At 36.0% G+C, this 288,358-nt stretch overlaps 2 protein-coding genes, 4 long non-coding RNA genes and 2 pseudogenes across 14 annotated transcripts; 6 read left to right on the forward strand and 2 right to left on the reverse strand.

Annotated features, from left to right (window-relative positions):
• The first annotated feature begins 8,563 nt into the window (after positions 1-8,563).
• Pka-C1 (Protein kinase, cAMP-dependent, catalytic subunit 1) lies at positions 8,564-140,048 on the forward strand. Of its 9 annotated transcripts, none has more exons than XR_011395235.1 (5): positions 63,386-63,877; positions 87,050-87,433; positions 87,490-87,559; positions 87,622-87,738; positions 87,804-87,953. XR_011395235.1 is itself a non-coding variant. In XM_070106595.1 (5 exons), the coding sequence occupies exon 5, from the start codon at positions 136,864-136,866 to the stop codon at positions 137,962-137,964; it is 1,101 nt and encodes a 366-aa protein (XP_069962696.1). In that variant the 5' UTR covers positions 63,386-63,877; positions 87,050-87,433; positions 87,490-87,738; positions 87,804-87,974; positions 136,383-136,863; the 3' UTR covers positions 137,965-140,048. The 9 variants fall into 9 exon arrangements, 8 of the variants coding, with proteins under 8 accessions (XP_014098680.1, XP_014098679.1, XP_014098672.1 ...); XM_070106595.1 differs by adding an exon at positions 136,383-140,048 and having other exon boundaries at positions 87,490-87,738; positions 87,804-87,974; XM_014243205.3 differs by lacking the exons at positions 87,490-87,559; positions 87,622-87,738; positions 87,804-87,953 and adding an exon at positions 8,564-8,709 and having other exon boundaries at positions 62,058-63,877; positions 87,050-87,336.
• On the reverse strand, positions 49,369-51,740 carry LOC118682634 (uncharacterized). Its single transcript, XR_004978468.2, has 3 exons — positions 51,276-51,740; positions 50,340-50,529; positions 49,369-49,648 (listed from the first exon to the last, which is right to left on the reverse strand). It is a non-coding gene; the product is annotated as an uncharacterized lncRNA (long non-coding RNA).
• Positions 52,238-52,981, reverse strand: LOC138856054 (uncharacterized; annotated as a pseudogene).
• On the forward strand, positions 91,360-101,524 carry LOC138856175 (uncharacterized). The gene is made up of 2 exons (XR_011395232.1): positions 91,360-95,858; positions 95,948-101,524. It is a non-coding gene; the product is annotated as an uncharacterized lncRNA (long non-coding RNA).
• On the forward strand, positions 104,427-107,818 carry LOC106625672 (leucine--tRNA ligase, cytoplasmic pseudogene; annotated as a pseudogene).
• Positions 140,049-144,620: 4,572 nt separating the features above from the next.
• Positions 144,621-149,290, forward strand: LOC138856176 (uncharacterized). The gene is made up of 3 exons (XR_011395233.1): positions 144,621-144,858; positions 144,934-145,098; positions 149,143-149,290. It is a non-coding gene; the product is annotated as an uncharacterized lncRNA (long non-coding RNA).
• Positions 149,291-152,895: 3,605 nt separating this feature from the next.
• On the forward strand, positions 152,896-186,583 carry LOC138856177 (uncharacterized). Its single transcript, XR_011395234.1, has 5 exons — positions 152,896-153,373; positions 157,421-157,585; positions 161,621-161,785; positions 165,833-165,997; positions 186,039-186,583. It is a non-coding gene; the product is annotated as an uncharacterized lncRNA (long non-coding RNA).
• A 57,130-nt stretch (positions 186,584-243,713) lies between these two features.
• Positions 243,714-266,909, forward strand: LOC138856178 (uncharacterized). The gene is made up of 3 exons (XM_070106594.1): positions 243,714-245,603; positions 245,668-245,879; positions 266,637-266,909. The coding sequence occupies exon 1, from the start codon at positions 244,012-244,014 to the stop codon at positions 245,446-245,448; it is 1,437 nt and encodes a 478-aa protein (XP_069962695.1). The 5' UTR covers positions 243,714-244,011; the 3' UTR covers positions 245,449-245,603; positions 245,668-245,879; positions 266,637-266,909.
• The last annotated feature ends 21,449 nt before the right edge of the window (positions 266,910-288,358 follow it).

Raw genomic sequence — 288,358 nt, forward strand, 5'->3', positions numbered from 1 at the left:
CGGCGCCAGAATGCAATAATAAGAGAAGAAGAGAGGCAACGAGATGCAGCATTAAAGAGAAGTCGTCGAGAAGATCCAATAAGAAGACGTCGTGAGCAAATTTTAAATTCTTCTCAAAGAAGAGTGACCGGCCAGCAAACCAGGCAACAACTAGCAAACGAGCAGGAATCAACGTTGGAAAGAGTACAATTGCATAGATCGAATCCCGCAAATCGTCAGTTAGAAAGCGAGAGGCAAACCAGGAGGAATATAAGAAGACGTCGTGAACTTTCTCCTGATGCACAGCTAGAAGAACAAGAACGTCAACGTCGAGCTGCCAATATCTTTGATATGTACGCATTGTTGATAAAGAAAGGACCCACTGAAATATGCGTCTGTTGCGGTGGCACTTGGTTCCCTCATCAAGTTAAAAAACTAGAAAAATGTCAGACTTCAACAAAATTTGCGCGCTCAGAAGATGCTAGAAAAGTGTTTTATCTGTCATCAAAATTTCCGTCTTCGAACCAAAAGTACAACTTTTGCAACACATGCTATCGTATAGTTAGGAAGGGCAAGATACCAAATATCTGCCTATAGGAAGGATTGGAGTTTCCTGATATTCCGGAATGCCTTCAGGATTTAACGTGTCTAGAAGAAAGACTGATATTACCGAGGATCCCATTTATGCGCATCATCTCCTTAGGATATGAACGACAATGTGCTATTCGTGGAGCAGTGGTGAATATCCCCATTTCAGTTGTAGAGACATTCACCATGCTTCCACGAAGATTTGATAACAGCACTTCAAGTGCACTTGAAACGTCGATTGGAATATGAAAAAAATTTTATGACGGAGACAGTGCGACCAGCAAAAATATTGGAGGCACTAAACTATCTGCTGGGTACAGAGCTCTACGTCAAGCATAATATCCAAATGTCAAGTGATTGGCTGGCAAATACTGGAAACGAGGAAACTGTGCCATTTATTGCGGATCCTGCAGATGAGGCAGAAGTAAGAGACCTTCTTAATGCCCGTCAGGAAAATGTACCGCTTGAAATGGACGAGGATTTAAATCCAGGTGGTCCAGAGACTTTAATGGACAATGAACCCGTTGAAAATCGATCCATTGAACGGGTTGCAATGGCACCAGGACAAGGTAGATGCCCAAGAGACGTTACAACCGACGACGAAGCTCAGGAATTGTCGTATCCAACGATTTACTGCGGAAAAAAGAGGACAACTACAACAACTTATAGTAAAATTGCACGTTCTGAAATTCGACGCTATGATCGGCGTTGTGTGCGCGTGGACGTGCTCCTGTATATTTATAAGTTCTACGAGTTGGAGCGCATTAAAAATGCAATTTCCATTTGCCTGCGTAAAAAGTCTGGATCGAGGAATATAACTGCTGCAAATGTGAGGGATGAAAATTTTGTCAGCAACCTTTTCCAGCATGATGAAGGCTATCATGTACACAAAGGACTTCGATCCTCACCTGCACATTGGGAGGCTGAAAAGAAGAAAGTTTTAGCCATGATCCGCCAGTTTGGTTTGCCAACATTTTTTATCACAATGTCTGCTGCAGAAACAAAATGGCCTGAGTTGTTAGTCATATTGAAGAAACTGGTGGATAAAGTAGACATTTCGGAAGAGGAAGCTACTGCTCTATCAAGCTCTGAAAAGGCGAGACTGATAAGGACAGATCCAGTTACATGTTCCAGGTATTTCGACAATCGATTCCGCCAAATGCTAAAATTATTACAAAACGGGCTATTTGGAGAGAATTTAGTAGTCCGCTACTACTACAGAATTGAATTCCAGCATAGGGGATCACCACATTGTCATGGCATGTACTGGCTAAGTAACGCACCACAATTGGAAAGTGATGGAATCACCAACACAAATGATGTTGAAACATTCATCGATCGACACATCACAACCGATGGGGATGATTTGGACTTACTGGAATTCATTCAGTATCAAAAACACAGAAAACATGACATGGTCGAGCTTGCCTAAGAGATCTACATGGAAAACAAGTGTGCCGATTCAACATGCCATATCCGCCGATGCCACGGACAGAAAAACTTTTCCCTCTGGAGAATGAGGAAGTTATTGAGCAACACAAAGCTCAATTCCAAAAAATACAGGAACTATTAACTCTAACGGATCTTCCAGAGGAAGAAATAGTACGGTTGAACTGCTTCGAAAATTTTTTAGCGGATGAACGAATCAACACTGACTATGAAGGATACAAGCTTGCTCTTCGCTCATCTGTAAAAAAGCCACACATTTTCCTAAAGAGAAAATTTTCAGACAGGCTTCTAAATGCCTATAATAAAAATATCCTTAAATTGCATAGAGCAAATATGGACATTCAATTCATTCTGGATGCATACGCTTGCTGCAGCTATATCATTAATTATATAAATAAATCCAATAGAGGAGTATCAACATTAAATTCCAAATCCATTAAAAGAAAACTGCAGCACATCGGAACCAAATTTGTAAATGGATCGGAAATATCGGCTCAAGAAGCAGCTCATAATATTTTGGGACTGCATCTATCAGAAGCTAGTAATAGGGAAATATTTATAAATACATCACATCCAAACAACCGAGTAAGGATGATAAAGACCCGACTTGAATTGAATGCTTTACAGGAGGACTCTACGGACATATATGTGCCGAGTGTGCTGGAGCACTACTCTCAAAGGCCCGATTAATTGGAAGAACTATGCTTAGCAGATTTTGCAGCATGGTTCAGATTTTGCAAAACAAGCAGAAATGTTTCTGATAAAAACGAAGAATACAACGAAGTAGAGAACGAGGATGACACGACAGCTGCACTTCCAATGGCATTAAAGGATGGATCAGGATTTCTAAGGAAAAGGAAGCAAGCCCTTATTCTGCGTTGGAAACGTTTTAGCGTTGAAAGTTCAAGAGCCGATTTCTTCAGAGAAACCGCCATGATGTTTCACCCATGGAGAAATGAGGAAACAGACTTATTAAATAATGACGTCGAGAGTATTTGCAATTCACACAAGGAGCAAATTGAGCTGAATAAGCTCAAATATGACAAATTTTCATCGAACGAACTAGAACGGATTTTGGAAAACCTTCATGTCACAGAGGAAGAAACAGCTGATGATCGAGCTGAACATTAATGTTTTTCAAGAGCACAACAATACAGAGGAAGAGGAAGAGGCGGTTCGATTAATTAAACTCCCACCTCTAATATTAGAAGACCATTTACTGGCAATGGTGCAGTCACTTAACAGCAAACAGAGGGAATATTTTGCTCATGTAATGCACAATGTCAGTAAAAGGGAAATCTTCTTCGAAAATGTCGGAGGCGGTGCTGGAGTGGGCAAGAGTCGGCTTATAACAACTATATATCAATCGTTGACATTGCGAGCTAATAGTGTACCAGGAACCAACCCCGAAACAGCCAAGGTGTTACTCTGCGCACCCACTGGCAAAGCAGCATTTGGAATTGGGGGCCTAACCCTTCATTCGGTTTTTTCACTCCCCGTCAACCAGTCTTCCGGCGATCTTCGGCCACTAAATAGTGACACATTAAACACAATTCATGCCAATCTCATAGATATTAGGCTTATTATAATTGACGAAATTTCAATGGTTGGAGCAAAGGAGTTTGCATATTTAGATTGCAGGCTAAAGCAAATTTTCAAGAGCACCGCTTACTTTGGAGGCATACCAATTATCGTGTTTGGTGACTTAAAGCAGCTGCCGCCAGTAGGAGATCGATGGATATTTGCGCCGAATAGGAATGATCATTACAGTACAATTCCAGGAGCACCGCTTTGGGATCAATTTCGGTACTTTGAGCTCACTGAAATAATGCGCCAGCGTGAAGATCAAGCATTTGCTATCGCTTTAAATAACATGTCAGAGGGAAATATGACACACGCTGACATCCAAATAATCAAAAGCAGGGAAAAGACCTCTAATGAGATACCGAACGAAGCCATCCATCTATTTTATTCAAATGCTGGAGCAAATGATTTTAATTTAACTAAACTGGCGAACACGATGACCGAGGAGTTCATTTCGACTGCGAAGAATACAATTAAGTCAAGTTCCCTAACAGAACGCAGGAGGGAAAACATTTTAGAAGCTGTGAAGTCTTTTAAGCCATCGGAAACACAAGGAATGCTTTATACATTGCAGCTCAAGACTTCGATCAAATATATGGTGACAGTCAACATAAGCATAAGTGATGGTCTCGTCAATGGTGCTAGGGGGGAACTAATGCAGGTTGATTCCGAATCACATAGATCTGAAAGTTCAGTGGTGCGACTATGGATAAAATTCGCAGAATCAAGAGTTGGAAGCTTTGCACGTTCCAAGCAGCCTCACAGTCGCAATGCAGATTGGACACCAATCATGAGCGTGGTCCGATCATTCCAATACAAGAGAAATGAGCAAATAACCACAGAACGCAGACAGTTTCCGGTCATTCCAGCTATGGCTTCAGCACGATACATAAAAGTCAAGGTGGAACATACACACAAGTTGCTGTTCATCTAGAGGGTAGAGTAAGCAGATCAGCTTTATATGTAGGATGTAGCAGAGCCACAAGTGCCAATGGATTGTATATAATCGGGACATTTTCTCCCCCAAACCCATTTGGACCGCAGGATCCAATTAAAACTCAACTTAATAGGTTGAAGACAGAAGGAGCATTGACAACATGCTACAGATTTTTGACTGAAAAATCGGAACAACGTCTAGATATTTGTTATAAAAATGTAATGAGCCTTAACAAGCATATTGAAGATATCAGATCAGACAAGCTGATTTGTTCTGCTGATATTCTGTGCTTTGCCGAGACATGAGCCTTACCTCAAGAAGAGTTCCCAATAGAAGGCTACAGTGTTATTGCACGCCTTGATGGAGAAACAAGATCATCCCGACGACGCCCTGCCAACGGCCTTATAATATACTACAAGCAAGATAGGTGCCCAGGTCTATCAGAAGGATCATTTTCAAGAAACGACACCGGTTCAACAAACGTTTACCAACTGTCAAACGTAAACAATTCAACAGTTTCCATATCACTTGTGTACAGGAACCCCCGCTATAGACTTCCGGAATTTAGAAACCAAGTGGAAAATAATATCCGTCAGATAACTGAACAGTTGGTGACTTTAACATATGTCGCCTAACAGCAACTGATGATTTGGAGGCTCGATTGCAACAGTTAGGATTTCAATCTTCATTGGCTAAGGTCGCCACAACAAAACAGGAAACAGCACTAGATTGACAAACATGGATTCTGCAATGACCTCATGTATCACATATGAAACACCATATAGTGACCATGACGGAATATTTTTAAGCTTTAGAAAATAGATATATTATATATATAGATATATGTTAGATTTAATATTATTAACTTTAAGTTTGTATTATAATATAAAGTGTAAGTCATAGATGTAATTATTGTAATTTATATATCATATCAAAAAGTATTATAGAATAATAAATATTATTATATGTTATATATTTTCTAATTTCTATAAATATTATAATTTGTTTTGTTTTCCATTAATTTAATGTGAATAATCAATCAGCTTAAAAAATTAAAATTTATGTAAATGTCTGAAAGATCTATTTACCTCAATAACTAACTTTAATTCGAAAAGAAGATTGTTTATAGCAAAGAACCTGGCTAGAAAGAACTGGCAAAATGCTTTCCGTTGGATGCAAACCGTTGTCAAGTCACGTTTTCAAATGTAGGCATACATATAGTAGTTACTAAAAGAAATGCACCTGTGAAGGGTTTTATAGCTTTCTCTTGTTTTTGTTTTGTTATGTATATATGCTTGTGCCACTTCACTTCACTCACCTTCTTCTGTTCTTTTTGTTTTCTATGTGTATATGTATGTCACTCCACTGCACTGCACTTCTATCTATGTAGAACCTTTTTTTTTTTTTTTTTTTTTTTTTTTTGTATGTGTATATATGTGTTTTTTTTCACTGCACTGCACAGCACCTATGTCTTTTTTTTTGTTTTTTTTTTGTTTTCTATATATACTGCACTGCACAGCCCTTATGTCGTTTTTTTTTCGTGTGTATTTTAACGTTTAGCCACACTTTGTTTCTCACAGCACTTTTTTTTTCTTTCTTTTATTCACTCCATAGTGCCGCTCACTATGGCTCGAAGGACCAATAAATAATTGTTTCGGTTACGCACTCACCTTGTTTCCACTGTTGCGTAACAAAAAAAACCAAACAGGCACGGTCACGGCTGATATAAAAAAAATATACGGGCGCAAAAAGGGCGGAAAAGTTTCACGTCTTGATCGCTTGAATTGCTAACGAAAAAGGCAAGATTTGGTCCTCTGTTAGCCCCTTTTGAGTGTTGAGTTGTGTAGAGTTGTGGTGTGATGTAATGTGTATGTGTGGGTGGTCTGAGTGGTGTGATGTCTGTTGTGGATCGTGTTGATGTGGTGTGTTGGCGCGCAGTGGCGTGTATGGAGGGGGGAGGCGTAACTCATCTAGCCAGCCTCATATACTCATTTTATCCCCGAAAGCCTGGGACGGTATACCAACTTTTTTTTTCTCAATTTTATGATTCACACGAAATTAATTTAAATACCGGAAGTAATATGCGTTATGGTTATTTCTAACACTATGGTCGAACCGAACAAAATTCGTGTTTTCATAGACAAAAGAGGTTTTTACGCGAAAACTTGTGTTTTCATCCATACAAAATCCGTCAAACGAAAACACAGTTTTCGCTGAAAACCCCTTGAAAACTTATATTCCACTTATTATAATCGGTGCCTGCTCTAGTTAAATCGGTATTATTAGAAGACATATTTTGCCAGCCCTAAATGTCAGTTGACAATTTGTTTACATTTTATAATTGGCCTAAACGTACCCTACAAGAAACTGCTGATGGGTTCACCAATACACTCAAATTTGATATGTCAGCACTGTTAATTTACGTTTGAATTTTTAAATTCGGATTGGAGAAAGACGTATGAAGATCTATTGAGAGGAGGAGATAGCATCAAGTGAAAATTTATTTTTATATATTCATATATTATTATATATTTTGTTGCATTCCTTTTTATATTTAAGTCTATTATTGTAACTTAGTTTGATTAAAAGTTTGAAATTTATTTAAGAAATAAAAATTATGTTATCTACTACGCAAAAGAATTTTTCACTTCTGATAGCGTTTCAGTCATAACTGACAATTTTCAGCTATGACGGATTTATGGTCAGCAATGACTCAGAAAAAACAAAACAAACAAACAAAAAGAAAACAAGGATCTTAAGAAAATGATAGAAACTTTGTTATGCGCGCTGACAAAATTTTTTCAACTATGACTGTCATATTACCCATCAGATGACCGTATAAAATAAATAAATAAATAAATAACAAATGTGAACTGTCAATGAAAACTCATCGAAAACACACAATTTCGATCAGAACGACTTTGGTTCCACAATCCACAAATTGTGTTTTCAAGAGGATTCGGTGCGAACATAATATAAGGTTATTCCATTAAACGCTAACATTTGTTCCGAAAACCTTTGTTATAACACAATGGAATTCACGCAAAACTTTATTTTAATTGGAAATTAGATTCCTTTGAAAGCAGTCATATAGTACTCCAATATGCAAAATCTTTTGCTTTGTTATTAATCTTTTAATTATTGCAAACTTAAGGTTCTTTTATTATATATAATTTTTAAACGTTTAGATATCCCCTTGAAAATTTTTTCAATAATCACTCACTATTTTTAAATAGTCCTAGTTATAATGAATTTGTTTGATCATAGTCCTTTGGGATTCCTTATGTCATGTGATTCAGAATTTGGACGTCTTTGGTTTTTTTAAGGTCCTCGTTTCTTGAGTTGGGCGCCAGTTGAAAACGTAGTTATTAATGTGCACGTCTACTTAACATCTCTTGTAATTAAGCTAAAGCCCAGACATATATTTCGCTGCATTTTCTATATGGGTGCAGTAACAATTTATTTGGGGCTTTCTTTATAAGAGGAAATATGTCGCTGTTCCTATGCGATCTTACTCCTCTGGTGATATTGCTGTGAGCAGCTTTATGATTGCAACTACAACTTCTAGTGGAACAGTAACACTATTAATTTTTTTCTGCATCACCTTTTGAATGTCACCCATCAAAGAGTTAAGCTGTTGCTATGCGCTCTTGTTGGTGATAATAATGATTAAGGTATTTATATGCAAATGAACGCAGTAAGCATTTCGGCATGAAGGGCATGAATTTGAGTTTTTTAGCTGACATATATATATATATTATTTTAGTTGTTGTATAAACTAATGTTAACTTATATAATCTTGATCTGGAGAACATTTTCTAGTTGCCTAAACCCATTTTATCGTTGAAATTGGGGGATGCTATACTAAAGTTTTATCGTTATATTTTCTGATAAATATTTTTATGTCTCTTTTTGTGTTGTGTTAATTACAATTTAGTAAGAAGAGATATAAGTAGAAATTGATTCATATAATCTTACTTAAATTCTGCTATATTGGCAATGTGAGATAACAACTATTGCTAGCAGAGACTGGCAGTAATATTTGTCGGTTTCAAAAGTGTCGATTATAAGTCTATCAGTAAAATTAGATTTTTTTCAAAATCGATTATATCTATTGCCTTATGTGTTATAAATTTTTTGTGATGTTAGTTCAAAAGTCGCCATTTTGCTAAGTATGTGAAGAGTGCGTAAATGCAGACACAACTTTTTATTTTATGTAAAATTGGAAAATTTGTGGGTCGTCGACATTATAAGTTGATCGTGAGTGAACGTTGATCTTGAACACTGAAAAGGGGGGTAAATAAGTGCAAAGTGTGTTTCTTAATGGAGTAACACTAGTGATTGTCAATTTATATATATAAACACATTTTTAAAAGGTGCATTTTACAACTGTATATATCAATGGATTATATGCTTTGACCTGGTGACAGATTTGATCCGTCTAGTTGTATAACTAATATGTCGTAAAAGTAATTGCCTATATTGCGGGTTATACAGGAAATAATTGAAAATACGTATGTAATTCCGAAAAAATTTTATGAAAATTCTTAACCTAGGCAATTGCAATGGTTAAAATAACTCTGTGTATTTGAGTAACCAGTCATTAGGAAATTTTGATCCTATTTGTTCTTAGTGCAAAAAATTTTAAGTTGTATGGTATAAAAGTCTTTGTCAAGGTCAGTCGCGAATGATAGAAAAATTTATTTTTATAAAATTGTTTTCTTTTTTGTGTGTATTTAAATTTGGAATAGAAAGAACGATACTAAATGAAGTTTGTTGATAAGGGTAACTCCTAATTTTGGTAGATCTTATATGTAGTCATGGAAATTAAATATTTGGATATCAATCGGTGTGGTTCTTTGTTAGCGTTAATAATATTTCAATCTAAAGGGATTTTGGTAAATTTATAGTTTAGGTCCCCCAACAAAGACTACAAATCCGTGAGAGGAAAGTTGATATTTTCAATAATTTTTTTTATTTTTCAAATTACAAAAAACAAGAAAAAACGTTAACTTCGGTTGAACCAAAGCTATAATAACTTTCACAAATACAAAGACCCTTACAATAACTTGATTTCGAACGTTCAATTTGTTTGGTAGCTGATCTGACCAATTTCTGCGGAGAATAATTTGTTGGGATCGGCTTTAGTTTAGCATACCACGATTTCAAGGTTAAGAGGGGTATAGTTGGATATAGGATTTTCTCCAGATCACGAATATATATAATTATTGCTGCCGGAAACAATTTCTCGATTTATGGTTAACTTTTCTTTCATATTATGCACTTATTATACACTAACACTTCACTTCAATGTTTCTACATATTTATTTTAGGGAAAACTTTAGTATAACGTCCCAAGCTTCGGGTGATGAAATGGGTATGGGCGGAGAGAGGAGATCCTCCAGATCAAGAATATGTATAGATATAGCCCCGGGTAACCTATAGTTTTCGAGATATTTGGGTTTAAAGTTTAAAATTTCGACTATTTAAAGTACGAATTTTTTCGATTTCAAATGAGTTATACACTTACATTTTCCACTTTTATATCCACTAACACTTTACTAATTCGTTTGTACACATTTATTTTACATTATATAGTGCAAAAATAGTTTAATTCAATAATAAAATTATTGTTAAATTCTATTAATTCTGACAATAACAAAAGGGTTGCAAAATTTCAAATAATTAGTGTTACCTTATTGACATCTTTCGTAATTGAACTGAAAGAAATTAAAACAGATAATACCCCAAATACAAGAATCCAAAACCTAGAGAAATAAACTATTACCAAGCATTGATGTTAAGTATTATGTTAAACCCTCTATGACAATATTAGTTTTTCTTGTAGAACTTCTTTTTGCGTTGGCGTTTTAAAATTGAAGAATGATTTAAATATTGAAATAAAGCTATTTTTGCAGCATCTAATATAAAAAAAATTCTAAAAACGAATTAGTCAAGTGTTAGTGGATATAAAAGTGAAAAATATAAGTGTATAATTCATTTTAAATGGCAAAAATACGTTCTTTAAATAGTTGAAATTTTCAACTTTAAACGTAAATATCTCGAAAACTAAGTTTCCCGCGGCTATATCTATATATATATTCTTGATCTGGAGGATCTCCTCTATCCGCCCATACCCATTTTATCCCGGAATGCCTGGGACGTTATTCTAAAGCCGACCCTTAATTTATATTAAATATTTAAGTATTTGCTTTAAATAAGCATTTTATTTTTACACAATTTTCGTTATATGATGGCGTAAAAATGGCAAATCAGCATCATGATCCATTTGTGAAATTATCTGATGCAATAAAACATACGTTTAAGCCATAAAACCTTTTTCTTTTATTAAAATGGAAAATTTAGTTCATAATATTTTGTAGAGGGTAATTGGGTTTTTTATTTATTTTGATTGCTTTCATTCGTTTGGATATGGCAACACTTATTATCTGACAACATGGAACCCATTTGTTATTGTTCATATAACGAAAATTGTGTAAAAATAAAATGCTTATTTAAAGCAAATATTTAAATATTTAATATAAAATAAATATGTAGAAACATTTTAGTGAAGTGTTAGTGTATAATAAGTGCATAATATGAAAGAAAAGTTAACCATAAATCGAGAAATTGTAAAATAAAATTTGTGAAATTTTCAACTTAAAATGCAAATATCTCGAAAACTATAAGTTTCCGGCGGCAATAATTATATATATTCATAATCTGGGGAATCCCCTCTATCCAACCATATCCGTATTAAAATCCTGAAATCGTGGGACGCTAAACTAAAGTTTTCCCATTTGTTGCCTTAAGCGATAACTCGTGCCTAATTTCGTGAAGATACCTCGTCAAATGAAAGAGTTTTCCATACAAGCACTTCATTCCGATTGTTCAGTTTGAATGGCAGCTATATGCTATAGTCACCCGATTTGAATAATTTCTTCGGAGATTAAATTGTTGCTTTAAAGAATATTCCGTGCCTAATTTCGTGAAGATAACTCGGCAAATGAAAGAGTTTCCCATACAAACACTTGATTCCGATTGTTCAGTTTGTATGACAGCTATATGCCTTAGTGGTTCGATATCGTTCCGACAAATGAGCAGCTTCTTTGTGAGAAAATGACTGGTGCAAAATTTCAGATCGATAGCTTAAAAACTGAGGGACTAGTTTGTATATATACAGACAGACGGACATGGCTAAATCAACTCAGCTCATCATGCTGATCATTTATATATATATTTTAAAGGGCCTCAGTGGCAAACTTAATATACCCTGTTCAGGGTATAATTACACACTTTGCACAGATTCTATTGCGTGGTAACTCCTTTCTGCACTTGCGGCATTCGACCGCGGTTTAAAAAAATAACCCTGGTCCAAAATCGGGTGCTCATAATCCAATCGCGTCGAACTCCTTTCCGCACCTAAACTATACATTTACCAACTTTTGAATAGTGTCCAGGATTGCGGGAATAAAATGGTCCGTGCAAGCTCTAACTTGAGTAAAAATTGAGATATCTTTATGAAACTTGGTAGACATGTTTCTCGGTACCGTGAGACGGATGGTATTGCAGATGGGTGTAATCGGACCACTGGGAGGGGCATCTGCAGTTAAATTTTTTTTTTTAAGTCTCCTAAACCGCTAATGGTATAATAACAAAATTCACTGGAAGCAAATGTTTTTAGAACCTCTACCTACAGTGTGAACCCCGCCCACTCCCCATATAAAATTAAATTTTATCTCTGGGATGGTATGAGATGACTTTATAGGAACCGCGTTCAAAATTAGACAGTGGTCGTGGCACATCCCACTTTTAGGTGAAAACCCATATCTTGAGATCTGCTTAACCAATTTCAACCAAATTCGGTACATAACATTCTTCTCATATTTCTATGTTATAGTGTGAAAATGGGCGAAATCGGTGTGCAACCACGCCTATTTCCCATAAAACCGCATTTTAAATTCCATCTGATGTTTTCACTTTCCAGTATGCAGATCAAGCAACAATGATTATATCGGCGTAAAACTTTGCGTGAAATATGCGTTTAAAGTATGCCAATTGTGACCAAAAATTGTCTAAATCGAACCAAAACTGTTCAAGCCCCTAAGTACTAAATATGTGGACCCCAGTGGCTATAGTTGACCTTCTAACGAAAATATCAGTCAATCCACAAAGAAATCTCAAACGAGTATACCATTTGACTTTGCGAGAGTATAAAATGTTCGGTTACTTCCGAACTTAGCCCTTCCTTACTTGTTTACTTTTGGTTTCTTTGTAAAATATGTAGATAAGGTAACACGGATTATTTGTTAGAATGCAACCCTTTCGTTATTGTGTTAATAAAAATAATGGAATAAAAGTTAACTATTGATTAAAGTTATTTTAGCACTAATTAATATAAAATAGATGTGTGGAAACGAATTAATGTAGTGTTAGTAAATATAAAAGTGAAAAATATATGTGTAAAATCCTAAGAAAAAACATGGCTGGGCTTCAGTATAGCATTGTCCATGATAAAAAGCGTATAGGCGGATAGAGATTGCTCTCCAAATTAAGAATATATATACATTTAGCCGAAAGATATTTATAGTTTTCCAGATATAAAGTCCAAAAATTCACAAATTAAAGTATTTAATTTTTCTATGTTTTATGAATTTTACACTTAAATTATTCAATATTATATGCACTAACACATGATTAAATAGCTTTTGCACATTTATTTAATCATAAATAGTTTCAAATTATCATTATAGTTTTCTTAAATTTTACTTATTTGCACAATAACAAAAAGGTTGCTTGCAAACCAATAATAAGTGTTACCATACCCATATTTTGCAAATGAACAACTCGACTTTGAGCGGGAATATCCAAAACTATAAGTTTTCTGCGCTATATATACATATTGCTTGTATATAATCTAACTAAACTTCAATATACTAATTCCAATGATCCACCAATAATTTTAGGATCCCTATAATCCCTATAATGATTTTCCGAAAGCTCTGCATAATACCCGTCTATGGCTTTAATAGCTCTTCATTCGACGAAAACCGCATTCCACAAAGGACTTGTTTCAGGTTTCTGAAGAGGTAGGAGTCGCTGGAAGTCAAATCTGGTAAATACGGTGGATACTCCAGCAATCCTTTATTTAATTTGTCATTGTTAAAAAACCTTTGTGAGCAGGTGCATTGCCCTGATGAGAAATTAATTTTTGTGCTGCAAACTAGGTCTTTTCTCACAAATTTGTTCATCCAGCTGATCCAAAAGGCTGCAATAATATTCAGAGTTGATTGTTTTATCTTTCTGAAGATAATCAATGCACTCCAAAAAAACTGATGCCATAACCTTCTTTGCTGATCGTTGTGACTTCACCTGCTTTGGAGCTGAACAACCAGCTTCAGTTCTTTGTGAACGTTTTGGTTCAATTTGGGATTATGGTGGTAGATCCAAGTATCATCCATAGTTTAAAAACGAAACAAGAAATCGGCTTAGTTCTGCTTAAAATGCTCCAAATTATTCTAAGAAATTTATTTTCGATTCAGTTTTTGTTGAATTGATCCCCATCTAAAATATGACGTACTCGTTCGTCTGAGATGCCTATAGCAATTTCACTCTTAGTCAAACTTGGATCTTTACTAACAATATTATGAACTTGATCAATGATTTCTGGCGTGGTTGCGGTTTTTGGTCGTCCTTCGTGTGGATGGCCTTCAAGCCAGTACGACCACGTTTAAATTCACCAGCCAAAAATTCAACGGTGCGTTTTGAAGGTGAGGACTCCTTATACACTTCTAACAATTGTTCATAAATTTCTTTTGGTTGTAAACCTTTCAAAACAAATATATATTTAATATTTTCCATATTAAAAAAATACTCGTAACACGTCAACTTCAAAAGGCTTGTAAACAAAGAATTAATTGACTGAATGAATGTAGTAGTTGTGGTTGTTGTTGTTGTAACGGTTATCTAGTCCTCGCTTGGATGATAAGTGATAATTTGGTTGTCGTCGCGGTCATCTTACGGGAGGCCCAAGAAACTGGCTGTTTCGACGGAGTCGGACCATAGGGAAAAGGGTGTTAGATGAGTTGGGTTTGTTGGGCATGCAAAGAGGTGGTTAGTATCATGCGGAGCCTCATTGCACGCAGGACATATCTTTAGAATGTCGGGATCTATTCTGGATAAGTAGGAGATTAACCTGCTACAATAACCAGAACGAAGTTGCGCGGGGGTCACTCTGGTTTCGCGAGGCAACTCGAGCTCTACTTCTGCTATGGGTGGTGGTTTGACTTCTAGTACGCCATTCACTGAGAGGGAGTCGATGAAGGTGTTAATGGCTCCACTGTGAATGGCGGTCAGTACTTGTCTGTAGTTCGTTGCGTCCAAATTCCGGTCGGCGTACTGTCTGATGTCGTCGACGTAATCAAGGAATGACCTCTTGATGTTCCTAGGAGTCGTTTCCGCTTCAAACAAACGACTGCAGGGGTGGTTTCTGCGAAACCAGCAGACTCCTTGCAGAGAAGAAGCGAGAAAGGTCGGAGTGGTAGCAGTTTACTTTTGAGCACATGCCATCGATTCCATTGCCCGACGACAATATCGTGCAGTCATCAGCGTACGAGGTCACGGAAATTCCCGCTGATGGTTGGGGGAGTATCGAAATGTAGAAATTAAACAGTAGTGGGGGAGAGGACACCGCCCTGTGGAACACCCTGTTTAATTTTTCTAAGCTTGGAGTTTTGGCCTCGACACAGTACGGATGAATGCCGACCGCTCAGGTATAGTTGGATATAGGAGATTCTCCAGATCACGAATATATATTATATAATTATTGCCGCCGGAAACAATTTCTCGATTTATGGTTAACTTTTCTTTCATATTATGCACTTATTATACACTAACACTTCACTTCAATGTTTCTACATATTTATTTTAGGGAAAACTTTAGTATAACGTCCCAGGCTTCCGGTGATGAAATGGGTATGGGCGGAGAGAGGAGATCCTCCAGATCAAGAATATGTATATAGATATAGCCATTTTATCCCGGAAAGCCTGGGACGTTATTCTAAAGCCGACCTTTAATTTATATTAAATATTTAAGTATTTGCTTTAAATAAGCATTTTACTTTTACACAATTTTCGTTATATGATGGCGTAAAAATATGGCAAATCAGCATCATGATCCATTTGTGAAATTATCTGATGCAATAAAACATACGTTTAAGCCATAAAACCTTTTTCTTTTATTAAAATGGAAAATTTAGTTCATAATATTTTGTAGAGGGTAATTGGGTTTTTTATTTATTTTGATTGCTTTCATTCGTTTGGATATGGCAACACTTATTATCTGACAACATGGAACCCATTTGTGATTGTTCATATAACGAAAATTGTGTAAAAATAAAATGCTTATTTAAAGCAAATATTTAAATATTTAATATAAAAAAAATATGTAGAAACATTTTAGTGAAGTGTTAGTGTATAATAAGTGCATAACATGAAAGAAAAGTTAACCATAAATCGAGAAATTGTAAAATAAAATTTGTGAAATTTTCAACTTAAAATGCGAATATCTCGAAAACTATAAGTTTCCGGCGGCAATAATTATATATATTCATGATCTGGAGAATCTCCTCTATCCAACCATATCCGTATTAACCCTGAAATCGTGGGACGCTAAACTAAAGTTTTCCCATTTGTTGCCTTAAGCGATAACTCGTGCCTAATTTCGTGAAGATACCTCGTCAAATGAAAGAGTTTTCCATACAAGCACTTCATTCCGATTGTTCAGTTTGTATGGCAGCTATATGCTATAGTCACCCGATTTGAATAATTTCTTCGGAGATTAAATTGTTGCTTTAAAGAAGATTCCGTGCCTAATTTCGTGAAGATAACTCGACAAATGAAAGAGTTTCCCATACAAACACTTGATTCCGATTGTTCAGTTTGTATGACAGCTATATGCCTTAGTGGTTCGATATCGTTCCGACAAATGAGCAGCTTCTTTGTGAGAAAATGACTGGTGCAAAATTTCAGATCGATAGCTTAAAAACTGAGGGACTAGTTTGTATATATACAGACAGACGGACATGGCTAAATCAACTCAGCTCATCATGCTGATCATTTATGTGTATATTTTAAAGGGTCTCCGTGGCAAACTTAATATACCCTGTTCAGGGTATAATTACACACTTTGCACAGATTCTATTGCGTGGTAACTCCTTTCTGCACTGGCGGCATTCGACCGCGGTTTAAAAAAATAACCCTGGTCCAAAATCGGGTGCTCATAATCCAATCGCGTCGAACTCCTTTCCGCACCTAAACTATACATTTACCAACTTTTGAATAGTGTCCAGGATTGCGGGAATAAAATGGTAACGGGTTACCGATATATTACAGGTTATAATTGAAAATTTCAAATAAATCTAAAGTACGTATTTTTCCGATTTTAAATGAATTTTACACTCACTCTTCACTTTTATGTCCTCAATCACTTCACGAACTCGTTTGCACATATTCATTTTACATTATATAGCGCAAAAATAGGTTTATTTCAATATTTTACTTATTGTTCAGTTATAACAATTCACACAATAACAAAAGGGTTAAGAATGACAAATAACCATTGTCACCTCATCGAAATCTTTTGTAAATGAACTGAGAGAAATAAAGCAGATTATACCCCAAATAAAAGAATCCAAAACCTAAAAAAAAATATAAAAAAATTGCTCCAAGATAATAAAACTGTTTGTTTCAAAAGTAGCAGTAATAATATCCGTTAGAGAATATTCAGTTTAAAGATGATGTTATACTCCCCATGACTGTTATATTTTCGCTTAGAACTCCTTTTTGTCATGGCGGCCTTCATCTGCGCTTTAAAAGAATAACCCTGGTCGATCTAACATCGAAGTGTACCAAATTTTTTTTCTGCGTAGAACTTTTTTTTGAAGTGGAGGCCTTAGGCCAACGCATAAATGAGTTATATGCGAATGAACTGCGAAAAGGGATTCTACACGAAAAACTAATAATGTGTTATTTCTTTCCTGCCATTGGTGTATTGTTTATTTTCCTTTTTATACTCTCGCAACCTGTTGCTACAGAGTATAATAGTTCTGTTCACCTAACGGTTGTTTGTATCACCTAAAACTAATCGAGTTAAATATAGGGTTATGTATATATAAATGATCAGAATTAAGAGACGAGTTGAAATCCGGTCTGTCCGTCCGTGCAAGCTCTAACCTGAGTAAAAATTGAGATATCTTTATGAAACTTGGTAGACATGTTTCTCGGTACCGTGAGACGGATGGTATTGCAGATGGGTGTAATCGGACCACTGGGAGGGGCATCTGCAGTTAAATTTTTTTTTTAAGTCTCCTAAACCGCTAATGGATAATAACAAAATTCACTGGAAGCAAATGTTTTTAGAACCTCTACCTACAGTGTGAACCCCGCCCACTCCCCATATAAAATTAAATTTTATCTCTGGGATGGTATGAGATGACTTTATAACCTTCTGCTTAACCAATTTCAACCAAATTCGGTACATAACATTCTTCTCATATTTCTATGTTATAGTGTGAAAATGGGCGAAATCGGTGTGCAACCACGCCTATTTCCCATATAACCGCATTTTAAATTCCATCTGATGTTTTCACTTTCCAGTATGCAGATCAAGCAACAATGATTATATCGGCGTAAAACTTTGCGTGAAATATGCGTTTAAAGTATGCCAATTGTGACCAAAAATTGTCTAAATCGAACCAAAACTGTTCAAGCCCCTAAGTACTAAATATGTGGACCCCAGTGGCTATAGTTGACCTTCTAACTAAAATATCAGTCAATCCACAAAGAAATCTCAAACGAGTATACCATTTGACTTTGCGAGAGTATAAAATGTTCGGTTACTTCCGAACTTAGCCCTTCCTTACTTGTTTACTTTTGGTTTCTTTGTAAAATATGTAGATAAGGTAACACGGATTATTTGTTAGAATGCAACCCTTTCGTTATTGTGTTAATAAAAATAATGGAATAAAAGTTAACTATTGATTAAAGTTATTTTAGCACTAATTAATATAAAATAGATGTGTGGAAACGAATTAATGTAGTGTTAGTAAATATAAAAGTGAAAAATATATGTGTAAAATCCTAAGAAAAAACATGGCTGGGCTTCAGTATAGCATTGTCCATGATAAAAAGCGTATAGGCGGATAGAGATTGTTCTCCAAATTAAGAATATATATACATTTAGCCGAAAGATATTTATAGTTTTCCAGATATAAAGTCCAAAAATTCACAAATTAAAGTATTTAATTTTTCTATGTTTTATGAATTTTACACTTAAATTATTCAATATTATATGCACTAACACATGATTAAATAGCTTTTGCACATTTATTTAATCATAAATAGTGCATAAATAGTTTCAAATTATCATTATAGTTTTCTTAAATTTTACTTATTTGCACAATAACAAAAAGCTTGCTTGCAAACAAATAATAAGTGTTACCATACCCATATTTTGCAAATGAACAACTCGACTTTGAGCGGGAGTATCCAAAACTATAAGTTTTCTGCGCTATATATACATATTGCTTGTATATAATCTACCTAAACTTCAATATACTAATTCCAATGATCCACCAATAATTTTAGGATCCCTATAATCCCTATAATGATTTTCCGAAAGCTCTGCATAATACCCGTCTATGGCTGTAATAGCTCTTCATTCGACGAAAACCGCATTCCACAAAGGACTTGTTTCAGGTTTCTGAAGAGGTAGGAGTCGCTGGAAGTCAAATCTGGTAAATACGGTGGATACTCCAGCAATCCTTTATTTAATTTGTCATTGTTAAAAAACCTTTGTGAGCAGGTGCATTGCCCTGATGAGAAATTAATTTTTGTGCTGCAAACTAGGTCTTTTCTCACAAATTTGTTCATCCAGCTGATCCAAAAGGCTGCAATAATATTCAGAGTTGATTGTTTTATCTTTCTGAAGATAATCAATGCACTCCAAAAAAACTGATGCCATAACCTTCTTTGCTGATCGTTGTGACTTCACCTGCTTTGGAGCTGAACAACCAAACTCCTTATACACTTCTAACAATTGTTCATAAATTTCTTTTGGTTGTAAACCTTTCAAAACAAATATATATTTAATATTTTCCATATTAAAAAAATACTCGTAACACGTCAACTTCAAAAGGCTTGTAAACAAAGAATTAATTGACTGAATGAATGTAGTAGTTGTGGTTGTTGTTGTTGTAACGGTTATCTAGTCCTCGCTTGGATGATAAGTGATAATTTGGTTGTCGTCGCGGTCATCTAACGGGAGGCCCAAGAAACAGGCTGTTTCGACGGGGGTCACTCTGGTTTCGCGAGGCAATTCGAGCTCTACTTCTGCTATGGGTGGTGGTTTGACATCTAGTACGCCATTCACTGAGAGGGAGTCGATGAAGGTGCTAATGGCTCCACTGTGAATGGCGGTCAGTGCTTGTCTGTAGTTCGTTGCGTCCAAATTCCGGTCGGCGTACTGTCTGATGTCGTCGACGTAATCAAGGAATGACCTCTTGATGTTCCTAGGAGGCGTTTCCACTTCAAACAAACGACTGCAGGGGTGGTTTCTGCGAAACCAGCAGACTCCTTGCAGAGAAGAAGCGAGAAAGGTCGGAGTGGTAGCAGTTTACTTTTGAGCACATGCCATCGATTCCATTACCCGACGACAATATCGTGCAGTCATCAGCGTACGAGGTCACGGAAATTCCCGCTGATGGTTGGGGGAGTATCGAAATGTAGAAATTAAACAGTAGTGGGGGAGAGGACACCGCCCTGTGGAACACCCTGTTTAATTTTTCTAAGCTTGGAGTTTTGGCCTCGACACAGTACGGATGAATGCCGACCGCTCAGGTATAGTTGGATATAGGAGATTCTCCAGATCACGAATATATATTATATAATTATTGCCGCCGGAAACAATTTCTCGATTTATGGTTAACTTTTCTTTCATATTATGCACTTATTATACACTAACACTTCACTTCAATGTTTCTACATATTTATTTTAGGGAAAACTTTAGTATAACGTCCCAGGCTTCCGGTGATGAAATGGGTATGGGCGGAGAGAGGAGATCCTCCAGATCAAGAATATGTATAGATATAGCCCCGGGTAACCTATAGTTTTCGAGATATTTGGGTTTAAAGTTTAAAATTTCGACTATTTAAAGTACGCATTTTTTCGATTTCAAATGAGTTATACACTTATATTTTGCACTTTTATATCCACTAACACTTTACTAATTCGTTTGTACACATTTATTTTACATTATATAGTGCAAAAATAGTTTAATTCAATAATAAAACTATTGTTAAATTCTATTAATTCTGACAATAACAAAAGGGTTGCAAAATTTCAAATAATTATTGTGACCTTATCGACATCTTTCGTAATTGAACTGAAAGAAATTAAAACAGATAATACCCCAAATACAGGAATCCAAAACCTAGAGAAATAAACTATTACCAAGCATTGATGTTAAGTATTTTGTTATACCCTCTATGACAATATTAGTTTTTCTTGTAGAACTTCTTTTTGCGTTGGCGTTTTAAAATTGAAGAATGATTTAAATATTGAAATAAAGCTATTTTTGCAGCATCTAATATAAAAAAAATTCTAAAAACGAATTAGTCAAGTGTTAGTGGATATAAAAGTGAAAAATATAAGTGTATAATTCATTTTAAATGGCAAAAATACGTTCTTTAAATAGTTGAAATTTTCAACTTTAAACGTAAACATCTCGAAAACTAAGTTTCCCGCGGCTATATCTATATATATATTCTTGATCTGGAGGATCTCCTCTATCCGCCCATACCCATTTTATCCCGGAAAGCCTGGGACGTTATTCTAAAGCCGACCCTTAATTTATATTAAATATTTAAGTATTTGCTTTAAATAAGCATTTTATTTTTACACAATTTTCGTTATATGATGGCGTAAAAATATGGCAAATCAGCATCATGATCCATTTGTGAAATTATCTGATGCAATAAAACATACGTTTAAGCCATAAAACCTTTTTCTTTTATTAAAATGGAAAATTTAGTTCATAATATTTTGTAGAGGGTAATTGGGTTTTTTATTTATTTTGATTGCTTTCATTCGTTTGGATATGGCAACACTTATTATCTGACAACATGGAACCCATTTGTTATTGTTCATATAACGAAAATTGTGTAAAAATAAAATGCTTATTTAAAGCAAATATTTAAATATTTAATATAAAAAAAATATGTAGAAACATTATAGTGAAGTGTTAGTGTATAATAAGTGCATAACATGAAAGAAAAGTTAACCATAAATCGAGAAATTGTAAAATAAAATTTGTGAAATTTTCAACTTAAAATGCGAATATCTCGAAAACTATAAGTTTCCGGCGGCAATAATTATATATATTCATGATCTGGAGAATCTCCTCTATCCAACCATATCCGTATTAACCCTGAAATCGTGGGACGCTAAACTAAAGTTTTCCCATTTGTTGCCTTAAGCGATAACTCGTGCCTAATTTCGTGAAGATACCTCGTCAAATGAAAGAGTTTTCCATACAAGCACTTCATTCCGATTGTTCAGTTTGTATGGCAGCTATATGCTATAGTCACCCGATTTGAATAATTTCTTCGGAGATTAAATTGTTGCTTTAAAGAAGATTCCGTGCCTAATTTCGTGAAGATAACTCGACAAATGAAAGAGTTTCCCATACAAACACTTGATTACGATTGTTCAGTTTGTATGACAGCTATATGCCTTAGTGGTTCGATATCGTTCCGACAAATGAGCAGCTTCTTTGTGAGAAAATGACTGGTGCAAAATTTCAGATCGATAGCTTAAAAACTGAGGGACTAGTTTGTATATATACAGACAGACGGACATGGCTAAATCAACTCAGCTCATCATGCTGATCATTTATGTATATATTTTAAAGGGTCTCCGTGGCAAACTTAATATACCCTGTTCAGGGTATAATTACACACTTTGCACAGATTCTATTGCGTGGTAACTCCTTTCTGCACTGGCGGCATTCGACCGCGGTTTAAAAAAATAACCCTGGTCCAAAATCGGGTGCTCATAATCCAATCGCGTCGAACTCCTTTCCGCACCTAAACTATACATTTACCAACTTTTGAATAGTGTCCAGGATTGCGGGAATAAAATGGTAACGGGTTACCGATATATTACAGGTTATAATTGAAAATTTCAAATAAATCTAAAGTACGTATTTTTCCGATTTTAAATGAATTTTACACTCACTCTTCACTTTTATGTCCTCAATCACTTCACGAACTCGTTTGCACATATTCATTTTACATTATATAGCGCAAAAATAGGTTTATTTCAATATTTTACTTATTGTTCAGTTATAACAATTCACACAATAACAAAAGGGTTAAGAATGACAAATAACCATTGTCACCTCATCGAAATCTTTTGTAAATGAACTGAGAGAAATAAAGCAGATTATACCCCAAATAAAAGAATCCAAAACCTAAAAAAAAATATAAAAAAATTGCTCCAAGATAATAAAACTGTTTGTTTCAAAAGTAGCAGTAATAATATCCGTTAGAGAATATTCAGTTTAAAGATGATGTTATACTCCCCATGACTGTTATATTTTCGCTTAGAACTCCTTTTTGTCATGGCGGCCTTCATCTGCGCTTTAAAAGAATAACCCTGGTCGATCTAACATCGAAGTGTACCAAATTTTTTTTCTGCGTAGAACTTTTTTTTGAAGTGGAGGCCTTAGGCCAACGCATAAATGAGTTATATGCGAATGAACTGCGAAAAGGGATTCTACACGAAAAACTAATAATGTGTTATTTCTTTCCTGCCATTGGTGTATTGTTTATTTTCCTTTTTATACTCTCGCAACCTGTTGCTACAGAGTATAATAGTTCTGTTCACCTAACGGTTGTTTGTATCACCTAAAACTAATCGAGTTAAATATAGGGTTATGTATATATAAATGATCAGAATTAAGAGACGAGTTGAAATCCGGTCTGTCCGTCCGTGCAAGCTCTAACTTGAGTAAAAATTGAGATATCTTTATGAAACTTGGTAGACATGTTTCTCGGTACCGTGAGACGGATGGTATTGCAGATGGGTGTAATCGGACCACTGGGAGGGGCATCTGCAGTTAAATTTTTTTTTTAAGTCTCCTAAACCGCTAATGGATAATAACAAAATTCACTGGAAGCAAATGTTTTTAGAACCTCTACCTACAGTGTGAACCCCGCCCACTCCCCATATAAAATTAAATTTTATCTCTGGGATGGTATGAGATGACTTTATAACCTTCTGCTTAACCAATTTCAACCAAATTCGGTACATAACATTCTTCTCATATTTCTATGTTATAGTGTGAAAATGGGCGAAATCGGTGTGCAACCACGCCTATTTCCCATATAACCGCATTTTAAATTCCATCTGATGTTTTCACTTTCCAGTATGCAGATCAAGCAACAATGATTATATCGGCGTAAAACTTTGCGTGAAATATGCGTTTAAAGTATGCCAATTGTGACCAAAAATTGTCTAAATCGAACCAAAACTGTTCAAGCCCCTAAGTACTAAATATGTGGACCCCAGTGGCTATAGTTGACCTTCTAACTAAAATATCAGTCAATCCACAAAGAAATCTCAAACGAGTATACCATTTGACTTTGCGAGAGTATAAAATGTTCGGTTACTTCCGAACTTAGCCCTTCCTTACTTGTTTACTTTTGGTTTCTTTGTAAAATATGTAGATAAGGTAACACGGATTATTTGTTAGAATGCAACCCTTTCGTTATTGTGTTAATAAAAATAATGGAATAAAAGTTAACTATTGATTAAAGTTATTTTAGCACTAATTAATATAAAATAGATGTGTGGAAACGAATTAATGTAGTGTTAGTAAATATAAAAGTGAAAAATATATGTGTAAAATCCTAAGAAAAAACATGGCTGGGCTTCAGTATAGCATTGTCCATGATAAAAAGCGTATAGGCGGATAGAGATTGTTCTCCAAATTAAGAATATATATACATTTAGCCGAAAGATATTTATAGTTTTCCAGATATAAAGTCCAAAAATTCACAAATTAAAGTATTTAATTTTTCTATGTTTTATGAATTTTACACTTAAATTATTCAATATTATATGCACTAACACATGATTAAATAGCTTTTGCACATTTATTTAATCATAAATAGTGCATAAATAGTTTCAAATTATCATTATAGTTTTCTTAAATTTTACTTATTTGCACAATAACAAAAAGCTTGCTTGCAAACAAATAATAAGTGTTACCATACCCATATTTTGCAAATGAACAACTCGACTTTGAGCGGGAGTATCCAAAACTATAAGTTTTCTGCGCTATATATACATATTGCTTGTATATAATCTACCTAAACTTCAATATACTAATTCCAATGATCCACCAATAATTTTAGGATCCCTATAATCCCTATAATGATTTTCCGAAAGCTCTGCATAATACCCGTCTATGGCTGTAATAGCTCTTCATTCGACGAAAACCGCATTCCACAAAGGACTTGTTTCAGGTTTCTGAAGAGGTAGGAGTCGCTGGAAGTCAAATCTGGTAAATACGGTGGATACTCCAGCAATCCTTTATTTAATTTGTCATTGTTAAAAAACCTTTGTGAGCAGGTGCATTGCCCTGATGAGAAATTAATTTTTGTGCTGCAAACTAGGTCTTTTCTCACAAATTTGTTCATCCAGCTGATCCAAAAGGCTGCAATAATATTCAGAGTTGATTGTTTTATCTTTCTGAAGATAATCAATGCACTCCAAAAAAACTGATGCCATAACCTTCTTTGCTGATCGTTGTGACTTCACCTGCTTTGGAGCTGAACAACCAAACTCCTTATACACTTCTAACAATTGTTCATAAATTTCTTTTGGTTGTAAACCTTTCAAAACAAATATATATTTAATATTTTCCATATTAAAAAAATACTCGTAACACGTCAACTTCAAAAGGCTTGTAAACAAAGAATTAATTGACTGAATGAATGTAGTAGTTGTGGTTGTTGTTGTTGTAACGGTTATCTAGTCCTCGCTTGGATGATAAGTGATAATTTGGTTGTCGTCGCGGTCATCTAACGGGAGGCCCAAGAAACAGGCTGTTTCGACGGGGGTCACTCTGGTTTCGCGAGGCAATTCGAGCTCTACTTCTGCTATGGGTGGTGGTTTGACATCTAGTACGCCATTCACTGAGAGGGAGTCGATGAAGGTGCTAATGGCTCCACTGTGAATGGCGGTCAGTGCTTGTCTGTAGTTCGTTGCGTCCAAATTCCGGTCGGCGTACTGTCTGATGTCGTCGACGTAATCAAGGAATGACCTCTTGATGTTCCTAGGAGGCGTTTCCACTTCAAACAAACGACTGCAGGGGTGGTTTCTGCGAAACCAGCAGACTCCTTGCAGAGAAGAAGCGAGAAAGGTCGGAGTGGTAGCAGTTTACTTTTGAGCACATGCCATCGATTCCATTACCCGACGACAATATCGTGCAGTCATCAGCGTACGAGGTCACGGAAATTCCCGCTGATGGTTGGGGGAGTATCGAAATGTAGAAATTAAACAGTAGTGGGGGAGAGGACACCGCCCTGTGGAACACCCTGTTTAATTTTTCTAAGCTTGGAGTTTTGGCCTCGACACAGTACGGATGAATGCCGACCGCTCAGGTATAGTTGGATATAGGAGATTCTCCAGATCACGAATATATATTATATAATTATTGCCGCCGGAAACAATTTCTCGATTTATGGTTAACTTTTCTTTCATATTATGCACTTATTATACACTAACACTTCACTTCAATGTTTCTACATATTTATTTTAGGGAAAACTTTAGTATAACGTCCCAGGCTTCCGGTGATGAAATGGGTATGGGCGGAGAGAGGAGATCCTCCAGATCAAGAATATGTATAGATATAGCCCCGGGTAACCTATAGTTTTCGAGATATTTGGGTTTAAAGTTTAAAATTTCGACTATTTAAAGTACGCATTTTTTCGATTTCAAATGAGTTATACACTTATATTTTGCACTTTTATATCCACTAACACTTTACTAATTCGTTTGTACACATTTATTTTACATTATATAGTGCAAAAATAGTTTAATTCAATAATAAAACTATTGTTAAATTCTATTAATTCTGACAATAACAAAAGGGTTGCAAAATTTCAAATAATTATTGTGACCTTATCGACATCTTTCGTAATTGAACTGAAAGAAATTAAAACAGATAATACCCCAAATACAGGAATCCAAAACCTAGAGAAATAAACTATTACCAAGCATTGATGTTAAGTATTTTGTTATACCCTCTATGACAATATTAGTTTTTCTTGTAGAACTTCTTTTTGCGTTGGCGTTTTAAAATTGAAGAATGATTTAAATATTGAAATAAAGCTATTTTTGCAGCATCTAATATAAAAAAAATTCTAAAAACGAATTAGTCAAGTGTTAGTGGATATAAAAGTGAAAAATATAAGTGTATAATTCATTTTAAATGGCAAAAATACGTTCTTTAAATAGTTGAAATTTTCAACTTTAAACGTAAACATCTCGAAAACTAAGTTTCCCGCGGCTATATCTATATATATATTCTTGATCTGGAGGATCTCCTCTATCCGCCCATACCCATTTTATCCCGGAAAGCCTGGGACGTTATTCTAAAGCCGACCCTTAATTTATATTAAATATTTAAGTATTTGCTTTAAATAAGCATTTTATTTTTACACAATTTTCGTTATATGATGGCGTAAAAATATGGCAAATCAGCATCATGATCCATTTGTGAAATTATCTGATGCAATAAAACATACGTTTAAGCCATAAAACCTTTTTCTTTTATTAAAATGGAAAATTTAGTTCATAATATTTTGTAGAGGGTAATTGGGTTTTTTATTTATTTTGATTGCTTTCATTCGTTTGGATATGGCAACACTTATTATCTGACAACATGGAACCCATTTGTTATTGTTCATATAACGAAAATTGTGTAAAAATAAAATGCTTATTTAAAGCAAATATTTAAATATTTAATATAAAAAAAATATGTAGAAACATTATAGTGAAGTGTTAGTGTATAATAAGTGCATAACATGAAAGAAAAGTTAACCATAAATCGAGAAATTGTAAAATAAAATTTGTGAAATTTTCAACTTAAAATGCGAATATCTCGAAAACTATAAGTTTCCGGCGGCAATAATTATATATATTCATGATCTGGAGAATCTCCTCTATCCAACCATATCCGTATTAACCCTGAAATCGTGGGACGCTAAACTAAAGTTTTCCCATTTGTTGCCTTAAGCGATAACTCGTGCCTAATTTCGTGAAGATACCTCGTCAAATGAAAGAGTTTTCCATACAAGCACTTCATTCCGATTGTTCAGTTTGTATGGCAGCTATATGCTATAGTCACCCGATTTGAATAATTTCTTCGGAGATTAAATTGTTGCTTTAAAGAAGATTCCGTGCCTAATTTCGTGAAGATAACTCGACAAATGAAAGAGTTTCCCATACAAACACTTGATTACGATTGTTCAGTTTGTATGACAGCTATATGCCTTAGTGGTTCGATATCGTTCCGACAAATGAGCAGCTTCTTTGTGAGAAAATGACTGGTGCAAAATTTCAGATCGATAGCTTAAAAACTGAGGGACTAGTTTGTATATATACAGACAGACGGACATGGCTAAATCAACTCAGCTCATCATGCTGATCATTTATGTATATATTTTAAAGGGTCTCCGTGGCAAACTTAATATACCCTGTTCAGGGTATAATTACACACTTTGCACAGATTCTATTGCGTGGTAACTCCTTTCTGCACTGGCGGCATTCGACCGCGGTTTAAAAAAATAACCCTGGTCCAAAATCGGGTGCTCATAATCCAATCGCGTCGAACTCCTTTCCGCACCTAAACTATACATTTACCAACTTTTGAATAGTGTCCAGGATTGCGGGAATAAAATGGTAACGGGTTACCGATATATTACAGGTTATAATTGAAAATTTCAAATAAATCTAAAGTACGTATTTTTCCGATTTTAAATGAATTTTACACTCACTCTTCACTTTTATGTCCTCAATCACTTCACGAACTCGTTTGCACATATTCATTTTACATTATATAGCGCAAAAATAGGTTTATTTCAATATTTTACTTATTGTTCAGTTATAACAATTCACACAATAACAAAAGGGTTAAGAATGACAAATAACCATTGTCACCTCATCGAAATCTTTTGTAAATGAACTGAGAGAAATAAAGCAGATTATACCCCAAATAAAAGAATCCAAAACCTAAAAAAAAATATAAAAAAATTGCTCCAAGATAATAAAACTGTTTGTTTCAAAAGTAGCAGTAATAATATCCGTTAGAGAATATTCAGTTTAAAGATGATGTTATACTCCCCATGACTGTTATATTTTCGCTTAGAACTCCTTTTTGTCATGGCGGCCTTCATCTGCGCTTTAAAAGAATAACCCTGGTCGATCTAACATCGAAGTGTACCAAATTTTTTTTCTGCGTAGAACTTTTTTTTGAAGTGGAGGCCTTAGGCCAACGCATAAATGAGTTATATGCGAATGAACTGCGAAAAGGGATTCTACACGAAAAACTAATAATGTGTTATTTCTTTCCTGCCATTGGTGTATTGTTTATTTTCCTTTTTATACTCTCGCAACCTGTTGCTACAGAGTATAATAGTTCTGTTCACCTAACGGTTGTTTGTATCACCTAAAACTAATCGAGTTAAATATAGGGTTATGTATATATAAATGATCAGAATTAAGAGACGAGTTGAAATCCGGTCTGTCCGTCCGTGCAAGCTCTAACTTGAGTAAAAATTGAGATATCTTTATGAAACTTGGTAGACATGTTTCTCGGTACCGTGAGACGGATGGTATTGCAGATGGGTGTAATCGGACCACTGGGAGGGGCATCTGCAGTTAAATTTTTTTTTTAAGTCTCCTAAACCGCTAATGGATAATAACAAAATTCACTGGAAGCAAATGTTTTTAGAACCTCTACCTACAGTGTGAACCCCGCCCACTCCCCATATAAAATTAAATTTTATCTCTGGGATGGTATGAGATGACTTTATAGGAACCGCGTTCAAAATTAGACAGTGGTCGTGGCACATCCCACTTTTAGGTGAAAACCCATATCTTGAGATCTGCTTAACCAATTTCAACCAAATTCGGTACATAACATTCTTCTCATATTTCTATGTTATAGTGTGAAAATGGGCGAAATCGGTGTGCAACCACGCCTATTTCCCATATAACCGCATTTTAAATTCCATCTGATGTTTTCACTTTCCAGTATGCAGATCAAGCAACAATGATTATATCGGCGTAAAACTTTGCGTGAAATATGCGTTTAAAGTATGCCAATTGTGACCAAAAATTGTCTAAATCGAACCAAAACTGTTCAAGCCCCTAAGTACTAAATATGTGGACCCCAGTGGCTATAGTTGACCTTCTAACGAAAATATCAGTCAATCCACAAAGAAATCTCAAACGGGTATACCATTTGACTTTGCGAGAGTATAAAATGTTCGGTTACTTCCGAACTTAGCCCTTCCTTACTTGTTTACTTTTGGTTTCTTTGTAAAATATGTAGATAAGGTAACACGGATTATTTGTTAGAATGCAACCCTTTCGTTATTGTGTTAATAAAAATAATGGAATAAAAGTTAAATATTGATTAAAGTTATTTTAGCACTAATTAATATCAAATAGATGTGTGGAAACGAATTAATGTAGTGTTAGTAAATACAAAAGTGAAAAATATATGTGTAAAATCCTAAGAAAAAACATGGCTGGGCTTCAGTATAGCATTGTCCATGATAAAAAGCGTATAGGCGGATAGAGATTGTTCTCCAAATTAAGAATATATATACATTTAGCCGAAAGATATTTATAGTTTTCCAGATATAAAGTCCAAAAATTCACAAATTAAAGTATTTAATTTTTCTATGTTTTATGAATTTTACACTTAAATTATTCAATATTATATGCACTAACACATGATTAAATAGCTTTTGCACATTTATTTAATCATAAATAGTGCATAAATAGTTTCAAATTATCATTATAGTTTTCTTAAATTTTACTTATTTGCACAATAACAAAAAGGTTGCTTGCAAACAAATAATAAGTGTTACCATACCCATATTTTGCAAATGAACAACTCGACTTTGAGCGGGAATATCCAAAACTATAAGTTTTCTGCGCTATATATACATATTGCTTGTATATAATCTACCTAAACTTCAATATACTAATTCCAATAATCCACCAATAATTTTAGGATCCCTATAATCCCTATAATGATTTTCCGAAAGCTCTGCCCGTCTATGGCTGTAATAGCTCTTCATTCGACGAAAACCGCATTCCACAAAGGACTTGTTTCAGGTTTCTGAAGAGGTAGGAGTCGCTGGAAGTCAAATCTGGTAAATACGGTGGATACTCCAGCAATCCTTTATTTAATTTGTCATTGTTAAAAAACCTTTGTGAGCAGGTGCATTGCCCTGATGAGAAATTAATTTTTGTACTGCAAACTAGGTCTTTTCTCACAAATTTGTTCATCCAGCTGATCCAAAAGGCTGCAATAATATTCAGAGTTGATTGTTTTATCTTTCTGAAGATAATCAATGCACTCCAAAAAAACTGATGCCATAACCTTCTTTGCTGATCGTTGTGACTTCACCTGCTTTGGAGCTGAACAACCAAACTCCTTTTACACTTCTAACAATTGTTCATAAATTTCTTTTGGTTGTAAACCTTTCAAAACAAATATATATTTAATATTTTCCATATTAAAAAAATACTCGTAACACGTCAACTTCAGAAGGCTTGTAAACAAAGAATTAATTGACTGAATGAATGTAGTAGTTGTGGTTGTTGTTGTTGTAACGGTTATCTAGTCCCCGCTTGGATGATAAGTGATAATTTGGTTGTCGTCGCGGTCATCTAACGGGAGGCCCAAGAAACAGGCTGTTTCGACGGAGTCGGACCATAAGGAAAAGGGTGTTAGATGAGTTGGGTTTGTTGGGCATGCAAAGAGGTGGTTAGTATCATGCGGAGCCTCATTGCACGCAGGACATATCTTTAGAATGTCGGGATCTATTCTGGATAAGTAGGAGATTAACCTGCTACAATAACCAGAACGAAGTTGCGCGGGGGTCACTCTGGTTTCGCGAGGCAACTCGAGCTCTACTTCTGCTATGGGTGGTGGTTTGACTTCTAGTACGCCATTCACTGAGAGGGAGTCGATGAAGGTGTTAATGGCTCCACTGTGAATGGCGGTCAGTGCTTGTCTGTAGTTCGTTACGTCCAAATTCCGGTCGGCGTACTGTCTGATGTCGTCGACGTAATCAAGGAATGACCTCTTGATGTTCCTAGGAGGCGTTTCCGCTTCAAACAAACGACTGCAGGGGTGGTTTCTGCGAAACCAGCAGACTCCTTGCAGAGAAGAAGCGAGAAAGGTCGGAGTGGTAGCAGTTTACTTTTGAGCACATGCCATCGATTCCATTGCCCGACGACAATATCGTGCAGTCATTAGCGTACGAGGTCACGGAAATTCCCGCTGATGGTTGGGGGAGTATCGAAATGTAGAAATTAAACAGTAGTGGGGGAGAGAACACCGCCCTGTGGAACACCCTGTTTAATTTTTCTAAGCTTGGAGTTTTGGCCTCGACACAGTACGGATGAATGCCGACCGCTCAGGTATAGTTGGATATAGGAGATTCTCCAGATCACGAATATATATTATATAATTATTGCCGCCGGAAACAATTTCTCGATTTATGGTTAACTTTTCTTTCATATTATGCACTTATTATACACTAACACTTCACTTCAATGTTTCTACATATTTATTTTAGGGAAAACTTTAGTATAACGTCCCAGGCTTCGGGTGATGAAATGGGTATGGGCGGAGAGAGGAGATCCTCCAGATCAAGAATATGTATAGATATAGCCCCGGGTAATCTATAGTTTTCGAGATATTTGGATTTAACGTTTAAAATTCGACTATTTAAAGTACGCATTTTTTTGATTTCAAATGAGTTATACACTTATATTTTGCACTTTTATATCCACTAACACTTTACTAATTCGTTTGTACACATTTATTTTACATTATATAGTGCAAAAATAGTTTAATTCAATAATTAAATTATTGTTAGATTCTATTAATTCTGACAATAACAAAAGGGTTGCAAAATTTCACATAATTATGGTGACCTTATCGACATCTTTCGTAATTGAACTGAAAGAAATTAAAACAGATAATACCCCAAATACAGGAATCCAAAACCTAGAGAAATAAACTATTACCAAGCATTGATGTTAAGTATTATGTTATACCCTCTATGACAATATTAGTTTTTCTTGTAGAACTTCTTTTTGCGTTGGCGTTTTAAAATTGAAGAATGATTTAAATATTGAAATAAAGCTATTTTTGCAGCATCTAATATAAAAAAAAATTCTAAAAACGAATTAGTCAAGTGTTAGTGGATATAAAAGTGAAAAATATAAGTGTATAATTCATTTTAAATGGCAAAAATACGTTCTTTAAATAGTTGAAATTTTCAACTTTAAACGTAAATATCTCGAAAACTAAGTTTCCCGCGGCTATATCTATATATATATTCTTGATCTGGAGGATCTCCTCTATCCGCCCATACCCATTTTATCCCGGAAAGCCTGGGACGTTATTCTAAAGCCGACCCTTAATTTATATTAAATATTTAAGTATTTGCTTTAAATAAGCATTTAATTTTTACACAATTTTTGTTATATGATGGCGTAAAAATATGGCAAATCAGCATCATGATCCATTTGTGAAATTATCTGATGCAATAAAACATACGTTTAAGCCATAAAACCTTTTTCTTTTATTAAAATGGAAAATTTAGTTCATAATATTTTGTAGAGGGTAATTGGGTTTTTTTTATTTATTTTGATTGCTTTCATTCGTTTGGATATGGCAACACTTATTATCTGACAACATGGAACCCATTTGTTATTGTTCATATAACGAAAATTGTGTAAAAATAAAATGCTTATTTAAAGCAAATATTTAAATATTTAATATAAAATAAATATGTAGAAACATTTTAGTGAAGTGTTAGTGTATAATAAGTGCATAACATGAAAGAAAAGTTAACCATAAATCGAGAAATTGTAAAATAAAATTTGTGAAATTTTCAACTTAAAATGCGAATATCTCGAAAACTATAAGTTTCCGGCGGCAATAATTATATATATTCATGATCTGGAGAATCTCCTCTATCCAACCATATCCGTATTAACCCTGAAATCGTGGGACGCTAAACTAAAGTTTTCCCATTTGTTGCCTCAAGCGATAACTCGTGCCTAATTTCGTGAAGATACCTCGTCAAATGAAAGAGTTTTCCATACAAGCACTTCATTCCGATTGTTCAGTTTGTATGGCAGCTATATGCTATAGTCACCCGATTTGAATAATTTCTTCGGTTTCCCATACAAACACTTGATTCCGATTGTTCAGTTTGTATGACAGCTATATGCCTTAGTGGTTCGATATCGTTCCGACAAATGAGCAGCTTCTTTGTGAGAAAATGACTGGTGCAAAATTTCAGATCGATAGCTTAAAAACTGAGGGACTAGTTTGTATATATACAGACAGACGGACATGGCTAAATCAACTCAGCTCATCATGCTGATCATTTATGTATATATTTTAAAGGGTCTCCGTGGCAAACTTAATATACCCTGTTCAGGGTATAATTACACACTTTGCACAGATTCTATTGCGTGGTAACTCCTTTCTGCACTGGCGGCATTCGACCGCGGTTTAAAAAAATAACCCTGGTCCAAAATCGGGTGCTCATAATCCAATCGCGTCGAACTCCTTTCCGCACCTAAACTATACATTTACCAACTTTTGAATAGTGTCCAGGATTGCGGGAATAAAATGGTAACGGGTTACCGATATATTACAGGTTATAATTGAAAATTTCAAATAAATCTAAAGTACGTATTTTTCCGATTTTAAATGAATTTTACACTCACTCTTCACTTTTATGTCCTCAATCACTTCACGAACTCGTTTGCACATATTCATTTTACATTATATAGCGCAAAAATAGGTTTATTTCAATATTTTACTTATTGTTCAGTTATAACAATTCACACAATAACAAAAGGGTTAAGAATGACAAATAACCATTGTCACCTCATCGAAATATTTTGTAAATGAACTGAGAGAAATAAAGCAGATTATACCCCAAATAAAAGAATCCAAAACCTAAAAAAAAATATAAAAAAATTGCTCCAAAATAATAAAATTGTTTGTTTCAAAAGTAGCAGTAATAATATCCGTTAGAGAATATTCAGTTTAAAGATGATGTTATACTCCCCATGACTGTTATATTTTCGCTTAGAACTCCTTTTTGTCATGGCGGCCTTCATCTGCGCTTTAAAAGAATAACCCTGGTCGATCTAACATCGAAGTGTACCAAATTTTTTTTCTGCGTAGAACTTTTTTTTGAAGTGGAGGCCTTAGGCCAACGCATAAATGAGTTATATGCGAATGAACTGCGAAAAGGGATTCTACACGAAAAACTAATAATGTGTTATTTCATTCCTGCCATTGGTGTATTGTTTATTTTCCTTTTTATACTCTCGCAAACCTGTTGCTACAGAGTATAATAGTTCTGTTCACCTAACGGTTGTTTGTATCACCTAAAACTAATCGAGTTTAATATAGGGTTATGTATATATAAATGATCAGGATTAAGAGACGAGTTGAAATCCGGTCTGTCCGTCCGTGCAAGCTCTAACTTGAGTAAAAATTGAGATATCTTTATGAAACTTGGTAGACATGTTTCTCGGTACCGTGAGACGGATGGTATTGCAGATGGGTGTAATCGGACCACTGGGAGGGGCATCTGCAGTTAAATTTTTTTTTTTAAGTCTCCTAAACCGCTAATGGTATAATAACAAAATTCACTGGAAGCAAATGTTTTTAGAACCTCTACCTACAGTGTGAACCCCGCCCACTCCCCATATAAAATTAAATTTTATCTCTGGGATGGTATGAGATGACTTTATAGGAACCGCGTTCAAAATTAGACAGTGGTCGTGGCACATCCCACTTTTAGGTGAAAACCCATATCTTGAGATCTGCTTAACCAATTTCAACCAAATTCGGTACATAACATTCTTCTCATATTTCTATGTTATAGTGTGAAAATGGGCGAAATCGGTGTGCAACCACGCCTATTTCCCATATAACCGCATTTTAAATTCCATCTGATGTTTTCACTTTCCAGTATGCAGATCAAGCAACAATGATTATATCGGCGTAAAACTTTGCGTGAAATATGCGTTTAAAGTATGCCAATTGTGACCAAAAATTGTCTAAATCGAACCAAAACTGTTCAAGCCCCTAAGTACTAAATATGTGGACCCCAGTGGCTATAGTTGACCTTCTAACAAAAATATCAGTCAATCCACAAAGAAATCTCAAACGAGTATACCATTTGACTTTGCGAGAGTATAAAATGTTCGGTTACTTCCGAACTTAGCCCTTCCTTACTTGTTTACTTTTGGTTTCTTTGTAAAATATGTAGATAAGGTAACACGGATTATTTGTTAGAATGCAACCCAACTCGAGCTCTACTTCTATTTTGCACTTTTATATCCACTAACACTTTACTAATTCGTTTGTACACATTTATTTTACATTATATAGTGCAAAAATACTTTAATTCAATAATTAAATTATTGTTAGATTCTATTAATTCTGACAATAACAAAAGGGTTGCAAAATTTCAAATAATTATGGTGACCTTATCGACATCTTTCGTAATTGAACTGAAAGAAATTAAAACAGATAATACCCCAAATACAGGAATCCAAAACCTAGAGAAATAAACTATTACCAAGCATTGATGTTAAGTATTATGTTATACCCTCTATGACAATATTAGTTTTTCTTGTAGAACTTCTTTTTGCGTTGGCGTTTTAAAATTGAAGAATGATTTAAATATTGAAATAAAGCTATTTTTGCAGCATCTAATATAAAAAAAAAATCTAAAAACGAATTAGTCAAGTGTTAGTGGATATAAAAGTGAAAAATATAATTGTATAATTCATTTTAAATGGCAAAAATACGTACTTTAAATAGTTGAAATTTTCAACTTTAAACGTAAATATCTCGAAAACTAAGTTTCCCGCGGCTATATCTATGTATATATTCTTGATCTGGAGGATCTCCTCTATCCGCCCATACCCATTTTATCCCGGAAAGCCTGGGACGTTATTCTAAAGCCGACCCTTAATTTATATTAAATATTTAAGTATTTGCTTTAAATAAGCATTTAATTTTTACACAATTTTCGTTATATGATGGCGTAAAAATATGGCAAATCAGCATCATGATCCATTTGTGAAATTATCTGATGCAATAAAACATACGTTTAAGCCATAAAACCTTTTTCTTTTATTAAAATGGAAAATTTAGTTCATAATATTTTGTAGAGGGTAATTGGGTTTTTTTATTTATTTTGATTGCTTTCATTCGTTTGGATATGGCAACACTTATTATCTGACAACATGGAACCCATTTGTTATTGTTCATATAACGAAAATTGTGTAAAAATAAAATGCTTATTTAAAGCAAATATTTAAATATTTAATATAAAATAAATATGTAGAAACATTTTAGTGAAGTGTTAGTGTATAATAAGTGCATAACATGAAAGAAAAGTTAACCATAAATCGAGAAATTGTAAAATAAAATTTGTGAAATTTTCAACTTAAAATGCGAATATCTCGAAAACTATAAGTTTCCGGCGGCAATAATTATATATATTCATGATCTGGAGAATCTCCTCTATCCAACCATATCCGTATTAACCCTGAAATCGTGGGACGCTAAACTAAAGTTTTCCCATTTGTTGCCTCAAGCGATAACTCGTGCCTAATTTCGTGAAGATACCTCGTCAAATGAAAGAGTTTTCCATACAAGCACTTCATTCCGATTGTTCAGTTTGTATGGCAGCTATATGCTATAGTCACCCGATTTGAATAATTTCTTCGGTTTCCCATACAAACACTTGATTCCGATTGTTCAGTTTGTATGACAGCTATATGCCTTAGTGGTTCGATATCGTTCCGACAAATGAGCAGCTTCTTTGTGAGAAAATGACTGGTGCAAAATTTCAGATCGATAGCTTAAAAACTGAGGGACTAGTTTGTATATATACAGACAGACGGACATGGCTAAATCAACTCAGCTCATCATGCTGATCATTTATGTATATATTTTAAAGGGTCTCCGTGGCAAACTTAATATACCCTGTTCAGGGTATAATTACACACTTTGCACAGATTCTATTGCGTGGTAACTCCTTTCTGCACTGGCGGCATTCGACCGCGGTTTAAAAAAATAACCCTGGTCCAAAATCGGGTGCTCATAATCCAATCGCGTCGAACTCCTTTCCGCCCCTAAACTATACATTTACCAACTTTTGAATAGTGTCCAGGATTGCGGGAATAAAATGGTAACGGGTTACCGATATATTACAGGTTATAATTGAAAATTTCAAATAAATCTAAAGTACGTATTTTTCCGATTTTAAATGAATTTTACACTCACTCTTCACTTTTATGTCCTCAATCACTTCACGAACTCGTTTGCACATATTCATTTTACATTATATAGCGCAAAAATAGGTTTATTTCAATATTTTACTTATTGTTCAGTTATAACAATTCACACAATAACAAAAGGGTTAAGAATGACAAATAACCATTGTCACCTCATCGAAATCTTTTGTAAATGAACTGAGAGAAATAAAGCAGATTATACCCCAAATAAAAGAATCCAAAACCTAAAAAAAATATAAAAAAATTGCTCCAAGATAATAAAACTGTTTGTTTCAAAAGTAGCAGTAATAATATCCGTTAGAGAATATTCAGTTTAAAGATGATGTTATACTCCCCATGACTGTTATATTTTCGCTTAGAACTCCTTTTTGTCATGGCGGCCTTCATCTGCGCTTTAAAAGAATAACCCTGGTCGATCTAACATCGAAGTGTACCAAATTTTTTTTCTGCGTAGAACTTTTTTTTGAAGTGGAGGCCTTCGGCCAACGCATAAATGAGTTATATGCGAATGAACTGCGAAAAGGGATTCTACACGAAAAACTAATAATGTGTTATTTCTTTCCTGCCATTGGTGTATTGTTTATTTTCCTTTTTATACTCTCGCAACCTGTTGCTACAGAGTATAATAGTTCTGTTCACCTAACGGTTGTTTGTATCACCTAAAACTAATCGAGTTTAATATAGGGTTATGTATATATAAATGATCAGGATTAAGAGACGAGTTGAAATCCGGTCTGTCCGTCCGTGCAAGCTCTAACTTGAGTAAAAATTGAGATATCTTTATGAAACTTGGTAGACATGTTTCTCGGTACCGTGAGACGGATGGTATTGCAGATGGGTGTAATCGGACCACTGGGAGGGGCATCTGCAGTTAAATTTTTTTTTTAAGTCTCCTAAACCGCTAATGGATAATAACAAAATTCACTGGAAGCAAATGTTTTTAGAACCTCTACCTACAGTGTGAACCCCGCCCACTCCCCATATAAAATTAAATTTTATCTCTGGGATGGTATGAGATGACTTTATAGGAACCGCGTTCAAAATTAGACAGTGGTCGTGGCACATCCCACTTTTAGGTGAAAACCCATATCTTGAGATCTGCTTAACCAATTTCAACCAAATTCGGTACATAACATTCTTCTCATATTTCTATGTTATAGTGTGAAAATGGGCGAAATCGGTGTGCAACCACGCCTATTTCCCATAAAACCGCATTTTAAATTCCATCTGATGTTTTCACTTTCCAGTATGCAGATCAAGCAACAATGATTATATCGGCGTAAAACTTTGCGTGAAATATGCGTTTAAAGTATGCCAATTGTGACCAAAAATTGTCTAAATCGAACCAAAACTGTTCAAGCCCCTAAGTACTAAATATGTGGACCCCAGTGGCTATAGTTGACCTTCTAACGAAAATATCAGTCAATCCACTAAGAAATCTCAAACGAGTATACCATTTGACTTTGCGAGAGTATAAAATGTTCGGTTACTTCCGAACTTAGCCCTTCCTTACTTGTTTACTTTTGGTTTCTTTGTAAAATATGTAGATAAGGTAACACGGATTATTTGTTAGAATGCAACCCTTTCGTTATTGTGTTAATAAAAATAATGGAATAAAAGTTAACTATTGATTAAAGTTATTTTAGCACTAATTAATATAAAATAGATGTGTGGAAACGAATTAATGTAGTGTTAGTAAATATAAAAGTGAAAAATATATGTGTAAAATCCTAAGAAAAAACATGGCTGGGCTTCAGTATAGCATTGTCCATGTTAAAAAGCGTATAGGCGGATAGAGATTGTTCTCCAAATTAAGAATATATATACATTTAGCCGAAAGATATTTATAGTTTTCCAGATATAAAGTCCAAAAATTCACAAATTAAAGTATTTAATTTTTCTATGTTTTATGAATTTTACACTTAAATTATTCAATATTATATGCACTAACACATGATTAAATAGCTTTTGCACATTTATTTAATCATAAATAGTGCATAAATAGTTTCAAATTATCATTATAGTTTTCTTAAATTTTACTTATTTGCACAATAACAAAAAGGTTGCTTGCAAACCAATAATAAGTGTTACCATACCCATATTTTGCAAATGAACAACTCGACTTTGAGCGGGAATATCCAAAACTATAAGTTTTCTGCGCTATATATACATATTGCTTGTATATAATCTACCTAAACTTCGATATACTAATTCCAATGATCCACCAATAATTTTAGGATCCCTATAATCCCTATAATGATTTTCCGGAAGCTCTGCATAATACCCGTCTATAGCTGTAATAGCTCTTCATTCGACGAAAACCGCATTCCACAAAGGACTTGTTTCAGGTTTCTGAAGAGGTAGGAGTCGCTGGAAGTCAAATCTGGTAAATACGGTGGATACTCCAGCAATCCTTTATTTAATTTGTCATTGTTAAAAAACCTTTGTGAGCAGGTGCATTGCCCTGATGAGAAATTAATTTTTGTGCTGCAAACTAGGTCTTTTCTCACATATTTGTTTATCCAGCTGATCCAAAAGGCTGCAATAATATTCAGAGTTGATTGTTTTATCTTTCTGAAGATAATCAATGCACTCCAAAAAAACTGATGCCATAACCTTCTTTGCTGATCGTTGTGACTTCACCTGCTTTGGAGCTGAACAACCAGCTTCAGTTCTTTGTGAACGTTTTGGTTCAATTTGGGATTATGGTGGTAGATCCAAGTATCATCCATAGTTTAAAAACGAAACAAGAAATCGGCTTAGTTCTGCTTAAAACGCTCCAAATTATTCTAAGAAATTTATTTTCGATTCAGTTTTTGTTGAATTGATCCCCATCTAAAATATGACGTACTCGTTCGTCTGAGATGCCTATAGCAATTTCACTCTTAGTCAAACTTGGATCTTTACTAACAATATTATGAACTTGATCAATGATTTCTGGCGTGGTTGCGGTTTTTGGTCGTTCTTCGTGTGGATGGTCTTCAAGCCAGTACGACCACGTTTAAATTCACCAGCCAAAAATTCAACGGTGCGTTTTGAAGGTGAGGACTCCTTATACACTTCTAACAATTGTTCATAAATTTCTTTTGGTTGTAAACCTTTCAAAACAAATATATATTTAATATTTTCCATATTAAAAAAATACTCGTAACACGTCAACTTCAAAAGGCTTGTAAACAAAGAATTAATTGACTGAATGAATGTAGTAGTTGTGGTTGTTGTTGTTGTAACGGTTATCTAGTCCCCGCTTGGATGATAAGTGATAATTTGGTTGTCGTCGCGGTCATCTAACGGGAGGCCCAAGAAACAGGCTGTTTCGACGGAGTCGGACCATAGGGAAAAGGGTGTTAGATGAGTTGGGTTTGTTGGGCATGCAAAGAGGTGGTTAGTATCATGCGGAGCCTCATTGCACGCAGGACATATCTTTAGAATAACGGGATCTATTCTGGATAAGTAGGAGATTAACCTGCTACAATAACCAGAACGAAGTTGCGCGGGGGTCACTCTGGTTTCGCGAGGCAACTCGAGCTCTACTTCTGCTATGGGTGGTGGTTTGACTTCTAGTACGCCAATTACTGAATGGCGGTCAGTGCTTGTCTGTAGTTCGTTGCGTCCGAAGTCCGGTCGGCGTACTGTCTGATGTCGTCGACGTAATCAAGGAATGACCTCTTGATGTTCCTAGGAGGCGGTTCCGCTTCAAAAAAACGACTGCAGGGGTGGTTTCTGCGAAACCAGCAGACTCCTTGCAGAGAAAAAGCGAGAAAGGTCGGAGTAGTAGCAGTTTACTTTTGAGCACATGCCATCGATTCCATTGCCCGACGTCAATATCGTGCAGTCATCAGCGTACGAGGTCACGGAAATTCCCGCTGATGGTTGGGGGAGTATCGAAATGTAGAAATTAAACAGTAGTGGGGAGAGGACACCGCCCTGTGGAACACCCTGTTTAATTTTTCTAAGCTTGGAGTTTTGGCCTCGACACAGTACGGATGAATGCCGACGCTCAGGTAATTCATTGTCCACCGCTTCAGCTCTGGAGGGAGCGTTGATTGTTGTAGGTCCTCAAGTAGCGTTGTGTGATTGACTGTGTTAACTGGGTAGTGCGTTGAAGGTGCTCTCAGTAAATTCTGTGAAGCCGACCCAGTTAGCTTTGTTAAAGTTAATGAAGGTGCGGTTGTCCACAGAAATAAAGTCGGGAGGTTTTTCGATCGAGATAATTATGGGCAGATGGTCTGATGCAAGAGTTAGCATAGGTCGCCAGGTTATGCTATTTATCAGACCGCCGCTAGCAATGGTAATATCGGGCGAGCTATTACAGGTGCCCATAATTCTGGTGGGGGCTTCGTCATTCATTGTGCAGAATGTCGAATCGTCAATCTGTTCCGCCAGCTCCATCCCCCTACGATCATTTGACAGGCAGGAGTGCCACAGATCGTGGTGCGCGTTAAAGCCACCTAGCACCAAACGGTTTTCACCACGAAGCAGCGCACCTATGTTCGGCTGAGATCCTGTTGGGCAACATGTAACTGGGAGGATGTATATATTGAATATCTCGAGCTCGACATCGCCTCACCGGATCAGCTATACCTTGACATTCAAGGGTAGTGTCCCTGTGGTCGATGTCGCCATCGATTAAACGATATTGCACGGTATTGTGCAGTATGAAGGCTAGGCCTCCACCATTATCTTGCTCGCGATCCTTACGCAAAACGTTGAAACCTGCACAACTCAGAAGATCTGAGCGGCTGTTTAACTGGGTTCCTTGGACCGCAGCTATCGATACGCGTTCCCGGCTCATATATGCTTATATAACTATCTCCTCGATCTTACTCTGGAGTCCGTTGCAGTTAAATTGTAGAATTCGCGTTTGTCGCAGGTGTCCGGTTGTGATCCTGGGGGTGAGGGAGGTACGTGTAGGTGGTGGTTGTTGCAGCTGTAATATACGCATGGGCGGTTGTCGCACTGTGGTGTTATTTGGCGACGCCACTTGATGGGATTGCGGGGGCAGACTCCTACAGCATGGGGCAACATATGACGCACTCCACTCACGTGTGGTGCGCAGGCCGGAACACGACAGAAAGTGACATCGCGGCCCGGGTTGGACTCGATGCCAGCACGGGTCAAAAGAATACGGAGCAACCCTGTTGCTAGGTGTTGCTCTAATGACGACAAATTTAAACTAACACTTACCGATCCAAACAGGGTTAGATCGCCGAAACAGCAGCTAGTAGTGCTATTTCTTGGTGAGACCAACCAACTTTCCAATATATATTCTTAATCTGGAGAACATCCTCTATCCGCCCATATCCACATTATCCCCGAATTCGGGGGATGCTATACTAAAATTTTCGTAAAAATATATATACATATCTAGTTGCCGCTGACTCATAGTTTTTGAGGTATATGCATTTAAAGTTTAAAAACTTAACTATTTAAAGAGCGTGTTGTTTATAATGAATTTTACACTTATATTTTTAACACTTCCCTAATTAGTTCCTTCTCATTTGTATTAAATAGGGCAAAACTAACTTTAATTATACTCTAGCAACCTGTTGCTACAGAGTATAATAGTTTTGTTCACCTAACGGTTGTTTGTATCACCTAAAACTAATCGAGTTAGATATAGGTTTATATATACTACATAAATGATCAGGATGAAGAGACGAGTTGAAATCCGGGTGACTGTCTGTCCGTCTGTTCGACCGTCTGTTCAAGCTGTAACTTGAGTAAAAACTGAGATATCTTTATGAAACTTGGTAGGCATATTTCTTGGTACCGGTATTGCAGATGGGCGAAATCGGACCACTGCTACGCCCACAAAACGCCATTAATCAAAAACAAATAAATTGCCATAACTAAGCTCTGCAATAAGATACAAGACTGTTATTTGGTACATAGGATCACATTAGGGAGGGGCATTTGCAGTTCAAATTTTTTTTTTAAGTGGGCGTGGTCCCGCCCATAATAGGTTTAATGTGCATATCTCCTAAACCGCTAATGCTATAATAAGAAAATTCACTGCAAGCAAATATTTTTAGAACCTCTACCTATAGTGTGAAAATAGTTGAAATCGGGTGGCAACTCCGCCCACTCCCCATATCACGGTACTGTTAAAAAATACTAAAAGCGCGATAAATCAAGCACTAAACACGCCAGAGACATTAAATTTTATCTCTGGGATGGTAAGAGTTCACTTTATAGGAACCGCCTTCAAAATTAGTCAATGGGTGTGGCACCGCCCACTTTTAGGTTTAAACCCATATCTTGGGATCCGCTTAACCGATTTCAACCAAATTCGGTGCATAACGTTCTTTTCATATTTCTATGTTATAGTGCGAAAATGAGCGAAACCGGACTACAACCACGCCTATTTCCCATATAACACCATTTTCTATTCCATCTGATTCTTTCACTTTCTACAATGCATATCAAGCAACAATGAATAATACGTTTAAAGTATGCCACCTTGTGACCAAAAATTGTCTAAATCGAACCAAAACTGTTCAAGCCCCTAAGTACTAAATATGTGAACCCCAGTGCCTATAGTTGACCTTCTACCGAAAATATCAGTCGATCCACAAAGAAATCTCAAACGAGTATACCATTTGACTTTGCGAGAGTATAAAATGTTCGGTTACATCCGAACTTAGCCCTTCCTTACTTGTTAAATTTTAACTTTGAATCAAATCCATTTATTCATACAATAATAAAATGGTTGTATGCGAACAAAAAATAAGTATTACCAGATTTTGCAAACGAATAAAAGTAAATAAGAAGAAAAGGATTTTACCGTCAATACAAAATTCCTAATCGTGTGATGAATAACACAAAATCTTTCAGTTGACCAAGGTCGCCAATGCAGATAGGATTTCTACGCGAAAAAACTGAGGGCATCGGGTGTTGGATCAAACATCGATATAGATAAAAAGTTATATATGTATATACATAAATGATCAGGATGACGAGACGAGTTGAAATCTGGCTGTCTGTCTGTGCGTCCGTCTGTGCAAGCGATAACTTTAAGATATCGGAATGAAATTTAATACACGTGTTCCTTGGCAAAAAAGAGACGAGTTCGTAGATGGGCGTAATCAGGCCGATGCTACATCCACAAAACGCTATTAAACGCAGTCCTATAAAGAGGCATAACTAAATTCCAAATTAAGATATAGAACTGCAAATTGCCCAATGGAATGCAGTAGCAAGGGGCACCATGGGCTAAAAAAGAGAAAAAGGGTATGGCCCGGCCTCCAAGTATTTTGATGTACATATGTATCTCCTAAATCACTTCAAATGTACAATAACAAAATTTGCTCAGGGCAATTCCCTTAAGCATCCCCACCGACACTGAAAATAGATGAAGTCGGATGATAATCCCGCCTACTTCCCATATAACGGTTCTGTTTAAAACTACTAAAAGCATGATAAATCAATAAATAAATACGCAGAGACATTAAATTGTACACTTATGATGGTACGAGAGGACTTTACAGGAGCCGGGGTCCAAATCAAAATCATGCGTGGCATCACCCTCATCTAGGTGAAAACCCATTTCTCAGGACCCACTGGACCGATATCGACAAAATTTGGTACGTAATATTATCTGGACATTCCTAGTTCCAGTACTTTATACCGCATATATCGGCCAATTTGTGAGTTATTTTAGTGAAAACGGGAGAGCGTGTTTTATTAATAACAATGTATCTTTGTGCCTCAAATAATTAAATCGGGAGAAAACTTGCCTTAGGTATATTGGTGATAGTAAGAGTACCATAACGAGAAGTATATTATTAGTATGTGGCATGGTAATAGTATGTGCTATTGCCAAAAATAGATAAAATTGGGTGTACACATACCTTAGAGCCCATATTCATACAATAGACATATATATAATAGCTGTTATTTCGGCGATCTAAATATGTTTGGATCAGTAAGTTTTAGTTTAAGATTGTCTCTTTAGAGCAACACCTAGCAGCAGGGTTGTTCCGTCTTCTTCTGATCAAGTCCAACCCGGGCACTGAGGAATTCTTCTGCTGCGTTTGCGCGAAAAGGCTCCATCCAAACTGCACCTCGTTTAGGTGCAACACATGTAATGGATGGGGTTATCTCAAGACCCCGTCACACCTTAAGGCCCATAGGGAGGGGATCACAAGTTATGTGGCCCCGTGTTGCCAACGCACAACTGCTACAGCTGCATCAACGGTCTTGCAATCTGCAGCATGTTCGCGCAGTTCGCCGCCATTCCAGTCGAGCGGCCAATAAATAAAGACCTCCACGGCCCTAAGGAGCTCACACATCATGACTCCCAGTTTGACCAAAGGTTTCAACGTTATACGTAAGAATCGCGAGCGAGACAATGGTGGAGGCCTAGCTTTCATACTGCACAACACCTTGCTATATCGTCATATCGATGGTAACATCGACCGCAGGGATACTATCCTAGAATGTCAAGGTATTGCTATCCAGTCTGGCAATGTCGAGCTCGAGATATATAATACATGTATCGCCGCCGTTACATGTTGGCCAACAGGATATCACTCGAACATAGGTGCGCTTCTTCGTGGTGAAAACCATTTGCTGCTGGGCAACTTTAACGCGCACCACGACACTCTTGCTTGTCGAAACAATCGTAGGGGGATAGAGATGGCGGAATAGATAGACGATTCCCGGATAGATAGCTCGCCGGATATTACCATCGCTAGCGGTGTTCTGATAAATAGCTTAACCTGGCGACCTATGCTTACTCTCGGATCAGAGCATCTGCTCATAATTACCCGATCGTTTTTTAACAAAGCTAACTGGGCTGGTTTTTTAACAAAGCTAACTGGAGAACACCTTCACCGCTCTACTCATTCTTACGTCATCGTTGGCGAGCATCAATTCCGCAAGGTGATCGCTGCTGCTATTGCTATCTTAATATCGGGTAGAAGAATCGGGGAACTCCGCCCAAATTTCCCAGCCGAAGCAGCTGTATTAGCCAACGAGCGGGACACCTTACGCCATGCAGATCCCTCTGATCCTCGAATAAGGGATCTCAATTTGGAGATTCGGCCCAGGGTAAACCAACATAAGTGGACAAAATGCGTAGAGCATCTGAAGTCCTACAACCTCTCCACCGGTGTAAGTAAGCTTTGGACTACCGTCAAGGCCTTGTCTAATCCGAGGAGACATGACGACCGGGTTGAAATTTAATTCCATGGCCTTGCCTCGGTCCCGAAGAAGTGCGCGAGCTATTTTAGCCGGCAATTCACACTGCACCGTTCGACAGACAAGGTCAAACGATACGTTACCCGACACCAGCGCAAAATGCCAAACGACTGCGCCCCATTTACTTTCACCGATGGGGAGGTTCAGAATGTCATCAACATGGCAAAATCGTTTAAATTCATTGGAGTAAGCTATCTCACCAAGGTCCTCAACCTACCGCTGACTACTCTTCCACCTGATGTTTGGAAAGTCGGAAGAGTGGTCCCACTACTGAAAGTATTATCGTCCGATAACTCCTTTCACCAGTAGTGTAGACATTTGAGGCCTACCACCACCTGAGTATGGCAGCCCACCAGCATGGCTTCCAAAATATGCACAGTGCCACCACAGCACTTAGCGTCATAAACGCTGGGATAGTTCATGGCCTAAACCTAAAGCCACTGTGAGAGGACGATCCTCGTAGCGTTGGACTTGTCAAAAGCTTTTGACACAGTCAATCAAATGACGCTACTTGTGGACAGAGAACAATTCACGCTCCCTCCAGGGCTGAATCGGTGGACAATGAACTACCTGAGCGGTCAGCATTCATCCGTACTATTTCCAGGTCAAAACTTCAAACTTAGAAGAATTAAACAGCCCTAAAATTTTAGGCGTGCCATTAGGCAGTATGTGCTCCTTCACTCCTCACACGACCGCGATAACTGCCAAAGTACAGAGTCGCAACAAATACCTCAAGTTGCTTTCCGGCAACTCATGGCGAATAGACAAAGAAACGTTGACAACATACGAGTACAAGACAATCGACCGACCGGTCTTAAACCACGCCGCACCGATATGGTCGCCTTAATTTAGTGCAACGCAGACGAAGAAGCTTCAGTCATGTCAGAACACTGCACTTCATGGGATGCTTCTCTCCAAGCAGTTTCTGCTGGGATGTTTTCGCAGAAACCACCCCTGCAGTCGTTTGTTTGAAGCGGAACCGCCTCCTAGGAACATAAAGAGGTCCTTTGTTGACTACGTAGATGACATTGCACAGTACACCGACCAGACTTCGTACGCAAAAATAATTTTATGCCATCCGTATAAGGACTTTCCGGATGCTCTGCAAAATACCCGTCTACGGCTGTAATAGCTTCTTCATTCGCTGAAAAAAGCTTTTTACGAAGGAATTGTTTCAGGTTTCTGAAGAGGTAGTAATCGCTGGGAGCCAAATCTGGTGAATACGGTGGATGCTCAAACAATTCGTACTATAATTCTTTGAATTTTGTTATTTTTAAAGCACCTATGTGAGCAGGCGCATTGTCCTGATGAAAAATGGTTTTTTGTGTTGCAAACTAGGTCTTTTCTCACAAATTTGTTCATTCAGCTGATCCAAAAGGCTGCAATAATATTCAGAGTTGATTGTTTTACCTTTTGGAAATAATCAATCCACAAAATTCCTCTTTGCATCCCAAAAAACTGATGTCATAACCTTCTTTGCTGATCGTTGTGACTTACCCTGCTTTGGAGCTGAACAACCAGCTTCAGTCCATTGTAATCGTTCTTGTTTCAATTTAGGATCATGGTGGTAGAACCAAGTATCATCCAGCTTTTTCATATGTAATTCCCCATCTAAAATATGAAGTACTCGCTCGTCTGAGATGCGTATGACATGAGCAATTTCGGTGAGGACTCCTCTTACCCTAACAATTGTTCATAAATTTCCTTTGCTTTTAAACCTTTTAAAACAAAGCATCCAATCACTGCGTGATATTATTTATTTAATTATTTAAACGCCAATCGGCAATATACATAGATATAATAAATAATTAAAGTATTATACAAAAGTGGCTAGGGTATTTTAGTGTAATACCTGGAAAATATTTAAATATATGTAAGTTAATATGAAATTCAGACTTGATTTAGATGTAATTCAGACGAGCAGGTGTCTCTTGGTGTTTTCGGTAAAAGCAGCGTATGTTCCTCCATAGAAATCAATTTCACCTTGAAGTGAATTTACTAAATTAGCCAGTCTATTCTGAGGACCATTGATAACATAATTTTTCTTGGATTTCGATGTTTTTAGTAATCTATTTCGCCTCAGGGTAAGACCAGCAGGGGCGAGTTCAAAACTGTTTAGGATATCATGAGCATCAGTGATGTTATTGACTACTTTGTAGAAAAAGCAGAGGTCAGCGACCTGTCGACGAGAAGACAGTTTGTTTAGACAGTAGCACTGGTAGACCTCAACAATAGAGCAGATGTAATATAGAGTTAATAATTTTTAGACTATTTAAAAACATAACAAATCAACAAAAGAAGAATTTTGGAAATTTTGGAAAAAAAAATATATATATATAATATAGAGTTAATAAGTTTTAGACTATTTAAAAACTTAACAAATCAACAAAAGAAGAATTTTGGAAACAATTACAATCAGGCATGTTCCAAAAACCGAATGAAATTGATGTGATCTCGTTTTTACAAATTTGATTAAGGTGTTCTGCAAACCGAATTATTTCATTTATTACGAAGCCTTTCTTTTTACCATCGAAACTGGTATTGGCTTTTTTAACTTCGCAGCATTTTACCGAGAAAGCAAGTTTGTATTTAAAATGATAATCGACTAAGTAATACACACATATTAAGGTATCAGAAATTTCACAATTTTTCACTACAACAGAGAGCACTGCTACGATTTCTTGCAAAGGGACGTTTTTAAATGTCCGAAAGAGGCAGGCCTTTCATTAATAAGAACCACCCTATCGAAGGAACTTAGTTGAGTAATAGAGGTTTCAGAACGAACATTGTATTGAGGACGGATTGAATTGGAAATGCATGACAATGATATAACAAAATCTAAACGGCTTTTCTTGGGAAATTTTGGTTACCTATGATTGTATTGATGGCAGGCATGTTAAATTATTTCTACAGTATCCCAGTGGCTATTGAGTTCAGTTGCAAGCTCCCTCCACGACGTTTGTATCTGCATTTTGTCTCCTTTCAAAATCCTTAGACGAAATCTTTCTTATTTTCCATAAAATTAGGTACAACTTTTTTTGTTAAATATTTTTGTGTTTGCTACAAAAGAATAGCAAAATTATGAAATATATATGAGCATTATACCATTAATCAAATTTCACACGTTAAGTTAGGTTCCGGCTACTTGTCGCATTTTACACTGGCCATTGCAAGCTCAAGAAGCAACATAAGCAAGGCCTCTTGTGCAAACTACAGGTTCTGCGACATGGAGCCGGAAACTCCAGGCACACCAGACAACACAGCAGTCTGAAGACGCAGGATTAAGATCCATGTTTCTGAATAGGGATTACATCGCCTCAATGTGCTGGATCTAAGTGAGTTTATGTGATTTAGGGAAGAGCACAATAGACCGGTGTATACGTCGTTTCTTTTTATCTATCTAAGTTAGGTATTCAGACTGATATTTGGAGAGCTAGAAAAGCCGGCTCGTTGTGATCAAAAGACAGTTGCATATCAACAAAGCGCTGAGGCCAGCCACTGTGCCTGGTTTTAAGATATTAGGACTACTAAGATGCTTCAACTTTAGTTTAACAAAAGTTGGACAGTGGAAGAAAAAGTGTCTAGATCCCCGCGTAAGTACGAAGGCAGTATCCAGTAAGAACTCCTGTCATTGCGATGAGATGAACGTTGGTAAGAACAAATAATTCAATAGACTTCTTACGTTCCACTTTGGGTCAGAAAAATATCACTGTCGCATAGGTGCTGGTTGCTAACTAACGCTTACTGAGTTCACACGTTCCAAAGGTCGGAACCCGACCCCGTCTGATGAGATTAGGTAGGGTTACCTTTGTTGCGAGCTCTTCAGTTTTACAGTTTCCAGCAATTCATGATACTATTGCTGGTGAGGTCGGAAATTCCTTGACTAATTGAGTGCGCTGTTAGTGAGACCCGCTCTGCTGTTGGATTTAGTATAGTTTTGCTTGAAAAATACTACTGAGATCTGGGATCCTGAAGCTAAAGTTGGTGGATTGCTCTTGACAGAAAACTCTCCCTCCATCCTTCCCCCGCCTCTATATCACACGTTATAATTTTTTTGTTTTAAAATTATATGAATTCGGTTTTCAGAACAAGACATATAATTTCAAAATCACATCGATTAAGTTTTTCGATTTTTGGAACAGGCAAATTTGATTTTCAACCCAAACATTGCGTTTGTATGTGAAAGTGAAATGTAGAACATAGCTGAATGTTCTTTTATACATTTATACAATATATATATGTACCCACGAGAAATAATATCGTATACACGATATGAGTCATTAAAAATATTTTTTGAGCTGCACCGAAATGTGTACTCCTTATTGATATTCTTAAGACTCACTTGTTACATAGATCTTAGTGCTAGTTATACTGAATATATACATATACCATATATACATATATGTGAGTGTGTTTACTAAGTGGCAGTTTACACAAAAAAAAAATATTAGAAAATTCCTGTCATAAATTTGGCCTTGAAAATATTAGTAGCCTTCTACAATTATTTTTTTCAGAAATTGAAAAGGGCGTAACTCGAATAGAAAGTTTGTTTTTGGTAATTTTTTCAAAAAGTTTTGCTTAAATTGATTATAATAGGCATTAAATAGATTATAATATAATATAATATAATGGATATTATCCAATTTATTGTATATATTTTTTATTTTTAAGTATTTATAACCACCGAAACAAAAAATAATTATTAAAAGGAAAGTTAAAGAAAATGAAATTCAATTCGTATAAAGGTGAAAACTTTACATAAAGCTTGCTATTCTTTTTCATAGGGCAAATTAGTATAAAAATCGTGACAAACTGCTGGTATAAAGGATTTGAGATCATTAAGATGTTTCCAAATTTTTGTAAGAAATGTTTAATCTGTTGGTATGTAATGGAGCATGTTGGGAGTCATGAAAATTTGTTGCACATCGTTGGGGAAGAATAGTATATTCGTCTTTAATGTTTGTTTTAAAATAAATAACTTCAATATTATGATGATGTTACCTGGACGAATAGAAGAGTAACGCTTAAGATAAGGGTCGTAATCTAGAAAATATGAATGAGTAAGGTGTTGTTGTTATTTTTATTTGTATAAGCAAATGTATTAAATCGCACTCCAATTGACTGTGTCCGACTATTAAATATTTATGCTCAATTGTTATGTTTTTTTTTAATTCATAAAGATAGCAATGCGTTTGACAATATGACATTGCAGCCTTCAGAATATTATGACGTGGTGAATAACTGGTGACTAAAGTAAACACTTCTTAAAGTGTTTAACAATACATGTGGTGAAAATATACGCTACAAGATTCCCTTCAGACTCATCCCAAATATGATTATCAGACTCGTGAGTAATGATATTGTAAATAGTGAAATTATGTACCTGTAATTTCATTTTATAATATAAGGCACTAGCATTTGTTTGGGGAATCAATGTTACTGCTTGCATATCCATGCATAATAATAAAAACAATTCAGGCTTGCCAATTTCAATAACGTTTTACTTTTCTTCTTTTATCTCATCGATCTGTGACTATCATATTGATCCTCAGTTATGTTTTTTGCCTCAAATGATACACAAGTATAATTTTATACAAATGCTTAGTATTGCAAATAACGGATACATTTTTATAACATTTTAACTAATTTCAATAACTAAAATGATGTTAACATTAATATAAATAAATCTATTCGAATTAATGTTTTGTGATGTGGAGCTTGACATGTTCGGCTTGACATTAATCATCATATATCAATAAATCATTTTTATACTCTCGCAACCTGCTGCTACAGAGTATAATAGTTTTGTTCACCTAACGGTTGTTTGTATCACCTAAAACTAATCGAGTTAGATATAGGGTTATATATATATAAATGATCAGGATGAAGAGACGAGTTGAAATCCGAGTGACTGTCTGTCCGTCCGTCCGTGCAAGCTCTAACTTGAGTAAAAATTGAGATATCTTTATGAAACTTGGTAGACATGTTTCTTGGTAGCGTGAGACGGTTGGTATTGCAGATGGGCGTAATCGGACCACTGCCACGCCCACAAAACGCCATTAATCAAAAACAAATAACTTGCCATAACTAAGCTCCGCTATAAGATACAAGACTGTTATTTGGTACACACACTGTTATTTGGTATCACATTAGGGAGGGGCATCTGCAGTTAAAACTTTTTTTTAAAAAGTGGGCGTGGTCCCGCCTCTAATAGGTTTAATGTGCATATCTCCTAAACCGCTAATGCTATAATAACAAAATTCACTAGAAGGAAATGTTTTTAGCACTTCTATTGACGGTGTGAAAATAGTTGAAATCGGGTGGCAACTCCGCCCACTCCCCATATAACGGTACTGTTTAAAACTACTAAAAGCGCGATAAATCAAGCACTAAACACGCCAGAAACATTAAACTTTATCTCTGAGATGGTATAAATTGGCTTTATAGGAACCGCGTTCAAAATTAGTCAGTGGGCGTGTCACCGCCCACTTTTAGGTGAAAACCCATATCTTGGGATCTGCTTCACCAATTTCAACCAAATTCGGTGCATAACGTTCTTTTCATGTTTCTATGTCATAGTGCGAAAATGGGCGAAATCGAACTACAACCACGCTTACTTCCCATGTAACACCATTTTCAATTCCATCTGATTCTTTCACTTTCCACTATGCAAATCAGGTAACAATGATTATATCGGAGTAAAACTTTGCGTGAATAATACGTTTAAAGTATGCCACCTTGTGACCAGAAATTGTCTAAATCGAACCAAAACTGTTCAAACCCCTAAGTACTAAATATGTGGACCCCACTGCCTATAGTTGACCTTCTACCGAAAATATCAGTCAATCCACAAAGAAATCTCAAACGAGTATACCATTTGACTTTGCGAGAGTATACAATGTTCGGTTACATCCGAACTTAGCCCTTCCTAACTTGTCAAAATAGCTTTCATCGCAAGCGGTCAACTAATTCTTTGCAAAACATGAAAATTATGTTTCAGAGATAAATGTTTTGAGTTTTCCTTTGAGCTTTAATAGAAATGTGGGTGAGTCTTTTTTAAACTGTTGAATTCACAGAATTTTTTAAAACAAAGATATAAACATAAAAAAAAAACAAAATGTACGTTAACAAATAGCTATTTTTAACCTTATATAGCGTCTACCAATAAGGATGACGTGATTTTGACGGCTCGTGGCGGCCATGTCTGTTTACAGATTTAGAACAGTTCAAAAAAATCATCTCAGTTAAAGCCCATTTCTAGCTTAATGGCTTCGTCAACAAACAAAATTGTCGCTATTGTGGTGAGTCAAATCCTCGTTTGGTTCAGGAAACGCATGGCGGCATCAACCGTTGCCAATAATAGCGAGCGTTATAACACGATGTTGACCTACTTGTTTTCTCGGAATTTGATGAAATCGACTCGGATGATCTTTATTTCCAACAATGCGATGCGCGTCCTCATGTTAACTCTGCGACTCATTAATTTTGAGAAATGGCGCAGTCAAATGGCCGACAAGATGATGCGATTTAAAGCCTTTAGATTATTTTCTATGGGGTATGTTAAATCAAACGACAAATATTCAGGGGATTATAGCTGCTGCATTGGTTCATTGGCGTGTACGGGTGGAGATATGCAAACGGAGCCGTGGTGGCCATTTGGCCGACATTTTGTTCACATCAAAAATGCCATAAAATTATATGCAAAACGAAAAAAAAATCAGAACCCATTTTGACCAAATTTGATAATTTTAACATCACGTCGTTCTGTTTGCTAGACCCTATATTTAATATATAGGTATATATTTAGTATAGACGACATGTCATTGAGCTAACATTGTAAGCTAAAGGGATTATGTTCCACTCACACTGAATATAATTGATTAAAGTGAAATTTTTTATTAGGGACTCCTTTTAGTACTTGTTTTTTTAAAAAAAAGGGCTCAACAAAAAATTAAAAATAAATTCTTCAAATGTCAAACTTCAACTTTGTTTGGTAGTACGGTTTTCAACTCTGTGCTAGTGGGGTTGACTATCAAAAATTGTTAACTGCTAACAAGCAGTTTAAATACTAATAAATTTATTTAGGAAAAATGTTAATAGAAAATGGAAACTGTGCAAAAAAAAACTATTTTATTTATAATTTCAAACTTTTTTAACCAGTCATTATGTAGAAATCCATAGAATAGTGAAAAATGTGTTGAGCTCGTGGAGTAAAATATCGAAACTGAACTAGAAAAGCTACAATTTGGAAACATTGAAATAAAATTAAGGGACCAGGTGAAGTGTTTCAAACGTAAAGAGTCGATACAATCTACTACTCCTAGGAATATACTTTTTGAGAAAAATTAAAATTTTGAAGCGTTTTGTTCCTCTTTAGTCATAACATTTTAAAGCAGGTTTTGTAACAACCACACTATGGTTACTTCAGCCCAAAGCTAAAATTATTTAAGGTAGTTTTGAAAACCGACTTTTTGCAATAACACAAAATGTTAATATTGAGGCGCTCTCGCATTGGAATAAGTTGAAAATCTCTTTATCACTGCAGTGTAAATCAAAATTGCAAAACCCAAAAAATTATTCACAATTGGGAAATTAAAATTACTTTTATTTCTTCACAATGAACGCAAACACATTTTATATATGATACGTTGCTATTGTTGTCATACGGTAAAAACTGAATGAAACGCTGTAAGAAGTGAACGTATTACGTCGACTTAAGTTTGCGATGGTCGAAGCCCTTTTGATCGTTAGATAGCAAGTTAATTTAATCATCACAGAAGCAACACCCAGCTGTATTCTCTTGATAACCAGCACATGTGTAATACGGTGTCCGACACTCGAAGTTTAACCGCTTAAAAAGGCCATAAATTCGGTTTGGATAGTTATTTTTATTTACTTCAAGGTACAGAATGTGTGAAAATAATAAAAAATTCAGAATCAATTGACTATTCTCACCCTTTTGCCTTTACTATGGCTTTGGGACGGTCTCAAGGTGAGGAAAAGGTTAAAATTAAATTTTCACGTAGTGTTAAAAAATACGATAATGACAGCATTTATTCGAATGTGCCTCTCACAACTAAGTACTGAAAAAAATGCCGCCTGGCTTGCGTTTTCGCCCCTATCGCAAAAAAACTGTAAAATATAGCGTATTTTTCCTTTGCTAGTTTCCATCTTTGACGCGCGCTCAATCAAAACTGAATCGATCAATCAAAATTTTAGAAATGAAGTATCTTTTTACGATGGCAAAATTTTCATCGAACTTCAATTTGTATTCGGTAATGCCATCCATACTTACATTAAATTTCGATATTCATGAGAAAAATTCGTAACACTTGACGAAGAGAGATGATAAAGAATAGAAAATAGAAAAAAAGAGTTCCAATTTCGTTCCCCGGTGTATACAGATTTTTATACTCTCGCAACCTGTTGCTACAGAGTATAATAGTTTTGTTCACCTAACGGTTGTTTGTATCACCTAAAACTAATCGAGTTAGATATAGGGTTATATATATATATATAAATGATCAGGATGAAGAGACGAGTTGAAATCCGGGTGACTGTCTGACCGTCCGTGCAAGATGTAACTTGAGTAAAAATTGAGATATCTTTATGAAACTTGGTAGACATGTTTCTTGGTACCGTGAGACGGTTGGTATTGCAGATTGGCGTAATCGGACCACTGCCACGCCCACAAAACGCCATTAATCAAAAACAAATAAATTGCCATAACTAAGCTCCGCAGTAAGATATAAGACTGTTATTTAGTACACAGTATCATATTAGAGAAGGGCATCTGCAGTTAAAATTTTTTTGTTTAAGTGGGCGTGGTCCCGCCCCTAATAGGTTTAATGAGCATATCTCTTAAACCGCTAATGCAATAATAACAAAATTCACTGGAAGCAAATGTTTTTAGAACCTACCTACAGTGTGAAAATAGTTGAAATCGGGTGGCAACTCCGCCCACTCCCCATATAACGGTACTGTTAAAAACTACTAAAAGCGCGATAAATCAAGCACTAAACACGCCAGAGACATTCAATTTTATCTCTGGGATGGTATGCGATGACTTTATAGGAACCGCGTTCAAAATTAGACAGTGGGCGTGGCACAGCCCACTTTTAGGTGAAAACCCATATCTTGGGATCTGCTTCACCAATTTCAACCAAATTCGGTGCATAAGTTCCTTTCATATTTTTACCACGCCTACTTCCCATATAACACCATTTTCAATTCCATCTGATTCTTTCACTTTCCACTATGCAAATCAGGCAACAATGACTGTATCGGGATAAAACTTGGCGTGAATAATGCGATTAAAGTATGCCACCTTGTGGCCAAAAATTGTCTAAATCGAACCAAAACTGTTCAAGCCCTTAAGTACTAAATATGTGGATCCCATTGCCTATAGTTGACCTTCTACCGAAAATATCAGTCAATCCACAAAGAAATCTCAAACGAGTATACTATTTGACTTTGCGAGAGCATAAAATGTTCGGTTACATCCGAACTTAGCACTTTCTTACTTGTTTCTAAGTATTATTGAAATTCAATATTAATTTGATGGCATTACCGAATAAAAATTAAAATTGGAAAGAATATCCGAATTTTGTGTCATTCCGAAATTACTGAAGCATTTGCCATGATTACGAACAATATTTTCCTTTAGAAAAAGACAGCTTCTTCGTCAAACTCAGAGAATTTAAATGCATTCATTGCAAGTTTGAGTTTATTCCAAGTTTTCATCGTTAGCAATATTCTCATCATCGATTTGATTTTCATCACTTAATGCAAGAACAGTTGACGAAGGGATGTAAATAATTCTCGTGTTCTCGTTAAAACTTTCTTCTCCTACATATCTATGACCTAACATTTATAAATAGTTTAACAATCGACAAGTCGAGCCTCACAGACTTACATAAGAACCATAAGCGATATCGAATACGACCCGCGCAAGTGTTGCTCTACTTGTAGTGTAATACGAATAAATTTTAAAAAAGTAGAATTATCCAGGAAACAAAAATTATTTGTTAAAAACCAAAAAAATAACAAGCAACGCGCCAATTTGTGTACACGCGACAAGGATTCGAGGCTTATCTAAAATACACATATTTACACCCAGATGATTCATAAACCAACGAGTAAATGCAAATTTCTGCTTGCCTTTTTGTGAACGTATTTTCATGTCGGATCAGAAAAAGAATTTACTTTTGACAATTTTTAGTGCGCGATTAAAAATTTGTCTGAAAAACATGTGTCTACATACTGGTTGCAAGTGTATGTGTCAGTGTGTGTTTTGTAGGGTTGAAATATGGAGGAGATGAAAGCCTATTGATATATCTTACGAACAAACAAAAAAATGTATCGCAATACCTTACACACACAGCACGTATTAATTTTTGGAAAGTATTGTTACGTATACGCAATCGAGTAAGAAAATGAGTTAAAATTAGTTATTTCTATTTATTTCTTAAGCGAAAAACGACGTTAATTCGTTTCAAAAGAAACTATTTGAAGTTTGTGGCAAACACAAGCATATTTTCTTGTATAAAATTAATTTCTCAAATTCAATATTTTCAACAATTGTCATTGAGATACACAAATTATAAACTCTTAGAATGGCAGAGTTTCTAAGTTTCACTAACGAAATTATGTCTCTTCCACTTTCCGTTTGTACTTCTAGTAATATATGGCTAATTTAAAATGAGTAGAGCTGGAGATACCGGCCTCATTTTTCTAATATCTGCATACGCATCATTATGCTTAGTCTTGTCAAAAATTCTGTTACAAAGGTCACAATGCATGCAGCGATTCACAGAAAAAAGTCCTTTAGTTTTTATGTAGTGTTTACTCAGACATTGTGGAAGCTGTCATTTAAATTACCCGCGCTGAACCGGATTTCGCCCCATGCTCTCACTCATGCTATCACTCTGTGGAACCCGTTTCGACTCGATTGAGGCTGTAAAAGAAAATTCGCAGAGGGAACTGAAGGCGATCCCGGACAGCACCTAAAAGGCATGTTTCGATGATTAGAAAAAGAGGTGGCATATGTGTATTGATTCAGAAGAAGCATATTTTGAGTGCGATAAAATAAATATTGCTGAAGATTAAAAATTTTTCGTTTAATTTACAATTTCTGGAAACTTTCTGGTCACAATGTATATAACAATCAGCCCAGTGCTTGCTTTCGCTTATTAACTATGAAGTGGGGGGGTAATGAAAATCGTATTTCTATGACTGCTTTATACATGTGTGGAAATATATATTTATATAAATGAGTTTTAAAAAAAAAACTTAATATTTCGACAATTTTGTTTACCGCATTATTGATCGTTTTTCTCCAAACGTCTACAATTGATGATAGAAAGAGAAGTGGTCGTCCTTCAGTAATTCGAACAAATTCAGACATAACAAGTAAGGAAGGGCTAAGTTCGGATGTAACCGAACATTTTATACTCTCGCAAAGTCAAATGGTATACTCGTTTGAGATTTCTTTGTGGATTGACTGATATTTTCGGTAGAAGGTGAACTATAGGCACTGGGGTCCACATATTTAGTAATTAGGGGTTTGAACAGTTTTGGTTCGATTTGGACAATTTTTGGCCGCAAGGTGGCATACTTTAATTGCATTATTCACGCAAAGTTTTACCCCGATATAATCATTGTTACCTGATTTGCATAGTGGAAAGTGAAAGAATCAGATGGAATTGAAAATGGTGTTACATGGGAAGTAAGCGTGGTTGTAGTCCGATTTCGCCCATTTTCGCACTATGACATAGAAACATGAGAAGAACGTTATGCACCGAATTTAGTTGAAATCGGTTGAGCAGATCTCAAGATATGGGTTTTCACCTAAAAGTGGGCTGTGCCACGCCCACTGTCTAATTTTGAACGCGGTTCCTATAAAGTCATCTTATACCATTTCAGAGATAAAATTTAATGTCTCTGGCGTGTTTAGTGCTTGATTTATCGCGCTTTTAGTAGTTTTTAACAGTACCGTTATATGGGGAGTGGGTGGAGTTGCCACCCGATTTCAACTATTTTCACACCGTCAATAAAAGTGCTAAAAACATTTGCTTCTAGTGAATTTTGTTGTTATAGCATTAGCGGCTTAGGAGATATGCACATTAAACCTATAGGAGGCGGGACCACGCCCACTTTAAAAAAAATGTTTTAACTGCAGATGCCCCTCCCTAATGTGATCCTGTGTACCAAATAACAGTCTTGTATCTTATTGCGGAGCTTAGTTATGGCAAGTTATTTGTTTTTGATTAATGGCGTTTTGTGGGCGTGGCAGTGGTCCGATTACGCCCATCTGCAATACCAACCGTCTCACGGTAACAAGAAACATGTCTACCAAGTTTCATAAAGATATCTCAATTTTTACTCAAGTTAGAGCTTGCACGGACGGACGGTGGGACGGACGGACAGACAGTCACCCGGATTTCAACTTGTCTCTTCATCCTGATCATTTTTATATATATAACCCTATATCTAACTCGATTAGTTTTAGGTGATACAAACAACCGTTAGGTGAACAAAACTATTATACTCTGTAGCAACAGGTTGCGAGAGTATAAAAACGGTTTACGGAACGCATTCGCAGAAATCCTTCTAGAAACAAAAATGGATATTTCCGAGATGAATGTCAAGTCTAATTCGAGATGGTCTCCACACGTCTTCTGACAACGCGCTTGAATAGGCGCGCGGTCAACGGGCATGAAAGTATCCGCTGCAGAAAACAACAGAAAGCAACAGAACTTATGGTAGTAATAAGTATACGAAATAAAAACAAAAGAAGGTGCCACATTATGCAAATAAATTTAATGGAAGATCCAAGGCTCTTTATCGAAGAGAGTATTGCTTAACAGCTTTATCACACCTTTTAAAACAACTTGCTGGTAATCTTTCGCTTTAGTTTTAATCTCTTTTTCACAGAAGTGAAGAGGTTTACAGGAGTTTTCGCATTAAACTATAATTTTTTTAGACCCTTGATAGTATTGCCAATTTCGTTAAATAAGTGTAAGGGTTAAAGTAAAGTAACACCACGACACTAACACATGTATGTATATTTCGAAAACGTCAATTGCATTATATTGTTTGTTTTTAATAAAAGTAAAAAAAAAATTGTATTTTAATCTTCATAAGTCAATTATCATTAGAGCCATTGACATTAGTTAAGCAGCATCTAAAATCTGTAAAACAACTCTGGTATTGAATTTAACAGAATTGAAAGTGGCCTAGTCATAAATTTACTTCGTTTTGTTTAAAAACTTTAAAAATTCATTGTTGACAGGGCTTTATGAACATTTTGATAATTTTGTTTACTTTTGAAAATAAAGCTAGCTTGCTTTGATACAATACAAGGACGAACTGGTACTTTATAAGCGAGTACATACCTTGCCACAAATCTGATTGATAAGAATATTGTCTCTATATTGAGATATGAAACGCAGCGTTCTTTTTTCCGCACATTCTGATATGAGATATACATACGACTTTTGAAATTTTATTAATTGAAAACACTCCAATTTGAAACAAATGTTTAGTGCAATATATTATGATTTAATCAATTTTTTTTCTATTTTCAGGTATACTAGCTACCTTAAGGAATTATCTTTGGCAAAAACATTGCTTAATATGTTGAAGAGAAAAGAAAATAACTAAAAAGAATACCAAGATTACGTAAATTGTGTCACCTGGAAGTATCTTCCTTTGCAACTGAAAATTATACACATTTGGCTTTGGAAAATCCCTTAAATATATTTTTAAGAAAATTCGTAAAAACTTATGTTTTGATATCTACAAAATTGCAAAAATAAATACGTGTTTGGCTTTCGTCAGTTATCACATTTTCCAAAATGGGAAATAACGCTACTACATCTAATAAAAAAGTAGATGCTGCAGAGACAGTTAAAGAGTTTCTTGAACAAGCAAAAGAAGAATTTGAAGATAAATGGCGCCGAAATCCAACAAATACTGCGTGCTTGGATGATTTTGAACGCATTAAGACGTTGGGCACTGGGTCCTTTGGACGTGTGATGATTGTTCAACACAAACCGACAAAAGATTATTACGCTATGAAAATTCTTGACAAGCAAAAGGTTGTTAAACTTAAACAAGTTGAGCATACTTTGAATGAAAAGCGCATACTTCAGGCTATTCAGTTTCCGTTCCTAGTTTCTCTTCGATATCATTTCAAGGATAATTCCAATTTGTACATGGTTTTAGAATATGTCCCTGGCGGAGAAATGTTTTCGCATTTACGTAAAGTAGGTCGTTTTTCAGAAGTCCATTCACGTTTTTACGCTGCTCAGATCGTGCTGGCTTTTGAATACCTTCACTATCTTGATTTAATTTATAGAGATTTGAAACCGGAAAATTTATTGATTGACTCACAAGGCTATCTGAAAGTTACTGATTTTGGTTTCGCTAAGCGCGTAAAAGGGCGCACATGGACACTATGTGGTACTCCTGAATACCTTGCTCCGGAGATTATATTGTCTAAAGGTTATAACAAAGCAGTTGATTGGTGGGCTCTCGGAGTACTTGTATATGAAATGGCAGCGGGCTATCCGCCATTTTTTGCCGACCAACCTATTCAAATATATGAAAAAATCGTATCAGGAAAAGTACGTTTTCCCTCGCATTTTGGCTCTGACTTGAAAGACTTATTACGTAATTTATTACAAGTCGACCTGACAAAGCGTTACGGTAATTTGAAAGCAGGCGTAAATGATATTAAAAACCAAAAGTGGTTTGCCTCAACAGACTGGATAGCAATCTTTCAAAAAAAAATTGAAGCACCATTTATTCCTCGGTGTAAAGGACCTGGTGATACTAGTAATTTTGACGACTACGAAGAAGAGGCACTGCGGATTTCTAGCACAGAAAAATGTGCCAAGGAGTTTGCTGAATTCTAATTGTGTTATGTAATTTTTTTCATGCTATTGCGGAGTAGCAGAATCGCGAGCATTATTAACAATATAAACGTAAACAATGTACTTTATAGTTACACCCGATATATTTTACCTTGGATATCGGGAAATTTAATGGTCTCCTGAAATCTACCTACAAATAATTATTTTTAAACTAATAATTTAAACCAAGATTGTTAAAAGTGAGAGTACTTTAAAATGAAGCAGTGCTTCTTATTTGAAAATTGCAATAAAAAATATTAAAAGACAAATTTCAAGCGATTTCCTATAAATTTTTTGTCGTGCCGTAAAATCGAATCGTAACAACGGGAGCATCATAAAACTTAAATAAATTGAATGTTGTTGAAACATAATATACGCTCATAAATATCTATTTCGTTGCTGTAATCTATCCTTAATAGCTAACAACATAACAAGCATGAGAAATTTGGACCCGTATGAACATACTTGGATTCATCAACAAAATGATATACGTATGTATAAAGCATTTACATTTAATTATTTATGTTAACTATATTTCATATATGATAAGTCGCGTGTCTGATAATAAAACAAATAATAATTTTATTGTAAGATGGCCAAGAAAGCCAAATTCTTATTATTGACGTTTCGACGTAAAATTTCTTACATAATACATTTACCATACATTTGTTACATAATAAGTGATTTAATACGCTGCCAGCCAAAAGTGGTTAAAAAACTTGTTAAGCAAACGGCATGAAAGTCTTCACCACTTTCTCCTTAAAAACATATACATAGCTGAGATGTTTTAATTTCCCTAATCGCCACTGATCCAGGGTTGCAATTTCGAATTTCTAATTTAAAATATTTTTAAAATTGTATAAAAAATTTAAATTTTAAATTATTTATTTAATTTCGTACAAACTCAGTTACAAACATTAAATCTTAATCGTAAATGTAATTTGTTTCATGTAAACCATGAAATTTGCTCACAAAATTGATAGTGACTTGATTTTAAGGACTTGTTTATATGAACTAAGGCCTATCGATTTCAGAATGAAAAAACGTAATCATCGATTTTCAAGTTGCTACCTAATGTGGGATCATTCAAGAAGTTTTTTTAAATCCATTATTCCTTAAAATAATATAGAATAAATCAAAACAAAACCATATGTTACCGGAATTTTTCGTTCGCGTGAAAATAAAAATTAATGGGACTGATTTATTCACACGAAGTTTACCATTCAATAAGGATGATATATTTAATACAAAATATCTTAGTTTATCGATTCAGAAAAAAGTAAGAAACTATCAAATCCGCAAAACGGCCATCATTTCATTCCCAGCTTTCAATGGCTCACTCTCTTGAATAAAATCATAACCCAAAAACGTGCCTCGAAGTTTTACAATTTCTTCACTTCTTTTTCTTGCGATAATTTTTTCGAAGCATCAGCAAGTGATTTATCGAATCTGATAGTGCATTAAATAAAAATGGTATTTTTATTGCTAAGCATATATGTAGTATTATAAATTCAAGCTTATGTGCTTACCTTGGTATTATTGGTGGCACCGGTTATCTTCAATTTAGCGTAAAATTGGTAAACCTTTAATAAAGGCCACTGTCATTGTCTGACCCACAGTTAGATAGATTAATAACTTTATTTGTACTAAAAAATAAAATAATTTAAAATATACATTAATGAAATTACACAATTTTCTCAATTTACTTCCCTTGTGTGTTTTACAAACGCAAATTACTTGCATTTGTCATTCGAATTTTTAGTTTCCATTTTGGGATTTTTCTATTGACACTAATGACAAATATGTTAATTGAAATTTCTGGGGAAGGTGGTTAGCCGTGGCTGACAGGGTAATTTATTAAATGATGTTTATACAATTCCAATAATCTTTTGTTAAAATTGTGAAAAATGTAAATCAAATGGTTTTTTCCTCTCTAAAGTGGTCATACACAACATACACTGCGCGTCACCAGGTAAGAATCAGCCTAATAGTCTTTTCTCACTGCCAAATTACAACAACCCGCAAAGTTGCATTCCAGTTTCAACTCGGTTTGAATTCGATTAAGAATTAATGTAGTAAAATAAGATTTTTAATGTGTATGGTAAATCGATCTTAATTAGCGCTTTAATCGAGCAAAGGCTGGTTAATTGATCAATTAAATCCTGTGCGCAAAGGATATAAAACAATGAATGAATGAACAATCACTGGTAAAGAAAACATGCGATAAGAAAGTTATATGGTATTTGCTATTTTTATATTCTCGCAACCTGTTGCTACAGAGTATAATAGTTTTGTTCACCTAACGGTTGTTTGTATCACCTAAAACTAATCGAGTTAGATATAGGGTTATATATATATAAAGCTGTAACTTGAGTAAAAATTGAGATATCTTTATGAAACTTGGTAGACATTCTTGGTACCGTGAGACGGTTGGTATTGCAGATGGGCGTAATCGGACCACTGCCACGCCCACAAAACGCCATTAATCAAAAACACATAAGTTGCTATAACTAAGCTCCGCAATAAGATATAAGACTGTTATTTGGTACACAGGATCACATTAGGGAGGGGCATCTGCAGTTACAATTTTTTTTTTAAGTGGGCGTGGTCCCGCCTCTAATAGGTTTATTGTGCATATCTCCTAAACCGCTAATGCTATAATATAAAAATTCACAGGAAGCAAATTTTTTTAGAACCTCTACGAATATTGTGAAAATAGTTGAAATCAGGTGGCAACTCCGCCCACTCCCCATATAACGGTACTGTTGAAAACTACTAAAAGCGCGATAAATCAAGCACTAAACACGCCAGAGACATTAAATTTTATCTCTGGGATGGTATGAGATGACTTTGTAGGAGCCGCGTTCGAAATTAGTCAGTGGGCGTGGCACCGCTCACTTTTAGATGAAAACCCATATCTTGAGATCTGCTTCACCAATTTCAACAAAACTCGGTACATAACGTTATTTTTATATTTCTAAGTTTTAGTGCGAAAATGGGCGAAATCGGACTACAACCACGCCTATTTCCCATATAACACCATTTTCAATTCCATCTGATTCTTTTACTTTCCACTATGCATATCAAGCAACAATGATTATATCGGGGTAAAACTTTGCGTGAATAATAGGTTTAAAGTATGCCACCTTGTGGCCAAAAATTGTCTAAATCGAACCAAAACTGTTCAAGCCCCTAAGTACTAAATATGTGGACCCCAGTGCCTATAGTTGACCTTCTACCGAAAATATCAGCAAATCCACAAAGAAATCTCAAACGAGTATACCATTTAACTTTGCGAGAGTATAAAATGTTCGGTTACATCCGAACTTAGCCCTTCCTTACTTGTTTTCTGTTCTTTTTAGTCGAAAAGTATGCATTATTTTAGCGTCATCAGGTTAGCATATGCAATTTGATTTGCATTTATCTTCAAGGTTTAAATACGTATTGATACCAAGTTTTTTGTATTGCTTAAGTGCTCTATTCTAAAGGAAAATTGCTACCGATCGAAATATAACAATACATTTATTTTCGATGTAAACAAGAAAGCAATTTTGAGAAAATCATGCAACTCTCCTGAATCGACTGCCAAGATTCTGGCAAATGCTGGTGTTAAAATCAGTTAGAACGACTACATTGTCGTGTGGGAGGTGTGGGGAGCCATCTTCTAAAATGGTGCGTGCAATTTTTGAATACCAATATGAATGCAAACGCGTATAAAATCGTACTGAAAACTGCTTTTCTCCATTTTAAAAATCTGTTTGGAACTTTTCACGATGAAGCACGTATTCACACCTCCCGGTGTTTAAGTCTGAGATTGAAGGATAAAACGTCGATTTAAACCAGTGGGCGGCTTACTCAACTGTTATCAATATAATAGAAAAGGTGTGGAGATGGTTGGCTTGCACAGTTTTCGAGTGTGGTCGGCATTATTCCACCAAAGACGAATTAGTTGAAGGTATTACTTAAAAATGCTTGGCCATCAATTTCCCTAAATGACATTGGAAAATTGTACGAATGGCAACCTAATCGGATATTAGAGATCATTCTCAACAAGACGGGATCGACTCATTATTAAAGTAATATACGAATGTTTAAATATGTTCTTGGCAAAAAACTTTAAATAATATTAAAAAGAGTGATATCTGCTAACCTGATGACCTAATTTAAATTGTTAATTTTTTTTGTTGATTGCGAAAAAAAAAATAATCAAAACAAGTAAAGTAGAGCTAAGTTCGGGTGTAAACGAACATTTCATACTCTTCACCACTTCACTACTACTTCAAGGGTCAAAGCCTTGTGAAACACCTTCAAGTGTTGCCAAATTTTTTTTTTATTAAATTATGCAATTTATTCTGATAAACTCATTGATGTTTGATTTGTATTCTGGAAAGTGAAAGAATCAGATGGAATTAAAGGTTTAATATGGTGTGGTGGTATGGTGGGAGTCGGCGTGGTTATTGTATGGTTTTACACTTTTGCACAGAGTTTAAAGAGGTGCTAAAATTGCTTCTCAGAAAATTTGGTTGATTTAGCTTTGCGGTTTGGAGGATATGTACATTAAACCTTTTAGGGGCGGGGTCACACCCACTTTTAAATAAGTTTTGACTTACAGGTGTCTGGCTACAGCGACAACTCGTATGGTCCATGGTCCGATTGCGCCCATTGGCCAAAGAATATGTGTACCAAGTTTCATCAGAATATCTCAATTTGTACGCAAGTTATCGCTTGCACGGACAGACAGTGACCCGAATTTCAACTCGTCTCTTAATCGTGATCATTTATATATTGTATATACTCCATATCTATCTCTATTAGTTTTAGGTTAACTGTTAATTGAACAAAGCTATCATACTCTGTAGCGACATGTTGCAAGAGTGAAAAAGGTGAAAAGCAAATTGCTGTTTTAATTATTAGAAAAATTATTCGTTAATAATAAATTTCCGATTTTTTACGATCCTTGTGCATACAAGTCTGTCGTGTATGGCGAATTGCTCAAATGGAAAAATAGGAACAAAAATAAAGTAAAGCTGAGAAAATGTGAGTAATAAAAAAATGGAAACATTTTCTTGAGTCTAATTTAGTAAAATGCCAAACTAGAAAAAGCAAGTTTAGACCAGTTAAACTTAATATATACCTTTGTATATATGGTCCAATATAAAATATTTTGATGAAATAAAGCACACTTGTTTTATTAATCACAATATGGTTTAAGGGGTTAAATGTAGTCAGAATTTTCAAAAAATAAATTTTTTTTTTTACATTTTGAGTTCTTCGACAAATATCAAAGAGTGCTCGGGCACTTTAAAGCGCTCAGGAGCAGGTAGCTAGCGGCAGCTGCAAGAAGCTTTAAATGCGTTTTTCTTAAAACTATGTTTTTCGAACTAGTGACAACTGTATCTCGAAAACCCTAAATAGATTTATTTAAAATTTATACAGCTTTTAGAATACATAATAAACTCGGACCTGATCGAAGATTTTTTTTCAAACATTTCTAAGCTTCGATCAGGCCCAGGATTATCTATTTGTAAAACAAATTTTTTTTATCCGATTAATTTTAGATGAATCTCCAAGGACTTATAACCTTTTTTTGGAACTTGGTCAATACAGACAGCTATAACTTTGGAAATTAAAATTGTTTTTTTGAAATTTTCGTGACTTCAATTCAAAACTTTGTATAATAATGCCATATTACTACTTTTGTAAAATAACATGATTTAATAGCAAAAAAATTTTTCATGCCCTTAACCCCTTAAAAAAAATTAAATATAGAATATTTCAAAACGTTGGCCTATCTCCTCTTGGTTCTTGCAAATATCCTTTCCTTGTCTGTATTATTTCTTTTAGTTATAATTTGATTTTTAATTATATAATTAAAAATCTTGCATATTTGCCTTGATAATACAAGTATACTTGTATATATACCGAATACACTTATATCATCCTAGCCTGTTTAATATTAAGTAGATCGTTATGAAAAAAGTTTTTAGGATGTTTATAGGTTCCACGATTTCTTGGCTAAAATTCGAAGCACTAAACCAAGTCAAATTCATTTGTTTTGTACAACAAAAATTAAATTAAGAGGGAGTTACTACTAGTTGGTATGACATTGGAAATTTTCAGAATTGAATCGATTTCTAACCAACGGAACTACTTATTAGTATCTCTGAACTATTTTCATTTTAATTTATTTGAACTGTTTTAATAAAGTTTTTCGTTAAGCTTATTATTACGTTTTATGCGATATTTACTCCTATGAATGTCTATTAATTTTTAGTAACGTTTGTGTCGCGAATCCATATAATAAGATATTGTTATCGTCCAAGCTCTCCCTTTGATTTTAAGGCGAGCATATTTTGTTCATTCAAAGATTTTTATACCCATGTTATGTATAGAAATGGATTGAAGAGTTTATCTCAGTGTCGTGAAAAACTCAGTCAACATCCCTGACTTTACAATTAATTAGCAGCATAGAAAGAAATTAGTAAAATGAAAGAGAAAGAAATGAAAATTAAATTTGTTCATAGAAATTACCGGATACCTGTGCATTAAATACACTAGTTTCTCAGAATGAGTAATATTGGAAGTTTTAAAAAGATTTTAAACATTTTAATTATTATTAATTAAATTTTTAATTATTTACTAAGTTCCAAGAAGATCCGACGTTTTCAAGCCAGATTTTGTTCAGTGATGAGGTCTATTTCTAGCTCAATGGGTATGTAAACAAGCAAAATTGCGGCATTTAAGACGAACAGCAACTTGAAGAAATTCAAGAGCTGCCATTTCATCAAGAAAAAACAACGGTTAGGTGTGGTTTGTGGGCCGGTGGAATCATCATCATCGGTCCATATAACTTCAAAAATGATGCCGATGAAAACGTAACCGTCAATGGCGACCATTATCGCGCAATAATACCCAACTATTTGATGCCTGAAATTAAAGCTCGTGATCTCGGCGACATTTTGTTTTAACAAGACGGCGCCTCTTCCCACACATCGCATTAATTTGTTGAGAGAACACTTCCGTGAGCAGATAATTTCACGTTTTAGGCCGGTCGATTGGCCACCAAGGTCGTATGATATTACACCGTTAAACTTTTCCCTGTGAAGATATTTAAAGTTTAAAGTCTATGCGGATAATCTCGCTTCGATTTAGGCCTTGGAGCAAAACATCACGCGTGCCATTTGCCAGTTATCAGACAAAATGTTCGAACGAGGCATCGAAAAAAGAAATGCCAAATAATGTTCTTTCGAATGATAATAAACATTTCCCATTAAATTTGAGTTTTCTGTGTTTTATTTTCTTTAAAAAGTATTAAACCTCGAAATGGATCACCCTATGTAACAGTTTTTTTGCAATCCGTGTTGCTATTAATCTCAGCATAATGACAAACTCGAACAACATCCCCGAGTTTACATCTTTAATTAATTGTCAGCATTGAACCAAATATTTAAAATAAAAAAAAAAAAGATTTTTAAATCGATAATGTTTATAGAAATTACTGAATACCGGTGTTAATATTGGAAAATTTAAAAAGACTCAACATCATTTTTAATATATTAATATATAAATACTTAAAGAAATGTAACTAAGTAGTTCTTAAATTTTTGAATTGTAAACATCTGCAAATAGGCTCAATTAAATAAGGGATATTAGTTCTCAATTGACTACCCAATAAAAGCAACTATTTCAATGTTTACCTGTTTATAGGTGCATTGTCCTCGCGTTAAAAAAAATCTTATAAGTTGAGTATAAGTTAAGTTCCTTTTTTAAATTAAAAAATATTGTAACTCAATGTAAAAATTCGTTCCGCTCGGATATCGCTTTCAGCAAGTCACGGCTACCGAAACTTCAATACTAACGCATATGCACCGTGCAACTGATAAGGCCATTGCATACGTTCAAACGTACACTAGAGTTTCGGTTAGAATTGTCAACTGAGCCTTAAGAAACGCATAGAAACTTTAACACAAATCTCTAGTAGCGCTGTTTCCTAATTAAAACAGATATTTTTTTTAAATTTTCCCTAAATATAGAAAAACACCGTAAGTTTAATGAATATTGGCATGTAATATATTAAATAAAATTCTGAGCATAAGTAAACCAAATAGAGTGTACTAAAGCTTTTTCTTGGACATAAACGTCTTTCACTTTGAATTATGACGCTATTTGTGAAAAATATAAAGCTGAGAAAAAAGTAAATCGCTAAAAATATAATTCAACTAAATTCATTGCAATAAACCATAACACAATTATTTTATTACAAATTATTGTAAAACTCTTGATATAACCGCGAAATAAGATTCTCTTTAATTAATTCATTAATATTTTCTATTTTATTATTTGTAATCCCAATTTAAGAGTGGTAAGTTAAGTCAGTTATTGTATTTTGCTTATTCTTGGACTAAATTATATTTACTTCTTCTGCTTGATGTAATTATTGTAGTGAATGATTTAGTGGTGCTAATTGGAGCACTTTTTATACTCTCGCAACCTGTTGCTACAGAGTATAATAGTTTTGTTCACCTAACGGTTGTTTGTATCACCTAAAACTAATCGAGTTAGATATAGGGTTATATATATATAAATGATCAGGATGAAGAGACGAGTTGAAATCCGGGTGACTGTCTGTCCGTCCGTCCGTCTGTCCGTCCGTGCAAGCTCTAACTTGAGTAAAAATTGAGATATCTTTATGAAACTTGGTAGACATGTTTCTTGGTATCGTGAGACGGTTGGTATTGAAGATGGGCGTAATCGGACCACTGCCACGCCCACAAAACGCCATTAATCAAAAACAAATAACTTGCCATAACTAAGCTCCGCAATAAGATACAAGACGGTTATTTGGTACACAGGATCACATTAGGGAGGGGCATCTGCAGTTAAAACTTTTTTTTGTGTGCATGTCTCCTAAACCGCTAATGCTATAATAACAAAATTCACTAGAAGCAAATGTTTTCAGCACTTCTATTGACGGTGTGAAAATAGTTGAAATCGGGTGGCAACTCCGCCCACTCCCCATATAACGTTACTGTTAAAAACTACTAAAAGCGCGATAAATCAAGCACTAAACACGCCAGAGACATTAAATTTTATCTCTGAGATGGTATAAATTGGCGTTATAGCAACCGCGTTCAAAATTAGACAGTGGGCGTGGCACAGCATACTTTTAGGTGAAAACCCATATCTTGAGATCTGCTTAACCGATTTCAACCAAATTCGGTGCGTAACGTTCGTTTCATGTTTCTATGTCATAGTGCGAAAATGGGCGAAATCGGATTACAACCACGCCTATTTTCCATATGACACCATTTTAAATACCACTTGATTATTTCACTTTCCACTATGCAAATCAAGCAAAAATGATTGTATCCGCGTAAAACTTTGCGTGAATAATGCAATTAAAGTATACCAACTTGCGGCCAAAATCGAACCAAAACTGTTCAAACCCCTAAGTACTAAATATGTGGACCCCAGTGCCTATAGTTGACCTTCTACCGAAAATATCAGCCAATCCACAAATAAATCTCAAACGAGTATACCATTTGACTTTGCGAGAGTATAAAATGTTCGGTTACATCCGAACTTAGCCTCTCCTTACTTGTTAGCATTCGTTTAGTTGCTCTCTCTATTAGGGACTGCTCTAAATCTTCTTCGTTTTACTATTTGAACAGAAGAATCCTCTTCGGAAAATATATCATAACTTTGGTTAAGTACAGCGGCGGCTGATCTCTTTTGTGCTTCGTCATTGCTGTCGACATTGTCATTGTGGAATCGTCACAGCCTTTCGATAATGCAGATGAAATAAGACTTGTTGTACATTGCCATCGATACAATTATATTAAATAGTAACCAATTTACCTTTAATACAAAGTTCTTACTTTTACACAGCTCGTATTTTTTCAAATACAAAGTCATAAAACCAAATATGTACTTTATTCGACGATTATAATTTTATCAACAATACGGGCTCAAGCAATATAATACGGGTTACAAGAAATTTAGCAGCACGAAAAATTTAATTATCTTTTCATCAATAGCGTTGTAACAGAAAATATCTCGTTCTTTCTGCATACTTAACTTTTATATCGTGTTGTTTGAGTTATGACACTATTCATGTAAATGAACGATATGTAAGTACATTTTTATGTACGCATCACCAATCACAAACACATAAACTAGATAGAATGACTGTCAAACTTTATACAAATATCCACTTGTATGTAAATTACAATGAAAATTCCAAGCATCATGAGAACAACAACAACATTAAACCAAACGCTTATTCTTCAGCATCTTCTATACATAAAGAAATAACAATAAGCAAGCAAAGTTGTAGCTCCTAATGTAGAGCAAGTGGTAAACACGTATTTGTGGTGCAAACAATGATCATGTTCTAATCCTGGTAAAAATATTTGTTTTTCTTGAAACCATTAATATAATTTTATAATTTTTAAGAAAACTTGTCCACTTATATTCATTAAATTATTACACATTTTGACCAACCTGATCGGTTTAAATCAGCTGGAAAGTCGGAAATCACTATACAGGATGTATTAGGTAAAGTAAAAAGTTCGTTCGGTTTTTTATTGATTTTTCAAAAGATGATAACTTTGTGTACATTTATCCGATTTAAGTCAAATATGCGCCGTTTTGTTCGTAAACTTTTTGCCAACGAGATGCCAACTTCATTATACCCCTCTCGTAGAAGACTGCGTCCCTATTGCCAAAAAACTCGGAGAGCCAATTTTCACAGGCCTCTCTTGATTCCAATTTCTCACCATTAAGCGCGTTCGCCATGGACAGGAAAAGATGGTTATCACTTGGTGCCAGGTCCGGACTATAAGGTGGATGCATTAGAACCTCCCATCCGAGCTCAAGGAGCTTCTGGCGAGTCACCAAAGACGTGTGTGGCCTGGCGTTGTCCTGATGGAACACAATTCGGCCTCTGTTGATCACAGATGGCCTCTTCTGGATGAGTGCTGCCTTCAAGCGGTCCAGTTGTTGGCACTAGAGGGCCGAATTGAGCGTTTGGCCATATGGGAGCAGATCGTAGTAGATGATTCCTTGCCAATCCCATCAAACACACAACAAAACCTTCCTGGCCGTCAATTCGGTCTTGGCCATTATCTGGTCCGCTTCCCCGAGCTTTGACCACGACCGTTTGCGCTTGATGTTGTCGTAAGTGACCCATTTTTCATCGCCAGTCACAATCCGCTTCAGAAACAGGTCGATTTTGTTGCGATTCTGCAGCGATTTGCATATGGAAATTCGGTCCATCATGTTTTTTGAGTTAATTCGTGTGACACCCAAACATCGAGCTCCTTTTTGAGTCCAAGGTTATGCAAATGGTTCCAAACGGTTTTCTGGCTTATCTTTAGTTCCTCAGCAATTAAATAAGTGCTGACTTGACGGTCTGTTTCCACTATTTCTCTTTGACATCGAAATTACCGGAACGGAACCTAGCAAATCACTTTTGTGCTACACGTTCGTTTACAGTATCGGGCCCATAAATTAAATTAATGTTTTCAGCCGCTTTGGCTGTTTTTTCGCTTTGATCGAAGAAAAATTGTAAAATATAGCGAATTTTCTCTTTGTTGGTGTCCATCTTTGATGAGCGCTCACAACGAACTGAGTAAATCAATCGAAAAACTGTCAAAGACAAACTTTTAGCGCGAATAAACACGTTTTCAGCGCCGTATAGTATGACATGATGCGACACGTAACACTAGTACTATGGACAATAACGCCATCTCTTAGATAAAAACCGAACGAACTTTTTACTTGACCTAATATTTTGAGCAAAGAAAGGTCTGGAATTGTTGCATTAACTTTTGACATTGTTCAGGTATAGTCGATAACTTATTTTCATGTTATTTTATAAATATATAACTTCCACGTTGACCGACATATTCGGCATAAGGTTTGTTAGAATAACGAAAAAAAAACATATTTTCGGCAATAAATTATAGTACCTATATCCAATATGTTCAGATATTTTTGCTAAGATATCTTACATATTGACCGATATATGGTATACGGTATAAAGCCCACGGAAGATTAAAAATATTAGATATATGGGAGATAGGAGTAGTATTGACCCGATTTTATCTAATTTCGGCATTACTACATGTTATTAACAGAGAGGATGTTGTAAGAACTGTCAAAAGGATTTGCCCTGCGCAAATTTGGGCGATATAGCTTGAATGGTTTTGGAGATATATACATTAAATCTCCTACATATTATATATATATAACTCTATATCTATTTATTTTTAGGTTATTCAAACAACCGTTAGGTGAAAAAAACTATTATACTCCGTAGCAACTTGTTGCAAGAGTTTAAAAATTATATCAAGGATTTTTTGGAAATTTTGTGTTCTCGAGAAATATACTCGTGAGTACCTATTATTATATCGGGTGATTTCAATACAAATTTTTAAATAGAGGAGTCTGCTGCACTTACTGAATACCTGAGAGAAGTATTTAATTTTGAATTGAAAAATGATAGAAATTTACCAACCACTAGATAATTTACTATCCAAGTAATTTCTACTAGATATATTAAATATATAGAATTGTTAACATAGTATTTTAGTAACCATAAAATATTAGTTACATTTATTAACTTTCAGACTCCAGGCGAAAATGAAGTTAACGATTGAAAAATTGATGTTCAAAATAATTCAATGATTTAAATAAATATTGTTCTTAATTAACAAGCGTATATCATCTGATTGTTGCGTTCATACATGTTAAACTCTTGCTAGATAACATTCTATATGTTCTTTAGTAGTCGGAAATGATTCAGAAAATATAACAAAATAACAACACATTTACATAATTGTTACGTCTTTTCCATTTTGAATCTGACAATGAGATAGGAACGTTTCCGTATTATGCATGAATGTTTTTTGACTGCACTGGCAATGGACAGTAATATTCCTTTCGACTAATTCATTAATATTAAAAGCATATTTAATAAGATCGGATATTAATGTTATTTCTTGGTCCTTTTAATAGGTTTATGTGTGTTTTAGTTATTATTGGTGTCAGACCTATGTATGTATGCCGTTGGGACTATACTAGGATCATAATTACACTAGTCATTTTGCGACTGTGATGTAGAGGCTGTTTGTTGATAATTTTGGGTATGCCAAAACCAAAAATGAGTAAAAATTTCCTAACATGTAGAATTTTTTAAGTTATGATTTTTTTAATAAAATCACGTTATAATTAATTACAGCATGTAAAGAAACTTGTGTTCATAATAAAATTGGGAGCTAGTGTTTAAAACGCCAAAACCCGAAAAGTTCACATTTTAGAAGTGTTGTAGTCAAGGGGTGAATGGGTCAAACCACCACCAGTAGTCCAGAAAGTTTATGTAAATTAATATATTAGCATAGAAATATACTTTGCCTACGCCCAATCAAATCTAAATACATTTCACGTTTAAATTGAACTGCTAGGCTACTGCTTGTTGTGGAGGTCCCGCTTTTGTTTTAAAATTGGTCTCTTTCACGTCGCTGAGATGAGTCAGTTGTAATTACTGTTGGCAAAAGAGAACAAGTGTTTTTAGTTTAGAGCTTTTTACGTGAACGCTACCTATTCTTTTGAAAACAACGAAAAAAAGGACAGGACCACAATCTAAGTTAAACTACCTATTAAGAGACGTTTGCTTGTCCAAGGACCAGGTTGAGCTAATAGATTAAATATTACTACAGTGGAATTTACTGGCATCAGAAACTAAAGTAACCATTTTTAGAACCCGTAACGAGGATCTATCTCACCACAAATACCCCACAGACCTCTTAGCACATCAGTTGCAAATTTTTTCTTCATATTTGTTGAGTAGTGTTATTATTGGTGTTACCTAAAATGGTTTCAAGTTTGAATTTCTATTTTTATACTCTCGCAACCTGTTACTACAGAGTATAATAGTTTTGTTCACCGAACGGTTGTTTGTATCACCTAAAACTAATCGAGTTAGATATAGGGTTATATATATATAAATGATCAGGATGAAGAGACGAGTTGAAATCCGGGTGACTGTCTGTCCGTCCGTACAAGCTCTAACTTGAGTAAAAATTGAGATATCTTTATGAAACTTGGTAGACATGTTTCTTGGTACCGTGAGACGGTTGGTATTGCAGATGGGAGCAATCGGATTACTGCCACGCCCACAAAACGCCATTAATCAAAAACAAATAAATTGCCATAACTAAGCTCTGAAATAAGATACAAGACTGTTATTTAGTACACAGTATCACATTAGGGAGGGGCATCTGCAGTTAAAATTTTTTTTAAAGTGGGCGTGGTCCCGCCTCTAATAGGTTTAATATGCATATCTTTTAAACCGCTAATGCTATAATCGGACTACAACAACGCCTATTTCCCATATAACACCATTTTCAATTCCATCTGATTTTTTCACTTTCCACTATGCATATCAAGCAACAATGATTATATCGGGGTAAAACTTTGCGTGAATAATACGTTTAAAGTATGCCACCTTGTGACCAAAAATTGTCTAAATCGAACCAAAACTGTTCAAGCCCCTAAGTACTAAATATGTGGACCCCAGTGCCTATAGTTGACCTTCTACCGAAAATATCAGCCAATCCACAAAGAAATCTCAAACGAGTATACCATTTGACTTTGCGAGAGTATAAAATGTTCGGTTACATCCGAACTTAGCCCTTCCTTACTTGTTTTTGTTTACCTTACCTCTGCTAGCTAGAAATTGTTGAAGAAAATGGGTGCGTTCAAGATAGCAATCACGACAGCAGTGTTGCAAATTTGTCAAAGTATCGCGTTTTGCAAGAATTTGTGACAACAGTTGCAACAGCATCACGTTCTACTGTCACTTTTTGCTGGCAATTTATGCAAATAATCGGCATCACTAAATTTTTGTCTGCATATCAGCAGAGTATCATCAGATAAAAAACATAGTTACTGTACTGCTGCAATCAATACGTAGCTCGAACGCAGCCAATATTTTGAGAACTTATCCATAAAAACAACATAAGAAAGTTTACTGTTTGCGTAGGTGTGTACATGGATAATTTCGTTAGTGGTTTTCGGAGTTTCTGTTACTGTTATTATATTCTTTAATCATCATCATATATCAAATAACAACGTCCGATATAATGGCGCTATTGGGCGTTATCAAATTTTCTTAATTTTAATTTAAAATTTTGATCACTTTTCCTTATTGTTACGATATACTTCAAGAATACGAATATAGAAACGAAGCGACGAAACAACGACAAATACTTGGAAACGACAACAGGAATGGAGCCGATTATTTTTCGCTGTAAGCATTTTTCTTCAACATCCATCATTTGTAAGCGAATTCTGCTAACGATTTTGTTCAAAACTAAAAATTTGGTGTCACAAGTATTCTTCCTGAAAGTAGACTATTCGTGCGTCTATCGATGTATTGTCGTTAGCTTCTTTTATTTGAAAAATTGAGTTAATTTTGTTGTTTTGATATCTGTTATAAATTTATATTCGCTTAAATTTAAATACCCTCGTAACCTGAGGTTGATATCTTTTCAATGTGTTTAGTCATCCGTCTGAAGTACACCACTTTTATTTTACATAAACTACAAATTGGAATAAATGATTTTTTCGGTACTAGTTCTTTTGTTGTAATTATTTAGCTAAGGAAATCCGAATTCTTGGACGCTAAATTGTTTTTGTTTAAACTGTTGTGATTGACAATTGAAATTTTTATTACGTCCGTTTTTAATTGTAATTATTATTATTAATTAGTATTCAATTTTGTTTTACTTATTTTTTTATATAATCTTCTTTAAATTTTTATTGTTTTATTATTATGTCGTGTAATTTTCCAATTGTAACATTAAATATTTACTGTTTAAAAACAGACTGGCTTCAAAGAAATCGGTCGATTTCTCACAGAAAAATTTAGGCATTACGAACAATTGTTCAAATTTATTTATTTTTTTTAATTTTATTTATTTCTTTTAAGTGCCTAAATGATTCTCACGAATCTTCAAAGCCTACCCTTAAGCATAAATGGCCTTCCGACGAAGCAATAGCTATTGTTTCTGTTCAGAAGATAACTTCTCCTTGATTTACCTTATAAATCTTTTTTCACCTTGCCCTCAAGGGTATAAACCGTCAAAATCCAAAGAGCTCAATTCGCCGAAAGCTCTATCTAACGTCTGGCTATTCAAGATATTCCCTCTAACAACTCAGCAGCATCTGTCAAAAATTTGGTGGTAATATCATCTAAAAACTGTATTAATTTCTAAATTTGCCAAAGCTACTTCGGTTGACTACATGACATGAAGTCTTAAGTTTCGTCACGTTTAAGAATTGATGATATAGATATCCGTAGGTTTAACTTCAGTTACTATAGAAATATATCATCGTTTAAAAGAGACGTTTTTCTTGAAACCTTTAAAAAGGTTTTAGATAGCTCTTTCTGGCTACCTGGAGCTTTTGTACGCGAATTTGTGCCGAAATTAAGAAATCTTGCTAAGGAAAAAATTATTAAAATACCAAAAGCCACGGAAATAAAAAATTGAGAGGTAGAAATTCGCTGAGTATTTATTATCAAATTGTTAGAGGTCTTAATACCAAATTAATTGATTTGTGCTTAATAGTACCTATTAATGGTAATTTTCATATACAGAATAACAGAAGAGTTTTTACAGAAACTTGGTCAAAACCTCATATTTTCGTTTGAAAAGTTGAATAGGGAACTTTCTACTGTAACATGACCTGATAACAATGGCGATATTGAATTGAGTGTCTCTCATTTTAATCAAACTATTACGCATTTATTTGAAAAGTATGTTGCAATAGTAGTTGGTAATAAAAGTACAAATCCGTGGTTCTTGATTTATACGCATTTATTTGAAAAGTACATATGTAAGTAATTGGTAATAAAAGTAAAATTATAAATCCGAAAGAGTTATAAATTAAAAAAACAGAAAACTCGAGTTTTTAATCATTAAAAAATATTCTTTCTGTTTACAAACCAACAATTAAAACCATGTATCAGTTTTGCGTTGTACGCGAGTAAATTACGAACAACGAACACATGTGTCCGTAGTTCGGCTGCAAGAGTTTTACTGCCCCTGCTGCTGCTCGCCTTGTCGTATACAGAATTATGATTGAATAAGTTTGTAGTGGTAAGTTTACGTAACGGGTGCTTTTTTTTCGAGGTATAGAACTTTAAGTTGGCACTACTGTTCAAGATGGCGAATTAACAGCTGTCAAGTGATTTATTCTCAGTTTGGTATGGTAATTCATCATGAATAGACTCACGCCTGAACAACGCTTGCAAATAGTGCAATTTTATTTCGAGAATAATGGTTCTCTGCGGAATACGTAATGCGCACTACGGTCATTTTATCGTATGATGCGATGAAGCGCACTTCTGGTTGAATGGCTACGTCAACAAACAAAACTGACGCATTTGAAGTGAAGCTCATCCTCAAGTGTATGTCGAAACACCGTTACATCCAGAAAAACTGACTGTTTGGTGCGCTTATTGGTCCGTACTTCTTCAAAAACGATGGTGGCCAGAACGTTACAGTCAATGGTGATCGGTATAGAGCCATGATTACTAACTTTTTCATTCCTGAATTGAACAACCATGATGTCTAGGAGCTGGGGTTCCAACAAGACGGCGCAACATGTCACACAGCTCGTGCCACAATTGACTTATTGAAAGGCACGTTTGGTGACGGCCTAATTTCCCGTTTTGGACCTGTGAATTGGCCTGCAAGATATTGTGATTTAACACCGCTAGACTACTTTCTGTGGGGTTATATAAAGGTTGGTCTATGCGCATAAGCCACAAACGCTTAACCATTTGGAAGACATTCGCCGTGTTATGGCCGATATACGGCCACAAATGTTGGAAAAAGTCATCGAAAATTGGACGTCCAGATTAGACTACATCCGTAGTCATAAATGTAATGCCACAAGATTATATTTCGGATAAATAAAATTCATGTCAATCGAATAATCCATCGTTCTTTTATTGCAATTTAAAGTTCTATACCTCTAAAAACACCCTTTATAATAATAATAATAAAAAGGAAATAAATTTGCAATTTTAGTTATAAAATATAAATTATTATGTAATTTACTTAAATAAAACAATTTTATACGGTTATTGTGTGTTTTTATTTCACAAAAAAAAAAAAAATATATATATAAATTTACATATATATATAATATAATTTACAGAAATATTAATATTACGTTACATGGTCAATTATTGACCGTCCGTTTGTTACACTTATTAACGGTTAAGTTTTCAAGCTGTATAATCTTCTCATAAAAATATGTTTTATTTTTTGTCCTTGCTTCCGTTGTGTTGTTGTTAATTTGCAAACCCCAAGTGTCAAACATAAAATCTAAAATTTCCTGTCCTTCGTTTTGTAAATAACGTTAAAGTCACCTCCCTTAATTATTGGAATGTTCGACAATTTCATTTTATTTGCAACTTCAAATATTGTTGCTTTTGCGCTGTATCCCATAAAATTTATTTCAAAAAATCTTTTTATGTCTTGTAACGATACGCCTGGAGGAAAATAAACTGAAACTAAAAGAGCTTTTTGTCCATTGATAATAATATCAGCAGCGCCAATATCACGCATTCCATCACTTACAGCAGCTAATCGACGAATTCTACCGTTTAGTTAGATTAGACATATATTTCGTGTTTTGCAGCTTGCAATGATTGTGTACTCCACATATTTTCATAGATAGCTACACCTCCTTCGCGAATTTTTTGCCGTTTAAATTGCGATATAATAGGAATCCTTTTTATGTTACAATGTCGATGGTTTTCCAACCAAGTTTCACTCAAAACTAAAACCTTGCATTTTGTTTCTATACTATACTATATCATCCAAAACTACAATGTCACGCCGCGCAAATAAATTTTTACTATACTATAGTATGCGCGAACACGCCCTGCAAAATTCGACCGCATACTCAGCGCTAAAACATGATACATGTTAAAAGTTGGTTTGTGGACTATTCTAAATATTCTGCATCGCGTCGACAGAATTCAGACCTAAACAAAAAAAATAACATTGTAACTCCAAACACAGGATTTCCAAATTTCCGTTCACGATGAAATATAAATATATCATGCCATCTGACAATCGCTTTATTTCTAACATGTTTCCAGAATTTTTCAAATCAACTACTGTACTAATTCTCCCAAAATTTGTTCTATTATCAGAATGTGCCTTGTTCGAATACTTTCAATTCATCTTTTAATTACGGTCCAGATGTGATACCTTCATGCTTTCTCAAAAATAGTGCCAAATATATCCACTTGACTTTGACAAGGATATTTAATTCCTCCCTTAAACAAGGTATATTACATATAATCCCTTTGCATAAAAATGGATTTAGGGTATATGTTACATTGAAAACTATAGGAGTATTTCAAACCTATCAGTTATACCTAAACTTTTAAAGTTATTATCGCTGACTATTAACTTTCGATTTCTCCATTAATTTCTTCTTAGTTTGGTGTTCGTAAAGAGTTAAAAATGACTGGGCTTTAGGGAACATAAGCATACAGATATTAAATAAATATACTGACTTTAGCAAAGCCTTCAATAAAGAAAATCTTTCCGCCAAGATTTCTTGGTATCTTCTTACCTTGATAATATTGATATTTAATGATACTCCTTCAGATTAAATTAAATGAAGTTCCGCAATTTAGTCATCTAGAACCGATTCTATTCTTATTTATTATCGATATCAAATTTTTTATTATATGATGAAAGGTGTCTGTTGAAATCGGACGCAAACTATTATATTATATTTCGTTGCTTGGTGTGATAGAAATAACTTGCCATTGAATCTCAAAAAAGAAAGAAGAAACGTATATATTCAAAAAAAAAATCAATTTATTCAAACTAAATCTGAGTTTAAAAACACAAGGCTTTACGTAAAAATAAAATATTAATAAGTCAAAATATTATTTTAAGTTATTACGGAAATGATAATAATATTAAGGCTACATAATCATGTTTATCGAGGACATTTTTTACGTATGTATTGAATTTCTTTTGTGAATTTTCCGCATACGATATTTTTACAATACATACAGCAATTACTGCTTTTATTTTTTATTACAATAGCCCACTTGGCAACTTTTTCGCACTGTTGAGTGTGTCTGATCTGAAACGTCTGAACTGTGACGAATGTTCTCCTTGTTTTCTCCAGCTAAAGAAAATATAAATTCCCTTCTGGATATTTTTGATCCGGTACACTCTACAATACAATATCCAAATATTATAAAAAACTTAAAGAGATCATCGAAAACACCCTGCTTTCACACTATATTTAATATATATTTATACATGTTTCATAATATTAGCGTCAATTATGAATTCAAAGGCACTAGTTACACAACCCGACATAATATTTCTTTTTGCGTAACCAGTAGGCCCTGCGATATCCTTTAATATAGTATGAACAGGCAGCCTACTTATATATTTCCCTGCTTTCAGTCTCACCCACGGTGTCAGAACTAGAAATAATGCGTGCCCTTTTCTTGTTACGACGTATATTGAAAAAGTTTTCCTCTTCATTACCTGAGGATCCTTCTATTTCTGCAGTTTCAGTGGGCTTAGTTTTTTTTAGGTTATATTATATCTCGTGTTTTACTCATGATTTCTAGAAAAGGGTAATCAGTAAAGTCTTATATTTGCTATTGGAGATATAATTTCACAAGCGAGGATTGTTTACGTAATCAGCTAACCCGTCAATTTGACGGTAGCCGACATGTCGTGTCTACGTAACCAGAACGGACCCGGATTTATTCCGGCCAAGGACTGTCAACTCGGCAGAATTCTGCCGCTACAACAACAACAACGGGTCCGTAGAGATAGGTATACCACATATGAATCTTAAAAAGTAGAAGGTATAGGGGGAGGAAACTGTATGTATAAATTCTTTAGAATAAATGATTAATTTACGATGCAAACCGGTTGAAATCGATTGAGCGGTTTTCGAGATATTTCATTATAAAGTTTGAGTTCCATCAAATTGACGGGTCCCGTAAACCTAGAGTGTTAAGACGATGTGCTTTTCCCGTAGATCAGTGCACCTTTCTCCTTATGTAATGTAATAAAAAATTGTAGATTAAAGCAAGTTGTTAACATTGTGGGTTCGAGAGTTACTATGGACTCTAAGCTTACTTTTAGTCTTCATATTGATACCATGATTTTGTTTGCAAAAGGTGTTCTCAGTTTTGTTAAACGTTGGTCTAAAGAATTTAGAGATCTGTATGTTACTAAAACTTTTACAACTTTGGTTAGGCCTATATTGTATATGGCTAAGTGGTATAGAACCCTAGTTATCTAATCCATTCTGACAAGTCTGTTAAAAAACCATTTTTATTTTTCGCCTTAGGGCATTTCAGATGGGATACTAGGCTAAGTATACCTCCATACAAGTATACACTCGCTGCTTAAAACTTATAAATCTATCCACACCTACTACTCGTAGAAAAATGCTTCGCGAAATATTCTTAGTAAAAATTCTGAATGGAACAGTTTACAGTTCTTTTCTCTTGTCTGAAATTAAATTTAATATCCCGGTTCGCTTTTCGAGGTTTATGAGTTTAGACCTTTATTGTTAAAATCGTTGAGATCAAATTTTGAACTTAACGAAGCATTCAACTCACTTTTCAAAATTAAAGATCCTATATAGCTTTCTCTTAATAAATAAAATCGTAACAATTAATTATAACGTAATTTAAATCTTAGCTGTTGAAATTATTGTTTCTGTAGCTCCGCAGTTTTAGATCTCGACGCTTAAAAAACTCTTTTGGTCTCGTCTCATGGCGCGGCTAATTCCGAACGTATGCGGTTTCCGTCCCTCGCGTCGGTTGGGCGGGAGGAATGTAAAAGATGGGTTATTATTATTAATAATGTTATTATTAGTGTTATTATTCAAATACTCTGCTAAGGATGTACCGAAGATTAAAATGTCGTTCATATAACGGATACATGTCTTATTTTGTCTAGCGATCTCCTTTCCGAAAATTTGAGGAAACATAGTGCGATCACTCGGGGGTCCACCTTGGGTCTTTAGAACAGCTTTTAATTTATTTTTCATTAAAAAAATATTATTTTTGTATAATTTTTAGAGATGTGTTCTATTAAGGAGATTGGAGAGGAGAATGAAGCTGATGAGGCACGTAAACAATAACGTACGTCATTGTCCTATTGGAAGTATCTGTATTTTATCTGCGTTGCTTTAAATTGTTTTTTAATAAAATGAAGAATAGATCGTGTGATGTAAATCAATTGTTCAGGGGTGTTGTGGAATCCAGATTTGCGTAGTTGTCAGAATTGCAAACCAATTCTGATTTGGAATGGTGTCACAGAATCTGATTGGATTTGCGTCTTTTCGAACATATGCAAAACCAATATTCGAATCAGTTGTTTACTAATGTGACAAAATTTGCAAATGAATAAATTAGCAAGCGTTTTATAGATTTGAAATGCTGAATGAAGTCTACAAAAGTTTACATTGAGTTCCGCTATTTCAGCTTTTATTTTATTTGAAGAAAAAAAGCAACGAAAAAAAATAAAAGGAATATATTAAAAGATCACAGTAATCCACTTGATGCACCAGAGGAGTCGCATGTGAAATTTGGGTTGCATTTACTTGTATGTTTGTATACATGCTTACTTTACAGATTTATATCACACTATCGACTGAATAAATACGCATTTGGGTGTTAAGTTACGGTTGTTACGTTTTGTAAATTCTCTTAAAATATCTTGATTCTTTCCATAAACTCGATAATTATAACATTTTTTGTTTTATTCTCCAAAAAAGCCCTTCCCTGCTATCCTGGCTATGAAATTTAATGATTGTGGCTCTTTTATTCAGTAAGTTATCGAACTTTTAGTAATTTTGAACATAACCGTTATATGGGTAGTGGGCGTGGTTATTATCTGATTTTTTCCCATTTTCACAGTGTATAAAGAAATGCTAAAAAGACCTCTTCCAGCGAGCTTGGTTGAGATAGCTTCAGTGGCTTGGAAGATATGTACATTAAACCTATTCGAGGGCGTGGCCCACTTTAAAAAAGTATTAAGCTTTCGAACAAATAATAGTTTGCATCTTAATTTAGTTATGCCACTTTATAGGTTTTTGTTAAATGGGGTTTTGTGGGCTATACTAAGAATACTAGAAACTAAAAATTTTGATTTTTAAAAATATGACGTATGACGGAATAAAAATATTTTTAAACTTAAACTTTTAAAATGGTAGTCAAAAATTCTAAATAAAATGTTATTGTTTGTGTTTACAAATTGTATGATTAAATGATGGTAGCTTATTGTGAAATTTATATCAGAATTCATTTGATGTATTAGGGGATTTCAACACAAAGGTATTTGAAAGTACATATAATTTTTAGAGCATCATCAAATTTGAAAATATTTTACTTAAATATAGCCTTTCTTAAATATAATTTGTTCTTTAAATATAAAATTTTTTTTTTTTAACATAAATATATAGAGTATGTTTAGTTATATATGTACATGTTTATATTTAAAAAAAAATTAATAAGTTAAATTTTTACCAAACTCTTACGTGAAGTTTATTGATAACGATTTTATGTTTATTTGCAGCCACAAATTGTAAACCCACAGTATCAAATATAGGAATATCATTTCATAGGAAGCAGCACTGTGATGCCGCTACAATTATAATATGAAGTATTCGCGTGCTTTTGAACACTGGAGGACGAAACAAAAAAATTTAAATGTATAAGGAAAAATGTGTTGCAATTAAAGTTTATCATAAGTAAAAAAAAATAATATCCATTATTATTATCCATTATACATTGAGAATTCAAAACTAATATGTGACGAATCATATACATACACATCTAATAAAAGAAATTAATAAAACGTAAGTTAATTAATTCATTAAAAATGCTATTGCATAATGTTGGCTGGAATACTTAATAGAAAAGAAATTACTCAAATTCTAAAACGAATTATAAAGTTAAGGTAAATCATATTCATTATATACCTATAGTCTTTATTGGATTTTGTTTTGATCATAGGCGAACGAACAATGTTGGACTATAAGTGCGACTGTACAGCTGTATTATGTATTGACACCACCTTTTTATGGTACAAATATGTCGAATTCAAGCAACCGCCTAAGACTATTCAGTATTTTTTGAATAAAATAGCGGCAACAGGAATATACCAAATAATTAACGAATTTTCTGTAATTGTATACATCTCTGAAAATAAGGGCTAAATACACGGACAAAGGGATAAGAAATTTTCGGATAAAAGTAGATGAGGTAGTTAATCTGAAGTGTATTCTACTCGACGTCTACTTTACCAAATGTTTACCGATATTTTTCAGTGGAGGGTAGTGTTAATCCAATCGAAAATAGTATTAGTATAGCGGGGTACCAGTGTATGAAGAGGCAAAACATTTACCAAAATATCACTCCCGCAACATCATCGGAAAATCCACACAGCAAGCGTATCTAAAACAAACCAAAGGAATAGTAGTACAAAAGAGACGAAAACCGTGAGTTTTTCGCAAAATTACCTATGAACAGAATTCTCTACAAAATATATATTAATAGTTTTTTCCTAAGAGCCACCATTTTGGAGATATAACGCTTTAAAAAGGGGCCTGCTGTGATTCTATTTGTTTTAAAACTACTGCAAAATAGTATCATTCATAAGGGTTGGTAAAAATGAAGCCGGTGTAATAAAAAAGACAATAGCTAAATTTATTCGCCGGATTCATAGTTTTCAAATAATTCTGCTTCTTATTCTCGTTCTTCCTCTTGTTATTCTTCTTCTATCACACTTTGGGTGCAAGTAAACTGCTCCAATAGCGATTCCTCATCGGTGTAATAGAAGTTCTCAACAGTTGGTGACTCAACATTAGAGCTCGACCGGCCTTGACAATGTATGCAACTTATTTTTTAGCCCGGCCGCGAAATGTTTTTAAAAAGAAAACAAATTAAGCCGTTACTTCAACTTTATTCAGACATGCTTACGGAACCGCCTTCTTACAGAAAAAGCCTCCCTTATTTTACACTAAAGCCTATTTTTACTATTTATTATTGTTTATTTAATATGAATTTCATTATTAGATGAAATTCTTTAACCTTGAGTCTATTGGATTGCGATTTAGTTATTATTAAGAATTTTATACCGAAATCTGTTTACAAATAGTGATTGGCGATTGTTATTGCCTAGAGTTAACTCCCCCACCTCTAAGTCGAAGCGTCCCGTCTTCGAATATAATGCTGTTAAGTGGTTGATTTGATTTGACAACCTCAATAATTTTTCTTCTTTTTCTTTAGAATTTTTTAATTGAATTTTGAGAAGTAATGTATATAAAAAATTTATAAACAAAATAAACCAATAATGTCATTAACGCTATAATAGTAATTGACCACCAAATGGGATTATTGTTTATTTCCCGTTTTAATGGTGTAAGTATATTGAAGTTGTTTAATCTCAAATCTACATTTTTGTTTCAATATATTCTTTTATAAAAAATGTTTTAAATTTTCCTTATTTTAAATGATTAATGATTTTTCCTGTTGGGTTTTCATATATTTTACTATCAATTGTTACATTATCTTGAAAAGTTACCAAATAAACTCCGTTTATTATGTTATTTTTTTCATTAATTTTTGTACAATTAGCATGCTTATTATTTAAAATATCAGACAAACATGTATTATTTGCTTTTATCATACAAAATGCATTATTCAATTCATTTTTACAAAGTTTTACGGAATACAATTTATCTTGACATTTTATTATTTCATTTTCAATAAATAATTTTCCATCGCTTTGTGCGACAGCTATTGCTTTAAATAATTTACATATGTTTTTTACTTTTGGATAATTAATGTAAATAACTATTAAATTGTTTTTTTGTGCAATTTTGAAATCTGATACATCCATAAGATCTGATATTGATACATTAATTTTTTCTTCGTTTATTTTTTCTTTTTTTTCTGCCATATCTAAAATTAATGTATTAAATGTCCCTACTTTTGACAATGCAATTGTTTCTACTGTGTTTTCAAGTTCATTTATTATTAGTTTATTCCTTTGTCTTAAAACAGTTTTTTCATTAGAGCTACCTTGTAATTGTTTTAATATTAGGTAAAGTAAAAAGTTCGTTCGGTTTTTTATTGATTTTTCAAAAGATGATAACTTTGTGTGCATTTATCCGATTTAAGTCAAATATGTTCCGTTTTGTTCATAAACTTGTTGCCAACGAGATGCCAACTTCATTATACCCCTCTCGTAGAAGGCTGCGTCCCTATTGGCAAAAAACTCGGAGAGCCAATTTTCACAGGCCTCTCTTGAGGCTAACTTCTCACCAATAAGCGCGTTCGCCATGGACAGGAAAAGATGGTAATCACTTGGTGCCAGGTCCGGACTATAAGGTGGGTGCATTAGGACCCCCATCCGAGCTCCCGGAACTTCTGGCGCGTCACCAAAGACGTGTGTGACCTGGCGTTGCCCTGATGGAACACAATTCGGCCTCTGTTGATCAAAGATGGCCTCTTCTGGATGAGTGCTGCCTTCAAGCGGTCCAGTTGTTGGCAGTAGAGGGCCGAATTGAGCGTTTGGCCATATGGGAGCAGCTCGTAGTAGATGATTCCTTGTCAATCCCACCAAACACACAGCAGAACCTTCCTGGCCTTCAATCCCGTCTTGGCCACCGTCTGGGCCGCTTCCCCAAGCTGTGACCCCGACCATTTGCGCTCGATGTTGTCGTAAGTGACCTATTTTTCATCGCCAGTCACAATCCGCTTCAGAAACGGGTAAATTTTGTTGCGATTCTGCAGCGATTTGCAGATGGAAATTCGGTCCATCATGTTTTTTGCGTTAGTTCGTGTGACACCCAAACATCGAGCTACTTTTTGAATCCAAGGTTATGCAAATGGTTTCAAACGGTTTTCTGGCTTATCTTTAGTTCCTCAGCAGTTAAATAAGTGCTCACGTGGCGGTCTGTTTCCACTATTTCCATGATTTTATCGCAATTTTCGACGACAGGCCTCCCGACGCGTGGTGCATCTTTGACATCGAAATTACCGGAACGGAACCTAGCAAACCACTTTTGTGCTACACGTTCGTTTACAGTATCGGGCCCATAAACTAAATTAATGTTTTCAGCCGCTTTGGCTGCTTTTTCGCTTGGATCGAAGAAAAATTGTAAAATATAGCGAATTTTCTCTTTGTTGGTGTCCATCTTTGACGAGCGCTCACAACGAACTGAGTAAATCAATCGAAAAACTGTCAAAGACAAACTTTTAGCGCGAATAAACACGTTTTCAGCGCCCTGTAGTATGACATGATGCGACACGTAACACTAATACTATGGACAATAACGCCATCTCTTAGATAAAAACCGAACGAACTTTTTACTTTACCTAATATTTGAGTTAATTCCGTAATGGTCTTAAATAACTGTGAATTAGTTGTAAATTCTTTATTATTATTTTCTATTAAATCATTTACTTTATTTGTTATTTGCATAAAATCATCATGGTCAGGTGTACCTGTAATCCATTTCCAAACTGTCCAAAGCTCATTGATACCTTTTTTTTGATCTATTATCAATTTTTAATTTTTTGAATACTATTTTCTCATCGATTCTATAGTTTTTTATAATGTTCTCAAATAGCGATAAATTAGTCAAATGATACAGTGATCCATAATTTTCAAAAATTGCTGCATTTTCCTCCTCTATTAGTATATATTGTTCCCTTGTATAATCAATTATATCTGATGTGATAATTGTAGCATACAACATCAACAATAAAATTTGTTTATGTGTCCGCATTGTTTCTATAAAATTATAAAATTACACTTTAATATTATCCTTATGAATAATTCTGTTTCTGCTTTGTATTTTAACCCCCTTCCTCTATTACTATTTGTTTTTTATATTTGGGCTTTAATTTATTTCTTTCCCCATATATTTTTTCATATATAACTTCCCCTCTATGATAACTTTTTTAAATCCGTTTTTTATTATGGTACTTCAACATTTTTTAATATTTCTCTCATATTTCCATGTGCTTCTTTGTTAAATAAAACATTATAAGGGTTTTTATCTGTTACCGAGTGTACTGTTCTGTTATACTGCTGAACTGCCCCCATAATTAATTCGTAATCACTTATCAAATTATGTTCTTTCTTCAAACATCGAGAAATCTCCACCAGTGTCGAATGAACCCTTTCTACTTGTCCATTGCTAGTACTGTGACGTGGTGCACAATAATAAATTTGTATATTAAATCTTTCCATTAAAGACTTGAACTGTATCGTACTAAACCCCGGTTCGTTATCTATAACTATACTTTTAACATCTGGAAATGTCTGCAAAAGTTCCAAAACCTTATCTTCTAAATTTAGTTTATCTTCAATACACTTGATAGCCAAATATTTGGAATAAGAATCCAAACACGTAATAAACTTTAATTTTTGTGCAAAAAATATGTCAATATGGAGTTGTTCTCCTTCGTTTTCTGGTATTGGTGCTTCACCTATTGGAATCAATTTCGGATGCCTTTCATACTTATTACTATTACATATATTACAATTTCTCGCATATTGCTTCAATTGTTTTACCATTAACGGCCAATAATATTCTTGTCTAATTTGAGCCAAATTTTCTCTATAATTTCTATGTGCTCTATTATGCGTTTGCTCAATAATTGCCCCCTGATCCTCTCTAGTAGTCACATCATTAGCGAATAACTTTGTATAAAAAAATTTTATCGCTGGAAATGCTTGCCTTAACAAATTTTTTGTTTCATAAAGCACTTGAGGTGTGCAGTGTATTCCCGTAACTATTTTTGGATTTATATATTCTTTCCAATTATATTTTGTGGTATGTCGTACTCGATTAGATTAGATTTGAAAATGAGGTATGCACTGCGACCTAGGGTCTATTGTGCCCTCTCCTCCATCACATGCATTCCCAAAGTCCCAGCACCCTGAAAAACTCCAGATACTTGCTGGGTGCTATTGAGGCAATGTGATCCCTGGTCACAAAAATGGAACCGAGGGCCTTGAACCTGCGTCTACAAATTGCGGTGCAATCTAGGATTAGGTGTTCTGGTGTTTCCGGTCCCATGTCGCAGAATCGGCAGTTGCCACAAGAAGCTAAGCCCATGTTTGATAGGTGCTTCTTGAGCCTGCAGTGCCCAGTGTAGAGCGCGACAAGGAGACGGAGTTTGTCTCTGGGGAGGTTAATAATTGCTCTGAACCTGGCTAGGTTGAACCCTCCCAGTAGCAGTTTGGCCTGACGCATCCCTGCTGTCTGTTGCCAGTGACTGTCTCTGCTCGATCTCTCCTCCGTGCGGAGCAGTTCCTTTATTGTATGGGGCCCTACCGCAATGTATGGTTCTGGCCCCATCATTCTTGTAGTCGCAGCAGAGCGGGCGAGTTCGTCTGCCAGCTCGTTGCCGGCTACCCCTTTATGCCCCGGCACCCAGATCAGGTGTACACGGTTGCAAGCTGCTAGGCGGTTAAGCCTTCCTATACACTCCTCCACTAATAGCGATCGTATCTCATAGGCCGATATCGCTTTTAGCGCCGCTTGACTATCGCGTACTCGATTAAAATTCGCTTACTATTAAAATAAGAAATCGTCTCCAAGACTGTTATTCTTGCTCCATCATTAATCAATATTTGTTGTTTAAATTGATTTAATGGTTTCTTTGTTTCGTGAATGTGATACTCATCACTACTTTCTGCTGAATGTTGAGTATTCGTTACTGAATCACCTGAACGATCTGACTCCTCAGAGCTAGTTATGTTATTTAGTATCTGTCTTGACAATGCATCAGCAACGACATTTGTTGACCCTGGCTTATAAATAATTTTTGGTGAAAATTCTTCAATAAACGATCTCCATATTTTAATTTTAATATTTGGATTCCTTTCAGAAACCGCAAATGACAAAGGTTGATGGTCAGTGTGAATTTCCAAATCACTAACACCGTATAGATAATTTCTTATTGTTTTTAGTGCCCACACTATGGCAAATAATTCCTTTTCATTTGTTGCATAATTCATTTCTGTAGAATTTAATGTTTTTGATATAAATATAATGGGCTTACCCTCCTGTGATAACACAGCTCCCAAAGCAACATTCGACGCATCAGTAGTTAGAACGAACTTCATATTATAATTAGGTTGCGTTAATTGCACCTGTTGAGACAATAAATTTTTCAATCTTTCACAAGCAGTTATGCCACTCTGATCAAGATCAACAATTTTCTTCTTTGACAAGTATTGAGAAATCTTTCCATTTTCTCCCTGTAAATATTTAGTTAATGGCTTCGATATTGTCGCATAATTTTCTATAAATTTCCTATAGTACCCTGTTAATCCCGAAAATCCTCTCAACTGTCGTAATGTCCTTGGTACTAGGTAATTCTGAATAGTTTCAATTTTTTTTGGATCTGTTTTACTAATATCCTTAGCTACTACATATCCCAAAAATTCAACTTCCTCTTGATAAAACTTTGATTTTTCATATATTCTCTCAACAGATTATCCATAGCTTGTTGAAAAATGCTCGGCGCATTCTTTAATCCGAACGGCATTCGTAAAAACTCGTATTTTTCATTATTAACCGAGAATGCCGTTTTTCTACATCGTTTTCTTTCATTAATATCTGGTAAAATCCAGACTCCAAATCAATTGTGGAAAAGTATTTTGACTTTCCCAAATTTGTCAGTATTATTTCAGGGTTTGGCATTGGGTACCACCCGATATTGTCTTCTCGTTAATTTTTTTGAAATCGATCACCAAACTCAATTTTGGACTTCCGTCGTCATTCATTCCTTTCTTTGGAACTACCCATACTGGAGAGTTGTATGGGCTTTTACTTTCCCTAATTATTCCCTTTTGCAACAAATTTTGAATTTCCTCATTAACAAATCTATTCACTGACATTGGATAAGGATATTGCTTTGACCAAATTGTATCTATCCTCAGTTATTCGTATTTTCGCCTTTACATCAGTACGAAAGGGCAGATCTAAGTTTATATTCCTATGTATTTCCAAAATTTCCTCAATTGCTTCATTTTGCAATGTTTTTATCATTTTTCTTTCATCATTCAATGCTGATGGTCCTTCGATCTTTGAAACTTGATCGGGGTTGTTAATCAATAAATTTTGTAACACATGTCCGCTTTCAGAAACATGCCCAATGTCTTTTTGGTTTATTTTATTCCTAAAATCAGCTTTTAGTAAGCGTTTTGTTTTTTTGTTGCCGGTATTATCGTCGGCGGGCGCCTTAAGATTTTTGAATCCCAAGGGGTTTTAAATTTTATTTATTGGTTTAAATTGTTTTTAATATTTTTTATTTAAAATTTTTGTTTTGATAAGCCGGTATTATCATCGGCAGGCGCCTTAGGATTTTCGAATCCCAAGGGGTTTAAATTGTTTAAATCATCCAGAAAATGTATTTTTTCTATTTGGTTATCACCATATATCAATACTCGATTTGGAATATCAATCTTAGCTCTGATTTTATTTAAGAAATTTATTCCAATTAATAGATCACTCTCTAAATTATCAATTTCATAAAACCGTTCCTGAAACCCAAACAGATTTACGTTGTGGTAATATTGTAAGATGGTCGAACCATTAATGGTCCTTACCCTCTTCTTAATTGCTAAAATATTTTTATTAGTATATATTCCCGCCTGTATATATGAACTGGTTGCCCCCGTATCTATTAATATTCTAAATATTTGCCCCGTTTTTTTATCCGATTTAATAATATAGGGCAAATCGAGATTTACTCTAAAAAATGATTTTCGTTTAAATTATTAATCCTTTGTAACTTCTGCTGAGGTTGAGAGCTGATTTGAGCACTATCATTTTCAGCGTTGCCAACCTGTGGGGAATTCCCCAAACTGCGGGGAATTTCAAGTTAGTTGGGGATTTATTGGGGATTGGCATTATGTGGTGAAAATGCGGGGATTTTAACATCATATTCTCATCGGAAAATATTTCATCGTTTATTATCGATAACAACATTTTTTTAAATCATTAAGTATAATCGTGACGAAAAATCAAAATACCGGTAATTGCACATCTCTAATAGAGAGAGATTCTCTATGTATGGCACATCCCTAGTTTGTCAGTTGTCTGTCTTGTCTTGTCTATGACCAGGGGATTCCCTTTTTCTTCTTTATTAAATGTTTTATTTTGTGACTGATAAATGGATGATTGAACATGTAATGCATTCATTGGCTTCGTTCGTTGTTGTTCGTAGTTAATTAGTAGATCCAAGTTTAAAAAGTTGTGTTTTGTTTCTGTCGCAAAGTAACGATACGATTTTGTGCAAATATGGAAAAATGGTTATTAAAAGGTCCAAACAAAAATAAAGAAGATAATCCTAAGGTAAGATAATTAAACCTAATACAATATATGTTTTTGCTGCGCCCAAACTTTGTTATTTATCCGGTTAATTTACCAAGTTTTTTTTTTAGCTTAAACGTAAAAGAGAATCTGGGCTCGAGTTATCGGAGGCGTCAACTTCTAGTACAGAAGGAAATGCCGCTCTAATTTCAAGTTTGACTTCAGTAAATTTGACGACAAGTGAGTCAAATAGTACACAGTTCCTAAAAATGAAACGCTTGAATAAATTTAATGATTTGTGGCTTAACGAACCAAACTTCTCAAGCTGGTTATGCAAAAATTCGAATATGAGAGATGGAAATGATTTAGCACATTGTAAACTCTGTTCGGTGTCGATCCTAGCGCATAAAAGTGACCTGATTCGACATATGAATTCAGAACGCCATAAGAAAAAAGTATCAGAAGTAAAGAACGTTCCCAAACTTTCAACGTACTTGCCAGTGACGGATTTAGACATAAATGTTCGAAAAGCTGAATTAAAACTAGCCGGAGCGTTGGCTGAAAATAATATACCAATATCACTCATGGATACCTTGGGACCGCTCTGTAAAGATATTTTTTCAGATTCAGCAGAACCAAAGCAACAGCTATACTTAAGAATGTTTTAGGAAACACATTTTTAGAAGATATAAATCAAAAATTATGTACAGAAAAAAATTTCTTCTCATTAATTATGGATGAAACGACGGATCAGAGCTTATTAAAACAATGCTGTTTTACTGCTGTAATCTATGATGAAAACACCAATCGGGTAGAACATTTGTTTTTGGATATGGTGGAAGTGTCATCAGGAACTGCTGCTCTCTAAATAAAAACATACCCATAGAAAACATGGTTGGATTTAGTTCAGACACCACAAACGTAATGGTTGGGGAACATAATTCCGTTTTTGCTCTTCTTAAGATCGATTTACCTCACATTGCTCTGGTGAAATGCTCCTGTCACATGATACACTTATCATCATCGAAAGCTTGCCTCAAATTACCCCGAAATGTTGAAGATTTCTTGCGTTCTGTTGGAGCGCACTTCAGTAGAAGTTCAAAAAGGCAAATAAAATTGAAAGAGTTTCAGGAATTCTTTCAAGTGGAAATACACAAAATTCTCGCGCCTGCTCAGACTCGTTGGCTGTCCCTGAAAGCGTGTGTAGACCGTGTGTTAGAGCAATATATTCCATTAAAAGCCTACTTGACAGAAACAGTGTTCACTGATCCATCGAAGACTACCGAAGAAATGCTCATTACAATGAACAACCAATTCACTGTCGTATATTTAGAATTCATGTCTTATGTACTTTCACTGGCAACAAGCTTCAACACCTTGTTTCAATCAGAAACAGCCCTTCTTTACAAATTGAAACCAGAAGTAGAAAATCTTTTGAAAACACTCTCTGCTAATTTCATGAGAATGAGCTACATCAAGTCCTGTGCTAATATTTTAAATGCTGACTTCAGAAATCCAACACACTTGCTAGGTTTAGACGAAATATATATTGGATTACAGGCTGGAGAAAGTGTGCAAGATTTGAAAAAAGATGAAAATGTACCTCGTGCAGCTATCACAGATTTCTTTAAGACATGCCAAGAATTTTATATGGAATTTACGTCGGACATTATTAAGCGATTTGATTTCGGAGATCCTTTATTTTCCATTATATCTGTTTTAAATCCATTAGAAGCTCAACAGTTTAAAATTAAATCACTGGTGCCTGTACTGGAGAGATTTCCAGTGCTTTATAAATTTGTGATAGCACAAAAATTGGACGATGAGTGGCGAGCTCACGCTATGCTGGATTTTCATCAACATGGGCTTGAAGTTCATGGAGATAACATTGATGCTGAATGTTACTGGGGTAAAGTGTTTTGCATGAAAAACGCTGCGGGAGAATACCTGTTTTCAAACATGAAAATTGTTATTTCATTATTGCTGATATTGCCTTTTTCAAATGCATCAGTCGAGCGCAAATTTAGTGTCCTTAAAAATTTAAAAACTGAAAACCGCAATAGATTGAATACAGATACTGTAGTATCATTAATGGCTACAAGGGAAGAGATTAAAAAACTGGGCAGCAGTGTCAAGTTTAACCCTTCGAACAAAATGCTTTCGACTAATATTTATATGGAAAAAAATATAAGAGATAAACAATAAATATTATTTAAATTATTGATTATTGTTTCATTTTATAAAAAAACTTTTGAGGGGAATTTGTGGGGAATCAGCGGATTTTTATGCCCAAATTTGGGGAATTCGATCAGGATTTTTGGGGATTTTGATGAATTGGCTTTGGCAACATTGATCATTTCCCCTTTTTGGTACGTTATTTGGTTGGTAATTTGTCTGATAATTACCCCTATTTACCCTTACCTGCGACTGGTTTGTTCGCCTTGGGCTAGGCCTATTTAATATTTGTAAAGACCGATCCAAGTCCATCGGTTCTGGACGATTTTGTGTAACTTCATTTATCTGTGGCGTCCTTATGGGACACCTTAAATTATTTTGAAAATTGTGAGCCCTCTGATTTCCCTGTGAAGGACCCCTTGAATTTATCATGTGACTATTTCTTGAAAAATGCAAATCAAATTGTGCTCGCATTTGATTTGAATATAATTCTTGCGCCTTAGCAAGAGCGTTTGGCAAATCTTTTGGTGCCAGTGTAAACAGAATTTGATCCAATGGGGGATTAAGTCCCGTTATAAAAGGACGTAGGGCTGTATCCCTATTTTTAATATTCAATTCCTTTGTTATGGCAGAATAATATTTGTAAAGACTGATCCAAGTCCATCGGTTCTGGACGATTTTGTGTAACTTCATTTATCTGTGGCGTCCTTATTGGACACCTTAAATTATTTTGAAAATTGTGAGCCCTCTGATTTCCCTGTGAAGGACCCCTTGAATTTATCATGTGACTATTTCTTGAAAAATGCAAATCAAATTGTGCTCGCATTTGATTTGAATATAATTCTTGCGCCTTAGCAAGAGCGTTTGGCAAATCTTTTGGTGCCAGTGTAAACAGAATTTGATCCAATGGGGGATTAAGTCCCGTTATAAAAGGACGTAGGGCTGTATCCCTATTCATATTAATATTCAATTCCTTTGTTATGGCAGAATTCGTGCCATGAGTCATAATTGTTTTGTTAGTTAATAACGTTAATTTTTTATTTACCTCGTTATAAAATTCTATTAAGGTCCTGGAACCTTGTCTTAGTATACTCATCTCCTGCTCTATTATATGACAGGGTCTCTTATCGGCATATGCGAAGTCCAATCGACTCATAATAGCGTCGAAGTTAAGGACAGTGCCGTGATTTGTCAAGATGTCATTGGCATCCTGCGTTAATTTATTACGCAGTATTGTTAAAGCTGCGAAGTATTTTTTACTCCCCCTGGTATAAAGCGACATAGAGTTATTGGCGGCTTCACGCGCTAACGTAATTCTTTATTTTTCCCTTAAATTCGGGAAGAGATTTTATGACATCTAAACTCTCATCACAATGAATGGTCGAGTCGATACTCTCAACCGAATATTCAGTTACATTATTATTATTTAAAAACAAATTCTTTTATTTATTTATTTATTATTATTTTTTCCTTGGGCACTTGGAATGATTGTGATTGTCCCTACCCTTATCACACCAATATAATCTTTGGTATCCTAACTTAGAGGGACTATTTCCCATTAGTATTTTAAATATATGAACTTATACTTAACTGTATTTATTCCTGGTTGCTGCCTCGTCACTACCACCGTTAATAATAATTTGTTATATCTCCCTGTTGATGCCTGGTCACTACCACCGTTAATAATTATTTGTTATATCTCCTTGTTGATGCCTGGTCACTACCACCGTTAATAATAATCTGTTATAGTGTGATGCCTGGTCACTACCACCGTTAATAATTATTTGTTATATCTCCTTCACTTTCAAAGTTTTTTTCTTTCTTTTTTTTATATATTTTTTCTCGTATTTTTTTATTCACGATACTTATTTCTTGTAATTAAGCAACTGGAGATTTTTGTCTCCTTTATTTGTTACTCAGTTTTTTCGGTTTTTGTTTTACTTTTCTCGTATTTATTACCATACTTGTTTCTTTATTTTGGACAACTGGAGATTTTTGTTTCCTTTTTTAGTTGCCAAAAATTTTTTATTTTAGTTCCTGAGATTTTTTTTACATCTCCTGGCAGGATCGCCACTTATTTTTTAGCCCGGCCGCGAAATGTTTTTAAAAAGAAAACAAATTAAGCCGTTACTTCAACTTTATTCAGCCATGCTTACAGAACCGCCTTCTTACAGAAAAAGCCTCCCTTATTTTACACTTAAGCCTATTTATACTATTTATTATTGTTTATTTAATATGAATTTCAGTATTAGATGAAATTCTTTAACCTTGAGTCTATTGGATTGCGATTTAGTTATTATTAAGAATTTTATACCGAAATATGTTTACAAATAGTGATTGGCGATATTTTGTTATTGCCTAGAGCTACTTTTCAATTAAACTAATATGTTTACTTTACAGTTAAGTGCTATGTGTGAGCAGTGGCGTTAACTTGCATGCCAGGAAACAAAACAATCCACCTTGTTTGCAATCTCATTTGGTATTACATCCTTTTTTGCAGTTGCAAAATATCGCGTTAAGAAGTTTCTCTAGTGCTATTGAAAGTATAGTTTGAACTGGCTCTAGTGTGTTGTCGACAGTCTTTAGAGTCCAGCTGATTACCAAGCCACACTTGAACTTGGTAATATACCCGAAACAAATGTTGATGAGCAGCTACTAAAGTTGGAGGAAGACAAGCTAATTGAACTTGTTTTTTATTATGTGCAAAATATGGTGACAAATTATCCAACTTTTGAAAGCTTTATGTCTCCAATATGGTGGCTCTTACAAAAAAAAATAGCGATACATTTTTTTTTTGGAAAATTTGTTGATCTACTCGAAAAAACTCACGATTTTTGCTGAAAACCGCGAAAACTCATTTTTTTGTCATTGTCGTGCATATCGTGCTAATTTTTATGCACACACCGGAACGATGAGGACTTTTGAGATTTATTTTATTATATAATAATGTTTTGAGCAATTTTATCTAGTTCCAGCTTCTTATGAATTTATGTAACCTTCCTCCTTATTTCAGGCCTAAATTGACCAGACTATAGAATATCTGTTAAAATATTGTAATTTAAAATTATTTTTCTTAATTTTTATAATTTAAAAAAATTTAATTTTTAATAGTATTTACTCCAATCCCAACAAGTCAAGTCGTTCTATACAGCACGAGATTTCAGATTTTATTATTAAAATTACTTTAAGAGAATTTTTATAATTCTATAGTATACTTGGGACAACTAAATCTTCTGTCTAAGGCTGCACTGACGCCTGAAGAATTGTCATTGTAAAAGTAACGTTTAAAATGTGTATATTATCGCAACATGTTGCTACAGTGTATATACTTTTTGTGCTTTTGTTATCTTAACGGTTGTTTGTATCACTTAAAACTAATCGAGAGAGATAGTTATACAGTGCGCGCATATTGTTTAGTCGAATGCGATTTTGATTTAGTTTTTGACCATAAGAGTTCAAAAAACAAAAAAACTTCTCAAAATCAATTCGGTATGTATTTTATTATTAAAAATTAATAAAAGTTTGAAATTTCATTGTGTTTTTATAATATAATAGTGAAATTATGATATAAATTAATAGTACATAATTAATATTTTATTTTGCTCCAATTACATTTTATTAAATCGAAAATGTAATATGGAATACTTTCTATTAGTTGATATCTTCATGAATATTTCCCCAGCTCTTGTTAATTGCCCTGTTAAGTTCAAAAAGATAGCTAAATTGTCGTCTATTTTTATAAACGTCTTTAGCCAGAATGCCCCAGAGATTCTCTTCATTAATTTCATATTTTTCTCTTCAAAGCAGTGAACTGAATGTCATAAAACGTGGAGGATTTAAAAAGTAACTAAACCCGTCTGGACGTTAAGATGCATCCTTGCATCCTTATGGTTTTTGTCAATGGTGGTGCTTTCGCACATTCTGAATGCATTAACCGCCTTTCTAAGTGTCAAAAGCGGTTTTTTACGTACGGGAATAAAAAGAAGTCATTCGGTGCCAAGGCAGGACTATACGGTAGATGAATCATCAAGACGATGTTTTCAGTGCTCAAAAATAAAATTGTTTCTGTTAGTGTGAAGTTAGAAAATGCTCGCACTGTCGAGCTGAAGCGTAATCTTTCTTCGGCGATTAGTTTTCTTGATTTCTTAGAAGACAACTGGCAAGCAAATTGTTGTGTTCCACTCAGAATTTACTGTTCTGCGTTGTACTAGTGGTATATTTGCGACATGTCCAGTTTAAAAAAAAAAAACAGGCAACCATTTGCTTTGAAGTGCTTCTTGCGCGAACAACTTTTGATGGATTCGGCTAATCCCATACAGTCGACTGCTGTTTACTTTCGGGCACATAGGCATAAATCCACGATTCACCACCTATCACGATGTCATAGACGTGTTTCGAAGCACCGCCATCGTATTTTTGTTAACATTTCTCTCTACCAATCGACCCAACCCTTTTTTTAGTGATTGACAAATTGTGTGTGATCCAACATGAACAATTTTTTTTACAAACAAATATTCATGCAAATTGAATAGATGCTGGTCCCACTAATGCCTATAGTTATTTTGAACTCAAGATAGGTCACATGGCGATCTAGCGATATCAGTTTGCGCACAGCATAAATAGGTTCCGAAACAACAACGGATTTTGGTTGACCTTCACGAAATTCGTCTCGGAGTGGTCTACGACTTCGATTGAATTCGGGTGGGCTTTAGTTTAGCATCCCACGATTTCAGGGTTAAGAGGGGCATGGTTGATAAGAGGAGATTCTTCAGATCACGAATATATATATTTATTGCCGCCGACAACTTATAGTTTTCGAGATATTTGCATTTTAAGTTGAAAATTTCACAAATTTTATTTTACAATTTCTCGATTTATGGTTATCTTTTCTTTTATATTATGCACTTATTATACACTAACTTTTCACTTCAATGTTTCCACATATTTATTTTATATTAAATATTTAAGCATTTGCTTTAAATAAGCATTTCTTTTTTACACAATTTTCGTTATATGAACAATTACAAATGGGTTCCATGTTGACAGATAATAAGTGTGCCTTCCGAGACAGAGCAAACTATTTGAGGATGCTGCCTTCGTGTGCTGGAGATGAATCTTAAGGATATTCATCCTCCAAACATCTCTGCAGAAGCGAGATCTACTAGATCTAGCAAGACCTACAACATTGCAAATTAATTATGAAACTTTTTCAGAATAGTGCTTTAAGTGGACATGTTACAGAAACAGTTTTCACATTAACAACTCAGGTTTGGCTTGGTTGTACTGACCGGCTGTCATGCGATATTTAGGCCTGCTAGTCCTTAGTAGTGCCAGATGCCGGTTCGTTTAACTTGAGCTGAAGTATTCGTCAACAGAACGTCAACGCTTTTTGAAAACTTTAAAAGCGACTTGGTATTCAATTTAAATACTTCACCTAGCCACGTGAACTGTGAAGCTCCTAGATATCTAAGACGAGTTCTGGATAATGCTAGACCAAAGCATAGGAGGTGTTCCCGCGTTTCTCTCATGCCTATTTTCCTCCATTTTCTGCATGTATCATTGATACTTATGCCCATCCGGCTCGCATGTAATGCTAGAAGGTTGTGACCTGTCATTAGGCAAACAACTCTCCTGCAGTTCTTTCGAGACCGTGTGAGTAAAAAGCATGAGTGTTTTTCTTCAAGGCTCTTTCACATGTTCTTGGCGATCCATCTGTCAGCTCTTTCGAAACTTTCATTGTATATCGTTTTTAGTTATTACCGTATTTCCTGTACTGTTCTTTTGGCAATCTCATCAGCTATTTCGCTCCAGGAATTCCTTTGTGACCTGAAACCCAGTATACAAGTTAACCCAAAACGATGGCAGTCAAATTACACAGTCTGTATTGTCTGCCTAAATGTTGAAATTTCAACAATACAATCAATTGCTGCCGGGAACACGTTGCAGTTTTGTTTAATCGCTCAGGTTTTGTTTCTTTATCGGACATTTAAATATATTTATTGTATATCAATAAACGAAATAGTGAACTGTGAAGCTCCTAGATATCTAAGACGAGTTCTGGATAATGCTAGACCAAAGCATAGGAGGTGTTCCCGCGTCTCCCTCATGCCTATTTTCCTCCACTTTCTGCATGTATCATCGATACTTATGCCCATCCGGCTCGCATGTAATGCTAGAAGGTTGTGACCTGTCATTAGGCAAACAACTCTCCTGCAGTTCTTTCGAGACCGTGTGAGTAAAAAGCATGAGTGTTTTTCTTCGAGGCTCTTTCACATGTTCTTGGCGATCCATCTGTCAGCTCTTTCGAAACTTTCATTGTATATCGTTTTTAGTTTTTACCGTATTTCCTGTACTGTTCTTTTGGCAATCTTATCAGCTATTTCGCTCCAGGAATTCCTTTGTGACCTGAAACCCAGTATACAAGTTAACCCAAAACGATGGCAGTTAAATTACACAGTCTGTATTGTCTGCCTAAATGTTGAAATTTCAACAATACAATCAATTGCTGCCGGGAACACGTTGCAGTTTTGTTTAATCGCTCAGGTTTTGTTTCTTTATCGGACATTTAAATATATTTATTGTATATCAATAAACGAAATAGTGCAAAAAGAGCATGGCTAATGTCGAAAGAAAGGACACCTTCAAGGTGGAATATCTCCAGCAAATCGAGCGTGAAATGCAATAGCGTTGGGAAACGGATGCGCCAGTAGAGCCACGCAAAAGTTTGGATGAGAAATTTTTCGTAACATTTCCTTTTCCATATATGAATGGTCGCCTACACTTGGGTCATACATCTCTCGTTTCGCTCTTTCGCTCTCGAAAGCCGAATTTGCTTTACGGTATCATCGGTTGAAAGGAAGGCGTGTACTATGGTCATTCGGGTTTCACTGTACTGGCATGCCCATCAAAGCATGTGCGGATAAGTTGAAACGTGAAATGGAAGATTTTGGTTATCCACCAAAGTTTCCAACGGATGACACACCCGCCGAAATAGAGGAGCCAAAACAGGGCGATGTACCCAAAGATAAATCTAAGGGTAAAAAGAGCAAGGCAGTGGCCAAAACAGCAGCAGCCAAATATCAATGGCAGATCATGCAAAGTCTAATATTGACAGACGAAGAGATTAAGTGTTTTGCTGACATCGAACATTGGTTAAACTATTTTCCGCCTTTGGCCATTAAGGATCTCAAAAATTTGGGAATACATGTGGACTTTAGGCGCACTTTTATCACGACAGATGCAAATCCTTTCTTCGATTCCTTTGTACGTTGGCAGTTCTTGCATTTGAAAAATCGCGGTAAAATTATGTATGGCAAACGATACACTATCTATTCGCCAAAGGATGGCCAGCCCTGCATGGATCATGATCGTTCAAGCGGTGAGGGTGTAGGTCCGCAAGAATATACTTTTTATATACTGCTCTGGTAGATTTACAGAAGAAGGAAGCATTCCGGCAAAAGTATGGTATCACAGATGAGATGGTGCTACCTTATGAGCCTGTGCCGATCATAGAGGTGCCCACTTTGGGCAAGACTTGTGCTGTCTACGCATATGAAAAACTGAAGATTCAGTCACAAAACGACAAAGACAAATTGGCCGAGGCGAAAGAGCTTTGTTATTTGAAAGGTTTCTATGACGGCGTGCTTTTGGTGGGCGAGTTTGCCGGACGCAGGATTTGCAGAAAAAGCTTGTGGCCGCAAATGAAGCTGAAATCTACTACGAACCCGAGAAAACCATAATTTCGCGTAGGGGCGATCAGTGCGTAGTTGCGCTTTGCAATCAATGGTATCTGAATTACGGTGAACCCGAATGGCAGGCGCAAGCCAAGAAAAATCTCAGCAGAATGGAAGTTTACCACGAGGAGGCGCGCAATAATTTCGAAGCTTGTTTGAATTGGTTGCACGAATACGCCTGCTCGCGCACATATGGCTTGGGCACCAAGCTGCCCTGGGATCAACAGTGGCTTATTGAATCGCTGTCCGACTCCACCATTTATATGGCATTCTATACAGTTGTGCATCTGTTGCAAGGCGTTTCGTTTAGAGGCGAGAGGCCAAGTCCCTCAGGCATAACTGCAAAGGATATAATATCCGAAGTGTGGGACTACATATTCTTCAACGAAACCCCAACCATACCGCCATTTGGCCCAATGACGAAGGCAAATGGCCACTGGGCGCACGTGTCAACGGACATCTGTTGTTGAATTCTGCAAAAATGTCCAAATCTGATGGCAATTTCCTCACACTCTACGAAGCTGTAGAAAAATTCTCAGCCGATGGCACGCGGCTCTGCCTGGCTGACTCTGGCGATAGCATAGAGGATGCCAATTTCGTCGTGAGCACTGCCGATGCTGGCATTCTGCGTCTGTACACATTCATTGAGTGGGTAAAAGAGATGTCCGCCTCGCGTACTCTGCTGCGCAAGGGCGCTGCCGACACCTTCAATGGCAAAGTATTCATCAGCAAAATAAATTTGAAGACGCGCGAAACCGATGAAAATTATCGCAAAATGCTGTTCAAAGAAGCCTTGCGCACCGGCTTCTATGAGCTGCAATTGGCGCGTGACAAATATAGTGAACTGTGCGGTGCGCAGGGCATGCACGAAGACTTGGTATTCGAGTTCATACGTCGTCAAGCGCTGCTGGTGGCGCCAATTTGTCCACACGTCGCCGACTATGTATGGGGTTTGCTGGACAATAAGGAGTCCATTGTGCATGCACGTTGGCCGGAGGTGGGCGCGATTAATGAGATTGAAATCAAATGCTCTGAATATCTCATGGAGGCGGCGCACACGTTCCGTCTGAATTTGAAAAACTTACTGCAAGTCAAGGGCAAGGGTGGCAAAGAGAAGGCGGTGGATCCCACAAGCGTGAAACCGAATCGTGCCTTAATCTGGGTCGCCAAAACATACCCGCCATGGCAATGCTGTGTGCTTGACACACTGCGCGAAATGTACTCCAAAGACGGCAAGTTCCCGGAAAAAAGTCATCGTGTCGACGCTGCAACAGAAAGAGCTGCTAAAGAAATTCATGAAGCGCGTGATGCCCTTCGCACAAATGATACGCGAGAAGGTGGAGGGCGGCAAAGGTGTAGAGGCGCTCGCCATCAACTTGGAGTTCGACGAACGGCAGGTGCTGCTCAACAATCTCGACTACCTGAGCAATACTTTGGATATGGTTGACATTGAAGTGAAATATACGGACGATCCAGAAGCACCAGAAAAAACACGTGAAGAAGTACGTCTCGGCTCACCTTTCATAGCGTTTATTATCGCGCCTAATGTAGCAGTTGAATTGGTTAATCCAATCGAGCGTTCCGGCTTGTTTCAAGTAAACACCGTTATATGTGAAGGCGAGACAGTGCAGCAACTAACCGAAAAGCTGGCGAAGATGATAAACTTTAAAGCTGATTTGTCCACACTCAAACTCTGGCGCTACAATGATCCATTGCTCGGACCACGCCAAATACCCGAATTTCAAAATTACCAACAAAATAAAACTCCGCTCACCGACGGCGCATACATACTGAGCGTGGAGACGAAACAAGTATCCTTGAAAGTCGAAGACAAAGTTATCGAAGTTGGTACTAACTTTATTTATGTCGTGGATTAGCTGCTCGTTGTTACAACAAAAAGCAAGCAACATTAAATTGTTTAATGTGCGCGTGTTTTAATTTATATAATTTATATTCGAACGTAATTATTTAAAGAACTGAAATTGTTTTTTCTTTTTTTTTTTTTTTGCTTTCCGAGAAGCGCTTAACGTAATAGGTTTTTGAATTTGAGGCAAATAAACAGCTGTTACAGCTACAAAACTAAAAAAAAAACAAGTAAGGAAGGGCTAAGTTCGGATGTAACCGAACATTTTATACTCTCGCAAAGTCAAATGGTATACTCGTTTGAGATTTCTTTGTGGATTGACTGATATTTTCGGTAGAAGGTCAACTATAGGCACTGGGGCCCACATATTTAGTACTTAGAGGCTTGAACAGTTTTGGTTCGATTTAGACAATTTTTGGCCGCAAGGTGGCATACTTTAATTGCATTATTCACGCAAAGTTTTACCCCGATATAATCATTGTTACCTGATTTGCATAGTGGAAAGTGAAAGAATCAGATGGAATTGAAAATGGTGTTACATGGGAAGTAAGCGTGGTTGTAGTCTGATTTCGCCCATTTTCGCACTATGACATAGAAACATGAGAAGAACGTTATGCACCGAATTTGGTTGAAATCGGTTGAGCAGATTTCAAGATATGGGTTTTCACCTAAAAGTGGGCTGTGCCACGCCCACTGTCTAATTTTGAACGCGGTTCCTATAAAGTCATCTTATACCATTTCAGAGATAAAATTTAATGTCTCTGGTGTGTTTAGTGCTTGATTTATCGCGCTTTTAGTAGTTTTTAACAGTAACGTTATATGGGGAGTGGGCGGAGTTGCCACCCGATTTCAACTATTTTCACACCGTCAATAGAAGTGCTAAAAACATTTGCTTCTAGTGAATTTTGTTATTATAGCATAAGCGGTTTAGGAGATATGCACATTAAACCTATTAGAGGCGGGACCACTCCCACTTTTTAAAAAAAGTTTTAACTGCAGATGCCCCTCCCTAATGTGATCCTGTGTACCAAATAACAGTCTTGTATCTTATTGCGGAGCTTAGTTATGGCAAGTTATTTGTTTTTGATTAATGGCGTTTTGTGGGCGTGGCAGTGGTCCGATTACGCCCATCTGCAATACCAACCATCTTACGGTACCAAGAAACATGTCTACCAAGTTTCATAAAGATATCTTAATTTTTACTCAAGTTAGAGCTTGCACGGACGGACGGACGGACGGACAGACAGACAGTCACCCGGATTTCAACTCGTCTCTTCATCCTGATCACTTATATATATATAACCCTATATCTACCTCGATTAGCTTCAGGTGATACAAACAACCGTTAGGTGAACAAAACTATTATACTCTGTAGCAACAGGTTGCGAGAGTATAAAAAAAAAGTATGGGTTACTGTATATCCCAACAACAAAAGCCGTGGAATTCGCTGACTCTACCCACTCTCAGCGACAACGACAAGTAGCTACAGATAGAGCAGCGACAGAAGCGTAGGATAAGCTATAACTAGAAGTGAAATGTTAGTTTAGTTCTAATCAGACTCATTAAAGAACAGAAATGGACTACAAAATAATTTATATGCCCGCTTTCTATAAGGCCGTAATTTGATGTGAGATTATTGCCTTAATTGCCGCCTGGTTATCAACGTACAGTGGCTCACAGCTTATTTCGTGGCCCATTTTTTTAAAAAGAAAATGGGTTGTATTTTTATTATATGTATTATTTTTGAATAAACTTAAATGTACATGAAATATAAATTGTATTGAATTGCAAGCACAGACAAAAGCAATCAAAATAATTTCTTCTGACATAGAAAACTTACAACTAAAACAAAATACTAAGCAAAACGACCACACAGCTTATTTCGTGTGTGGACTTTTACCGGTATTGGCGGCATTACAACGATCAACAAGAATAGACAAATAAAGTTGAATGGTACATTACGTTATTTCTTAATGCAATTTGTACATTGAAAGTGGACGAACGAGACGGACGTACATCTATTGAAAAGCACGATTTAGTGATTATGCATTACAAAAATGGAAATCGCAAAATTTTACGCCTTTTTTTAAGCTGATTTTCATGCTCGGACAGCTCGAAACGAACCGTTTCTTAGTGAGCTTAAAAGAAAATTTAGAGTGAAATTAGCTAAAAATCATATTAATAAAGACGAAACATATTGTAAAGACGTTGTTTTTGCTGACGGAAGCAAATTAAACCTTTTGGTAGTGATGGGAAGTCTTTCGTCTGGAGTAAGTCCAACACGGAGTTGGATTCGAAAAATCTGAGATGTATAGTAAAACTTGTTGAAGGCCACATAATGGTTTGAGACTGTATGTCATCAGCAGGTGTCGGATACTTCGTTTTCATGGAAGGTACTATGGATAAAACATTTTATTTAAATCTACTGAAAAATATTTTATTACAAAGTGCCGAAAAATTTTGCGAAATAGAATACGTTAGAAGCATGCGGGATCGCCAAGGTCATTTGCAAAGGAGTGGAAGGAAAACACGCAAGCTTACTACTCACACGGTCTCGAAAAGACTGCAGGGCGGTTGTTGGCCCACTCACAGGTCACAACTTACTATCGTCACATGAGAACCGTTGTGAAAACTAAATGTGCAGATGAAATTTAGCCCACACAACACCTGAAGACGCACCCTGTTAAATAAAATCAACGCAACGAGTATTGGGCTGCAACGGGAAAATCACGCCACTTCTAGCAACACACGCAATCCTAAGCATCATGTTGCGAACGGGCGAGCAAGCAACACACGGCTTGGCGGAAAGCAAGCAGGCCGATCAACAGTCATTCAGGACAGGACTGTGACAGCGAGCACAACGCTGGACGGGTGATCGGAGAATATCTTCTACGGTAGGACGCGAGCAGCGGTGGAATCGGGGTAAGCCTACGCGAGCGCTTGCAGAAACGTCCGGGCGTCGTCGCGGTAGCACCCACGAGCGTTAATTCACGCTGCGGTGGAGTCGCTGTCGAGGTCATCATCGGAGCAGGACACGGAACGTAAGTCATCCCGGGACGCGTAGCACACCCAGAGCGCGACAGGGTAGTATGCGCGATAGTATACTAACTATTCAACGGGAGCGCGGAAAGGCAGACGACGTTTTCCGGCGGTAAGGAATGAATGTCTCGCAGTGAGTCGATCCTCTGGCAGGCATTTCACTCCTTAACGTGCGAAGGTCGGAAGTCACGCGTGAAGTGGGTAGTGAGTCGATCCTCTGACCTGCTCCACGCTTGGCATCGCGGCCGCTGTCACTGCCCTCCGTAATTCCGCGTGATAGTGACGCGCTAACGGGTTACGGGAACCACTACCCTGTCGAAACGCCAGCATCGGCTGACGCTCCAACAACGCGGATCCAGAGATTGTGGAATGAACGCCAGCATCGGGTGACGCTCCTACAACGCGAATCTAAATATCGACCGATTGAAAGTGGATCTGCATATTGTATACTTGAAAGTGGAATGAACGCCAGCATCGGGTGACGCTCCTACAACGCAGATCTAAATATCGAGCGATTGAAAGTGGATCTACATATTGTGTAATTGGAAGACAAATAAAGTACGATTTGTTAAGAGCCCCACAGTTTACAAATTTATTGTCACGAACCCTGGACACGGCGAGTATACCTCAGTAAACCATAAGAAGCAGGGGGCAGCAAAAAGCTTCGTTACAATTGGCGCCCGAGCAGGGACTCGGCAAATCGTATAACATCAGGAAGAGATTTAAAAAACGGAAAATGACAGATCCTATGTGGTTGGACAACGTATCTAAGGAGCAACTAATCTCCTTCGCAGAAAATTTGGGCGTTGACCACAGGCGTGGTGCCTACGCGAGAAATTCGGAAGCGCATATCTCCACTAGCAGCCAAGGCGCACGAAGATCCCGAAATACACGAAAAGTTTTTAAAAATGGAAACGGCATACAAAACAAAGGAGTTCGCTTCACGAGACGAAGACGATCAGAAGACACCACTTCCACCAGATCAAGGCAGAGGAACCGCGGACATTTTCGCGGAATCATCACGACGACTGCCGTCACCAATAATCATGCCGAATAACGGCATGCCAATTCAACAGAACCAGATGGTTACATTCGCACCTATCATCGACCAGGAAGTGTTCCGTAAAGTACGACGGCTGGAGAGACCCATTATCGAACGATTGGAAGAGCTCTCCGAAGTATACGTGATAGACACAGACCTTCTTCCAAGAACCATGCCCGAGTTACTGTGCGGTACCGCTCTCCAATGGTATCGCAACAACAACGAACACTGGAGGAGTTGGAGTACCTTCAAAAGGGATGTTTTGCGATTCTTCTTACCAGCACGTTACTTCGAACGCCTCGAAGATGACATACGGCAACGAAGATAACACGTGCGGGAAAAGTACAAAGACTACGTTCTCGCTATGCAGAACCTAATGAGACCCGCAGGATATAATCAGGAGCAGCGATTGGAAAGGATCTTCCGAAACAGCAACACCGATTATCTACTCTACATTCGGCGTCGAGATTTCGAGACACTAGCCGAACTTATCACGCTTGCAGAAGAGTATGAAGGTATCCATGAAGGACATCGGAGAACAGTTGAGACGTCGCGCCGCGAGATGACGAGACACATCATAGGTGACCACGAGGTAAGAAATACATCGCGGTCAGACCATCAACCCGTCCAGTCCAGCTTCACACGGTGTCCCAACACGATACGACGGTAAACGCGCATCACCGACAACCACCCACGAACCAAACTTTTATGCCTGGAAACACATGCAGGGGAACGGCCGAGGGTTCCGCAAGGGGAAAGGCGCGGCAGCCAGTTATACGCCTTAATCAAGTTTGGCGGAGAACCGGCGGAAGCCGTCAACGACACTGGTGCCTCAAAAAGTTTTGTATCGTCACGACTTGCGGAACATATGGACACGACCGGGAATGGTAAGAAGGTAACCGTAGCCATGCAAATACAAATGGCCGATGGTACCACCAGCAAGATTTACGACGCCGTAGAAACCAACATCCAACTCGGACAGTCATCGCTCCAAGCATTTGATGACGTAATACTCGGATTAGATACACTGGGGAGCATGAGAGCTAAGATATCCTGCGGAGGTCATCAGGTAGTGCTGACAACGCCAGATGGTCAGCATTCAGCGGCCTCCTATACCATGCCATTAGAAAAGGTAGACAACGCAACGCCAACTACACCAAATAGCCAACTTCAAAAATACAGTAGGACAAAGTGCAACAAAAGACGTAAATTAAAGTGCAGGAGGATTAATAGAGTCGAGCGTAGATCGACCATCAACGAGAGAAACGAAGCGGCTCGCATACGCGACTTCTTAGCGGCGGAGCTTCAAAAATTCGAAACCATGAGTGGAGTGACGACAGTGGCGGAGCATAAAATCCCTATGACCGACAACCGTCCCATCAACCAACGATATTTCTCACGAAATCCAGCGATGCAAGCTATTATCAATGATGAGATCGATGAGCTGCTATCGAAGGGATGCATCGAACCGTCTCACAGCCCACACAGCGCTCCGACTGTATTGGCCCGGAAGAAAAACGGTAAGTGGCGTCTATGCGTGGATTATCGGCAACTCAACGTCCGATCAGTACCCGACGCATACCCCTTACCTAGGATACAACACATATTGGACAAGTTACGACGAGGCAGGTATATTAGTAGCCTGGACCTCAAGAACGGCTACTAGCAGATACCCTTGCAGCAAGGCAGCCGCACATACACAGCTTTCACCGTACCTGGGCGTGGCCTAATCCCATGGCGCGTCATGCCATTCGGCTTACATTCGGCACCTGCGAAGTCCCAGAGGGTACTCGACCAGGTTATAGGTCCTGAGATGGAACCACACGCCTTCGCCTACCTCGACGACATAATCGTGATAGGCTCTACATTTGAGGAACATATACAGAACCTATGAAAGGTACTACAGAGATTACAACAGGCCAACCTGCGAATCAATCCTGAAAAATGCGGAAAAGGAACTTCGGTATTTAGGTCACGTGATCAGTGACAAAGGCAACCACACCGACCCCGAGAAAGTAGCAGCAATCCAGGAGCTGAAGCCGCCAATTAACGTAAAAGAAGTACGCCAATATCTTGGGATAGCCTCCTGGTATCGCCGCTTTGTACCCGACTTCGCGACGATGAGCCAGCCGCTTCGTTAAAGAAAGGGAGACACTGGAAATGGGGAGCGGAACAACAAGAAGCGTTTGAAAGCATCAAGTGCAAGCTAACAGAGGCTCCTATCCTCGCATGTCCGGACTTCAGCCAGACATTTACCTTGCAGACGGACGCTAGTAACATCGGCGTTGGTGCAGTGCTGACACAGAAACTGGAAGGAGGTGAACGTGTAATAGCTTACCGCCGCATTATAGCCGCAAATTGAATAAGGCGGAGACCAACTATTCGGCAACCGAAAAGGAGTGCCTCGTCATAGTTTGGGGAATCCGGAAAATGAGACCCTACCTAGAGGGATATAAATTCAAGGTGATAACGGATCGCATGTCGCTGAAGTGGCTGAATTCCAAAGAGAGCCCTTCCGGTCGTATAGCACGATGGGCTTTAGAGTTGCAGCAACATACCTTCGACATCGAGTATCGCAAAAGGAAACTCAACTTAGTAGCGGACGCACTGTCCCGGCAGCCACTAGAGACCATACGACAAGCGACGACGGTGGCTCCACAATGCAACTGGTGGCAGAAGCGAGTAGGGGAAGTACGCGCAAACCCCAAGAAGTACGCGGACTACATGGAAAAGGATGGTCAACTCTATCGCCATATTCCGTGTCGATCCCAGGATGAAGAGGCTGTACCCTGGAAGCTATGTGTGCCTAAACCCCTCCGCCTAAGAGTCCTGCAAGAGAACCACGATAAACCTAGCGCCGGACATATGGGTATACGCCGGACAGTAGCCCGGGTGGCTAACCGATATTACTGGCCAGGGATGTTCAGCGACATAAGCCGTTACGTACGCCAGTGTGAGTCTCGCCAGAAATACAAGGAAGGTCAGCAGAAACCAGCAGGAAAGATGATTTCACAGGTGGCACAAGAACCGTTTGCCACAGTTTGCATTGACTTCATTGGACCCTTACCGCGATCCTCACATGGAAATACTATGTTACTAGTATTCTTCGACCGCTTCAGCAAGTGGGTAGAATTAGTCCCCATGAGGCGCGCTACAGCAGAAGGACTTCGTCGCGCATTTAGAGAGCGAATCCTCGCAAGATTTGGTCCCGAAGATTATTATTTCGGACAACGGCGTGCAATTTACTTGTACGCTGTGGCAACACTACCTTAAGGAACTAGGGGTACGCCAGCAATTCACCGCACCTTACACCCCTCAAGAGAATCTCACGGAACGAGCCAATCGGACAATTAAACGAATTATTGTACAACTCAGTAAGGCCCAACACCAGCGATGGGATGATTTTCTCCCAGAGCGACTGCCAAAGGCACTCTTCGACGAAGTTAATATCGGCACCGGCGTGACATCCACGACGGCTGAGGAAAAGTCCAATAGGATGCAGGAGGTCTTCAAAATTGTTCGGCAAAATATGGAGAGGGCGACAACGGATCAAGCCCGGCATTATAACCTGAGACGCAGAAAATGGACCCCCTTGATCGGAGAACTAGTTCTCGCGAAAGAACATCAGCTCTCTAAAGCCACTGAGGGCTTCGCCGCAAAGTTAGCCCCGAAGTACGAGGGCCCTTATCAAATTCTCAGGTATGCCTCACCAGTGATCGTAGAACTTCGAAAAATTGACGGCGGAAGGGATAAAACGGTGAACATCAGCGAATTGAAACCGTACGACATGGCTGTAACAGTTAAAAAAATAAAAATAAAAAGTAGAATAATAGAAAATATTTAAATGAGCAAATTTGGTGACCAATTGAGCCAGTCACATTCATTCAACCGCGAGCTGTCAGCAAGGCAAGACGTACCGGACATTTTAAAGAAAGTAAAATTAAAATAAAAGATATGAATAACGACGAGAAATGGGAAAATAGTTAGAAGCGGTTCCGTAAACGGATGGGGTAGGAGAAGGTAAAGCTCCCCAGGACACAGGCACTGGAAGCAGCCAGCACCACAGGCACTAGAAGTGCTTGCTCAGCGCATGCAGACGCTATGCACGCGGCGTCGCGACACCTAAAACTGATACATGTCGCGACAGCGACATTCGAAGCCAACGCTAGCACCGCCAACGTATCCAAGGCCGTCAACACCACTACACAACTAACCGACCACAAACCCACTACAAGTGCAATTGAAGCACGAACAACACAAGCCGCCATGAGACGCACTATCGCGGCCCACGTAGCCACGATGCCATGCATCGTCGGCCGAGTGGTTGTTCAGGAAATAAGTGCACCAAATCACGAAGAAACCCACGGGAGTCCGACGAGTAGAAGAACATCAAACGACAGCAGCAAGACTAGTAACGATACGTCTAGCTAAGACGATGCCACGGTACCACGACAATCACCGGTGATCGAACTCTCCTCGGACCAGGAGAATACCGAACCTGAGAGGGATAGGGTGGAACTGACCTTCCCACCCGGACAAGGTGAAGTCTCCCTGTACCGAGCGGACTTACTCTCCCTAAAAGATGGATCCTGGCTAACAGACACCGTGATCGACGCCTGGGCGAAGCACCTGGAAACCGAATTTGGACCGAAAGGCACGATACTCAGCCCCTTTGTTGTCTGGCAGTTGAACCAACCAGGGGGACGAGAAGAAAATTTCCGCCGCATTCACCGCTGGATCCGAAACATCGACATCTTCGGACAGCGTGTAGTTCTGGCACCACACAACACCGCTCATCACTGGTATGTGCTCGCCCTATCCAATCGCGAGCTTACGCACCACATTACCGACACAGTGTGTTGCCAACCACACCAGTTATGGACAGCAGATTCCTGGACGAGGGGCAGGGTCACCCATGCAATCACGGCCTGGCGCGAATTCCTCCAGTGGGAATATAAGGAAAGGTACGGCCAGGAAAAACTCAGTTTCCGGGAACTCCTTTTAGAGGTGCCACAACAAGAAAATACGGACGATTGCGGCATTTACGTACTGGAGACAATGGAGCGAGTCATGCGCTATGTAGGACGAGGTGAAGGAGCGCCCGGATGCATCTCCGAGCCTTTCACAGCGGAGATGGCAGCAAAGAAGCCCGCTCACATGTTAGCTACTTTCAGACACCATCAAGACGCAACGACGACCAATGACGCAGAAGTAACAAACTCACCAACTTTATCACAACCACCCGCGGAGGAACAGCTTCCCCCATAAGGCATAAAAGTACCCATTAACTACGCACTCGGAACAGGACTCGAGGCCTTCCCACAAATCGCCGAAAGAGTCAGGAGGAGCCTCATAGACCTCACGACCGGCACAGGAAAGCACCGGCTGAAATTTAGTACCACCAGATATCAAGTGGCTATGTATCGCTGGGGCGTACACACTCAGAGGAAGCCAACATCAATGAAAACAGCCGAAAAACCCGACTAACGAAATAACAAAAAAAAAAACAGGAAAATTACAAATTTATGACGTGAATTAATTGAATTTTTTATATTATTATATCAACAAAAAAACAAAATGTTAGTCTATACTTAAAGTAAGAAGAACAAAAAAAAATAGTTCATAAGTCTATGAAATTGAAGAAAGATAGTTGTATTAGAACGTGAAGATTATACAAGAATTAAAAGAAGGTTACAGCAAAAAAAAAAAAAGGAAACAAAAAAGGTATATAAAGGTTGGCCGTTATTTCCCTTCCGCTTTTTTGTCTTTTGAATTTCGCGGCTATGTACAAAGCGCTACAGAGCTCGTATCTGGCAACACTATACATAATTTGAAAGGTCTTGACATAACCTACAAAACAACGCTATACATAATTAGTTTGGATATTGCGTTTAACAGTTATAGACGTGTAAACATGGAGTTCACTAACGCCGAAATTCGCGCTTTTTTAAAGTTTTCCATCGTTAAAGGCAAATCCGCTAGAGAAACGTTCCGTGAGATTAATGGTGTTTTGGGGGATGGTACTCTATCACTTCGAACCGCGGAGGAATGGTTTCGACGATTCAGAGCCGGTGAAAACGACACCATGGATAAGCCAGCCGGCGGAAGACCTGTGACGACAAATACCGATCAAATCATGGAATACATCGAGTTAGACCGGCATATGGCATCTCGTGACATCGCCCAGGAGATGGGAGTTAGTCACCAAACCATTTTGAACCATCTGCAGAAGGCTGGATACAAAAAAAAGTTTGATGTTTGGGTGCCGCATAATTTGACGCAAAAAAACCTTCTGGACCGAATCAACGCCTGCGATATGCTGCTGAAATGGAACGAACTCGTCCCATTCTTGAAGCGGATGGTGACTGGCGACGAAAAATGGATCACATACGACAATATCAAGCGAAAACGGTCGTGGTCGAAGGCCGGTGAATCGTCCCAAACAGTGGCCAAGCCGGGATTGACGGACAGTAAGGTTTTGCTGTGTGTTTGGTGGGATTGGAAGGGAATCATCCACTATGACCTGCTCCCATATGGCCAGACGCTTAAATCTACCATCTACTGCGAACAACTGGACCGCTTGAAGCAGGCGATCAACCAGAAGCGTCCAGAATTGGCCAACAGGAAGGGTGTAGTGTTCCACCAGGACAACGCCAGACCACACACTTCGTTGATGACTCGTCAGAAGCTACGGGAGCTCGGATGGGAGGTTTTATCGCATCCACCATATAGCCCGGACCTGGCAGCAAGTGATTACCGTCTTTTCCTGTCCATGGCGAACGCGCTTAATGGTGAGAAGTTGGCCTCAAGAGAGGCCTGTGAAAATTGGCTCTCCGAGTTTTTTGCCAATAAGGACGCAGCCTTCTACGAGAGGGGTATAATGAAGTTGGCATCTCGTTGGCAACAAGTTTACGAATAAAACGGCGCATATTTTAACTAAATCCGATCACTGTAACACTTTTTATAAAGCATTGAATGAAGAGCAAAAAAGCGGAAGAGAAATAACGGCCAACCTTATATAACCAAGAAAATTTGTAATATAATTTAAGACTCGAATTTAATAAAATATTGTAACTTAGATTAAATTTTGCATCTAATCTGATGCAAAACTCACCGAAGTGGGGGGGGAAGTGTGAGAACTAAATGTCCAGATGGAATTTAGCCCACACAACACATGAAGACGCACCCTGTTAAATAAAATCAACGCAACGAGTATCGGGCCGCAACGGGAAAATCACGCCACTTTTAGCAACACACGCCATCCTAAAGCAACATGTTGCGACATAACAGTTACATCACGCCACTTCTAGCAACACACGCCATCCTAAGCATCATGTTGCGAACGGGCGAGCAAGCAACACACGGCTTGGCGGAAAGCAAGCAGGCCGATCAGCAGTCATTCAGGACAGGACTGTGACAGCGAGCACAACGCTGGACGGGTGATCGGAGAATATCTTCTACGGTAGGACGCGAGCAGCGGTGGAATCGGGGTAAGCCTACGCGGACACGGAACGTAAGTCATCCCGGGACGCGTAGCACACCCAGAGTGCGACAGGGTAGTATGCGCGATAGTATACTAACTATTCGGGAGCGCGGAAAGGCGGACGACGTTTTCCGGCGGTAAGGAGTGAATGTCTCGCAGTGAGTCAGCGCGCAGAATAAAGTTTCTATAATTTTCTTAAGAGCCTTGTGCAAAAACTGATGTAAACAAACGTATGTGTGTAAGTTTGCATCTCTCTTTAACACATGGGTCTTCGGAATTGATTCACTATAGGTATATCTATACTGCTGACTCTCATGTCTTTTTCTGAGTCATTGCTGACCATAAATCTGTCAAAGCTGAAAATTGTCAGTTATGACTGAAACGCTATCAGAAGTGAAAAATTATTTTGCGCAGTAGATAATATAATTTTTATTTCTTTAATAAATTTCAAACTTTTAACCAAAATTAGTTATAATAATATACCTAAATATAAAAAGGAATGCAACAAAAAATATAATTAAATAAATAAATATGAAAATATAAAAATAAATTTTCACTTGATGCCATCTCCTCCTCTCAATAGCTCTTCTTTCGTCTTTCTCCAATCAGTGGATAGTTCTGAATTTAAAAATGCAAATGTAAATTAACTAAATATATACTTTTATTTGAAACTTATTTAATTGACGTATGTATTTATATTATATTTGAAAACACCTCTCTTTCATAAAATTTTATATTTTTAACAAAAAACCCAAAAGAGTTTTGCACAGAAGCGTGCAACACTTTTCGTTTGTGGCAAGAAGAACAGTAAAATTGTTTTGCGCAGTTGTTGAGAAACTTATGTGGAATTTTATGCGTCCCTTTTTGATATGGTTTTTCATGCTTACACATGTAAGCAATATAATTCGAAAATGTCTCTGTTTACAAAATAACAGTGACGGTCAGCTGACAAGTAAACTGTCCGTCAGTACTGACATATCAAATGTGAGTGTGTTGGTGAACCCATCAGCAGTTTCTTGTAGGGATATGATAAAATTATGATTTGAATTTCTGAAATTTTTCTTTCAAATGTGCTTGTGCAGATATACATATAATTATATATAAGATTATTATGATAAAAGATGTACATATGTACATATACATATATTGTAATAAATTTAATCTCTATTAGGAAAGTATATTATGTAAAAACTAAATAAAATCATTAAATTCCCAAATTGACTATATATATTTTTAAAATTATATAATTTAATTAGAATGTTATCAGTTTTGCATGTTTTCATAAAAATTCGCAAAATGATATTCATATCAATAAATATGATTGCATATACGCGTATAAAAATATAAGCCAAAAGAGTAACATGCGGCTGTAAAATCAACGCAAGTCTCTGAGCATAATTTTTATTCAATGCTCAGCTCTGTTCACTCGTCACTGTTAAAATTTCTCCTTCCTAGCCGACTGTGGTGAAACACGCTCATCGCATTTTGTTAGGTTTTGACAATTCACACGCTGGTCCGTAGTTGGACCTTCTCTTTATTTTACATTCTCTGGTAGTACTATGTTCGCACCTAACTGAAATCCTTTTGAAAACACAATTTGTGGATTGTGGAACCAAAGTCGTTCTGACCGACATTGTGTGTTTTCGATGAGTTTTCATTGACAGTTCACACATCTATTTGTTTACATTTGTTATGTACCCTACAAAAACAGTGACGGTCATCATAGCTGAAAAAATTTTGTCAACGCGCAGAACAAAGTTTCTATCATTTTCTTAAGAGCCTTGTTTTCTTTTTGTTTGTTTGTTTTGTTTTTTCTGAGTCATTGGTGACCATAAATCCGTCATAGCTGCAGTAGATAATATAATTTTTATTTATTTAATAAATTTCAAACTTTTAATCAAAATTAGTTATAATAATATACTTAAATATAAAAAAGAATGCAACAAAAAATATAATAAAATATGAATATATAAAAATGAAATTTCACTTGATGCCATTTCCTCCTCTCAATAGCTCTGCGTACGTCCTTCTCCAATCAGGGGATAGTTCTGAATTCCAAATGGCAAATGTAAATTAACAGTACTGACTTATCAAATGTGAGTGTATTGGTGAACCCATCAGCAGTTTCTTGTAGGGTACGTTTAGGCCAATTATGGAATGTAAACAAATTGTCAACTGACATTTAGGGCTGGCAAAATATGTCTTCTAATAATATCGATTAAACTAGAGCAGGCACCGATTATAATGAGTGGAATCTAAGTTTTCAAGGGGTTTTCAGCGAAAACTATGTTTTCGTTTGACAGATTTTGTATGGATGAAAATACAAGTTTTCGCGTGAAAACATCTTTTATAACTACCAAGATACTTCAACCTTAATCTAACAAAAGTGAAGGCCCAATAAGACGGTGTTCAATGAGAACTTCTATCATTACGGAGAGATGAACCTTTCTAAGGGTTAATAGACCTTTTACGTTCTACTTTGATCCAGAGAAATATAACTTTTGCAGACCGGCTGGTTGTTAAAATTCGCCCCTGGTTTAAGACTTAACTATGTGCCTATCCTTTGGATAGAGGCGAAGATCATATTCATACCAAAGGCGGCTAAAGGAATCTGCCTAGACCCCCGAAAAGATTCTATATGTCTATATTAGAGACAAACTTCCATTGGCTAATTTTTCAGAACCACAGCAAGCTGGCAGATCTATTGAGACTGTACTTAACTCGCTAACCCAAAGTATAGAAAGAGCTCTAGAGCAAAAGAAATATGCTTTGGGCCTCTTTGTTGACATAAATAGAGCATTGAACAATATCTCCAATAACGCTATCGTTAAAAGTCTAGAAGCAGCCCGGATAGAGCGTGCTTTCACTGCATCAATAAAAACTCTACTGAGCGGCAGGAAGATTAATGCGGAATGGAACGAAGCCAGATTATGTTAGATTACACTGGCTTCCACGCAATTTATAGACCTACAGGTCCTTTGTAATGCCACATGGAGATTTCGTATTAATACGAGATAAAGTATACGTCGTGGAGGACGTCAACGCTTTTTACGAAGTTTAATAGAAATTTGATATTTAATTCTGATACTATCTCCAATCACTTGAACAAAAAAGCTCCTAGATATCTAAGCCAAGCCGGGCATAAGCTGAAGTGTTCCAGCATCTCTGTCATATTTACTTCTCTGTATTTTCTACATTTCTACATGTGTCATCGTTAATACGGTGTAACGAAGCTTTTTGCTGCCCCCTGCTTCTTATGGTTTGCTGAGGTATACTCGCCGTGTCCAGGGTTCGTGACAATAAATTTGTAAACTGTGGGGCTCTTTACAAATCGTAGTTTATTTGTCTTCCAATTGCACAATATGTAGATCCACTTTCAATCGCTCGATATTTAGATCCGCGTTGTAGAAGCGTCACCCGATGTTGGCGTTCATTCCACTTTCAAGTATACAATATGCAGATCCACTTTCAAGCGGTCGATATTTAGATTCGCGTTGTAGGAGCGTCACCCGATGCTGGCGTTCATTCCACTTTCAATTATACAATCTCTAGATCCACGTTGTAGGAGCGTCACCCGATGCTGGCTTTCATTCCACAATCTCTGGATCCGCATTGTTGGAGCGTCAGCCGATGCTGGCGTTTCGACAGGGTAGTGGTTCCCGTAACCCGTTAGCGCGTCACTATCACGCGGAATTACGGAGGGCAGTGACAGCGGCCGCGATGCCAAGCGTGGAGCAGGTCAGAGGATCGACTCACTACCCACTTCACGCAGCGGTGGAGTCGCTGTCGAGGTCATCATCGGAGCAGGACACGGAACGTAAGTCATCCCGGGACGCGTAGCACACCCAGAGCGCGACAGGGTAGTATGCGCGATAGTATACTAACTATTCAACGGGAGCGCGGAAAGGCAGACGACGTTTTCCGGCGGTAAGGAATGAATGTCTCGCAGTGAGTCGATCCTCTGGCAGGCATTTCACTCCTTAACGTGCGAAGGCCGGAAGTCACGCGTGAAGTGGGTAGTGAGTCGATCCTCTGACCTGCTCCACGCTTGGCATCGCGGCCGCTGTCACTGCCCTCCGTAATTCCGCGTGATAGCGACGCGCTAACGGGTTACGGGAACCACTACCCTGTCGAAACGCCAGCATCGGCTGACGCTCCAACAACGCGGATCCAGAGATTGTGGAATGAACGCCAGCATCGGGTGACGCTCCTACAACGCGAATCTAAATATCGACCGATTGAAAGTGGATCTGCATATTGTATACTTGAAAGTGGAATGAACGCCAACATCGGGTGACACTTCTACAACGCGGATCTAAATATCGAGCGATTGAAAGTGGATCTACATATTGTGCAATTGGAAGACAAATAAACTACGATTTGTAAAGAGCCCCACAGTTTACAAATTTATTGTCACGAACCCTGGACACGGCGAGTATACCTCAGCAAACCATAAGAAGCAGGGGGCAGCAAAAAGCTTCGTTACACCGTATTAACGATGACACATGTAGAAATGTAGAAAATACAGAGAAGTAAATATGACAGAGATGCTGGAACACTTCAGCTTATGCCCGGCTTGGCTTAGATATCTAGGAGCTTTTTTGTTCAAGTGATTGGAGATAGTATCAGAATTAAATATCAAATTTCTATTAAACTTCGTAAAAAGCGTTGACGTCCTCCACGACGTATACTTTATCTCGTATTAATACGAAATCTCCATGTGGCATTACAAAGGACCTGTAGGTCTATAAATTGCGTGGAAGCCAGTGTAATCTAACATAATCTGGCTTCGTTCCATTCCGCATTAATCTTCCTGCCGCTCAGTAGAGTTTTTATTGATGCTGTGAAAGCACGCTCTATCCGGGCTGCTTCTAGACTTTTAACGATAGCGTTATTGGAGATATTGTTCAATGCTCTATTTATGTCAACAAAGAGGCCCAAAGCATATTTCTTTTGCTCTAGAGCTCTTTCTATACTTTGGGTTAGCGAGTTAAGTACAGTCTCAATAGATCTGCCAGCTTGCTGTGGTTCTGAAAAATTAGCCAATGGAAGTTTGTCTCTAATATAGACATATAGAATCTTTTCGGGGGTCTAGGCAGATTCCTTTAGCCGCCTTTGGTATGAATATGATCTTCGCCTCTATCCAAAGGATAGGCACATAGTTAAGTTTTAAACCAGGGGCGAATTTTAACAACCAGCCGGTCTGCAAAAGTTATATTTCTCTGGATCAAAGTAGAACGTAAAAGGTCTATTAACCCTTAGAAAGGTTCATCTCTCCGTAATGATAGAAGTTCTCATTGAACACCGTCTTATTGGGCCTTCACTTTTGTTAGATTAAGGTTGAAGTATCTTGGTAGTTATAAAAGATGTTTTCACGCGAAAACTTGTATTTTCATCCATACAAAATCTGTCAAACGAAAACATAGTTTTCGTTGAAAACCCCTTGAAAACTTAGATTCCACTCATTATAATCGGTGCCTGCTCTAGTTTAATCGATATTATTAGAAGACATATTTTGCCAGCCCTAAATGTCAGTTGACAATTTGTTTACATTCCATAATTGGCCTAAACGTACCCTACAAGAAACTGCTGATGGGTTCACCAATACACTCACATTTGATAAGTCAGTACTGTTAATTTACATTTGCCATTTGGAATTCAGAACTATCCCCTGATTGGAGAAGGACGTACGCAGAGCTATTGAGAGGAGGAAATGGCATCAAGTGAAATTTCATTTTTATATATTCATATTTTATTATATTTTTTGTTGCATTCTTTTTTATATTTAAGTATATTATTATAACTAATTTGATTAAAAGTTTGAAATTTATTAAATAAATAAAAATTATATTATCTACTGCAGCTATGACGGATTTATGGTCACCAATGACTCAGAAAAAACAAAACAAACAAACAAAAAGAAAACAAGGCTCTTAAGAAAATGATAGAAACTTTGTTCTGCGCGTTGACAAAATTTTTTCAGCTATGATGACCGTCACTGTTTTTGTAGGGTACATAACAAATGTAAACAAATAGATGTGTGAACTGTCAATGAAAACTCATCGGAAACACACAATGTCGGTCAGAACGACTTTGGTTCCACAATCCACAAATTGTGTTTACAAAAGGATTTCAGTTCGGTGCGAACATAGTAATACCAGAGAATGTAAAATAAAGAGAAGGTCCAACTACTGTGTTTCACCACAGTCGGCTAGGAAGGAGAAATTTTAACAGTGACGAGTGAACAGAGCTGAGCATTGAATAAAAATTATGCTCAGAGACTTGCGTTGATTTTACAGCCGCATGTTACTCTTTTGGCTTATATTTTTATACGCGTATATGCAATCATATTTATTGATATGAATATCATTTTGCGAATTTTTATGAAAACATGCAAAACTGATAACATTCTAATTAAATTATGTAATTTTAAAAATATATATAGTCAATTTGGGAATTTAATGATTTCATTTAGTTTTTACATAATATACTTTCCTAATAGAGATTAAATTTATTACAATATATGTATATGTACATATGTACATCTTTTATCATAATAATCTTATATATAATTATATGTATATCTGCACAAGCACATTTGAAAGAAAAATTTCAGAAATTCAAATCATAATTTTATCGTATCCCTACAAGAAACTGCTGATGGGTTCACCAACACACTCACATTTGACATGTCAGTACTGACGGACAGTTTACTTGTCAGCTGACCGTCACTGTTATTTTGTAAACAGAGACATTTTCGAATTATATTGCTTACATGTGTAAGCATGAAAAACCATATCAAAAAGGGACGCATAAAATTCCACATAAGTTTCTCAACAACTGCGCAAAACAATTTTACTGTTCTTCTTGCCACAAACGAAAAGTGTTGCACGCTTCTGTGCAAAACTCTTTTGGGTTTTTTGTTAAAAATATAAAATTTTATGAAAGAGAGGTGTTTTCAACTATAATATAAATACATACGTCAGTTAAATAAGTTTCAAATAAAAGTATATATTTAGTTAATTTACATTTGCATTTTTAAATTCAGAACTATCCACTGATTGGAGAAAGACGAAAGAAGAGCTATTGAGAGGAGGAGATGGCATCAAGTGAAAATTTATTTTTATATTTTCATATTTTATTATTTAATTATATTTTTTGTTGCATTCCTTTTTATATTTAGGTATATTATTATAACTAATTTTGGTTAAAAGTTTGAAATTTATTAAAGAAATAAAAATTATATTATCTACTGCGCAAAATAATTTTTCACTTCTGATAGCGTTTCAGTCATAACTGACAATTTTCAGCTTTGACAGATTTATGGTCAGCAATGACTCAGAAAAAGACATGAGAGTCAGCAGTATAGATATACCTATAGTGAATCAATTCCGAATACCCATGTGTTAAAGAGAGATGCAAACTGACACACATACGTTTGTTTACATCAGTTTTTGCACAAGGCTCTTAAGAAAATGATAGAAACTTTGTTCTGCGCGCTGACAAAATTTTTTCAGCTATGACTGTCATATTACCCATCAGATGACCGTCACTGTTCTTGTAGGGATATCAACACAATATATGTGCGCGCCATGATTTATATGTACACACATATACATATGTATGTATAAATGACATTGCCGAACAAATAATGTATACACAAACCAACTTACATAAGTATGTCTATGCGTACATATGTATGTATATATGGCACCCGCAAAAACTACAAACATTGTTCTACAAAAACAATAATCGTCACAAGTCAATAGTCAGCCAAATAGCCGAATCCCAAATTTATAGTAAATCACACAACAACAAAATTTTCATTCATGAACGCAGGCGTACTTTCAATAAGCAACCTCGCTTCATTCATAAAAAGAGACACCCTCTCATCTCCCCGAGCATGCGTTTGCCAACAAGCATCTTTTCGCGACGATGGCAAAAGCTAAAAATCATAAATTGAACAAATTTCTGATATTCCCTCTAGCAGAGAAAAGTTGCAACCACGCAAGCTCACAAAACACAGAAAAAATTGACAAAACTGGCAACAAAGCTTTTGTCGATTTAAAATATTTAACAATTTTAAAATATTTTTCCGTGTCTCACAAAAATCTGCGTCAATATGTATGCATGCTCATACAGAAACATATTTGTACATATTTACGATAGTTTGTAGGCAAAGCTGTTAGAGCGGCAAGAAGCGGTGGCAATCGGCGGCCGTTCGTTATTTTTTTTCGGCATAGTTCGGATTTTCTACCAACAACACAATGTTTTGACGCTTTGTCGTCGCGTCAGTCCGACGAATATTTGCGACCGCTTGGTCTTTTCTTATGGGGTTATGTCAAGCAAGAGGTGTACAAAATCAAACCCAGAAATCTGACTGAACTGAAGCAGTCCATTAAATAGATAATTGAGGCAATCCCGAATTATGTGTCGCATATGCGTGGTTGAATATGGAAGATAATTAATTGTTTAAATAAAATAAAATTTTCTATACAATAACAGAATTGAATGTAATGCATTGACTAAAAAGAAACTTATTACGGTTTAATTTTGTAGCACGATTCGTTAGCCACCCTGTATAGGAAGAATATCTTCAAATTATATCCAAAGTCGTTTGCGCATTGTAAATATACGAATCTATAAGCGTACATTTCTTAACATTGAAATTAGCATTATTTTTCACAATTAACATTGAAAATGCTCAATTCCGCTATTTTTCAGTCATCTGAAGTTAATTGTGGACATTTGGTGAAACACGCTCATCGTTTTCAGTACCCCTTCCAAATTTGGTGAAACACGCTCATCTTTTTCAGTTCCCCTGCGAAGCATGAAATATTTTGCTAATGGCCGCACTGTGAACCTTCTCTATGATATACGTTCTCTGGTAATACCTTCTATGAACCAGACACAGTGGCTGGAATTGTTATTTACCGACTCAACATATTTATGGCAGCCTCAAGGCGCTTTGTAGATATGCGATGGTCTTTGGATAGCAACGAATCTGTCCAAGTGGAGTCATTCGTGAAATTTGATTGAATGAAAGCCCTATAAATTTTCTAATTATTTGTTAACAATTTTGCGACTTTTTAGGAGTTAACTCAAAAATATTGAACCGAAGACAGTTCTACTCAATTTTACGGCAAATAATAAAGATTTCGCTGAAAGGTTTTGAAAGAACTCAAATCACAGATTGAAACGTTGTGGAAGGTATTTGCAAATGAATTCAATGCATGTACAATACTGTAGTAAATAAAAGTATTTAAACAGCACATCAGAAACTTTAAACGGATTTGAATTATCCCTGAAAAGCCGTTCTCTAAACTTCTGCAACGAAAAATCATTATTTTACAAAACTCTCACGGCAGCACTTATGTTTGTTGAAGACGTTTTAAATTTTTTGAAATAAAATATTTACATAATAGTGGAAAACAAATGTCATTTGCTTCAAACAGCACATAGACTTCGAAATAAATAAAATCACGTGGCTTGCAGAATATCTTAATAGAAATCATTCGGTTTGTAAAAACAAAATCACATCAAATATATTAATTAAACTAAGTGAGGACAAACCTTCAAAATAAATTATTATGATACTAAACTTAATTGTTATCCATTCACGATTTCGTCGAATAATAAGTGTTGAATGCTTTCGCAACATTTTTTAGTATAGTACAGTTTTGCCAACACCTACATATGTATTGGTATTTCTCCGGCTTTGATTTTTGCAAGTTGCAAGAGTATAAAATGTTCGGTTACACCCAAACTTAGTCCTTCCTTGTTTTTAGGCAGTTTTTTTTTTGAATAACTAACACTGTAAGGGTGTGGGGGATGTAAATGTAAAATCGCTGTTAAAAATGTTATTTTATGTATTTTCCAATGCTGAATAATGAAAAAATACAAACAAAAAATTGTGTCCACAAAATAAAATTAGTCTACACCACCCTTAACATTTAGGGGTATGAAAAATAGAAGTTGATCGATTCTCAGACCTACCCAAAATTTTATCAAAATCGGTCCAGCCGTTTCGGAAGAGTTTGGCATCAAACACCGTGACACAAAATTATTATATATTAAAAATGAAGGTGCATAAGCGAAGAAACACGTACGCAATAGGGTAGTAGTAAATATATGTAGCGCATAATTTAATTTTATGTTATATTAAGTTCAATATGTACATATATGAGGTATAATTACTGGGTTGTAAATGGGGTATCCAGCTATCTGCGTTCGCATCGAGCACCCCGGGCAACGTGAGCAACTTTGAGTGAGATGCGGTAACTGACCCGTAAGGAACTCAGGGTCACGGTTTAGAGAGAGAGAAAGAGCCGTGGTGGGGTCACTCCGAGGTAATCAGTTTAATCCTTCGATTCGGGACCTATGGAAGGGCCAAGTGCATAGGGATCTTTCTGCACTTGGGATGTACAGCTGGCATGACCTCGCAAGGGATAGAGGCAACTGGCGAAGTTATCTTATCTCGACCCAGACCGACCCACGCTTGTGGTGCCAAAGAAGAAGTTTAATATATATTTTAGGGTCACCACAGATGTAGCAGTGAAAAATTTAAACACATAAGTATACTCTACAAACCACATAATAAAAATTCATTATAAACAATAATGTAATTTTTAAACCCTGTTTTCACAACTTTACTGCATAACGAAGGAAAGTAAAATTATTTATTACAAAATATTAGTGTTTCATAGAAACCCCCAATTCCAACTAACTTCGGCTAATTTTATTGAATTGATCTAAGATTATTTAGGACAATTTGAATGGTGCGGCTAGTTTTTTTCTCACAGTACTTTTGCAAAATCATGCATATATAGTTCCAGCGTGTTGAGAGCGAATTTGTCGCTGGTGCCGTGGAAATAACGGTGCACAAATGCACTCACATAATAAAGAAATCAATGACAATTAGATGATTTTAAACGAATAGTGACAATTTAAATATGGCCTTCCGAGACAAAGCAAACTATTTGAGAATGCCGCCTTCGTGTGCTGGAGATGAATCTTAAAGATATTCATTCTCCAAACATCTCTGCAGAAGCGAGATCTACTAGATCTAGCAAGACCTACAACATTGCAAATTAATTAAGAAATTTTTTCCGAATAGTGCTGTAAGTGGACATATTACAGAAACAGTTTTCACATTAACAACTCAGGTTTGGCTTGGTTGTACTGACCGGCTGTCATGCGATATTAAGGCCTGATAGTCCTTAGTAGTGCCAGATGCTGGTTCGTTTAACTTGAGCTGAAGTATTCGTCAGACAGAACGTCAACGCTTTTTGCAAACTTTAAAAGCGACTTGGTATCCAATTTAAATACTTCATCTAGTCACGTGAACTGTGAAGCTCCTAGATATTTAAGACGAGTTCTGGATAATGCTAGACCAAAGCATAGGAGGTGTTCCCGCGTCTCTCTCATGCCTATTTTCCTCCACTTTCTGCATGTATCACCGATACTTATGCCCATCCGGCTCGCATGTAATGCTAGAAGGTTGTGATCTGTCATTAGGCAAACAACTCTCCTGCAGTTCTTTCGAGACCGTGTGAGTAAAAAGCATGAGTGTTTTTCTTCAAGGCTCTTTCACATGTTCTTGGCGATCCATCTGTCAGCTCTTTCGAAACTTTCATTGTATATCGTTTTTAGTTATTACCGTATTTCCTGTACTGTTCTTTTGGCAATCTCATCAGCTATTTCGCTCCAGGAATTCCTTTGTGACCTGAAACCCAGCATACAAGTTAACCCAAAACGATGGCAGTCAAATTAAACAGTCTGTATTGTCTGCCTAAATGTTGAACATAGTATGGGTTACTATATATCCCAACAACAAAAGCCGTGGAATTCGCTGACTCAACCCACTCTCAGCGACAACGACAAGTAGCTACAGATAGAGCAGCGACAGAAGCGTAGGATAAGCTATAACTAGAAGTGAAATGTTAGTTTAGTTCTAATCAGACTCAATAAAGAACAGAAATGGACTACAAAATAATTTATATGCCCGCTTTCTATAAGGCCGTAATTTGATGTGAGATTATTGCCTTAATTGCCGGCTGGTTATAAACGTACAGTGGCTCACAGCTTATTTCGTGGCCCATTTTTTTAAAAAGAAAATGGGTTGTATTTTTATTATATGTATTATTTTTATATAAACTTAAATGTACATGAAATATAAATTGTATTGAATTGCAAGCACAGACAAAAGCAATCAAAATAATTTCTTCTGACATAGAAAACTTACAACTAAAACAAAATACTAAGCAAAACGACCACACAGCTTATTTCGTGTGTGGACTTTTACCGGTATTGGCGGCATTACAACGATCAACAAGAATAGACAAATAAAGTTGAATGGTACATTACGTTATTTCTTAATGCAATTTGTACGTTGAAAGTGGACGAACGAGACGGACGTACATCTATTGAAAAGCACGATTTAGTAATTATGCATTACAAAAATGGAAAATCGCAGAATTTTACGCCAAGCTGTTTTTCATGCTCGGACAGCTCGAAACGAACCGTTTCTTAGTAAGCTTAAAAGAAAATTTAGAGTGAAATTAGCTAAAAATCATATTAATAAAGACGAAACATATTGTAAAGAAGTTGTTTTTGCTGACGGAAGCAAATTAAACCTTTTGGTACTGATGGGAAGTCTTTCGTCTGGAGTAAGTCCAACACGGAGTTGGATCCGAAAAATCTGAGATGTATAGTAAAACTTGTTGAAGGCCACATAATGGTTTGAGACTGTATGTCATCAGCAGGTGCCGGATACTTCGTTTTTATGAAAGGTACTATGGATAAAACATTTTATTTAAATCTACTGAAAAATATTTTATTACAAAGTGCCGAAAAATTTTGCGAAATAGAATACGTTAGAAGCATGCAGGATCGCCAAGATCATTTGCAAAGGAGTGGAAGGAAAACACGCAAGCTTACTACTCACACGGTCTCGAAAAGACTGCAGGACGGTTGTTGGCCCACTCACAGGTCACAACTTACTATCATCACATGAGAACCATACTAACGATGCCACATGTAGAAATGTAGAAAATGCAGAGAAGTAAATATGACAGAGATGCTGGAACACTTCAGTTTATGTCCGGCTTGGCTTAGATATCTAGGAGCTTTGTTGTGATTGGAGATAGTATCAGAATTAAATATAAAATTTCTATTAAACTCCGTAAAAAGCGTTGACGTCCTCCACGACGTATACTTTATCTCGTATTAATAAGAAATCTCCATGTGGCATTACAAAGGACCTGTAAGTCTATAAATTGCGTGGAAGCCTGTGTAATCTAACATAATCTGGCTTCGTTCCATTCCGCATTAATCCTCCTGCCGCTCAGTAGAGTTTTTATTCATGTTGTTATGGCAGGCTCTATCCGGGCTGCTTCTAGACTTTTAACGATAGCGTTATTGGAGATATTGTTCAATGCTCTATTTATGTCAGCAAAGAGGCCCAAAGCATATTTCTTTTGCTCTAGAGCTCTTTCTATACTTTGGGTTAGCGAGTTAAGTATAGTCTCAATAGATCTGCCAGCTTGCTGTGGTTCTGAAAAATTAGCCAATGGAAGTTTGTCGCTAATATAGACATATAGAATCTTTTCGGGGGTCTAGGCAGATTCCTTTAGCCGCCTTTGGTATGAATATGATCTTCGCCTCTATCCAAAGGATAGGCACATAGTTAAGTCTTAAACCAGGGGCTAATTTTAACAACCAGCCGGTGTGCAAAAGTTATATTTATCTGGATCAAAGTAGAACGTAAAAGGTCTATTAACCCTTAAAAAGGTTCATCTCTCCGTAATGATGAAGTTCTCACTGAACACCGTCTTATTGGGCCTCACGCGGTACATCTTCCGCTGTCCAACTTTTGTTAGATTAAGGTTGAAGCATCTTGGTAGTTATAAAAGAGGTTTTCACGCGAAAACCTGTGTTTTCGTCCATACAAAATCTGTCAAACGAAAACACAGTTTTCGCTGAAAACCCCTTGAAAACTTACATTCCACTCCTTATGATCGGTGCCTGATCTAGTTTAATCGATATTATTAGAAGACATTTTTTTGCCAGCCCTAAATGTCAGTTGACAATTTGTTTACATTCCATAATTGGCCTAAACGTACCCCACAAGAAACTGCTGATGGGTTCACCAATACACTCACATTTGATGTGTCAGTACATTTCATATGGCATCAAGTGAAAATTTATTTTTATATATTCATATTTATACCCTGAACAGGGTATATTAATTTTGCCACGAAGTTTGTAACACCCAGAAGGAAACGTCGGAGACCATATAAAGTGTATATATAAATAATCACCGTGACGAGCTGAGCTGATTTAGCCATGTCCGTCTGTCTGTCCATCCGTCTGTCTGTCCGTCTGTATATACGCGAACTAGTCCCTCAGTTTTTGAGATATCGATCTGAAATTTTGCACCTGTCCTTTTCTCACAAAGAAGCTGCTCATTTGTCGGAACCGCCGATATCGGATCACTATAGCATATAGCTGCCATGTAAACTGAACGATCGGAATCAAGTGCTTGCATAGAAAACTCTTTCATTTGACGAGGTATGTTCACAATATTTGGCATGAGGTTTTGCTAGAAAAAGTAATGCAATCTCCGAAGAAATTGTTCAGATCGGATCACTATAGCATATATCTGCCATACAAACTGAACGATCGGAGTAAGTCCAACACGGAGTTGGATCCGAAAAATCTGAGATGTATAGTAAAACTTGTTGAAGGCCACATAATGGTTTGAGACTGTATGTCATCAGCAGGTGTCGGATACTTCGTTTTTATGAAAGGTACTATGGATAAAACATTTTATTTAAATCTACTGAAAAATATTTTATTACAAAGTGCCGAAAAATTTTGCGAAATAGAATACGTTAGAAGCATGCAGGATCGCCAAGATCATTTGCAAAGGAGTGGAAGGAAAACACGCAAGCTTACTACTCACACAGTCTCGAAAAGACTGCAGGACGGTTGTTGGCCCACTCACAGGTCACAACTTACTATCATCACATGAGAGCCATACTAACGATGCCACATGTAGAAATGTAGAAAATGCAGAGAAGTAAATATGACAGAGATGCTGGAACACTTCAGTTTATATTCGGCGTGGCGTAGATATCTAGGAGCTTTGTTGTTCAAGTGATTGGAGATAGTATCAGAATTAAATATCAAATTTCTATTAAACTTCGTAAAAAGCGTTGACGTCCTCCGCGACGTATACTTTATCTCGTATTAACAAGAAATCTCCATGTGGCATTACATTAATCCTCCTGCCGCTCAGTAGAGTTTTTATTGATGCTGTGAAAGCACGCTCTATCCGGGCTGCTTCTAGACTTTTAACGATAGCGTTATTGGAGATATTGTTCAATGCTCTATTTATGTCAACAAAGAGGCCCAAAGCGTATTTCTTTTGCTCTAGAGCTCTTTCTATACTTTGGGTTAGCGAGTTAAGTACAGTCTCAATAGATCTGCCAGCTTGCTGTGGTTCTGAAAAATTAGCCAATGGAAGTTTGTCTCTAATATAGATATATAGAATCTTTTCGGGGGTCTAGGCAGATTCCTTTAGCCGCCTTTGGTATGAATATGACCTTCGCCTCTATCCAAAGGATAGGCACATAGGGGCGAATTTTAACAACCAGCCGGTGTGCAAAAGTTATATTTCTCTGGATCAAAGTAGAACGTAAAAGGTCTATTAACCCTTAAAAAGGTTCATCTCTCCGTAATGAAAGAAGTTCTCACTGAACACCGTCTTATTGGGCCTCACGCGGTACATCTTCCACTGTCCAGCTTTTGTTAGATTAAGGTTGAAGCATCTTGGTAGTTATAAAAGAGGTTTTCACGCGAAAACCTGTGTTTTCGTCCATACAAAATCTGTCAAACGAAAACACAGTTTTCGCTGAAAACCCCTTGAAAACTTACATTCCACTCCTTATGATCGGTGCCTGATCTAGTTTAATCGATATTATTAGAAGACATTTTTTTGCCAGCCCTAAATGTCAGTTGACAATTTGTTTACATTCCATAATTGGCCTAAACGTACCCCACAAGAAACTGCTGGTGGGTTCACCAATACACTCACATTTGATATGTCAGTACATTTGATATGGCATCAAGTGAAAATTTATTTTTATATATTCATATTTATACCCTGAACAGGGTATATTAATTTTGCCACGAAGTTTGTAACACCCAGAAGGAAACGTCGGAGACCATATAAAGTGTATATATAAATAATCACCGTGACGAGCTGAGCTGATTTAGCCATGTTCGTCTGTCTGTCCGTCCGTCTGTCTGTCCGTCTGTATATACGCGAACTAGTCCCTCAGTTTTTGAGATATCGATCTGAAATTTTGCACCTGTCCTTTTCTCACAAAGAAGCTGCTCATTTGTCGGAACCGCCGATATCGGATCACTATAGCATATAGCTGCCATGTAAACTGAACGATCGGAATCAAGTGCTTGCATGGAAAACTCTTTCATTTGACGAGGTATGTTCACAATATTTGGCATGAGGTTTTGCTAGAAAAAGTAATGCAATCTCCGAAGAAATTGTTCAGATCGGATCACTATAGCATATATCTGCCATACAAACTGAACGATCGGAATCAAGTGCTTGCATGGAAAACTTTTTCATTTGACGAGGTATGTTCACAATATTTGGCATGAGTTTTTGCTAGAAGAAGTAATGCAATCCGAAGAAATTGTTCAGATCGGATCACTATAGCATATATCTGCCATACAAACTGAACGATCGGAATCAAGTACTTGCATGGAAAACTTTTTCATTCGACGAGATATGTTCACAATATTTGGCATAAGTTTTTGCTAGAAGAAGTAATGCAATCTCCAAAGAAATTTTTCACTTCGGATTACTATAGCATATAGATGCCATATAAACGGAACGATCGGAATCAAGTTCTTGTATGGAAAAATTGTTCATTAAATAAAATATCTTCACGAAATCCGGCATTGATTTCTCTCAATGGCATATAGCTGCCATACAAACTGACAATCTAAATAAAGTTCTTATATGAAAAAACGCATCGGATCACTTCAGTTTACGCGAGCAGCTTAAACTTTCCACAACGCAAATAACTTTCAAAATCAACGAAAAAATCCTTTTTTTAAATAATACGCATTCTTTTAATTATATTATTATTACTTAATTTATTAATATTTTAGTATATTTTTTATTTTTGAAAATGCCAAGAGTATCTAGGCAATCGCAGGAACAAAGACGTCGCAATGCTCTGAATCGAAGCCGACGACAGTATAGTCAAAATTTGGAAAATAATAGACAAAGGAACGCTGACTATATTGCAGAATTACGCAGCTCAAATTTGGAGTACCGCAATTAGGAGAGAACTCGTGATAGTTCTGCACGTTCCACTAGACGACAGAACCTACTTCAGAGAGCTGAAGAGCAGCAGCGTAATACAGTAGGTCATTCAAATAGACGTTTGAATCCAGAATATAGAGCAGCGGAGCAGGAGCGCAACACAATGGGTCATTCAAACAGGCGCTTGGATCCTGAATATAGAGCAGCGGAGCAGGAGCGCGACACAATAGGACATTCGGTCAGGCGCTTGAATCCGGAATATTGAACTGAAGAGCAGGAACGCAACACCGCGGAACATTTAAATAGGAGAACCAATCCGGAATATAGAGCAGCGGAGCAGGAGCGCAGCACAATGGGTCATTCAAACAGGCGCTTGGATCCGGAATATAGAGCAGCGGAGCAGGAGCGCGACACAATGGAACGTTCTGTACGGCGCCAGAATGCAATAATAAGAGAAGAAGAGAGGCAACGAGATGCAGCATTGAGGAGAAGTCGTCGAGAAGATCCAATAAGAAGACGTCGTGAGCAAATTTTAAATTCTTCTCAAAGAAGAGTGACCCGCCAGCAAACCAGGCAACAACAAGCAAACGAGCAGGAATCAACGTTGGAAAGAGTACAATTGCATAGATCGAATCCCGCAAATCGTCAGTTAGAAAGCGAGAGGCAAACCAGGAGGAATATAAGAAGACGTCGTGAACTTTCTCCTGATGCACAGCTAGAAGAACAAGAACGTCAACGTCGAGCTGCCAATATCTTTGATATGTACGCATTGTTGATAAAGAAAGGACCCACTGAAATATGCGTATGTTGCGGTGGCACTTGGTTCCCTTATCAAGTGAAAAAACTAGAAAAATGTCAGACTTCAACAAAATTTGCGCGCTCAGAAGATGCTAGAAAAGTGTTTTATCTGTCATCAAAATTACCGTCTTCGAACCAAAAGTACAACTTTTGCGACACATGCTATCGTATTGTTAGGAAGGGCAAGATACCAAATATCTGCCTATCGGAAGGATTGGAGTTTCCTGGTATTCCGGAATGCCTTCAGGATTTAACGTGTCTAGAAGAAAGACTGATATTACCGAGGATCCCATTTATGCGCTTCATCTCCTTAGGATATGAACGACAATGTGCTATTCGTGGAGCAGTGGCGAATATTCCCATTTCAGTTGTAGAGACAGTCATCATGCTTCCACGAAGATTTGATAACAGCCATATTATTCAAGTGCACTTGAAACGTCGATTGGAATATGAACAAAATTTCATGACGGAGACAGTGCGACCAGCAAAAATATTGGAGGCACTAAACTATCTGCTGGGTACAGAGCTCTACGTCAAGCATAATATCCAAATGTCCAGTGATTGGTTGGCAAATACTGGAAACGAGGAAACTGTGCCATTTATTGCGGATCCTGCAGATGAAGCAGAAGTAAGAGACCTTATTAATGCCCGTTAGGAAAATGTACCGCTTGAAATGGACGAGGATTTAAATCCAGGTGGTCAGGAGACTTTAATGGACAATGAACCCGTTGAAAATCGATCCATTGAACGGGTTGCAATGGCACCAGGACAAGGTAGATGCCCAAGAGACGTTACAACCGACGACGATGCTCAGGAATTGTCGTATCCAACGATTTACTGCGGAAAAAAGAGGACAACTACAACAACTTATAGTAAAATTGCACGTTCTGAAATTCGACGCTATGATCGGCGTTGTGTGCGCGTGGACGTGCTCCTGTATATTTATAAGTTCTACGAGTTGGAGCGCATTAAAAATGCAATTTCCATTTGCCTGCGTAAAAAGTCTGGATCGAGGAATATAACTGCTGCAAATGTGAGGGATGAAAATTTTGTCAGCAACCTTATCCAGCATGATGAAGGCTATCATGTACACAAAGGACTTCGATCCTCACCTGCACATTGGGAGGCTGAAAAGAAGAAAGTTTTAGCCATGATCCGCCAGTTTGGTTTGCCAACATTTTTTATCACAATGTCTGCTGCAGAAACAAAATGGCCTGAGTTGTTAGTCATATTGAAGAAACTGGTGGATAAAGTAGACATTTCGGAAGAGGAAGCTACTGCTCTATCAAGCTCTGAAAAGGCGAGACTGATAAGGACAGATCCAGTTACATGTTCCAGGTATTTCGACAATCGATTCCGCCAAATGCTAAAATGATTACAAAACGGGCTATTTGGAGAGAATTTAGTAGTCCGTTACTACTAAAGAATTGAATTCCAGCATAGGGGATCACCACATTGTCATGGCATGTACTGGCTAAGTAACGCACCACAATTGGAAAGTGATGGAATCACCAACACAAATGATGTTGAAACATTCATCGATCGACACATCACAACCGATGGCGATGATTTGGACTTACTGGAATTCATTCAGTATCAAAAACACAGACATGGTCGAGCTTGCCTAAGAGACCTACATGGAAAACAAGTGTGCCGATTCAACATGCCATATCCGCCGATGCCACGGACAGAAAAACTTTTCCCTCTGGAGAATGAGGAAGGTATTGAGCAACACAAAGCTCAATTCCAAAAAATACAGGAACTATTCACTCTAACGGATCTCCCAGAGGAAGAAATAATACGGTTGAACTGCTTCGAAAATTTTTTGGCGGATGAGCGAGTCAACACTGACTATGAAGGATATAAGCTTGCTCTTCGCTCATCTGTAAAAAAGTCACACATTTTCCTAAAGAGAAAATTTTCAGACAGGCTTCTAAATGCCTATAATAAAAATATCCCTAAATTGCATAGAGCAAATATGGACATTCAATTCATTCTGGACGCAAAGGCTTGCTGCAGCTATATCATTAATTATATAAATAAATCCAATAGAGGAGTATCAACATTATTGAGACAAGCCATGGAGGAAATAAATGCAGGGAATTTCTCCATTAAAAGAAAACTGCAGCACATCGGAAAAAAATTTGTAAATGGATCGGAAATATCGGCTCAAGAAGCAGCTTATAATATTTTGGGACTGCATCTATCAGAAGCCAGTAATGGGGAAATATTTATAAATACATCACATCCAAACAACCGAGTAAGGATGATAAAGCCCCGACTTGAATTGAATGCTTTACAGGAGGACTCTACGGACATATATGTGCCGAGTGTGCTGGAGCAATACTATCAAAGGCCCGATCAATTGGAAGAACTATTCTTAGCAGATTTTGCAGCATGGTTCAGATTTTGCAAAACAAGCAGAAATGTTTCTGATAATAACGAAGAATACAACGAAGTAGAGAACGAGGATGACACGACAGCTGCACTTCCAATGGCATTAAAGGATGGATCAGGATTTCTAAGGAAAAGGAAGCAAGCCCTTATTCTGCGTTGGGAACGTTTTAGCGTTGAAAGTTCAAGAGCCGATTTCTTCAGAGAAACCGCCATGATGTTTCACCCATGGAGAAATGAGGAAACAGACTTATTAAATAATGACGTCGAGAGTATTTGCAATTCACACAAGCAAATTGAGCTGAATAAGCTCAAATATGACAAATTTTCATCGAACGAACTAGAACGGATTTTGGAAAACCTTCAAGTCACAGCGGAAGAAACAGCGGATGATCGAGCTGATTCACAACTTTTAGATCCCGAATTTAGAGCTCTAGCCGTTCCAGAGCAAACAGGAGGCATTAATGTTTTTCAAGAGCACAACAATACAGAGGAAGAGGCGGTTCGATTAATTAAACTCCCACCTCTAATATTAGAAGACCATTTACTGGCAATGGTGCAGTCACTTAACAGCAAACAGAGGGAATATTTTGCTCATGTAATGCACAATGTCAGTAAAAGGGAAATCTTCTTCGAATATGTCGGAGGCGGTGCTGGAGTGGGCAAGAGTCGGCTTATAACAACTATATATCAATCGTTGACATTGCGAGCTAAGTAAAAGATGTAATTATTGTAATTTATATATCATATAAATAAGTATTATAGAATAATAAATATTATTATATGTTATATATTTTCTAATTTCTATAAATATTATAATTTGTTTTGTTTTCCATTAATTTAATGTGAATAATCAATCAGCTTAAAAAATTAAAATTTATGTAAATGTCTGAAAGGTCTATTTACCTCAATAACTAACTTTAATTCGAATAGAAGATTGTTTATAGCAAAGAACCTGCCTAGAAAGAACTGGCAAAATGCTTTCCGTTGGATGCAAACCGTTGGCAAGTCACGTTTTCAAATGTAGTCATACATATAGTAGTTACTAAAAGAAATGCACCTGTGAAGGGTATTATAGCTTCGATTTAAGTATATTATTATAACTAATTTTGATTAAAAGTTTGAAATTTATTAAATAAATAAAAATTATATTATCTACTGCAGCTATAACGGATTTATGGTCACAACAATTTGTAGGAATTTATCAAGGAGTTCACCATACATGCACGAGAAACAAATAACATTTCTCGCTTTTATAACAGCGGTGAATCTGTAAACATACGCTCTCTTAACATAACCATGATATGCCATTTGCAATATATTCCTTTTTATTGAACTATTATTTATTATTATTTTTAAATTATTTTATGTTAATTAATTTTTACTTTATTGTGAGTTATTAATAATAATTTAAAAATATTTTGATATATTTCTTAAAATCATTCATTTACTTGACACCATTATGGAGTCACAAAAGTACAGAAATGTGTTTTGCCGTCGGCATTTCACATTCATGCTTCAATTTTTCTTTTCAAATGCATGTGTAAAAGTAATTATGTACGTAAATATGTACTTACATATATTATATTATGTCGTTTGCACATTTGTATGTATTTGTATGTATATATGTACACACAATTCTTCATGTGAAATCTCCGTTGACACGTTTTTTGCTTTTATGTCAAAGAGTCAATCTGTCGAAGGACTGACGCGACGACAAAGCGTCACAACATTGTGTTGTTGGTAGAAAATCCGAGATGTGCCGAAAAATAAACGAACGCTCGCCGATTGTCATCGCTTCCCTTGCCGCTCTAACAGCTTTGCCCACAAATCATTGTGGGTATGTATGTTTTTATATGAACATGCATACATATTGACGAAGATTTTTGCCAGCCACGGTAAAATATTTTAGAATTGTGAAATATTTTAAATCGACAAAAGCTTTGTTGCCACTTTTGTCATTGTTTTCTGTGTTGCAGGTTTGTCACTTTTCCCTTCTATAGGGAACATCAGAAAGATGTTCAATTTATGATTTCTAGCTTTTGCCATCGTCGCAAAAAGACGCTTGTTGGCAAACGCCTGCTCGGGGAGATGTGTAAGGCATTTGCTTTTATGAATGAAACGACTTAGCTTATTGCTTGGGCGCCAGCGTTCATGAATAAAAATGTTGCTGGTGTGTGATTTACTACAAATTTAGGATTTGTAAATTTGGCTGCCATATTGGTTTCTGGTGCTGATGCTATTTGAGACAACTGTTGTTTTTGTACTTTACTTATTTTGCGCGGTCATACGCATATTTGTACATACATACTTACATATAGAGCAGTGCGCTCACATGTATATATTGATAATTGATAATATATAATATTAATATATTATATAATATAACATATTGATGTACATATGTACATACATAAATTATTAATTCTGTAACAAATCATATTTTATAAATTTTTCATCATAAAAATCGTTTATATGGCAAAAAATAATAATGCATATGTGAAGTGGCATTTTTTGATTGAGGTATTTAATTTTTCTCTTTACGTTGGGAGATACGTATTTTGTCAGAGATCGTTGTTATATGCACGTTCTGAAATTCGACGCTATGATCGGCGTTGTGTGCGCGTGGACGTGCTCCTGTATATTTATAAGTTCTACGAGTTGGAGCGCATTAAAAATGCAATTTCCATTTGCCTGCGTAAAAAGTCTGGATCGAGGAATATAACTGCTGCAAATGTGAGGGAGGAAAATTTTGTCAGCAACCTTATCCAGCATGATGAAGGCTATCATGTACACAAAGGTCGAAGTCCTCACCTGCACATTGGGAGGCTGAAAAGAAGAAAGTTTTAGCCATGATCCGCCAGTTTGGTTTGCCAACATTTTTTATCACAATGTCTGCTGCAGAAACAAAATGGCCTGAGTTGTTAGTCATATTGAAGAAACTGGTGGATAAAGTAGACATTTCGGAAGAGGAAGCTACTGCTCTGAAAAAGCGAGACTGATAAGGACAGATCCAGTTACATGTTCCAGGTATTTCGACAATCGATTCCGCCAAATGCTAAAATGATTACAAAACGGGCTATTTGGAGAGAATTTAGTAGTCCGTTACTACTAAAGAATTGAATTCCAGCATAGGGGATCACCACATTGTCATGGCATGTACTGGCTAAGTAACGCACCACAATTGGAAAGTGATGGAATCACCAACACAAATGATGTTGAAACATTCATCGATCGACACATCACAACCGATGGCGATGATTTGGACTTACTGGAATTCATTCAGTATCAAAAACACAGACATACATGGAAAACAAGTGTGCCGATTCAACATGCCATATCCGCCGATGCCACGGACAGAAAAACTTTTCCCTCTGGAGAATGAGGAAGGTATTGAGCAACACAAAGCTCAATTCCAAAAAATACAGGAACTATTCACTCTAACGGATATCCCAGAGGAAGAAATAATACGGTTGAACTGCTTCGAAAATTTTTTGGCGGATGAGCGAGTCAACACTGACTATGAAGGATATAAGCTTGCTCTTCGCTCATCTGTAAAAAAGTCACACATTTTCCTAAAGAGAAAATTTTCAGACAGGCTTCTAAATGCCTATAATAAAAATATCCCTAAATTGCATAGAGCAAATATGGACATTCAATTCATTCTGGACGCATACGCTTGCTGCAGCTATATCATTAATTATATAAATAAATCCAATAGAGGAGTATCAACATTATTGAGACAAGCCATGGAGGAAATAAATGCAGGGAACTTCTCCATTAAAAGAAAACTGCAGCACATCGGAAAAAAATTTGTAAATGGATCGGAAATATCGGCTCAAGAAGCAGCTTATAATATTTTGGGACTGCATCTATCAGAAGCCAGTAATGGGGAAATATTTATAAATACATCACATCCAAACAACCGAGTAAGGATGATAAAGCCCCGACTTGAATTGAATGCTTTACAGGAGGACTCTACGGACATATATGTGCCGAGTGTGCTGGAGCAATACTATCAAAGGCCCGATCAATTGGAAGAACTATTCTTAGCAGATTTTGCAGCATGGTTCAGATTTTGCAAAACAAGCAGAAATGTTTCTGATAATAACGAAGAATACAACGAAGTAGAGAACGAGGATGACACGACAGCTGCACTTCCAATGGCATTAAAGGATGGATCAGGATTTCTAAGGAAAAGGAAGCAAGCCCTTATTCTGCGTTGGGAACGTTTTAGCGTTGAAAGTTCAAGAGCCGATTTCTTCAGAGAAACCGCCATGATGTTTCACCCATGGAGAAATGAGGAAACAGACTTATTAAATAATGACGTCGAGAGTATTTGCAATTCACACAAGGAGCAAATTGAGCTAAATAAGCTCAAATATGACAAATTTTCATCGAACGAACTAGAACGGATTTTGGAAAACCTTCATGTCACAGCGGAAGAAACAGCTGATGATCGAGCTGATTCACAACTTTTAGATCCCGAATTTAGAGCTCTAGCCGTTCCAGAGCAAACAGGAGGCATTAATGTTTTTCAAGAGCACAACAATACAGAGGAAGAGGCGGTTCGATTAATTAAACTCCCACCTCTAATATTAGAAGACCATTTACTGGCAATGGTGCAGTCATTTAACAGCAAACAGAGGGAATATTTTGCTCATGTAATGTACAATGTCAGTAAAAGGGAAATCTTCTTCGAATATGTCGGAGGCGGTGCTGGAGTGGGCAAGAGTCGGCTTATAACAACTATATATCAATCGTTGACATTGCGAGCTAAGTAAAAGATGTAATTATTGTAATTAATATATCATATAAATAAGTATTATAGAATAATAAATATTATTATATGTTATATATTTTCTAATTTCTATAAATATTATAATTTGTTTTGTTTTCCATTAATTTAATATGAATAATCAATCAGCTTAAAAAATTAAAATTTATGTAAATGTCTGAAAGATCTATTTACCTCAATAACTAACTTTAATTCGAATAGAAGATTGTTTATAGCAAAGAACCTGGCTAGAAAGAACTGGCAAAATGCTTTCCGTTGGATGCAAACCGTTGGCAAGTCACGTTTTCAAATGTAGTCATACATATAGTAGTTACTAAAAGAAATGCACCTGTGAAGGGTATTATAGCTTCGATTTAAGTATATTATTATAACTAATTTTGATTAAAAGTTTGAAATTTATTAAATAAATAAAAATTATATTATCTACTGCAGCTATAACGGATTTATGGTCACAACAATTTGTAGGAATTTATCAAGGAGTTCACCATACATGCACGAGAAACAAATAACATTTCTCGCTTTTATAACAGCGGTGAATCTGTAAACATACGCTCTCTTAACATAACCAACCGACGAAAATTGAAGAGAATATAATATGTAAGCAAAACTAGGAATATTGATATGCCATTTGCAATATATTCCTTTTTATTGAACTATTATTTATTATTATTTTTAAATTATTTTATGTTAATTAATTTTTACTTTATTGTGAGTTATTAATAATAATTTAAAAATATTTTGATATATTTCTTAAAATCATTCATTTACTTGACACCATTATGGAGTCACAAAAGTACAGAAATGTGTTTTGCCGTCGGCATTTCACATTTATGCTTCAATTTTTCTTTTCAAATGCATGTGTAAAAGTAATTATGTACGTAAATATGTACTTACATATATTATATTATGTCGTTTGCACATTTGTATGTATTTGTATGTATATATGTACACACAATTCTTCATGTGAAATCTCCGTTGACACGTTTTTTGCTTTTATGTCAAAGAGTCAATCTGTCGAAGGACTGACGCGACGACAAAGCGTCACAACATTGTGTTGTTGGTAGAAAATCCGAGATGTGCCGAAAAATAAACGAACGCTCGCCGATTGCCATCGCTTCCCTTGCCGCTCTAACAGCTTTGCCCACAAATCATTGTGGGTATGTATGTTTTTATATGAACATGCATACATATTGACGAAGATTTTTGCCAGCCACGGTAAAATATTTTAGAATTGTGAAATATTTTAAATCGACAAAAGCTTTGTTGCCACTTTTGTCATTGTTTTCTGTGTTGCAGGTTTGTCACTTTTCCCTTCTATAGGGAACATCAGAAAGATGTTCAATTTATGATTTCTAGCTTTTGCCATCGTCGCAAAAAGACGCTTGTTGGCAAACGCCTGCTCGGGGAGATGTGTAAGGCATTTGCTTTTATGAATGAAACGACTTAGCTTATTGCTTGGGCGCCAGCGTTCATGAATAAAAATGTTGCTGGTGTGTGATTTACTACAAATTTAGGATTTGTAAATTTGGCTGCCATATTGATTTCTGGTGCTGATGCTATTTGAGACAACTGTTGTTTTTGTACTTTACTTATTTTGCGCGGTCATACGCATATTTGTACATACATACTTACATATAGAGCAGTGCGCTCACATGTATATATTGATAATTGATAATATATAATATTAATATATTATATAATATAACATATTGATGTACATATGTACATACATAAATTATTAATTCTGTAACAATTGAAATTAGAAAATTATGAAAATAGTAAAATATAATTTTTTGCATAATTTTTCACATTTTATCAATGTAACATTTGTGCAAAAAAATCATATTTTATCAATTTTTCATCATAAAAATCGTTTACATGGCAAAAAATAATAATGCATATGTAAAGTGGCATTTTTTGATTGAGGTATTTAATTTTTCTCTTTACGTTGGGAGATACGTATTTTGTCAGAGATCGTTGTTATATGCACGTTCTGAAATTCGACGCTATGATCGGCGTTGTGTGCGCGTGGACGTGCTTCTGTATATTTATAAGTTCTACGAGTTGGAGCGCATTAAAAATGCAATTTCCATTTGCCTGCGTAAAAAGTCTGGATCGAGGAATATAACTGCTGCAAATGTGAGGGATGAAAATTTTGTCAGCAACCTTATCCAGCATGATGAAGGCTATCATGTACACAAAGGACTTCGATCCTCACCTGCACATTGGGAGGCTGAAAAGAAGAAAGTTTTAGCCATGATCCGCCAGTTTGGTTTGCCAACATTTTTTATCACAATGTCTGCTGCAGAAACAAAATGGCCTGAGTTGTTAGTCATATTGAAGAAACTGGTGGATAAAGTAGACATTTCGGAAGAGGAAGCTACTGCTCTATCAAGCTCTGAAAAGGCGAGACTGATAAGGACAGATCCAGTTACATGTTCCAGGTATTTCGACAATCGATTCCGCCAAATGCTAAAATGATTACAAAACGGGCTATTTGGAGAGAATTTAGTAGTCCGTTACTACTAAAGAATTGAATTCCAGCATAGGGGATCACCACATTGTCATGGCATGTACTGGCTAAGTAACGCACCACAATTGGAAAGTGATGGAATCACCAACACAAATGATGTTGAAACATTCATCGATCGACACATCACAACCGATGGCGATGATTTGGACTTACTGGAATTCATTCAGTATCAAAAACACAGACATACATGGAAAACAAGTGTGCCGATTCAACATGCCATATCCGCCGATGCCACGGACAGAAAAACTTTTCCCTCTGGAGAATGAGGAAGGTATTGAGCAACACAAAGCTCAATTCCAAAAAATACAGGAACTATTCACTCTAACGGATCTCCCAGAGGAAGAAATAATACGGTTGAACTGCTTCGAAAATTTTTTCGCGGATGAGCGAGTCAACACTGACTATGAAGGATATAAGCTTGCTCTTCGCTCATCTGTAAAAAAGTCACACATTTTCCTAAAGAGAAAATTTTCAGACAGGCTTCTAAATGCCTATAATAAAAATATCCCTAAATTGCATAGAGCAAATATGGACATTCAATTCATTCTGGACGCAAAGGCTTGCTGCAGCTATATCATTAATTATATAAATAAATCCAATAGAGGAGTATCAACATTATTGAGACAAGCCATGGAGGAAATAAATGCAGGGAATTTCTCCATTAAAAGAAAACTGCAGCACATCGGAAAAAAATTTGTAAATGGATCGGAAATATCGGCTCAAGAAGCAGCTTATAATATTTTGGGACTGCATCTATCAGAAGCCAGTAATGGGGAAATATTTATAAATACATCACATCCAAACAACCGAGTAAGGATGATAAAGCCCCGACTTGAATTGAATGCTTTACAGGAGGACTCTACGGACATATATGTGCCGAGTGTGCTGGAGCAATACTATCAAAGGCCCGATCAATTGGAAGAACTATTCTTAGCAGATTTTGCAGCATGGTTCAGATTTTGCAAAACAAGCAGAAATGTTTCTGATAATAACGAAGAATACAACGAAGTAGAGAACGAGGATGACACGACAGCTGCACTTCCAATGGCATTAAAGGATGGATCAGGATTTCTAAGGAAAAGGAAGCAAGCCCTTATTCTGCGTTGGGAACGTTTTAGCGTTGAAAGTTCAAGAGCCGATTTCTTCAGAGAAACCGCCATGATGTTTCACCCATGGAGAAATGAGGAAACAGACTTATTAAATAATGACGTCGAGAGTATTTGCAATTCACACAAGCAAATTGAGCTGAATAAGCTCAAATATGACAAATTTTCATCGAACGAACTAGAACGGATTTTGGAAAACCTTCATGTCACAGCGGAAGAAACAGCGGATGATCGAGCTGATTCACAACTTTTAGATCCCGAATTTAGAGCTCTAGCCGTTCCAGAGCAAACAGGAGGCATTAATGTTTTTCAAGAGCACAACAATACAGAGGAAGAGGCGGTTCGATTAATTAAACTCCCACCTCTAATATTAGAAGACCATTTACTGGCAATGGTGCAGTCACTTAACAGCAAACAGAGGGAATATTTTGCTCATGTAATGCACAATGTCAGTAAAAGGGAAATCTTCTTCGAATATGTCGGAGGCGGTGCTGGAGTGGGCAAGAGTCGGCTTATAACAACTATATATCAATCGTTGACATTGCGAGCTAAGTAAAAGATGTAATTATTGTAATTTATATATCATATAAATAAGTATTATAGAATAATAAATATTATTATATGTTATATATTTTCTAATTTCTATAAATATTATAATTTGTTTTGTTTTCCATTAATTTAATGTGAATAATCAATCAGCTTAAAAAATTAAAATTTATGTAAATGTCTGAAAGGTCTATTTACCTCAATAACTAACTTTAATTCGAATAGAAGATTGTTTATAGCAAAGAACCTGCCTAGAAAGAACTGGCAAAATGCTTTCCGTTGGATGCAAACCGTTGGCAAGTCACGTTTTCAAATGTAGTCATACATATAGTAGTTACTAAAAGAAATGCACCTGTGAAGGGTATTATAGCTTCGATTTAAGTATATTATTATAACTAATTTTGATTAAAAGTTTGAAATTTATTAAATAAATAAAAATTATATTATCTACTGCAGCTATAACGGATTTATGGTCACAACAATTTGTAGGAATTTATCAAGGAGTTCACCATACATGCACGAGAAACAAATAACATTTCTCGCTTTTATAACAGCGGTGAATCTGTAAACATACGCTCTCTTAACATAACCATGATATGCCATTTGCAATATATTCCTTTTTATTGAACTATTATTTATTATTATTTTTAAATTATTTTATGTTAATTAATTTTTACTTTATTGTGAGTTATTAATAATAATTTAAAAATATTTTGATATATTTCTTAAAATCATTCATTTACTTGACACCATTATGGAGTCACAAAAGTACAGAAATGTGTTTTGCCGTCGGCATTTCACATTCATGCTTCAATTTTTCTTTTCAAATGCATGTGTAAAAGTAATTATGTACGTAAATATGTACTTACATATATTATATTATGTCGTTTGCACATTTGTATGTATTTGTATGTATATATGTACACACAATTCTTCATGTGAAATCTCCGTTGACACGTTTTTTGCTTTTATGTCAAAGAGTCAATCTGTCGAAGGACTGACGCGACGACAAAGCGTCACAACATTGTGTTGTTGGTAGAAAATCCGAGATGTGCCGAAAAATAAACGAACGCTCGCCGATTGTCATCGCTTCCCTTGCCGCTCTAACAGCTTTGCCCACAAATCATTGTGGGTATGTATGTTTTTATATGAACATGCATACATATTGACGAAGATTTTTGCCAGCCACGGTAAAATATTTTAGAATTGTGAAATATTTTAAATCGACAAAAGCTTTGTTGCCACTTTTGTCATTGTTTTCTGTGTTGCAGGTTTGTCACTTTTCCCTTCTATAGGGAACATCAGAAAGATGTTCAATTTATGATTTCTAGCTTTTGCCATCGTCGCAAAAAGACGCTTGTTGGCAAACGCCTGCTCGGGGAGATGTGTAAGGCATTTGCTTTTATGAATGAAACGACTTAGCTTATTGCTTGGGCGCCAGCGTTCATGAATAAAAATGTTGCTGGTGTGTGATTTACTACAAATTTAGGATTTGTAAATTTGGCTGCCATATTGGTTTCTGGTGCTGATGCTATTTGAGACAACTGTTGTTTTTGTACTTTACTTATTTTGCGCGGTCATACGCATATTTGTACATACATACTTACATATAGAGCAGTGCGCTCACATGTATATATTGATAATTGATAATATATAATATTAATATATTATATAATATAACATATTGATGTACATATGTACATACATAAATTATTAATTCTGTAACAAATCATATTTTATCAATTTTTCATCATAAAAATCGTTTATATGGCAAAAAATAATAATGCATATGTGAAGTGGCATTTTTTGATTGAGGTATTTAATTTTTCTCTTTACGTTGGGAGATACGTATTTTGTCAGAGATCGTTGTTATATGCACGTTCTGAAATTCGACGCTATGATCGGCGTTGTGTGCGCGTGGACGTGCTCCTGTATATTTATAAGTTCTACGAGTTGGAGCGCATTAAAAATGCAATTTCCATTTGCCTGCGTAAAAAGTCTGGATCGAGGAATATAACTGCTGCAAATGTGAGGGAGGAAAATTTTGTCAGCAACCTTATCCAGCATGATGAAGGCTATCATGTACACAAAGGTCGAAGTCCTCACCTGCACATTGGGAGGCTGAAAAGAAGAAAGTTTTAGCCATGATCCGCCAGTTTGGTTTGCCAACATTTTTTATCACAATGTCTGCTGCAGAAACAAAATGGCCTGAGTTGTTAGTCATATTGAAGAAACTGGTGGATAAAGTAGACATTTCGGAAGAGGAAGCTACTGCTCTGAAAAAGCGAGACTGATAAGGACAGATCCAGTTACATGTTCCAGGTATTTCGACAATCGATTCCGCCAAATGCTAAAATGATTACAAAACGGGCTATTTGGAGAGAATTTAGTAGTCCGTTACTACTAAAGAATTGAATTCCAGCATAGGGGATCACCACATTGTCATGGCATGTACTGGCTAAGTAACGCACCACAATTGGAAAGTGATGGAATCACCAACACAAATGATGTTGAAACATTCATCGATCGACACATCACAACCGATGGCGATGATTTGGACTTACTGGAATTCATTCAGTATCAAAAACACAGACATACATGGAAAACAAGTGTGCCGATTCAACATGCCATATCCGCCGATGCCACGGACAGAAAAACTTTTCCCTCTGGAGAATGAGGAAGGTATTGAGCAACACAAAGCTCAATTCCAAAAAATACAGGAACTATTCACTCTAACGGATATCCCAGAGGAAGAAATAATACGGTTGAACTGCTTCGAAAATTTTTTGGCGGATGAGCGAGTCAACACTGACTATGAAGGATATAAGCTTGCTCTTCGCTCATCTGTAAAAAAGTCACACATTTTCCTAAAGAGAAAATTTTCAGACAGGCTTCTAAATGCCTATAATAAAAATATCCCTAAATTGCATAGAGCAAATATGGACATTCAATTCATTCTGGACGCATACGCTTGCTGCAGCTATATCATTAATTATATAAATAAATCCAATAGAGGAGTATCAACATTATTGAGACAAGCCATGGAGGAAATAAATGCAGGGAACTTCTCCATTAAAAGAAAACTGCAGCACATCGGAAAAAAATTTGTAAATGGATCGGAAATATCGGCTCAAGAAGCAGCTTATAATATTTTGGGACTGCATCTATCAGAAGCCAGTAATGGGGAAATATTTATAAATACATCACATCCAAACAACCGAGTAAGGATGATAAAGCCCCGACTTGAATTGAATGCTTTACAGGAGGACTCTACGGACATATATGTGCCGAGTGTGCTGGAGCAATACTATCAAAGGCCCGATCAATTGGAAGAACTATTCTTAGCAGATTTTGCAGCATGGTTCAGATTTTGCAAAACAAGCAGAAATGTTTCTGATAATAACGAAGAATACAACGAAGTAGAGAACGAGGATGACACGACAGCTGCACTTCCAATGGCATTAAAGGATGGATCAGGATTTCTAAGGAAAAGGAAGCAAGCCCTTATTCTGCGTTGGGAACGTTTTAGCGTTGAAAGTTCAAGAGCCGATTTCTTCAGAGAAACCGCCATGATGTTTCACCCATGGAGAAATGAGGAAACAGACTTATTAAATAATGACGTCGAGAGTATTTGCAATTCACACAAGGAGCAAATTGAGCTAAATAAGCTCAAATATGACAAATTTTCATCGAACGAACTAGAACGGATTTTGGAAAACCTTCATGTCACAGCGGAAGAAACAGCTGATGATCGAGCTGATTCACAACTTTTAGATCCCGAATTTAGAGCTCTAGCCGTTCCAGAGCAAACAGGAGGCATTAATGTTTTTCAAGAGCACAACAATACAGAGGAAGAGGCGGTTCGATTAATTAAACTCCCACCTCTAATATTAGAAGACCATTTACTGGCAATGGTGCAGTCATTTAACAGCAAACAGAGGGAATATTTTGCTCATGTAATGTACAATGTCAGTAAAAGGGAAATCTTCTTCGAATATGTCGGAGGCGGTGCTGGAGTGGGCAAGAGTCGGCTTATAACAACTATATATCAATCGTTGACATTGCGAGCTAAGTAAAAGATGTAATTATTGTAATTAATATATCATATAAATAAGTATTATAGAATAATAAATATTATTATATGTTATATATTTTCTAATTTCTATAAATATTATAATTTGTTTTGTTTTCCATTAATTTAATATGAATAATCAATCAGCTTAAAAAATTAAAATTTATGTAAATGTCTGAAAGATCTATTTACCTCAATAACTAACTTTAATTCGAATAGAAGATTGTTTATAGCAAAGAACCTGGCTAGAAAGAACTGGCAAAATGCTTTCCGTTGGATGCAAACCGTTGGCAAGTCACGTTTTCAAATGTAGTCATACATATAGTAGTTACTAAAAGAAATGCACCTGTGAAGGGTATTATAGCTTCGATTTAAGTATATTATTATAACTAATTTTGATTAAAAGTTTGAAATTTATTAAATAAATAAAAATTATATTATCTACTGCAGCTATAACGGATTTATGGTCACAACAATTTGTAGGAATTTATCAAGGAGTTCACCATACATGCACGAGAAACAAATAACATTTCTCGCTTTTATAACAGCGGTGAATCTGTAAACATACGCTCTCTTAACATAACCAACCGACGAAAATTGAAGAGAATATAATATGTAAGCAAAACTAGGAATATTGATATGCCATTTGCAATATATTCCTTTTTATTGAACTATTATTTATTATTATTTTTAAATTATTTTATGTTAATTAATTTTTACTTTATTGTGAGTTATTAATAATAATTTAAAAATATTTTGATATATTTCTTAAAATCATTCATTTACTTGACACCATTATGGAGTCACAAAAGTACAGAAATGTGTTTTGCCGTCGGCATTTCACATTTATGCTTCAATTTTTCTTTTCAAATGCATGTGTAAAAGTAATTATGTACGTAAATATGTACTTACATATATTATATTATGTCGTTTGCACATTTGTATGTATTTGTATGTATATATGTACACACAATTCTTCATGTGAAATCTCCGTTGACACGTTTTTTGCTTTTATGTCAAAGAGTCAATCTGTCGAAGGACTGACGCGACGACAAAGCGTCACAACATTGTGTTGTTGGTAGAAAATCCGAGATGTGCCGAAAAATAAACGAACGCTCGCCGATTGCCATCGCTTCCCTTGCCGCTCTAACAGCTTTGCCCACAAATCATTGTGGGTATGTATGTTTTTATATGAACATGCATACATATTGACGAAGATTTTTGCCAGCCACGGTAAAATATTTTAGAATTGTGAAATATTTTAAATCGACAAAAGCTTTGTTGCCACTTTTGTCATTGTTTTCTGTGTTGCAGGTTTGTCACTTTTCCCTTCTATAGGGAACATCAGAAAGATGTTCAATTTATGATTTCTAGCTTTTGCCATCGTCGCAAAAAGACGCTTGTTGGCAAACGCCTGCTCGGGGAGATGTGTAAGGCATTTGCTTTTATGAATGAAACGACTTAGCTTATTGCTTGGGCGCCAGCGTTCATGAATAAAAATGTTGCTGGTGTGTGATTTACTACAAATTTAGGATTTGTAAATTTGGCTGCCATATTGATTTCTGGTGCTGATGCTATTTGAGACAACTGTTGTTTTTGTACTTTACTTATTTTGCGCGGTCATACGCATATTTGTACATACATACTTACATATAGAGCAGTGCGCTCACATGTATATATTGATAATTGATAATATATAATATTAATATATTATATAATATAACATATTGATGTACATATGTACATACATAAATTATTAATTCTGTAACAATTGAAATTAGAAAATTATGAAAATAGTAAAATATAATTTTTTGCATAATTTTTCACATTTTATCAATGTAACATTTGTGCAAAAAAATCATATTTTATCAATTTTTCATCATAAAAATCGTTTACATGGCAAAAAATAATAATGCATATGTAAAGTGGCATTTTTTGATTGAGGTATTTAATTTTTCTCTTTACGTTGGGAGATACGTATTTTGTCAGAGATCGTTGTTATATGCACGTTCTGAAATTCGACGCTATGATCGGCGTTGTGTGCGCGTGGACGTGCTTCTGTATATTTATAAGTTCTACGAGTTGGAGCGCATTAAAAATGCAATTTCCATTTGCCTGCGTAAAAAGTCTGGATCGAGGAATATAACTGCTGCAAATGTGAGGGATGAAAATTTTGTCAGCAACCTTATCCAGCATGATGAAGGCTATCATGTACACAAAGGACTTCGATCCTCACCTGCACATTGGGAGGCTGAAAAGAAGAAAGTTTTAGCCATGATCCGCCAGTTTGGTTTGCCAACATTTTTTATCACAATGTCTGCTGCAGAAACAAAATGGCCTGAGTTGTTAGTCATATTGAAGAAACTGGTGGATAAAGTAGACATTTCGGAAGAGGAAGCTACTGCTCTATCAAGCTCTGAAAAGGCGAGACTGATAAGGACAGATCCAGTTACATGTTCCAGGTATTTCGACAATCGATTCCGCCAAATGCTAAAATGATTACAAAACGGGCTATTTGGAGAGAATTTAGTAGTCCGTTACTACTAAAGAATTGAATTCCAGCATAGGGGATCACCACATTGTCATGGCATGTACTGGCTAAGTAACGCACCACAATTGGAAAGTGATGGAATCACCAACACAAATGATGTTGAAACATTCATCGATCGACACATCACAACCGATGGCGATGATTTGGACTTACTGGAATTCATTCAGTATCAAAAACACAGACATACATGGAAAACAAGTGTGCCGATTCAACATGCCATATCCGCCGATGCCACGGACAGAAAAACTTTTCCCTCTGGAGAATGAGGAAGGTATTGAGCAACACAAAGCTCAATTCCAAAAAATACAGGAACTATTCACTCTAACGGATCTCCCAGAGGAAGAAATAATACGGTTGAACTGCTTCGAAAATTTTTTGGCGGATGAGCGAGTCAACACTGACTATGAAGGATATAAGCTTGCTCTTCGCTCATCTGTAAAAAAGTCACACATTTTCCTAAAGAGAAAATTTTCAGACAGGCTTCTAAATGCCTATAATAAAAATATCCCTAAATTGCATAGAGCAAATATGGACATTCAATTCATTCTGGACGCATACGCTTGCTGCAGCTATATCATTAATTGTATAAATAAATCCAATAGAGGAGTATCAACATTATTGAGACAAGCCATGGAGGAAATAAATGCAGGGAACTTCTCCATTAAAAGAAAACTGCAGCACATCGGAAAAAAATTTGTAAATGGATCGGAAATATCGGCTCCAGAAGCAGCTTATAATATTTTGGGACTGCATCTATCAGAAGCCAGTAATGGGGAAATATTTATAAATACATCACATCCAAACAACCGAGTAAGGATGATAAAGCCCCGACTTGAATTGAATGCTTTACAGGAGGACTCTACGGACATATATGTGCCGAGTGTGCTGGAGCAATACTATCAAAGGCCCGATCAATTGGAAGAACTATTCTTAGCAGATTTTGCAGCATGGTTCAGATTTTGCAAAACAAGCAGAAACGTTTCTGATAATAACGAAGAATACAACGAAGTAGAGAACGAGGATGACACGACAGCTGCACTTCCAATGGCATTAAAGGATGGATCAGGATTTCTAAGGAAAAGGAAGCAAGCCCTTATTCTGCGTTGGGAACGTTTTAGCGTTGAAAGTTCAAGAGCCGATTTCTTCAGAGAAACCGCCATGATGTTTCACCCATGGAGAAATGAGGAAACAGACTTATTAAATAATGACGTCGAGAGTATTTGCAATTCACACAAGGAGCAAATTCTGCTGAATAAGCTCAAATATGACAAATTTTCATCGAACGAAATAGAACGGATTTTGGAAAACCTTCACGTCACAGCGGAAGAAACAGCTGATGATCGAGCTGATTCACAACTTTTAGATCCCGAATTTAGAGCTCTAGCCGTTCCAGAGCAAACAGGAGGCATTAATGTTTTTCAAGAGCACAACAATACAGAGGAAGAGGCGGTTCGATTAATTAAACTCCCACCTCTAATATTAGAAGACCATTTACTGGCAATGGTGCAGTCACTTAACAGCAAACAGAGGGAATATTTTGCTCATGTAATGCACAATGTCAGTAAAAGGGAAATCTTCTTCGAATATGTCGGAGGCGGTGCTGGAGTGGGCAAGAGTCGGCTTATAACAACTATATATCAATCGTTGACATTGCGAGCTAAGTAAAAGATGTAATTATTGTAATTTATATATCATATAAATAAGTATTATAGAATAATAAATATTATTATATGTTATATATTTTCTAATTTCTATAAATATTATAATTTGTTTTGTTTTCCATTAATTTAATGTGAATAATCAATCAGCTTAAAAAATTAAAATTTATGTAAATGTCTGAAAGATCTATTTACCTCAATAACTAACTTTAATTCGAATAGAAGATTGTTTATAGCAAAGAACCTGGCTAGAAAGAACTGGCAAAATGCTTTCCGTTGGATGCAAACCGTTGGCAAGTCACGTTTTCAAATGTAGTCATACATATAGTAGTTACTAAAAGAAATGCACCTGTGAAGGGTATTATAGCTTCGATTTAAGTATATTATTATAACTAATTTTGATTAAAAGTTTGAAATTTATTAAATTAATAAAAATTATATTATCTACTGCAGCTATAACGGATTTATGGTCACAACAATTTGTAGGAATTTATCAAGGAGTTCACCATACATGCACGAGAAACAAATAACATTTCTCGCTTTTATAACAGCGGTGAATCTGTAAACATACGCTCTCTTAACATAACCAACCGACGAAAATTGAAGAGAATATAATATGTAAGCAAAACTAGGAATATTGATATGCCATTTGCAATATATTCCTTTTTATTGAACTATTATTTATTATTATTTTTAAATTATTTTATGTTAATTAATTTTTACTTTATTGTGAGTTATTAATAATAATTTAAAAATATTTTGATATATTTCTTAAAATCATTCATTTACTTGACACCATTATGGAGTCACAAAAGTACAGAAATGTGTTTTGCCGTCGGCATTTCACATTCATGCTTCAATTTTTCTTTTCAAATGCATGTGTAAAAGTAATTATGTACGTAAATATGTACTTACATATATTATATTATGTCGTTTGCACATTTGTATGTATTTGTATGTATATATGTACACACAATTCTTCATGTGAAATCTCCGTTGACACGTTTTTTGCTTTTATGTCAAAGAGTCAATCTGTCGAAGGACTGACGCGACGACAAAGCGTCACAACATTGTGTTGTTGGTAGAAAATCCGAGATGTGCCGAAAAATAAACGAACGCTCGCCGATTGCCATCGCTTCCCTTGCCGCTCTAACAGCTTTGCCCACAAATCATTGTGGGTATGTATGTTTTTATATGAACATGCATACATATTGACGAAGATTTTTGCCAGCCACGGTAAAATATTTTAGAATTGTGAAATATTTTAAATCGACAAAAGCTTTGTTGCCACTTTTGTCATTGTTTTCTGTGTTGCAGGTTTGTCACTTTTCCCTTCTATAGGGAACATCAGAAAGATGTTCAATTTATGATTTCTAGCTTTTGCCATCGTCGCAAAAAGACGCTTGTTGGCAAACGCCTGCTCGGGGAGATGTGTAAGGCATTTGCTTTTATGAATGAAACGACTTAGCTTATTGCTTGGGCGCCAGCGTTCATGAATAAAAATGTTGCTGGTGTGTGATTTACTACAAATTTAGGATTTGTAAATTTGGCTGCCATATTGATTTCTGGTGCTGATGCTATTTGAGACAACTGTTGTTTTTGTACTTTACTTATTTTGCGCGGTCATACGCATATTTGTACATACATACTTACATATAGAGCAGTGCGCTCACATGTATATATTGATAATTGATAATATATAATATTAATATATTATATAATATAACATATTGATGTACATATGTACATACATAAATTATTAATTCTGTAACAATTGAAATTAGAAAATTATGAAAATAGTAAAATATAATTTTTTGCATAATTTTTCACATTTTATCAATGTAACATTTGTGCAAAAAAATCATATTTTATCAATTTTTCATCATAAAAATCGTTTACATGGCAAAAAATAATAATGCATATGTAAAGTGGCATTTTTTGATTGAGGTATTTAATTTTTCTCTTTACGTTGGGAGATACGTATTTTGTCAGAGATCGTTGTTATATGCACGTTCTGAAATTCGACGCTATGATCGGCGTTGTGTGCGCGTGGACGTGCTTCTGTATATTTATAAGTTCTACGAGTTGGAGCGCATTAAAAATGCAATTTCCATTTGCCTGCGTAAAAAGTCTGGATCGAGGAATATAACTGCTGCAAATGTGAGGGATGAAAATTTTGTCAGCAACCTTATCCAGCATGATGAAGGCTATCATGTACACAAAGGACTTCGATCCTCACCTGCACATTGGGAGGCTGAAAAGAAGAAAGTTTTAGCCATGATCCGCCAGTTTGGTTTGCCAACATTTTTTATCACAATGTCTGCTGCAGAAACAAAATGGCCTGAGTTGTTAGTCATATTGAAGAAACTGGTGGATAAAGTAGACATTTCGGAAGAGGAAGCTACTGCTCTATCAAGCTCTGAAAAGGCGAGACTGATAAGGACAGATCCAGTTACATGTTCCAGGTATTTCGACAATCGATTCCGCCAAATGCTAAAATGATTACAAAACGGGCTATTTGGAGAGAATTTAGTAGTCCGTTACTACTAAAGAATTGAATTCCAGCATAGGGGATCACCACATTGTCATGGCATGTACTGGCTAAGTAACGCACCACAATTGGAAAGTGATGGAATCACCAACACAAATGATGTTGAAACATTCATCGATCGACACATCACAACCGATGGCGATGATTTGGACTTACTGGAATTCATTCAGTATCAAAAACACAGACATACATGGAAAACAAGTGTGCCGATTCAACATGCCATATCCGCCGATGCCACGGACAGAAAAACTTTTCCCTCTGGAGAATGAGGAAGGTATTGAGCAACACAAAGCTCAATTCCAAAAAATACAGGAACTATTCACTCTAACGGATCTCCCAGAGGAAGAAATAATACGGTTGAACTGCTTCGAAAATTTTTTGGCGGATGAGCGAGTCAACACTGACTATGAAGGATATAAGCTTGCTCTTCGCTCATCTGTAAAAAAGTCACACATTTTCCTAAAGAGAAAATTTTCAGACAGGCTTCTAAATGCCTATAATAAAAATATCCCTAAATTGCATAGAGCAAATATGGACATTCAATTCATTCTGGACGCATACGCTTGCTGCAGCTATATCATTAATTGTATAAATAAATCCAATAGAGGAGTATCAACATTATTGAGACAAGCCATGGAGGAAATAAATGCAGGGAACTTCTCCATTAAAAGAAAACTGCAGCACATCGGAAAAAAATTTGTAAATGGATCGGAAATATCGGCTCCAGAAGCAGCTTATAATATTTTGGGACTGCATCTATCAGAAGCCAGTAATGGGGAAATATTTATAAATACATCACATCCAAACAACCGAGTAAGGATGATAAAGCCCCGACTTGAATTGAATGCTTTACAGGAGGACTCTACGGACATATATGTGCCGAGTGTGCTGGAGCAATACTATCAAAGGCCCGATCAATTGGAAGAACTATTCTTAGCAGATTTTGCAGCATGGTTCAGATTTTGCAAAACAAGCAGAAACGTTTCTGATAATAACGAAGTAGAGAACGAGGATGACACGACAGCTGCACTTCCAATGGCATTAAAGGATGGATCAGGATTTCTAAGGAAAAGGAAGCAAGCCCTTATTCTGCGTTGGGAACGTTTTAGCGTTGAAAGTTCAAGAGCCGATTTCTTCAGAGAAACCGCCATGATGTTTCACCCATGGAGAAATGAGGAAACAGACTTATTAAATAATGACGTCGAGAGTATTTGCAATTCACACAAGGAGCAAATTCTGCTGAATAAGCTCAAATATGACAAATTTTCATCGAACGAAATAGAACGGATTTTGGAAAACCTTCACGTCACAGCGGAAGAAACAGCTGATGATCGAGCTGATTCACAACTTTTAGATCCCGAATTTAGAGCTCTAGCCGTTCCAGAGCAAACAGGAGGCATTAATGTTTTTCAAGAGCACAACAATACAGAGGAAGAGGCGGTTCGATTAATTAAACTCCCACCTCTAATATTAGAAGACCATTTACTGGCAATGGTGCAGTCACTTAACAGCAAACAGAGGGAATATTTTGCTCATGTAATGCACAATGTCAGTAAAAGGGAAATCTTCTTCGAATATGTCGGAGGCGGTGCTGGAGTGGGCAAGAGTCGGCTTATAACAACTATATATCAATCGTTGACATTGCGAGCTAAGTAAAAGATGTAATTATTGTAATTTATATATCATATAAATAAGTATTATAGAATAATAAATATTATTATATGTTATATATTTTCTAATTTCTATAAATATTATAATTTGTTTTGTTTTCCATTAATTTAATGTGAATAATCAATCAGCTTAAAAAATTAAAATTTATGTAAATGTCTGAAAGATCTATTTACCTCAATAACTAACTTTAATTCGAATAGAAGATTGTTTATAGCAAAGAACCTGGCTAGAAAGAACTGGCAAAATGCTTTCCGTTGGATGCAAACCGTTGGCAAGTCACGTTTTCAAATGTAGTCATACATATAGTAGTTACTAAAAGAAATGCACCTGTGAAGGGTATTATAGCTTCGATTTAAGTATATTATTATAACTAATTTTGATTAAAAGTTTGAAATTTATTAAATTAATAAAAATTATATTATCTACTGCAGCTATAACGGATTTATGGTCACAACAATTTGTAGGAATTTATCAAGGAGTTCACCATACATGCACGAGAAACAAATAACATTTCTCGCTTTTATAACAGCGGTGAATCTGTAAACATACGCTCTCTTAACATAACCAACCGACGAAAATTGAAGAGAATATAATATGTAAGCAAAACTAGGAATATTGATATGCCATTTGCAATATATTCCTTTTTATTGAACTATTATTTATTATTATTTTTAAATTATTTTATGTTAATTAATTTTTACTTTATTGTGAGTTATTAATAATAATTTAAAAATATTTTGATATATTTCTTAAAATCATTCATTTACTTGACACCATTATGGAGTCACAAAAGTACAGAAATGTGTTTTGCCGTCGGCATTTCACATTCATGCTTCAATTTTTCTTTTCAAATGCATGTGTAAAAGTAATTATGTACGTAAATATGTACTTACATATATTATATTATGTCGTTTGCACATTTGTATGTATTTGTATGTATATATGTACACACAATTCTTCATGTGAAATCTCCGTTGACACGTTTTTTGCTTTTATGTCAAAGAGTCAATCTGTCGAAGGACTGACGCGACGACAAAGCGTCACAACATTGTGTTGTTGGTAGAAAATCCGAGATGTGCCGAAAAATAAACGAACGCTCGCCGATTGCCATCGCTTCCCTTGCCGCTCTAACAGCTTTGCCCACAAATCATTGTGGGTATGTATGTTTTTATATGAACATGCATACATATTGACGAAGATTTTTGCCAGCCACGGTAAAATATTTTAGAATTGTGAAATATTTTAAATCGACAAAAGCTTTGTTGCCACTTTTGTCATTGTTTTCTGTGTTGCAGGTTTGTCACTTTTCCCTTCTATAGGGAACATCAGAAAGATGTTCAATTTATGATTTCTAGCTTTTGCCATCGTCGCAAAAAGACGCTTGTTGGCAAACGCCTGCTCGGGGAGATGTGTAAGGCATTTGCTTTTATGAATGAAACGACTTAGCTTATTGCTTGGGCGCCAGCGTTCATGAATAAAAATGTTGCTGGTGTGTGATTTACTACAAATTTAGGATTTGTAAATTTGGCTGCCATATTGATTTCTGGTGCTGATGCTATTTGAGACAACTGTTGTTTTTGTACTTTACTTATTTTGCGCGGTCATACGCATATTTGTACATACATACTTACATATAGAGCAGTGCGCTCACATGTATATATTGATAATTGATAATATATAATATTAATATATTATATAATATAACATATTGATGTACATATGTACATACATAAATTATTAATTCTGTAACAATTGAAATTAGAAAATTATGAAAATAGTAAAATATAATTTTTTGCATAATTTTTCACATTTTATCAATGTAACATTTGTGCAAAAAAATCATATTTTATCAATTTTTCATCATAAAAATCGTTTACATGGCAAAAAATAATAATGCATATGTAAAGTGGCATTTTTTGATTGAGGTATTTAATTTTTCTCTTTACGTTGGGAGATACGTATTTTGTCAGAGATCGTTGTTATATGCACGTTCTGAAATTCGACGCTATGATCGGCGTTGTGTGCGCGTGGACGTGCTTCTGTATATTTATAAGTTCTACGAGTTGGAGCGCATTAAAAATGCAATTTCCATTTGCCTGCGTAAAAAGTCTGGATCGAGGAATATAACTGCTGCAAATGTGAGGGATGAAAATTTTGTCAGCAACCTTATCCAGCATGATGAAGGCTATCATGTACACAAAGGACTTCGATCCTCACCTGCACATTGGGAGGCTGAAAAGAAGAAAGTTTTAGCCATGATCCGCCAGTTTGGTTTGCCAACATTTTTTATCACAATGTCTGCTGCAGAAACAAAATGGCCTGAGTTGTTAGTCATATTGAAGAAACTGGTGGATAAAGTAGACATTTCGGAAGAGGAAGCTACTGCTCTATCAAGCTCTGAAAAGGCGAGACTGATAAGGACAGATCCAGTTACATGTTCCAGGTATTTCGACAATCGATTCCGCCAAATGCTAAAATGATTACAAAACGGGCTATTTGGAGAGAATTTAGTAGTCCGTTACTACTAAAGAATTGAATTCCAGCATAGGGGATCACCACATTGTCATGGCATGTACTGGCTAAGTAACGCACCACAATTGGAAAGTGATGGAATCACCAACACAAATGATGTTGAAACATTCATCGATCGACACATCACAACCGATGGCGATGATTTGGACTTACTGGAATTCATTCAGTATCAAAAACACAGACATACATGGAAAACAAGTGTGCCGATTCAACATGCCATATCCGCCGATGCCACGGACAGAAAAACTTTTCCCTCTGGAGAATGAGGAAGGTATTGAGCAACACAAAGCTCAATTCCAAAAAATACAGGAACTATTCACTCTAACGGATCTCCCAGAGGAAGAAATAATACGGTTGAACTGCTTCGAAAATTTTTTGGCGGATGAGCGAGTCAACACTGACTATGAAGGATATAAGCTTGCTCTTCGCTCATCTGTAAAAAAGTCACACATTTTCCTAAAGAGAAAATTTTCAGACAGGCTTCTAAATGCCTATAATAAAAATATCCCTAAATTGCATAGAGCAAATATGGACATTCAATTCATTCTGGACGCATACGCTTGCTGCAGCTATATCATTAATTGTATAAATAAATCCAATAGAGGAGTATCAACATTATTGAGACAAGCCATGGAGGAAATAAATGCAGGGAACTTCTCCATTAAAAGAAAACTGCAGCACATCGGAAAAAAATTTGTAAATGGATCGGAAATATCGGCTCCAGAAGCAGCTTATAATATTTTGGGACTGCATCTATCAGAAGCCAGTAATGGGGAAATATTTATAAATACATCACATCCAAACAACCGAGTAAGGATGATAAAGCCCCGACTTGAATTGAATGCTTTACAGGAGGACTCTACGGACATATATGTGCCGAGTGTGCTGGAGCAATACTATCAAAGGCCCGATCAATTGGAAGAACTATTCTTAGCAGATTTTGCAGCATGGTTCAGATTTTGCAAAACAAGCAGAAACGTTTCTGATAATAACGAAGAATACAACGAAGTAGAGAACGAGGATGACACGACAGCTGCACTTCCAATGGCATTAAAGGATGGATCAGGATTTCTAAGGAAAAGGAAGCAAGCCCTTATTCTGCGTTGGGAACGTTTTAGCGTTGAAAGTTCAAGAGCCGATTTCTTCAGAGAAACCGCCATGATGTTTCACCCATGGAGAAATGAGGAAACAGACTTATTAAATAATGACGTCGAGAGTATTTGCAATTCACACAAGGAGCAAATTCTGCTGAATAAGCTCAAATATGACAAATTTTCATCGAACGAAATAGAACGGATTTTGGAAAACCTTCACGTCACAGCGGAAGAAACAGCTGATGATCGAGCTGATTCACAACTTTTAGATCCCGAATTTAGAGCTCTAGCCGTTCCAGAGCAAACAGGAGGCATTAATGTTTTTCAAGAGCACAACAATACAGAGGAAGAGGCGGTTCGATTAATTAAACTCCCACCTCTAATATTAGAAGACCATTTACTGGCAATGGTGCAGTCACTTAACAGCAAACAGAGGGAATATTTTGCTCATGTAATGCACAATGTCAGTAAAAGGGAAATCTTCTTCGAATATGTCGCAGGCGGTGCTGGAGTGGGCAAGAGTCGGCTTATAACAACTATATATCAATCGTTGACATTGCGAGCTAAGTAAAAGATGTAATTATTGTAATTTATATATCATATAAATAAGTATTATAGAATAATAAATATTATTATATGTTATATATTTTCTAATTTCTATAAATATTATAATTTGTTTTGTTTTCCATTAATTTAATGTGAATAATCAATCAGCTTAAAAAATTAAAATTTATGTAAATGTCTGAAAGATCTATTTACCTCAATAACTAACTTTAATTCGAATAGAAGATTGTTTATAGCAAAGAACCTGGCTAGAAAGAACTGGCAAAATGCTTTCCGTTGGATGCAAACCGTTGGCAAGTCACGTTTTCAAATGTAGTCATACATATAGTAGTTACTAAAAGAAATGCACCTGTGAAGGGTATTATAGCTTCGATTTAAGTATATTATTATAACTAATTTTGATTAAAAGTTTGAAATTTATTAAATTAATAAAAATTATATTATCTACTGCAGCTATAACGGATTTATGGTCACAACAATTTGTAGGAATTTATCAAGGAGTTCACCATACATGCACGAGAAACAAATAACATTTCTCGCTTTTATAACAGCGGTGAATCTGTAAACATACGCTCTCTTAACATAACCAACCGACGAAAATTGAAGAGAATATAATATGTAAGCAAAACTAGGAATATTGATATGCCATTTGCAATATATTCCTTTTTATTGAACTATTATTTATTATTATTTTTAAATTATTTTATGTTAATTAATTTTTACTTTATTGTGAGTTATTAATAATAATTTAAAAATATTTTGATATATTTCTTAAAATCATTCATTTACTTGACACCATTATGGAGTCACAAAAGTACAGAAATGTGTTTTGCCGTCGGCATTTCACATTCATGCTTCAATTTTTCTTTTCAAATGCATGTGTAAAAGTAATTATGTACGTAAATATGTACTTACATATATTATATTATGTCGTTTGCACATTTGTATGTATTTGTATGTATATATGTACACACAATTCTTCATGTGAAATCTCCGTTGACACGTTTTTTGCTTTTATGTCAAAGAGTCAATCTGTCGAAGGACTGACGCGACGACAAAGCGTCACAACATTGTGTTGTTGGTAGAAAATCCGAGATGTGCCGAAAAATAAACGAACGCTCGCCGATTGCCATCGCTTCCCTTGCCGCTCTAACAGCTTTGCCCACAAATCATTGTGGGTATGTATGTTTTTATATGAACATGCATACATATTGACGAAGATTTTTGCCAGCCACGGTAAAATATTTTAGAATTGTGAAATATTTTAAATCGACAAAAGCTTTGTTGCCACTTTTGTCATTGTTTTCTGTGTTGCAGGTTTGTCACTTTTCCCTTCTATAGGGAACATCAGAAAGATGTTCAATTTATGATTTCTAGCTTTTGCCATCGTCGCAAAAAGACGCTTGTTGGCAAACGCCTGCTCGGGGAGATGTGTAAGGCATTTGCTTTTATGAATGAAACGACTTAGCTTATTGCTTGGGCGCCAGCGTTCATGAATAAAAATGTTGCTGGTGTGTGATTTACTACAAATTTAGGATTTGTAAATTTGGCTGCCATATTGATTTCTGGTGCTGATGCTATTTGAGACAACTGTTGTTTTTGTACTTTACTTATTTTGCGCGGTCATACGCATATTTGTACATACATACTTACATATAGAGCAGTGCGCTCACAGGTATATATTGATAATTGATAATATATAATATTAATATATTATATAATATAACATATTGATGTACATATGTACATACATAAATTATTAATTCTGTAACAAATCATATTTTATCAATTTTTCATCATAAAAATCGTTTATATGGCAAAAAATAATAATGCATATGTGAAGTGGCATTTTTTGATTGAGGTATTTAATTTTTCTCTTTACGTTGGGTGATACGTATTTTGTCAGAGATCGTTGTTATAAATTCTCATTTCTTGATCTCAATTTTTCAGTCAACCAATCGAGCATCATACAAAATTCAATTTGCACCTTCTCGTTGTTCTAAGTTCTCTGGTAATACCTTCTATGAACCAGACACAGTGGCTGGAATTGTTATTTACCGACTCAACATATAATATTTATGGCAGCCTCAAGGCGCTTTGTAGATATGCGATGGTCTTTGGATAACAACGAATCTGTCCAAGTGGAGTCATTCGTGAAATTTGATTGAATGAAAGCCCTATAAATTTTCTAATTATTTGTTAACAATTTTGCGACTTTTTAGGAGTCAACACAAAAATATTGAACCGAAGACAGTTCTACTCAATTTTACGGCAAATAATAAAGATTTCGCTGAAGGGTTTTGAAAGGACCCAAATCACAGATTGAAACGTTGTGGAAGGAATTTGCAAATGAATTTAATGCATGTAAAATACTGTAGTAAATAAAAGTATTTAAACAGCACATCAGAAACTTTAAACGGAGTTGAATTATCCCTGAAAAGCCGTTCTATAAACTTCTGCAACGAAAAATCATTATTTTACAAAACTCTCACGGCAGCACTTATGTTTGTTGAAGACGTTTTAAATTTTTTGAAATAAAATATTTACATAATAGTGGAAAACAAATGTCATTTGCTTCAAACAGCACATAGACTTCGAAATAAATAAAATCACGTGGCTTGCAGAATATATTAATAAAAATCATTCGATTTGTAAAAACAAAATCACATCAAATATATTAATTAAACTAAGTGAGGACATAACCTTCAAAATAAATTATTATGATACTAAACTTAATTGTTATCCATTCACGATTTCGTCGAATAATAAGTGTTGAATGCTTTCGCAACATTTTTTAGTATAGTACAGTTTTGCCAACACCTACATATGTATTGGTATTTCTCCGGTTTTGATTTTTGCAAGTTGCAAGAGTATAAAATGTTCGGTTACACCCGAACTTAGTCCTTCCTTGTTTTTAGGCAGTTTTTTTTTTTAAATAACTAACTCTGTAAGTATGTGGGGGATGTAAATGTAAAATCGCTGTTAAAAATATCATTTTATGTATTTTTCAATGCTGAATAATGAAAAAATACAAACAAAAAATTGTGTCCACAAAATAAAATTAGTCTACACCACCCTTAACAATTAGGGGTATGAAAAATAGAAGTTGATCGATTCTCAGACCTACCCAAAATTTTATCAAAATCGGTCCAGCCGTTTCGGAAGAGTTTGGCATCAAATACCGTGACATAAAATTATTATATTATATATTAAAAATGAAGGTGCATAAGCGAAGAAACACGTACGCAATAGGGTAGTAGTAGATATATGTAGCACATAATTTAATTTTATGTTATATTAAGTTCAATATGTACATATATGAGGTATAATTACTGGGGTGTAAATGGGGTATCCAGCTATCTGCGTTCGCATCGAGCACCCCGGGCAACGTGAGCAACTTTGAGTGAGATGCGGTAACTGACCCGTAAGGAACTCAGGGTGACGGTTTAGAGAGAGAGAAAGAGCCGTGGTGGGGTCACTCCGAGGTAATCAGTTTAATCCTTCGATTCGGGACCCATGGAAGGGCCAAGTGCATAGGGATCTTTCTGCACTTGGGATGTACAGCTGGCATGACCTCGCAAGGGATAGAGGCAACTGGCGAAGTTATCTTATCTCGACCCAGACCGACCCACGCTTGTGGTGCCAAAGAAGAAGTTTAATATATATTTTAGGGTCACCACAGATGTAGCAGTGAAAAATTTAAACACATAAGTATACTCTACAAACCACATAATAAAAATTCATTATAAACAATAATGTAATATTTAAACCCTGTTTTCACAACTTTACTGCATAACGAAGGAAAGTAAAATTATTTATTACAAAATTTTAGTGTTTCATAGAAACCCCCAATTCCAACTAACTCCGGCTAATTTTATTGAAGTGATCTAAGATTATTTAGGACAATTTGAATGGTGCGGCTAGTTTTTTTCTCACAGTACTTTTGCAAAATCATGCATATATAGTTCCAGCGTGTTGAGAGCGAATTTGTCGCTGGTGCCGTGGAAATAGCGGTGCACAAATGCACTCACATAATAAAGAAATCAATGACAATTAGATGATTTTAAACGAATAGTGACAATTTAAATATGGCCTTCCGAGACAAAGCAAACTATTTGAGAATGCCGCCTTCGTGTGCTGGAGATGAATCTTAAAGATATTCATTCTCCAAACATCTCTGCAGAAGCGAGATCTACTAGATCTAGCAAGACCTACAACATTGCAAATTAATTAAGAAATTTTTTCAGAATAGTGCTGTAAGTAGACATATTACAGAAACAGTTTTCACATTGACAACTCAGGTTTGGCTTGGTTGTACTGACCGGCTGTCATGCGATATTAAGGCCTGATAGTCCTTAGTAGTGCCAGATGCTGGTTCGTTTAACTTGAGCTGAAGTATTCGTCAGACAGAACGTCAACGCTTTTTGCAAACTTTAAAAGCGACTTGGTATCCAATTTAAATACTTCATCTAGTCACGTGAACTGTGAAGCTCCTAGATATCTAAGACGAGTTCTGGATAATGCTAGACCAAAGCATAGGAGGTGTTCCCGCGTCTCTCTCATGCCTATTTTCCTCCACTTTCTGCATGTATCACCGATACTTATGCCCATCCGGCTCGCATGTAATGCTAGAAGGTTGTGATCTGTCATTAGGCAAACAACTCTCCTGCAGTTCTTTCGAGACCGTGTGAGTAAAAAGCATGAGTGTTTTTCTTCAAGGCTCTTTCACATGTTCTTGGCGATCCATCTGTCAGCTCTTTCGAAACTTTCATTGTATATCGTTTTTAGTTATTACCGTATTTCCTGTACTGTTCTTTTGGCAATCTCATCAGCTATTTCGCTCCAGGAATTCCTTTGTGACCTGAAACCCAGCATACAAGTTAACCCAAAACGATGGCAGTCAAATTAAACAGTCTGTATTGTCTGCCTAAATGTTGAACATAGTATGGGTTACTATATATCCCAACAACAAAAGCCGTGGAATTCGCTGACTCAACCCACTCTCAGCGACAACGACAAGTAGCTACAGATAGAGCAGCGACAGAAGCGTAGGATAAGCTATAACTAGAAGTGAAATGTTAGTTTAGTTCTAATCAGACTCAATAAAGAACAGAAATGGACTACAAAATAATTTATATGCCCGCTTTCTATAAGGCCGTAATTTGATGTGAGATTATTGCCTTAATTGCCGGCTGGTTATAAACGTACAGTGGCTCACAGCTTATTTCGTGGCCCATTTTTTTAAAAAGAAAATGGGTTGTATTTTTATTATATGTATTATTTTTGAATAAACTTAAATGTACATGAAATATAAATTGTATTGAATTGCAAGCACAGACAAAAGCTATCAAAATAATTTCTTCTGACATAGAAAACTTACAACTAAAACAAAATACTAAGCAAAACGACCACACAGCTTATTTCGTGTGTGGACTTTTACCGGTATTGGCGGCATTACAACGATCAACAAGAATAGACAAATAAAGTTGAATGGTACATTACGTTATTTCTTAATGCAATTTGTACGTTGAAAGTGGACGAACGAGACGGACGTACATCTATTGAAAAGCACGATTTAGTAATTATGCATTACAAAAATGGAAAATCGCAGAATTTTACGCCAAGCTGTTTTTCATGCTCGGACAGCTCGAAACGAACCGTTTCTTAGTAAGCTTAAAAGAAAATTTAGAGTGAAATTAGCTAAAAATCATATTAATAAAGACGAAACATATTGTAAAGAAGTTGTTTTTGCTGACGGAAGCAAATTAAACCTTTTGGTACTGATGGGAAGTCTTTCGTCTGGAGTAAGTCCAACACGGAGTTGGATCCGAAAAATCTGAGATGTATAGTAAAACTTGCTGAAGGCCACATAATGGTTTGAGACTGTATGTCATCAGCAGGTGTCGGATACTTCGTTTTTATGAAAGGTACTATGGATAAAACATTTTATTTAAATCTACTGAAAAATATTTTATTACAAAGTGCCGAAAAATTTTGCGAAATAGAATACGTTAGAAGCATGCAGGATCGCCAAGATCATTTGCAAAGGAGTGGAAGGAAAACACGCAAGCTTACTACTCACACGGTCTCGAAAAGACTGCAGGACGGTTGTTGGCCCACTCACAGGTCACAACTTACTATCATCACATGAGAACCATACTAACGATGCCACATGTAGAAATGTAGAAAATGCAGAGAAGTAAATATGACAGAGATGCTGGAACACTTCAGTTTATGTCCGGCTTGGCTTAGATATCTAGGAGCTTTGTTGTGATTGGAGATAGTATCAGAATTAAATATAAAATTTCTATTAAACTCCGTAAAAAGCGTTGACGTCCTCCACGACGTATACTTTATCTCGTATTAATAAGAAATCTCCATGTGGCATTACAAAGGACCTGTAAGTCTATAAATTGCGTGGAAGCCTGTGTAATCTAACATAATCTGGCTTCGTTCCATTCCGCATTAATCCTCCTGCCGCTCAGTAGAGTTTTTATTCATGTTGTTATGGCAGGCTCTATCCGGGCTGCTTCTATATTGGAGATATTGTTCAATGCTCTATTTATGTCAACAAAGAGGCCCAAAGCATATTTCTTTTGCTCTAGAGCTCTTTCTATACTTTGGGTTAGCGAGTTAAGTATAGTCTCAATAGATCTGCCAGCTTGCTGTGGTTCTGAAAAATTAGCCAATGGAAGTTTGTCGCTAATATAGACATATAGAATCTTTTCGGGGGTCTAGGCAGATTCCTTTAGCCGCCTTTGGTATGAATATGACCTTCGCCTCTATCCAAAGGATAGGCACATAGTTAAGTCTTAAACCAGGGGCGAATTTTAACAACCAGCCGGTGTGCAAAAGTTATATTTCTCTGGATCAAAGTAGAACGTAAAAGGTCTATTAACCCTTAAAAAGGTTCATCTCTCCGTAATGATAGAAGTTCTCACTGAACACCGTCTTATTGGGCCTCACGCGGTACATCTTCCACTGTCCAACTTTTGTTAGATTAAGGTTGAAGCATCTTGGTAGTTATAAAAGAGGTTTTCACGCGAAAACCTGTGTTTTCGTCCATACAAAATCTGTCAAACGAAAACACAGTTTTCGCTGAAAACCCCTTGAAAACTTACATTCCACTCCTTATAATCGGTGGCTGATCTAGTTTAATCGATATTATTAGAAGACATTTTTTTGCCAGCCCTAAATGTCAGTTGACAATTTGTTTACATTCCATAATTGGCCTAAACGTACCCCACAAGAAACTGCTGATGGGTTCACCAATACACTCACATTTGATGTGTCAGTACATTTGATATGGCATCAAGTGAAAATTTATTTTTATATATTCACATTTATACCCTGAACAGGGTATATTAATTTTGCCACGAAGTTTGTAACACCCAGAAGGAAACGTCGGAGACCATATAAAGTGTATATATAAATAATCACCGTGACGAGCTGAGCTGATTTAGCCATGTTCGTCTGTCTGTCCGTCTGTATATACGCGAACTAGTCCCTCAGTTTTTGAGATATCGATCTGAAATTTTGCACCTGTCCTTTTCTCACAAAGAAGCTGCTCATTTGTCGGAACCGCCGATATCGGATCACTATAGCATATAGCTGCCATGTAAACTGAACGATCGGAATCAAGTGCTTGCATAGAAAACTCTTTCATTTGACGAGGTATGTTCACAATATTTGGCATGAGGTTTTGCTAGAAAAAGTAATGCAATCTCCGAAGAAATTGTTCAGATCGGATCACTATAGCATATATCTGCCATACAAACTGAACGATCGGAGTAAGTCCAACACGGAGTTGGATCCGAAAAATCTGAGATGTATAGTAAAACTTGTTGAAGGCCACATAATGGTTTGAGACTGTATGTCATCAGCAGGTGTCGGATACTTCGTTTTTATGAAAGGTACTATGGATAAAACATTTTATTTAAATCTACTGAAAAATATTTTATTACAAAGTGCCGAAAAATTTTGCGAAATAGAATACGTTAGAAGCATGCAGGATCGCCAAGATCATTTGCAAAGGAGTGGAAGGAAAACACGCAAGCTTACTACTCACACGGTCTCGAAAAGACTGCAGGACGGTTGTTGGCCCACTCACAGGTCACAACTTACTATCATCACATGAGAACCATACTAACGATGCCACATGTAGAAATGTAGAAAATGCAGAGAAGTAAATATGACAGAGATGCTGGAACACTTCAGTTTATGTCCGGCTTGGCTTAGATATCTAGGAGCTTTGTTGTGATTGGAGATAGTATCAGAATTAAATATAAAATTTCTATTAAACTCCGTAAAAAGCGTTGACGTCCTCCACGACGTATACTTTATCTCGTATTAATAAGAAATCTCCATGTGGCATTACAAAGGACCTGTAAGTCTATAAATTGCGTGGAAGCCTGTGTAATCTAACATAATCTGGCTTCGTTCCATTCCGCATTAATCCTCCTGCCGCTCAGTAGAGTTTTTATTCATGTTGTTATGGCAGGCTCTATCCGGGCTGCTTCTAGACTTTTAACGATAGCGTTATTGGAGATATTGTTCAATGCTCTATTTATGTCAACAAAGAGGCCCAAAGCATATTTCTTTTGCTCTAGAGCTCTTTCTATACTTTGGGTTAGCGAGTTAAGTATAGTCTCAATAGATCTGCCAGCTTGCTGTGGTTCTGAAAAATTAGCCAATAGAAGTTTGTCGCTAATATAGACATATAGAATCTTTTCGGGGGTCTAGGCAGATTCCTTTAGCCGCCTTTGGTATGAATATGACCTTCGCCTCTATCCAAAGGATAGGCACATAGTTAAGTCTTAAACCAGGGGCGAATTTTAACAACCAGCCGGTGTGCAAAAGTTATATTTCTCTGGATCAAAGTAGAACGTAAAAGGTCTATTAACCCTTAAAAAGGTTCATCTCTCCGTAATGATAGAAGTTCTCACTGAACACCGTCTTATTGGGCCTCACGCGGTACATCTTCCACTGTCCAACTTTTGTTAGATTAAGGTTGAAGCATCTTGGTAGTTATAAAAGAGGTTTTCACGCGAAAACCTGTGTTTTCGTCCATACAAAATCTGTCAAACGAAAACACAGTTTTCGCTGAAAACCCCTTGAAAACTTACATTCCACTCCTTATAATCGGTGGCTGATCTAGTTTAATCGATATTATTAGAAGACATTTTTTTGCCAGCTCTAAATGTCAGTTGACAATTTGTTTACATTCCATAATTGGCCTAAACGTACCCCACAAGAAACTGCTGATGGGTTCACCAATACACTCACATTTGATGTGTCAGTACATTTGATATGGCATCAAGTGAAAATTTATTTTTATATATTCACATTTATACCCTGAACAGGGTATATTAATTTTGCCACGAAGTTTGTAACACCCAGAAGGAAACGTCGGAGACCATATAAAGTGTATATATAAATAATCACCGTGACGAGCTGAGCTGATTTAGCCATGTTCGTCTGTCTGTCCGTCTGTATATACGCGAACTAGTCCCTCAGTTTTTGAGATATCGATCTGAAATTTTGCACCTGTCCTTTTCTCACAAAGAAGCTGCTCATTTGTCTGAACCGCCGATATCGGATCACTATAGCATATAGCTGCCATGTAAACTGAACGATCGGAATCAAGTGCTTGCATAGAAAACTCTTTCATTTGACGAGGTATGTTCACAATATTTGGCATGAGGTTTTGCTAGAAAAAGTAATGCAATCTCCGAAGAAATTGTTCAGATCGGATCACTATAGCATATATCTGCCATACAAACTGAACGATCGGAGTAAGTCCAACACGGAGTTGGATCCGAAAAATCTGAGATGTATAGTAAAACTTGTTGAAGGCCACATAATGGTTTGAGACTGTATGTCATCAGCAGGTGTCGGATACTTCGTTTTTATGAAAGGTACTATGGATAAAACATTTTATTTAAATCTACTGAAAAATATTTTATTACAAAGTGCCGAAAAATTTTGCGAAATAGAATACGTTAGAAGCATGCAGGATCGCCAAGATCATTTGCAAAGGAGTGGAAGGAAAACACGCAAGCTTACTACTCACACGGTCTCGAAAAGACTGCAGGACGGTTGTTGGCCCACTCACAGGTCACAACTTACTATCATCACATGAGAGCCATACTAACGATGCCACATGTAGAAATGTAGAAAATGCAGAGAAGTAAATATGACAGAGATGCTGGAACACTTCAGTTTATATTCGGCTTGGCGTAGATATCTAGGAGCTTTGTTGTTCAAGTGATTGGAGATAGTATCAGAATTAAATATCAAATTTCTATTAAACTCCGTAAAAAGCGTTGACGTCCTTCGCGACGTATACTTTATCTCGTATTAACAAGAAATCTCCATGTGGCATTATATTAATCCTCCTGCCGCTCAGTAGAGTTTTTATTGATGCTGTGAAAGCACGCTCTATCCGGGCTGCTTCTAGACTTTTAACGATAGCGTTATTGGAGATATTGTTCAATGCTCTATTTATGTCAACAAAGAGGCCCAAAGCATATTTCTTTTGCTCTAGAGCTCTTTCTATACTTTGGGTTAGCGAGTTAAGTATAGTCTCAATAGATCTGCCAGCTTGCTGTGGTTCTGAAAAATTAGCCAATGGAAGTTTGTCGCTAATATAGACATATAGAATCTTTTCGGGGGTCTAGGCAGATTCCTTTAGCCGCCTTTCTTATGAATATGACCTTCGCCTCTATCCAAAGGATAGGCACATAGTTAAGTCTTAAACCAGGGGCGAATTTTAACAACCAGCCGGTGTGCAAAAGTTATATTTCTCTGGATCAAAGTAGAACGTAAAAGGTCTATTAACCCTTAGAAAGGTTCATCTCTCCGTAATGATAGAAGTTCTCATTGAACACCGTCTTATTGGGCCTTCACTTTTGTTAGATTAAGGTTGAAGTATCTTGGTAGTTATAAAAGATGTTTTCACGCGAAAACTTGTATTTTCAGCCATACAAAATCTGTCAAACGAAAACATAGTTTTCGCTGAAAACCCCTTGAAAACTTAGATTCCACTCATTATAATCGGTGCCTGCTCTAGTTTAATCGATATTATTAGAAGATATATTTTGCCAGCCCTAAATGTCAGTTGACAATTTGTTTACATTCCATAATTGGCCTAAACGTACCCTACAAGAAACTGCTGATGGGTTCACCAATACACTCACATTTGATATGTCAGTACTGTTAATTTACATTTGCCATTTGGAATTCAGAACTATCCCCTGATTGGAGAAGGACGTACGCAGAGCTATTGAGAGGAGGAAATGGCATCAAGTGAAATTTCATTTTTATATATTCATATTTTATTATATTTTTTGTTGCATTCTTTTTTATACTTAAGTATATTATTATAACTAATTTTGATTAAAAGTTTGAAATTTATTAAATAAATAAAAATTATATTATCTACTGCAGCTATGACGGATTTATGGTCACCAATGACTCAGAAAAAACAAAACAAACAAACAAAAAGAAAACAAGGCTCTTAAGAAAATGATAGAAACTTTGTTCTGCGCGTTGACAAAATTTTTTCAGCTATGATGACCGTCACTGTTTTTGTAGGGTACATAACAAATGTAAACAAATAGATGTGTGAACTGTCAATGGAAACTCATCGAAAACACACAATGTCGGTCAGAACGACTTTGGTTCCACAATCCACAAATTGTGTTTTCAAAAGGATTTCAGTTCGGTGCGAACATAGTAATACCAGAGAATGTAAAATAAAGAGAAGGTCCAACTACGGACCAGCGTGTGAATTGTCAAAACCTAACAAAATGCGATGAGCGTGTTTCACCACAGTCGGCTAGGAAGGAGAAATTTTAACAGTGACGAGTGAACAGAGCTGAGCATTGAATAAAAATTATGCTCAGAGACTTGCGTTGATTTTACAGCCGCATGTTACTCTTTTGGCTTATATTTTTATACGCGTATGTGCAATCATATTTATTGATATGAATATCATTTTGCGAATTTTTATGAAAACATGCAAAACTGATAACATTCTAATTAAATTATGTAAATTTAAAAATATATATAGTCAATTTGGGAATTTAATGATTTTATTTAGTTTTTACATAATATACTTTCCTAATAGAGATTAAATTTATTACAATATATGTATATGTACATATGTACATCTTTTATCATAATAATCTTATATATAATTATATGTATATCTGCACAAGCACATTTGAAAGAAAAATTTCAGAAATTCAAATCATAATTTTATCATATCCCTACAAGAAACTGCTGATGGGTTCACCAACACACTCACATTTGATATGTCAGTACTGACGGACAGTTTACTTGTCAGCTGACCGTCACTGTTATTTTGTAAACAGAGACATTTTCGAATTATATTGCTTACATGTGTAAGCATGAAAAACCATATCAAAAAGGGACGCATAAAATTCCACATACGTTTCTCAACAACTGCGCAAAACAATTTTACTGTTCTTCTTGCCACAAACGAAAAGTGTTGCACGCTTCTGTGCAAAACTCTTTTGGGTTTTTTGTTAAAAATATAAAATTTTATGAAAGAGAGGTGTTTTCAAATATAATATAAATACATACGTCAGTTAAATAAGTTTCAAATAAAAGTATATATTTAGTTAATTTACATTTGCATTTTTAAATTCAGAACTATTCACTGATTGGAGAAAGACGAAAGAAGAGTTATTGAGAGGAGGAGATGGCATCAAGTGAAAATTTATTTTTATATTTTCATATTTAATTATTTAATTATATTTTTTGTTGTATTCCTTTTTATATTTAGGTATATTATTATAACTAATTTTGGTTAAAAGTTTGAAATTTATTAAAGAAATAAAAATTATATTATCTACTGCGCAAAATAATTTTTCACTTCTGATAGCGTTTCAGTCATAACTGACAATTTTCAGCTTTGACAGATTTATGGTCAGCAATGACTCAGAAAAAGACATGAGAGTCAGCAGTGTAGATATACCTATAGTGAATCAATTCCGAATACCCATGTGTTAAAGAGAGATGCAAACTGACACACATACGTTTGTTTACATCAGTTTTTGCACAAGGCTCTTAAGAAAATGATAGAAACTTTGTTCTGCGCGCTGACAAAATTTTTTCAGCAATGACTGTCATATTACCCATCAGATGACCGTCACTGTTCTTGTAGGGATATCAACACAATATATGTGCGCGCCATGATTTATATGTACACACATATACATATGTATGTATAAATGACATTGCCGAACAAATAATGTATACACAAACCAACTTACATAAGTATGTCTATGCGTACATATGTATGTATATATGTCACCCGCAAAAACTACAAACATTGTTCTACAAAAACAATAATCGTCACAAGTCAATAGTCAGCCAAATAGCCGAATCCCAAATTTATAGTAAATCACACAACAACAAAATTTTCATTCATGAACGCAGGCGTACTTTCAATAAGCAACCTCGCTTCATTCATAAAAAGAGACACCCTCTCATCTCCCCGAGCATGCGTTTGCCAACAAGCATCTTTTCGCGACGATGGCAAAAGCTAAAAATCATAAATTGAACAAATTTCTGAAATTCCCTCTAGCAGAGAAAAGTTGCAACCACGCAAGCTCACAAAACACAGAAAAAATTGACAAAACTGGCAACAAAGCTTTTGTCGATTTAAAATATTTTACAATTTTAAAATATTTTTCCGTGTCTCACAAAAATCTGCGTCAATATGTATGCATGCTCATACAGAAACATATTTGTACATATTTACGATAGTTTGTAGGCAAAGCTGTTAGAGCGGCAAGAAGCGGTGGCAATCGGCGGCCGTTCGTTATTTTTTTTCGGCATAGTTCGGATTTTCTACCAACAACACAATGTTTTGACGCTTTGTCGTCGCGTCAGTCCTTCGACACAGTGACTCTTTGACAAGAAAATAAAAAACGTGAGCTTCGGCCATTGGTTGTCCAGGGCAACGGGGATTTCCCATGAAACAATGAGTGTACATATTTACATATGTTGCATGTAGACAAATTAATAATTATAATGGGTACTTTCATATTTGTTTACATGCACACATAATTATACATATAAAATGTATACGAATATTTGCGACCGCTTGGTCTTTTCTTATGGGGTTATGTCAAGCAAGAGGTGTACAAAATCAAACCCAGAAATCTGACTGAACTGAAGCAGTCCATTAAATAGATAATTGAGGCAATCCCGAATTATGTGTCGCATATGCGTGGTTGAGTATGGAAGATAATTAATTGTTTAAATAAAATAAAATTTTCTATACAATAACAGAAGTGAATGTAATGCATTGACTAAAAAGAAACTTATTACGGTTTAATTTTGTAGCACGATTCGTTAGCCACCCTGTATAGGAAGAATATCTTCAAATTATATCCAAAGTCGTTTGCGCATTGTAAATATACGAATCTATAAGCGTACATTTCTTAACATTGAAATTAGCATTATTTTTCACAATTAACATTGAAAATGCTCAATTCCGCTATTTTTCAGTCATCTGAAGTTAATTGTGGACATTTGGTGAAACACGCTCATCGTTTTCAGTACCCCTTCCAAATTTGGTGAAACACGCTCATCTTTTTCAGTTCCCCTGCGAAGCATGAAATATTTTGCTAATGGCCGCACTGTGAACCTTCTCTATGATATACGTTCTCTGGTAATACCTTCTATGAACCAGACACAGTGGCTGGAATTGTTATTTACCGACTCAACATATTTATGGCAGCCTCAAGGCGCTTTGTAGATATGCGATGGTCTTTGGATAGCAACGAATCTGTCCAAGTGGAGTCATTCGTGAAATTTGATTGAATGAAAGCCCTATAAATTTTCTAATTATTTGTTAACAATTTTGCGACTTTTTAGGAGTTAACTCAAAAATATTGAACCGAAGACAGTTCTACTCAATTTTACGGCAAATAATAAAGATTTCGCTGAAAGGTTTTGAAAGAACTCAAATCACAGATTGAAACGTTGTGGAAGGTATTTGCAAATGAATTCAATGCATGTACAATACTGTAGTAAATAAAAGTATTTAAACAGCACATCAGAAACTTTAAACGGATTTGAATTATCCCTGAAAAGCAGCACTTATGTTTGTTGAAGACGTTTTAAATTTTTTGAAATAAAATATTTACATAATAGTGGAAAACAAATGTCATTTGCTTCAAACAGCACATAGACTTCGAAATAAATAAAATCACGTGGCTTGCAGAATATCTTAATAGAAATCATTCGGTTTGTAAAAACAAAATCACATCAAATATATTAATTAAACTAAGTGAGGACAAACCTTCAAAATAAATTATTATGATACTAAACTTAATTGTTATCCATTCACGATTTCGTCGAATAATAAGTGTTGAATGCTTTCGCAACATTTTTTAGTATAGTACAGTTTTGCCAACACCTACATATGTATTGGTATTTCTCCGGCTTTGATTTTTGCAAGTTGCAAGAGTATAAAATGTTCGGTTACACCCGAACTTAGTCCTTCCTTGTTTTTAGGCAGTTTTTTTTTTGAATAACTAACACTGTAAGGGTGTGGGGGATGTAAATGTAAAATCGCTGTTAAAAATGTTATTTTATGTATTTTTCAATGCTGAATAATGAAAAAATACAAACAAAAAATTGTGTCCACAAAATAAAATTAGTCTACACCACCCTTAACATTTAGGGGTATGAAAAATAGAAGTTGATCGATTCTCAGACCTACCCAAAATTTTATCAAAATCGGTCCAGCCGTTTCGGAAGAGTTTGGCATCAAACACCGTGACACAAAATTATTATATATTAAAAATGAAGGTGCATAAGCGAAGAAACACGTACGCAATAGGGTAGTAGTAAATATATGTAGCGCATAATTTAATTTTATGTTATATTAAGTTCAATATGTACATATATGAGGTATAATTACTGGGTTGTAAATGGGGTATCCAGCTATCTGCGTTCGCGCCGAGCACCCCGGGCAAGGTGAACAACTTTGAGTGAGATGCGGTAACTGACCCGTAGGGAACTCAGGGTCACGGTTTAGAGAGAGAGAAAGAGCCGTGGTGGGGTCACTCCGAGGTAATCAGTTTAATCCTTCGATTCGGGACCTATGGAAGGGCCAAGTGCATAGGGATCTTTCTGCACTTGGGATGTACAGCTGGCATGACCTCGCAAGGGATAGAGGCAACTGGCGAAGTTATCTTATCTCGACCCAGACCGACCCACGCTTGTGGTGCCAAAGAAGAAGTTTAATATATATTTTAGGGTCACCACAGATGTAGCAGTGAAAAATTTAAACACATAAGTATACTCTACAAACCACATAATAAAAATTCATTATAAACAATAATGTAATTTTTAAACCCTGTTTTCACAACTTTACTGCATAACAAAGGAAAGTAAAATTATTTATTACAAAATATTAGTGTTTCATAGAAACCCCCAATTCCAACTAACTTCGGCTAATTGATCTAAGATTATTTAGGACAATTTGAATGGTGCGGCTAGTTTTTTTCTCACAGTACTTTTGCAAAATCATGCATATATAGTTCCAGCGTGTTGAGAGCGAATTTGTCGCTGGTGCCGTGGAAATAACGGTGCACAAATGCACTCACATAATAAAGAAATCAATGACAATTAGATGATTTTAAACGAATAGTGACAATTTAAATATGGAATACCTGAAAAATTTCCATTGCGAGAGTTGTTGTTACATGGACAAAAACTTTTTTACTTTGAACGGCGCAGTTTTGTCATAAAACAGCGAAGCCCGGGGTTCTGTGTGAGAATACTCTTAAACATAGGGGATTCATGGCAGCCTTTTCGCCTTTCTAACCTCAGACTTATACCATAGATAGCAAGCCTCGCCTTATACAATGTTCAATCTACGGTTTCTACGGGCCTTATTGAACAGTATTTTGCTTGAAGATCTTATTTCCGATAACTGTGGCGTCCACCAAGGGGATTTTCCCTATTCTTTCTGAGTTTTCAGGGGACAAGATTTTTCAAGAGCAGACCTACATACAGAACTAAAGACATCGACTCACTCATAAATCGCGTTAGCAGATAATATTAAGCTTTGACTTGGAGCGACCGGAGGATGTGATGAAAGAAGAAATGGTCATCAACAACTCTCCATTCATAGGCTACGGGAGCTATTTCCCTTAATGCCAAAATGAGGTCAAGAACTTCTTCCCTGCTTGCAGGTCGAAAGTGGGGCGTTCTCACCTGTTTCTAATAAATAGATCTTTACTCCTAATAGACTCATAAAGTGACTAACCTCTAGCGTTTTTGTCCGAACTTTCTTTCGCTGCGCTGCGCATCACGTACTCATTGCTGAAATTAGGTAATAGGAAAACATTTAGTTAATTTCGGACCAGCAAAAAAATTCTGAGATTCAGCTGCCACTCAGCCACGGTTCTCGGTTTAGGAGGACATGAGCTCCGTGCCTTCCGAGACAAAGCAAACTATTTGAGGATGCCGCCTTCGTGTGCTGGAGATGAATCTTAAGGATATTCATCCTCCAAACATCTCTGCAGAAGCGAGATCTACTAGATCTAGCAAGACCTACAACATTGCAAATTAATTATGAAATTTTTTCAGAATAGTGCTGTAAGTGGACATATTACAGAAACAGTTTTCACATTAACAACTCAGGTTTGGCTTGGTAGTACTGACCGGCTGTCATGCGATATTTAGGCCTGCTAGTCCTTAGTAGTGCCAGATGCCGGTTCGTTTAACTTGAGCTGAAGTATTCGCCAGACAGAACGTCAACGCTTTTTGCAAACTTTAAAAGTGACTTGGTATCCAATTTAAATACTTCATCTAGTCACGTGAACTGTGAAGCTCCTAGATATCTAAGACGAGTTCTGGATAATGCTAGACCAAAGCATAGGAAGTGTTCCCGCGTCTCTCTCATGCCTATTTTCCTCCACTTTCTGCATGTATCATCGATACTTATGCCCATCCGGCTCGCATGTAATGCTAGAAGGTTATGACCTGTCACTAGGCAAACAACTCTCCTGCAGTTCTTTCGAGACCGTGTGAGTAAAAAGCAATAGTGTTTTTCTTCGAGGCTCTTTCACATGTTATTGGCGATCCATCTGTCAGCTCTTTCGAAACTTTCATTGTATATCGTTTTTAGTTATTACCGTATTTCCTGTACTGTTCTTTTGGCAATCTCATCAGCTATTTCGCTCCAGGAATTCCTTTGTGACCTGAAACCCAGTATTAAAGTTAACCCAAAACGATGGCAGTCAAATTACACAGTCTGTATTGTCTGCCAAAAATGTTGAACATAGTATGGGTTACTATATATCCCACGACAAAAGCCGTGGAATTCGCTGACTCAACCCACTCTCAGCGACAACGACAAGTAGCTACAGATAGAGCAGCGACAGAAGCGTAGGATAAGCTATAACTAGAAGTGAAATGTTAGTTTAGTTCTAATCAGACTCAATAAAGAACAGAAATGGACTACAAAATAATTTATATGCCCGCTTTCTACAAGGCCGTAATTTGATGTGAGATTATTGCCTTAATTGCCGGCTGGTTATAAACGTACAGTGGCTCACAGCTTATTTCGTGGCTCATTTTTTTAAAAAGAAAATGGGTTGTATTTTTATTATATGTATTATTTTTGAATAAACTTAAATGTACATGAAATATAAATTGTATTGAATTGCAAGCACAGACAAAAGCTATCAAAATAATTTTTCCGACATAGAAAACTTACAACTAAAACAAAATACTAAGCAAAACGACCACACAGCTTATTTCGTGTGTGGACTTTTACCGGTATTGGCGGCATTACGACGATCAACGAGAATAGACAATTTAAGTTGAATGGTACATTACGTTATTTCTTAATGCAATTTGTACATTGAAAGTGGACGAACGAGACGGACGTACATCTATTGAAAAGCACGATTTAGTGATTATGCATTACAAAAATGGAAAATCACAGAACTTTACGCCAAGCTGATTTTCATGCTCGGACAGCTCGAAACGAACCGTTTCTTAGTAAGCTTAAAAGAAAATTTAGAGTGAAATCGTCTGGAGTAAGTCCAACACGGAGTTGGATCCTGATCTGAGATGTATAGTAAAACTTGTTGAAGGCCACATAATGGTTTGAGACTGTATGTCATCAGCAGGTGTCGGATAATTCGTTTTCATGGAAGGTACTATGGATAAAACATTTTATTTAAATCTACTGAAAAATATTTTATTACAAAGTGCCGAAAAATTTTGCGAAATAGAATACGTTAGAAGCATGCAGGATCGCCAAGATCATTTGCAAAGGAGTGGAAGGAAAACACGCAAGCTTACTACTCACACGGTCTCGAAAAAACTGCAGGACGGTTGTTGGCCCACTCACAGGTCACAACTTACTATCATCACATGAGAACCATATTAACGATGCCACATGTAGAAATGTAGAAAATGCAGAGAAGTAAATATGACAGAGATGCTGGAACACTTCAGTTTATGTCCGGCTTGGCTTAGATATCTAGGAGCTTTGTTGTGATTGGAGATAGTATCAGAATTAAATATAAAATTTCTATTAAACTCCGTAAAAAGCGTTGACGTCCTCCACGACGTATACTTTATCTCGTATTAATAAGAAATCTCCATGTGGCATTACAAAGGACCTGTAAGTCTATAAATTGCGTGGAAGCCAGTGTAATCTAACATAATCTGGCTTCGTTCCATTCCACATTAATCCTCCTGCCGCTCAGTAGAGTTTTTATTCATGTTGTGATGGCAGGCTCTATCCGGGCTGCTTCTAGACTTTTAACGATAGCGTTATTGGAGATATTGTTCAATGCTCCATTTAATATGTGAACAAAGAGGCCCAAAGCATATTTTTTTTGCTCTAGAGCTCTTTCTATACTTTGGGTTAGCGAGTTAAGTACAGTCTCAATAGATCTACCAGTTTGCTGTGCTTCTGAAAAATTAGCCAATGGAAGTTTGTCTCTAATATAGACATATAGAATCTTTTCGGGGGTCTAGGGAGATTCCTTAAGCCGCCTCTGGTATGAATATGACCCTCGCCTCTATCCAAAGGATAGGCACATAGTTAAGTCTTAAACCAGGGGATTTAAAAAGTATTTTGTTCTTCGTTATGATATTGGAGGGGTCGTACTCAACGATATTCCTTACAGGTTGGAAGTTAGTAGCATCCGTACCCTATTGAAATTGTGTGTTGGCTAATCTTCCGGTGATTCATCACTGTGTCCGGTTCAATCTTCACATTTTTTGCTCTTCCACGACTCCCTCTTGGTTTAACGAATTTCTTTTTTATTTAGTACATATTTTTATTCCTTCCAACAGGACTCTTCATCGACCAACTTGGCCATTTTGAAGAGTTTTTTAACACTACGCATAAGTGATTTGAGCTTCTTGTTCCACCAAGGTGGCCTCGATTCACGCTTTGCATATACTGGATGGAACCATATTAAAACAATACTCTGACACGTCAACTTCAAATGGCTTGTAAACGAAGAGTTAATTGACAGAATGACTTGTCACTTCGCATGTGTTCTGACAGATGTACCAGCTTAAGAAAAAAAGATACTATTAAGTTACGAATATAACATCATTCTTGCTTCTTTTTTTGCAGAAACGAATTCGATGATTCGAATCTCGAAACTTTTCTCGCAACAATTCAGTTGTTGCACGTGCTGTGTGGCACGTAGCTCCGTCTTGTTAAAACCAGATGTACTCTCAAGATCAACTTCTTCCAATTGCGGCCATAAAAAGTTATTTACTATCGCTACGGACCGATGATTCCACCAGACCCAAAACCACACCAAACTGTCAATTTAGGTGAATTTAATGGTTGTTCATGAATAATTTGTGGATTTCTTCGCACCAGAATCGATGAGTTTTATTTATTTACCGCACCATTAACCACAACCATAACGACCATAAAATAGCAAAATCGCACGAAAAGTTGCAATTGGAGAATGACTATTTTGATAATAAAATTGAATGAATTGTAAACGTTCCTCTTGCGTATATCTTTCCACGATGATATTGTAAACATTACCGAATACAAAGAAAACAAGTAAGGAAACGGCTAAGTTCGGATGTAACCGAACATTTTATACTCTCGCAAAGTTAAATGGTATCTTCGTTTGAGACTTCTTTATATATTTTTATAATTAGAAGTAGGAACTCTTGCCTTAGTTATTTACTTTTCCTTCACAGTGATAATAATTAGAGCAATTTGTAAACTAAATTTACTCAAATTATGAGAAATCGTTCTTGTGTTTATTGTATACGCTTATAATTGATTTTATATAGAATGCATTACAACTGTATTGAGAAGTATGAAAGAAATCGTTTTTGGACAATGAATAACATTTTTTATTTATTATATCGATATTATTATACATGTTTAGCTTAAAAATAATAAATATTAACAACTTTAAAAATGATATGATATTATTATATTAATTTGTATATAATATTTACAATACTAAACATAAATTTTTGTAGAGATTCTTATACATATATCCAAATTATATTTCTTTTTCCTTTTACTATTTAATTTCTATCATATATTTATACAATAATGTCATATATAATAACAAATTATATATATAATTTTAATTTTCTTAATTAGATTATTTACATATTTTTCATTAAATTGTCTTAAAAACTACTGTCAAAATTCCTATACCATTCCAATTCGATTATATTTGGAAAAAAAATGAAGAACTATTGCTATAAGTCTGAAAACTTTAGTTCGAAATAGAGACACAAATACTGTCATGATAGCTGTGTACTATCTCAAAAGTAATTGCATTTACTCGAGAAGGATCCATGTTTGAAAATGCCCAATCAATTTGTGTACCGACAGGTGTAGTTGAATATTCTGCACCAAGCAAGGAACTAAAGTTTTTTTCTTGGAGCAGATTTCTTATTGCAGTCCCTGTAGACATTAAACAAATGTTAAAATCTCCAACAATTAGCATATTTTGATTGCCTAACTCAGAAGTAAGGACTTCCTGAAGTTATACAATTAATTGTCTGACAGAGAAAGCTGAATTTCTATATAGAACCAGAATATTAATATTGAAACATTTAAACAAAACCGCTTCTAAAACTTTGCGGCCTGAATAAATTTTCTTTACAGCCTTTGATTCTATAGAGCAAGCAATACTAACTTTGCATATATTATAATGCCCCGTTTATTTCTGTTGGTTGTTTCCGTGCTATCTATCCTCAGCTCATTAATCGGAGTAAATCCTGGTATATCAAAACTTTCGCAAGGATAACTCCAAGTTTCTACAAAACATAAAATATCTGAAGATAGCATCAAACAGTCGCTTTTTATATCATTAATGTGAGCGTGAAGACTGTGAACATTATGGAATAAAATTTGATGTCCTGATGTTCGGGAAATCATAAAATTGAAACTTGTTGTCAAAGCTTTATTTGTGTTCAATTCCCTCAGTCCCCTACATACAGGATCCGAATCAGAAAATTTGTTAGGAGGAATAAAATTTCCTATGATGAATAGACCTTCTGCAAAAGTAGCTCGACTACAAGCGACATATATTGAAGCTCTAGGCATTCTGGGTCGAGTATGAACTACAACTTTATTATATGTGGCACCCTGACTTTTATGAATAGTTACTCCCTCAGCCGGAACAACTGGAAACTGATTTCTTTCAATTAAAATTTGTTCATTTCTTTTATATTGAAAAGATTTTAGAACTTTTTCAATTGGTGTCCAAGAACTTTCTAGAGGATGAGGCTTTTTTGATCGTGCTATCAAACCAACAGAAGGTTCCAAAAATTTAATCCACAGAATTGTTGGAAAATAACAATGGAAATCAATTTGCATAAGTTGTCCAGCTGCCCCATTAACCAAGACATCACATGTGTTTATGTTCCTGGAATCATATATTTGGCGGAGGTTTTTAGTGTCAATTCATAGGGTAGTCCCTGCGTTTCAGAAGTTTTGAAAAGTTTAACTCTTTCCAAAATATTCTCATTTTCATTTATACCAATTCCTTTAACTGAGTCTTTTGCAGTTGAAAGGAAAGCTTCTGTTGGGATTCGACTGAGCTCAAGGGCATTGAAATTATTTGTCTCTTCATTGGACCAAAATAAATGTATGGCAACATCGGGAACTTCTTCGAAATTAACTACTCGAGTTTCAATGAGTGATATCTCCTCATTTGGCATAGTACCAGATGCCATATGTTTTAATGCAATTGCAAAGGCCTGATCCTCCCGTTGTCTCATTATCTTTGTTAATTCAAAGTATTTAAATAACTCCCGCAAAGGGGAACCAACTAAAGTGCTGTATGCATCATTGGGATTAGGAGAGAATATCCACCTATCTCCAACAGGTGAGAGTTGCTTCAAATCACCAAACACTATGATCGGTATACCACCGAAGGGGCTGTCTGTTTTGAAAATTTGTTTTAATCTCGCATCAACAGAGCTAAACATACGAGCACCTACCATCGATATTTCATCAATTATGATTAATTTTAAACCGATAAGTCTGGAATACAATGAATTAACTGTGTCATTGCTAAGTGGCCTCAACTCTCTATTCAACTGATTAACAGGTAAAGAGGATATTGAATGAAGGGTCATTCCACCTATTCCGAATGCTGCTTTACCCGTAGGTGCGCAAAGAAGAACTTTTAAGGAACTTGGATTGGATCCAGGTGTAGAATTGTAACGATGGTTAAGAGCTTGATATATTGCAGATATCAAACGACTCTTTCCTACATCTGCACCACCGCCAATGAACTCATAAAATGGGAGATTTGTTTTTAGGTGGTCCATCAAATGTGTCAAATAGGTTCTTTGCTGAGTATTTAGACTTTGAACTAAAGAAAATAATTCCTCAACTGCAATTAAAGGGGTAGTTTAATAAGTCTAATATTGCCATTATCTGTTGAATCTTCGCCATGCAAGTCCAGCAAGTTTATATTTGGGTTTATTTGTGGAAGTGCCAACATTCTGAACTCATTTTCCAAGATAGGTAGTTCATTTTGAGCACCTTCGTCCAAGTCTATTTCATTATAAAGACTTTGTAGAACATTTTCAAGTTCTCTTTGCTCAAAAACATCATATTTTCTTTGATTTTCCTCAATTATATAATAATACGATGTGTTATGCAAGCCTGCTCATTATCGTTTTCAATGAGATCTTGCTGTTCATTCCGCCAAGGATAGTAAAGCATTAACATTGCGCGCAAATATTCCACTCTGGCCAAATCTGGGTTAAACCTTCTATACCGAATAATACAAGATTTGGTACGTTTTTTCACAAAACCGCTACCGTCTTTAAGAGGCATGACAACCCCGCTTTCTGGTAAATTATCGTCTTCCCTCTCTTCTTCTTCATTAACACTATCTTGTGCTCTTCTACTAGATTTAAAATATTTATACCTAGATGCAAAATCAGCTAAACAAAGAGTTTCTAACTGATCGAATCTTTGAACATAACGGCCTAAAATACCGGCTACGTATATTTCAGTCGAACCTGAAGGAAGGTTCCGAAGTTCCGCTAAAGGTTTTATCATTCGAACACGTTCCTAAGGTCGAGAGGTATTTATAAATATTTCTGCTTTACTTGCTTCCGAAAGATGGAGCCCAATGCAGCAATATCCTGCTTCTTGTGCAGATATTTCTGTGCCTGATATAAATTTGTGACCTATATGTTTAAGTTTTTGCTTAATAGTATAATTTCCAGCATTTACCGAACAATAAGAGCCTACAAATTCCCCTGTTAGAGATAATTAATTATATATGAACAGCAAGCATATGCATCCAGTATATATTGGATATCCATATTTGCTCTATGGAGTTCCAAAATCAGAGGATTATAAGTGTTTATAAAACGATCCTGTAATTTTCTTTTTAGAAAAATTTTGAGTTTTGTTAAACTTGACCTAAGGGCTAACAAATAGTCATCAAAAGACATATTTATTCTACTACTAGCTTTTACCCGCGGTTTCGCCCGCATCGAATCCATCAAATAAATAACTGATATCATTATAGTAGATATGGATCCATGTAGAATTTCTTGACAGCGCCGATTTCCGCTTTCGAGGCATTTTTATATTTAATAAGAGTAACTAATAATTTTTTATTTTATTTATTTATTCAATTTAGATATAGTATACAAATATAATATCTAAAAAAGAGAACACTGGCTGCCGGGGCCTACGGCTCAGCTTTTCGAAATGGTATTGTTATTTTCATTATGTTATATTATGGTCTTTGTCACGTGCGAAATTTGTTTATTTTGATTTATGTACACATATTTTTTAATTAGATTTTCTTGCTTAAGTCTAGTTCCTTGAAAAATTGGTTTATTATATCGATGTTAGTTTTTGTGATGTTTGTAAGTAAATCATTTGGAGCAACTTGCCCGAAGATTCTTTCTCGCGTCGATTTTAATTTTTTGCAGTCGTGGATTAGGTGGTCTGTGGATAATAATCCTTTGCAGAAGGGACATGGTTTTTTGGGAGTCCCTGTCAAGAGGTGTTCGTGTGTCAATTTACTGTGGCCTATTCGTAAGCGAACCATTATTGTAGACTGCTGCCTTGGGTTTGTTCTTGGGTATGTTGCCCGTGTGTCCTTAGGGTTTAATGTGACGTATCGATGGGGGTCTTGCTGCCACTCTATTTCCTTTTTTTCAGCTAAACTGTGAGCAATGTAATTTGACAAATCTTTTGGTTCAGTTGTGTGAAAATTTAGGTACGCTGCTTTGCCTGCGGATCGTGCGGCGGAGTCGGCGAATTCATTTCCGCTGATACCTATATGACTTGGTGTCCATATAAGTTTTGTTTTTTTGCTGTATCTGAGAAGAAAATTTCTGATGTTGTTTAATAAGGGGTTGTTGTTGTAAATGTTTTTCACCGCTTCGATGACGGACATGCTATCTGTGCAGATTGCAAATTTCCCTTTGTTGTGGCTTGCAAAATCCAATGCTTGTTTAATGGCTGTCGCTTCCGCTGTAAATATCGAACAATATTGTTCGAGTATGCCTCCGGCGATCAATGATCCGTCTTCATGTACTACAGCAAATGATGTTGTAAACTCGGTTTTGGAGCCATCCGTGAATATCATATTCCAGTTTTGATTTTTATATGAAATCGATAAGTCGTGGAATAATTTTCGATGAATGACAGGGTTGACATCGTTTTTATTATTTTTGTGGAGTGTGATGTCGTAGCTCGATGACTCAAGCATCCACGGTGATTTTTGGGAGGTTTTTGCTTTTGTGCCGTGCTTACTGATTTGTAGCATTTCGCAATAACTGACACATCTGCGGATAGTTGATTTTTTTTTATAATTGCGTTTATGGGTAAAGGCGTTAATAAATTCCGTATTTAAGATTTTATTTTGTGAGTTAACCAGCTTTGGGCTGAGCTTATAGGTGGCATCACGCAGTCTGTCTTTTATGGATGGTAGTCCGGCCTCCGCTAGGACGCATTTTACAGGAGATGTTGGAAAAGCGTTGATACTACGGCGCACTGCCTGGTGGTATGGGGCGTTTATTTGGTTTAGGTTGGTGTTTGCGCACCATCCGTAAATTGGGAGTCCATAATCGATTTTTGATAGTATTAGTGCTCTAGTGACGTTTATTAGTGTATGCATATTTATAAAAGATTTATTTGATGTAAGATATTTGATGATGTTTAATCTGGCAGCCAGGTTTTTTCTTATGCTAATACATTGTTTTCTAAATGTAAATCTTTTATCGAAAATAATTCCTAATATTTTGAGATCATTTACAATTTCGATAGGTTTGTTTTTGAACATAAGATTAGTAGGGTGACAACTGGTTTTTTTGCAGATGTGTAATATTTTACATTTTTCTATAGAGAGGGACGCGCCAGAGTGCAGTCCCCACATTTCTAGTTTTGTTAATATGTTTAAAAATATGTTATTTACAATTTTTATATCTTTGATTTTAGTGAAAATTATAGCATCGTCTGCATAGAGCGAAAGGCTTATATTTTTATGTTTTAGTATTATATTTGATACTTGTTCAAATGATATGATAAATAGTACTACTGAAAGTGGTGATCCTTGTGGAATACCATTATATAGGTTGAAATGGTTTGACAAGGTATTATTTATCCTTCGAAAAGTGCGATTTGTCATGAAGGCCTTTATAATGTTAAAGGTTTTCTGACCAACGCCCCACTTTTCAAGCTGTGACAATATCGTATGAATTCCTACCCGATCAAACGCCTTTTCGAAGTCTGTCGACAATACAGTGACATGATTTTTTGTCGAAAGAGCGTTTGACGCGTAATGTTGGATGTGAAGCAGAGATTCTATCGTGCTTTGCTTGCTTTTGAATGCCACCTGATTATGACTTATTAATTTGTTATTGGTTAAAAACCACATTAGTCTTTTAGCCAAGATTTTTTCGAAAATTTTACTCATGCATGGCAACAGAGAAATTGGGCGGTATCCGCAAATTTCATTTGTAGGTTTATTGGGTTTGGGTATAGGTAAAACAATTGCAGAGCGCCACGTGTGAGGGTAGCGGCCAGAATCGAATATATTGTTAAAGGTGTGTAGGAGTTGTATTTTTGCGTCGGTGGGAAGATGTTTGAGCATGAGGTAGGATATTCTGTCATATCCTGGGGTATTCCCCTTTGAATGCTGTAAAGCTAATTCCAATTCTATGAAAGTGATTTCAGAATCTAGATCGATTGCTGTTTTTGATGTTGGCTGAAAAATGTATGATTTGGCTATAGTAATGCTTTTCGCAGCCTTGTACTCTGACGAAAAATTTGAGTCATTTGAGTAATTTGACCACGTTTCTGCAAAAGAATTTGCTATTTCTATTGAAGAGGTAAGTAGGCTTTGATTGTAGTTGATTGACCTAATTGGTGTATAGGGGACTCCTATTAACGATTTTATGTCAGCCCATAATTTCTTTGGAGTTGATGCCGGTGATATGGAGGCTGTAAATTTTTCAAAGCTTGCTTTTTTTGCTTCCTTCACTGTGCGCCTGAAAATAGCATTGTCTCTTTTGTAGCATATAAGATTTTCGATTGTTTGGCAATTTTTGTAGTTATGCCAGCTGTTTTGTTTTTTTTTGGCGTAATATATTTAATTCGGAATTCCACCAATGAGTGGAGTTTTTGTGGAAGGACGGACTTGTTTGGGGAATGGATTCGTTAGCAGATTTCTTTATGGCTTTTGTGATTTTGGCAATTTCTTGGTTTATGTTAAGGCTCTGGAGATTTTTGAAGTGATTATTGGATATTGATTGGTATAGGCTCCAGTTTGCTCGGTCAGTAATGAATTTTGGGGTAGGTTTGATTTTTTCAAAGTGAAAATTTGTTGAGACGTTAGTTTGTATCGGGAAGTGGTCACTACCATACAAATTGCTATTTATGCTCCAGTGGCATCTTGTCAGGAGGTATGCCGAGACTATGGTGAGGTCGACGTGCGTGAATGTTTTGTGGGTGGAGAAATGAGTAGGGGATCCGTTGTTTAGGACTGCTAGGTTCTCCTTAAGTACTACGTTTTCAATTTTGTTTCCTCTACTATTTGTTTTATTCGATCCCCATAGTGGGCTCCACGCATTAAAGTCGCCTGTCAAGATCATATGGGAATTTACTTGGTAAATAATCGATGTTAAGTCATTTTCTGTGAAAGGTTGGCAAGGTGGAATGTATTGATTTATTACGGTAAAGTTTAGATTTAAATTAATTTTTATTGCGAGTGTTTGGACATATGAGTTGATTATTATATGTTGGTGAGGGATATGGTTTTTCAGAAGAATGGCAATGCCTTGTTTTGCGGATGAAATATTATTTAAATTAAAAAAGTAGCCAATGTATGGTTTTGGAGTTATTGTACTGCTTGTGTTTAGAGTTAAATGTGTTTCTTGGATGCAGATAATGTCAGGGTTTTTGTTTTTTATTAGTAGTATTAGTTCGTCGTAGTTGTTTATGTAACCGTTTATGTTCCACTGAATTATTTTCAATGTCATTTTTTTTTAGAGAAAATTAAGAGGATTATGTTGCTTTTTATTTTATTTTTTTTTTGTGTTAAAAATCTTTGTATAAATTAGGTGAGTCTGATGCGTCGCTGTTAGGTGCGTATGTGTTATCTGTAAAATGCGTTTTTTCGTTTATTGTTTCTGTTTGGTTTCTAGTGGTTATTCCTGTAAAATCTAATGAGTTTTTGTATGTTTCGATTGAGTTGAGACTTTTGTTTTTGTGAATTTCTGTATTGAGAATTGATTTTGAAGTAGTTGGTTGAGGATTAACTAATTCGTTGCTTTGTTGTTGTCCATAATTGTAGGTGTTATGTTTTGTGAGAGTGACGTTTGCTGATTCAGCTATTGAATCTATTGTGTTTCTGTTAACTGCCGTAATGGAACGATTATCGTGAGTTGCTGATACCAATGCAGCGTAGGTGTGTGTTGTGGTTGTATTTGAGATGTTTTTTTTGTAGTGTTGCTATGCTTCGCTCATGGAGCATTTGTTTTGTGTTTTTATTTTTAGTATCTCTTTTTGCTGAATGAACTTTGGGCAGTCTCTCGAAGAGGCTGCGTGCTTATCAGCGCAATTCGCACATTGGGTACGAATGCAAGTCGTTGGGGCATGGGGGGGGAGATTGCAGTTTACGCAGCTTGGATTATTTTTGCAGTGTTTGGCTGTATGGCCAAGAATCTGACATGATTTGCATCTCATTGGATTCGGAATCTCGATATCTATCTTGGGTTGTTAAACTGTTGGCTTCCTCTTCCGAAATATCTTTAGAATCAACAGTTTTAGAGAGGATGACCAAAAGCTCAGCTCACTGAGATTCTGCAGCCGATAAAGTAATAACAAGAAGGTTGGAAGCCCAAATTGGCGAATCATAGCGATTGCCTTTTTCTTCTCAGCTTCCCAGTGCGCAGGTGAGGATCTAACGCCTTTCAAAACCTTGTAACCATCATCGTGTTGAACCAAGTTTTGAACAAAGTTTTCGTTTAATAGATTTTGGGCGGTAACTCGGTTGCGACCTGAAAACTTTCTAAGGCAAATGGATGTACTATTCTTAATTTGTAGCAGTTCTAATTTTTTGTAATCATAGAACAACTTTGGAATGGTACACGCTCTTCTGTCAAAACGGCGAATTTCAGAACGTATTATCTTGCTATACGTTTCAGAGCATGTACGCTTCTGCCCAACGTATATTGTTCCAAATGACAACTCTTCTGAATTATTGTCTTGAATTATATCAATTGGTCTAGCACAACAATTGTAATTTGCATCTTTCGAAGGAAATGTTTGCATTAAATATAAGGCGGATGCAGCATCCGGGTGACCTTGCGCAATAGTTTCGAAATTTAATTTGCGAACTAGGTGTGAAAACCATAATCCGCCGCAGCAAATACATATTTCAGTAGGGCCCTTATTTATATTTTGGAAATAAATGTTATTAAAATCTGTTAAATTGCCACTATAATCATTTTCTATAATATTATTTTCTCGTTAATAATATTCGTTGGGACTTTCTTTCGTTTTCAATTTGCCTATTGACCGGGTAATTTCTACAAAGGCCAACTTGACTTTGTCTAAGACGTCTCTGATTTAAAATTTCTTCCCTCATACCCCTCCTATTAAGCTGTCGACGTTGTGTTTCTCTATCACGCTCCTCTCTCCTTATTTCAGGATTCCTTCTTGCATGTTCTCTTTGCATATGATCACGAATGCGCTCTAAATTCCTATTCTCAGGATTTCTTGCGCGAAGTTCTCTATGATCCCTAGTGTTCCTACTTTGCTACGACCTCGAGTATTTCTTATTTGCTCTTCAGAGCGAATTTGTGGATCTTGCCGTCTTGTTCTATATTGTACAGTATTTCTCATTTGCTCAACAGATCGAACCTCGGGGTCTTCGCGCCGAGATCCATGATCTCGAGTATTTCTTATTTGCTCTTCAGAGCGAATTTGTGGATCTTGCCGCCTTGCTCTATGTTGAACAGTATTTGCAACTTGCTCAACAGATCGAACATCGGGGTCTTCACGCCGAGACCTATGACCTCGAGTATCTCTTATTTGCTCTTCAGAGCGAATTTGCGGATCTTGCCGCCTTGTTCTATGTTGAACAGTATTTGCAATTTGCTCAACAGATCGAACCTCGGGTTCGCCGAGACCTATGACCTCGAGTATTTCTTACTTGCTGTTCAGAGCGAATTTGGGGATCTTGCCGCCTTGTTCTTTGTTGAACAGTATTTGCAACTTGCTCAACAGATCGAACTTCGGGGTCTTCACGCCGAGACCTATGACCTCGAGTATCTCTTATTTGCTCTTCAGAGCGAATTTGCAGATCTTGCCGCCTTGTTCTATGTTGAACAGTATTTAAATTTTGTTCAAAAGACCGTACCTCGAGATTTTCCCGCATGGTTCTATGTTGATTTGTATTGATAATTTGTTCGGACAGACATACATCGGAATGTAATCTACGATTAGCGTGACTTACAGTATTTTGTGACTACTCACTATCTCTATATAAAGAGTTTGCACGAAGAACTCTCATACGTCTTCTATTCTGAAGACATCTCAGTAATATAGATTTTCTACTTAATCTAGGCGTCATTAATAAATAATAAATGGCTTAATATATAAAATACTTATATATAATACTTATATAAATCTGTCCATCCGGATCTGAAAAGTTGGATCCTAGGTGCTGCTCTCTTTCACTGTAATTGAATCCTTGCTATGACTCCTTTCCTGTTCGGTGTATAGGTACTACGGTATACTGGTTCACATATTTTACGGTTTTGCTCGTCACTGAATATAATAATACTTTAAACACTATATAACTAATACACTAAAATTAGTTTGAATAAAGCAATTTGATGGTAAACATCTAGTGAAACTGAAACTACAAACACAGTGTACTGATATTTATTATACTCTTGCAACATGTTGGTACAGCTTACGTACTTTTGTATACCTATATATTACTTAGCTATTCACTAACATAATAATACATAATATTTAGTTATATTTATATTTTAGAAATTAGTAGTTTCTTTCATTGTATTGAAATTAAGTTCTCGGAAAACCCCTCCGTAAATTGCTTTTGTCTAAAGCTTTTTAAAACAGGGATCTATGGTATCTATTTTGAAAGGTCTGCTCATGAAGGCTAAATTAACAATAACTTATATATAATTAAGTATGGTATACACATATGTAGGACAGGTATGTAGATTTTCTTCTTTCTGTCTTAATATCTAAACCTTTCATAAGCTGCCAACGGCGCTAGGTAAAAATGTAATTTTCTTGAGTTTACAGTTCACCTCATGACCTTCATATTATAATGTGTCGCAAAACTGAAATAATAGACAGTAGCATGTAAACCGATGGGGTCGCAGTTTATCTATAACCACATAAAAAGTGTCTTTAGCCCTTTTGATACTACATTACTAATATTTATTTCATGCAAGTTTTTCTAGAAAGATTTTTTTGCTCTATACAAAGTCCAGCACTCTAGGAAACTTTTTTAGCATTGTTGTCTGGTATATTTTATAATAAGTTCAACATGATGGCTGAGAAAATATACCTAACCACTGATTATCACCAAATATTAGAAGAAATATATGTATATAGAAATCTATATCTATCACTTTAGGTGATGCAAACAACTCTTTGGTGAACAAAACTATACTCTGTTGCAACATGTTGCGAAAGTATAAAAATGTTGCGAAAGAATTCAACATTCATTACTCGATTATTATTTGGTATCTTATTAACTTATGTTATTGATCATAGATTTATTTTGTGTCAATACTATTTTTTTCTCCGAAATGTTAACTTTTATAAAAAGAAGCTATTTAACTCAAACATGGTATATGTGATATAAACTGAACCAAAGGGGTTAGATTTAATATGTGGGGTATATGAGGTTGCTGTTGTACCAGAGGAGCGGAAATCAGTATATTAGGGTTATACGGTTTAAACAAAGTCTAGACCAATTTCATTCATATGCAGCGATATACATTATTTCTAAGAAAAACTGTCCATTTAATTTCATTAAATTATCAAATTGACGAAAAAAATTATACCATAAGTAGTACATGTGAGCTGGGAAAATCAAAGACCAGAAAATTCCTCCAAACCGTATATTAAACAAGTAAGGAATGGCTAAGTTCGGATGTAACCGAACATTTTACACTCTCGCAAAGTCAAATGGTATACTCGTTTGAGATTTCTTTGTGGATTGACTGATATTTTCGGTAGAAGGTCAACTATAGGCACTGGGGTCCACATATTTAGTACTTAGGGGTTTGAACAGTTTTGGTTCGATTTAGACAATTTTTGGCCGCAAGGTGGCATACTTTAATTGCATTATTCACGCAAAGTTTTACCCCGATATAATCATTGTTACCTGATTTGCATAGTGGAAAGCGAAAGAATCAGATGGAATTGAAAATGGTGTTACATGGAAAGTAAGCGTGGTTGTAGTCCGATTTCGCACTATGATATAGAAACATAAAAAGAACGTCATGCACCGAATTTGGTTGAAATCGGTTGAGTAGATCTCAAGATATGGGTTTTCACCTAAAAGTGGGCTGTGCCACGCCCACTGACTAATTTTGAACGCGGTTCCTATAAAGCCAATTTATACCATCTCAGAGATAAAATTTAATGTCTCTGGCGTGTTTAGTGCTTGATTTATCGCGCTTTTAGTAGTTTTTAACAGTACCGTTATATGGGGAGTGGGCGGAGTTGCCACCCGATTTCAACTATTTTCACACCGTCAATAGAAGTGCTAAAAACATTTGCTTCCAGTAAATTTTGTTATTATAGCATTAGCGGTTTAGGAGATATGCACATTAAACCTATTAGAGGCGGGACCACGCCCACTTTTTAAAAAAAAATTTCAACTGCAGATGCCCCTCCCTAATGTGATCCTGTGTACCGAATAACAGTCTTGTATCTTATTGCGAAGCTTAGTTATGGCAAGTTATTTGTTTTTGATTATTGGCGTTTTGTGGGCGTGGCAGTGGTCCAATTACGCCCATCTGCAATACCAACCGTCTCACTGTACCAAGAAACATGTCTACCAAGTTTCATAAAGATATCTTAATTTTTACTCAAGTTAGAGCTTGCACGGACGGACAGACGGACGGACGGACGGACGGACAGACAGTCACCCGGATTTCAACTCGTCTCAGCATCCTGATCATTTATATATATATAACCCTATATCTAACTCGATTAGTTTTAGGTGATACAAACAACCGTTAGGTGAACAAAACTATTATACTCTGTAGCAACAGGTTGCGAGAGTATAAAAATGTTGAATTAAACATCTATTAATAAATGATATCGTGATTAAATTACAATCAAATTTGGTATCTTCTTGACCTATATTAAAGGCCATAAACTTAGTCTCAGTTTTATTGCTTGAAGTGAGATATACTTAAGTATGAATGTTATATTAACTCCACCAAAGTGGCTAAGTTTTATATTATAAGCTTAGGTGGCAAACGTCAACCAGAGAATCGGAATTCATTATATGAAGGTGTGAGGTTTAGACTTAGTATATACTAATTTCATTCTAATTCAGCGTCAAACCACATAATTTTTAAGAAATCTTTTCCACTTAATTTCGTTAAAATATCACGTTGATCAACCGGAACGGTGTAAAGTCAGGTGGAAAGACGGAAATCATATATATATTGGGGATAGAGAAATATATTAATTTTGATATTGCTCAGCTATACTCGAGAACATATAATATTTTGAAGCAATTTTATATATAAACAAGTAAGGAAGGGCTAAGTTCGGATGTAACCGAACATTTTATACTCTCGCAAAGTCAAATGGTATACTCGTTTGAGATTTCTTTGTGGATTGACTGATATTGTCGGTAGAAGGTCAACTATAGGCACTGGGGTCCACATAATTAGTACATAGGGGCTTGAACAGTTTTGGTTCGATTTAGACAATTTTTGGTCACAAGGTGGCATACTTTAAACGTATTATTCACGCAAAGTTTTACCCCGATATAATCATTGTTGCTTGATATGCATAGTGGAAAGTGAAAGAATCAGATGGAATTGTAGTCTGATTTCGCCCATTTTCGCACTATGACATAGAAACATAAAAAGAACGTTATGCACCGAATTTGGTTGAAATCGGTTGAGCAGATCTCAAGATATGGGGTTTCACCTAAAAGTGTGCTGTGCCACGCCCACTGACTAATTTTGAACGCGGTTCCTATAAAGCCAACTCATACCATCTCAGAGATAAAATTTAATGTCTCTGGCGTGTTTAGTGCTTGATTTATCGCGCTTTTAGTAGTTTTTAACAATACCGTTATATGGGGAGTGGGCGGAGTTGCCACCCGATTTCAACTATTTTCACACCGTCAATAGAAGTGCTAAAAACATTTGCTTCCAGTAAATTTTGTTATTATAGCATTAGCGGTTTAGGAGATATGCACATTAAACCTATTAGAGGCGGGACCACGCCCACTTTTTAAAAAAAAATTTCAACTGCAGATGCCCCTCCCTAATGTGATCCTGTGTACCAAATAACAGTCTTGTATCTTATTGCGGAGCTTAGTTATGGCAAGTTATTTGTTTTTGATTAATGGCGTTTTGTGGGCGTGGCAGTGGTCCGATTACGCCCATCTGCAATACCAACCGTCTCACGGTACCATGAAACATGTCTACCAAGTTTCATAAAGATATCTCAATTTTTACTCAAGTTAGAGCTTGCTCGGACAGACTGACGGACGGACAGACAGTCACCCGGATTTCAACTCGTCTCTTCATCCTGATCATTTATATATATATAACCCTATATTTAACTCGATTAATTTTAGGTGATACAAACAACCGTTAGGTGAACAAAACTATTATACTCTGTAGCAACAGGTTGCGAGAGTATAAAAAAAAGATTAATACTCACTGACCGACATATTCGGCATAAAACTGGTTAGAATAACGAAAAGCATTATAAGTAGTATATGGAATTTGAGGGTAGTATTAACCCGATTTTATTAATTTTTTCCAATATTACCAACATGCCACAGACTAATAAAATGCTCCCACTGTTTCATTAAGGTACCTCACATACCATCACCAATCAAATGGAGTAAAATCAGACGAATGTTCGAAAATCCTGATATTAGTTACATGGGGGCTAAGGAAAATTTTCACCCGATTTGAATGTGTTATGAGTAGAACACGCTCTCTCATTTTCATTGAGATAACTCACATATGCGGTATAAAGTCACGCGGAAGTTCAAATATTATTATATTAGATATGTGAGGGCTACAAGAACTATTGATCCGATTCAACCCATTTTTGAAACAAAGGCATACTATTATCGATAGTTTCATTTATTTATTCTATTATATGAATTTAAATTATATATCTTACACAATGGCCGATATTTACAGTAAAAAGTCAACTATAGGTACTGGGGTCCACATATTCAGTACCTAGGGGCTTGAACAGTTTTGGTTCGATTTAGAGAATTTTTGGCCACAAGGTGGCATACTTTAAACGTATTATTCACGCAAAGTTTTACGCCGAAATAATCATTGTTGCTTGATTTGCATAGTGGAAAGTGAAAGAATCAAGTGGAATTTAAAATGGTGTCATATGGAAAATAGGCGTGGTTTTAATCCCATTTCGCCCATTTGTGCACCATAACATAGAAATATAAAAAGAATGTTATGTACTAAAGTTGTTTGAAATCGGTTAAAAAGATCCCAAGATATGGGTTTTCACCTAAATGTGGGCGGTGTCACGCCCACTGTCTAATTTTGAACGCGGTTCCTATAAAGACATCTCATACCATCCCTGAGATAAAATTTAATGTCTCTGGCGTGTTTAGTGCTTGATTTATCTCGCTTTTAGTAGTTTTTAACAATACCGTTTCATAGGAAGTGGGCGGGGTTGTCACCCGATTTCACTTTTACACCGTAGGTAGAGGTGCTAAAAACATTTGCTTCCAATGAATTTTGTTATTATAGCTTTAGTAGTTTAGGAGATATGCACATTAAACCTATTAGGGGCGGTAACATGCCCACTTAAAAAAAGATTAACTGCAGATGCCCCTCCCTAATGTGATCTCGTGTACCAAATAACAGTCTTGTATCTTATTTCGGAGCTTAGTTATGACAATTTATTTGTTTTTGATTAATGGCGTTTTGTGAACGTGGCAGTGGTCCGATTACGCCCATCTGCAATACCAACCGTCTTACTGTAACAAGAAACTCGTGTTTCATAAAGATATCTCAATTTTTACTCAAGTTACAGCTTGCACGGACGGGCGGACAGACGGACGGACGGAGAGACAGTCACCCGGATTTCAACTCGTCTCTTCATCCTGATCATTTATAAATTTATATAAATAATAATTCTATATCTAACTCGATTAGTTTTAGGTGATACGAACAACCGTTAGGTGAACAAAACTATTACTCTGTACTAACATGTTGCGAAAAAAGGGCCTATTGAAAAGTCCGATATTTGGATAAGTCTTTACGCAAATAGTGCCTTTATGATATGCTATTTCAAGTCTAAATATGATCATTATGTTCAAGCCCCCAGACACTAAATATGTGGACCTGGTTGCCTATGGCAACCTAATTTACTGAATTCCGGATAGAGTCCTTACTTGACAATAATGTACTCTCGTGTCGAAAATCAAAAAAATCAGATCAATTTACCCCTAAACTCCATATACCTAATAATAATATTTTCGAACTTCCGATTGACTTGATATCGTATATGTCGGTCAATGTGCGAGGTTGCTCAATGAAATTCATAATATGTCATCATCTAGCAATATTATAATACGTCGTAATGCCAAGTATATATAAAATCTATATAATATTAGAAATATCATAGTTTTATGCAGAAAATGGGTAAAATTGGTCAACGAATTACCCAGCTACCATATACTATAAATTATGATTTTCGTTATGTTAGCAGACTTTATATGTATACGTCTCTATAAAATGGCATGTAGACATGTTTCTGGATATACTTGAGCAATGTCCCACCCTAACGCAGTAAGTCCAGACCTTCTCCTAGTCCAAATACACCATATATATGTGATCAATGTTTTCGTAAACATAGTTTGACTTAGCACTGAATATTAATGCAATTGCTCTAGACCGTGGTCTAATCCCCTTATGCCTAATGTAATGATACCCGTTTTCGGGTCAATTTTTTCCTTATACACCCAATATATTAAATTTAGGCGCTTCGGGTGAACTTATGTCACACTAGCGACCGGCCCCGACCCCACTATTAATCAAAAACATTTAGACTAACCGTCATAAATCTACGCTCTTCTGCAAAATAAATGTTTACTGTTTTCAGGTCATAGGAATTACTATTTAAATAACTGAAACATTTTATATGTATATAATAACAACGACCCACCCCGGATTCGCACGGGTGCAATGCTGATACTAAATTCACTACAGAAAAACTGTGAACGTTGTATATAAAGACATAGCGGCCCGCTCTGGCTTCCAATGGGTATAAAATATATAGCCTATGTCACTCACTGACAAATTTATTTATTAAAATCGATCCAGTTGTTTTGATTTATTAATTACGACCCGTGGTTCGCACGCGTTAAATTTGGAGTAAAACAATTCCCCTTTCCCTATACCATGAATATTTCCTGCTATCTCTGGAATATTTAAATTCATACACTACATTTTTACTTATTTACTTTTTATGTTTTTATTCATTTATTTTATTTCTACAACAATTAATATATAACAGAATGTCTTTATATACAACGTTTACGGCTTTCTTGTCATTAGACAATACAAACATGTTTTCTCTAAAGGTTACTCTTGATAGAGCGACATACAGTTCGCCATGTGAAAAACAGTCAACGCTCAAATCTAAGCCTGCAACGTTGAAAGTTTGTCGCTGCGATTTATTGATATTAATGGTCATTGTAAACCGGAAACTGTAAACGTTTAAATTGGAAGGGTAAATCCGAGGGTATCAAAGGGATTCGGGGAATCAATACATATCTGAAAGAATCAAGTTATTTACCTTATCTACTTGTTCGTTAGTTGGTGACAGAATTGCTCTTTCTTTAAACCAAGATATTGTCTTATAACTTATGTTATCAATGTCAGGATAGACATTGTTGACTAACTCTTGGATATGGTCTATCAAAACTCAAAGGTTTTCTAGGTTAACTCTTCTCTCACTTTGTGCTAACTCTCCATTGCCAACTTTTAGCAGCATCTCTGAAAATAGTCTGTTCTCACGTGAATATGACGAAACTCTCATATTAGTTTTAAGCTCTAATTTATTGACATGTGGCCAACGGTTTAGGGAATCATCTATTTCACCACAACTGGTAGGATTTGACGGAAATCTCGTGAGATTGGAATTTTGCATCCACCCATAGGTGAATTTTTGTTACACAAATCGCGGATTGTTGTATCCAGTGCTTACACAGACGTCTTGTTTGACATGGTAGCTTCGTCCCAGACTATTAATGGCAATCACGCATTCATTTTCCTGTATTGCTCTGTCTTGAAACACTACAGACGCTGTTATTACCATCGGTGGCGATTTTAAGCGGGAGCTTGAATGTATAGTGTGTGGGTCGGCCTCCTTCCATAAGTGTAGTGGCAATGCCAGATGACGCAAAAGCTAACGCATTTTTCCGGTAAATCTTACTTTTTTGTAAAGAAGATTGATTAAAAATGTTTTCCTGTACCTCCATCAAGGAAAAACAATTTATCTTCACTGTTGTCAATTGTTGATAATAATGACGTGATTAATTTTTTCTGATCGATGTTTAATCGTGGCATATTGAGCTATTTTTTGTAAAAGTCTCGTTTGGTCGTATGATGTTTCTCTTGTGTATTTGGCGCTGTTAGTTAAATCTAAGTTAGGAGTATAAGTTAGAAGCACATAATTTGAAGAATGTCAATTTTGCATCCCGCGGGTTATTATTAACTTCTTGTATATTTTTCTCAGTGAAATATACCCTTTGTAAATTTAAATTGTGGAGCCCGGTCGTGCAATTCGAATGATAAAAACTTCCATATAGCGTCAGAGCTGCAGATGTAACAGACTAATATTTTTCCATTTCATTTGGTGATTGTATACTGCAAGTGGCTTGATCACTGCCTTTATTAATGTACTGAGTAATATAATGAATTGCACAATTCTGCGTTGATAAGGGCAACAAAATTTTAAAAGGAGCGGATTATAGGCAACGATCCATCGGTTACCAATTAATTGTCATAGCTAGAACTTGTTTGTGTTTGGAACGACTTCGGAAATTTTTTGCTGCATTTAAAATCTCGTACACATGGAGAATCCGACTTTAAAGTCCCGCAAAGGCCATGTACCATGTTTCTTTACGATTTCGGACAGGTTTGGATCTTTATCTGATAATTCAGCTGAAATAACCCTGTCTCACTAACCACACCAGCAGGTGTACATGTGGCAAGCCACGTTTCTGCAGGAGTTTCTGTACTTTTAAATGGAAGACTATAACTATATCGTATCTGTCTTGTGAAGTTAAATTGGTGTTAATATTTTCTTTGATTTCCGGCCAATTTGAGGTACATGTTGCAATTATAAATAAATCAGGTTTGCCGTAATTTCTGACGTAAGTAATGTCGTCTTGCGATTGTTTTGTGTAAATATCGAGGTCCACCTATGAATGATGAAGGTAGTATAACCAACTGCCCAATGTCGTTGCGGTGTTCATTCGCCTGCAAAGCATCCTGAAGATGAACGTAATTATCGGCTCTCAATTTAGTTTGATTATTAGGAATGTATACCAATCTTTTAGCTTAAACTTTCGCATATTGATCTACCAAGTATTGGTTTGTTAACATTCCATATCTAAGCAAAGTGTTGAAATTGTTATGTCTTGTCATTATACGGTAGCAATAGTAGTTCATACATGACTTGATTGGGCCAACTTGAGAAATATTAATGGCATAACCATTTTATCCACGACATAGCATCAAAGGATATTATAAGCTGTCATAAGATCAGTGTATTTCTGACATTTTTTCCAAATTATCATCACGACTATGCAATACAAAATCTCTTCTGTCAAATTGCTGTCATGCTATCACCGCTGCCACTTCACTCGTGGAAGGCCCTTTGTATCGTCCTCTGTATTCTCCAGCAGGAACTTTATTTGCCTGGATTAGCAATTATGAGAATATAACATATCTTGGAGAGATCTAATCAAATCTCTATCAATTGGCTGTGCAACACTTGAACACCGCGTAGATGCTTGTGTATCTGGATCTGCAATAAAATATTTTTGCAGAAATTTGTGTTCATCGTGTCGAAAGGATAGCAAGCTCCCAGCTTAGTGGTACACTTCCTCTTGAATTTTAAATAAAGGGGTAAACCCATGCTAAACGACTTGCTCATTCTTAAAAAAGGTCGTTTGAAATGCGTCATTATAACGGCGTATGTTGCGCATGAATTGTTTGGATTTCTGATGATCACACGTAAGAAGAGAGTGAAGTGGTTCAGGTGGAGGGAGAATTACTATTAATTTGACTTTCCTCTGTAAGCAACCTATGGCTTTCGATTCGTCCTTGAATTTCAATGCCAAGAAGTGTTCACACACTACTGACATAGTACTTATCGATACTATACTATTGTCCTTGCAAACGCTACGTCCCACAATTTTTAAATATGTAATATCTTCGAAAATATTCATTCAAATCATAAATATACACATATGTATTAAATTGGATAGGGATTAATGCTATAGTTGTTAAAATCGCTACGAAAATTAGCCATTATTTGCCGTAAAAGGTAAATGACAAAAAAAATGTTATTGTGGGATATCCATAGGGGATAGACATATGCCATTGCATAGTTTTCTGTAGACCTTTCAATATGTATGTAAATAACGACCTTAGTACATAATGGATGTTAATATGCATATAAACCTTCCACTTTAATCACTCTATCTATTCAAAAAAACCGCATCAAAATCTGTTGCGTAGTTTTAATGATTTTAGCATACTTTATCTTATCCTCCCTCTGCTGAAAGGGCCACTTAAAGTCGACTCCATTCACACAAAATTGGATGATGCCAACATCTTTGTGCGCTTTTCATCGTTCCCAGAGCGCTCAGAGTAGTGGCTAACATGCTAAAACTTAAAGAGCAACTCAAAAACAATGTTAAGGGATCACTATACTCCCAATGCTAAGAGAATCGGCACCGATTGACAAAAAAAACCTCAATCTCAGTACTAAACCAGGGGTTGCTATGAGAAGAATTGCGACTGCGTAGGTGAACAGGAAAAGAAAGACACCCAGTGAGAACTATGTACTCTTACATTTTGGGAATATTTTTGGCTCTGTCGAAAAACAAGGATTACCATGCGTATTTTTTCATTTTATATATTTGTGATTAAAAGGAATATATTGGAAAATGTATTCGTAATAATAAAAAGACATTCATAATCATATATAATTTCAAGTCACATCTGCCAATCATGTGCGATATAATCTCGTCGCTCTCTCGACAACGACTGAACGATAAAGCGTAAGTGTACGTATGAAATCAGCAAGCCCAAATATGCTATGAAATGCCCACCACTGTACTAAACCCCATTTCTGAACATTGCATTTTCATGAGCACATTTTGCACAACCTACAAGCAAAAAACTCGAACAGATAGTATGAATCTACAGCATCACTTCCACCTGAACGCTTCAAATTCGCTCTGCTTTTCACAATAACAGGTGTTGATTTTGCTGGACCTTTCCAGATAAAGACTTTATTGTTAATGTCGGGCCCTAGTAAAAGGCTATGTGAATGTTTTTGTAGGTTTTACCACAAAAGCATTACACCTTGAGCTAACTTCAGAACTCAGGATAAAGATATTTCTCGCTAGCTAAATAAATCTTTTTTGTGCAATTCATAGAAGGAGTCTCTCCTAAGATTATAAAGAGGTACGCGTCTCAAAGCACTAGTCGTCACAACGTTCTTTTTACGTGGTCCTTTTCAAATTAAAAAAAATTAAATTAGGCTTAATAAACTTCTTGCTGCTTGTTTTATGGTTCCGTCTTACCTCATTTAAATAACGGACCAGATACAATATCTTCATCTTTCCTTAACAATTTGGTCAAATATATCTACTTGGCTTTGACGAAATTATTTAATTTTTCTCTTAAACAAAGTATATTTCCCTCAATATGCAAACGTGAAAAGTGTGAAAGTGGAATTAGATCATCTATTGAAAACTATATCCGAATTGCGAAAATATCTACTACTTCCTAACTTTTTGAAACTATGATTACATATCAAATAACTTTTTTCGAATTTCACTTTACTTTCATATTCCCTGTATGGATTTCATAAAAAGAAATCTACTTTAACAAATTTGCTTTGAATATCAATTTGTTAACCAAGTATCAATTGGTTTTAAGAAAAATAAGCATACTGATGTTATAAACACTGACTGTATGAAAGCTTTTTACAACGTAAATCACTCGATCTCGTGAAAAACTTAATCTTTTGGTTTTCAGCCTAGAGTTCTTCAACGAGTGTAACTTAATGATATTCTTTTAGATGCACTTAAGGTCTTTTCATGTGTTCCACAAGGTAGTTGTAGGACTACAAAGTTTTTTTTGTCGCCGCGAAAATATCGAAAAAGCGAAATATTTAAGCGAAGTTGTAACAGCGATAAAATACAAAGGGCCGAGTAATGATGCTATGTGTGGTCAGTTATTAGACTAATTTTATTTTCAAAATTCTTCTCCTTAAATAATATTCTAAGCAATATTGCAATACCGTTCAATATATAATTTCCGCTAAGTACATAGTTTCGTTTTCTATTAGTGCATATATACATAAGTATGTAAGTTATATAAAAACAGTTCATAAATAGAGAATAATCCAAGTACATACTTTACTCTATTGCTCCTTCGTATATAATGTAGTTATTAACAAAAGAGAAATATAAAACAAGAAAAAACGTTAACTTCGGTTGCGCCGAAGCCATAATACCCTTCACAAAAACACACAAGAGTTTTCCATACAAGCACTTCATTCCGATTGTTCAGTTTGTATGGCAGCTATATGCTATATTCATCCGATCTGAATAATTTTTTCGGAGATTACATTGTTGCCTTAACTAATATTCCGTGCCAAATTTCGTGAAGATACCTCGTCAAGTGAAAGAGTTTCCCATACAAACACTTGATTCCGATTGTTCAGTTTGTATGGCAGCTATATGCTATAGTGGTCCGTTCCGACAAATGAGCAGCTTCTTGGGAAGAAAAAGAAGTGTTCAAAATTTCAGATCGATATCTCAAAAACTGAGGGACTAGTTCGCATATATACAGACGGACAGACGAACAGACGGACGGACGGACAGACAGACGGACATGGCTAAATCAACTCAGCTCGTCACGGTGATCATTTATATATATACTTTATATGGTCTCCGACGTTTCATTCTGGGTGTTACAAACTTCGTGGCAAAATTAATATACCCTGTTCAGGGTATAAAAATGGGAACGCAGCATTACAAGAGGCTGCTTACATATTAAGCTTAGTACATGTTAAATGGGACTAGCTAATGTGCACAAACAAATATTCATATAATTGCGTGGACGAAAACATAGCGGTAGCATAAGTGTACAAAGCAAGCGCAAGCAAACAATAAATTTGTAAGTACCTATGTACACAATGCAAATACAATTATTAACTGCATTGAGGCGAATGACTTCTAATGCTTGCCCTTGAATATTAGGCAAATAAGTAGAGAACAAGAAATAGCAAAAATATATAGAACATATGACCGTATAATGCATTGATTCTCAATCCGTGACCCAACAGTAGTCTTGATCCGAAGTTATGTTCTTTTTCAACTGATAATAAGTGTATGCTGCAAAGAGATTTAAGCAATTTACTGTGAAACATATGCAATGGTTTTGAAAACTAAAGGTGCTCTTAATTTTGTTACATGCTGGTCTAAAGAAATTAGATATTCGCATGTTACTAAAACGCTTTTTACAAACACTTTTTTCTGACAAGTAAGAGTCCGTTGTAAAACAATTTTTTATTGAAAAACAATTTTTAATACTGGGACTCTAGCTCTACCTACACTGTAAAATATGAAGTACTCGTTCGTCTGCGATGCCTATGGCATTATCAATTTCACGCTTAGTCAAACTTGGATCTTTACTAACAATATTATGAACTTGCTCAATGATTTCTGGTGTGGTTGCGGTTTTTAGTCGTCCTTCGCGTGGATCGACTTCAAACTTAGTACGACCACATTTAAATTAAGCACAAAATTCAACAGTGCGTTTTGAAGGTGAGGACTCCTTATACACTTTTAACAATAGTTCATAAGTTTACTAACTTTTAAACCTTTCAAAACAAAGATTCTAATCACTGCGCGATATTGAATTTTTTCCATATTGAAACAATACTCTGACACTTCAACTTCAAATGGCTTGTAAACGAAGAGTTAATTGACAGAATGACTTGTCACTTCGCACGTGTTCTGACAGATGTACCAGCTTAAGAAAAAAAGATACAATTAAGTTACGAATATAACATAATTCCTGCTTCTTTTTTTGCAGAAACGAATTCGATGATTCGAATCTTGAAACTTTTCTCGCAACAATTCAGTTGTTGCACGTGTTGTGTGGCACGTCGCTCCGTCTTGTTGAAACCAGATGTTCTCTCAAGATCAACTTCTTCCAATTGCGGTCATAAAAAGTTATTTACCATCGCTACGGACCGATGATTCCACCAGACCCAAAACCACACCAAACTGTCAATTTAGGTGAATTTAATGGTTGTTCATGAATAATTTGTGGACTTCTTCGCACCAGAATCGATGAGTTTTATTTATTTAGTTGCAATTGGAGAACGACTATTTTGACAATAAAATTGAATAATTTGTAAACGTTCCTCTTGCGTATATCTTTCCACGATGATATTGTAAACATTACCGAATACAATGAAAACAAGTAAGGAAGGGCTAAGTTCGGATGTAACCGAACATTTTATACTCTCGCAAAGTCAAATGGTATACTCGTTTGAGATTTCTTTGTGGATTGGCTGATATTTTCGGTAGAAAGTCAACTATAGGCACTGGGGTCCACATATTTAGTACTTAGGGGCTTGAACAGTTTTGGTTCGATTTAGACAAATTTTGGTCGAAAGGTGGCATACATTAAACGTATTATTCACGCAAAGTTTTACCCCGATATAATCATTGTTGCTCGATATGCATAGTGGAAAGTGAAAGAATCAGATGGAATTGAAAATGGTGTTATATGGGAAATAGGCGTTGTTGTAGTCCGAATTAGCCCATTTTCGCAATATAACATAGAAATGTGAAAAGAACGTTATGCACTGAATTTGGTTGAAATCGGTTAAGCAGATATCAAGATATGGGTTTTCACCTAAAAGTAGGCTGTGCCACGCCCACTGTCTAATTTTGAACGCGGTTCCTATAAAGTCACCTCATGCCATTCCAGAAATAAAATTTAATGTCTCTGGCGTGTTTAGTGCTTGATTTATCGCGCTTTTAGTAGTTTTTAACAGTACCGTTATATGGGGAGTGGGCGGAGTTGCCACCCGATTTCGACTATTTTCACACTGTAGGTAGAGGTTCTAAAAACAGTTATTATAACATTAGCGGTTTAAGAGATATGCACATTAAACCTATTAGAGGCAGGACCACGCCCACTTTAAAAATTTTAACTGCAGATGCCCCTCCCTAATGTGATCCTGTGTATTAAATAACAGTCTTGTATCTTATTGCGGAGCTTAGTTATGGCAATTTATTTGTTTTTGATTAATGGCGTTTTCTGCAATACCAACCGTCTTACTGTACCAAGAAACATGTGCACCAAGTTTCATAAAGATATCTCAATTTTTACTAAAGTTACAGCTTGCACGGACGGACAGATGGACGGACGGACAGACAGTCACCCGGATTTCAACTCGTCTCTTCATCCTGATCATTTATGTATATATAACCCTATATCTAACTCGATTAGTTTTAGGTGATACAAACAACCGTTAGGTGAACAAAACTACTATACTCTGTAGCAACAGGTTGCGAGAGTATAAAAAAATAATAATTGTGACATATAAAAAAGGGCCTATTGAAAACCCCGATATTTTAATAAATCTTTACGCAAATAGTGCCCTTATGATATGCTATTTCAAGTCTAAAAATGATCATTATGTGCAAGCACCCAGACACTGAATATGTGGACCTGGTTGGCTATGGCAACCTGATTTACAGAATTCCGGATAGAGTCCTTACTTGACTATAATGTACCCTCGTCATAATTCATAATATGTTTTTCTAGCAATATTAGAATACGTCGTAATGCCAAGTATATATAAAATCTATACAATATTGGAAATATCATAGTTTTATGCAGAAAATGGGTAAAATTGGTCAACGAATTACCCAGCTACCATATACTATAAATTATGATTTTCGTTATTTTAGCAGACTTTATATGTATATGTCTCTATAAAATTGAATGTAGACATGTTTCCGGATATACTTGGGCAATGTCCCACGTTAACGCAGTAAGTCCAGACCTTCTCCTAGTCCAAATACACCAGATATATGTGATCAAGGTTTTCGTAAACATAATTTGACTTAGCACTGAATATGAATGCAATTGGTCTAGACCGTGGTCTAATCCCCTTATGCCTAATATAATGATATCCGTTTTCGGGTCGATTTTTTCCTTATACACCCAATATATTAAATTTAGGGGCTTTGGGTGAGTTTATATCACGCTAGCGACCCGCCCCGACCCCACTATTAATAAAAAACAATTACACTTACCGTCATAAATCTATTCTCTTCTGCAAAATAAATGTTTACTGCTTTAAATCATAGGAATTACTATTTAAATTACTGAAACATTTTATATGTATATAATACCAACGACCCACCCCGGCTTCGCAAGGGTGCAATGCTGATACTAAATTCACTACAGAAAAACTCTGAACGTTGTATATAAGAACATAGCGACCCGCTCCGGCTTCCAACGGGTATAAAATATAATATATAGCCTATGTCACTCACTGAAAAATTGATTTAAATCAATCCAGTAGTTTTGATTTATTTATTAACCCGAAAGTAATTGCACTACTTTATTTAATTGAAATAATGATGCGTCAAATATGCTTTTATCATATTGTACATCATCTGAGTTTAACTCTCGCCGTCGCTGAATCCCAATATCACTGGCCATATTTTCTTGAAATTTATTCCAGAGATTAACAGAATCAGTTACTTGACAAAACGCTACTATGACGGCAAATAAATATCTCTCTGATGACGTGTTTTCCCAGTGAGAATCGTCTTCCAAGAGCCCCATAGATTTGCATACTGCTTGATAAGTATTGTAAAAACCGCTTTCTACAGTTTTTAGGTCTGCGAAAGATGTCGGTCCTCTTACAATATGCAGTAATATTCTCAGATAGAGGTATTCGCTGTTGTTGGGATGAATCCCGTAGACTCTGCCAAGAGCATCTGGTTTTTTTACTACGGGGAAACCATCAGCCGCAGTCCCTTGTTTTCGCGGTGACAAGTTTTAGAATTCTGGTTCCATGTATAGTAACTTGGAATTCTGTCATGTCTCAGTGTTTTCGCGAAATCATCTTGAGCACATAACTTGAAGAATGCCGTATATGTTGCATCCCGCGGATTATTATTACCTTCTTGTATATTTTTCTCAGTGAAATATACCCTTTGTAAATTTAAATTGTGGAGCCCGGTCGTGCACTTCGAATGATAAAATCTTCCATATAGCGTCAGAGCTGCAGATGTAACGTCCAGACTGATATTTTTCCATTTCATTTGGTGATTGTATACTGCAAGTGGCTTGATCACTGCCTTTATTAATGTACTTAGTAACATAATGAATTGCACGATTCTACGTTGATGTGGGCATCAAAAATTTTCAAAAGGAGCGGATTATAGGCAACGATCCATCGGTTGCCAATTATTCGTCATCGCTAGAAGTTGTTTGTGTTTGGAACGACTTCGGATATTTTTTGCTGCATTTAGAGTCTCGTACACTTGGAGACGATTCGGACAGGATTGGATCTTCATCTTTATCTGATAATTCAGCTGAAATAACCCTGTCTCACTAACCACACCAACAGGTGTACATGTGGCAAGCCACGTTTCTGCAGGAGTTTCTGTACTTTTAAATGGAAGACTATAACTATATCGTATCTGTCTTGTGGAGTTAAATTGGTGTTAATATTTTCTTTGATTTCCGGCTAATTTGGGTTATAGTTGCAGTTATAAATAAATCAGGTTTGCCGTAATTTCTGACGTAAGTAATGTCGTCTTGCGATTGTTTTGTGTAAATATCGAGGTCCACCTATGAATGATGAAGGTAGTATAACCAACTGCCCAATGTCGTTGCGGTGTTCATTCGCCTGCAAAGCATCCTGAAGATGAACGTAATTATCGGCTCTCAATTTAGTTTGATTATTAGGAATGTATACCAATCTCTTAGCTTAAACTTTCGATATTGATCTACCAAGTATTGGTTTTTTAACATTCCATATCTAAGCAAAATTTTGAAATTGTTATGTCTTGTCATTATACGGTAGCAATAGTAGTTCACACATGACTTGATTGGGGCAACTTGAGAAATATTAATGGCATAACCATTTTATCCACGACATAGCATCAAAGGATATTATAAGCTGTAATAAGATCTGTGTATTTTTGAAATTATTTGCAAATTACCATCACGACTATACAATACAAAATCTCTTTTGTCAAAGTGCTGTCATGCTATCACTACTGCCACTTCACTCGTGGAAGGCCCTTTGTATCGTCCTCTGTATTCTCCAGCAGGAACTTTATTTGCCTGGATTAGCAATTATGAGAATATAACATATCTTGGAGAGATCTAATCAAATCTCTATCATTTGGCTGTGCAACACTTGAACACCGCGTAGATGCTTGTGTATCTGGATCTGCAATAAAATATTTTTGCAGAAATTTGTGTTCATCGTGTCGAAAGGGTAGCAAGCTCCCAGCTTAGTGGTACACTTCCCCTTGAATTTTAAATAAAGGCTTAAACCCATGCTCAACGACTTGCTCATTCTTAAAAGAGGTCGTTTGAAATACGTTATTATAACGGCGTATGTTGCGCATGAATTGTTTGAATTTCTGATGATCACACGTAAGAAGAGAGTGAAGTGGTTCAGGTAGAGGGAGAATTACTTCTAATTTGACTTTCCGCTGTAAGCAACCCATGCCTTTCGATTCGTCCTTGAATTTCAATGTCAAGCAGTGTTCACACACTACTGACATAGTACTTATCGATACTATACTATTGTCCTTGCAAACGCTACGTCCCGCAATTTTAAAACATGTAATATCTTCGAAGATATTCATTTAAATCATATAAATACACATATGTATTTAATTGGATAGGGATTAATGCTATAGTTGTTAAAATCGCTACGAAAATTAGCCATTATTTGCCGTAAAAGGTAAATGACAAAAAAAAAATGTTATTGTGGGATATCCATAGGGGATAGACCTATGCCATTGCATAGTTTTCTGTAGACCTTTTCAATGAGTATGTAAATAACGACCTTAGTACATAATGGATGTTATTATGCAAGTTAACGGCAGCCTCCACAAAGTAGCTTTACGATCATTATAAACAAAACTATTTCTTTGCACTCAGCAATAATAAAACTTCTTAATAAGCATCTTTGCTTATTTAAGTAATCAATACTCTTTTTAATAAAGCTAAGACCACAGCTTCTTAAATAAGCATCTTTGCTTATTTAAGCAACCAATACTCTTTTTATTAAACTAAGACCACCCATACAATGTAAACAATAAAACTAATTGCTGAATAAGCGAATATTGTAAATTGACACCTATTGTAAAACTTAAGCATATAAGAAAAATGTTTATATAAGAGCAAATTGAAATAAAGAGATTCAGTCTTCCATCAGAACCACTCAACCCAATCGTTTGATTTCTTCCGTGCGTTGCGCGAAAAATATATTTTTTAAATACTTCCACATAGGAGGAAGTTAATTGGCGTCCAACGCGTGGGGCATGTGTTAGTGATATCCTCGGTAAAAAAAATTGAGAAAAAAAAAGTATCCCTAGCCGAAAGGATAATCATAGTGACGTGTGTCGAAACCACAAATCAAGTATCCTCTCGGGAGGAGAAAAGAAAAAGGAAACAAAAAATACGGCTACGCGAGCACGACGCAAATAAAAGGCCCGAAAATCAAAAAGTACGGCTACGCGATTGCACAAATAAAATAAAGAAAAAACACAAAAACCGATTCAAATACCAAAAAATCAAAAAGTTCTAATACTAAAGATTTTTAAAGTTTGAAGAGTAAGAATTGTGGAAAATATTTTCGCGTGAAGTAAGAAATCAATTTATTCTTACTAATATAGTATTGTTTTATGGGTAGAGCGATTGCAAGCAAACAAGTGTGAACGCTGTGAACAAACGAATCTTCAAAAAATGGAATGCTATGTAGTGAAATAACAATAACAGCAAGCGAACTATAACAAAAGTGTTGCTCTATAACTACGCCAATTTCGAAGCAATTAAAATTGAATAAAATGTGTAAAAACATATAAAACATAACATCAAATACTAACAATCGAAGAGTCAGAACAAAAAGAATAGTGAAAAAAAAACTTCAGCGGCCAAAGGCACACAAACCCCGTGCGTCAACAGTAGCGAAGCAATTAAACAACAATCAACACAAGCGAAGCAATTAAACAGGAATCAACAGAAGCAAAGGAATTATAACACCAGTCAACAAACCCCTTTAGAGAAGGACGAAAAACTAGTAAGCTGATAATTTAATATATATTAAATTTATAACAATAAAATTGTATTATTGTAATAATCCTAGTAACATAAAATATTTTAAGCATAAGTACTCAAATTTATAAAAAAACATGTTATAAATCAAGGCTCGATCAGCCATATAACAAATATTTTGAAACCGCGATTCACCACCGCAAAGGAGACCCTCCGGTTTAAAACATAAACTCATTTCTGCGATTCTGAACTCCAGACCCTCCAGAATAAATTTCCTAGAAAGGATCACAAAATTTATTGTAAAAAAAAAGGAACAGAGATTCCACAAATCTAGCCGAAAGTAATAACGGCAAAACAAATAAAAATAGGTATATATATATATGAAAACAAAATAAAAAATGTATTTCCAAAACTTTGACAAAAATCACAGACGCTTTACCAACTGACTCAGACAAATGTAGGTCAGATAAATGTTATTAAAATTTTAAAAGGTTGTAGTAGAAACAAAACAAGATAAGGATCATATAGTGAAAAGTAAAAAGCCATAATTGGAGTATATCAAAAAAGAAATTAAATTAAAAAGAACAAGTAAGGAAGAGCTAAGTTCGGATGTAACCGAACATTTTATACTCTCGCAAAGTCAAATGGTATACTCGTTTGAGATTTCTTTGTGGATTGACTGATATTTTCGGTAGAAGGTCAACTATAGGCACTGGGGTCCACATATTTAGTACTTAGGGGTTTGAACAGTTTTGGTTCGATTTAGACAATTTTTGGGCGCAAGGTGGCATACTTTAATTGCATTATTCACGCAAAGTTTTACCCCGATATAATCATTGTTACCTGATTTGCATAGTGGAAAGTGAAAGAATCAGATGGAATTGAAAATGGTGTTACATGGGAAGTAAGCGTGGTTGTAGTCCGATTTCGCCCATTTTCGCACTATGACATAAAAACATGAAAAGAACGTTATGCACCGAATTTGGTTGAAATCGGTTAAGCAGATCTCAAGATATGGGTTTTCACCTAAAAGTGGGCTGTGCCACGCCCACTGACTAATTTTGAACGCGGTTCCTATAAAGCCAATTTATACCATCTCAGAAATAAAATTTAATGTCTCTGGCGTGTTTAGTGCTTGATTTATCGCGCTTTTAGTAGTTTTTAACAGTACCGTTATATGGGGAGTGGGCGGAGTTGCCATCTGATTTAAACTATTTTCACACCGTCAATAGAAGTGCTAAAAACATTTGCTTCTAGTGAATTTTGTTATTATAGCATTAGCGGTTTAGGAGATATGCACATTAAACCTATTAGAGGCGGGCCACGCCCACTTTTTAACTGCAGATGCCCCTCCCTAATGTGATCCTGTGTACCAAATAACAGTCTTGTATCTTATTGCGGAGCTTAGTTATGGCAAGTTATTTGTTTTTGATTAATGGCGTTTTGTGGGCGTGGCATTGGACCGATTACGCCCATCTGCAATACCAACCGTCTCACTGTACCAAGAAACATGTCTACAAAGTTTCATAAAGATATCTCAATTTTTACTCAAGTTAGAGCTTGCACGGACGGACGGACGGACGGACGGACAGACAGACAGTCACCCGGATTTCAACTCGTCTCTTCATCCTGATCATTTATATATATATAACCCTATATCTAACTCGATTAGTTTTAGGTGATACAAACAACCGTTAGGTGAACAAAACTATTATACTCTGTAGCAACAGGTTGCGAGAGTATAAAAATCTTAAATGGTTATAGTAGAACAACAAAACGAGATAAGGATCATATAGGAAAAAATAAAAAGCATTCTTTCCTAGAAGAAAATATTTTTTTAATGGGAAATAATTCAAGTACACTAAAATACGAAAGGCTGTACTATTGCAATCATTGCAAGGGCATTCATTGAACTGAAACTTGCCCATATTTAAAACATACAAAAACTAAAATAATAAAAAATGGCTCTAAATAGTGAAAACGAGAATCTTGTTGCTAGACTAATAACTGCAACAAATGCTTCTCTTCGATTGGAGGTAGAGGAGTTGCGAAGGCAACTGCAAGACTTAACACAGTCAACTACAGTAGTTGATTAAAAATAGAAGTGATCGATCTACATATCAATTGTGATGAGTCACTTGAGGTGGTCAAGTCACTACCAGAATTTAATGGAAAACAAACTAAATATGTTAGAGGGAGGGAATCAGCCAATAACGCAATGAGCTTATATGTAAGGGGCAGCCGTAGATATTTTGCTGCATTAACTATACTAAGAAATAAAATTACAAACGACGCTAACGACAGTTTATCCAATCACGGGACGGTTCTTAAATTCGATGTGGATAAGCGACCAGCTCATATTATCGAACAGGAGATGAGTATTTAGCGACAGGGCACTTCTTCAATTATAGAATACTATAATAAGGTTAATGGAAAATTAACTTTACTTATTAATAAGACGATAATGACTTACGAATCAGATAATGCCGTAACTAAACAATTAAATGCAAAAAATAGGCGGGATGCGTTGCGTATATTTATAACAGGTCTAAATGGAAATTTAGCCAATATAATATATTCATTATCACCAAGTGATTTGCCAAATGCGTTGGCAAAAGCACAAGAATTAGAATCGAATAATATGCGAGCAATTTTCGCATCACAATTCGGGAAAAATCCGAATTATTACAGGCAACGTACTAACTTCAATAACGGAAATTTCAATAATGATTTACGGTTTCCACAAACCCAACTTCAAAGAGGCTACAACCAAAGGCCCTAACAACAAAACATTCAGGCAAGACCTATCCCAATGGATGTCGATCCAAGTACTCGAATCCAAAATCGACCACATTATAATGTAAATAATACATGTAATGTACAGAATACAAAAATACATACTACAGATAAACGACCATATGCCAGCGCACAAATATGTAATCAACCACCAAATAAAACACAAAGGATAAATAATATTAAAGAGGATCATTTTTTAAGATCAAAACTACCTCTGCCATATATTTTCTTACATGACAGGGTTAATGGCCAAAACTTTAAAATTTTAGTAGAGACGGGAGCAACAAGTTGCTATATAAAATCAGGAATTTATAAAAATATAAACACGAATTAAATATATATAAAAGAGTAAAAACAATTAATGGATTTTCGATAATACGATATTATCATTTTATTACTCTATTTGGTAAAAGACAAATTTTTTACGAAATCGAAAATTTAGAAACAGACTTTTTAATTGGATACAAATTCCTGAAAGAAATTAATGCAGTGATCAACTTGAAAGAAAAAAAGTTGATAATAAATAATGAAAAGGAAGAAGACATATTTAGCTTAGGAGATGAATCTGAGCAACATGATATTAAAGAAAATATAATTACTTTGGGAGCAGAGACTCCTAAAGCGCCAGCTGAAGATTTATACCAGCACAATGAATATATTAAAAATAAAAAATATAATGTGGAACAAAAAAGTTCTACAACGCCAGCCGATGGTAATACCGGCAACAAAAGTAAAAAATTCAATTATAAAAAATATAATGTGGAACAAAAAAGTTCTACAACTCCAGCCGATGATAATACCGGCCACAAAAAAATAAAATTTATTGTGGAACAAAAAAGTTCTACAATGCCAGTCGACGTACTTACCGACAATAAAGAAGATTATATAAACAAAATAAATTTAGAGGAAGAATTCTCTGAAGCACCAGCCGAAGGAAATACCGGCATTAATGAAAAAAGAATTAAATATTTGAGGGAAAAAATAAGAAATAAAATAAATGAAATACATTCTTCAATAAACATGAATTTACCGTTTCGAACGGATATTCGTGCGGAAATAAGAACCTCGGTAAATACTCCAATTTGGAGTAAACAGTATCAGTATCCTTTAGCATCAAATGCTTTTGTGAATAAAGAGATCGATAATCTTTTAAAAAACGAAGTTCTACGACCAAGTAAAAGTCCTTATAATTCTCCAATCTGGGTGGTACCAAAAAAGGGTATCAATGATGATGGCATGGGTATCAATGACACAGCAAAATTAAGAATGGTAGTGGATTTCAAAAAACTAAATGAAATTACTATTTCGGATACATATCCGATACCAGATACAAATGTTATACTTTAAAATCTAGGAGGATCACAGTATTTCTCCACAATCGATTTAGAATCAGGATTTCACAAAATTTTAATGTAAGTATTTTCCAACGAGCTATTTATATTAAAAGAATTTATTGAAAAATTCTGCCACGTATATATTGATGATATAATTGTTTTTTCACGCAATTTAGTTGATCATATAAAACATTTGAATCAAGTAATCAACTTACTTAAAAAATCGAATATGAAAATATCATTAGAAAAGTCAAAATTTTTGAAAATGAAGTTGAATTTTTGGGATATATAGTTGCAAAAGATGTAATCAAAACGGATCCGCTTAAAGTCGAAGCGATTTGTAATTTTTCATTACCAAAAACAGTACGACAACTTCGAAGTTTCATGGGAATGATTGGATATTATAGGAAATTTATCAAAGATTTTGCAGCAATAGCTAAACCACTAAACAAACATTTATCTGGAGAAAATGGACATGTATCTCAGCATATGTCAAAGAAAATTGAAGTTCGATTAGAACAGGATGCAATTTTAGCATTTGAAAAATTAAAATAATTACTAACCAATCAAGTAGAATTAACGCAACCAGACTTTAATAAAAAATTTATATTAGCAACCGATGCCCCAAATGATGCATTAGGTGGTGTATTAAGCCAAGATGGAAAACCTATTACATTTATCTCTAAAACATTGAATTCCACAGAAAAGAACTATGCAACAAATGAGAAAGAACTTTATGCCATATTTTGGGCATTAAAAACTTTAAGAAACTACCTTTATGGAGTATCAGATTTAGAAATACATACAGATCACCAACCTTTGACTTTTGCAGTCTTTTCAAGAAATCCTAATGTAAAAATGAAAAGATGGTATACCATTATTGACGAATATGCACCAAAAATGATTTATAAACCGGGAAAATTAATATAGTCGCGGATGCCTTATCCCGACAAAACTTAAATAATATAACTGAGGATTCATCAATGGACACACAACATTCAGCAGAGAGTTCTGATAATACACAAATTCAAGAAACAAAAAAACCATTGAATCAATTCAAGCAACAAATACTTCTTAGTAAAGGTCGCTTTACCATTCACGAATCTATTAAAAATTTTAATAAAACTAGACATATTATTGAATATGATACACTCGAAAATTTAATGACTATTCTAAAAGAATTTTTACAACCAAATCTTGTAACTGCAATATATTGTACACCTGAAATGATACCATTAATATTTCTAATTTTAATTGTTCAAACATTGACGGACATTGTGGACTATACAAGAGAGGATTATGTCTTATTAGAGGACGGAGACGTAGCTTTATATCATGACTATGGCGACATTTTTCACATTACTAATTTAACTTATTTTAGTAAACTTATAAACTCAGACAAAAGTTATAGTAATAAAAACTACAGATATAAGAATTTACAAGGGCATAATGAAAATGAGGTAACATATATAAATGATTTACATACAGAACCATACCAGCACAATGAATATATTAAAAATAAAAAATATAATGTGGAACAAAAAAGTTCTACAACGCCAGCCGATGGTAATACCGGCAACAAAAGTAAAAAATTCAATTATAAAAAATATAATGTGGAACAAAAAATTCTACAACGCCAGCCGATGGTAATACCGGCAACAAAAGAATAAAATTTACTGTGGAACAAAAAAGTTCTACAACGCCAGTCGATGTACTTACCGACAATAAAGAAAATTATCTTAACAAAATTACTTTGGAGGAAGAATTCTCTGAAGCACCAGCCGAAGAAAATACCGGTACAAGTAAAGAAAAACTTGAATATTTGAGGAAAAAAATAAGAAATAAAATAAATGAAATACATTCTTCAAAAAACGTGAATTTACCGTTTCGAACGGTTATAAAGGCAGAAATCACGACAATAGTTGAAAATAACAATAAAAAATACCCTTATCCCTTTCGTTAGATATGGAATCAAAGGAAGAATATATAAGTATGTAATATACTTAAAACGTAAAATAATAGGGGAGAGAAATAAGCTAAAGCCTAGATACAAGAAACAAGTAATAAAAGACGATTTATCTATATATTTTCAGAAAATGATACCCTTAATATTTCTAATATTAATTGTTCAAACAATGACGGACATTGTGGACTATACAAGAGAAGATTATGTCTTATAAGAGGACGGAGACGTAGCTTTATACAATGACTATGGCGAAATTTTTCACATTACTAATTTAACTTATTTTAGAGAACTTATAAATTCAGACAAAAGTTATAGTAATAAAAAATACAGATATAATAATTTACATGGGAATAATGAAAATGAGGTAGCATATATTAATGATTTAGATACAGAACCAGAAATTGAAATTATCGAAACTTTATTAGAGCAAATACAAAATAAAGATACAAGATATAAGAGAGGGATAAATGAATTAGGGACACTATGGAAGTGGATAGCAGGAACACCAGATCATGACGATTTAGTGTAATTAAATAATAAGTTAAACGAACTAATTGAAAATAACAATAAACAATACACAACAAACTCTGAAATTTTTAAAATAATCAGTCAATTAACAGAAACAATTAAAAATGTAAACGAAAATTCACATGTTAAAATTTTAACGTAAAGGAAATATCAATTTTTAATAATTGAACTACAAAATATGGTTCATACGATAGCTATGGCAAAAATAGGAATTTTAAACCCTGCAATTTTACATTTAGATGAGATAAAAAATATAATACAAAATGAACACGGACGATTGACTATAACTGATTTAATGGACATTTCTAACTTTAAGATATTACAAAATAAAGATGTAATTGTTATATATTATATATTAAGTATCCTAAAATTATAAATGATTGCAAATATTATGAAGTAAGAGCAATCACACAAGAAGACGGTAAATTGTAATTGATAAATATCTTATCCTCCCTCTGATGAAATGGCCACTTAAAGTCGACTCCATTCACACAAAATTGGATGATGCCAACATCTTTGAGCGCTTTTCGTCGTTCCCGGAGCGCTCAGAGTAGTGGCTAACATCCTCAAACTTATAGAGCAACTCAAAAAAAAATGTAAGGGATCACTATACTCCCAATGCTACTCAAGTGCGCTACTTCAGCGGCGAGATATCATTGCTAAGAGAATCGGCACCGATTGACAAAAAAAACCTCAATCTCAGTACTAAACCAGGGGTTGCTATGAGAAGAATTGCGACTGCGTAGGTAAACAGGAAAATAAAGACACCCAGTAAGAACTATGTACTCTTACATTTTGGGAATATTTTTGGCTCTGTCGAAAAACAAGGATTACCATGCGTATTTTTTCATTTTATATATGTGGGAGAATTGCGGACAACACGATCCGGACAGTCCTACTAAATGCGACCCTGTAGACTGAAAACTGACGCGACGCTTGGGATGGGAAAACGGGACAATTACTGAAAAACGAGAACATACGACACAGTTTCAAGTCGTATGTAATAAAGGGCAGACGTGCCACTATCCTAAGAAGAGCGTGTTTCATTTAAACTAAGAATATCCTACAAACTTGGGGGCTCAACCGGGATTGAACTTTTAAATATGAAGAATTTGGAGCATACAATTGTCTTTTTGAGTGCAACGAATGATATTAATAGAAAGTCATGTGAAAAAGTATAATGTAAAAAACTTGTGTTTGGGTGCGTGTGAGTACAAGCAACAGAATTTACTCGCACCAAATGAAACTTGTAAACCACAAAATTTGAACATATAATGTGTGTACAAACAGAGTTTTCTAGAACTTAAAAATTTGGTAAAGTGACGGTTACATACGTAGTTTTAAAATATTGAGGACGGTGAGCGCGTATATTAAAGGAGGAGGAGAAACAGTCAAAATCAACGAATTGAGTTGAAATTTAAAATTGAAGTGTAATTCGCCGCACAGCATTATACTGAATAGAGTGAAGAAGAGACAGCAGAAATCAACGAGTTAATGTAAAATTGAAGTATAATTCGCCGCACAGCATTATACCGAGTAGAGTGGAAAAGAAACAGTCGAAATCAACGAATTAATTTGAAATTTAAAACTGACGATTCGCCGCACAGCATTATACAGAGTAAAAGAAGAGACAGCAGAAATCAACGAGTTAATGTAAAATTGAAGTATAATTCGCCGCACAGCATTATACCGAGTAGAGTGGAAAAGAAACAGTCGAAAACAACGAATTAATTTGAAATTTAAAACTGACGATTCGCCGCACAGCATTATACAGAGTAAAAGAAGAGACAGCAGAAATCAACGAGTTAATGTAAAATTGAAGTATAATTCGCCGCACAGCATTATACAGAGTAAAAGAAGACACAGCAGAAATCAACGAGTTAATGTAAAATTGAAGTCGATTCAGAATTCGCAGCACAGCAACTTACGGATAAGAAAACAAGACATATAGCAACATTCAACGAGTATCGGTGCAATTGAAAATGGGAGCAGAATTTGTAGCACAACAAATTATTGAAGGAGGACGCAAACGTCACAGCAGGATTTAGTGGATAAATTTGAATTTAGAAATCGATTCAGAATTCGCAGCACTTATTGAAGGAAAAAACAGCAGCAGTAGTAGGTATACATATTAGGTTTAAGTAAGATAGAATAGCGGATCAAAAAGCGAAGAATACCATGCAGGAAATAATAAATTAAAACGGAGAAACGAATCAAAATCATATTAGAAAAACAAAAGAAAGGTACAGCTGGTCATATTTGTAAAGATCAACTTTTATAAAAGCAAATGCAGTGGCAGTTACTATTAATTAATATTACTACTGTAACCAAACATTAATAATTAAATTGAATTTTTAAATGTATTTATTTCCTTAATCGATTTAGTATATATTAAAACGTAATCATACTTGTTCGTACAAATAAGCATGTTTACATTAATAGTAGATCCGAATCGGAATATATGTATGTAATTTTGAAATTGCAGTACTGATGCAATTTTTTCCATAACAAGTTCATACCTTATCTTTTTTATATTAATATTTATATTTAAGTACACATACATATGTTATCACTTCAATAATTTGCAAAACACTGTATTTTACTATACCTATTATTTGTTAAATATTAAGAGACATGGACAGTCAGACGATTTTAGCTATGACGGTAACGGCTTTGAAAGAAGAATTAAGACGAGTTGGACTAACCCAGACAGGACGAAAGAGTGAGCTGAGGGATAGACTTTTGCGACATTACGAACTCATACAAAGTGACGATGAGGAGAGTGAAAATGAAAGTACTTATGAAGACATAGTTAATCCATCAATGGACACCGTAGTAGTCAAATCCAACTTTACCTTAAAGGATATCGAAGGCAGTTTACCCTCATTCAGTGGAACTGATTCCCTTGAAGTTAGTGAGTGGTTACAAGAGTTCGAAGATAATGCTGTTACTTTGGGTTGGAATGAGCTTCAAAAGTATGTGTATGCGAAGCAACTGCTTAAAGGAGCTGCTAAGTTGTTCTTGCGTAGTCAGGTGGGCATAAAAAATTGGTCTTCGTTAAAAACTGCTATTGTTGATGAGTTTGGCACCAAATTATCTGCATTAGAGATTCATAAGATGTTACAAAATCGCCGTAAAAGGAGTAGCGAATCTTGTAGGGAATATTTATACGTTTTGATGGATATAGCCAAGCCAATAAATCTAGATGAAATGAGTTTGATAGGGTATTTTGTGGAAGGTATTCCCGACTCTAGGCCTAATAAAACTATACTGTACCAGGCACAGACGATTAAAGATTTAAAAGAAAGTTTGAAAGTTTACGAACGAGTTCATGGGGCGCGACAGCACTCAAACAGAACTCAATATGAACAAAATGCGCGAAAGGTCTCTGCTGGGCAAGGAACTAATGGAGCAATGAGGAAATGTTACAAGTGTGGTAGTATCTGGCATCTAGCGAAAGATTGTGGGGAAAATAACAAACAATATAAATGTTTTAAGTGCGGTCAAATGGGACATCGCAGTTTCGAGTGTGGCAGCAACGTAGGTAGGCAGATAAAAACCGAGAGGGGTACAGTTAATGCGATGCTTGATTGTCCTTATAGTAAATGTAGTGGATTAATTTTTAAAAAGATCAAGATGGGAGACTTATGTGTTGATGCCATGGTTGACACCGGGTCTGATCTAAGCTTACTTAGATACGATATTTTCAAAAAATTCAATTGCCCTCTATTAAGTTTCGAGAAACGACGATTAATCGGCATCAAAGAAAGTGAGCTGAACACTATAGGCAGTATTACTGAAAATATTGAATTAGACAGGCTTACAGCACCAGTCACTTTCCATGTTACCACAAGTAACGACTTGAGATATGAAGCGATCCTCGGAAATGATATTTTAAAGTTAGCAGACGTTATATTTTCAGAAGGTACTGTAGAGTTTAAAGAAAAGATTCAAAACAAAACCAGGGAAGTTGGGGTAGAAACCGAAGAAACACAACGAAGTAGTGAAAAAGAGGGTAGTAACAAAACACCCGAGGCGAAATGCATCACTCTCTTATCAGAATTTACTTCTCTTTGCCTAGAGAATGATTTAGAAAGGGTTGAGGACTATCCACTTTTGAACTTAACTCATTTGTCTGTAGACTATCGCTCGCCTATAATTAATATGGTCACTCAATACACTCCGGTAAAACAATCCCAATCACGAGTTGAAATGAAAATCATTTTGTGTGATGACCGACCTATCTACCAAACTCCACGAAGAATGTCATATGCAGATCAGCACGTGATAGATACGCAGGTGACTGAGTGGTTGAAAGATGGCATTATTCAGCCAAGTAACTCAGAGTATGCTTCAACAGTGGTACTCGTATCGAAGAAAGATGGCACAAAACGATTGTGCTGCGACTTCAGAAAGTTAAATGAAAAGATAGTGAGGGATAATTTTCCAATGAAACTCATCGATGATGCTTTGGAAAGATTACAGAGAGCCAAAATATTCTATACTCTCGATCTGGCCAATGGATTTTTCCATGTGCCGGTCGAACCAAACTCAAAACGTTACACCTCATTCGTAACCCATAGTGGGCAGTATGAATTTAATTTCGTACCTTTTGGAATTTGTAATTCTCCTGCCGTATTTTGCCGTTTTATATCAGCTATTTTCCGAGATCTGGTGCAGCAAGGAGTAATCGTCATTTATATGGACGATATAATTATTCCAGCATCAAGCAGTAATGAAGGGTTACTTAAACTAAAAGTCGTTTTAAAGAGAGCCGAAAGTTTTGGGCTGAAGATTAAGTGGCAAAAGTGCCAATTTTTGATGAGGAGAATAAAATTTTTAGGATACATTATTGAAGAAGGAGGTATAAAACCATCGGACGAAAAAATAAAGGCAGTACACAATTTTCCAATCCCGCGGGATAAAAAATCTCTTCAAAGATTCTTAGGACTTACTTCTTATTATAGAAGATTCGTGGAAGGGTATGCGTTAATTGCTAGGCCTTTAAGCGATTTGCTGAGGAAAGACACTGAGTGTAGATTCAACGAAAAACAAGTTATAGCATTTCAGCAACTTAAAGGGGCGTTGGCTAAAGCCCCAGTCTTAAAACTTTATAACCCTAGTGTCGAAACAGAGATACACACGGACGCTAGCATGCACGGTTACGGTGGTGTATTACTTCAAAAAGACCCAGAAGATCAACAATTTCACCCAGTCAGTTATATGAGTCTCAAAACTCGACCTGGAGAAGAAAAGTATCATTCTTACGAATTAGAGGTACTTGCGATTATACAGGCTTTAAAGAAGTGGAGAATTTATGTTATGGGGAAAAAGATCAAAATTGTGAGCGATTCCAATGCGTTCGCACTAACCATGAAGAAAACAGATGTACCACTTAGAGTCGCTCGTTGGGCTATGTTTCTCCAAGATTTCGATTATGTTATTGAGCACAGACCGGCTACAAAAATGAAACATGTCGATGCTCTTAGTCGAATGGAATCCATGTTACTTGAAGATTCGTTAAATTTTCGGTTAAGAGAAGCACAACAAAGTGATGATTGGGTAAAAGCTGTCTGCAAAGCTTTAGAGGAAAATACTTACGAAGACTTTTATTTGAAAAACGGTATACTGTATAAAGATTCCGTAAAAGAGCTGGTGGTAGTACCGCAAAAACTGGAAGAGGAAATAATTCGGATGGCACACCGTGTAGGGCACTGGTCGGCAAAGAAGACCCAAGATTACTTGGAAAAATCGTTTTATATATCCCAAATAGGACCAAAAGTGACAAACGTTATTAGAAATTGTGTAGAATGCATTATAGGAGAAGCAAAAGCAGGGAAAAAGGAGGGCTTACTCTGTCCAATAGACAAGGAGGACAGACCGCTGTTGACTTACCATCTTGATCATTTAGGGCCTATGGAATTGAGCCATAAAAAGTATAATCATTTGTTGGTAGTTATAGATGCGTTTAGTAAATTCGTGTGGTTATACCCAACGAGGAGTACAGATTCGGCTTCGGTAATAGACAGATTACAAAAACAGGCTTCTGTGTTCGACAATCCAAGAAGAATAATTACGGATAGGGGAACAGTATTCACAGCTAAGAGTTTTGAAGAATATTGCACCAAGGAGGGCATTCAGCATTTTCTTATTGCAACCGGCGTGCCACGTGGAAACGGGCAAGTCGAGCGTATCAATCGTATTATACTACCATTGCTGACGAAATTATGCCACAATAATCCAGCCAATTGGTACAGACACGTTGAGAGGATACAACAACTTTTGAACAATACTCCTCCAAGAAGTACTAAGTTCACACCTTTTCGAATTCTAACTGGGTTAGATATGCGCACATCTGATAGTATTGACCTCCGGAATATGCTAGAAGATTCACTACTTAAGGAACTAGATGGGGAACGAGAAAGTATTAGAAAGAAAGCTGCAGAGAATATATCCAAGATTCAGGAAGAGAATAGGCGAACTTTTAATTCAAAACGGAAGCCAGAAGAAGAATACAATGTTAATGATTTAGTGGCGATAAAGAGGACACAGTATGGCTCAGGGCTTAAACTGAAGGCAAAATTTTTGGGGCCGTATTCAGTGAAGGAACGACTTCCACATGGAAGATATACTGTCGAAAAAATAGGTGACGTTGAGGGACCGGGTAGAACTACAACGGTAGCCGAATACATGTAGGCGTGGAACCCAGCGTTCGGGGCGAACGGCTGGTCAGGACGGCCGAATGTGGGAGAATTGCGGACAACACGATCCGGACAGTCCTACTAAATGCGACCCTGTAGACTGAAAACTGACGCGACGCTTGGGATGGGAAAACGGGACAATTACTGAAAAACGAGAACATACGACACAGTTTCAAGTCGTATGTAATAAAGGGCAGACGTGCCACTATCCTAAGAAGAGCGTGTTTCATTTAAACTAAGAATATCCTACATATATTATATTTGTGATTAAAAGGAATATATTGGAAAATGTATTCGTAATACCAAAAAACATTCATAATCATATATAATTTCAAGGCACATTTGCCAATCATGTGCGATATTATCTCGTCGCAAAGCAAAAGCAGTACACCTTGAGCTAATTACAAAATTCAGGATAAAGACTTTTTTCACTAGCTAAATAAATCTTTTGTGTGCAATTCATAGAAGGAGTCTCTCCTAAGATTATAAAAAGGTACGCTTCTCAAAGCATTAGTCTTCACAACGTTCTTTTTACGTGGGCCTTTTCAAATTAAAAACTTAAATTAGGTTTAATAAACTTCTTGCTGCTTGTTTTATGGTTCCGTCTTACCTCATTTAAATAACGGATCAGATACAATACCTTCGTCCTTCCTTAAAAATGTGGTCAAATATATCTACTTGGCTTTGACGAAATTATTTGATTTTTCTCTTAAACAAAGTATATTTCCCTCAATATGCAAACAGTCTCTTTGTATGAAAGTGGAATTAGATCATCTATTGAAAACTATATCCGAATTGCGAAAATAACTACAATACCTACACTTTTATAATAATTTTTTTCGATTTCTACTTTACTTTCAGATTCCCTGTATGGATTTCATAAAAGGAAATCTACTTTAACAAATTTGCTTTGAATATCAATTTGTTAACCAAGTATCAATTGGTTTTAAGAAAAATAAGCATACTGATGTTATAAACATTGACTGTATGAGAGCTTTTTAGAACGTAAATCACTCGATCTCGTGAAAAAACTTAATCTTTTTGGTTTTCAGTCAAGATTTCTTCAATGAGTATTTTCTTATCTGAACAATAGAATACAACGAGTGTAACTTAATGATATTCTTTTAAATGCAATTAAAGTCTTTTCAGTCTTAGTCTTAAAGTCTTTACCTTGTGGAAAGTCTTGGTCCGAAGTTATGTCCTTCTTATTTATTAATGATATTTCTTCTTTAATAGAGTACTAAAAAATTTCAATGCTTTTTCAATTCAACTGATAAAAGTGTATGCTGCAAAGAGATTTAAGCAATTTACTGTGGAACATATGCAATGGTTTTGAAAACTAAAGGTGCTTTTAATTTTGTTACATACTGGTCGAAAGGTTAAAGGAAGTATTGATCCGATTCAACCAATTTTTGACACAAAGACATACTATTATCGAGAGTCTAATTCTCTTATTTTATTATATGCATTTTAATTATATATCTTACACTTGACCGATATTTTCGGTAAAAAGTCAACTATAGGCACTGGGGTCCACATATTCAGTACCTAGGGGTTTTTGAACAGTTTTTGTTCGATTTAGACAGTTTTTGGTCACAAGGTGGCATGCTTTAAATATATTGTAACGGATTTCTCGATATATCGCCTACCTTTAATTAACTCTTGAGTTCGATCACTGGACTGTTAAATAAAATTCCCAATTTAATGGCTACACACTTATCTTTATTTCTAATTCCAACAACTTAACACTTATTGCTCGTTATATGAGCTTGCCACTTCTTGCGTAGTCTCACAATACTCTAACAAGAACTGTGTATGCTGCAAAATCCGGAAGCCCTTATATAGTAAATCTTTAACAAAAGTTCGATACTAGAACATTTTGGCAACTACGAATTCACTGTCTAATTGCTTCTGGCAGTTTATCGTTGATTCTGATTTGTTCTGGTATTCGTGTTCGCTACAATATTATATGCCGAATCATGCGAGTTGCTATGGTGTTATATGGGAAATAGGCGTACTTGTAATCCGATTTCTCCCATTTTCGTGCTATAATATAAAAATATGAGAAGAATGTTATGTATCAAATTTGGTTGAAATCGGTTAAGCAGATCCCAAGATATAGGTTTTCACCTAAAATTGGGCGGTGCCACGTCCACTGTCTAATTTTGAACGCGGTTTCTATAAAGTCATCTCATATAATCCCAGAGATAAAATTTAATGTTAAACTTTGCGTGAATAATGCGTCTAAAGTATGCCACCTTGTGTCTAAAAATTGTCTAACAACAAAAAAAAAAAACAAGAACACTGTTCAAGCCACTAGGTACTAAATATGTGGACCCCAAATTGAATGAAATTCATATAATACAATAAATAAATGAAACTCTCGATAATAGTCAGTTTTTGTGTTAAAAATGGGTTAAAGCGGATCAATACTTCCTTTAAAATTAAATTTTGCCAGCATCTGAAGTAATTTCCCGGGCTTTGATCCTTGCAACTTGCGAGGGTATAAAATGTTCGGTTACACCCAAACTTAGAACTTCTTTACTTGTTATATTATTTCTTACATCTTGACTGAAATATACGGTACAAAGATTCCAGAATTTTGAAATCCTTATATTGCCTATATTAGAGCTAGGGGTAGAATTCACTCGATTTGATCTATATTCGGCATTACCATATATTATTACCAGAAAAACATATTCTAACCGATATGTACGATATAGAGTCAACCGGAAATTTGACAATATTTTTATTAGGTTTATAGGTGGTAGAATTGAATCGATTTTTTTTTTCAGAAAAACATATTATATGAATTTCATTGTTTGTCAATTAGTTGATATAATTTTTAGGAGTTTAGTTTTCGCTTAGAAGCATTTTGTGGACGTAGCAATCTTTCGAATACGCCCATCTACAATACCAACCGTCTTTGGGTACCAGGGAACATTTGTACCAAGTTTCATTGCGACATCTCAATTTTTACATAAGTTATCGCTTGCGCTAACAGATGGACGGACGGACGGACAGAAAGTCACTCGGAGTTAAACTCGTCTTGTCGTCCTGATCATTTATATATGCATGTACATCAATACATAGTATACTTAGTATAAATCAAAGTCGCTTTCTTTGTCCCTATATCTCAATGTTTGCTTAAATCTTTAAAACTACGCAACGGATTTTCATCCGGTTTTTTTCAATAGACAGAGAATGATTGAAGTGGAAGATTTATACGTAAAAAATAAATAGTCGAGAAATACTGTTATTTTTGAGGTTTCTAATGTGATGTCGTAAATAATTAAATTTTTTCCGCTTACATTGCAAATGTCTATCCCCTAGGGATATCCCCCAATAATATTTTTTTTGTCATATACTTTAATATAGCATTAATCTTTATCCAATTAAATACCTTAAATACATTGCTGATTTAATATTACCTATATGATTTAAATGAATATTTTCGAAAATATTACATATTTAAAAATTGCGGGACGTAGCGTTTGCAAGGACGATAGTATAGTATAAATAGGTATTATGTCAATAGTGTGTGAACATTGCTTGGCATTGAAATTCAAGGACGAATCGAAAGGCATGGGTTGCTTACAGAGGAATGTCAAATTAGAAGTAATTCTCCCTCCACCTGAACCACTTCACTCTCTTCTTACGTGAGATCATGAGAAATCCAAACAATTTATGAGCAATATACGCCGTTAGAATAACGCATTTCAAATGACCTTAAAAGAATAAGCTGGGAGCTTGATACCCTTTCGACACGGTGAACACAAATTTCTGCAAAGATATTTTATTGCAGATCCAGATCTACATCGGTGTTCAAGTGTTGCACAGCCAATTGGTAGAGATTTGATTAGATCTCTCCAAGATATGTTATATTATCACAATTGCTAATCCATGCAAATAAAGTTCCTGTTGGAGAACACAGAGGACGATGCAAAGGGTCTTCCACGAGTGAAGTGGCAGCGGTGATAGAATGACAGCAATTTGACAAAAGTGATTTTGTATTACATAGTCGTGATGATAATTTGCAAAAAATTTCAAAAATACACAGATCTTATTACAGCTTATAATATCCTTTGATGCTATGTCGTGAATAAAATGGTTATGCCATTAATATTTCTCAAGTTGCCCCAATCGATGGTGCACCTCTTCGTAAAACAGAGTCATGTATGAACTACTATTGCTACCGTATAATGACAAAACGTCACTATTTCAACACTTTGCTTAGATATGGAATGTTAACAAAAAAATACTTGGTAGATCAATATGCGAAAATTTAAGGTACGAGATTGGTATACATCTGTAATAATAAACTAAATTGAGAGCCGATAATTACGTTCATCTTTAGGATGCTTTACAGGCGAATGAACACCGCAACGACATTGGGCAGTTGGTTATACTACCTTTATAATTCACATAATTCGATATTTACACAAAAAATCGCAAGACGCCATTGCTTACGTCAGAAATTGCGGCAAACCTGATTTATTTATAACTGCAACATGTAACCCAACTTAGCCGGAAATCAAAGAAAATATCAACACCAGTTTAACTCCACAAGACAGATACAATAAAGTTACCAGAGTCTTCCATTTAAAAGTACAGAAACTCCTGCACATCATTAACAAGTTTCATATATTCGGTCCGCCGCGCTATCATATATACACAATAGAATGGCAGAAACGTGGCTTGGCCCATGTACACCTGCTGGTGTGGTTAGTGAGACAGAGTTGTTTCAGCTGAATTATCTGAAATATAAAGATGAAGATCCAATCCTGTCCGAAATCGTAAAGAAAGATATGGTATATGACCCTTGTGGGACTTTAAAGTCGGATTCTGCGCGTATACGAGATTTTAAATGCAGCAAAAAAAATTTCGAAGTCGTTCCAAACTCAAACAAGTACTAGCGATAACGAATATTCCAAATATCGTCGGGGATCGCCAGAACAGGGTTGGAAAAATGCTACCGTCCGTAACCATGATATTGATAACCGGTGGATCGTTTCCTATAATCCGCTTCTTTTGAAAATTTTTAATGCCCACATCAACGTAAAGTTGTGCAATTCAATATGTTACTAAGTAAATTAATAAAGAATCACCAAATGAAGTGGAAAAATATCAGGCTGGACGTTACATATGCAGCTCTGACGCTAAATTTACAAAGGGTATATTTCACTGAGAACAATATACAAGAAGTTGTTAATAACCCGCGGGATAGAGCATTGGCAGCATTCTACAAGTTATGTGCTCAAGATGATTTCGCGAAAATACTGACACATGACAGAATTCCAAGTGACTATACATGGAAGCAGAGTTCTAAAACTTTTCAACGGCGAAAACAAGGTCCTGGGGTTGATGGTTTCCCCGTTGAGATGTTTATTTGATAGTAGCGGTTTGTTAAGTAACTGATTCTGCTAATCTCTGGAATAAATTTCAAGAAAATATGGCCAGTGATATTTGGATTCGGCGACGGCGGGAGTTAAACTCAGATGATGTACAATATGATCAACATATTTGATGAAGCATGGTCTGAATTAAACAAAGTAGTGCAATTACTTTCATGTAAATTGATCAAGAATGTGGGCTGCCGATGCAAGCTTATAACTACTACTAAGTCAGATTTAACTAACAGCGCCAAGTACACAAGAGAAACATCATACGAAAAACGATACTTTTACAAAAAATAGCTTAATATGAGCCATGATTGAACATCGCTGCTTTTCTTAAAAGTAAGTAATGTGTTAGTCGTTGCGTCATCTTGCATTGCCGCTTCGCTTTTGGAAAGAGGCCGACCCTCACACTATACATTCAAGCTTCCGCTTAAAATCGCCACCGATGATAATAACAGCGTCTGTAGTGTTTCAAGACAGAGCAATACAGGAAAATGAATGCGTGATTGCCATTAATAGTCTGGGACGAAGCTACCATGTCAAACAAGACGTCTGTGTAAGCACTGGTTACAACAATCCGCGATTTGTGTAACAAAAATTCACCTATGGGTGGATGCAAAATTCCAATCTCACGAGATTTCCGTCAAATCCTACCAGTTGTGGTGAAATAGATGATTCCCTAAACCGTTGGCCACATGTCAATAAATTAGAGCTTAAAACTAATATGAGAGTTTCGTCATCTTCACGTGAGAACAGACTATTTTCAGAGATGCTGCTAAAAGTTGGCAATGGAGAGTTAGCACAAAGTGAGAGAAGGGTTAACCTAGAAAACCTTTGAGTTTTGATAGATCACATCCAAGAGTTAGTCAACAATGTCTATCCTGACATTGATAACATAAGTTATAAGACAATATCTTGGTTTAAAGAAAGAGCAATTCTGTCACCAACTAACGAACAAGTAGATAAGGTAAATAACTTGATTCTTTCAGAGATGTATTGATTCCCCGAATCCCTTTGATACCCTCGGATTTACCCTTCCAACTTAAACGTTTACAGTTTCCGGTTTACAATGACCATTAATATTAATAAATCGCAGGGACAAACTTTCAACGTTGCAGGCTTAGATTTGAGCGTTGACTGTTTTTTACATGGCGAACTGTATGTCGCTCTATCAAGAGTAACCTTTAGAGAAAACATGTTTGTATTGTCTAATGACAAGAAAGCCGTAAACGTTGTATATAAAGACATTCTGTAATATATTAATTGTTGTAGAAATAAAATAAATAGGTAAAAACATAAAAACTAAATAAGTAAATATGTAGTGTATGAATTTAGATATTCCAAAGATAGCAAGAAATCTTCATGGTATAAGGAAATTGTTTACACCAAATTTAACGCGTGCGGACCACGAGACGTAATAATAAATCAAAACTACTGGATCGATTTAAATAAATAAAATTTTCAGTGATTGATATAGGCTATATATGTTATACCCGTTGGAAGCCGGAGCGGGCCGCTATGTTTTTATATGCAACGTTCGCAGTTTTTCTGTAGTGTATTCAGTATCAGCATTGCACCCGTGCGAAGCAGGGGCGGGTCGCTGGAGTTACCGACATAGCCGCACACCGCATACATATCTGCATACAATATGGGATCTCTACACTTCACATACACTCCGTACATATAAATAACACACATTGTAAAATATAAATACTAGAGATAAGAACATATAACAATAGAAATTCACTATCAATAACATCCCAAATATAACAATAGAAACTAATAGTTTTATCTGTTATTAAACAACTAGCGATAAAGCTCAATAGTATAAATAGCACTAAGATTTATGTAAACTAGGTAGTCTTAAGAATATCAATAAAGAGCACACATTTCGGTGCAGCTCAAAAGTAAATTTCTTTCTACTCATATCGTGTAAACGATATTAACTCTGGTATTATATACATATACCTATAAAATGTTTCAGTTACTTAAATAGTAATTCCTATTATTAAAGCAGTAAACTTGCAAATAGCTCGTATTATTTGGGGCGCTTATCAATGCATTGTTTTGATACGTTGTGCTTTGGAGCACCGTGAGGTAAGGCCGTCGACAGCAGGTACTCACGTTAAACAGACCGGACGTTGTATCAGCATTGCACCCGTGACCTGGACAGGTCGCTAGTATATATATATGTATAACTCCATATCTCTTTCCATTAGTTTTAGGTTATACAAAGGACCGTTAGGTGAAAAAGACTATTATACTCTCCGTTGCGTGTTGAAGTGAGAAACGTCAATCAGAGAATCGAAATTCATTATCATATTACTTTTAAGACAAATTGTTCACTTAATTTAATTGAAATATCATACATTTTAGTCAACCTAAACGGTTTAAAGTCAGCAGGAATTTCAGAAATGACTATATAGGGTATATTGGGGGTAGGGAAAGGAATGTGCTGATTGCATTAAGTATTGTCATTGCTTAGGTATACGTGAAAACACATTTACCAGTTAATTCAGTTTCAGTTAATTTTTCTAAGTTACCTTTCATGTTGACCGATATACGAAGCCCAATATATGTATATGATGTAAAGTCAACCGGATGTTTGAAAAGTTTTCACCCAATTTCAGCAATTTTAGGTCAAATATACACTATAACTCACATATTGGCCGGTATATGTCGTATTAAGTCAACTGGAAGCTCGAAAATATCTATATTATATTAGGTATATTGAGGCTAAGTAGTATTGACTCTATTCAACCCATTTTTGACATACAGGCATACCATTATCAGAAAAGGATTCTCTCCATATTTAAATAATATATCCACAGATTGAAATATATTTTGGATCAAAAGTTAGCAATAGGCCATATTCGGTATCGTGGGGCTTTAACGATTATATGTCTGATTTTATAGTTTATAGACTTGCGACGGCATAACTTAAAGGCACTATTTTACAAAATTTTATTCCCATATACTATTTGTGTTCAATAAGTTACGGGAACTTTCGTTTTGTGACAAAAATATTTATTCATTTTTTAAAATAATATATATTCGGTATTAAGAATTTATGCCAGCGATTCTCTCAATCGTCGAAACTCTTTTCCATTTCGATTTATGGGATAGCCTTTAGCTGTTTCAGCGATTTTCATCTAACTTAAAAACGACGGCCCTTAATGATTTTATCGTACTTCAGGGGCATTTATATCAAAATAGCAAAAGAAACATTTACCGTTGCACTTTCTTAACCCATGAAATTTTTAATTTTAAAATATTTATTGATTTATCGCAGTAGTTTTTAACAAAAGCATTATATAGAGAGTGGGCGGGGTTATTTTCCGATTTTATCCATTTTCACACTATCGAAGGGAATAACAAAATCATTTGTTCTGAGAAAATTTGATGGATTTAACTTATGTGGTTTGGAAATCTGTTAAAGGGTGGAACTACGCCCACATTTTAGTTTCTTTTTAAGCCGCAGATGCCCTTTCGTAATGCAATTCGTTGTACTAAATACCAGTATTGTATTATACCTTATTGTGGAATTAGTTATAACACAAGTTTTCGATTAATTGCATTTTGTAGCAGTGGCAATTTTCGGATTCCGCTCATCTGCAATACCAACGTATGCTCCAACTCGTGTACCAAGTTTCATGAAGATATCTAAATTTTTACTCTAGTTACTGCTTGAACAGTCGGACGGACTGAAAGACAGTCAGCGGATTTTAACTCTTGTCGTCACCCTATAACTTAAATACATAAGTATATACCAGCTGTACCCTGCCCGCGTTGCTACACCACCAACTAAAATAAATTGGAAGGAAAGACATTACACAAATATTAAATACAATTTGAGTGATTTTATTGATTTGTTCATCTACACTCGGATGCAGGAAAAATACAGCCATTGTCTGTTATGAGCTGGACGTGTAATGGTCGTGTCGACTCAGAAACCTTTTTTTCATATGACCAGTATGCATAGTTGACGATTCTATAAGGAACTTACTGTTTGTATGTCCATTTATAGTACATATATACGGATAAAAATTTCTAATCAATGTTATCATAAACTGTCTTTTTACCGATTTTTTCAATCGTGCTAAATAAAAAATTTATCGAATTAAAACAACACATGTTATAAAATATAAGATATTGGGTATTATTTTAACCCCGAACCGTTAAGTAATTAAGAGCCGTTTTTTCAATGTCTGATTAAGCGCTTAACCAGAACTTCATCGGCAACATATTGAAAAATGGTTTTCTTAATATGTAGTTAGCAATCATCTGTCAGTTAAGTTCTAAAAAACTTTACCGAAAGAAGGTGTCTTGGTTAGTTTCTAACCTGAACATAAAATGTAAGATGTTAGCTGTAAAATCTATACGCGTAGAAGAGTGTAAAATCTATAAGTCAGACGGAAAAACTTTTGTCGCTCATTACCATTATTTATTAAGCATATTTGCATTCATATATGTATATTACATACAAAAACAGGGCAATAACATTTAAATATCCGAACATAAGGAAATATTCCTGTGAAACTGAGCACTGTTGCAACCGTGAAAGGAATTTCAAAATTAAAAGTAATGCCGGATTGCGTAGAGGCGAGCTGTTAGGGAAGATAACCCAAAGCGTGCCACCCAAGAACGAGCCTCTCGCCTACGAAAAAAGGTATCATCCAGTTGAGCTATCAGCGGTTAGGGATAATATTAACCAGACATTGAGAAAACGGCCCCAAGTTTTTATTTACACTATACAATAATTTCTGCAAAAGCGTTAGGCATTCGAACAAAATAAGAAAATATTCCTGAGTTATATACTTGTATATGGGAAATCAAAAATTACAATGTGCCACCTGTTAATACCAATATTAAGAGCAAACATTTTACCATAGTTTTTATGCTCTGAATAGGGTATATTAATATGTTTGCCACGAATCTTGCACAAAATACCTTTTAAAAATATATATGGTATGATCAGTGTAATAAGCTAAATCGATTTATGTCTGTCTGCAAATACGAATAGTTCCTCAGTTTTTGAGTCTTATTTCATGAGCTTAGGATTAGATTATAGCCTACGATAACGGTACAATCTCCGAACAAAATGTTCAGATCACACCGTTTGTCTGTCTGTATACACGCGATATAGTCCCTCAGTTTTTCAGGTATCGACCTGACATTTTACACATGTTCTTTTCTTCCCAAGAAGCTGGTCGATTGTCGGAACTGTCGATATCGGATTACTATAGGATATAACTGTCATACAAACTAATCGATCAAAATTAAGTCCTTGTATAGAAAACGTATATATTGGACAAGACAAACGAAACTCCTTATATGATTTTATCTCCGAAAATATCTAGAAGAAATGTTCAGATCGAAGCACTAATCAGATATTAAAAATGGGTGCGATCGCCGCATGAATGCCTTAGACATCAGTTAGTAAAAATAATTAAATTAATCGAAATAATTTTACCGCACTCATGAGGCTGCTGGCAGAGTGAATATAATCTTATTTATTCTGAGGAGGAGGATTGAGTCATGTTATGTAAATATAATACTATACTCATGTTTACAATAATATGTGAAAGATTATTTTAATCAAATGCTTATCAGAGTAAACGAAATTGAATGCACTGCTTTATTATAAAATAAAACATTTAATAAATAATTAAAATTATGAAGAACATATGTGAGTGCACGTATCACACAAATTTTAGACTTCATGCGTTTGCACTTATAACTTGCCTTAATATTAAACAATTGCACCAGTAACTTCTGGTTAGCAAATACTGCATAAGTTTTAAATTGAAAAGGGTACTTATGTGGTTAACAGTTTAATTATTTCATGCTTGGACAAGTTTACATGTCATTGAGCAATAACTCACCCACAGCATCTAATTATGGTATAAATAAATATATGCGCGTTTACTATGCATTATTATTTGAATACAAACACGTTTCATGTAAGCATATTTAGGTATACGTTCGTTCATTGTAATATGGGTTAGCCATATTGAGAAAGTTAAATTCTTATTGAATAAACTAAAGAAGCGTATGTACCTATTCGAATATTAGATAAGAAGTATTGCATATTCGACGAGTGATAATGAAGTGTTTTGATAGTATTGTTTTCCAAGTCTTAATATCCACAAAGTCCTTAATATCGAAAACCAATATTTTGTAAATGAAGAAACTGTTCTCCAAATCATATTTTTTTTTCAATAACAGAAAACTAAATCCTAATAAAGTATTTGGCTACAACATGATGCACAACACAAACAAATGTTCAAATGAATAGTGATACGTAAAATCCTTCAAAAGTGGCATTGCATTAATGTGTATAGTCCTAACATTTAAATTTTTCTCGATACGATCCCCTTCGTACGGCTGATCAGTGGAAAGTTCATTAGCCACTAGGAATGACCACTATCAGATTACCGACAATGCTGTTCATTCATGCATTTAACACGGGACCCAATTGCCACTATTCAGTAGATCCACCACTTACTTCGTTAAATAACTCATCGTTATACAAGTAACTCATTCTCATTCTCTCTACCTACAATAACTGCAATTACCTACCATTAATAAATAAAAACACACCTCTTATTTATATAGATATCATTATTTTTATTCAATTCACAATATTTGTATTTTGTTCACACTTTTAGTTTTAATTCATTTCTCCTGTTTCTCGGTTGGCTTTGAGTCATAGGTAAAACTTCTGTACTTTTTATTTCTAATAAACTCATCATATTAAAGTTCATATACTTACCTTTCAAAGCTTTGGTTTTATTTTCCTTTTCCTGACATGTTTTTTTATTATCAATTTATATTTTATCATTACATTCTTCATGTATAAACAAACTGGCTGGGCTTTAGAATAGCATCCACCGAAAAAATATATTCACTTAGTTTCCTCTGACTTGTGGTTTTGGAGATATTTGCATTTAAAGGTCAAAAATTCAATTTTTTCTTTGATTCATAATGAATATATGTATTTATGGCCCCGATGAGATTGAACGATCGAAAATAGTATCTGATACCTTTGAGAACCTACCGTTTTGTATTAGATATATTGGTTGAAACGAGATTAAATTAGCAGAGTCGCTAATTGAAGTCTATACATCATACTTCTCCATATCTTGACTTGACTTGATATAAAAACTTAAAATTGTTGATCTGCACAAAAATGGGGAATGAATATCGGAATTGTGTAATGATTTAATTTAAAAGCATTCAACGTTGGTGACAAAATCTGTGTAGTTTATACAGAGAACTTAGAAGAACGAGAAGGTGCAGGTTCGACAGCGAACATTTGTAAAATTTTTATCGGGGAGTTCACCTCACACGCAGTAGAAACAAATAACATTTCTCGCTTTTATAACAGCGGTGAATCTGTACACGTGTAGCTCGCTTAACAATCCCAAAGGTGAATATTGAAGAGAATACTTGTATAATATTATATGTATGCCAAACTGGGAATATTAATATGCCATTTGAAATATATTCCCTTTTATTGAACTATTACTTATTCTTTTTTAAATTATTTTATGTTGATTAATTTTTACTTTATTATGAGAAATATATCAAAATACTTTTAAATTATTACTAATAAAGAAATATATCAAAATACTTTTAAATTACTACTAATAAAGTATTTTGATATATTTCTTAAAATAATTCATGTACTTGACACCATAATGGTGGTTGGCAAAAATCCTCCGCTGAACCCTCCACGAGGGTGCCGACTGGAAATAGATACCACAGGTTCACGTCGTTAGTAGTGAGGTGTCTAGCTAAGGTCAGGCTTCCTATCTGGGTGTTCGGTACTCTTCGATAGTGCAGCATCCAGATAGGAGGTCTTACCATGGTAGGAGGTAAGGGGCTGGATCAAGGTGTCATGCGACCCGTGCCGAAGATCAACCTGGCTGGGGGCCCTTAAATAGCCCAGTCTCGCACGGAGCTTACGGATACCTGGCGCCCTCCGTAATAAGATAGCCTTACTTGCGTAGCGGGGGCTATGCGCAAGCGGACATACTTTCCCCTACACTCGTGGGTCCAAAATATGAGCCAAAACATTAACATAATAAATAAAAACAAAAAGGAGTCCGGACCTCCTTCAAAAAGACCGGAGGGAGCGGGTTGCTCCCAGAGAAGAGCAGCGTTTGGCACGAGCTCGACAACAGCCAAAGCGAGGACAGGAGCGAAGCTTGGTCCTGGAGCAAAGGCGAATACTAAGGGGGCAGTAGCCAAGGCTGGCGCCACAAAAACAGCAACGCTGGAGGCAGCCCATACCAACCCCTGTAGCCAAAGCTTGGCAGCCAAGCAGGAGAAGGTGGGAGATGCTAAAAGCGAAGCTGCCAGTAGTGGGTCAGCCAGAGAGTGGCCTTCCTTCAGGATTGATGACCCGGCAAAAGCAAAGTATGCAGAGAGGCGACGCGCTGCATACCTGTTGAAGAAGGTGGAGCTGCAACCGCCAAGCAATGAGGAGCTCACAAAGGAGCTCCAAGAATCCATTGATTGCGCGAGAGCTGTCCTACCTAACTTCAAACTAGAAGCGCCGGTAGTGGCAACAAAAAGACAAAGGTCCGCTGAAGAGGCTAAGCCGTCAGCAAAGAGACCGAAAACTAAGGGCGTGACGCCCGTAAGATCTTTTGCTGATGTGGCCCGAAACCGCATTGTCATTGGTGTGCTGGATGAGGGTGATCCCGAAGGAAAAATCCCCAGAGCCCAATGGAAATGGGTGCAAGCCGCACTGACGAATGTGGCTTTGGAAGTGCTACTTAGCAATCCAGGTCCACCCCCGTCATGTGCGGATGCCGGATGGTATCAAGGGCAAATAAAGATGATAGCGTGTGACGACGAGAGATCGGTCCAGCTATATAAAGCAGCAATATCTAAAGTGGGAGAGGTCTACCCCGGAGCCAAATTGGTGGCGGTAGACAGGAAAGATATCCCATCCCGACCGAGAGCAAGGGTATGGATCCCGGCTACACCATCGCAGCCGGACCAAATAATGCAGCTCATAAGAGCCTGCAACCCAAATCTGCCAACGGAGGGATGGAGATTCGTCAAGGCCTTTGACGACCCCGCAGCAGAATCTGAAGTGGAGACGAAGCGAGCCACAATGCAGATTCTGCTGCTTCTAACAAAAGAATCCGTAGAACCGCTAGCGAAAAGTGGCGGAGAGATCAACTACGGATTCACAAAAGTAAGGGTCATGACCTACAAATCAGACGCCGATGCAGGAGAAAACTTGGCATCGGAATCGGAGTGCGAAGTCGAGGAAGATCCAGTGGAGTCCTCGAGCGACGCAGAGATCACGGATCAAGGTGAGTGTACTTCGGGGTCTGAACTTGCGGACAGACTCTCTAAACTCTACACTGAGAGTGAGCTTTTAAGCGACTCTCATGATGATGCAGAGAAGACCATAACTAATGCGTCTTCTCCAAATTAATTTACACCACAGCAAACTAGCGTCTCTAGCCCTAGTTAACCGCATGGCAGAAGAACGGCCTGACTTTGTCCTCATTCAGGAGCCATGGGTTAACGGAGGGCGTATCTGCGGTCTGAGGACACCAGGTTACAATCTATACTCGAATGGTTGTGTAGGTAAGCCAAGGACATGTATATTGGCTAACAAAAAGCTTAATGTCTTTTTATTACACAATTACAGTAGTAACGACACTACGGTAGTAAGCTGGGAGACGAGCAAGAGGAAATACCGGCTCGCATCATGCTACATGCCGTACGACGAGGTAGCAGTACCATCGCAGCTGTTCAAGGAGCTGGTACGAGACGCCGAAGCATCCAAGTGTTCGATCATACTTGGATGCGACTCCAATGCGCACCATAATCTATGGGGAAGCACGGACATTAATGAAAGGGGTGAGTTGCTCTTTAATTATCTAATAGGAAGTAAGCTTCTGTTATGTAACAAAGGTAGTATGCCAACATTTATAACCAGAAACCGACAGGAAGTATTAGATATAACACTGGTATCGGAAGAACTGGTGGATAAAATAACACATTGGAGGGTATTGGAAGAACACTCCTTCTCAGACCACCGCTACATTGAGTGTATAATTGAAGAAAATGTAGTTAGGGAAGAGAAATTCAGGAATCATAGGAAAACGAACTGGCAGATGCACATGCAGGAGCTAAAAAAGCGTATTCCTATGATTCCACCATTCCAACCGGAAAAGAAAGAGGACCTAGACATCCTTGTTAAACGATTCACAGAGTCTTGTCGTCAAGCACTAGAGGTAGCTTGTCCATTAACACACAGTAGGGGAAGAATTAGACCTCCTTGGTGGACCCCAATACTTAAAAACATGCAGAAGAATTGCAGAAGGCAATTCAATTCTGCCAAACTATCCCAAGAAGATATAGAGTGGGATAACTATCACAACCACCTTCGGGCATACAAAAAGAAGGTAAGAAAAGCAAAAAGGAATTCGTGGAAATCCTTTTGCAACGATATCGAAGATACAGCAGAAGTGTCCCGACTGAGAAAGATAATGACACAGTCGAAACACAGCATCGGATACCTTCAGAAGCCAGATCACAGCTGGACGGAATCCAGTAAAGAGACTCTGGGCCTACTAATGGACACTCACTTCCCAGACAGTTCCGAGAACCTCACAGGGGGGCATTTAATGGGGAGTGAAGTAAGCTCAGAGACCCCTCCGCTAGACATAGTGTCAGATGACAATGTTTATTGGGCAATAGGCAGCTTCAAGCCTTATAAAACGCCGGGACCAGACGGTCTATTCCCGGCCCAGTTACAGCAATCCTTGAGCTACACAATAAACTGGATAACAACCATGTTTAGAGGGGCGCTGAAATTGAGCTATATTCCCTCGACATGGAGGGAAGTTAAGGTGATATATATCCCAAAGGCGGGCAAAAGCTCACATATTAATCCAAAGGATTTTAGACCAATTAGTCTTTCATCATTTCTCTTAAAAACGCTGGAAAGACTAATAGAAATACATATAAAGGACATACTAAACCCAAGAAAAATGGCAGTTTCGCAGCATGCGTACTCGAAGGGTAGATCCACAGAAACGGCATTAAGCTCAGTGGTAGCAGAGATTGAAAAATCTCTGGAAATAAAAGAATACACCCTCGTAGCCTTCCTAGACATAGAAGGTGCCTTTAACAACATCCAGCCAAAGGCCATATTGAGCGCGCTTAAAGATCTGGGCATATCTGAGCCTCTCCGGAAATTAATTGAACAGATGCTCTTGGGCAGGTCAATTATTTCAACGCTGGGAGCTTCAACGATGTACAGATCTGTCCGAAGGGGTACACCCCAAGGAGGCGTGTTATCCCCACTTCTCTGGGTCCTGACAATGAATAAAATGCTTGTGGACCTAGAAAAGAAGGGGATACATGTTGTGGCCTACGCTGATGATGTGGCAGTCTCGGTTAGGGGCAAGTTCCCGAACACCCTCGCTAGTCTCATGCAGACAATACTAAACGAGATTAATCGATGGGCCGTATCATGCGGACTGAATTTAAATGCTAGCAAGACAGAACTAGTATTGTTTACTAAGAAACACAGAACTCCCGAAATCACGCCGCCATTTTTAAATGGCACCAGGCTAACGATAGGGGATAAAGCAAGCTACTTGGGACTAATTTTGGACAGGAAGCTTTCTTGGAAACAAAACCTGGAAGCGAGGGTAAAGAAAGCTGCTACAGCGCTTTACACATGTAAAAGAATGGTGGGGCCCAGGTGGGGACTGACACCTCGGGTGGCTCACTGGCTGTACACAGCAATTGTAAGGCCGATCATGACCTACGGGATAGTAGTATGGTGGCCAATTACAGAAAAGAAATATGCGATTAGAAGCATGGAAAGTATACAAAGAGCAGCTAGTATTTGCATCAGTGGAGCTCTCAGAACTACGCCAAGCCAGGCACTCAACATAATTTTACACTTGCTGCCAACAGACTTATATTGTAAGCAAATGGCAGCGAAGTCAGCTCTAAGACTGCGGGAAGCCTCCCTATTAGTCGCCTGTAACAAGGGACATTCTAGGATACTTAGGAAGTTCCCGGTTCTTCCCATAACTACGGATTTTCGCAATCCGGTGGAGCTGAACCTAAATCCGGTCCTCAATATTACCTTTCCCTCCAGAGAGGAGTGGGAACGGGATGTAGTGGACAAGGAAGAAGGGATTAGCTTCTATACGGATGGTTCCAAACTGGATAACCGAGTAGGCGGCGGTGTCTTCTCGGCTAAATTAGATACCAAAATCGCCTTCCGGTTACCAGACCACTGTAGTGTCTTCCAAGCAGAGGTCACTGCAATTAAAGAAAGCCTTCTTGTACTAACAAAAAGCGTAATAACAACAAGAAGTGTATTTATATATACAGACAGCCAAGCGGCTTTGAAATCTCTGATGTCTCATAGGATTTCGTCGAAGACAGTGAAGGATTGCCATGATCTTCTGGCGGATCTGTCATCCTATTTCACTATAAATCTGCAATGGGTTCCAGGACACAGTGACATCCCTGGTAACTGCGTAGCAGATGAACTAGCCAGAGCAGGCACCACCCTACAACTAGATCCTGGTAAGGTGGACATAAATATGCCTCTGGCTACGTGTAGATACCTAATCGACAAACATGTCATTAATATAGCCGAGTGTCAGTGGAATCAATCCCTGACCTGCTCAACCAGCAGGCAAACGTGGCAAGAATGGAATATGAGCCGCACATGCCGACTATTAAAATTCAAGAGGAATGATATAAGAACTCTCGTAGGAGTACTAACAGGCCACTGTCTAATAGGCAGACATGCAAGTAGACTTGGCGCGCCATATAACGACTATTGCAGAAGCTGTCAGGAAGTAGAAGAGGAGGAGACCATTAGACATCTTCTATGCGATTGCGCAGCACTATATAGGAAAAGAATCGCAACCATGGGTCGTGGGTTTCTTGACGACGTCTCGGAGGTTGCACAGATAAAACTTGTCACACTGATGAAGTTCATCAGAAGTACGGGGTGGTTCAGAGAGGAACCAGTAGAGTGAGCGGATCACAGTCCCAGTGGTATCACAATGGGCCTCCTAAAGGCCTAAGTGTGTCGAATGACAGCCACTTTACCTACCTACCTACCTACACCATAATCGAGTCACAAAAGTACAGAATTGTGTTTTGCCGTCGGCATTTTCAGATCATGTGTATATGTAAAGAAATATTAAAGAAAAATATTTGTAAATTTGTCTAAAAACAACATATGTATGTAGATATGTACAATCATTACTTCATGTGAAATCTCCGTTGACACAGTCAACCGATGATCGAAGCTCACGTTTTTTGCTTTTATGTCAAAGAGTCAATCTGTCGAAGGACTGATGCGACGACAAAGCGTCACAACATTGTGTTGTTGGTAGAAATTCCGAGATGTGCCGAAAAATAAACAAACTCTCGCCGATTGTCATCGCTTCCCTTGCCGCTCTAACAGCTTTGCCTACAAATCATTGTAGGTGTGTATGTTTATATATGAACATGCATACATATTGACGAAGATTTTTGCGAACCTCGGAAAAATATTTTAGAATTGTAAAATATTTTAAATCGACATAAGTTGCGTTGCCAGTTTTTTCACTTTTTTCTGTGTTTTGTGGGTTTGCAGGGTTGCCACTTTTCCCTTCTAGAGGGAACATCAGAAAGTAGTTCAATTTATGATCGTCGCGAAAAGACGCTTGTAGGCAAGCGCATGCTCGGGGAGATGTGTAAGGCGTTTGCTTTTATGAATGAAATGACTTAGCTTATTGCATGTGCGCCAGCGTTCATGAATGAAAATGTTTTTGTTGTGTGATTTACTACATATTTAGGATTTGTTAATTTGGCTGCCATATTGATTTCTGACGCTGCTCATGCTATTTGAGACAATTGTTGTTTTTGTATAACAATGTTTGTATTTTTCCTATTGGCTGACATATATACATTTGTACGCTTATATGTACAAGTATATAGATTTGCGTATGCATTACTTATTTTGCAATGTCATACGCATATTTGTACATACATAGTTACATATAGAGCAGTGCGCGCACATGTATTTATTGATAAGTGATAAAGATTCTATTTCTCAATATGTACATACCAGACAATGGAAATTAACTCCATGTTGATGTACATACAAGCCAAGTATGTACACACATAAAATGGTAAAAATTTCAATAATGATGATGATGTCAAATCGTACCTGATTCAGGTTTTTGCTAATAAAAACCAGAAGAATGGGATTACGATGCTGCCTGAAAGATGGCAAAATGACCAATGGATCAAAATGGGCAATACATTACAGAATAAAGTTATTTAGTTCCATAAAAAAATTGTCTTTGATTTTTTAAACCCAATATTTCATTTTTCTCTTTATGTTGGGAGATATGTATTTCTGCCAGAGAACGTTGTGTATACATTTTCAGTTATGTTAAATAACACCAAATACTACAGGAAATGGTGAACTCCCTGAATCCAATTTTTCAGCTCTGTTAGCCGTCCAATCGAGCATCATACAAAATTCAATTTACACCTTCTCCTTCTTCTAAGTTCTCTGGTTTATATGCCTCTAAATGTTACACTACTAATACATCCAATGAGCCAAAATGCAATTAGATTAGTAATGCTGCAGTCTTCTTTGCAAATAGGGAGAACAATGTGAATGTATTTTTGAAGGCTTTTTCGCCTTATGATGCTGCGACATCAGTATTTGTGGTATGGAAGTCTTATTCTGAAGCAACTTTTAGCAAATGCTACTGCAGCATTGTGTATAAATTTTCAGTTATGTTAAATAACACCAAATACTACAGGAAATGGTGAACTCCCTGAACCCAATTTTTCAGCTCTGTTAGCCGTCCAATCGAGCATCATACAAAATTCAATTTACAATTTCTCCTTCTTCTAAGTTCTCTGGTTTATATGCCTCTGAATGTTACACTACTAATACACCCAATGAGCCAAAATGCAATTAGATTAGTAAAACTGCAGTTTTCTTTGCAAATAGGGAGGACAATGTGATTGCATTTTTGAAGGCTTTTTCGCCTTATGATGCTGCGACATCAATATTTGTGGTATGGACATCTTATTCTGAAGCAACTTTTAGCAAATGCTGCAGTAAACCACTTAAAGAAAATGGTAATAGTGATGAAGAGGATGATCTTTCTACTTTCAGTCAGCGATTTGAAGGGATGTGTTCAGCCAAATTTCATACAGGATTCTGATGAAGTTGATGATCACTTGGAAGGGAAAGACGAAATTGAACAATGTGTCCAGTGGGCCAAGCAGAACACTGTTGATTTTATTAAACTTATTGTATTGACTGAACTTCAGAAATCCATCAAATGTAATTTTCGTAATCCACATCAGGAACCATGATGAAATTTTTTAAATACCTATAGAAACTTTTTTATATTACTGATATACCAATATATTGACCTCATGAATTAGCACATTACTCCCTTCAAGGTAACATACATATGCCCTTTTTTTTGTTTTAACAAATAATTCAATTAAAAAATTTCAGATATTTTACTCATTTTTATTGAAAAAGTTAGTGAGTACTTGGATTAACAATTAATCTGTGCGTTATTTCGGATAACTGCTGTATTAAGATTATGACAACAATCAAACTAAAGGTTCTTTTTCTTTGTAAAACAAAGTTCCAAAAAATTAGAGATTCATATGCCATTCTAAATGTACCAAATTGTAGTTCATTCTTCTTAGGTGAGGTCTATTTTGTTCTAAATTAAGCTAAGATTTTAGTTGTCATTCCTGCCTGTTTGATTTATTAGGATAACCTTTTAACAAAACCTTTCCTTGCATTTTACACAACATTCTAAATTACAGTTAAGTGATTTTGTGATTTCAAAGGATTTGTGATGATGGATTACAGCCTTATGTGTCAAGGCTTTTCTTAATATATGTAATTCGACCGGATCGCTAAATGAGTGAAGCTACTGTGACCTTAGTTTCGCAAAAACAGGAAAAAATGTTACATGATTTTACTTTTAGACAATATAGAAATTCGAAATTTAAGCCGGGTGATTTCATTATGAGCAGTTAGTGCCTCATATAAGTATTATTACGAAATTGTTTCGCACGAAGCGTCTGAATATGGTTAAAGGCCCCAGTAATATTCAACAAAACAATTTTTAGCTCTGCAACTTTTTTAATTAAAACAAGTAAAGTTCAGGCATAGCTTGCAAGGACCAAAACCGGGGAAATATTTTCAAGTGTTGGGAAACCTTTATATCAAATAAATAAAAAATGTTGCGAAATAATTCAATATTCGTTATTCCACGGAAGCATGAATTGATTACAATCAAATTTGGTATCTTATTAACTAATATTATGGATTATAGACTCACTAATATCATGTATCCAGCAAAGATTAGATTACATTTAAACTCTACACTAATCTAGACTGTTCTTACTGCCATTGGAGGTTTATAAAATAGCTGTCTTTCACATACAAGAATTCACATCGTTTAAAAGAAATCATTGTAATGTCGTACTTTGTTATAAAAGTAGTCGTTTTTATACTCTCGCAACCTGTTGCTACAGAGTATAATAGTTTTGTTCACCTAACGGTTGTTTGTATCACCTAAAACTAATCGACTTAGATATAGGGTTATATATATATAAATGATCAGGATGAAGAGACGAGTTGAAATCCGGGTGACTGTCTGTCCGTCCGTCCGTGCAAGCTCTAACTTGAGTAAAAATTGAGATATCTTTATGAAACTTGGTAGACATGTTTCTTGGTACCGTGAGACGGTTGCTATTGCAGATGGGCGTAATCGGACCTCTGCCACGCCCACAAAACAAATAAATTGCCATAACTAAGCTCCACAATAAGATACAAGGCTGGTATTTGGCACACAGGATCGCATTAGGGAGGAGTATATGCGGTTACAATTTTGTTTAAAAGTGGGCGTGGTTCCGCCCCTAATAGGTTTAATGTGCATATCTCCTAAACTGCTAAAGCTATAATAACAAAAGTCACTGAAAGCAAATGGTTGTAGCACATCTCTATCTACGGTGTTAAAATGGGTGAAATCGGGTGACCCACTCCCTATATAACGGTACTGTTAAAAACTACTAAAAACGCGATAAATCAAGCACTAAACAGAGTCATTAAACGCAGGGATCGTATGAGCTGACTTTATAGGAGCCCCGTTCGAAATTATACAATGGGCGTGGCACATCCCACATTTAGGTGAAAACCCATATCTTCGGATTTGCTTAACCGATTTCAACCAAATTCGGTACATAATATTCTTCTCATATTTCTATGCTATAGTGCGAAAATGAGCGAAATCGGATAACAACCACGCCTATTTCCCATATAACACCATTTTCAATTCCATCCGATTTTTGCACTTTCCACTATGCAAATCAAACAAAAATGATTGTATCGGGGAAAAAATATGCGTGAATAACGCGTTTGAAGTATGCCACCTTGTGACGAAAAATTGTCTAAATCGAACCGAAACTATTCAAGCCAATAGGTTCTGAATATGTGGACCCTAGTGCATATAGTTGACTTTTTACCGAAAATATCGGTCAATGTGTAAGATATATAATTGAAATTCATATAATAAAATAAATAAATGAAACTCTCTATAAGTATGTTTGTGTCAAAAAATGAGATCAATTGAATCAATACTTCCTATAGCCCTCATATACCTAATATAAAGATTTTTGAACTTCCGGGTGACTTTATACCCCATATATCGACCAATATGTGAGTTACCTTATTCAAAATGAGAGAGCGTGTTTTACTCATAACAAGGTATTTTTGTGCCTAAAATGGATGAAATCGAGTGAAAATTTTACCTGGCCTCATTTAACTAATATCAGGATTTTCGAACATTCGTCTGACTTTACTCCATATGATTGGTGATGGTGTGTGAGGTACCTTAATGAAACAGTGGGCGCATTTTATTAGTCTGTGGCATGTTAGTAGTATATAGTATTGGCAAAAATTTATACATTTTTTTTTTATAAATTAATGCTACCCTCTACCTCCATTAACTACTTATTATACTTCTCGTATGTCGGTCAGTGAGTATTAAAAATTTTTTTATATATAAAATTGCTTCAAAATATGTTCTCTGTGCTCGAGTATAGCTGAGCAATGTAAAAATTAATATCTTTCTCTATCCCCAATATACAAGGTGCGTTCCAAAGTAAACAGGACTTTTAAAAAAAAGACAAAATCAATTAATTTTATTAAAAATAGTCTCCTTTTGCTTTAATACAGCTTTTTGCACGGTCCAAAAGCATGTCGAATGAGTGTTTTAGCTCGTTGCCCGGTATGTCTGCCAGTATGCCGGTGCAAGCCTTTCGAATGGCCTCCACGTATGCATAACGCTTTCTTTTCATCGGCAAATGCATTTTTCCGAAAAGGTAGAAGTCGCACGGTGTCATATCACGTGAATACCTGATGGTTGATTGCTAAAATGTGATTTTTGGTCAAATCGGCCACAAGCGTCGATCGACGAGACGGCGCATTATCGTGCAACAAACGCCAACTTCCGATTTAACGCGATTTTTTGGGTTTCGGCTCATTTCTCATTTATGTCCTCACGACCACTTTGAATACGTTGAAACCACTAGTGCACTCTGCTACGAGATAGACAATCATCGCCATAAACTTGTTTCATCAATTGAAACTTTTCAATAAAAGTTTTACCAATTTTAAAACAAAATTTAATGTTGGCTCTTTGTTCGAAGCTCATTTTCGCACCGATGACAAAAACACTATGACACTTAAAACGCAATAACTTCACTGCCAATAGATGAAATATCATGAAATTTTTACTGGAAGTCGATAAAAGATAGCAGATTATAACGCATTAGTGGACATATAGATGGCGCAACTAGAGTTTACTTTATTACGTTTTTACTGTTTACTTTGGAACGCACCTTGTATATATGATTCTTTCCTCTTGACTTTAAACCGTTCCGGTTGATCAAAAAGTGCTGTTTTAATGTAATTAAGTGGATAAGTTTTCTTAAAAATTATGTGGTTTGACGCTGAATGAAAATAGTATATACCTTGATCTAAACCTCACACCTTCATATAATGAATTCCGATTCTCTGGTTGACGTTTTCCACACAAGCTTATAATATAAAATTTAGCCACTTTGGTCGAGTTAATATCACATTCACTTATGTATATGGGGCCGTCCATAAATTACGTCCTCGATTTTTTCAGATTTTAGACCCCCCCCCCCCCCCCCCTATAATCATCCTATCGTCATTTCTTAAAGACACCGTCTTTACCGACTTTGACTTTACCGTCATCCGCAGACCAACCCCCCCTAATTTAGAATGACGTAATATATGGACGGCCCCTATCTCACTTCAAAATGTTTTTTTGTTTTAAAAAAACTTTCGCTGACGCAAACTAAAATATAGCCATAAAACTGAGACTAAGTTTATGGCCTTTAATATAAGTCAAGAAGATACCAAATTTGAATGTAATTTAATCACGATTTCATTTAATAATGGATGTTTAATTCTTTCTCAACTTTGCCACACCTGAAGGAATTTCCTGGCCTTTGATTCTTGCGAATTACAAAAGTATAAAATTCTTGGTTCCGCCCTAGTACCCATTATCGGGTATATATTGACATTGGCTTTATATAAACGTAAAATATTAGATATACAACAGTTTAATGCCGAAAATGTGTGAAATCGATCCACGAATTTCCTCAGCATACATGTACTACTTGTGGTATAATCTTATGGTATAATTTATTTCGTTAATTTTATAATTTAATGAAATTAAATGGACAGTTTTTCTTAAAAATAATGTGGTTATTATGAATGATATTGTTCTAGACCTTTGTTCAAACCTTATAACCCTAATATACTGATTTCCGCGCCTATCGTACAACAGCAACCTCATATACCCCACATATTAAATCTCACCCCTTTGGTTCAGTTTATATCACATATACCATGTTTGAGTTAAATAGCCTCTTTTTGTTAAAGTTAACATTTCGGAGAAAATATAGTATCTATCTAATATAGTAAATCTTTGATCAATAACATAAGTTAATAAGATACCAAATAATAATCGAGTAATGAATGTTGAATTCTTTCGCAACATTTTTATACTTTCGAAACATGTTGCAACAGAGTATAGTTTTGTTCACCAAAGAATTGTTTGCATCACCTAAAGTGATAGATATAGATTTCTATATACATATATTTCTTCTAATATTTGGTGATAATCAGTGGATAAGTATATTTTCTCAGCCATCATGTTGAACTTGTAACAAAATATACCAGACAACAATGTAAAAAAGTTTCTTAGAGTGCTGGACTTTGTATAGAGCAAAAATATCTTTCTAGAAAAAATCGTGAGATAAATATTAGTAGTGTAGTATCAAAAGGACTAAAGATCCTTTTTATGTGGTAATAGATAAACAGCGACCCCATCGGTTAAAATACTATTATCTATTATTTCAGTGTTGCGACACATTATAATATGACGGTCATGAGGTGAACTGTAAACTCAAGAAAATTACATTTAAGTACTTTTTGGGATTTACCCAGCGCCGTTGGCAGCTTATGAAAGGTTTAGATATTAAGACAGAAAGAAGAAAATCTACATACCTGCTCTACATATGTGTGTACCATACTTAATTATATGTAAGTTATTGTTAATTTAGCCTTCATGAGCAGACCTTTCAAAATAGATCCCTGTTTTAAAAAGCGTTAGACAAAAGCAATTTACGGAGGTGTTTTCCGAGCACTTAATTTCAATACAATTAAATAAACTACTAATTTCTAAAATATAAATATAACTAAATAATCTGTGTTATTATGTTAGTGAATATCTATGTAATATATAGGTATACAAAAGTACGTAAGCTCTGTGTACAAAAATATACCATAATAAAACTATTAGCAACATGTTGCAAGAGTATAATAAATATCAGTACACTGTGTTTGTAGTTTCAGTTACACTAGATTTCTTGATCAGCAAAGTGCTGTATTCAAACTAATTTCAGTGTATTAGTTATATAGTGTTTAAACTATTGTTATATATAGTGGCAAGCAAAACCGTATTATATACAGTGGCGAGCAAACACATATACATATGTGAACCAGTATACCGTAGTACCTATACACCGAACAGGAAAGGAGTCATAGCAATGATTCAATTACAGTGAAAGAGAGCAGCACCTAGGATCCAACTTTTCAGATTCGGATGGACAGATTTATATAAGTATTATATACAAGTATTTTTTTATATTAAGCCATTTATTATTTATTAATGATGCCTAGATTAAGTAGAAAATCTGTATTACTGAGATGTCTTCAGAATAGAAGACGTATGAGAGTTCTTCGTACAAACTATTTACATAAAGATAGTAAGCAGCCACAAGATACTGTAAGTCACGCTAATCGTAGATTACATTCCGATGTATGCCTGTCCGAATAAATTATCAATACAAATCAACATAAAACCAGGCGGGAAAATCTCGAGGTACAGTCTCTTGAACAAAATTTAAATACTGTTCAACATAGGGCAAGACGTCTAAGTCCCTAAATCCGCTCTGAGGAGCAAATAAGAAATACTCGAGGTCACAGATCTCGGCGCGAAGTCCCTGAGGTTCGATCTGTTGAGCAAGTTGTAAATACTGTTCAATATAGAACAAGACGGCAAGATCCACAAATTCGCAAACAAAGAGCAAATAAGAAATACTCGAGGTCGTAGGTCTCGTCGAGAAAATCCCGAGTTACATTATGATGAGCAAAGAAGGAACACTAGGGATCATAGAGAACTTCGCGCAAGAAATCCTGAGTATAGGAATTTATAGCGCATTCGTGATCAAATGCAAAGAGAACATGCAAGAAGGAATCCTGAAATAAGGAGAAAGGAGCGTGATAGAGAAACACAACGTCGACAGCTTAATAGGAGGGGTATGAGGGAAGAAATTTTAAATCAGAGACGTCTTAGACAAAGTCAAGTTGGCCTTTGTAGAAATTACCCGGTCAATAGGCAAATTGAAAACGAAAGAAAGTCCCAACGAATATTATTAACGAGAAAATAATGTTATAGAAAATGATTATAGTGGCAATTTAACAGATTTTAATAACATTTATTTCCAAAATATAAATAAGGGCCCTACTGAAATATGTATTTGCTGCGGCGGATTATGATTTTCACACCTAGTTCGCAAATTAAATTTCGAAACTATTGCGCAAGGTCACCCGGATGCTGCATCCGCCTTATATTTAATGCAAAAATTTCCTTCGTAAGATGGAAATTACAATTTTTGTGCTAGACCAATTGATATAATTCAAGACAATAATTCAGAAGAGTTGTCATTTGGAACAATATATGCTGGGCGGAAACATACATGCTCTGAAACATATAGCAAAATAATACGTTCTGAAATTCGCCGTTTTGACAGAAGAGTGTGTACCTTTCCAAAGTTGTTATATTATTACAAAAAATTAGAACTGCTAAAAATTAAGAATAGTACATCCATTTGCCTTAGAAAGTTTTCAGGTCGCAACCGAGTTACGGCCCAAAATCTATTAAACGAAAACTTTGTCTAATGCCGGCATTTTTGGACAGCATTTTGTCACAAATTTCTACTAGAGAGTGGAGTTTCAACAGAGAGGTTCCCCGCATGTACATGGCACGTATTGGCTTAATAATGCTTCAACCTTCAAGATCCTCAGACATTCCCTGATGCCATTAGTTTTATTGACAATTATATTTCTACAGATGGTTTGGTTAGCCAATTAGAAAATTATTTATGTTATCAGAAGCATAACCACAGCGGATCTTGTACTAGGGAAATAAAAGGACAACAGTTTTGTCGTTTTGGTATACCATATCCACCAATGCCTTCAACGCAAATACTGCTACCTTTTACAAAATCAAGTCAAAACTCAGAAAACTTTTAAATTCAAATAGGACTACAGAAGACATTTCTAATGTAAGAGATTTTGAACATTTCCTGTCTGATAGTAGAATAAATATGTCTTTTGATGACTATTCGTTAGCCCTTAAATCAAGTTTAACACAACTCAACATTTTTCCAATAGAGCAAATATGGATGTCCAATATATACTGGATGCATACCTCTCGACCTGAGGAACGTGTTCGAATGGTAAAACCTAGAGCGGAATTTCAGAACCTTCCTTCAAGTTCGACTGAAATATTCGTCGCCAGTATTTTGGACCGTTATGTTCAAAGATCCGATCAGTTAGATCATGCCTCTTAAAGACGGTAGCGGTTTTGTTAAGAAACGTACCAAACCTTGTATTATTCGGTATAGAAGGTTTAACCCAGATTTGGCCAAAGTTGAGTATTTCCGCGAAATGTTAATGCTTTACTTTCCATGGCGGAATGAACAGCAAGATCTTGGAGTTATCCGTGCGAAAATTTTGATATACCAGGATTCCATTAACGAGCTGAGGATAGATAGCACGGAAACAAGCAACAGAAAAAGCATAGTATTGCTAGCTCTGTAGAACTAAAGGCTGTAAAGAGAATTTATTGAGGCCGCAAAGTTTTAGAAGCGGTTTTGTTTAAATGTTTCAGTATTAATATTCTGATTCTATACAGAAATTCAGCTTTCTCTGGCAGACATTTAATTGTAGAACTTCAGGAAGTCCTTACTTCTGAGTTATGCAATCAAAATGTGCTAATTATTGGAGATTTCAAGATTTGTTTAATGTCTACAGGGAATTCAATAGGAAATCTGCTCCAAGGTACACAAATTGATTGGGCATTTTCAAACATGTATCCTTCCCATGTTAATGCAATTACTTTTGAGACAGTACACATCTATTATGACAGTATTTGTGTCTCTATTTCCAACTAAAGTTTTCAGACTTATTGCAATAGTTCTTCATTTTTTGTTTTTTCGAATATATATATATTATATTAAGAAATGGTATAGCAGTTTTGACAGTAATTTTTAAGACAATTTTAAGAAGAATATGTAAATTATCTTATTAAGAAAATTTAAATTATATATATAATTTGTTATTATACAATATAAGACATTATTGTATAAATATATGATAGAAATTAAATAGTATAAGGAGAAAAGAAATATAATTTGGATATATGTATAAGAATCTATATAAAAATTTATGTTTAGTATTGTAAATATTATATACAAATTAGTATAATAATATAATTTTTATACTCTCGCAACATGTTGCTACAGTGTATAATAGTTTTGTTCACCTAACGGTTGTTTGTATCACCTAAAACTAATCGAGTTAGATATAGGGTTATATATATAAATGATCAGAATGAAGAGACGAGTTGAAATCCGGGTGGCTGCCTGTCCGTCTGTCCGTCCGTCCGTGCAAGCTGTGACTTGAGTAAAAATTGAGATATCTTTATGAAACTTGGTACACATATTTTTTGGTACAGTAAGACGGCTGGTATTGTAGATGGGCGTAATCGGACAACTACCACGCCCACAAAACGCCATTAATCAAAAACAAATAAATTGTCATAACCAAGCTCCGCAATAAGATACCCTACTGTTATTTGGTACACGAGATCACATTAGAGAGGGGTATCTGCAGTTAAAATTTTTTTTAGTGGGCGTGGTCCCGCCCCTAATAGGTTTAATGTGCATATCTCCTAAACTACTAAAGCTATAATAACAAAATTCACTGGAAGCAAACTAGGTGAAATCGGGTGAAAACCCCGCCCACGCCCCATATAACGGTACTGTTAAAAACTACTAAAAGCGCGATAAATCAAGCACTAAACACGCCAGAGAAATTTTTTTAAATTTTATCTCAGGGATGGTATGAGATGACTTTATAGGAACCGCGTGACACCGCCCAATTTTAGGTGAAAACCCATATCTTGGGATCTGCTCAATCGCTGCCAATCAAATTCGGTGCATAGCGTTCTTTTCATATTTCTATGTTATAGGGCGAAAATGAGCGAAATCGGACTACAACCACGCCTATTTACCATATAACACCATTTTCAATTCCATCTGATTCTATCACTCTCCACTATGCATATCAAGCAACAATGATTGTTGATGAATGATGATCACTTTGCGTGAATAATACGTTTAAAGTATGCCACCTTGTGACCAAAATTGTCTAAATCGAACCAAAACTGTTCAAGCCCCTAAGTACTAAATATGTGGACGCCAGTGCCTATAGTTGACCTTCTACCGAAAATATCAGTCAATCCACAAAGAAATCTCAAACGAATATACCATTTGACTTTGCGAGAGTATAAAATGTTCGGTTACATCCGAACTTAGCCCTTCCTTACTTGTTAAAGTTGTTAATATTTATTATTTTTAAGCTAAACATGTATAATAATATCGATAAAATAAATAAAATATGTTATTCATTGTCAATAAACGATTTATTTTCATACTCCTCAACACAGTTGTAATTCATTCTATATAAATTAAATTATAAGCGTATACAACAAAACACAAGAACGATTGCTCTAATTATTAAAATATATAAAGAAATCTCAAACGAGTAAACCATTTGACTATGCGAGAGTATAAAATATTCTGTTGCATCCGAACTTAGACCTTCCTTACTTTTTATACTCTCGCAACCTGTTGCTACAGAGTATAATAGTTTTGTTCACCTAACGGTTGTTTGTATCACCTAAAACTAATCGAGTTAGATATAGGGTTATATATATAAATGATCAGGATGAAGAGACGAGTTGAAATCCGGGTGACTGTCTGTCCGTCCGTCCGTCTGTCCATCCGTGCAAGCTGTAACCTGAGTAAAAATTGAGATGAGATTTTATGAAACTTGGTACACATGTTTCTTGATACCGTAAGACGGTTGGTGTTGCAGGTGGGCGTAATCGGACCACTGCCACGCCCATTACTGCCACGCCCATTAACGCCATTAATCAAAAACAAATAAATTGCCATAACTTAGCTCCACAACAAGATACAAGACTCTTATTTGGTATATAGGATCACATTAGGGAGGGGCATCTGCAGTTTAAATTTTTTTTAAAGTGAGCGTGGTCCCGCCCCCTAATAGGTTTAATGTGCATATCTCCTGTACCACTGAAGCCATAATAAAAAAAAATTCACTGGGTAACAAATGTTTTTAGCGTCTCTATCGATGGTGTGAAAATGGTAAAAATTAACTAATCACTTATTGCTTAACTACTCACTAGAAGTAGAAGTATTGGTATTTAAAATAATTTTGAACCTCTATAAATAACACATACAAGATCCTGTTCTGCAATGTCTTTATATGAGCTAAGACAACAACGCGCCAGAACCAAGAAAAATATTACGCGCATTAAAAATATCGTCGACGCTAGTTTACGACCAAATGGAAAGGCTTTTTCAGCTGCGGAATACAAATGCCGTTTGGGCATCCTGGGGTTCACTTTTAAGCAGATTCTCTCAATTCAAACTGACCTCGATAGATTGGATGCTGATGATGGAGAACGCGCTGATCTGGAAGTACTTTACATCACAACTGAATTGATTATCCAATCGAAACTGGCAGAAGATAACAACGTTTCACTTTCGGACACAACTTGCATGGTACGATCAAGTTCAAAACTTCCACCACTTAAGCTTCCTACATTTGATGAAAAGTATTCGAATTATCAAAATTTTATCACTTCGTTCAAGCAAATAATTGATCGTGAGTTCAATTTAACTAATATTGGAAGATTCAACCATTTGCGAAATTGTCTCCAAAGTTAAGCCTTAGAAACTGTAAATGCGTTTCAAGTGACAAATGAAAACTATCCGAAGGCGTTAGAACGGTTGAAGGTACTGTATGACAACAAAACACTAATTTTTTCGAAGGAATAAATTCGTTATTTGATTTACCTGCAGTTATGAAACCAAATAGCAGTCAGCTAAGAATTTTAATTAATAAGGCTTCAGCTATTTATGGTTCTGATGAACAGACCAGCAAACGGTGGAAGGAGTCGCTAGATTTCAGAAAGCTGCCATCATGGGAGGATTGCACCACAGTTTTGGAAAGACACTGCCAATACCTTGAGTCACTGGATAACACGCATATTAGTACTTCGTCAACTTAAGGTGCTAACAAATACTATACTTCGAAATCAAGGAATCAACCACGAGGCTATACATTTTTCTGCTCCTACATAACGTGTACTTTCTGTTCCTGTAACAACCATCAGGGTTTTAAAATCGATCGCTTTAAGTCACTAAACATTACTCAACGTTTCGATCATGCAAAGAAAAAGGGACATCGTGTAGCCAATTGTCCATCATCATGCAAGGTTTGTGCATGGCAACACCACAGTTTACTCCACCGCGGTTTTACTTCAGGCCAACAAACACCTACTCAGGTATTTACAAAACAAGAGGCAGTCACGCATACACACAGGAATAATTCATCGTTGGATAACGTCATCCTTGCAACAGCAAAAATTTTCGTTCGTGATGCATCGGGGAGCTTCAGATTGGGTACGGCACTGTTAGATTCCTGTTCACAGGTAAATTTTATCACAGATGATTTTTCGCAAAGGTTGCTTCTGCCAAGAAATAAGCAAAACATACAGATTCAAAGCATCGGTTCATCGTTAACAAATATTTAATTCAAAACCTCAACTAACATCAAGTCGCAAGTGACTGGCTTCGAACTTCCATTGACTTTTTGTATTACATCGCACATTGCTTATCAATCAGATCCTGAAATCAATATTTCAACATGGAATATTCCACACAATATAGCGCTCCCTGATGATGCATTTTATATACCAAAGAAAATCGACATGTTGCTGGGTACAGAAGCGTTCTTCAGTCTTCTATCTGTAGGCCAAATTAATCTTGGATCTAATTTATCCATTTTGCAAAAAACATTCCTAAGCTAGATTGTTTCGGGACGCTGCAAGACGGGCAGTAACAACATATCTAAACCATCTTGTTTAGTTTTAGCTAATGAATCTTTAGATACCAAATTCGAAAAGTTGTGGAAATTGGAAGAAATCACTACCATACCAAAGGCATTAACTCGTGAACAACAGAGCTGCGATCACATATACAATTCAACTGTGTCAAGAAGACCTTGCGGCAAAATAGTTGTCAAATTACCCTTCAAGGATGATCCGACGTGTTTGGGCGAGTCATATACTACGGCATTGAGACGATTCAATGCACAAGATTAGCCAAATCACCACAATTGAAAGCACAATACGTTGAATTTATGAGCAACTACGTGAGTTTGGGTCATATGAGCGTTCCCAAAAATCATTAAACGATATTCAGATGGTTGGCCCTACAATTCAATGCGAACTTTTTCTTCTTCTTCTTCGTTTTCGATTCTACAGGTTTGCACTCACTGCCGACATAGTCAAAATGTATCGCCAAGTATTAATGCACGAAGATGATCGAAAGTTCCAGAACATTCTGTGGAGGAGTTTACCAATTGAAGATATTCGCATTTGAAATTCATCCTTTACAAAAAGAGCTTACGCTAAATGGTCCGTTACGTTATTTAAATCCTTTTCTCGAGTATCCCGAAGGATTTCATATACTTAAAGTTCGGGGTCGATTGGAATCATTTCATCCTTTACAAAAAGAGCTTACGATAAATGGTCCGTTACGTTATTTAAATCCTTTTCTCGAATATCCCGAAGGATTTCAAATACTCAAAGTTCGGGGTCGATTGGAATCAGTAGATATTCCAGAAGAAAGGAAACACCCAATGCTGTTGTGCATTCCGTTCGTCATCTACATCGGAAACTCTACCATGCAGGACCAAAGGCACTCGTAGCACTGATAAGACTTCAGATTTGGATAGTCAATTCACGCGATTTAGCAATACGCATCGTCAGATCGTGCACCCATTGTATACGTTACAAGCCAAAGCTGATGAATCAAGTAATGGGACAGTTACTTGTGGAGCGATTAACTCTATCTAGCCCTTTTGCGCGGTGCGGGATTGATTTCTGTGGACCAGGCAACGTATATTTGCGTATTCGAGACAAAACACCTTATCAAGCCAATGTACGCGATCTTCGTTTGTCGGTTCACATCGAACTAGTATCGGATCTATCCACGGACGCATTCTTAGCGTCATTGAAGCCCATGATTGGAAGAAGAGGTCTACCCTCTGACATCTTTTGCGATAACGCAACAAATTTTGAGGGTGCTTGCAGCAAACTAGTTGAATTAAAGTCATTTTTATTTAAAACCGAAAACAAAGATGCAATTATAAAATATTGTGCTAATGGATTTATAAATTTCAATTTTATTCCTCCCAGAGCACCACATTTTGGCGGTATTTGGGAAGCAGCAGTCAAATTAGGCTAAGGTTCACCTCAATCACACCATCAAAAATGCAAAACTCACAGCCATGGAACTAACAACAGTCCTGGTTTAGATAGAAGCTGTGTTAAATTCTCGGCCAATAACACCAATGTCATCGGATCCAAACGATTATGAAGTATTAACTCCGGGACATATTATTATTGGTAGTGCATTTAGGGCACTCCCAGAGCGGAGATTGTCAGCTAACATCAGCAACGTACAACGATGGAATCAGGTCACAAGCATTAAACAGATGTTTTGGAACAGATGGTCAAATGAATACATCAACGAACTTCAAGGGCGATCAAAGTGGTTTTCGGAGCGACCAAACATCAACAACAACTCAATGGTTAACATCCATGAAGACAACTTACCACCTCAAAAATGGCACATTGGAAGAGTTATAAACTGTATTCAAGGAAAGGACTATAAAGTGCGTGTGGTGGACGAACAACGAAGGGAATCATTCGGCGACCAATTTACAAGCTAGCACTTCTACCTGTTTGAAATGCCTTTCAACCGATTGACAACCAATGCATTATACGGTCATATATCATATTATACTTGGGTTATTCTCCTTTTATGAACTGTTAATATATACACATAGCCAATAAAGTCGGCGTTCACCCGACACTATTTTTTAAGTGAAGTAAAAACACAATGTAAATAGGTAATTCAGTTCAAAGTTTCTACATGTGTTTCTTCTGTATATTTTTAAGTTCGAAATGCAAAAACAAAAATGTATATTCCTATTTTCATTTTTGTGATAACAGGATTTTAGTGTAAGGAGAAGTAAACATTGGCACCATTAAGTCTGCGTTCAGCTTTAAAATTAGTTACAAAGTATTAAAAATGATAAAGAAAAATAAAATTCAATTAGGGTATTCACAAGGTGTCATATTGTGTCATATCGTCGTATTGTCTTATTTTTTTATGACTGTCATAATGATCAAAAAAGCCGCTGTTTCAAAATAAAAAAGCTTTAATTTTATTTTTGTCTCTTCCCCGTGGCATTTTTGTATTCTTAATTTTTCATTACCAGCTGGTGAAGTGTAGAAATATTGCTCACAAGTGTCGTATTGTTTAAGCTATTGAAATACGACATAAGACATAAGACGAAGCTTGTGAATTGCTTAAGTATTTTGTTGGATAGCCGCGTTGTTTTAAAGTCTCACTCAATCGATTTGGCATTGATCTTACCAACTTATCTGTTTCCTCAGCTACAATCTGGGACCATTCTTCTTTCATAACACTTCGCAAAGCCTCTTTACTTGTTATTGTGTGCTAATGAATTCTTTTTTTCAACAGATCCCATAGATGCTCAATAGAATTGTGGACAGGTGATTGAGGGGGCATTTTAAGTTGTCTAGGAGCATTGTACAAGAGCCAAAGTCTAACTTTACGCAGTATGCTTCGGGTCATTATCTTGTTGGAACCAAAACGTCGAAGATAATCCAAGAATATCTGCACTTTGTTTCAAATTGTTTTTTAAAATGTTCAAATAACCCCATTTATCCATTGTCAATTCAATAAATTCAAGCTGACCCACACCACCAGCCGCCATGCAACCCCACACCATAATTTCGCCACCTCCGTGTTTAACTGTACCAACAAGATTTTGCTTTTCAAGTTCAGTTCCTGACTTGCACCACACAATTTGTCGACCTTCTATGCCAAAAATGCAAAATTTACTTTCATCCGAATATATTACTTGTCTCCAGAATTCCGGCGACTTATTTATATAATTATGAGCAAATACAATGTGCTTTCGTCTGTTTATAAGTGAAATACGTACATATACTTGTATGGTTTCTTTCGAGCGACTTCACCATGATATCCAGGATAATATAATAAGATAATTGATATGAAATATTATTTTAATAAATTAGTTTTAGAACGGAACTCAAATCGTTATCATTTAAAATAAAATAATTCCGTGGTAGTCGACAACACCGTCGCTACCACTCGCAGTTAGTAAGTGAAATAAAAAATTACTGGCGCCCAACGTGGGGCTCGTGAAAAGTGCTGTTAAAAAAAAAAAAAAACCCAACGTTATTGTCCCGGTACATGAAATTCGTCGTTGCGGGAAAAGTACTGAATTATTATTCCGCAAATTACCATTCCAACATGGAAGAAAGAAGATTACAATCAACGTGGATGAAGGAAGATCGCAATCAACGTAGAAGAAAGAAAATCTCAATATAATTCTGTAAGTGAAAACCCTTTTCATATCCGGCATATATCGACTCTTTAGAAGTATTTGTATTGACTGTAACTGTATAACTGTCAACCTCAAAACGAATCAAACGCGGGCAAGACATGAATGAACAGCAGTTGCAAGTTATTATATATGCGGCCGTTAGCGACGCACTGCAGGTTCAAAGAAAAGAATTCGAAGCCAGAATAGAGCTGCTTACAAACCAATCTACAACTGTGACAGCCCCCGAAATCAAGGCCTACAAGCAAATAAAAATTATCAGTGTCGAATGTCACGAAGGTCTGGATGTAGTTAAGTCGGTCCCAGAGATCGATGACTCAAGGAACAATATGTGTCCTGGCGGGAGGAAGCATCTCAAATAACGTCTGATTACAGATGCCAGAGTGTAAATTATTTGACGCAAGAAAAAATGTTGTATCCCAATACGAAAATCAATACGATCAAGCTGCTTATGATGCAGCGGCAGAAATAGAAGCTGAAAACGAAGCCGGCTATGAATATGAAAGAGATGCTCTTAATTTGTTAGCGGTTAACAAGAACAACCTCAAATGAAAACTTCCGATACAGTTATTTTGATACAGTTTCTTTTAATTAAATTTCAGGCATTTGTATATCTACGTATTTTTGACTTGGGGTGCGTTCGCAAATTCTAAATTAACAGACGGTACTCCTGGACGGTACTGCACTAATTTGGAACGAGACGACTTATATAGGGCATATACCGAACTTAACCGAATATGGACAATGCATACAAGAGATCACAGAATTGATGAATGTTTTTCCACAATCGTTAGGGACTTTAGGAGTTCACCATAGACATTCTCAGAGCTTAAATTCATAGGATCGGCCCTAAAGGTAATAGCTGGCAACTTTGACTTTGATGACTTAATGCAGACAAGACTAACGGAACAGGATTTAAACTCTTGAAATTCAAATTTAATGATTGCAATGACCTTTTCAAAGTTTAATATATAATAGTAAACCCTGCCATTATTGACGCAAATGACTTGGAGGCGGTTATGAAGGAGGGTTTCACGGGAGTTACAATAACCCAATTACTTAGCATAGCTAGAGTTAAGATTTTAGCGAATAGGAAAATAATAAAATTTGTAATCAGCTTCCCTACACCTAAGTTATTATGTAACAAGTAAGGAAGGGCTAAGTTCGGATGTAACCGAACATTTTATACTCTCGCAAAGTTAAATGGTATATTCGTTTAAGACTTCTTTATATTATATATTTTAATAATTAGGAGTAGGAACTGTTGCCTTAGTTATTTACTTTTCACTCACAGTGAAAATAATTAGAGCAATTTGTAAACTAAATTTACTCAAATTATGAGAAATCGTTCTTGTGCTTTTTGCATATTATTATATAGAATGCATTACAATTGTATTGAGAAGTATGAAAAGAAATCGTTTTTGGACAATGAATAACATTTTTTATTTATTATATCGATATTATTATACATGTTTAGCTTAAAAATAAAAACATTTACAACTTTAAAAATGATATAATATTATTATATTAATTTGTATATAATATTTACAATATTAAACATAATTTTTGTAGAGATTCTTATACATATATCCAAATTATATTTCTTTTTTCCTTATACTATTTAATTTCTATCACATAATTTATTTATACAATAATGTCATATATAATAACAAATTATATATATAATTTATATTTTCTTAATAAGATTATTTACATATTCTTCTTAAAATTGTCTTAAAAATTAGTGTCAAAATTGCTATACCATTTCTTAATATATATTCGAAAAAATTAAAAAAGGAAGAACTATTGCAATAAGTCTGAAAACTTTAGTTCGAAATAGAGACACAAATACTGTCATGATATGAGCTCGTTAATGGAATCCTGGTATATCAAAACTTTCGGTAACTCCAAGTTACCAAAACATAAAATATCTGAAGATAGCATCAAAGAGTCTTTTTATATCATTAATGTGAGCGTGAAGACTCTGAGCATTATGGAATAAAATTTGATGTCCTGATGTTCGGGAAATCATAAAATTGAAACTTGTTGTCAAAGCTTTCTCAATTGGTGTCCAAGAACTTTCTAGAGGATGAGGCTTTTTTGATCGTGCTATCAAACCAACAGAAGGTTCCAAAAATTTAATCCACAGAATTGTTGGAAAAGAACAATGGAAATCAATTTGCATAAGTTGTCCAGCTGCCATATTAACCAAGCCATCACACGTGTTTATGTTCACTGTAATCATATATTTGGCGGAGGTTTTTAGTGTCAATTCATAGGGCAGTCCCTGCGTTTCAGAAGTTTTGAAAAGTTTAACTCTTTCCAAAATATTCTCATTTTCATTTATAACAATTCCTTTAACTGAGTCTTTTGCAGTTGAAAGGAAAGCTTCTGTTGGGATTCGATACGGCATTGAAATTATTTGTCTCTTCATTGGACCAAAATAAATGTATGGCATGACACAGTGGGCCAGATTTTCAAAAAATCTGGCCAAAACTCAAAAAAATAAGAGTGAACAAAAATGGTTTAAGTTATTTTCTAATCTTTGATGCATTGACTTTAAGCATGTAAAAGCATTTTGATGTATCTTGTTTAGTTTCTTAGTAATGTGATATTATTTATTTCGTAATTTTATTAATTTACATGTAAATTAAATGGGAACAATAAACGGTATTTTTCCTTTTCTACAACAAGTGTTCCGTGCATTTCCGCGCAGTACCACGGTCAGGAACTTCTTAAGGGCACTTAAGAGTGTGACCTCAAATCAAAAAATCTTGCGACAACTTGCGACTTCGTGATTTTTCAACCATCCAGTAAAAATCCGTTATAGTATTATGGGCTAAATATTGACTTCCTTATGTTATACGAGTAACCCGCCTCCCTTTGAGATACTAGTTCACGCGCGGCCGCTAGGTGGCGTCGGTCAGACTGCAAGTAAGGTTGTGCAGTTCCGTGCTTATATAAGCGAGAGTTTTTCGGGTATTCCGAATTCGAGTTCGCTTTCCGCTCTCGTTAGAGATTCAATCTCACGGGTCAGATAGTTGAAATCGAGAAGTTTGCAGCCGAAGTCACTCTCCGCTACACCTCCAGCCTGCACTGTCTCACACCCTTGAGGCTGATCACTTGTTTATCCAAAAACAACTAATTGAGCTTTACTTAACGGCAACAATAGTTGCTTCCGACTTGAAGTCGGTCAAACTCGGTCAAACTCTTAGAGATTTTGAAGGTCCGGGGGTCAGTGCTGTGTCCTCCCCGGGTCAAATCGGGAGAGCCGCCCTAAGCCAGCCTAACTTGGTTGTTTAAAATGAGTTTCATGGGGACAAGAAAAGAGTTGTATGAAGTTTTGAGAGAGAAAAAGAGCCATTCACGATATTTGCAAAAGAATCACTTGACAGATAATTTTTGTAGTAAGTTAGGTATATTGGAAGCTAAAGGAGAAACAAGAGATGCAGTTTTCAAAATTGCTGATAGATTTTGTGTGGAACTATTCAGTAAATTTGATAAAGTTTTTCGTAATCACAATAAATTTCAACGAAAATACGATTATTGGCTTCAAGTAAAAATATTAGTTAAGAAACCTGCAATCCAAAGTCAAGGAGGAAAAGGCGGACGACCTACTCGAAATTTTCAAGATATCTTTCAGATATCAAAGCTCAGAAAAACTGGTGATTTGAGAAGCAGCACTGGAACAGATGAGCTGCTTTATGCAGCGCAAATGAAGCTTAGAAGTGAAGGTCAAAACGCAGCTGCTAAAGTAGTGAAACAAATCAATGAGTTATCATCAGAAACCAGCAAGGCTGTTATTAAAGTTTTACAGCAACCAGCGAGTCAACAAAATACATTTACTCCTTACACATCAAACGAGGCATTATCAATGATTGTTTCAAACAAGCTCTCCAAATCTCAGTACTCAAGTTTAAGGAGTGGTGCTAAAGACAGAGGAGTTGATTTGTATCCCACTTATAACAAAGTCTTAGAAGCCAAACGCAAATGCTATCCTCCACCTGACTCTATCTTTGTCAATGACAAAATGGCTGAAGTGAATTTACAAGCTTTGTTAAACCACACAACTTGTAGGTTACTCGAATTGTGTGATCCTGTTTTAAAGACTCTTTCTGATTACAACAAAAATAACTTGGTACTGATCTCAAAATGGGGATTTGACGTTAGTTCCGGGCAATCACAGTACAAACAGAAAGTTGCTAATATTGATGCAGATACCTTCGATGACAGCAATTTTTTGTAACTTTGATGGTTCCGTTACAGCTGTATGCAAAAGTCAAAAACTCGTCAGATAAAATAATCGTATGGCAAAACCCAAGACCGTCCTCTACAAGATTCTGTCGACCCATAAGATTTCAATTCTTAAGAGAAACGACAGAAATTTCAAAGAATGAGAATGAACATGTTGTTTAAATGAGTTTAAACTCCCTCCTACAAGTGCACCACTCTACTCGGGAAAAACTGACACACCCTAATGAAACACACCACACCTGTGAACACTCAAGGAATTTCACCCCACACAACGACACCACCGCACTCTGCCTCTGAGAACAACATGCACGAAGACACCTAAGAAAAAAGGACGGGATCATCGCAAAACGGACATTCGATTTTTGGACAGCTGCTACAGCGATCCTATATATTGGTTTTCGCTATACGAACCTGGGCGCTACCTTTTTTGACGCATTTTCAATTCGTTATATAAACTAATTTGTGCTTTTATTCATTGTGTATACAATAAATATACAACATATTGTATAGAAGTGAAATAAATTGCTTACGCCCATATGTGGGCATTTTGATTAAAAAGTATTTGCGAGCGTTTCTCTGAAATAAAGCAAGTGTTAATTTTAGATAAATAGTGTGTGCTCCCCAATATCTTGGGTACAACTTTAATCACATGTTGAAACTCAAATAAAGAATCTGAAACGAACAGTCAGTGCTTGTGAAGTCGGACAACTTACAGTTTCACATGAAATGCTAGTGACTATGATTGACGGAAAAGTGTGCAATGCAATAACTTCAACAGCATCAGCTCAAACTTGCTACGTTTGCGGAGCTACACCGAAGGAAATGAACGACTTAGAAAAGGTTTCAAAGAGGATTGTTGACGAAAAATCACTGCAATTCGCGCTATCACCACTCCATGCGTGGATTCGAAGTTTCGAGTGACTTTTGCATGTTGCTTACAGACTTGATATAAAGAAGTGGCAAGTTCGCGGAGAGAGAGATAAACTCATTGTAGCAGAAAGGAAGTCCCACATTCAATCGCAATTTAAAACTCAAATGGGTCTACTGGTAGATATACCAAAAACCGGCGGAAGTGGCACAACAAACGACGGTAACACTGCACGTAGATTTTTCGAAGATACATTAAAATCGTCTGAAATAACCGGGATTGATGAGAATTTAATTAGAAGATTCAAAGTTATTCTTCAGACTCTGGCTTGTGGATTCGCTATAAATGCAAATGCATACGAACAATATGCTCTTGAAACTGCTAGACCTTTTGTTGAAAAATATGGTTGGTATAAAATGCCCGCGTCTGTTCACCAAATCCTTCTACACGGTGCAGTCATAATTTCAAACTCAATTTTGCCAATCGGGCAGTTATCAGAAGAAGCACAGGAGTCAGGTAACAAAAATTATAAAATGTGCAGGCTAAGTCACACAAGGAAGTTTACAAAAAACTCCAAGAAAAAAATCTAAATCATTTTCAGCTGATGTCATTGCTCTTTTGAAAATGCCTGCTATTCCACAAACTATCACACAAAACGAAGAATCGGAAAACGATGTAACCTCAGATGAGGAATAAAACAAAGTTTATTAAAATTTAAAAAATTTTAAAAATTTAGAAAACTAAAAAAATAAAAAAAAGTAAAAAAAAAATAAAAATAAAAAAAATAGAAAAAAATGAAATGCGTTTAAAAGTCCCACCCCATCTCGTGGTAAAGCGCGTAAGTAAATTTATAAAATTGAAACTAATTGGGTGAGGGCAAATTTTCAATTTAAGTATTAAGGTAGCCTATATATATGTTTCTTTACTATGGCTATTAAAGTCTTAAGTACACAAATTTTCAGTGTTGAATCTTAATTTTTAAGGCGTTTAACCTCAGAAGAACTTTAGAAAATTGTTGAATTATCTTGAAACCATGTTTTTCAAATTCAGCGCATCAAAAAACATAGGTATACTAATTTTTAGTTCGAAATTCGAATTTTTTTAATGTTTTACCATAAAATTACCTTGAAGAACTCGTTCAATCATCTTAAAACTATGTTTTTCGAAGTCAGCGCATCAAAAAACATGGGTATACTAATTTTTGTACCGTTATCTTATTAATTAGAGTTTTGGCCAGCTTTTTTGAAAATCTGATCCTCCCGTTGTCTCATTATCTCTGTTAATTCAAAGTATTTAAATAACTCCCACAAAGGGGAACCAACTAAAGTGCTGTATGCATCATTGGAATTAAGAGAGAATATCCACCTATCTCCAACAGGTGAGAGTTGCTTCAAATCACCAAACACTATGATCGGTATACCACCGAAGGGGCTGTCTGTTTTGAAAATTTGTTTTAATCTCGCATCAATAGAGCTAAACATACGAGCACCTACCATCGATATTTCATCAATTATGATTAATTTTAAATCGATAAGTCTGGAATACAATGAATTAACTGTGTCATTGCTAAGTGGCCTCAACTCTCTATTCAACTGATTAACAGGTAAAGAGAATATTGAATGAAGGGTCATTCCACCTATTCCGAATGCTGCTTTACCCGTAGGTGCGCAAAGGAGAACTTTTAAGGAACTTGGATTGGATCCAGGTGTAGAATTGTAACGATGGTTAAGAGCTTGATATCAAACGACTCTTTCCTACATCTGCACCGCCGCCAATGAACTCATAAAATGGGAGATTTGTTTTTGGTGGTGCATCAAATGTGTCAAATAGGTTCTTTGCTGAGTATTTAGACTTTGAACTAAAGAAAATAATTCCTCAACTGGAATTAAAGGGGGTAGTTTAATAAGTCTAATACTGCAATCAGATTCAGTGCCATTATTTGTTGAATCTTCACCATGCGAATTCAGCAAATTTATATTTGGGTTTATTTCTGGAAGTGCCAACGCTCTGAACTCATTTTCCACGATAGGTAGTTCATTTTGAGCACCTTTGTCCAAGTCTATTTTATTATAAAGATTTTCTAAAACATTTTCAAGTTCTCTTTGCTCAAAAACATCATACCTTAAACCTTGCATACCGAATAATACAAGGTTTGGTACGTTTTTTCACAAAACCGCTACCGTCTTTAAGAGGCATGACAACCCCGCTTTCTGGTAAATTATCGTCTTCCCTCTCTTCTTCTTCATAATCACTATCTTGTGCTCTTTTACTAGATTTAAAATATTTATACCTAGATGCAAAATAAGCTAAACAAAGAGTTTCTAACTGATCGAATCTTTGAACATAACGGTCTAAAATACCGACTACGTATATTTCAGTCGAACCTGAAGGAAGGTTCTGAAGTTCCGCTAAAGGTTTTACCATTCGAACACGTTCCTAAGGTCGAGAGGTATTTATAAATACTTCTGCATTACTTGCTTCCGAAAGATGGGGCCCAATGCAGCAATATCCTGCTGCTTGTGCAGATATTTCTGTGCCTGATATAAATTTGTGACCTATATGTTTAAGTTTTTGCTTAATAGTATTATTTCCAGCATTTACCTCTGATATAGCTTATTTAAGAGCCTACAAATTCCCCTGTTAGAGATAATTAATTATATATGAACAGCAAGCATATGCATCCAGTATATATTGGATATCCATATTTGCTCTATGGAGTTCCAAAATCAGAGGATTATAAGCGTTTATAAAACGATCCTGTAATTTTATTTTTAGAAAAATTTTGAGTTTTGTTAAACTTGACCTAAGGGCTAACAAATAGTCATCAAAAGACATATTTATTCTACTATCAGACAGGAAGTGTTCAAAATCGTTTAAATTAGAAATGTCTTCTGTAGTCATATTTGAATTTAAAACGTTTTGAATTTTGAAAAAGTTTTCCTTGTGTCTTTCTGAATTTTGACTTGTGTAAGAGGTAACAGTATTTGCGTTGAAGGCATTGGTGGATATGGTATACCAAAACGACAAAACTGTTGTCCTCTTATTTTCCTAGTACAAGACCGACTGTGGTTATGCTTTTGATAACTCAAATAATTTTCTAAGTGGCTGATCGAACCATCGGTAGAAATATAATTGTCAATAAAACTAATGACATCAGGGAATGTCTGAGGATCTTGAAGGTTGATCCTGGGAGCATTATTAATCCAATACATGCCATGTACATGCGGGGAAACTCTCTGTTGAAACTCCACTCTCCAGTAGAAATTTGTATCAAAATGCTCTTCAAAAATGCCGGCGTTATCTTTAAAAAGCTTAAGAATTTGTCGATAGCGGTAGTCAAAATATCTAGCACAAGTAACCGCGTTTGACCGAATTAAGCGATATTTATCTTGGGTTGTTAAACTGTTGGCTTCTTCTTCCGAAATATCTTTAGAATCAACAGTTTTAGAGAGGATGACCAAAGCTCAACCCACTGAGATTCTGCAGCCGATAAAGTGATAAAGAAGGTTGGAAGCCCAAATTGGCGAATCATAGCGATTGCCTTTTTCTTCTCAGCTTCCCAGTGCGCAGGTGGGGATCTAACGCCTTTCAAAACCTTGTAACCATCATCGTGTTGAATCAAGTTTTGAACAAAGTTTTCGTTTAATAGATTTTGGGCCGTAACTCGTTTGCGACCTGAAAACTTTCTAAGGCAAATGGATGTACTATTCTTAATTTTTAGCAGTTCTAATTTTTTGTAATCATAGAACAACTTTGGAATGGTACACGCTCTTCTGTCAAAACGGCGAATTTCAGAACGTATTATCTTGCTATACGTTTCAGAGCATGTACGCTTCTGCCCAACGGATATTGTTCCAAATGACAACTCTTCTGAATTATTATCTTGAATTATGTCAATTGGTCTTTGTCCTTCACCTGGCGCTATAACTAAACGGTTATAGTCTAAGTTTTCTACAGGAATATTGTCAAAAAGAATTTCTTGATCGCCTGGATTTAGCTCTGAAGGTAAAAGACCCGTAGGAATATTATTACCTGAGGGATTATCATGAGAAGTTTGTGCCGCATGAAAATATTGAACCAATTGGGAATCCTCACAGATGCAACAAACGGAACTTCTTCTTGGTCATTAGATTCTGAAATCCAGTTTTCATTAATATGTATATTGTGCTCACGATACAAAGGGGTATTCACTAAGAACTGCAAAGCTTCCATAATCTTTGCGGGGCGTATGGTATCGATCATGTAATCATGATTGTATTCCAAACGCCTTCTTAAGTGAATTTGTATAGCATGAGCCTCATCAAAGGACCTTGGTAGAGATGTCACAATATTGTTAACAGAAATTGGTATATTAACAACAACACCTTTGAGCAAACTCTGACCTTGATATCCTAACGGACGGATTGTCATAAAAGGCAATCTAGGCATTATGAGACGTTCTACAATTGGGGTTAAACCTTTCAAACAATCCGGTATTTCAGAAAAGTCTAGACCGTTGGCTAAACATATTTTTGGAACGTTCTTTTAAACAATCGCATTTTTGCAAGTAGCACAAAAATTGTAATTTCCATCTTCTGAAGGAAATTTTTGCATTAAAATGAAGGCGGATGCAGCATTCGGGTGAACTTGCGCAATAGTTGCGAAATTTAATTTGCGAACTTGGTGTGAAAACCATAAGCCGCCACAGCAAATACATATTTCAGTAGGGCCCTTATTTATATTTTGGAAATATATGTTTATGAAATCTTAAATTGCCACTATAATCAGTTTCTATAACATTATTTTCTCTCGTTAATCGGATTTGTTGAGACTGCCTTTGGTTTTCAATTTATCTATTGAGTGGGTTATTTCTACGAAGGCGAACTTGACCTTGTCTAAGACGTCTCTGATTCAAAATTTCTTCCCTCATACCCCTCCTACTAAGCTGTCGACGTTGTGTTTCTCTATCACGCTCCTCTCTCCATATTTCAGGGTTTCTTCTTGCATGTTCTCTTTGCATTTGATCACGAATGCGCTCTAAATTCCTATACTCAGGATTTCTTGCGCGAAGTTCTCTATGAAGGGATAATACTTTGATCCTACTTTGTTCATCATAACGTACCTCAGGATTTTCTCGACGAGATCTATGACCTCGAGTATTGCTTATTTGCTCTTCAGAGCGAATTTGTGGATCTTGCCGCCTTGTTCTATGTTGAACAGTATTTGCAACTTGCTCAACAGATCGAATCTCGGGGTCTTCACGCCGAGACTTATGACCTCGAGTATCTCTTATTTACTCTTCAGAGCGAATTTGGGGATCTTGCCGCCTTGTTCTATGTTGAACAGTATTTGTAACTTGCTCAACAGATCGAACCTCGGGGTCTTCAAGCCGAGACCTATGACCTCGAGTATCTCTTATTTGCTCTTCAGAGCGAATTTGCGGATCTTGCCGCCTTGTTCTATGTTGAACAGTATTTGCAATTTGCTCTTCAGATCGAACCTCGGGGTCTTCACGCCGAGACCTATGAACTCGAGTATTTCTTATTTGCTCTTCAGAGCGAATTTGGTGATCTTGCCGCCTTGTTCTATGTTGAACAGTATTTGCAACTTGCTCAACAGATCGAACCTCGGGGTCTTCACGCCGAGACCTATGACCTCGAGTATCTCTTATTTGCTCTTCAGAGCGAATTTGCAGATCTTGCCGCCTTGTTCTATGTTGAACAGTATTTAAATTTTGTTCAAAAGACCGTACCTCGAGATTTTCCCGCCTGGTTCTATGTTGATTTGATTGATAATTTGTTCGGACAGACATACATCGGAATGTAATCTACGATTAGCGTGACTTACAGTATTTTGTGACTACTCTCTATCTCTATATAAAGAGTTTGCACGAAGAACTCTCATACGTCTTCTATTCTGAAGACATCTCAGTAATACAGATTTTCTACTTAATCTAGGCGTCATTAATAAATAATAAATGGCTTAATATATAAAATACTTATATATAATACTTATATAAATCTGTCCATCCGGATCTGAAAAGTTGGATCCTAGGTGCTGCTCTCTTTCACTGTAATTGAATCCTTGCTATGACTCCTTTCCTGTTCGGTGTATAGGTACTACGGTATACTGGTTCACATATCTATATGTGTTTGATCGCCATTGTATATAATACGGTTTTGCTCGTCACTGAATATAATAATACTTTAAACACTATATAACTAATACACTAAAATTAGTTTGAATAAAGCACTTTGATGGTAAACATCTAGTGAAACTGAAACTACAAACACAGTGTACTGATATTTATTATACTCTTGCCACATGTTGGTACAGCTTACGTACTTTTGTATATCTATATATTACTTAGCTATTCACTAACATAATAATACATAATATTTAGTTATATTTATATTTTAGAAATTAGTAGTTTATTTCATTGTATTGAAATTAAGTTCTCGGAAAACCCCTCCGTAAATTACTTTTGTTAAACGCTTTCTAAAACAGGGTGATCTATGGTACCTATTTTGAAGGGTCTACCCATGAAGGCTAAATTAACAATAACTTACATATAATTAAGTATGGTATACACATATGTAGAGCAGGTACGTAAATTTTCTTCTTTCTGTCTTAATATCTAAACCTTTCATAAGCTGCCAACGGCGCTAGGTAAAATTGTAATTTTCTTGAGTTTACAGTTCACCTCATGACCTACATTTTAAAATGTGTCGCAAAACTAAAATAATAGACCGTAGCATGTGAACCGATGGGGTCGCAGTTTATCTATAACCACATAAAAAGGGTCTTTAGCCCTTTTGATACTACATTACTAATATTTATTTCATGCAATTTTTTCTAGAAAGATTTTTTTGCTCTATACAAAGTCCAGCACTCTAAGAAACTTTTTTAGCATTGTTGTCTGGTATATTTTATAATAAGTTCAACATGATGGCTGAGAAAATATACCTAACCACTGATTATCACCAAATATTAGAAGAAATATATGTATATAGAAATCTATATCTATCACTTTAGGTGATGTAAACAACTCTTTGGTGGACAAAACTATACTCCGTTGCAACATGTTGCGAAAAAATAAAAATTTGGCGAAAGAATTCAACATTCATTACACGATTATTATTTGGTGTCTTATTAACTTATGTTATTGATCATAGATTTATTTTGTGTCAATACTATTTTTTTCTCCGAAACGTTAACTTTTATAAAAAGAAGCTATTTAACTCAAACATGGTATATGTGATATAAACTGAACCAAAGGGGTTAGGTTTAATATGTGGGGTATATGAGGTTGCTGTTGTACCAGAGGAGCGGAAATCAGTATATTAGGGCTATAAGGTTTAAACAAAGACTAGACCAATTTCATTTATATGCAGCGATATACATTATTTTTAAGAAAAACTGTCCATTTAATTTCATTAAATTATCAAATTGACGAAAAAAATTATACCATAAGTAGTACATGTGAGCTGGGAAAATCACAGGTCAGAAAATTCCTCCAAACCGTATATTAAAAAATGTTGAACTAAACATTCACTATTAAATGATATCGTGATTAAATTACAATCAAATTTGGTATCTTCTTGACCTATATTAAAGGCCATAAACTTAGTCTCAGTTTTATTGCTTGAAGTGAGATATACTTAAGTATGAATGTGATATTAACTCCACCAAAGTGGCTAAGTTTTATATTATAAGCTTAGGTGGCAAACGTCAACCAGAGAATCGGAATTCATTATATGAAGGTGTGAGGTTTAGACTTAGTATATACTAATTTCATTCTAATTCAGCGTCAAACCACATAATTTTTAAGAAATCTTTTCCACTTAATTTCGTTAAAATATCACGTTGATCAACCGGAACGGTGTAAAGTTAGGTGGAAAGACGGAAATCATATATATATTGGGGATAGAGAAATATATTAATTTTGATATTGCTCAGCTATACTCGAGAACATATAATATTTTGAAGCAATTTTATATATAAAAAAAAAGATTAATACTCACTGACCGACATATTCGGCATAAAACTGGTTAGAATAACGAAAATCATTATAAGTAGTATATGGAATTTGAGGGTAGTATTAACCCGATTTTATTAATTTTTTCCAATATTACTAACATGCCACAGACTAATAAAATGCTCCCACTGTTTCATTAAGGTACCTCACATACCATCACCAATCAAATGGAGTAAAATCAGACGAAAGTTCGAAAATCCTGATATTAGTTACATGGGGGCTAAGGAAAATTTTCACCCGATTTGATCTTGTTATGAGTAGAACACGCTCTCTCATTTTCATTGAGATAACTCACATATGCGGTATAAAGTCACGCGGAAGTTCAAAAATTATTATATTAGATATGTGAGGGCTACAAGAACTATTGATCCGATTCAACCCATTTTTGAAACAAAGGCATACTATTATCGATAGTTTCATTTATTTATTCTATTATATGAATTTAAATTATATATCTTACACAATGGCCGATATTTACGATAAAAAGTCAACTATAGGTACTGGGGTCCACATATTCAGTACCTAGGGGCTTGAACAGTTTTGGTTCGATTTAGAGAATTTTTGGCCACAAGGTGGCATACTTTAAACGTATTATTCACGCAAAGTTTTACGCCGAAATAATCATTGTTGCTTGATTTGCATAGTGGAAAGTGAAAGAATCAAGTGGAATTTAAAATGGTGTCATATGGAAAATAGGCGTGGTTGTAATCCGATTTCGCCCATTTTCGCACCATAACATTGAAATATAAAAAGAATGTTATGTACCAAAGTTGGTTGAAATCGGTTAAAAAGATCCCAAGATATGGGTTTTCACCTAAAAGTGGGCGGTGTCACGCCCACTGTCTAATTTTGAACGCGGTTCCTATAAAGTCATCTCATACCATCCCTGAAATAAAATTTAATGTCTCTGGCGAGTTTAGTACTTGATTTATCGCGCTTTTAGTAGCTTTTAACAGTACCGTTTCATGGGGAGTGGGCGGGGTTGTCACCCGATTTCACTTTCACACCATAGGTAGAGGTGCTAAAAACATTTGCTTCCAATGAATTTTGTTATTATAGCTTTAGTAGCTTAGGAGATATGCACATTAAACCTATTAGGGGCGGGATTACGCCCACTTAAAAAAAAATTTTAACTGCAGATGCCCCTCCCTAATGTGATCTCGTGTACCAAATAACAGTCTTGTATCTTATTGTGGAGCTTAGTTATGACAATTTATTTGTTTTTGATTAATGGCGTTTTTTGGGCGTGGCAGTGGTCCGATTACGCCCATCTGCAATACCAACCGTCTTAATGTACCGAGAAACATGTGTACCAAGTTTCATAAAGATATCTCAATTTTTACTCAAGTTACAGCTTGCACGGACGGACGGACAGACGGACGGAGGGACAGACGGACAGACGGACGGACGGAGAGACAGTCACCCGGATTTCAACTCGTCTTTTCATCCTGATCATTTATGTACATAACCCTATATCTAACTCTATTAGTTTTAGGTGATACAAACAACCGTTAGGTGAACAAAACTATTATACTCTGTAGCAACATGTTGCGAGAGTATAAAAATATTACCATGTTTCCCGTATCGCACGCGGGCCGTAGCTGACTGTGAAGGTAGCGTCACCGCTGTTACTTCCTGCATTGACACGCTAACAGTAACGTTTTGTAGAGAAGCCGTAAATGGAACCTGCGCGCAAGGTCTTCACTCTGGCATCGTAGCCCACTGTACCACCAGGTCCAAGGATAAAGCTCCCATTTTTGTCATAGACGACGGTATAATGATGGTCCTGAAGTGTTTGTGAACGGCACTTACCTTGTTACGTTTAAACGCATTGCCTTTATCAATGGTACAAGTTATATAGTTTTTTATGATTTTCTGTTGGACTTTATCTACGAATTGAAAATTGAAATGAGTTGATACAACCAAAAAAAGTTTCAGAACTCTTTTGTAGGTCGGTAAATTTCTTATAAAAATATGTGTTGATTCTCGCTTAACAATTATTTGTTTGTGTTCAATAAAAATCCAAAGAAAAAAAGCAAAATTTCCTGTGATATTTATATGGGAAATCGAAAATATCAATGAGGCACCTCTTAATATTAATATTAAGAGCTCAAACTTTACCCGAATTTTTTTTTCATCATTTCGGTTGAGATTATGGTAACTAAGAAAAAAAATTAAAACCCACTCTACTGTGCAGTCTGGATTTCTGTATGACCGGCAACTGCAATTCAATAAATTACAGTAGCCGTCAACCGTGTGACTGTCAGGTGTAACTCAATACCTCGCACAGGTATTGAACTCAGCAGAAACATTAGCAGCGTAAACGGCAGCAGCGGTAGTTCTAGTTGTAATAGTAGGTTATAAATAAGGGAAATATAATTTTAATAAATTAGTTTTAGAACGGAACTCAAATCGTTATCATTTAAAATTAAATAACTCCGTGGTAGTCGACAACACCGTCGCTACCACTCGCAGTTAGTAAGTGAAATAAAAAATAACTTATATATATGTATGTGGTATAAAGTCAACCAGCAGTTTGAAAATCTTTATATTAATTATATGGGCGCTAAGGGAAGTATTGACTTGATTCAACCAATTTTTGACATACAGGCATACCATAATCAGAAAAAGGATTATCTCAAAATTTAATTAATATATCGATCAAAATTTAACAAAAGGCACGAAGGTCCCATATTCTGTATCGTGGAGCTTTAACAGCTATGGTCCGATTTTACAATTTGTAGACTTACGATGGCATAACTTAAAGGCACAAAGTTTTATCCCCATATACTATTTGTGTTCAAAAAGTAAAGGGAATTTAGTTGGCTGATACTTTTTGTATGTTCATTTATGGTATATGTAAATATACAGATAAAAGTTTCTAATCTTTGTTATTATAAACTGTTTTTATACCGCTTTATTAATCCTGCTAAATAAAAAATGTATCGAATTAAAGCAACACATTTCATAAAATATAAGATATTGGGGAATTATTTTGATCCTAAATACATATTACATACAAAAAAAGGGTAATAACATTTAAATATCCGAGGGTAAATATTTCTTTGGAACTGAGCGCTGTTGCAACCATGAAATGAATTTCAAAATGAAAAGGAATGCCGGATTGCGTAGCGGCGAGCTGTTACGGAAAATAACCCAAAGCGTGCCACCCAGGCACGAGCCTGTCACCTACGAAAAAAGGTATTATCCAGTTGAACTATCAGCGGTTAAGGATAATATTAACCAAATATTGAGAAAACGGCCCTAAGTTTTTATTTTCACTATACAATAATTTCTGCAAAAGCGTTAGGCATTCGAACAAAATAAGAAAATATTCCTGAGTTATATACTTGTATATGGGAAATCAAAAATTACAATGTGCCACCTGTTAATACCAATATTAAGAGCAAACATTTTACCATAGTTTTTATGCTCTGAATAGGGTATATTAATATGTTTGCCACGAATCTTGCACAAAATACCTTTTAAAAATATATACGGTATGATCAGTGTAATAAGCTAAATCGATTTATGTCTGTCTGCAAATACGAATAGTTCCTCAGTTTTTGAGTCTTATTTCATGAGCTTAGGATTAGATTATAGTCTACGATAACGGTACAATCTCCGAACAAAATGTTCAGATCACACCGTTTGTCTGTCTGTATACACGCGATATAGTCCCTCAGTTTTTCAGGTATCGACCTGACATTTTACACATGTTCTTTTCTTCCCAAGAAGCTGGTCGATTGTCGGAACTGTCGATATCGGATTACTATAGGATATAGCTGCCATACAAACTAATCGATCAAAATTAAGTCCTTGAATAGAAAACGTATATATTAGACAAGACAAACGAAACTCCTGATATGATTTTATCTCCGAAAATATCTAGAAGAAATGTTCAGATCGGAGCATTAATCAGATATTAAAAATGGGTGCGATCGCCGCATGAATGCCTTAGACATCAGTTAGTAAAAATAATTAAATTAATCGAAATAATTTTACCGCACTCATGAGGCTGCTGGCAGAGTGAATATAATCTTATTTATTCTGAGGAGGAGGATTGAGTCATGTTATGTAAATATAATACTATAATCATGTTTACAATAATATGTGAAAGATTATTTTAATCAAATGCTTATCAGAAGTAAACGAAATTGAATGAACTGCTTTATTATACAATAAAACATTTAATAAATAAATAAAATTATGAAGGACATATGTATGTGCACGTATCACACAAATTTTAGACTTCATGCGTTTGCACTTATAACTTGCCTTAATATTAGACAATTGCACCAGTAACTTCTGGTTAGCAAATACTGCAAAAGTTTTAAATTGAAAAGGGTACTTATGTGGCTAACAGTTTAATTATTTCATGCTTGGACAAGTTTACCTGTCATTGAGCAATACCGCACCCACAGCATCTAATTATGTTATAAATAAATATGTGCGCGTTTAGTATGCATTATTATTTGAATACAAACACGTTTCATGTAAGCATATTTAGGTATACGTTCGTTCATTGTAATATGGGTTAGCCATATTGAGAAAGTTAAATTCTTATTGAATAAACTAAAGAAGCGTATGTACCTATTCGAATATTAGATAAGAAGTATTGCATATTCGACGAGTGATAATGAAGTGTTTTGATAGTATTGTTTTCCAAGTCTTAATATCCACAAAGTCCTTAATATCGAAAACCAATATTTTGTAAATGAAGAAACTGTTCTCCAAATCATATTTTTTTTTCAATAACAGAAAACTAAATCCTAATAAAGTATTTGGCTACAACATGATGCACAACACAAACAAATGTTCAAATGAATAGTGATACGTAAAATCCTTCAAAAGTGGCATTGCATTAATGTGTATAGTCCTAACATTTAAATTTTTCTCGATACGATCCCCTTCGTACGGCTGATCAGTGGAAAGTTCATTAGCCACTAGGAATGACCACTATCAGATTACCGACAATGCTGTTCATTCATGCATTTAACACGGGACCCAATTGCCACTATTCAGTAGATCCACCACTTACTTCGTTAAATAACTCATCGTTATACAAGTAACTCATTCTCATTCTCTCTACCTACAATAACTGCAATTACCTACCATTAATAAATAAAAACACACCTCTTATTTATATAGATATCATTATTTTTATTCAATTCACAATATTTGTATTTTGTTTACACTTTCAGTTTTAATTCATTTATCCTGTTTCTCGGTTGGCTTTGAGTCATAGGTAAAACTTCTGTACTTTTTATTTCTAATAAACTCATCAAATTAAAGTTCATATACTTACCTTTTAAAGCTTTGGTTTTATTTTCCTTTTCCTGACATGTTTTTTTATTATCACTTTATATTTTATCATCACATTCTTCATGTATAAACAAACTGGCTGGGATTTAGAATAACATCCACCGAAAAAATATATTCACTTAGTTTCCTCTGACTTGTGGTTTTGGAGATATATGCATTTAAAGGTCAAAAATTCAAGTTTTTCTTTGATTCATAATGAATATATGTATTTATGGCCCCGATGAGATTGAACGATCGAAAATAGTATCTGATACCTTTGAGAACCTACCGTTTTGTATTAGATATATTGGTGGAAACGAGATTAAATTAGCAGAATCGCTCAATTCAATTTCAACCAAGTTCGTAGTATTATTCAAACATTTTTATGTCGCAGTGCAGTGGACGAAATCGGACTACAACCACGCCTACTTGTCATGTAACACAATTTTAAATTCCATCCGATTCTTTCACTTTCTAGTATACGCTTAATTTGAATCGGGATAGAACTTTGCAAGAATACTGTCTTTGAGGATTGCCAACTTATAACCAATAGTTATCCACATAGGACCAACATTTTTCAAACCCCCATGGACCCAACTTCTTATTGCGAACTTTTTGTCGAAAATATTGGTCATTATGTATATACCCGTGTGCCAAAAATTGGTTGAATCGGATCAATAACTCCCTTAGTCCCCATATACCTAATAGAAACATTTTCGAACTTCCGGCTGACTTTATACCGCAAATATCAGTCAATATGTGAGTTAAGTTAATGAAATTGAAGGAGCTCAGTTTTCTAATAACAATGTATAATCGGATGAACACTGGCTTTAGCCGCCATATAACTTCCTATCAGTCTTTTAATACATCCGGTTGACTTTATCATATATTGGTGATGGTATGTGGGTATGTTAAGGAAACTCGGAGATCTACTTTCTCTGTTAATAATATAACAGTATAAGTAGGTATATGAGGTATTGACAGATATAGATATATAGCCTATGCTGAATATGTCGGTAAAATGTATGAGTTATATTTTTATAAAGCTGCTTGAAAATATGTTCTCAGGTATACCTAAGCAATGTCAAAGATTAATGCAGCAAGCCACCGACTTTCAATCGGACTTTAAACCGGGTAGGTTGGTCAAAATGTGTTATTTTTTAATGAAATTAAGTGAAGAAATTGTATTAGCAATTGTATAATTATCCAAAAGGTTTAGCGTGATATATTAATGGAGTTAATCTAGATATTGGTCTTAATCTTAAATACAATGAATTCCGATCCTCTGGTTGACGTTTTCTCTTCGGATGATTTTATAACACATTGGAGGAGGATTTGAATGTAACTTTAGCGGAAGCAAAGTAAAATATAACAATAAAGCTAAGTGAGTCTATGTTATATGTCCTATAATGTAAATTAATAATCTATATATATAAAAACGAAACCCGTTTTCCGTTGTCCCGCCATAACTTGAGAACGGCTAAACCGATTTGGCTGTTTTTTTTTTGTGTAGCTTTCTAATACTCTGTAGAAGGTTCCTACGGAAAAAAATATTAAGAAAATGTCTCAGAAAGATTGAAAAAATACATTTAATTTTGCATATTTTAAAAAACGCGCGTAACGAATGTCATCATCATTCACAGCCAAAAACTATATTGAAAGAGCACCGTTTTGCAGAAATGTGGTTACTTAATTAAATTCTATCGCACTATTTTTTGAAAATTACTCGCCACAATTAAATGTACCAACTTTGACGGTAATATTATTAATACCAGTGATGATTTCATTTTAATGTAAGTATTTAATAATAATAAAATATGTATACTATGAGTTAGATTTAAGAATAGAAGTTAGATTTCATATACTAACTGCAACCAAATACGAAATGCCCTAACCTTCCAGCCAATTTCAGCACTATTGTACACAGACAAAATTAATTAATTGCTTGTATTTTACCAGTCGCACAAAATAATTATTTAAATCATAACTGGCTCGGTAACTGAGCTATATAGACAGAAAAATATGCTGAAATTTGTTTTGATAATAAATTATACTGATTACTCAATATAATTTAATGATACCTTAGCCACAGCAAGGCGTGGCCGGGGTCTTCTAGTATACAAAATTTTATTGTAATCCATTAACGATTTTGTCGAATAATGAATGTTGAAAGTATTACCCAACGTCTGAAAATATTTTCTTTGCCTTAATCCTCGCAAGTTGCAAGAATATAAAATATTTGGTTACACCCGAACTTAGCCCTTCCTTACTTGTTTTTTGATCGATTTAAGTCTCTTATTAAATCATCTTCACAGTTTTTGAAACGTAGTATATTTAGGCTACACTCCAGGACATATTCGGAATGTATG

This window comes from Bactrocera oleae, chromosome 3 (assembly GCF_042242935.1).
Source record: "Bactrocera oleae isolate idBacOlea1 chromosome 3, idBacOlea1, whole genome shotgun sequence".
Classification (NCBI taxonomy): Eukaryota; Metazoa; Arthropoda; class Insecta; order Diptera; family Tephritidae; genus Bactrocera; species Bactrocera oleae.

Bases quoted from the DNA above. Each gene is read 5' to 3' on its own strand.
- LOC138856178 (XM_070106594.1), top strand. From the start codon at position 244,012: ATGCGCAAGCGGACATACTTTCCCCTACACTCGTGGGTCCAAAATATG.
- Pka-C1 (XM_070106595.1), top strand. From the start codon at position 136,864: ATGGGTCATTCAAACAGGCGCTTGGATCCGGAATATAGAGCAGCGGAG.